Raw genomic sequence first — 221,314 nt, forward strand, 5'->3', positions numbered from 1 at the left:
GGGCCAGGAGCAATAGGCATGACTATCTGTGTGTTAGCCTATTAAACAGAGTCATTTTTCCTATTTCACTTACTGTATCAGGTTAGGCTCCATTTTTATGCACTTCACAAGGAGTTTAGCATTATGAAACCCTAGTTCAAAGTGAGCCCTTTGAATTTGTCTACAAATATAAAAAAGATCAATTAATAGAACTTTCTCAGCAAAGAGCACATTAGAATATTAGAACAAATAGCAGCTGGTGGAAATATTTCCAAGGTCCCTAGGCTTTTCAGACAAGTGCCTTAACAGCTGAGATTTATATCTTTTTCAGCTTAAATCTACAGAGACCCATGCCATGTATAATTTCTTCAAAACCTCTTATTTCCAAGTGTGGTCTCATGAGTAGTTTAAGCAAAAGGACAGCACAGCAAAGCTTAAGCAGTCCTTTTGGTTGTTTTTTTCTCCCCCGCAAAATTCAATGGAGACAATATTCAAATACAAAAATAAAGAGGGAATTATTGAAAAATATTAAATAATAAGAGAAAAGCCACCAAAATGTTCAAGGTCTTAAGCAGAGTTAAGCACCAAAGTCCCAAATTAGTATACTCTGTACTATCACCTTTCATTTTAGAAGATATGACAAATATAGACTTGCAAAATGAGATGTCAATTCTTAAAAAAAAAAAAAAAAATCAAACCCATCATAACTGCAGCATAATGCCTGCATTATTGTAGTAGTTCTGTAAAGGGACATGACCAAATATTTAAGTCCATTTATTCACTGGAAAAAAGCACATTTCAGCCTAGATTTAAGAGCAGAAAAATACACTGCAAGAATATGATGACTTTTTGCATTTTTAATGGTTTTAGCAAAATATAATACAATGATAGAAAGCAGCTCCATGTCCAAACAAAATGATTTGAGAAATACCTCTTACTTTCATGAATATATGATTAGGGATTTCACTGATCCTTTTAATCCTAATGTTAGAAGGACACAAAAATAAATTCTACATGTGAAAGGTCTGGTTATCCTTATTAGCACTCCAATTTTCTATGTTTGTTCCCCCTTGAGACCCCCACCTTAGAGTAATGCCACTCAATGGAAGGACTGCAAAATCCCTTTCCTCCCTAAATTTTACAATTGTTGGGCAAGGAAAGGTCTCTTTCTCCCAGAGTTAGCGTGCTGTAGAATCATAGAATCACTGAGGTTGGAAAAGACCACTAAGATCACCAAGTCCAGCTGTTAATCCAGCACTGTCAAGGTAACCATGAGATCATATCCCCAGGTGCCACATCTACATGCCATAGGAACACCTCCAGGGCTGGTGATTCCACCACTTGCCTGGGCAACCTGTTCCAATGCCTGACTAACCTTTTGGTGAAGGAATTTTTCCTAATATCCAACCTAAACCTTCCCACACAAAACTGGAGGCCATTTCCTCTTATCACTTGTTACGTGGGAGAAGAGGAACCCCCACCCCACCACAACCTCCTTTCAGGAAGTTGTAGAGAGTGATAAGGTCTCCCCTGAGCCTTCTTTTCCCCAGGCGAAACACCCCCAGCTCCCACAGTCACTCCTTGTAAGACTTGTGCTCCAACCCTTCACCAGCTCTGTGGCCCTTCTTTGGACTCACTCCTGTGCTTCAATATCTTTGTTGTAGTGCCAGGCCCAGAACTGATCACAGAATTCAAGGTGCAGCCTCACCAGTGCCCAGTACATTGCCCAGCTCCTACTGGCCACACCATTGCTGATCCAGGCCAGGATGCCATTGGCCTTCTTGGCCACCTGGGCACAGCTGGCTCATATTCAGCTGCTACTGACCAGCACCCCCAGGTCCTTTTCTGCCAGGCCACTTTCCAGCTACTCTTCCCCAAGCCTGTAGCACTGCCTGGGGTTGTTGTGACCCAAGGGCAGGACCTGGCACTTGGCCTTATTGAACCCCAAACCACTGGCCTTGGGCCATGATCCAGCCTGTCCACATCATTCTGCAGAGCCTTCCTGCCCTCCAGCAGATCAACACTCCCACCCAACTTGGTGTCACCTGCAAAATGAGTGAAAGTGTCCTGAATCCCCTTGTCCAGACCATTGATAAAGCTGTTAAACAGCACCATTCACCACCTCTCTCTGGGCCCTACCATGCAGCCAGCTTTTTACCCAGCAAACAGCACCAGGCCAAACCATGAGCAGCCAGTTTCTCCAGGAGAATGCAGTGGGAAATGGTGTGAAAGGCTTTAGTAAAGTATAGGTAGACTATATCCACAGTCTTCTCAATTTGATTTTATGACTTGCTTTGGTTATGATATTCATGTAACTACGATGACAATGAAAAAATGCATTACATGAAAGCTTCCTTCACTGTTTCAAATTTAGTGGTGTAGTAGATTGTTTGTCATAGCTACCAAGTCAAACAATAGAAGTTTTTTTGTAAGATCTTCACAGTTTCTTTTGTTTTACAGTACATTTAAAAATGAGCTAGAATAACTGCACATTGAAAAGCCAGTCTCAATTTGGTCTAGCTTTCATACTTGCAGCAAACTACTTTAGGAACCACCTTCTGAAACACATCCACCCTCAGAATTGTTACCTCCCACTCCTTACAGCCCCTTCTGGCTCCTGCTGTCACACAGCAGGCTAAACAGGCAGAAATAGCTTTAAAAAACCTTATTCAAAGCCAAAAGGAGAAACATTTACTGATTCCAAGATTTCAGGTTGCCTAGTCCTCCTGACTGATTTAGTCAGATGCTTAGCTTTGCCCACTCCTCATCCCTCCTCTAGAGCTCTTCTCAAATGCTATTTGCAGCTCCCTCTGCCCAAAAGGCAGCCTGACAAACACTAAAAGCTGCCACAGTCCTTTATTACAATGGCCTTGATGTGGTTGTGCTTTACAATATTGATTTCAAATATTCGTTAAGAAACCAGTTTGGTTTTTTTCTTCATTTTTACACTGATTTTATAACTTTCCTAAAATTAAAATAAAAAATTAGTCTCTGTTTAGACCAAAAGTAAAATCAAATATGGGGAGCATGCTTCATTTTACAGCTGAAGAAAAATTTTTCTTTCATATTTGTATTTCAAGCTGGTTGATGATACAGAAGCTCATCATTATTCCAGGATTACTCACTTCTGCTGAAATGCTAGCTTCTGGAACAATACCTGTACATCTAATGATATACATATCCAAAACACATGCAAAACACACACATGCAAAACATGTCTAACACACAATAAAGTTGCCAGTGTAGGAGAATGAAGAGATTAAAAGGAGGTAAAACTACACTATCATTCCACAGAGAAAAGTGGTCCCATTCATGACAGAGCAAAGTAGAATAGTAGGTGTTATATTAAGAAAGCTTGGTCTCTGGTTAGATAAAAATCTTTTTGATACAGAAATCAAAATACAGTTGGATACAGAAACTTTTGTAAACCAATTAAGATCTAGTTAATTGCAAGTAAATGTTTTGATCCTTATGCTTCTTCTGATCTTGTTCAATTTCAGAATGAACAGCAAATAATAATTACAAGCCTAAAACACTCTTCCCCCTCTTTCCTGCCTTTTTTCTTTTTTGCCCTCCCATCTCACCCCTCTAGCTTTGATACATCAGAAGCACAACACATGAAATGGTGAGATCATTTGCTTGGTGTGCATACCTCTCTCTACTGGCAGTGTATGAGCTATATGCCAACACTGCAGAAACCTGCAATACTATCTTATCTGCAAGTGAGATCTTCACAGCTGCAAGGGCACTCATCGATCTGCACATCCTACAATTTACAGCTGGGTCCATCTTTTCTGTAACAGAAAAATGAACAGCTCTGACACCCAACTCCTTCAATCCATAGTCATCCAGAAATTTTGCTTGCTGTTTCTTTCCTGAGGGGCTAATTATGTGGCTAATCAATTATCTGTCAGTTTTGGTGTTGGAGAGGTTTTCTTTGGTGTGTTCAAGCACATTCCTGCATGGGTATTATTCTTCCAGGAACCTTATACTTCTTGTTACTAACACTTAGAATTGCTCAAGTACAAAAAGCTAGCAGTAATGCCCTAGAATTTTTTTCACTGGGCAGCAATTTTATAGTCTGTTTCTAGTCTTAATCTTCTTTTTAGTGCTAAGCAATCAGAAGTGAGAAAATTACTTTTTCAGTCTATATGAAAAACACAATCCCTAATATTCAAAGTCCTAAGGGGGGGTTGCACCTCATTAAAATTTAATTGGTAGGTGTTGTAGTTTTTTGTTCGGAATATACTGAATTTTACCATTTCATGTGTGTAAACCAATAATGCTACTCATTAGGGGGCTGATGAGGGAAAAACTTCCTGTACGTCTCATTTCCATGCACTATGAGCAACACTGTAGGGATAAAGATGCAGGAATCCCCAGTGCAGACTGAAATACAGTAAGATTGAATGCTGTATGGTCTTCCACAAAATATGATGCATGTGATTTGAGGAACAGGTACCCTACAATCACATGCATTTTGTATTATGAGGAAATAAAAAAAATCATAAATCTTACTTCTTATCAACAATGACTTCTTTTAATTTACACTCACAAAAAAATTATGTAACTTAATATGGAACAACTTCTAAAGCAGGCTCATGGTCTGGAGATACACAGGCCTACCAGTAACATCTGATGTGAAGACCACATTTCAGACCCATTTTAATGTAACACAGCTGTGTACCTACACTTAGAGAGAACACTGGATACCTAAACAGCTAAGAAATTTCTGAGCTAAAAATATTCCAAAATCTCCAACAGTGAGTCTCTTTCCAGAAGGACCCTTTGAGCTGAATGTTCATCTCTAGCTGAAAGCATATCCGATTTTCCAAAGCACGGTAAGTTTCTGACACATGACTGCGCAAGCCGCATTTTTTTTAAAGCAGCTTAAAATATTGGCAAGAGCTCCCCTTACTGGTCTGCCTTCAAATTGCCAGCTCTTCAGTCCTGAAAATCTTTTTACATGAAACAAAGATTGTTAAAATATAACTTATATTCCACATTAGGGAAAAAAAACCAACAAAAAACAAAACAAAACCCAAGTCCACATCAAATTTATATCAGATATCCTATTGTTTACATTTCTGATTAGCTGCTAAGTCATAAACCCAAAGATAATGACTTAGTTTAGGAACAAATTGTTCTTCCATCACTGTGCAAAAAAAATTATTATGAAAGCTTACTGTTTTCTTCAATGGCCGACTGTTTGATGTTAAGACTCTCAGAGTGTGTTGGTTTATATGATTAAAGAGTGGTTGATATATACATACATAGATACATACGTATGTATACACATTTATATATGATTCTTAGTGCCCTACTTTTGTAAGCTCAGCCTAGGGGCTGACTGAACTTTTATGGTGAAGATGCCAACTAAGTAATTTTAATGACACCATGATATACCATTATCTTCAATTCACAGTAAACAATCTTGTTTACTTCAGCTCACAGTAAACAATCTTGTTAATGCATAAAATACATGTTCTCTGGATTGTTTTCACACACATGAGGTCACCCTGCAGAGCTGAGTGAGAAAAAAACTTTAAAATCTGTTGTTATGGCACATTAGGAAAAAAAAAAGAGGGTATCAGAGGATGTGCTTTTGTAGAATCACCCTACAAACCTGGAAAGACTGTAAAATAGGATTTCTTAATGTACAACAGCACTTGGAGGAGGTCCAGTACAGCACATCAAACAGCCATCTAGCTCTCACTACTAAGTAACAAAAAACAAAAGTCAAAAACAAACCCCCCAAGTCCCTCAATTATCATTATAAATACATTAAATGAATAAACAAAGCCACTGTAATTCAAATGGATTCAGGTGCCTACTTTTTTGTGAAACACAGGCAGTTTAGCTACAGAGTCAAATCCACTCAATCTGGTTCTCTTGGGTAAAATGGTAGAATTTCCTAAAGCATTCTCTATTTTCTCTTAATAGCAATCTCTATTTTCTTTCTTGAGGACACATCCATTCTCTCATTGTTGGTTATTTCCGCCTTTACTGCACTGGACAATTATTCTTCCTGTGCTACTTGTTATACTAGAGAGAAGGAAGAGGGACTCAGCCACTAGTCACAAGCAAACCAAATCATTGCAACCCCTATCTATACTGATCAACCAGGGTCATATACTCATTGTGCTGCCAACCCCCACGCTAAAATAACTCCCTCTCCAGAATTAATTCCCACAATTTAAAAAACTATCTAAATATGTGGCAGTATTTAGGCTTACTTGCTTTTTACATAGCTTTTTTTTGAAGGCCATTAATAATTTTTTCTTTTTTTTCAAATCTGAGGCTTGGAACAAAAAATCCAAAATGCCCAATAGTATAATCTTCAATAAAAATGAGATGTTATTGCTTTATTTCACTAGGAAGCTGAATTTTCAGTTTCCATCCCTCTCTTCCCATATAACATTTTGTTTGAGTTATTCAAATTCTCTTACCTTGCTTAGGAGATCTGTCTCATCTTTCTGTCAAATACAACTCTTTAGCTTCTGCACGTGTTAACAAAAGAAGAATTTATGAGCACGTTTAAGTTACAATAACTACACAAGAGCAACTGTTTACATTACAAAATGCTAACAAGTGAACTTGTAGTCTTATTTAGATCTAAGTATAAGTAGCAAGTAATAAACGAAGTTCAAGTAAGTGTCTTTTATGTAATTGTACTACCATGCTATTCTTCCAAAATACTTCCAACTCAAACTGAAAGAAAAAAGTGAGCAGTGAAAGCCCTTCAAGACAAAATTTGGTGCTTTTACAAGCAGCAACAAGTTTGTCATTCAAGCTCTATTTCTGCTGCTCAAGCAGGACCTGAGAACACTATAGCTTTTTGCTAGATACTAGCAAAAAATGAACTTAATTACGGATACATATGTTAAATTAACATACAATATTCCAAGTACAGTGAGAGCTGATTTTCTCACCCCATCAACTCTATTATCAAAGCATGGCTATATTTAAACAGATCTCCTATTCTCAAATGTTTCCAGCATTTAAAAAAACATATCTTTAAAACAGTGTTTCATTCAAAGCTGTACTCACCAATATTTCATACCTGAACGAAAACCAGCACATTTAAAATCTGTAAGTGTAAATGCTGACTATCTCAAAATGTATGGATATTTTTAACACTAGTATCTACTTTTCTCCCATCTAGGCAAATATTTTTGCTGTTGTTGAAGCATGTAAGTTCCAGGGCTACATGCATTTAAAAATAATCAAAACCTTTCAGAGGTGCAAGTTGATTCAGATCCCAGAAACTGTTGCTTGGGTTTTGTTTTTTGTTTGCTTTTTAAATTCATAGACATACTCAAGTTCTAAGTCTCCTCACTGGATTTCCTTCACCATACTACCTAACTCAAGACCCCTTTTTCCCTAGGAACTACAGTGAACTCAGCTCCTTAGACTACATATAATAATACCAACTTACATCTTTACATCTTTTGTTTAATCTTCCAGCACAGAATTGGTTACGCCTTGTTAGCATACAGGAAGGATCAAAAGTATTGACAGGTTTAGAAGATAAAAGTCCATAAACCCGTTTGCTCAAAAAAGCCAAATTACGAGCAGAGAGAGTATAAGAATGCATGCCTTACTGTTTAGTTTATACAGTTTGGAACATCTATCCCTCTGTATTACAGAAGCCATTCATCAATTGTAAATATAAGCTAAAATACAGGGAATGCAGCAACAAAGCTGTACCAGGAGAAAAAGCCAAGAACTGCAAGAAGTTTATTACAGACTGAAAAGGAAAGTCACAATAGAAATGGAGCACTTGGCATGCTAAATACAGAGAAGCTTAACATGTGGAATTCCCAACATGACTTTTCAAATGCTTTCTTTTGAGAAGACAGTGATGGATGATTTACCTTTCAGCAGAATCTGTAAGGAAAATAAACTAGGATCCCAAAGAAAGGAAACAGACACTTCTAAATAAACTGTATTAAGCTATAATGCCATGCTAAAATACTGATCTCCATTAAATGAGCATCCAATAATTTTACACAAAACAACAGTTATGAGGTCAATGTTTGATCACTCTCTTGAGATCAATCTCAAGAAAGAGGTAAGGAATCATAAACCATTTATAAATAAGATTTAAACTTCTTATTTCAGGTAAAGACATGTAGCTGGTTCTTAATCCACACGACCAGGGAAGCACCCACTTGTGAAAGAAAGAGATTAAACATCTTGAACTAAAACTCATTGTTCTATACAGAGAAAAGGGATGGTACCAGAAATTACATGAAGTTAAATTTTACAGGGCTATTTGTTTATCCACATGAGCCTGAATATACACAATTCTACTGAACTTTCTTTGGACAGCTTTTTGATTAAAAACATCTAGTGAAACTTTCTCCTGAAGATTCCCTAATCCTGAGGGGGAAAAAAGCAAACCAAAAAACCCAACCTGAACAAAAAATAAGGACACACCCATGAATTAATCTGATATCTACTGGACAAGAGAAACAAGTAGCAGTGGGAGAGTCAGTAAGGAAAACTGTTCCTCATAAAAGCCTTTTTACATAAAAGCCTGTTTACACTTGTTCTTTTTCTCAAAAAAGGTGGCATCTACCTGATGTACATGAGTAGGCCTGAAAACCAAGGCAGTGTCTGAGCTAAAGTTACAAACAGTGTTAAAAAATCCCAAACAACCAAACCATGACATTGCAAAGCTTTTTCTTTGCAGCAAAAGGCAGTATGGGAGAAAGAACTAAGCTTATTAAAATTAAAAAAATTAAAGAATTAAAAAAAAAACATAACTAAAAATCCAAACTTTCTTGTTTGTTAGGTAGAGCATGGGAGTCTGATCACATAACTTATTATGACTATCAGCTTCAATGAAAAAATACAAGCAATTATACCTATTGGACTGGTCTCCGATTTCTGTTACCCCTTTAATTTCTGATGATCCAGGGCAATGGATTTTGTTGTCCCAAGCCCTCCATATCCTTCCTTCCCCTCCAAATCTCCACCACCACTCCCCAAACTCAGAACAACTCAGAAAGCACAGCCTTAGTAAAAGTAGGCAAGTAGTATGGGGCATTTGTAATATTTTTTAACAAAAAAACCTCAACACTCCCAACCCCAAGCAACACAACAAAACACACCAACTCTCATCCTGATGCACAAAATCCACCAAGTTAGAGCAGGATCTGACCATGCCTCCAACTTAGAGAGATGTTCCATCAAGCACAGATCATACTTCAACAGACATTCTTTACTTTCTATCAGTCACACTATAATCAGATTCAATCACACACAGAAACACAACACTCCAACACAGAAACATTACTTTTTAGTTCATATCATCTCACAAGATAAAAACCTAATGGAAAACCAGAGAGCATGCATCAAAAATTCTCAAGGGAACTCCTCAAGTGTATAATTTTAAGCAGTTTAATAAAGATACCACTTCCTTTCAAAATGAGAAACAATATCCAATTCCAGACTATTATGTCTATGAAAATGATGCATTTTCTATAGTAGCCACTTCTATGTAAAACTTACATGCCACAGTGTTATCTATTAAAACAGTAACAACCCAAACTATTGAAATTCACTGTTCCAAAACTTGCAGTAATTTCATTTCTCTGGTTTTTCTCACTTCTGAGTAATAGGAAACGAGTTCTGGTCCATTAACTCGCCCACTCTCTCCTGGAGGAAGTTGACCAACTCAGCTAACACAAAGACATGAGTTTCATCCAGATCTTGTATGATGAACTTCTTTCCCAAAGCATTTGACTCATCCAAGTAGAGCAGAAACTGCTTCATTGCTGGGTCACTGTAGAAACAAACACACATCAGATCCCACCTCACACTTACAGTTGCAAACAGAAGAAACACCATTTGAAGACATTCCGAAAGATTTTAGGAAAACTAAAATTGATTTCAGTTTAAAATACAGTTTGTAAAGCTTTAGTAAAAGCCATTTTTTCCAAGGAGTTTTGGTTACCATAGGGACAAAAATAAAATGATAATAAAGTCTAATAAGTTGACCCAGCTGCTTGATTAGCAGAGTAGTTTTCATTTGCTGCTGCTAAGGCAGCTTCAAAAAAAACCCAAACCAAAACTAGAACTCAAAAGTCCAACCCTTAATAAGGCAAGAGTGAACTTACATGTCTGATTTCAGCAATAGCCTCATAAAAACATGTTTTCTTAAAGCATGAGGATAACCAAAAGACAGAACACAGATCTCACTCAAAGTACTATAGCACAGACAAAGAGTGCTCATAAATGTACAATTTCTCACACTCTAACTGAAGTCATGATGCCACCTTCTAAATTAAATTTAAATATTTAGAAGAAAATATTTTGGAAGTATGAAACTGCTTTTGTGCAGTTAGAGATTGCAAACATATTAATAGATTAGGTGTACACAGAAATCTCACACACATTCTACAAACAGAATCACGTTAGCCTTGCATGGAATTCACTCTAGAGCTGATTTTAAAAAAATAAAAACAGGAAAAAAGAAATGAAAGATTACCTCATCTCTCTCAAGAATCAGTAGAGAAACACTTCGTTTGCAAACAACAAAAGCAAGAAACTCTGTTTGCAAGCAATATAAAGAACAAAAGGGATCTAATATTTTCAAGGAAAAATTGCCAAAGTACCCTGGACTGCTTATACCAGGGTAAATCGTACCTGACAAACATATAGATAACTTATGCATATAGCTAAAATTTCAACTTGTGTACCTTTCAAAAAATGTGACAATGTGAGGGTACCATCAGACATAGTAGAATATAGCTTTGAAGAATGATTTCTCATAGTTAATGCTTATTTTAAGTATTTAATCTTATTTTCTCTATTTTGCTAAATTAAAACAATCTGTAGACTACTATATATTTTTTAAAAAACTTAGTTTTTTAAAACAATGTGATTGCTAATTCTTTTGCCATCATATTTTTTACCCCATATTCATATGCAGTTTTCTTTTCTTTTCTTTAAAGAGGTTAGGCATAAGTGGAAAACAGTCTCTTGGAAAGAAAAATGGGAGTTTGGAATTAGGATTATCTATAACTGCCTTCTCTTTCTTCCTCCAGAGTCCACACTTTTCTCTGATTGTTCAGCACCACCCTTCCCCACAGCAATTCTTTTTGTCTGGACTCTTCAGGGATTTAGATAAGTTCCAAGCCTGAAGAAACATAGTCTTTAACACAAGGAGAGGCAGTAAATGCTGTTACTCACCACTCCACCAGAACACCTTTCAGAACATTCACCATCTTCCCGGTTCCCTCACGAACGCTCAAGAGTCGGCAAGAGCAACCCCTGCTTTGGATCGCACCGGCGATCACAGGAAATCTGAAAGCACAACAAGCTCAACACACAAAATCAACCAAACAACGCCTCGATTAAACTCAAGGACTCTTTACGACAACCCTACTCCCGGAGGAGTGGCTGCTCCGTCCTGCCCTTGGTTACAGGGGTTCCCAAGGGATCCAAACCCGCCCGTCAGCTCCGCCTTGGACAGAGAGGTTCCCAGGGGAGGGGATCCAATCCAGTCCGGTCCGGTCCGGTTCGGTGCCTCACCTACACCGGAGACAGAGGCTTTGCCGGGATCCGACCCCTCACACCCGCCCCTCTCCCCTGCCACTTCCCGGCCGGCGGAAGTGCCTCGCTCGCGCACGCACACGCCGGCCCCCGGCGCCGCCAGCGGATTGGCCGGGACTGCGGCGGCGCGATGGCGTCACGCGGCGCGCGGGGGCGCCGCAGGGAGCGGCGGCGGCGCAGGCGGAAGGTGGGAGCCGGGGCTGGGGTGGGGGATACGGGGCTCGGGCTGACGGGTGCTTTGTTCCTCTCCAAAGGAAAAGAGGGACAGAGCTACCCCCGCTTCGCTCCTTGCCTGTTTACGTGTTGCGTTGCTTAAAGTCGGGTTCGCGGCGGTGTTTTCATTTTTTGTTGTTTTTTTGTTTTTTTTTTTAATGTGCCCCAGTTGCGCAGTCGCGAGGTGGGTAGCTGGGGACCGCACCCCGGTGCGGGACGGGGCTCGGAGCTGCCCGGACCAGCTGTGAAACAGGGTGCGAAATGGGTCCTTTTGCATTATGTTTGTATGTCCCGAAGCATGGAAAGCTCAGCTGAGCCGGCAATGCGCGCTCGCAGCCCCGAGAGCAACCGGCTGGACCGGGGCAGAGTGGCCCGCGGGCCCGGGGAGGCGATCCTGCCCCCTCCTCCGCTCTGGTGACGCCTCACCTGGGGCCCCCAACATCAGAAGGATGTGGAGCTGCTAGGGCAAGTCTAGAGAAGGGCCATGAAGTTGACAAGAGGACTGAAGCATTTCTCCTATGAAACCAGGCTGAGGAAGTTGGGGCAGTTCAGCCTAGAGAAGGTTGTGTGGAGACCCCACGGTAACCTTCCAGTGTTTGAAGGGGTCTACAGGGAAGTCAGAGAGGGACACTTAGTCAGGAACTGTAGTATAGGGCAAGGAGTAATGGCTAAAAACGAAAAGGGGGGACATTTAGTTGAGATATTTTGAAAGAAATTATTGGTTGTGCAGGTGATGAAGCACTGGAACAAATTTCTCAGGAAGGCTGTGGATGTCCCAACCTTGGAAGTGTTCAAGGCCGGGCTGGATAAGGCCATGAGCAGCATGGTCTGATGGTAGATGTCCCTGTCCATGGCAGGGGTGTTGGGATTAGGTGATCTTTAAAGGCCATTACAGACCCTTAACATTCCATGATTTGATGCTTGCCCTCGGACCTGAACAGAAGCTCCTGGCAACAGAGAAGCAGTGCTCATTTTGGCCTCCTGTATTTGCAGGTGCATGTTTTAAATTTTAGTAATTGTTGCACCTGCTGTCACTGAACCATATGTTTATTTCAGACTGTGGTTAGAGAGAAGCGTAAATGTGAGTACTGTGATTCTGTGAATAAAGATAGTAAAGGAACTGTCATGAGACAGAGCGTTTGGAGGCAGGAGAGGTGTCTCTATATCAAAGGCTTAAAAGTGTTTCACAGTGTGGTGTACTCTGTTGAAGTGAATGGATAAACAATGTTGAAATGACAGAAGTCAAAAAGCAGTCTGCAGTGATTGTGACAGTGCTGGGGTAATGCTGATGTTTTCAAAAATCTCCCAAGTACACACAAGAAAGAAGGGAAAAATCAAAAACTTTTGGGGAAATGAGAGAAGAGGGAAGACACAAAAAGAGTCCCCTTGTTTAGAAATGTTGGACACTGACAGTAAAAGTGATATAAGTACTTTTCTTGGTCTGCAGAGATCGCCTTAAATTCAAGGAGAATATCAGGCTTCTGTATTTCAATATCAGGTTTACACATGTGACATTTTATCATTTTGAGTTCATTGTGGTTGTGGTAACAGAGACCTAATTTGACAAGAGTTTGATTAGTATGTGAGAGATACTGGTGTGTTTTTGCATCCCTTTAAAAACGTTTACTCAATATTTCAGTTAGTATAATTGCATCAATGCAGACACTAAAATTTCACTTAGAGGATATGAGTTTCATGTTACTTCTGCAGTGTATTCAAAAAGTGTTAGTTTATATGTAGTAGTTCTATAAGCCTAGTTAGTAAAAATAAAAAACTTACTTGCCAACACAATGAATTATGAACTTTTAAAAGCAGTTGGTTACTGAGTTGTATTAAAGCCCATGTCATACTGAGTAATATCTTCATGGACTTAGGACCATATGTGGTATTTAGGAAAGAGTGACTAAGAAGTAGGAAGGGAAACTTAAAAGCAGGGAAGTTAATTGGAGATACTTAGTCACTAAAGTCAACAGTAACATAATTGATAAAAAACTGCTTTAAGCTTTTCTTTTAATTTAAATTCAGCCCATTAAACTGAGAATTTTATAGAGTTCTTTAATTGGAGTGCTTTATATGGAGTGAAATGATACATAGATGGTTTATTGTGACCTTTGCTGTAGCAAGACAGGAAAAAAGTGCTACAGGATTTCTGCTGTAATTCTCAAATCAATCTTTTTTTTTTTTTGTGCCCCCCTCAATATGAAGAATGTCAGTGGCTGCTTACTGTGTATTTTGCTACAGAAAAATAGGAACCTCTGGTCCAGCCACAAAAAAACACCTACCCTGGAATGATATCAGTAAGTACAGTTCAATATGTATTAATCTGAAGTGTTAATAAAAAGGAATGACATGCCACTATGCACAATTAAATGATACTTAAATTCTAAGTCCTTGAATACTTAGCGATTAAAAGCTTCTGTTTGTCCCTGCTCTCTGCTTCTGACCTTGCTTTGCATAGTATGATGTGTAATATGACACCAGCAGTTTATCTGGTAACAGATAGGAACAGTAGATGAGGGTCTTTCCTAACTAAATGTGATCTCCTTAAACTGTCTTCAATTCCCCTTGTATCTGACTTTCCTGGTAATATGTAGAGCCATGAAATAGTTACATTCATAAACAGTGAATAAAGCTTGTTTCTATTGTTTATTTTTCCTTACTTACTTTAAGCTCTGCTTAGTTTCTGTTTTCTTTGGTGCCTTTGGCATATAATGACAATTCTTAAGATTCTGAAATTTATTTCTGAGCATTAAAGATAGGATATTTCAATTTCTGCTCTACAGGAAGCATAGCAATTTTTTTCTTTTTCAAACTTCTCTGCCAGTTATTTCTACAACATGTAGCTGCTGCCTCTTGTCTGCATGCAAAATTCTTATGGCCTCACAAAGATGGAAGCTGGTAGCAGTGGTTGTGGGGCAAATCTCCCAATTCATGCTGAGGAAAAGAAATTATTCATGATAGGTGAGATGTGTTCCATTGGGTTCGCTGCTACTGGTAATGATAAGAGTTTCTCTGTATAGAGATCCCTATATCACAATAATCAGATCAACTTTATAGATACAAAGTAGCTGAAATCTGGAAGAAGTCATTAGGTTTAAAAGGCAAATTGTTGCAGGTAGCATGTATTTATTATCTGTTTGCTTTATAAATTAGATTCGATTGAATTCTTTTTTAAAATGTTTTTTCTTTTGGCGGCCCTGCAGGACTTCTCCAAGGACATACATAGTCCTGTATATAATAATACACATTGAAGAAATAGCTGCAACATGTAAGAAAAAGTTAACCCCTTAAAATTATTTAGAGTTCCAAATCACTGCTAGTGTTACAGGCAGAGAAAGTTTGCTGTTGATTCTGGTAGCTGAGCAATGAATGCAATTGTGAGATAGCAATATTCAAAGTAAATAGCACTGACGGGATAGATGTTTTATCATCTTGCTTAGGAGAGCAGGAAATCTGAATCAAGTAATGTTTTCTCCAGTTGTAAATTTTGGTTAATAATTTCTTGAAAGCTAGAGAGCAATAGAAAATTTTTTAAAGCTTGGTCTTACTGGTTGGTATTCTTAATGTCTGATAATCAAATGGTGACTTTTTATATTGAGGTGATGCACACAACTTTGTTTGACATTTGATTTTAATTTTTTCAAGGAAAAATTGCAAAGGTAACTGGATCGCTTATTCTAGGGTAAGTTGTAACTGATGAACATATATGCAACTTATGGATACAGTTAAAATTTTAATATGTGTATCTTTCAAAAAATGTGATAATATTAGTGAATGTTAGATATGGTAGAATATAGTTTTGAAGCACAATTTCTAATAGTTATAACTTATTTCAAGTATTTTATAGCCTTTTCTCTACTTTGCTAAGTCAAAATAATGTGCAGACTGTTATATTTTGTAAAATCTGGATGATTTATACCAATGTGATTACTATTTTTTTTTTCATTATATTGTTTTAGTTGATATTTATATGCAGTTTTCTTTTCTTTAAAGAGGTTTTGTATTCATTACATATGAAGTCCTGTCCTTAAATAAGTTACTGCAAATCGATACTCGAGCTCTACATCAAGAAAAACTTAAATCCTACGTGTATGTACGTACAGCTTCTCTAAGTCCAAGTGAATATCAAGGTAAGATGCATAATTTTTTGAGTTCTAAAAATAGAATTCTAAAAGAATAGAATGTTTCTGGAAGCCACCCTTATATAGCAAGTAAAGTTATATTTTCTGAAATCTGTTACCAAGAAATGCCACCAAATTTATTTTAAGCTGCTGGCTGGTTTGTTTCTTTTTTTTTTTTTATGATAGTTCTTTCTATATGTAGTTCTATATATATGAGATAGTTCTCTTTATAGAATGTCTATATGTATACGTGTGTGTTTCTTTTTCCATCTATTTACAAAAAGTGATGTAAAGGAACTGTCTTTCAGACTTCCAGTAATATAAAAATACTCTTGTAGGGATTACATACAAAGCCAGAAAAGAAATCCATAAAGCAGTGAGGAGAATTCTAGAAACAGAAGCTAAAATCTTCCGGAGACCTTTTAATGGTAGGTACTGAAAGCAGGACTTTATCTATGATTGTTACTTTTTAACAATATAAAGTAGGGCAATTAGGAAATAACTTTCTTACAAAGTTAACATGTTCTTTGTTCTTGAAACAGTGATAATGTAGCTTATACTTTGTATATTTATATGGATTATCGGTCAGTTGTCTATTTTCTGTGTATTAAAACAATTTATTTTCTTAAATAAATGAAAGTGATGGTTAAGAGGAGATTTGACGGTTGGTTTTTTCCTTGTTCCGGAAGAGATTTAAAAGTTAAAATACCAAGTTAATATGTGATAGAATTTTTGTGTAAAAAAGGTGTTTGTGGGATGAAATACTCTGAAAATTTCACTTTAGAAAAGTATGTATGCTTTCATCGATGTTGTCAATCTTAACTGAAAGAAGCACATTTTTTTGGAACAGTGTTGCTGCTTTTTCAAGTAATTTGAAACAAGAATTCCATTTGTATCAGAAACTGTGCCCCTGAGGCATACTGTCTATTCTCATTTAACTCTCAGTTAAATGATTATAGCAAGTTCATCTCCACTGTCATCTTATGAAATTAATTCTTCAAGGTCAGAGCGTCAAGAGTTGCCAATAATTTGCAGCTCCTGCTGGTAATTCTGGTTGGTAAGCGCCAGCCAGGGGCTGTGTATCACACAGATACATTAAATATCAACTTGGTGCCACTGGAATGAGTCAAACTCAGCATTCTAGGATCAACATTTTACTGATGTCATTCTGTCATTGTTTATTGTACTTATTTAAGGTTAAAATGTCACACTCTAAATTGCTGTGAACAAGTAATATTCAAATAATAAAAAGACCTACGTATTTCCTTACTCCACAAATAGAAATGTGGCTGGTTAAAATGCTCATAATAATAACGTGGATTTCATTTGTTTCTTGGTCAAAGAACAATTCAGTACCTTTGATGGAGAAGATCATGAGTGTGCCTTATGGCTTCTCTTAAAGAGAAGTCAGTCAGAAGACAAAGCAATCCGACTGCAGGCTGTACAAGACCTGGCAAGCAACAGTCACTGGCATGGTAATGTATGCTGATGCCTCATTTGTCCCAGAAATTCCAGAGAGTCTCAGTTAGTTGTTCCAAGTTTGCTGACAGCATGAAGAAAAGCAAGTAGCTGCAAGAAGCATAAAAATGCTCTGAAACTTGGTCTAAAATGTGGGGGAGTTATTTACATTTCAAATAGCTGTTCTTTGCTAATACTTTGACACAGTGCAAGTGTCCACAGGACAGGCCTCTGTTTCCCGACCAGAGGATTGTAACCATTGCTGTGGCGTGGGAGAGCATTAGTTCCTTGGGTTTTTTGTTGGGATTGCTAATGCAGTCACAAGTTTTGGCAGTGATTTTCTGATAAGCCTCTGTTGGAGTGAGGTTAAGTCCGTGGTTAAGTTAATAAAAATTGGTTAGGAGCTGATAGGTAGTAATGACAAACCAGAGTAGAAGGCTTGTACGTGCAAGCATTATCTGTAAGCCATTTTTTGTCCTAGTTATTTAATAGTAATAAGTTCTCCCTCTTGCTTTAGCAGCTAATATCCTTGAAACCCTAAGTAAAGAGGAGGGGTGTGTGTATATGTATTTGTGTTTCTTCCTCTCTCCTCCATCACCAGGCTACATAAACCAGATGACATTCTATTCTGGACTCTCATTTTGTAATTTAGTTGTGGATCTTTCACTTTTCCAGTGCAATTCCACACCATGGGATTTATCTTGTTTCAAATTGCCTCTTTAAAGTTCCAAATAATTTCCATGGGAAATTTACACCAGCAAACTCTGTTTGAAAATGTTTGAAAGCTAGGCTGTACCAAAACTGAGCTTTGTCCTTTGTAGACGAATAGTGGTAGCAGGTGATTTCAGAGCACAAGATGTCCAGTATCAGGAATTCAGTTGCCTTTTGTTATCTCCCTTTCTCTGTAGTGCTCATTGTTGTAGTATTTGGACATTTCACAAACACTAATTATTCTTGCCAACTGCCTCATGAGAGAAACAAGCATTTTTTTAAACTGATACTTCAAAGCCAAGTCAAAGAAAGTTTAGGACTGAAAGTATGCTAATTTTTAACAACTAGGACAAAATGTTCAGCTAGGACCAAAGTGTTCAGCTCCAGTGAGTTCAGTTTGCAGGTATAAATTATGTCCACCAAAGGAAAAGTGTTGCAAATTTACGACTGAAAAGTGTATTTTAAATGTCTTGTTAGATTTGTTTTAGAATTGTATAACAGTAACAGGAATAGGAGCAAATTTTTGTAGAAAAAAATGTTGATCAACTTCAAGGTTATATTTTCTTTTCCTTCAGTTTGGCACTAAATTATCAAACTGGCCTATAATGAACAGTTAGTGTCCAGGTGTATTTCAGCTCAGTGTACTGCTGGTCTAACACCTGCAGTTTTTAACTTTTGGAATTTGTGGTTAGAAAATCAAAGGGTTTTTTTAAGAAGACTGCAAAGAGATGGTTCACCTTTTCAAGTATATTTACAAACTAGATCACAAGCTACAAAAAACAAAATTAAATTAAGTATTTAAGGATAGTTTTAACCCTAACATTGAAATTTTTGTACAACAGATTATCAGTATGGCACAGTTGCTCAAACCTGTGATCAGAGGACTGCTATAGGTTTGGCTCGATCCAAAGATGTCGACCTTCGCTTTTTCCTGCCTCCACCACCATTGCCAAAAATAAAGACTGTAAGTAAAGGAAAAGTAGGTATTAGATAATTTTTAGTTGCTTGCTTTTTTTACTGCTTTTGTTGTTAACTGTTGAAAGTGAAGTTCTTCTAAAGTAGCTGACTAGTAGTAAAATAACAAAATACAGAACTGTAATATATGCTATACCTCTGGGGTATGTCTGCATTAGGGAGTGGCAGGATGGAAAGAAATAAGGTTGGAAGCATTGATCAATTATTATTCTTGGACTGTAAATCCACATGACATATTTAAAAGCAGTGAAGTATGAGCCAGTTACCAGTCTGACAGACGCACTGCTTGTCTCTGTCCGGTAGGCAGTATGAAGAAATCATCCTGGACTGCCTTGTTGACACTGACAGAGTCCTACACACAAACTGTGCTCCTGGCGGTCTTTGCCTCCTCAGTACTACTGTAGTGCTCTGCTGTAGGCCCACCTCTTCACTGCCGGCTTTTGGGTGCCAGCAGATCCTTATCAGATAAATTTTACCTTACTTTATTTTTGAAGTTAATTTTTAACACATTTTAAATGTATATGTATGTATTATATATGTGATAGTCTGAGGAGTCATGTCATGAGCATCTTCAATAAATAGAACTGGCATATGAAGTATGATATACAAGGTGTTCAGTAGTGCTAATAGAATGAATAGGGACAGAAGGCCCGTCAGAAAATAACTGTGTAACTTAACCAACAGAACTCTGAATATCAGCTTTGATTGGGTGTGATATTCTCAGTTTTTGCTTTCTTGCCTTTGTAACATTATGTGCTAGTGGATCTGTATCTGTCCTTAAATACTAGGTTACACTAGTGTATGGCTGTGGATATATTTTTACAGCAATATTATTGCTAGGTGATTGAGCTGGGAGTTGCCAATCTGGTGCTTAGGGAAATTGCAGCAAGTCATTGGGGCAACTCTACGCAGATAAGTCTCCATCTCTGATTTTATCAAAGAATTAGAATAGCAGCAAGTTCAATGACTGTGGGCAAAGAAGATTGCTTTGTTGAATCTATCAATCAATATATGGGTTGTAAAACAAATACTTATATTAATTTTTTAGACAAACCTTAAAAGAAGTGTGTTTATTTTTATTAGTAATTTATACATTCATTGTAATGGAGCAGCACCAAAAGCACAGCATCAAAATTTGGCAAGTGAGGATGGTGATTGTCCTGCTCTGCTCTGCACTGGTGTGGCCTTGCCTTGAACACTGTGTGCAGTTTTGGGCACCACGGTATAAAAAAAGACATTAGACTATTAGAGAGTGTCCAAAGGAGGGCAACAAAGATGGTGGAGAGCCTTGAAGAGAAGCCATATGAGGAGTGGCTGAGGTCACTTGGTCTGTTCAGCCTGGAGAAGACTGACGGGCTTCCTCATGAGGGGAAGAGGATGGGCAGACACTGATCTCTTCATGCTGGGACCCAAGGGAATGGCCTGAAGCTGTGTCAGGGGAGGTTTAGGTTGGATATCAGGAAAAGTTTCTCACCCAGAGGGTGGTTGAGCAATGGAACAGGCTCCCCAGGGAAGTAGTCATGGCAGAATTCAAGCAGCTTTTGGACAATGCTCTCAGGCACATGGTGTGATTCTTAGGGTGGTCTTGTGGAGTTGGACTTCTATGATCTTTGTGGGTCACTTGCAACTCCGAGTATTTTATAATTCTGTGAAAATTTCTATGTAGTTAAGGGTGAACTTTTAGGTTTCCCCTGCCAAGAGCAACTGGTTTTTCTTCTACTCTTTGGAACCATTAGAATAAGGTCATCAAAGTATGAAGTGTAGAGCTCACTTTTTATCATTTATTTGATGGTTTTGTAATTATCAGTTTCCAAAGTCTTTGCAGATTAAACTATTAAATAGAAGTTGCAGAGCACTTAAGTCCAGGGCTCAGATTTTATAGCCTCATTAGTATGGCTGTTTCCATTATTTCAGATATTTCCCTGTTCTGTGTTTTGTGTCATGCTTTGAACAAAATAACCTAAAAGCTGTTTGTGCTTACTTCTCACAGGATTATCCCATAGAAGATGAACTTCGCTTGTTGTTGGTATCTTTACCTCAGACTGGTCTTGATCAATGTGTCCAGTACTTCACATCTCTTGCATTACGTGAAAGTAGCCAGACTCTTGCTGCACAAAGGGTGAGTTTCCATCTGCAGAGCAGAACTGTCTGGGTTCTTCGCTCCTGCAGAGATCAAAGCTCAAAAATAAATATTTTTCCATATTTTTGATCATTGTAAGAGGAAGAGGAATACAGGCACTTTGTGATTGCAGAACATGAGCAAAATCTCTTGTAAATAGTCTGCCTGCTTGAAAGCTTGTTTATATTCCCCAGCTGTACTAGTTGAAAGGTGTAGTTAGATATCTTACAAGCCTTCCCATTAAGCAGACATTTTAACACTCTGTCCAAAACATTCCTTCCCCTTGTAGTGCTCATAAAATGATTTTTGACACTTCATCTTACTGTTGTTTGAATGTTCTTTTACTGATGAGATTATTAAACTTCTCTGAAGTCTCTAGCAAAATGCCAGGTTGTTAGCACACCTTAAGTAGTAGACTTTACTAAGCTATGCCACATGGAAGTCCGTCTCTGAAATAGTTCCCTGTTACCAAACCAGAATTGGAGTAGTGTATGGTCTGTTTGGACCTGGATCTAGGAATTCTTCAACTGTGTCTGTGCAACAACTTCCTAAATGGCTTTAGGAATGTCACTTAAAGTTCCATTATTGTTTAAAAATAATAATCGTGCCAGTTTCATCCACTTTCTCTTGTGAATTTTCTATTTTGTTGTTTAAAAGTTCTGACTTCTTTAATCAGCGATTGTTATTTTTTGTAAGATGCAATAACAAAAATGAATGTCATTTTAATAACAATGCTTGTCAGTCTTCGTTTAGAGTTTTCAGAGTGCAAAAACTCTTTATTTTCTATGACAGAGTTATGTGTGCTATTTTTACACTATCACTCCTTTACTGTTTTCACAGCCAGAGCTCGTGCTACAAAGGGAGCTTTGGTAAGACACCACACTTGAAAGTATTTTGATTTTTATTGAGGTTATGTTGGTCTTTCTGCTGCGTGATTGAGAGACTGGTCTTCTGAGGCTGTGCCACATATTGAAGACCCTTCTTCCTCCTCCTCTAAGTTTTGCAAGTCTAGACTTAATCTGATTCTTGCTTTTTTATGCTTAAGCAAATGATCTTAAAAGATGACATTCATTAACAAAATGAAAATACTACATTTTTCTCCTTTATTGTATGTTTTGAAGTTAATAGACTAAGGAGACTACATACTGAAAATCTAGTTAATATTTCCACTTCCATTGTGTAATTTTTACATTTTGTAAAGTGCATGCATGCTGTGCACTCTTTAAAGCAATTTCTATAGATCATTACACACTTAACATTCTAGATTCGAAATCTTTTTATAACATAACCATTTGAAATGTGTTACTATTTGTACGGTTTTTCATTTCAGGGAGGCTTATGGTGTTTTGGAGGAAATGGACTTCCCTATTGTGAGACATTGAGTAAAATCCCTTCAGAGACAGTGGAACTCTTTTGCTTGCAGGCTTTAGTACAGCATTCTAAGGTAATTTGTCTTTAAACTGTAACTGAAAAGCTTGATTTATAGACATTACTTTCTGTGCACTCTCATGTATTGGGGAGGAGTTGCTATTTCCTTGTCTCCTAACCCTTTCTCCTTCTGTAAGAATGTTTAAACTACTGAGACCGGTGTGAAATGAACACATTCCTAGAACAAAGTAGAGTTTTTTTTCTCATGGGAAAGTGTATGTAAGTTTTGTTATTGTATCTAATTCACTCTGACAAGTTCCCCTGTGCTATACCTCTATGTATCTTTCAAAAAGTAAAAGAGTAGCTCTGGGGTTCTAATGCCGGGTTTTCACAAAGCAAAATAGTGTCATGAATTCACTCTAATGAGAAACCAGAACAGAATGCAAACTTTACCCATACACAAAGGTATTCTTTGGGCAGAATTTGCACAGCAGGCAGCTAATACTGGCCTTCCCAGGACCCGTCTGTTTTTTGTGGACACAGATGAAGAGTATGGAAGACATTTTGTAACAGTGATGTTTCTTGTTTCCTATTGCTGCATTCTTCTATGTACACTGAATTGTTTAGAAGCCTAGAACACTGAAAAATAGTGTTGAGAATGCCAAATGGTTACTGATAGTTGGGATGGGTAAAGTGCAGTTTCCCGTATTCTTTTCACATCTTCCATATACATAGAAATTCTGACTTAATCTAGAATTTGTTATATTCTAGATTTTCAGTTTAAGCAAGTTGTGACTGTACTCATTCTAAATGCCTGTTAAAAGTCACAGACTTGAGGATATCAGCAGTTCCAAAGCTACCACTTTCATATTCATCTGGACTAAATTGTTGCCCTTAGGGTCAGCAGTATGATGGCAGTACTATTTGGAATGTAAAAAAGACTTTTTCATTTCAAAGAGAAGGAATTATAATGATTGCATTTGGGTAATGGACAAGTGGCTCTGGTTGAGATAGTGCTTTAGCAAATGCAGACAATTGACCCGTTCAGACTCTCTAACTTGAGTTGAAATTTGATCATGCCAAGCAGAGACCATTTAATCTCCCTCAGGCATGAAGAAGGGTAGAGAGATTGTACTCAAAGGTTTTAATGTTGTCAATTCATAGGAATTACACATTTTGCATATTAAAATATCCATTTCCTCTATAAATATGGCATCATAAATTCTAGATTAATAATAATTCCTATTCAACAAGGGCTGTGTTATACCCGCTTTTAAAACTCCCTAATTTATGAATTAACAGCATCTAAAACACTTTTTGCAGAATGTCTGTTTATTGTCACTGTATTTACTGTGTAATGCCAGATTTCTTCTCACTGTGATAAAATTGAAGCTAAAGGAGGCCTCCAGCTACTGCAGAGGATATACCAGCTACGTAAAGATTCAGCAAAGATACAGAGGAACATAATCCGCATTATTGGGAATATGGCTTTGGATGAACGTCTTCACTCATCCATAGTACGTGCAGGTAAAAGGAAAGCTGTCTCAGGGGTCGATTTCTACTCCAAAAGTTTCAGACCAATAAATGAAATAAACAGAAAATAACTATATGTGCTTCTATAAATCCAAGCTGATGTCTGCCTGTTAAATACAGTGTGCATTTTTACACAAAGGAAAAATAGCAAAGGCGCAGGAAACGACAGTGAGGGTGATTAAAAATTTGCAGTGGTTGTGATGTGAAGAACAAAAAGCTAGACTAAGACAGCATGGAAAAAGCAACTGAAAAAGAATATGATGGAGATTTATAAAATTCTCTTTACCAACACAGAGAAGAAAAAGAGGGAATGGTCATCTGCTGTTTGTGGTAATGCAAGACCAAAGGTTCTTGTACATTAAATTATAGAGAGACAGAACAAGTAAGTGGTATTTCCATATACTGTGTGACCAAAATAAAACTTGCCACATAACATGATAGTTGAAGACTCACAAAGCTTCAAAGACTGATGAGACAAATTCATGAAGAGAAAAATCCATTAAGTTCTACACATGGAAACCAAGTTGACTACAGAAAATCCAAGGATGTAGACTAGAATCAGAACTGTGTAATTGTCCTTCTGTTACTCTATTCTTATATTGTTCTGCAGCTTCCATACTGCTCACTTCTGATGAAAGGCAGTTGGACTATAAAGGCCTTTGTCCTGAGCTCTGGCACCATTCTTAAATTCTAATGATTGTTGAAACTGTACATGTAGAAGAAGAGATTGAAAAAGGAGAGTCAGCAGCTCCCCAGGACAGCTCTCAGTACTAAAGGAATTTTAGAGAGTGAATCAAACTCCAGAGATGAACAGTCAGATGCTGCTAGTCCAGAGTTGATAAAGCTTCTCTTTTATTGCTGGAGGATGCATAAGAAGAAAGAACCTCTAAGGCTCTTTTTCCTGCAAAAACTGCTGGCATAGAAAGAAGAAGAAAAACAGTAATGCACTGTGTAGTAGATGTGATGGAGTATCTGAGGGAAGAACACTTATTTTTCATTCTGAGCAGGGTTTTTTTGACTCTTCATCTTGGCTCATTTAAGAAAATGCAGTACCAGAGACCAAGCTAGTTTTAGTCAGACTGTCTTGGCAGTCTTCCATTGTGTTTGGAGAACTGAAAGCAGACTTTAAGACAATATTCTTAAGTACAACTTTCACAGTACTCAGCATATATTCTGCTTAGAAACATAATTTAAATACATTATTCTTTTAAAAAATTACAGTCCTCAAAGGTCTTAGTTTTGTTTGTTTGTTTAAGGCAAAACACAAATGTCAATTTGTTCTTTTCCTCAGTCTGCAGTAAACAGTCTTGAATTAGCAGCTCCCTGACTATACCAGTAGCAACATAATGTACATGTTTTGAAACAATGCTCATGAAGTAAATCCCCAGATTTTATTTATGGACTTGACTGTAATGTAGCTGTGATTTATAGGCTGCTTTTGCTAGCCACAATAAGATTTATCAGGATTTTAAAGAAACATGTGCATATACATGTAAAAGATATTCCTTTACATTTCTCAGTAGTCTATGACAATTCCCATTCATGTTGAAGAAAATTTTATACCTTAGATAGAGTATGATAAAGTGTTTGTAAATCATGGTATCTTTGGCTTTAAATTTTGTTGAGAATTGTATCCAGTTTAATTGTCTTTTGTTTCCAGCATATGAACAGTATATAAATTTTAGGATAGCAAAGATATTTTAATCACATAAAGAATTTTTCTTATGCTGGATTTTAAAATTCGAAGTTATTGTACTTTCATGGCAAACATATTTTTTTTTACCTGCTATTGCTCCCATAGGTTGTTTTCTATGCCTTTCTTATGCTTTAAGCTTCATTGTCTCCCTCTTCCTGAGATCTGTTCTTGCTGCCGATGTACTAACCTGCTGATACACTTTCTTTTTCTTCTGAGAAGGGGTTCTCCCTCAGGTCATAAGCTGAGCAGTAGTAAAATGCATCTGAATTTTTGAATTTAGGAGATTCCACTTACCTAGCCTTGACTTTCCTGAGGTAAAGAGTAGATTGAAATAATTTATTTTGACATTACCATTCTTGAGTTTTAACATCTATTTTCAGATGTATAGTTTGATGGTTGATGTTTCTGAATTCTGTTGTTCAGATGATGTTTCTATTAGTTAACCTGCCACTTCATTTTCTCAATGTAGGTTGGGTTTCTGTCCTTGCTGAAGTAATGAAATCTCCACACGTCATTCAATCTTCTCATGCGTCCAGAGCTTTGGCTAATCTAGACAGGGACACAGTGAAAGAAAAATATCCAGATGGTGTTTATGTCTTACATCCACAGTATCGTAGCAGGTAAAGTAGGAGTCATTGTACATGCTGTACTTGAAGCTACTTGTTCTACTGTTCTGTTACAAAACTTTGGAAAGTTGACATCAGAGTGCTGCTGTACTGATGTTACCTTGCCCCTCCTGTTCTTTGGTGGGTTGAAAGGACTGAATTTGGGTTCTCAAGTAGAACAGTAGAAGTGGTTGGAGCAGTCCATAGGTGTGGACAGAGTATTACTGTAATGCATGGAAAATCCGAACACAAAACATGAAATTAATTACTGCTTTGTGTGGGTTGCAACTGTGTAACCTTTGCACTTCATCTTGGGATACAGTGCCTTGTAATTATTCTACTGGCATCAGCACATGTTGGCCTAAGTTGCAGTAAATTTTCGGCCTTAGTAATAGTGATTGTGTTTCTGGGACTAAAGCTGTCTCCAACGTGCATGTCACTTAGTAGCAGCTATTCCCTGGGTTATTGGTGTTACTCCAGTTATGGTGAAGATCTAATGTGATGCTAAGGCTGGAGCTACCAAGCTGCATGAATAGTAGCTGGTGGAAAAGGTGTTTTTCATTATAGAAAATTATGATTTATGAGGTGGGTACTTTCCATACCTCATTTTATATCTTTCTTCTGTGTGGTTCCCTAGTTTTTGTTTTCATCTGAATATGCTCTTTGAAATATCATGAAATGTTGTCCATAAGATAAGAAATCACATGTAGCATTAAAAAAAGCATTTTGGCATCCCTTAGGTTAAAAGTTCCAATTTGCTAAAAGAACATGTATCACATATCTCTTAAAATTTCCTTTTGGTTGATCAGCCAGCCTATCAGAGCAGACATCCTTTTCGTTCATGGTCTTCTGGGAGCAGCATTTAAAACCTGGCGACAGCAAGACATTGACCGGCATTTGGATAGAAAGGCCTCAGGAGGGGAAGAGGGCTATATTCAGTGCTGGCCAAAGGTAAAAAGACAGTAATGTTTTCATGTGTGGCTGCTGTTTTTTCATTCATGAGAGCTGTCTAGAGCATCTAGAAGGACATTGTCCAGCAGATGTCTTTTTTGAATTCAATTACTTGTAATTTGGCAGTTTTCAAATTCCTGATGATAAATTTTTGTTAATGAGTTTTTTTGTATTCTTGCAAGGAAAAATCCCTGCTAAGTTTTATGTTCTCAACATTATTTACATGATAGTGAAAGAGGAGGCAATGGCTACTTTCCTTATGCTCTCTCTTCTTTTTTTTTTTCGTTTTTTTTTTTTTTTTAATGTTATTGCTGAGGAAAGGATTTATATTTTAAATTAAGTTCCCTTTCTTACCTAGGTATCTGAGTACCTTACTTTGTGCCTATTGCTATTTAGGTATTGTTACTGAATAAGAAATCACTGCTCCAAGCAAACTCACACTGGTAAAGCCACTAAAGTATCTCTGTGAAACTTGAACTGATCAGTCCTGTTAGTAATTTTAGTAACTCTTGTTTCACCCAGGAGAGGGAGCCAGGAATGCACGAGTTAGAGATGAATCTTTATTCTTTGCCTGCTTTGTGGCTCAGGAGCAATCTAGAGTTCACCAGCACATAATAAAATAATGATAATCCAGGTGTAAAATGTACTTGGGGATTAACTGAAGAGCAAGTCTTGCTTGATGTTGTCCCCATAGTAACATATTTTCTCCACTGATTTCAAGAGTTTAAGTACCTCAATTACAAGCTCCTTTGGTTTTGCCTTTCTTTATTTTAGACGTGGCTTGCTTCAGACTGTCCTTCCCTTAGAATCATATCTGTGGAGTATGACACCCATTTGAGTGACTGGAAAGCAAAATGTCCTGTTGAGGCTCACAGGTAACAAATGCAGCATCTGCAATTTGGAGAGGGGCCAGGATATAGACCTGTAAAGCTGATCTTTGGATCACCTAGTGTGACAGAATCAATTTAACTGTTACTTTGAAAAATCAACTTGGGAAAAGTATTAAGTATAGTCATGGTATACTTAAGTTTTTAGCCTCATTGATAGCTACATGTGGCAGTTTCATGAATTCTTACAGTCTGTTCTGCTTCATGTTAAGGGAGACAGTTATGCTATTAGTTAATGAAAATACAGCACCAACTTTATATCTTATGGGGTGTGTTTTTTAAAGTGATGCAATAATGCTTCATAAGCACAGCAAAAAATCACTGTACTGTGGGTTTATACTCCTGATAAAATGAAACATATATTTTCATAGAATCATTTAGGTTAGATAAGACCCTTCAGATGATCAAGTACAACCATTAACCCAGCACTGCCAAGGTCGCCACAAAATGATGTTCCTAAGTGCCACATCCATATGCCTTTTAAAAAACTTCGAGAAATAGGGACTGAACCACTTCCTGGGAAGCCTGTTTCAGAGCTTCACAACCCTTTTGATGAAGAAAGTTTTCCTTGTATCCAATCTCAACCTTCCCTGGCACAACATAAGGCTGTATCTCTCATCCTGTCACTGGTTCCCTGGGAGAAGAGGCTGGCCCATACCCAGCCACACCTGCCTTTCAGGTGGCTGTAGAGTAAGTGTGGTAAGGTTTTCCCTAGGCCTCCTTTTCTCCAGGTTAATCTATCCCGGTTCCTTCAGCCTCTCCTCATAGGGTCGTGCTCCAGACCCTTCATTGGCTCCATTGCCTTTCTCTGGACCTGATGTGGATGCTCAATGTCTTTATGGTGGTGAGGGGCCCAAAACTGAGCACAGGACTCGAGGTGCTGCCTCACCAATCCTTTCCCTGGTCCTGCTGGCCATACAATTTCTGATACAAACATACTTTTATTCAAAAAAATGTTACTTTGAATAAGATACAGTTACTGTATTTTATCATCAATCAGAGTGTAATTGCTCTTGCCAGAGGAATGGTGTTTTTACTGGCCTTGAACAGGGTAGGTCAGAGGAAGATGCTACCACTAAACATGTTGAAAAATAAAAACACTTTGAGCCTGTAGAGGTTTTTTGTCTTGAGCAGAATTTGGTAATTAAGTTCAGTGATCTTTAAATCAGAATCCATCTAACGTTTATGCAGATATTTAAACAGTAACTAGTACTGTAAATTTGACTTGTGTACAGCAGCAGAGGTGTGTGCATGGCTGCTTATAGGTTAAGAATATGAAAATTAATAACGTTTTTTGTGCAGGGAAGAAAAAATTCAGCACGTGTCTAATAGACCGGGAACTTGGTACTTGTTCATTCCCTCCTCTTTCTGGCTGTAGAAAAGATAAATACAATTATTGCATTGAAAAAAACATGTAAGCAGGGAGAAAATGAGGAACACATGAATGTTAATGTGCCTATTTGAAATTAGGCAGAAAAATGACAGTAAGAAGCATGTAGGTGGTTACCTGTGCAGGTCCAAAGAAGACTGAAATTGGCTTTAAGTTGCACAGGGAGACGTTTAAATTGGGTATTGGGAAGAAATTCTTCACTAGAAGCATTGTCAAGCCCTGGAAGCGGTTGTCCAGGGAAGTGGTTGAATCCTGGTCCCTGGAAATAATCTAAAGACAAGGCAGATAAGGCTCTTAGGGACATGGGTTTGTGATGGACTGTCCACCTTGGCTAACAGTTGGACTCAATGATATTACAGGTCTTTTTAACATAAATGTTTCTATGATTCTAAGAAAACTCTTCTTGTGTCTGTCTGGAGTTAGTGTGTTAAAAGAAATAAAACATGTATTTCCTATTTTTTTCCTAAAATAACATCTTCTTCATTACAACATGGAAAATAACATTACCTGCTATTTATGGTCACCTAACCGTAATATTTGATAATTTTATTAATTTTATATGGTTAATAACAAATGAAAGATATTGAAGGTATTTGTAGCAGGAACAGTGAGATTGCAGTAGAAGAGCAACCTTAGGTTTGTTCTTAAATGTAGAGTCTCGTTCACTGCTTCAAAAGTGAATTTTTATGTCTCTCTGCTAGCCTAGAGTGTACTGTTCAACTGAAAAGACACATTTGATTATTCTTTTCATATGTGTTATAAAGCAATTTCTAGTGAGATTGCTGTGCCAATAGAGATGAAGTGAATTATTTTGCACAGTGGTTGCCCCCGTATCCTGATGTTTTCATTACCCAAGGGCCTTCTGTGTTTGATTCTTGTTATACTGCAAGGAGTAATGTAAAGTGCAAATGTTGCACTTTCAAGTTTGGATTGGGCATTGGCATTGGTTTTGTTTTGGTTCTACCTCAGATTAATTTTCAGACTTTAATGTGCAACTTATCCTTTCCAGAGCTCAGTCTTAAAATGGAGATTATTGTGCTTTCATACTATTACAGTACAAAGTATTTGGAGATTATTGTCTGGCAAGTGTAACTGACATTAGTTGTGATTTTTTTAATGTATTGGTTGATGGTGCACTTAGTTTTTAAATTTCTGTGCATTACTCCACATTTTGAGCATTGTTTAGCAAAGTACATGAGGTGTGTTCATGTTGCAGGGTGTAAAGTTCATTATGTATTGATGTTGCTGTCATAGAATAAAAGATGTTTTGCTACAATGTGTAAATGAAAATATTTAAAACTCCAGAAAACAACTTGTGAAGAAAACAGAAATGTTTGCTGAGCAAAATTAAAATAAAACTTTCTAGCAGTGAGAAACTGAATTTAGCGCAATTCCCATTATCCCTGTGAAGCCACCCTTAAAAAAGTTTTTGGCCTTTTTTAATGTAGAAACAATAATTAAATAATTAATGTTTGTTTACCTAATTCACTTGCATAAATGTGCAGCGCTTTTAAAATTCATTGTTTTAACGTTGCCTGTTAACCTGTCATGCCCCGTTATGCTTATGTTTATTTTTTCTTTGCAGGAAGTCTATTGCTTTCAGGAGCAGTGAGCTGCTTGACAAGCTCAAAGCTGCTGGGATTGGAGACAGACCTCTGGTGTGGGTATCCCATAGCATGGGTGGTAAGCATGTTGCCTGTTTGATATAAAGCATTTATTTTCATTAGAGATTTCAGAATAAGCCATTAACCAAATTCATGTAGAAATGCAATTATTCAGTATAGTTTATTTTAAAAATCGGCAAAGACCTAAAAATTAAAAACAGATTTCTGCTCTCTTAATGCATTGTATTTAATAGCATATACGTTTTGAAAGGATTTTTATTGCTGTTTGTTCTTACTGTGTTGATTTAAAAACTCAATGAGTTGAAATTCATGTAAATGGAAATCCAGAGGCAAAATTTTCTCCATGATCAGGCATATAGTAAATGTCATTAGCAGCACACAAAGCAAATCAAAATTGGATTTGCATCATTCATTGACATTTTATATTGATGCCTCCTCAGGCGTGGTTTGGGTTTTTTTCAAGTTGAATCTTACATATTTGACAATATAAGGACTAATCAACCAAGGCAAGAATGTGGTTAGTTGTTTCATGGTTAATATAGCATGATCATTATTTCCCAGTGATTTAAATCCCTGCATTAATTCAGCTTCTGTTGCCAGGTCTTCTAGTCAAAAAGATGCTGGTGGATGCTTCCAAGGATCCAGAAATGGATAAAATTGTAAACAACACCAGAGGAATCATATTTTATAGTGTACCTCACCATGGTTCCCAGCTGGCTGAATATTCTATAAATGCCAGATATCTCCTCTTCCCGTCTGTGGAGGTTAAAGAGCTCAGCACGGGTACGTTCACTTTGCTACCATCTAGCAACAGGAACTCTGCTAATCTGTTCTTGGTGCTTTGGGTTTTTTCATTGTGCTGTCAGAAAAAGCTGGGTAAAACCAGCAAACCTCCTTTTTACGTTTTGGGTTGTGTGTTGAGCTATTGCAAGTTTTTCTCAGTAGCTGTTTCGTTTGACTGCAGAGGTGAGGGGAAAAGGGGGAGTCAGAACAAATTGTTGCATATGCTAGTTGGAAAAAGGGATTGCAAGCAAAATGCTACTCCTTTTACTGTCATAGTAATAAAAACATCTCTAGCAACACAGTCTTGCCAGAAAAATGCTATAATCTTGTAACACTGCAAAATTTATGTTGCTCTTTCTCAGATTCTCCTGCTCTTAAAGAGCTGAATGATGACTTCTTATCTTTTGCCAAAGACAAGAAATTTTCAGTGCTGAGTTTTGCAGAAACCTTACCAACGCACATAGGCAGCATGATAAAACTGCATGTTGTACCTGTGGAGTCAGCAGGTAAGTGAGAAATAGTCATTTAATTCATTTATTTTGGTATATATTGATGTAAACATCAATAACGAGAAAGAGTTGTAAATACTATGGTAAAAAAACTAGAAAAATAAATCTATTACAGTGTGGGGGTTTTTGTTTAAACTTTTGACTGAGCCTTCCTGCTGAGATCAGAAGCAGCTACATTTAGATCTTAGAATAGCAGTTGTTTGTTTTGATTTTTCTAAATTAGAGTAGCATTTGTTAAAAAAAGCAGGGTAGACCCTGGTCTAATGTTGGAGTCCTTTCCTTTGGAATTATGACTAGTTGTGGTTTATCTTTGTATAAGTAGGCTGTGTAGTGTTCCAGATGCTTCTGCAAATTCCAGCTATTTTCTCCTTTAAAAAAGGAAAGAAAGAAAATTAGTAAACTGCTAATGGAAGGAAAAAGTCACAAAGTTGGTTTTCATTGTTAAGAATCCTTTACCTTCCACATCTTGTGAACTCCAGCAATAGTTTGCTACCTGAAAGAGTTCCCGCCATCTTTTTGCCTTTTTTAGGAGAAGGGGAAAGCAGACATTTTCCCCCCTTGCTTTTTATGTGTGTTCAACTTAGAAAACTCTTTTAAGTCTTATATTTTCCGTCTTTCTTTTGCACTGCCCAAGGTATCTGTAAAGCCAGAAACCATTGCTTTGTTAGGTTTTAGACCAGGCTTTCCACCTAAATTCAGCTAAGTCCACTAGCTTGAGTGCAAGGTCAGATACTCTGAAAAAGGTGGACTATACATGCCTGTTTTTCTGAGTCACTATTTAGCAGTGTTTTTACAGTATGTCCTCTTGAGCACCAATGTTTTACAAAAATGTTGCTGATGCAATTTTATTGGCATGGACTGAAAAACTGGACCTTTTTTGTTATTATTTAGCAAAATAAGGTTTAAAAGAGGGCTGAAATGAGCACTGTGCACTTGTAATTTTGTAGCATGTCTCTCCTCTTATAGGGATGACATCTAGTGCAGCACATGAGTGCCCTTGTAAACCTTTAGAAGGCACATGGCTGTTCAGTAGCAGGCCACTAACTGTTCAGAACACAGGCTGATGAGCAGGAAGCTCCCTGTTTCTTGCATGTTTGCTTGGGCACATGAAAGCAGAGCTTCATCCTACTCTAGTGTAATTTTATATGGTTAAAGACACAGAAGTCAAAGCAAAATGGAGGATTTATCTAGATGATGAGTGAACAGATAATAACAATAAACTGGAATATGGCGGTCACGGCATCCTAACTGGAAAGTTAGTAGTGATGGCTGTCAAGAAAGAATAAATGCTGTAGTGTGCCCAAAATCAGTAGCTGGAAATGGAATATTTGTACTCTACAATTAAGCAATGTAAATATTTCATTTACCTGGAAATGTGCATAGTGATTTTGCAGCATATTTCAGTTTCATTCTAGTCCAAATTTTAATGGCCATGTCAAAGTATTTGTGTAAGGAATATGGGCCATTAGTGGTGATCAGATTCAAGATACCATGCATTAAACTACATCCCTGATCATATCAATGCTTAAACCTCAGTCAGGACTGAGGTTTACTGTTCATTTACTGTTCATTTACTGTGCTATCAGTAAATGAAGTTTTGTTTCAGCAAAGTTGTCTGTATGGAGAAATGTACATTTGTGTGTTTCAAACAAAGACAGTAGAACTCTGACCTAATGGTGTAGTGTGGCAGCGTGGGTTTTGTGGCAGCACAGAGCTCTATCAGGCTGTAACTCTGTGTACTGATGCTTTTAGCACATGAAAAAATAATGACGAACAAAGAGTTTTATTGAAGATAGGAGAAGTTGCTTTTGAGAGAGAAATTGCTAATGCAAGATGTTCTTTTCAGTCTAGATCATTTTATGAACTCTCGTATTTCTCTCTTTTTCTTTTTTTTTCCCTTTCCCAGACATAGGAATTGGAGACCTTATTCCAGTGGATGTTAATCACCTAAATATTTGCAAGCCAAAGAAGAAGGATACTTTCCTTTATCAACGTACACTGAAGTTCATTCAGGATGTTTTAGCCCAAGAACTGTGAGACTGAGGTTTTGCCATCCTTTCCTGCTTGTGTCCTGTGTTTGGTGTAACATAGAAACTTCTCCTAACATTTGTAGGGGATCTGCAGAATTACAAGGGTTCTGTGTCAATAGTATCTGCTGCTGAATAATTTCCTCTACATCTTGAACTTTAGACACCTCTCCAATTTATTTCTCAAAATACATTCAAAAAAATACAAACTTGGCAAAAAAAAAGTGTGTGCCCAGGGTATCTTCTTTTGGCAAAAAAAAAAAAACCCAAGCTTGCTTTGAAAGCAAGTAAATATACACCTGGGTTAAAGTCTTATAGAGAGGATTAGAAACAATTAAATGAGGTGGTTATTTGTTGTGTCAAAGGGGAGAAGCAGCATATGGCTGCTGCAAAGTTTTGGTTTACTGTCCATGTTAGGGTAGCCTGACTGGAGCCTGAAAAAACAGTATTCAAGTGAATGAAGGTGGCATTTTGGTCTAGTGGCCCAATTTTAGGAGGTTTTGTCATTTGCCTTTTCATTTAATAGATCACCCAGACTGGTCAGCAGACACAGCATCTGTTTTTCTGCATGAGAAGGAGGCAGGTTGGTAGCTTGCCTTGCTTAGAAAATTGTCATTGTTTTAGTCTGTATTAATGAAAACGAAAGAAAAAAGTTATCTTCTTGTACATTTCCCTCCTAATCTTAGCAACTTGTGACATTGCTTTCCTTAGGACAGTGTGTATCTGGTCAGACAAGGCAGTTCTTTGCTTGTTCACATTGAAGATGTATTTGATGGGCTAAGCTTTTCTGCTTTGCTCTTGAGACACACCAAGAAGTTGGTACATTCAAATACAGAAACTTTTCTGTAGTTGATTTAAAGAAGAGCATTGAAAATGCTCAGGTGGAGCACAACAAATGTTGGCCCTGGCAAGAAAGCTAATGCTTAGAGTTTGGAGTTGAGGTAGAAAAAAGTAAAGCAGAAAAATTATCAGGTGATTGTAAGGCCTCACTGGAAATTACCACAAATGTTTTGGTTTCTTGGGGCCCAAATATATCTGTTGATGTAGATACAGAGAAAAACAGCAGTGTCTTATTTGAGTTTGTTTAGGATACCCTAACAGTACTGATGAGAAATCAGTATTTTTAGACAGATAAAAAAATGGCAATGCACAGTCACTTTTTTTAAGTCGTAAATAGTTTGCACTGTGGTTAAAAGCAGCCTCATGTTATTGTGGTCTCTTTACTTCCTTTCTTTACACCTGCATCCCTCTCTGAAAACAAATTGGGCTGTGTAAGGCTGTACTGCCTTTGCTGAGCATTTGTTAAATAAGGTCTATATTGATGACAGGCTTGAGGTGTCTCCTCACATCACTCCTGTGAGATGGATCCAATATTACTGCCCTTCAAATGATGGCTTTGAAAGCTGCCAAGGAGATGGGATGCACCTTGCAGTTCTGCGTGGGCTTGGTGCCATGGGCACTGCAGTCCTGCCAGGTCCTGAGAGCAGCCCAGGAGGACACTGCAGCTTAAAATATACTTCTGACAATTGAGGGAATTGAAAAGTAAAATTCACGAGATCAGTACAGAGACTGTACGGCACTACACTGGCAAAAAGAGCATTTCCCTCCCAACAACAGAGATGTAGGTAAAAACACTGCATGGCAGTATTTTGTATAGAAAATGTAACAGAAATGTCCTAATTTCTAAAGAGCTTTATATTTTTTACACTGTGGTTTAGACTTCAGAGTGTAAATATATTAGTACACTTTGTATTCACAGAGTAGAGTATGTGGGAGTATGTGGAATTTATGGTGAATAGACAAGACTTCTAAAAACTGAATGCTTGTTTCATGTGACAAATCTATTGGTTTTAATAGACTCCCTTGGCTTACACAGGTTCAGATCAGTGACATTAAGCATTAATCTTAGTAAATGCATCTATGTTTTGTAACTGGAATTCTTAAGGCAATGTTCTCCTTTTTGTAACTGTATTTATATATGTGTAACTTCTGAAACTAATATTTGGTGGGGCAGTTGTTTGGTTTGGGTTTTATTTTTTTGGAATATAGTAATAAAATGTGATTTAAAAATGTCTTGGATATGTCACAAAGTGTATTAAAGGTTAATGATCTGCCAGCTGAGTACTCTGGACCATGTTCATTTTTGTTAAAGGCCTGCATATTTTTTAGTCATTGTCTTGTGCTGGGAGAATGTAACATTACCCTTCACTTGAGTAAGAGGCACAGTGCTAGGGGCTGCTGGTCAGGCATGTTTTGCCAAACTGAGCAGTTTGTCTGTTGTGCTTTTGGATTTTGTAGCAGTGTCCTTCTAAAGCTTGAGGGCCAGACATCAGTTTGAGGTCTAGCAGGTCTGTGGCATAGCATTCACGTCTGCTTCCCAATAGGGATTGGATGCTTTTATGCTTCCTGGTGTCACATTAATTGAGAGTACTGTCCTTCTGTAAATTCTCAGGTCTCAAACTACATTCTTAATCCCACCTCAGATGCAGGTGTGGTGGGCAGGTTGTGTGTGAATTGTCTGAGGAGATGATGTTTCATCTCCTCTGCACTGTGGCTTCCAAGAGTAAAATAGATGGGAAAGGAGGGCTAAAAGGGGTTGGTATCTCTTGCCCTTGTTGTCCAGCAGTCTGGTGTAACTGTGTTGGTGTTTCTAGCACCAACAGCCACCACGTATTCAATTGCTGTGACTTGTGCTTCCTGGTGCCAGCTGGAGCAGCTGGCTGGAAATGAGAAATTTTCTATCTGGTGAAAATGGCAATTCTGGATGAAAAGGGAAAAGCAAAAATGGTTTTTGTCAGAGTGAAAACTCTAACCAATGTTTTGGTTCGGTTTCTTTTGTTTGTTTCAGTGGTAACCCCCCTAAGAAAGCTAAACCAGGCAGTTGCTTTACCAAGGAGAACCACTTACCCCAAACACAAATGCAGCAGAGCAACCAGGGTGCCTACTGCAACTTGAAGCTGCAATACTGCAGGCCCTGGGCAAGCTCATGTGGTGTCTTGCCAAAGCCTCTCACATTAAAGCAGCAGACACTTGTAGACTTGTGTCTGGTAAATCATTCATACCTGGCTTCACACCTGCCATCAACAATTTTTGCCGAGTGCTGGGTTCATGACCGGAAAAATGTCACATGGATAACCATGGGATAACCACTCACTACAACCCATTATGTGTCCCTGAAGACTGACAGCTGTCCCTGAGGACACTGATTTCCATTGATTATGTCGCAGTGAGGATGGGCAGCAGAGCTGAGAACAGAGCTGTGTTGTGGGTTTCCTGGTTGTGGACATCAGGTAATAAGGGTTCAGGTTACTTGGCCTCCTTTCACATAGTGGGGCCTGGCTTAATCCCAAATGAGAAGGAGTGAATCACTGCCTCCTGCAGTCTGAGTTTTCCGTAGTGATTTCCCAAACATGGAACAAGTCTGGCTCTGCTTTGCTTCCTCTGATCATTGAAACTAAAACCAGGTCACAAGCTAGTCACAAGCTCCTGCCTCTGAGAAAACACTTGGCTGGGACGTTGGGCACCGGTGTGGAAGGTAATTTATTGAGACAGGAAATTCCTCATTCTGTGCTGTAACCTTTTCAGCTGGACTGTCTGTCCCCTTCCCTTGATTTGCTGCAACAGAGCAGTATCTACTGTCACTGATAGCATAAACCAGTGAACTGCCAGGATTCATCCTTCAGTGGGCAGCTTGCCACAGACACAAGATAGAATGCTAAAGGCCACATCCATCTCTTATTCAAGGAGAGTAATAAAGCAGATTTTATTTGACTTGTATAAATCCAGTTTAATTGGCTTTCCTGCTAACACTTTCATTAACATGTAAATTAGCTGTCCTAGAGCTGTTAATTATCTTTGCAGAAAATGTTGGATGTGGTCATATACCGTACTCTTTCTTTTTTACTGCTAATGTTTTATACTGAGATGTGCCCATAAATATTCACTGTATTTTTTTAAAGAGGAGGACTAAGAGGCAAAGGCTTTGTGTCGTCTTGTAGGGAAACTAGTATCTTATATTATTCACCAGCCTGCAGCCACGTTAAGCTGGCAGTCACAGGAGAAGCTTAGCACTGGGCTTTATGGGCTTGGCCTTTGAAGGTTCTGGGGATCTTTTTAAAGTGTCTGGCAAATGAGAGAGCAGAGGAGAATGACAGGTGCTCAAAGGTAGCATCCTCTCTTACAGGACGTCTTGTGTTCAAAATTCGGCATGGCAGAGAAACAGACATTGTGAGGAAGAAAATGGCTGAATTCCCAGTCTTTGGGAAGCTCAGAACAAGCCAATTAATTTTCCTATGGAAAAAGGGGGAAAAAAACCTTAACTTTTTAAATATATCTTAAAATTTTTTTGAACATTTGTTGTTTTTTCAGCTTCACCACCTGCTTAAAAATGTTCTCCTTCCTTTAATAATGGAAGATCTTGATGCTTCTCTTAACGAGTTACCATGACAAGTTGCAATCTGGTTATTAACTGCCTCCTTTGCACAAATGGCATCTATCGTGTGCAGTTCCACCCCACAGGCATGGCAAAAAGGACGAGCTTGTTCCTCATCTGCGCTGTGGAAATACAAAATTGACACAGCATTTGCTTACAAAGACACTGAGTGGGAACAGGGACACAACTACTGAATTGCTAAACTGCCTTTAGCATAAAACATGCCTAAGCCAGTACCTGTGGCATCAGCTGCTCTCAGCCATTCCCTGTATTTCCTCAGGATCTGCACAGACAATGCACAAGCAGCCCATAGCATTTCTTTGCAGTGAAACAGCATGTGGAAAACTACAGTCCTTTTTCAAAATATGCTGTTAGACATGGGCCTGGGGACAAAAACAAAGGTGAGTTTTGGAAACCTGGAGCAGAGCAATACCAGTGTTACAGCTGTTGTTATACTAGAGTACATTCTCCATTTAGAAGTTCTTTCCAGAATAACTGTGGCAGCCTAACTCTTCGAAGTAAGGATGCTTTATTTCAAACAACAGAAATTGATTAAAATACACATTTCACAGGAGAATGCTTTTCTTAATGTCTTTTTTTCCATACATCATTACATGTTCTTACATATGATCTGCACCTGAAATGAAATAAAACATCTTAAGATGGATTAATAAAAAGCAATAACTTAAAATAAGGGAATTTTAAAATGAACTGTAGATAATGTTAGGTTGTATGCATTCTATATACTTCCCTCCAGGGGCTGTATCTTTAAACGTGAAAATGAAATGTAGCATGGACAGATGATATATTGCATTAAATAAAAAAAGATTTATTTTTTATTTTGCATCATAATTATGATTTCTTTTGGAACACTAAGAGGGCAAACTTTTACAACTCTAAATCAGTATTTGTTTTCATTAAGGTATTTTTGTTTTGTTCTAAGACAAGCAGTTTGTTGAACCCTTCTGTCATTGCACTGCTGTCTTCATCATCACTAAATGTAACCCAGTGACTGAAATCTTTCAGATTGGGGTGATTTAAATTCTCTGAAGTGTGTGCTGGAGAAGTAGTTGATGGTGCCTGTATGGAAAGAGGGAAGGAAGAATGGATGTCAAGGTCCAGAAGACTGGTGTTCTCTGGAAGGGAGCTGGTATCCAGTCGTTGTGGATGCTGGCCTGCTGGTGCAGAAGGGCCCTGGAGCTTTGCCATCAGTTCTGCAGCACCTGGTGCCAAGGGCTGAGCTGTGCTGGTTTCTGGGCTGGCAGAGGCTGTGTGACCTGAGCGTGCAGGACCATGAGTCTGGGGGCAGGACCCAGGGTTGTTATTGTTGGAGTTGAACAGTGACCCACTAAAAAGGAGGCTGTCACTGCTCTGGAGAACTTGGAGATGAAAAGCTGCAGGAGCTGACTTCTTCCTTCGTGGTGGCACCTTTGGGGCAAAGGGAGAGTTCTGGGGAGGCAGTACAATGGCCTCAGCTGTGCTTGCTGACAGAGGTTGCCTTTCACTGCTGCCCCTGCTCTCCTGGGGCTTCCCAGCTTGTGTTCTGGGTTTAGGGACTGGAGTGATCTTGGTTGGACTAAGAATAGCTCCAGCTTCTAGATGGGGCTCTAGCAAGCCAAAAGGAGACTGTGCTGTCTGTTGGTCAAATTGTTCTTCCGGAGACATGGCCTGAGGAGGAAATGGAAGAAGAAATGTGAGAACAAAAAGGGACCTTAAACTCTGAGTCACTACTGGTACAAGTCTAATTGACAGCGTTACTAAGAAAAGCTGACAGTCCTGGAAGAAAAAAAAAGCAGTACTAAGAGCAGACTTGACAGCACAGTTCTCCACTGTATCTGCTGGGCTCTGGGCTCATGCTTTGTACCTTGCAGTCACCTTCAAGAGAGCTAGTGAAGGACAGCCTGATCACTCACAGCTCTTTCTGACCATCTCCCTTTTCAGGTTAGGATTTTGCTCTGGGCCAAATTAACACAGTTCTGAGGCATTATTTATTTGTTACATTTCTCTGCTGACTAATATTACTTAAGCAAGATGGCATAGAGAGGCCCATGCCTTTAGGTGTAGCTTATTTGGATAGATAAAGTTGAAGGAGAATTAGCTTAAGCTAACCCAATAAATGCATTAAGGGCTCTGTCCTGTCTCACTGATACTGGCAACTGAAGATAAAAATAAGCTCTCAAAGTCCAGTCTAGCATATATCCAGCATTTAAAAGTATATAAATAACAAGCCCAGCTCAGTCTAGGAAGGCAAGGACCGCTTCAGATTCCTCACACTCCGTGTGACTGAATGAGAGCATTTAAATTCTTTATTACTCTTGCATAGTATTAGAAGATAATGTACAGGCTTTTTCATGCAGGCAAAATATTTTGTCAGTATCTCATGCTGGACACATCTCCTGCCACTTTTTCCTATGCTGTAAAGTTGCCTACATTTGACTGCAGTAGAGGGGGATTGGGTAGAGGTTTTCAGGTACACAACTCCCATCTGACCTCCCTCAGATGGATGAAGGAATGGAATTCCAAGGCAGAGTCAAACTGAAATAGATCTATTCCTGCAGAAGCTCTCACATAACTAACACCAAAATAGCAATCCCCCTCAACACCTTTCAAGAGTGACCTGGGAATGGCAATGACTTAAAACAAACTGACCACTCCTTGCCAGAGACTGTGCTGTCTGGGTTGGGTTTTTTGGTGAATCTGCTAAGTAAAGATAGCACAAAGTCCATTATAGAGAAGGGCTGAGTGCCTTCACCAAAGGAAGGTAAGTCAGGAGCCCTAAAAATTTAGAAGAGACCTTCCTTAGCAGAGATTCTGTCAAAGGAAGAATATAAAAGGTTATATTTGCCTTGTATTCAAATTGATTTACAAATTAGATAATCATTTTAGCAGCTCTAGAGGTGAACTACTGTCTCCCTTGTAGAGACCTGACATATATTAAAACCTGAACACCTACAGCTTTGTATTTTTGAGAACATGAACTCTTGAGTAGACTCCAGAATTCAAACTGAAAGGCTGGATCCCATTACAAGGTGTGCAAGAGAAGTAAGAAAGGATGCAAGACACAGATGAAGAGGCTGCCTCAAATCTTTACAGAGCAGACCACTCATGGTCAAAAGTAGAGACTGTGATAAAGAACAAATGAGTCTTAAATCCTGACAAGGTTTAGACAAACCAGAAGAAGAAAATAGATTGACAAATACAAAAGCTGAATATGGCTCTCTTTCCAATCATTCTTGCATTTTTATGCCTTGGTGTATGTAACACACAAAATTATTCCAGCACCTGCTGACATGACAGGACTTCCTGCAAAAAACAACCAGCCCACCCCTCCATTATTCACACTGTGTAATGGAAGCTGGATGCATTTTGCTGCAACTCTCTTACATTTTCCACCTTGACTCCAGTCCTTTGCTGAGGCACTGGTTTCTTTGGAGTTGGAACTTTGGGTGGTGGACGATGAGGCACAGGCACTGCTCCTGCCTGTGACCCTTGAAATGATGCTGACTTTGTGATGCTGGGGAGAGCCTCAGGTTTGGAGGAAGTTTGGTTTCTGGTCGGAACAGGCTTTACTGCATCTTCCTGTACTCCTGAAAAGCAAAACTAAATATGGCATCTTGGCCTGATTGAAACATAGATTCAAGATAATTTCTTTCACAACCACGTTTCCCAAAATGTTCATGCCTATAGGGCCAACTCAGGCCAAGAAGGTCGGTTTTGGAACTAAGCAGAGACCTTTGCAAACCTGTAACATCTGTAAGAGGCTGTTAGGGAAAAACTTCCCTGTCTGAAATAATTTAATGCCAAACCATCAGTGCTGTGCCACCATTTGGTCAAGTGGAAAAAACACTGGCTGGGGGTTCAGGAGTACAGGGCTCAAGCTCTGAGTGTCCTTTTGCCATTATCTGGAAAACCAAGTTAACAATACCAAGTGCATCTTGTAGAGTACTTTGGAAAGAATTGTAAATGCCAACAGGTGGTACAGTACAAGGGCCTGGAAGTGATGCTGACCAGACTAGTTTTCTTACCCACACCAAGTGAATGTGAATTTCAAAATCAATGGAGAGTAAATCTGATTTCAAAATGAAATGAACAGCACTGAGGAACAAACATCAAGATTCCTTTATGGTATTTCTAAATAAATGGGATTATTCCAGACTGTATTCATTCAACATAGAAATGAAAAGGGATGGTTTTCTGCTAAACTGAGAGCCTTGCAAACTCAGGTAGCCATTTTCATTCATACAGCATCAGCAGAAAGACTGCATGCAACCCTGGGGGATACATTCACAGTACCTAAGCTAGTTTTGTGCTCTAACTTGCCCTTGCAAGAAGCTCTCTTCTCCAGGGACTACACAGAGAGCCTAAGCATAGAGTAGCCTTTTAGCTTAGCTATTCAAGCTGAAGTAGTGCAAGCTTTTATCTAGGTTACAGCTATACTTGCTGTCCAAATGTGAACAGAATCCAGGTTATTTCTCCTAGAGCTGCATTTGCTGTGTAGTTCTGCTTGGAATAGCGAGCATTCAGTAAATAGAGCAGCAAATATCCTTTATGCAAGTCTGAGCTAACACAGGCACCATCCGTTTAGTAAAATCCCATCTTTATATTTTAATTTTTCCTACTAAATCTGGGCATAAATAACTCAAGGTTCTCCTAGTAACAGGTTCTACAACAAAATATAAAATTTTAATCATCTTGAAAATATACAATTTTAATCATCTTAATATTATCAGAACTGACAGAGAATACCATATACAATTTTGCAAGAATGTGTTCAGGTGAAATTCTGAATAGGAATATGTGCATCTGGGCTATGGTGAGATGAATAAACCTGCAGTTTTCTTTAATTAAAGATGTTTAGAAGTCGGTCAGAAAGCTGTGCTTACCTCCTTTGGCCTCCATAAGACATCTAATAGCTTCTTCTGCTTCTTCAGCTGTGGTTGTTTTGATCTGCTTGACGTTGTAAGGTTTGCTTATTCCAGTCCGGACTTTGGGCTTTAAAAACACAAAGGAGAATGAGTTTTCTTGAGAGAACTGATTTTTCTTGTACACCTCTAATTTTACATCTAAGCTCATACACCTGTAAAATTCTGTTCTTTCAAGTGGCTATTCCGTGACCTATAAATACTAAAGAAATGGGAATCTTTTAGCAAATTGTCCATCTTTGCTGCCAGCTGACAGAAGGCCAGTGCCTGCATGCCACAGCTAGTCCCTTAGCCATCCCTTGTTCAATGCATTAGGGTCCTCATCCAGCAAGACAGGAGGGAAGAGGCATTTCCACATTCTGGTCTTGGTCTCTTCAGGGGACTAACAGCCTTGCTGCCAGTGATCAAGAACTTTTCCTGCCTTTTGGGCACTAGCATGGCCCAACAAAACAGAGGTGAGAAAATAATTAAACCATGCAATGGTTAAAAATTCAAGTTAGCATCTGTCAGGAAGCAGCAACAGTGCTCTGGTCTCACACCACTCATTCTCTCTGTCCCTCTTTGGCCTTCCTAACTCCTGTTAATTCATTAACATTTTTCTGCTGCCTAACAGGGCCTAGAGTTTAGTATTACAGTACAAGAAGCTATCTTCTCTTTTTCAGCTCAGACATGTGACTTCCTTCCTGGTATGACAGGTGCATCCTGTACTTGATTCTCAGTGTGGATGGGAGGGATGAGGACAATGCTAAGAGGCCATGCTGAGCAGCAGGACTCACTGGCTGCTGAGGGGCTCCAGGAAGCAGCTTTGCCGTTGCCAGGATGGAGCAGGTAGAATGGCTTCCTGGAGAGAGGGGACCATCTGAGGGAGACTTTTTGCCTGATGTTCCAGCTGGAAGAGGAATAAAAGAAGGCTTTTTACATTCAAGAGCTGGTACAAAATTTTATCTGCAGTGGAGCAAAATGAATGTGCATACCATCACGTTCTCAAAATTTTAAACTGTTTCAGGAAGCAGTTTTGTAGTTAGTCTTTCTTTCATTTAATTAATTAGATAACCTCAGCTGAGCATTAACATTGCATTCTAGGCACAGAAATACAGATACCAGTGTTGGCACTTCTGTGAAACAGAATCAAAAATAAATGGGAATAATACTAAAGAACTCATCTTCTATCAGGTGAGCATGACAGAACTTCTAATTTAAGACTGGAAAATATACACAAAAGAGAGACTTTTGGGCTGCAAGAAAAACATGATGTATAGGTTGTCTAATACAGGAGGCAAAGATGATTATGCTCCTCTAGCAATCAGCTTTCGTCCAGAAATAGCCATGAAAACAGGAGGAGCACAGCTCTGGATGGCATCTCAGGGGGGCAGAGCTTAGTTAAAGAGCTTCACTTTCCTTTGTGCCTCACTGAAAATCATAATCCACTTTGCATTTCTTTCATAAACACAAGAATTGCTTGCGAAGAAGGAAAGGACAGAAACTATCCAGAATAAGTATTTTGTCAAAGGTTTTTAAAATTCTCATTACAATTAATTCAGAATCAAGAATTCAGAATGCAAGAAAACACTTCAGAAGTCAGCGGCATAAATACCAGTATCTTTATTGCCACAAAGTGGCTGCTCAGCTCGCTAACCTTAGTGGTGAGCTAGTAGGAAACATATGGGCTACTCTGTCCTTACTAAAGACTTTTTTTTGTGGAGTATCTGTCATCCTGAAGACAAACTTCTGCCATGACTAATGGCAGTAATGCTCAGGCTGAAACAGGCTGGGAAGCAAGTACGAGTCCCACGACAACCTGACATTTCAGAACAAGGTATTACTTTCTTTGTCACCCAGACATGGCAGGCAGAAACTGTTCAGCTGGGGCCCACACCACATTAAAGAAAGTTCAACTCACCAGGAGGGGGAGGCCTCTGTGGTGGCTGAGGTGGCCGAGGCCTGGTAGGAATGGACAGAGACCTGCTTGGAATCCGGCGCCGGCATTCCCCACTTCCCTCCAGCTCCTGCTTCAAATCGGCCAGGTCTGCATCATCTAGGGACATTTTAGAAAGTGTCTGCGTTAGATACACACTGGGTGAGGGGCACCAGATCTGAGGGGTCAGGAGAGAGGTGACTACGAGTGGCAAGCCTGAGCCAGGTCTCTCAGCAACATGACAGCTCCATTCACATTTTTTGCTCTCCCCAAAAATCTGCCTGCTCCCACTGCAGGAAACATCTCAAATACTTCTTTCTCTCTATCTCCTTTTCCACTGTTTATTACCTGTTTGCACCAACACAAAAAATCCCTGCACCTGATTCTAAGGTTACTCGGCATCTTGTTCGATTCTGAGATTTTCACAGCCAGACTTAGTGGCAACCTGCTCCCATTCAAACTGTCATGGCAAATTCCTTGCTTTCCATCCCAAACACAGGAATTCCATTTGAGGATTAGACACGTTTTCTTGAACAAGAGAACTGTTACTATACCAGAGAAAAATCTGAGTGGCTCAATCATCACATCTCTGCTTTCCAGCAACATCTCCTAACAGGTACAGTGGCCTCAATCTGCTAGCTCTTGGCTGTACCTTAAATCACTAACTAATTACTGAGTCTTTCATCTCCTCTAAGCTTTTCTGACAGCTGGAGAGGGGAGAAGTATGGATTGCTTTATTCTCCCCCATCTGCTATAGTGAGGACTTTCAGTCCTCTCACCCTGCCATGGCTGCCCCGCTACGCAGCTCTTGTTCTTTAGAGCTCCAAGATTCACCAGGTTTAGTTTTGTCCCTGTGTTTTGGAGAGATGGGGAAGGAATTATCAGCAGCAGTGTCTTGCACTCCAGGCATCTGTAAACAAGTTCTTGCTTTTCGGAAAGCTGTGCTCTGCAGGGAATCCCGAGCTGCCTCACAGCTTCCTGCTCCCACTCAGCAGCAGATGGCAGCCACAGAGACAGAGCCTGTGGTCTGCCCAGCCCGCCCTCCCCGCGCTCTTTGCATTTTCAATACTTCTAAGCTGCAGATATGGGCTCATCAGTAGGACCCAAGGAAGCATGCAGGCACCTGGAGGCATGGTTTGAAGTGCTGGCAGTAAAACTGAACACAACAAAAGCCAGCCATTACCACTCAATTCCGTCCCTGAAAGGCTGCTGGTAGGGACATCAGTTTCATGAAGCTGTGCCCTTCCCTGACCTCAGAAACACACATACACACTATTGTGCCTGTCACTGTTTTCCATCTGTGTCTACCACCAGCTACACAGTCATCATACCTTCAGTTAGGGGTTACTCAGGCAGAATTGGAAGCTTATGGAGGAATCTGAAATTGCAGACACTTTAAGATTAATTGAATATATCATATTTTGAGTTATGTGAGATCATGATCCCACTGTGACCTCCTTCAAACTATACTCCATAACCTCTATTTACTTTGTGATATTTTTTGTGGAGAAGAGTCAGTGTGGGTGACAAGACTCACTGCAATTCTCTGTGGCTTAATGAATCATCACACAGCAGGCCAGAGGTGCTTGGAGGGCAAGGCACCCTATAATACAAAGTGATTGACTTCACAGTATTTAATAATGACTGATTACTTCTTGACTCAGGGATAGGCTTTTGGGTCTGACCACACTGAACCCAGCCTATGACTCAAGGTGGGCAAGAAAGCCCTAAATCACTCTGTTTGGAAAATCTGTCTGTGTAAGTGTACGAATTTAATTTAATCTTTTTGAACTCTACTTATGACTCAACCTTTGAAGGTATTAAAAGTTTTCACTTTTATGTCAGAAGACAAAGCACTTCTGAGAGAGTGCAGAATGACAGCTACTGAATCACTTGCTGTCACAATGAGGTGTTTAATACATATCCCAGCCTGTCAATGCTTGGCCACTGAAGCATGTCCTGATCACATCTCATTGTAAGACCACAACTGCCTTGGCTAGTTCTTGCTGCAGTTTTTATCAGTTTTCTCTCCACAGCCTTATCTTCTTTTTAGCAAGTCACTTCACAATAATGTGCAAACAAGCCAGGTAACCCAGGAAAAAGGTAACACATTTATGAAGAACCTAAAGAACTATAATATGTATATATTCTATCAACCTTGACTCCTTCAGAAATAAATCAAATGGGAACAAAGGAAAAACTTCAGGCCTCTGAAGTAATTTGAACACAACCTCCCAGCTTACAGCTGACTGCTCTGCCACCACTATTGTTCAAAGGCCAGACTTGAGCCCATCACTGAATCAACAGGATTCTTTTGGCTTGATTTTGCTTTGGCCCTCACCAATAAGAAAACAGCATGCAATTTTTTGTTGTATGTTCTGGTGCCAAACATCAAAAGGATAAAAAGATTTCATTTCCTCTAGCTAGAAAGGGAAAAACAGCATTTTTCAGCTTTCCTGCCTTGCCCTGGCCAAGAGAGGAGAATCTAAGTCTCACCATTTGCATTGCTGTTCTGCCGGAGCACCTCAGTTACAGTCACTAACTCAAGGGGAGTTAAGCATGAATAGGTACTACAGGACAACACAGAATGAAAATATAAATGAACAGGGAAATACAACAGGAAAACAAGCAACAATCCTTCAGGTCTTACCTTAAGGAAGGTGGATACTTTACCTCTATACAGGTGGGGGGTTTGTCCAGATTTGTTTGAAAGAGCTGTGGATGTGCAGTGTCCAGAGCGCTCCAACATATCTTCTGTTGTGTCTGCTACTAGGTGTTGACATAGAGCATCCTCTAAATAATCATCTTCATCCTCTACGTCACCTGGATTAAAATATTAGATAGCAAAGTATTAATGAGCAAATTCATTCTCTGTCTCTCTACACTGCTAATTAATTAATCTATACTATCAGTTAATTTAACATCTGGCTGGGCAAGATTCTTGTGTAACCACCCCAAGTGTTTCATTAGTTTGTTTCTACAGACAGCTGTACCATACATTGAATTTGCTAACATGTAACACTAAATTGACAGGATGATCTAAGTAACAGTTCTATACCCAGGCACAGAGTCAAGTCATGGCTTTAATTAAAGTTGTCTTTTTAAGAAGTGTGGGTTCATTACAAATTAAGGTGCCACTGACACTCATAATGTACTTTCTCTGTGCAATCAAAGTCAGCAAAGCAATTTCTCACTACTTAGCTTAGAAACATGTTGCTTACCTTCTGACTCATAGTCCAAACTTGAGAAGTCAAAATTTTCTTCCAGAAGATGGGAGTTTGCTGTGGGGGACATGGGGACAAAGCTGTCTCGTTTTCGAGCAATTTCGTCCTGAAGGCCCTTTAGCCAGTCCTTAGTCTTAGGCTGGATCTTCACTGTTCTGCCTTTAACCTAAGCACAAAAAGAATCGTTTCCCTTTGCCAAGCACCTTCACAAAACGAGAACGCTCAAATGGAATAAGCAAGTGCTGCCAGCCTGTTCAGAATCACACAGATCACAGATTCTGAGTTGCAAGGGACCCAGAAGGATCAAGTCCAATTATTAAGGGAATGGCCCATGCAGGCATTGAACCCAAGACCCCAGTGTTATTAGCACCATGCTCTGACCAAAACTGCTTCAGAAACTGATGCGACTAAAGCTTCACTTAGGAAGCTAAATGGAAAGGAAACACTCTTCTTACCCCCCCATACCAAGTTTTCAGACTGCAACAAAATTCTTGAAAGAAAATGAGCTTCACAGCTCAAAAGCACTGCTGCTGCATTTGGGAAATACTGGAGAAATAGGTGAAACATCAAATATTGTCAAAATGACAGCGGAATAGCAATATTGGCATGGGAGGGTGCCATTTTTGAGTCAGCAGCATTAAAATACACAAGAGTTTTGTACTGCTGCCACCTGTAAGGAGACTGACCAGAAAATGTCATCTATGATGTATATGGAAGGTGTAAGATTAAGACTTAAGATGCTAATCTGTGTTGCTCTATGACATTTGGGGTGAAACGCAGACAGGCCAGCAGCTTTGACAGGAAAATCTGTTTGAAAAGTTCCCAACTCAGATTCCCAGCACCTTGACATACGGGGTGCATACAAGTATGTTTCACTCTGTGCTATAAATTACATCAATGGCAGGAGTCAAATTAGAAAATAAAACTGCAAATATGAAAGAAGAATGAGAGTTAAATCCATTACTTAAGTTTACAGGGCAGCCCCACAAACAGCTTTTTCAACAGGGGGTTGATGATTAGTAGAGCATGCGTGTGGGAAGGAAAAGCAGGGGATGGGAAGGTGATCGCCTACTGCTAATGCTGGATTTGCCATGGAAGCAAATGAATCATGTTGTTACAGTTTAGAAGAAGGAGGCTATTTGATACACCGGAGAAACAAAAAATCTCCAACCACAATCATGAGGATGCTTTGGCAACAGTATAAAGTCACACAGAATGTCAGGAGAACTGCTTCAAGTAGCCACAACCACAAACAAGTCCAGGGGTGTCAGAGGCCAGATCCTAAACACTGCTTGGGAGCCATAAAAAGTCACCTCATGCTATCCTGAAACTAAAATACTTCATTAATAGCCTCAGCAGATGTGGGACTTCATGAGCACTAACTTTCTTTGAAATAATGCTACTTGATTTAGGTAGAAACTAAAGTACTTCGTTCTAAGCAGCCACTTTTGAGTAATTTGTTATGAAATTATTATGATAGGTTTGAGAAAGTCTTACTTTGGCACCATCTATATCCATAACACGAAGAGCTGACTTGCTGTCTGCAAATGTCACCAGCATTTGACCCCCACAGATCCTAGTGAAAAAAAAAGCAGAGGAGAAAAACCATTTTATTTCACCATTGAATAAAACCCTTTGAAGGCTAGCATGATAGAAAACTACCATATAGATCTATATACAGGATACACATGCAGTGCTATGCATTTGGTTTTAGTTGTATTTTCCTTCACAATTCTACTTTTTGAGGAGGAGCAGGTGATCTATGAATCCCAGCTGGGCTCCTCTTCTCTCCAATCCTCCCTTGTGTGACCCCAGCACCCTGCCCTTTTCTGGATCACCCCTGGAACAGCAGGACAAACATCTCAGTAGCTGTTGACAAGATACCCAGTCCAATATTTACACTCCTTCTGGACTAACTTCCATGGTTCTGCATACCCTTTACCTCAGAGGACATGGGATGTTCCCAAATACTAGTATTCCACCAGGATCTAAAGCAATTAAAAACAAGACAAACCAAAACATGCTCTTTTCTTGCTCCTTTTCTTCACAAGCAAGGTGGTACTGTTTTTCCTGCCTGGCTGCTTTTGAACCCTCAGCTTATACTGGTACTTCATAAAACTATATAACAACAGGTCATCAGCTTTCTCCACTAACAAATGAACATGAACAAATAAACATGAACAAGTTTTTGGCAGTGTTTCCCAGAGGTCAACTGTTAGGTCTTTTGCCTGTATTTCTCAAAACAGAAGTCTCACAGCTGTGCTGGAGCCCTGTAGAGAATCAATCAGAATGAAATTAAGCTGCTCTGACAGAAGGTATCACACTCTCCCTCTCAAACCCAGTGGGGGATAGCATTGCGAGAAGCTGTACTGTTAACAAACAAACAAAATGACCCCCAACAGGAAGGAGAGCCAGCCAGGAAATCCTGCCAAGTGTGAAAGAGTGGTGGAAGAGAGCAGACCCCCCCAGAGGAGTTGAAGGAGGGCCAGAGGATCCACCAGAAGCAGCAATGCTTGGAAGTGAGGCCTGAATCTAAAGATGATGATTTACACCAAAGTCTCTGCTTTATGGTGTTGTACTGAATAAAATTCTCTTTCACTCAGACAAGAGAGTTGTTGGATTATTTCTTTAAAAGGTTGCCAAGAGGTGTAAGATATTCGAAGCACTTGCATTCAATTTCTAATTGAAGAATTGAAAGTGCAGTAAAGGAGTTCTACATACTTCCTTCCAATGCAAAGTTAACTGTCAGGACAAAAAGGATCTTGTAGTCTGTGGTTTTTAATAGAAGCCATGCCATTTCAGATCCCAAACTCACCTGACCAGAACAACAGTGCCATAATCCTCAAACATCTGCATAAGCTCTGTACGCAAGTCTTCAGGAAACTCGTTTTTCTCTTCAGGTGTTGGTGACAGCAGATTTACCACTACTGTGGCATCCAGTGGTCCCTGGAAAGATGACACTTCCCGGAAAACACTGTCACGGGCAGCTTCATTAACTTCCTGAACTTCCACTTCTACAATAGCTAACACTGGCCTACATAAAACAAAGGAAAAATACTTATTTAAAAATAAGAAGTGCTTATATAAAATTAAAATCTATATAAAGAAGGAGGCCAGGTAAGCTTCATTTTTTTCTGCAGTTGTCAGCATCATGCCTTGAGCACTATTATTTATATTTCCCAGTCCTGCGTTAGCTGAATGTAACAGTGAACACACATCATAAGTGAATTGAAATAACAATTGTATGCTGCACTTATGGTAAACCTACAGACCAAAAATATCAGGATACTTCGCTCATTATGAAACAGCTGTGGCCCCAAGTATCTATAAATCAGGATGGAAATATAGAATTTTCTGCTAGACAAGGCCACATATCTTCTTCCAAAAACTAAGGACAAGGTATTATAGATGTATAACATTGTCATGTAGCAAATATGTGCCAATCCATTACACTATAAGCAGCCAACACTGCAAACTTCCTTCTTGAGCCATTTCTTACAAATTACCTCTTTGTGTGTTAGACCTGAATAAAATTGAGAGAGCTGTCTGAAAGAGTAGAACTTGTCTCATCTCAGTGGGTGCAATCCACATTCTCAGATTTTCACCTGCACATATACACAGAGCAGTGACTGGGATGGCTGATCTTAAAACTATGTCAAAATTGCTGCCTTCTACTTGCCATAGACCTGGCTCTTGAATACACATTACCAGACCATATGAAAGCAGCAACAGCAGGACTAGCTTTCTCCTCCCTAATAAGGGGAGAAAATTTATAGGAAGCATGAACTATTTCCATAAGCATTGTGAATCATAATGCATTTCTATATGTCACAAAAATACAGCTATGCCCTTTTTCTAGCACAAAAAGCAAACCTGCTGACTGTAATCAAGAACTAGCTTTTGGAGTCAAGTTTGCTGAAATAGAAAACCATGTATAACAGTCATGTTTCACAGATTGCATCCTCAGGGTCCTATATAATGAGAACAGCAGCTCCACTGTGCTTTGCAGAACACAGCAATGTCAGAGCCTTGACACAGAGAAATTGATTGCAAGAGGCATGTTCTTCCATCGCTAGAGGAGTACAGAACAGTCCTGGCATGCAAGAACACCACCAGAAGCACATAGACAGCTACTGGGGGTAATATAGCAGCATTTCCACAAAGCATGCAAGGGGTGAGACAAATATTCTGCATCTAAGGCACCTTTCAAAATGTATTTATTAAAGATTTTGTTTCTCAGAAGTGAAGCAGAGAACACGTTTATCAAAGACAGGTAAAAGAGAGGTTAATGATATAGACCAACCAGAAGCACTGGCTTTTGATTTTTCTACCTTCTCTCGTTTCCATTTTTAAAGGAGGCACAGAACCTCCACACTTGAGTACAGTGAAGAGGCCAAACTTGTCCCTGTGTGCCCTGGCTTACACCTCTTCAGGCCATATAGTCCCAACCTCTTCCTCTCCTGCAGCAAACTGAGTGGAAATCCATCAGAGCAGCTCCCTTAGGTATCAGAGCTTTTCCAAAGCCAAGTAACAAAAAGCTCTGTTTTCTATACCTCTTGCTGCAATCATTGTGCAGGAAAAATAAACACATGACTGTAGATACTTGCCACTCTGGTATAAAACTCATCATGAGAGGAAAAAACCCATCAAGCAGATACTGGACATGGAACAAGGGTTTAATTCCTGTTTTAATCAGACTTGGTCCCTCACTCTGAAGGTGCAATTCAGCATGATACATTTTAACCTGGCACATTTTAACCTCTCTCTGATTGTTGAGTTACCTGTGGTCAGATGCTTGCAGCTCTGCTCTCCCATAGTACATCAAGGCTCCAGGGGTCCAAGTGTGCCTGACTTTAGTATCAGCATTCAGATCACTGTCCAGAAGATTGATCTCTCCAGCTGTGCAGCACAAAATATGATTTAAAACTCACCCAAATCTAGTTTTACTAACAGTTAAACACTATTTTATTAGGAAGTTCTCCACAGACCCTAGCAGTGGGAGGTGGAGGTATTTTGTTCTTGTATACATATCATTCAAATAAGTGCTTGTATCCTACAAGATTTACAAATTAGGGACCAGAAAAAAAAAAAGAGAGAAAGGACTGGGAGTGCAACTGAGACAGCTGATCAGTAGAGTAAGACTCCTGCAAAATTGTTGACCTGAATGTCACCCAATTAATTATCAACATGGGTTGATAGAATCAGATTAGTATTTTACCTCCTACCTCAACACTGAGCATAAAACCAGACACTGCACATGGAAATTATTTTGCAAATCTGAGTATTAGACAGGGAGAAATAATACACAAGAGATAGGAGAAACCAAACCCATGCAAATCCAACCACCAAATAATTCCATTGCAACCCATTAAGGTGACAGAAAGTGCTCCAGACATTATGCTAGAGCGAGATACTCTATTGTTGTTAGTAACAAGGAAGTTTTTAGGTCACTGTTTGAATAAATGGATAACTCTGTCCCTCTTTTCTGTGAAGCTGAAAATGAATTTATATGGAGTATGGCATTTCCTCCTAATCACTCACACTGGGGCTACACTTTCTTCTCACAAAGTGAGCAGTCATTTAGCCTATAACAGCAACAAGAAGCAACACAATAAGAGCTGAGAGGCAGAAGAGCCTCATCACCAGCAGTAAAGGAGAGGAACTCTGGCAGCAATCTAAGAAAGCTTTGCAGGGCTGGGAATGCACCAGTCAGTTATGGAGCCATGTGAGCCAGCTGTGGGAAGCCTACAAACTCCAAAGAAAGAGACCTGCCTTGACTCTTGCAGACCAGCTAGTCAGGTCCTATGTGCTGTATGAACCCCAGCTGTAAAGCTCCCCGGGGCAAATTTTGCCATGCAAAATAAGAAATATGTATTAGAAATGCTGAAGGGTGGTCTTTCTCCTAAAATGAAAACAGTCAGCACAAAAACAGCTTATTATGTCTCATACAGCTTTTTTTCCTTGGACTGCACCTCTCTCAATGGTTTAAGCTCCTCATTTTATTTTGTTTTTCATTCCTTAGATAAGAGTGAATAACTGTATTATGATGACATATATTCTCTCACTGCCCTAGTTTTGCTTTGTAGTTTTTACACTTAACGTAGTCATGGTATGACTTATATTCCAAGCTGAAATTTCCAGGCATGTGAAAAACCACATCTGCAGGCACAGACCAAATTAATTCTCCAGCAATTACACTCTTAATATGAATTTATTCACATTTTAGAAACACTGGAGGATAGATGTTCCTGCAGACTGAGAGAATAATTATTAAAACTACCCCTGGATATGCAAAGAAATACTTTTTATTTCTTAACTGCAACTTTTGAATAACGAGTGAAAACGGCCTTTCTGTTGTGTGGGCCACTCATGAATTCAAAGTACTTTATAAGCACTAATTAATGAAACCTCCCCCAATTCTATAAACAAGCAGATATATTCCTAAGAATTACCAGAACAGAAGAAAATTACTGGAAATTGTTTCTACATCTACTGAGAAGACCAGTTTTAACAATCTAGCCATTATAACATAGGAACTTTATGTGGACTAATGATTCTGTTGAAAAACAACAGAATTATTTCTGTATTACTACAGCTTGGCTGTTTTCAGTTCCTCAATGAGCTCCCAGCACCTTCTCGATCTGTAGCATGAAGCCTTTGTTCATGCACACAAGAAGAAAGGGCCTTCTCTATCTGTGACACTTAATCAGTGAAGCTGAAAGAACACCTGCTTAAGTAAAGCACCATTCACTCTAGTAAATCCCCTTAAGTGGGTTCTAGATGAATTCTAAAACAACTTATAGATAAAGAAGGATCTTACACACCTGTTTTTTCAAAGGGCAGTTTCTTTCTCCACCAAAGCACTCTGTCAGTCCACGCTGGGGTTCTGCACTTATCACTTGTATCATAAGCCTCCGAGCCAACATCATATTTGTATGTTGGTCCAAAATTAATAGTCCCTTCATGGAAGTCTTTAAAAATCTAATTAAATAAAGAACAGCTCTTTAAGTTACAGATGAGGAAGGTGCCACTGTGACGTATCAACTTCCTGGCAAACAATGTTCTGATTTTTAAATCAATTGCAGCATTCAAGTGCTACAAACAAGCATCTGAAAACATAACTTCTTCATTCTCTCAAGGAACAAGAAAGATGCAGCCAACATGCAGTTATTAAAGAAAATGAGACACACTGCCTTACTTTTCCACTGGATTTTTGCTGCTGTAGTTGATCAAATTCCATAAGTGTCTTCCAATCTTGACGTTTGAGAAAATAAAAGACTTCTTCATATGTTAGATCAATGCGATAGTTAAAATCACCACACCAGAAGACATAGTCATGGGAGAACATGTTCTGCCCCTAGTTTTGAGGTACAAAATAATGTTAATGTTAAATCACATTAATGAAAACACCTTTAAAATGCACTGAAATGTAGCACTCAGTCTCTATGAATTACTAAATACTGGACCTACTTGTCAGAATTTATTTGTCAAAATTAATTTTGTGCTAAAATAGAATGGTTCCTTCAATGTCTTTGGCACCCCACTGAGCTGCATTTTGTAAACAAGAATGTCAGACTCTGACCCCTCTTTCCTGCAGGTATGTCTAAGCTGGAATCTAGCTTTATATTCCCAGTTTATCTGTCATGAATATTCAGAATGTATGTTTGTTTCCCTAACACATTTCACATGCATATATTTGCATATTCTAAATATAATACCAAATGTGCTTCTGGTACCAAGGCAAATTTAGCAACAAGCTCCTGAGTAAGAACAAGCTCCAAATTCGATCTTATGTGCACGTCACAGCTGTGTATAGGTATTGAAATCAACGTCAATGAAAATTCACTCCAGTTCTAAATTTAGCATCCTATCTTCTAACCAATCTTTTTTTTTTTTTTTTTTTTTCTTCCCATTTCAGCTATAAACCTCTAAACTCCAGAGATTAATAAGGGAAACATTCCAGACTGTGGCAGTCACAGCACTAGAGGGCACTCTTTATATGCATTATACACACAAGGTACCTTTAGCTGTTTTAAGTGTAAAGGACATCAAACAGTTAACGAGGTATTAGAAGGAAAAACTACCATAAGCACAACTTTATGGCCATTTGGAACAGATCTTCTTTGCAGGACGTCCAGTCTGTCAGTATTAGCTCCTACATAAACCAACTGATTGATATGCTGCATGTGCCAAGCCTCTAAACCTTACAAACAACAGGAAGGTAACATTTTATGCTTTGCAACATAAACGCCATTTTTTGCTGAAATACACAAACTAGTCCAATCCCTTCCTGGCTTAGGGCCATTCCAGAGGGGTCCAAGAAAGAAGGTATTGTGAAAATTAAAGCAATCAACATTAAGGGAAGCAAAGGAGTCCTGCTACCAAATCCCATGGGTTATCTACTGGCCTGAGGAGACAAGTTGGAATTAAAACACTAGGGTGCTTGATTTGACACAATTTAGGGGAAAACTTATTAATGCAGATCACTAATGCCTACTTGCCATGCTCTGAGAGAAGCCAGCAGTTCCTGGAGAGTGACATATTCATGAGGACAAAACGAAGGGAATAGAGGGTACCATGTCAGTGCCCAAGAACTGATCTATCATACCCAAACAGAAGCAGCCAAGGCACTGCTGCACTGAATGACATGGATGGTCTTTCAGGAATTCTCACTAACTGGAGCCAGCAAGAGCAATCAATATCATGCTCTCCATTTCTAACACCAGTCATCTAGACCTTAACTGCACAAAGCCAAGGACTTTTCAAGCACTGAAGTAACTCTGTTTTTTGAAAGGATTATCACTTTAGTAAAGCAAGTGCTATATTGGCGGTATCTAGTCTTCTGTGAAACATGCTTTCCTGTTTTTTATTTATTTATTTGCTAACATTTTCTTTCATGGTACTGAGATGCCTTCTTTGATGACCTGTCATCAAAGGCAGCCTGAGACCAGCTTTCGTTATATAAAGACACCACCTTTATCTCCAGTGTTTTTAGCACACATACATCTACACTTACCATTGGGAAGCTGAGTTTCTGTGTGATTTCTTTATAATCTTCATTCCTCTCTTTCACCTGTGTCTGCCCAGCAGTCAAGTGACTACATATAAAGCAGAAACTGGTACTATAGAACTGAAAACGAATGCTCACTGCCCCTTTATTACCAGCTTTTCCTCCCATTCCTGTCTTCACGGTGTCTATTGCTACATCCCTGCATTAAAAAAAAAAAAAAAAAAAAAAAAAAAAAAAAAAAAAAGAGAGAACAGAGTAAAGGGCTTCAGGGACAAACATTCAATTAACTTTGAAGGCAACATAAAGGGAAAAGCCAGTTTACAGTGCCATGTCTTCTCTATTCTAGAAAGCTTGCTGTTTTTAGGTACATCTTTTAGTTTATTGATGTTCATGTACTTACGTTTCGAATTAAGTATAATACAATAGTATAGAAATGAAACTATTCAAAAATATTTTTCTCCTTTTCTTGTCCCGTCCAAATAGACCAGCAAGACCTTATTTCTGAAATAATGGGAATTTCTATAGAATATACTTTTCAAGTTTACCTCTACCATGATCCTTAAAATGTTGACAATAACTAAATTTACTACTATACTTCCTTTTACTTTTGAACATATGGGAATCTGCTTTCCAGACAGTTAACAATTTACTAATCATATGTGTTGAAAACCAACTTCACAGTTCATGATGGATTTTCCATTTTATTAGAGAGCAACAGATCATAACCCATAATTCATTAAATCAGATGCGATAAAATCAGAGATTATTGGATACAACTATTTATATGTAACTTCTCAAATGAGTTCTGTACTGATGACAAATTGCTTAAGGTCTCCATGTTGCTAATTACTTAGTATTTCAATGTGATGATTAGCACACAGTTCACTACAGAAAGATAACTTGATAAAGCAGACCACCTGCTCTCAGGGTAATTTCTCCCAAACAGCCAGACTACTCCAAGAACAAAGCATGGCTGTCTGATCAGATAAGTAAATGATGAGATCATTGTTGCAGCCAACCCCAGCACCATGCATGTCTTTCCCAGTGAGAAAATTTTACTTTCCAGAGAAAACGTCAAGCAGAGCTGACCAGAATATTACTGACTTTAAGAAGGGATATGCAGAAAACTGTTGTCTTATTTGAGTTATTCTCAGAAGTTCGTAATCTAAATGATGCAAGATGCTACAAGGTCTCCTTTCCCCACCCCCTTCATTTTCTTCTCTTCTTCCCCCATCTTTTGTACCTTCTTTGTCTCTCTTTAATTTCCTATTTTTCCTGACAGCAGGACACCATCAGAAGACACCCTCAGGAAGGCAAAGGAGGAACTTCGAAGTTTTCTATGAAACAATGGGTTTTAAGCACTCCTATAGAAGCACTTCACTCTTTTCACTCTAAAGCTCTCCCTTTCTGCTGCCTGCTTACCCATCTCCTGACTGGTATTCAACTGGTTATTCAAAGGTTATGCTGAGATAACCCACTGTAAATTCAACTGCCTGTATTTCATCAATTCTTTCACTGATGTATAAGCCAGCTATTGTCTCATTATTTTTTATTCTCTATCTTCTGTCTAAATCTCTTCAACCTCTGTAAGCACAGAAGTATTTTTTTTTTGCACTTCTGCTAATTTTTCCTTCCTTTTTCTAGACACGGAAAAAAATATGCAAGCACACAGGTTAGGTGTGATTATGCTCACATAGCAGTACATTTGCATTAAATGATGAAACTTGGTCACTAAAATCAAACCCTTCCCCTTTTTCTCTAGTGATTCAACAAAGGACTATATCCAATTTCTGGCAGTTCAACAACTGCAGCAGAACCACTGTGCTATTCTGCTTCTGATTTCCATTTAAACCATTAATTTGCTACTAGATTACTGAATTTTTTTGTAAGCCAGGTGAAAAGTCAAAAACTGAGAGAAACACTTCTCCTCTGGACTGCTTCACAGCAGCAAAAAAAGTAATTATTTAAAATAATTTTGAAGAAAGATGACCAGAAATCAGCAAAGCAAGACCATCAGGGTTACCTGGATTGCATTGCTATGTCTGGCCTACAGCACTTGATGCTGTACAAGCTCTATTCTGAGGTCTTCAATAGATATGAGATCACAGAGAAGAAAGAGGCAGCTTTTGATATTTTAATCACAAAATGCAGTGGCCAATCAGTGCCCTAATAGGGGGTAGAGGAGTGTTTGGATCTCAGGGCTTTAAGGTTAGACAGATGCCCAAAGATAGTTTTGGCTAATTATTCACTTCCTAACCATTTACATTTAGCCTGCATAATTCTTTTACACTTAGCCTGCACAATTCTTGCCCACAGCAAAGGCATTTTAATGCAAGTATCTCCATGGGTTGGTAATCTAGGGGGAGCTTGGTCACTCTCCAGGGACAGCTGAGCTAGTAAGCAGAGGATACACAGCTCTTCACCCTCCTGACTGGGCACACAGTTCTGGTTCTCATGACATCTGGGAAAGACAAACACTTCATAGGTTCTCTTACCTCTCAATTTTATAACACGTCAAGGGGCAAAATAAGGTCTTTTTCCCCCATTCTTTTCAGGTCTAGAACTACCCCTGTTTCCACAAGAAAACAGTATGGACAGGGCTGGACCTGCCCTTCAGGCAGAGGGAGGCACTTGCCTTCATTCGGTGCATCAAACACTTGGATTTACTAGCCCAGGTCATTCCTTTCCCAGAAAGATAGCACCCAAACAAGGTGCTCCACCCTGACTGCACACCTGGAGCATGCCTGGCTTTTCAGCTAACTGGAGGAAGACACTGAGGCTGCCTGGCCTTTGTGTTACCCAGAGAGATGGACTCGCCTGTTGTTGTCTGGAAGTATGCCTCTTCTCCTTGCTGATCAGGTTTGCATGACTCTCACCAAGATGAGCAACCCCCGTCATGTTCTCTGGCCACACTCCAACACCAGATGTTACTGAAGACACAGGCTGAGTTTTGGGGTTTTTTCTGTTTGTTTGGTTTGGGGGTTTTGTTGGTTTTGTTAGGTTAGTTTCATTTTGGGGTGGTTTTATTGGTTTTGATTCAGTTTGGTGGGTTTTTTGGGTGGGTTTTTTTTTTGTTTGGTTTGGCTTTTTTTTTTTACCTGATGAAGGGGACGTGATATGGTCGTACAAAGATGAAAAGACAAACACCAACAAGCTGTGCTGATGTCAGCTGAATGTAGCGATGAGTCCTGGAAATAGCTTTTTGAAGCTGCTCTCCCCACATTTTTCTATTTGTTGTACTGGAACAAACATAAAATCATTTAATGGAATCAAAAGAAACCACATACAGTCAATAAAATGAACAGATTAACTGTGCCTTAGGTTTACAGACATCCCATTAGGCTTGAAGTGAACTGAAGTAGAACTTGAAGTGCTGTAGAATGCATGGCAGAGACTGATAATATCTCCTTGTAAGCATCCTAGAGTTATCAGGGTCAGTGAGCCCAGGCACAGCACACAAGTGCAGTTATCCTACTTTCTGGATGTGTGAGGGATTTTGTTTACTATGCTTAGAAACATCCATACTCACATGACATTGGATACACCCATTCACTGGGGATAACTGGAAGCTGATTACAGCAATCATAACCGTAAAAACAAATTCCCATATCAATCTCATGACTTGTAGGATTTCCTATGCTCACAGTGGAGAGATCTTCTTTGGATGCTTTTACTGGAAGGTGACTGGCTGCTCACAGCTGTTGGCTGTTCTTACCTAAGGTTTGTGAATAGCTGCATATACCTTCACTTCAGTGAATTTCTTTTCTCCAAAATCTTTTTTTTTCTCCAAAATCTTTTTTTTTTTCTCCAAAGTCAACATATCCAAGCAGATATACCGCCAGCCCAGCAGCCACACTAAGCACTGATGTAACTTCTCATTCCCAAAACAGACAACTAAGTGGCCAGCCTGATGAATCAGCATTAGAAATATGATCTTCAGGGTTCCACCTCCATTCAGATTCACAGGGACCAGTAAACACAACAGCCTACTGCACATGCTGATATGCCAACCTTAGGCTTTGCATTTAACTTCTTCTCTAGCCATAATTTTCACAAATAAAATTAGCCACACAGACATTTTTAGACAATTTTAGAATTCCCACATGAGTGGCAATTAGGTTTGTATTAATTAAGCACATTTTTCCAACATCAGACGAGGCTTTAAGGACAAGTGTTAAATCCATCTCAACCATCAGGATTCTCCTCTGCCAACGTAAAGACTTAAGAGACTTAGCAAACAGTGTATTCTACTGCACAGAAGTTCACAGAGAAAGAGCACTTTCAACACCATCCCAGTGACATTTGTTAACAGGAAACATATTTTCAGCTGTGGTTGCAAGCAATAGATTTGGAAGGGAGTACTGGATACAAGTGACCATAAAAATGAACATGGCCAGTTCCTTTGGGGAAGATTATATTCTTTTTGTTGCGGTTTTGTTTGGTTGGCTGGTTTGGTTTGTTTACAGTTGTGGGTATTTTTCTGGTTGGTTTGTTTTTTAGGTTGGTTGATTAAAGGTTTTTGTTGTTGGTTTTGTTTGTGTGGTGTTTTTTTTTTACATACCTGGCATTCACAATATTCCCTGCACTTAACTCAACCATCTCTTCAAATCCCACTGCAAATATGTCAGGAGGGCAGTTATCATCATCTGTTGGCAGGAAGGAAAAGTCATACCAGAATTACTATTTTGTTGTTTCTTCTAATGACTTGTATTCTAATTTCTGTCAGAGATCCTTCCTGTAGTTGTATCTTGTGTATCCCCTGCCAAGCTATACATATTCATAGCTTCTTTAATCTAATCTCATAAAACATCCCCTGCAGTTCCTCTGAAATTTTTTCCTGCTTTTCTCCCACCAGTTGGTCTCCATCTCTTCTTGCAGGAAGCAGTTCAGAATAGAACATTATATTGTAGCAGTGTTAAGATCTCTCTTCCCCCACCCCACTCATCACTAAAGCCACAACATCTCACTACTGACCATCTCTTACCCGCTTGTCATTTTACCCAACATGCTCGTCCTTTCTGACACAGACTCCTGTGTAACTGAACTTAATTGTCCACACACCAGTATGTCACCTCCATCTCAATGCCTTTAGTAAATTCATCTAGTTTAAGGACGCTTTTGAAGTTTCTTCTTGCCTTCTTTCTTCCAAGTCCTTCTTAGATAGATCACCCTAGAGCACATTAACCTGCACCCCCCCTTCCCCAACTCTGTGGATATTACTCTGGGGAAACACCAAAGATCAGATGCTCTCATAAAATAGTGAGAAGCAAATCTGTTGATCCATTAGTTCTGTCCACTGCCTAAAGAGTTATTTTTTAAAAGTATCATATGACCATAGTGACAGTAATTTAACTCAACATGAAGATATAAATATAGACAAACAGAAACAAATATAATCATAGGAACATAAATCAGATCTGACTCAGAAATCACAAATAAAAAGTAAAATATGCAGCAACTTTGTGCAGACACAAGGGTGAAACTAGCATGACAGCTAGCCTCCTTTACTAGCTTAACGAGACAGGCACTGTCACATGTATTTACCATTAATAATTTTGGACATCTGTCTTTGAACACCTGCCCATTTGTGCAGGCACTGCACTGACATTAACATGGATACAGACATTTGCATGGTCGCACCTTAGCCCTGCCCATTCACATAACTCAGGTTTCTTCTAGAAGCTGCTCAGACCTACCATGTCACAGCTGCCTGTTAAATGTAGCCCTGCTCCTCTGGTTCTCTCAGGGGACAGTCTCATAAGGCTAATACATTACAGGCTCTCAACAAATCTTGGTATTATGGGCACAGTCATGTGCTAACATCTGATTTGTTTCTGAAATAGACTAGACTGGACTAATCCCTTACCTAGGCTGCTCAGAATACAGTGGTCTGCACCTAATCACATATCACCCAGGAACTAAGGGTTCAAATGAGACAACTTTTATAAGGGAACCAAGGATTTGAGGAACGTATTCCTGAGCTACAAGGTTAAGTACAGGACTGTGCCTGTGATGCCTGTAGGAAACTAAATGTTCCACTCTAACAACAAAAACATAGGGTTTGCTGTAGTTTTGCAACCACTCAATTTTTAAATGACAGAATGTTCCCTTTTCATTTACCTTCATAAAAAAATCTCTAAATCAATTACAATACCCGACCTTGTTCCATAAATAAGAAATACAGCAGCCAATTTCATCAAGCCACAAGCATAAGAGTTTTCCATACTGCTAAAGAAAGGAAATATCACCTTCAACAAAGTAAATCTTTTTGTCTGATAGTAACATTTCCAGACAAGCTCGTAGTCCAGATTGTATAGGTATGTTTAGCTCCAGATGAGAGACCAAGAAGATGCTCTGATGGCACCTAAGAATGTAGCTGCCGCTCCCGATAAAAGAACAAAGAACAGAGATATGGAAGAAGAAAATGACATGCAGGGTGCAGAATAGGCAGATACATACACGATGGCATGAAAGAGAACTCTGAATTCTGACCTGCTGAAAATTTGAAACAGTCACATGGACTGTTTTAGGGTGTTCAAAGAACTCTGACTGTCAGGAGCTCTTCACACACCATTCCACTTCTGCAGGGCAGCAGCAAAAGCATGGAGGAACTGAACACACACCTAAGAACTGACAGAAGATGCCCTCCAAAATGTACTGCCTTTGAAAGGCTGGTCAAATCTTGTGTCCTGACTCATGTCTCTAGAGATGGCAGCAAATAGTGCTTACACATTTTGACTGTGAAATCTTACCTTGAAATTCTGAAACCCCTGAGAGCTTGGGGGAATCCAGCAGCCAGTCTGTCAGCTCACTGGTACCAAGGATGTTGCTTCGAAACTGCTTTCCCCCATTCACATTCCAGGTCCCCGTAGCAACACGAACACGTTTGGAGCTTGTGAATTCAAACTGACGCTCTGACATGGCCTTCAAAATACTTGGAGTTACTGACAGAAGAGGGGAGAGAGAAAGATGGTGTGTAAAAGAATATGCTGTAAAAGGACAGAAACCATCTACACTGCAGCAGCACAGTCACCCTGAAATAATAACAATACCCTAAGCAGCAACAATACAAAAGGCAGGGAATATCTCCTATGGCAATGGCAATAGCTACAAGGTAACGAGTTGATATCAGCAATTTCTCTTCCAGAAACCAGGCATCCTTTGAAAGCCTGGGAATGGCTGGTCACTCATTTTCAGCTTACATTTTTTGTACTTCAAGTAATAAGCAAAAAATTCTTTTATCTCCCAAAATCTTTTCAGTTTAGTCTGCAGCACTGTCATGGTTTAACCTCATTGGGCAATGAGTAGTGCTTAGCAGTGCTTATCCCAGCTCCTTGCTCACTCCCTGCCCCCACAGCAAAATGCGGGAGAGAATCGCAAGAGTAAAAGTGAGAAAACTCATGGATTGAGATAAAGACAGTTTAATGGGACAGTAAGAGAAAAAAAAAAGGATACTAGAACTAGAATATACAAAAAAAGTGTGACACAGTGCCCAGCCAGTTCCAAAGCAGCAGCCCTCAGTCAGCTTTCCCTCCCCAGTTTATATACCAAGTATGGCATCATTTACTATGGAATATTCCTTTGGCCATTTGGAGTCAAATGTCTTGGCTGCATCCCCTCCCAGCTTCTTGTAGCCCTCTAGCCTTCTGAATTGGAGAGTGTGAGAAGCTGTAAAGTCCTTGACTTAGTATAAACACCATACAGCAATAACTAAAACCCTCAGTGTGTTACCAGTCTGCTGTGGTTTAAATTTAGCTGGCAACCAGTACAACACACAAGCACTCGTTCATTCATTAGTCTCATATTAAATCCAAAACACGACATCATACCACACATTAGGAAGCCAATGAACTCTATTCCTGAAACCAGGACAAGCAATCAAATATGTCAGAAGTTACAACTTAAACTGAAGCCCTTAGAAGTTTAGAATGTGGAAGGAAAGATGGAAAGCAGCACAACCTCACATCAGTACAAATCTAGCACTGCCATGGCTCTCTAGCCTGGTAAGAACTCCTCAAAAAAAAACCTGCTATATTCACTAATTTTTTCTGAGTATAGAAAATTAGCAGTGCACTCTTGCTGTCTCAGCAAATGAACCAGAGTTAATCTTTAACTACCCGACTTGCATTGGCGGTCAGGCATAGAGAAGCGATCTATATTTTCCTTGAGGTTGACATCAGGGAACAAGCCCAGGACTGAAGTGGTGCTGAATGGTTCTCTGGAGTAAACTAACCACCCAATACTCACTGGGTGAAATGGTCCTATATTTTGCATGTAAATGTCTTCTCAGAGAGAGCTGAGTTTATTCTAGATGGGTGCAAACAAATGTGTCTATGCTGCAGACTATTAGGAGCCTGGAATAAAGCAGGAAATGAACTAAAATAACAGAGATGTGTCTTTAAAGATCCAAATGGCTAAAAGCATGTGCACGACTAAGGAGATAAAAAGGCTGAGCTCAAGAGACGTCCTCAAGGCAAACTCAGATAGGATAGACTGGGAATATAGCCCTAAAATCCTTCCCTCTGGTCCAACTCTAAACTGTCAGAGAATATCACTATCAAAGAGCAGGAAAACACACTCAAAAGTTCAAAACAAAATATGAGAAATAAGCACAAGAGTTGTGCTATGGTCAGTTGAAAGTAGTGCTTTAAACAACAGATCTGTGCAAAAGCCACTTATTTATTGATTTTTTTTAAGGGTACAGTTGCTTATATCTGACAGCTAAAAGCAGATGCAAGAGCAAAGGGAAGGGAAGGGTTTAGATTGGCTTTACCCAGCAGTGCAGTCTGGTCCATGAGCATCTTGCCTTTGTCTGCATATTCCTCACGGTAGAAGTCACCCATGAGCAGCAACTCGATGGCTTCCTGCTTTACTGTATCAAAGAAATTTGACTGGATGGTACGAGACACAGAGCGGGCACCATCCTTGAGCTTCCCAACCTACAGCAGACAGGAATTACGAATGCAAGTGGCACTGAAGCATAAATAGGACATCTTTCTTTACTTGTAAATAGAGTTTTGCCATTTTTCTTTACCTTGTTCTTCCCCTCAACAGCACGATTACCACTAAATACTCTGCTTAGATTTTGACCATTGAGAGTCCACATCTCCTTGTAGGATTCCACAAAGCGTTCAATTATAGGTTTAGAGTTCAAACCAAGGCTCTCTAATTGAGCAAACAGTATCTGGATTAGGTGCAGAAGGAGAAAAAAACACAAAAAAGAAACCAACATAGTTTTAAAATGTGTTTTTGCTTTTTGTCCTCAGTATTCCAGCCAGCACCATTCTGTATCATAGAGCAGGCAGGACAGACCCATGTAATTGAGACTTACAGCCTCTTTCCTGTATTTCCCATGAAACAGCCAATGTATATACTACAGGTATCCCACAGAAAGTCCTCTGACAAACTCACCTCCTGTGCAACGAAGGACTGTACACTATTAGAACGATCCAGGCAGTCCAAACAATTCATTCGAAAAGTACCTGTCTGCAGACTTTGGTAACCAAACACAAGAGAAGGGAGGAGAAAATGGTATGTTTTAAAATAACATCTAATCATGAGTTGATTGAACATGATCATCAAATGTTCAGCCTGAATATACCCACCCACGTTTTGACAGTGCAAGCACACTGTGCACAATATATTCCATTAACACATCTAATTACTTGAATACATCTGCAAAACTATATTAGCAAATCCATGCACTAGTAAATTTGCAGATTTGAAACTATGGAGATGCAATTAAGCCAAATCATTGATTTAGCACCAAGACTACACTTTGTCTCCAAATTTTATTTCAAGATGGTCAACTTATGGTCATGATCCAAACGCAGCAAGAGAGCTGGAAAGACCAGGACAAGTAGTGCCCAGCTACACTGGAACAGAGGGGCAGAGACACTCACCGTGGACTTACATGCTCGCCCTTTGCGAAGATTCCAAAGTCTTCCCAGTGCAACTTCAGCTGAGGCCTCAGCAAATTTTCCAGTTTCTCAGTTTTCCCACCTTTTGCAAATTGGTGGTAGTCAAAGTTTATCATGGGACTGTCTTCCGCATGGGAAGAGGCCCATAGCAGTTTCTGTTTAGATAAGGGAATGAAGGAAAACAAATCCTGCTCAAGCCACAGGATTGATACCAGCATGCTTTTATCATTGATATACCTTGACTGTTAATCACACAGTTTGTAGGGAATTTTGAAAGCCCACACATGAAAAAAGCAACTGAAGTTCCCTGTTTGTTTTCTTCACAGAAGTAAACCTCACTGTTAGAATCCAATTTTCCTGCAGGGCAACTCCAACTGTAGCTGCAAAGTATACATCAGAATTGTGCCTTGGCTGGTGGCAGCCCTGCAGCAATGGGCTGCTGCTACCTCTATGCATGAGGGTGGACAGCACCAGCAATGATCTAGGCAGGCTCAGAGGATGGAAGTAAGTAAGCAATTACAGCCTGGGAAACGTACTATAAAGCATTTGTGGTAAACTGCAGAAGTGAAAGAAGAGGCACAAATAGCCTCACTATTTCATCTCCAATTTCAATGACCTCACACGCATTTCCGTAATCACCACAAATTTCATTAAGGTATCCACAACAGATGCAACAGTAATACATCCTGTTCTCCACAAGAAGGGCAGCGAACCATTACATTAACTCAAACTATGCAAGCCTTTGTCTATTCTCTTCCCTCCTGCACATTCTCACCCCAAGAGATGGATGCTTTTCTCCACTTACATTGTGGCACACACTGGACAAAACAAATATGATATTACATTAAAAGTGTACATGTAGCAGTTACACCACCATAATTGTATTGGGTAAGCCATTAAGCCTTTCCTACAGAAAGAAATTTAAAGGCAGTGCTTGGAAAGAGACCTGTAAAATGTATTTCATTAGACTGTTACTGTTGACACCCCAATCTGCCCTGACAGATGCTGGCACTAGTAATGCACTTGAGGATGGCATTTACCCACTGCTGCAGTGTAAATTATTGTCAGAGTATTTGCAACTCTACACCACAGCCCGGCTTTTACTGTAAACATAATTACATCTGTTATAGGGAATGCTTATGGAAGGAACAGCATTTCCTAGGAACAGTATTGATTTTTGGTCTGGTCTGATTCAGGTAATGGATAATGAATGGTAAATGAATGGTAACCGTGACATTCTGATCAAGAGAGCCCAGCAGCAGTAATTACAAGAATAATTTTAACCAATGCTGATAAGAATTACTAAGGTTGAAGCAAGAGTGGAGAGAAGAGAAAGAAAGAAAGAAAAGCAAAAAAAAAGATGGAGAAACTAATGACAGGAGCCAAGTTAGCTACTGTAATCACACTCCTATGAATTACTTTGTTTTTAATTCAAGCTCTTTGAAATAATCAAAGTAAAATTGATTCTATATTCTTTCCTAATATCAATTTCTTTAAACACAAAGGTAAAGAAAGGATCAAGGAGTCATTCTGAATGAATACAAAACTTCAGTTTTCAGTGATATCAGTCTAAATATTCTTTGAGCTTACAGGGCATTTTTAGAGTTTATTGATTTTTAAAAAAAGCAAAAATGTAACAATTTAAACAAAATAAATTCTTTATTCTAGAGATGACCAGTTTCTGACTTAATGTTGCATGATATTGGCTAGAACATGATCTGCAAGAATGTGAGTTTGAGAAAATATCAGTATCAGTATCAAATTAGCAACAAACATCATATTTTTATCCATGTAAGTTATTTCAGCATTTCAGAATTGGTTATCTTTTACCTTTAAATTTCAGTGGATTTACAAAACAAACTAGAAAAAATATTTTAAAGAGAGGGAAATCAAAAGATTATAGAGGCTTAGCTGTGTCACGCAGAAATTCAGTAAGAAGCTGAAAACAGTAACCAGGACCAGACTTCACTCCTGTACCTTCCTCACTGCCTTGCAAATTTTAGTCATTAATCACTTTCTTTGGCCACATTCTACACAAGAGGAGACTTTCACTTCATCATTTTCTGCTGGGGAAGTAGATAGTCCTTCCCAGCTCTTTTGCAGGAGGAGGAAATGGTCACACAGAAAAACTGACAAAAAACTCCACACTCCCTGTAAGTTTACTATTGCAACAGAGGCAAAGAAATCAGACACTGCTATTTAACCACAATTTTTATTTTGCTTAGTTTCACGTAGTAAATGCTTCAGCTAGAACTGCTGGTATCGTTCTTTACCAGTGATAAATACATGGCATTTAATACAGGTGTGTACTTAAATCATCCTATCGTTAGTTTTAGGAACATGATCTCTGAAGTATCTATGTCAATTTGCTAAAGCAACAGGTACTAAAGGAGGCAGACTTCCATTAGCCTCCAGCCAGGTTCAGGCAGCTATTGCACTGCTGCAAATCCCACTCGGTGACAATCTGTGGCTTTAAATTCACACTAGTTTTAAAAAGAATACCACACTAGAAAGCAGCACAGCTTTAGTTCTACAATGCTTGACATCTTTCCTTTCAGATATTAGTTGTACCTGGGGACACTTATGGGCCAGGAAAATCTCTCTCCGTATACCAAACTATCATCTGGTGCTCAGGCAGCCAATTCCCGACACAATCAGTGCTAGATAGCTATTTCCCATTCCTATCAGAGCCAGACAGCTTAGTGATGCTAAGTCACCATGCTCAGTGATGGAGGATCAGGACCCGGCCCCTAGGCAGCTCTGGTAATCCCAGGGGGCCCCTGACTGCATAGGTGGCTACGTACAATGTCAAAGCTGGCTATGATTCACTTTTGCAAATGTGAACTATCCTGAGGAGTATTCAGGCAATTTCTTTTAAAGTTTGGTTAAAGAGAATGTACATAAATGTATGAAGAAGTAAGCAGAAAGAAAGTGCTGGAAACTAAGCCAAGAAACAAAGAAACACTATTCTCAGTATGTAACATATGGTAAAGAGTTAACATAATCTCTTTAGAAATACTATTCATCACCTCCTGGGCCAGAAGGAAAACAGAAGAACATGGAGGCTCAAGGGAAATCAGAAAATTATTTTAAAAATTAAAATTATTGCTTTTACCTTAAAAGCTCTGTTGAGCACCTCCTCTCCTCCTCTGCTTCCCAACAGGTTAACGATCACTTGTTTTCCATACTGCTCTTTCAGAAGCATCATATGCCTACAGCAAAAGTAACCATAATAGGTACTAAACAAAACTAAGTTATGTTGCCTATTGCAATTTTCAAAACACAAAGTAGAGATCACTGGTTGTTTCATCCAGCAGAATGTCTTAGCCATACCACCTACGGACATCTTTCTCAGTTTTCCTTGCAATCAATTATTATAGTAAAAATGGTGAAAGTACGCAATTAATGGATACAGTATTCTGTATTGAACTTAAAGAAAGAAGTTTCTTAGGAAATAGACCCCAAATCTTTTATGTCACTGTTAGCTTTGACATTGCCCTTTACACTTCTACCTTTTGGCTGTTAGCCTGGGAACCACACGGGAAAGATAAGAAGAGAGGAAAATGTACTACACTTTAACAGGAATTGCCTGGCATCTTGCAGAGCTGAGACTACTAAGAGGCAGCAGCAGCAATGAGGCCTACAACTCCAGTGTCAAGGCCAGAGAGGTCCAAACACATGTCACAGGTGACAGGGTTCAAATATCTCTGAGCTACTGCAACATGGAGATATTCACTCTGAACTCAAATCAAGCAGGAAGATGAGTAATCATAAGAACTGTTGCACTGGATCGGAACAAAGGTCCTTTTAGCCAAGTTGGCCGGCTCAGATTCTGCAGGAAAAGCACAAAATAGGACAAGTGGGCTGGATTTTTTGGTCTATGTCACAAAAATCTCAGTCTGACATTTAGAGACTCTCAAGAGCTTTTAGCCAGATGCCGAAACACCCATTCTCCCCTCAATACATCTTTTTCAAGTTGGCATGCATGGTCTGCAGAAGCTATGCCGGCTCATCAAGAAAGAATTAGATCTTAAAGTTGATTTCCATCATGTACAGAAAATACTGTAGTAGTACTGAAGAGGAAGCTGGATAGAAATAGACAAGAAAAATAAACACTCACAGAAAGGAGACACGCTGCAAAATAGTGTGTAATGGCAAGTGTGAGAAAATACATCTTCTGGCATTACTCTTTAAATCCTTTAACCAGAAATAAGTTACACAGAAAACCACGGAAGAGGAGAAAAGAAAGAAGTCATCAGCACTGCCTTCAGGAAACACAGCTAAATACGTTTTCTGGTGCATTCTTGATTCTGCAACCAGTTCTCTATATGCCAACTCGTCCCATATAGCTGTACCTCTCTGATCCCAGCATCAAGTTCCTACCTCTGTGCCAGTGTGGCTTCCATACAACAAAACTACTGAAGATCAAATCACTTGCTTGAATACTGTAAGCAAAGCTCCCTCTGGATTTCTCAGGGAGACAGAGGATGAAAAAATATCTAACAAGATTACCATCCATTTCTCACATGGTTAAATGTAACAGGCTAAATTAACATCTCACAAAAGCTGTAGCAGGTTGTTAAATTCTAGTGTACTTTTCCATATAAGCAGTCACTTATCCCTTTCCCCTTTTCAAAGGACTGTCTTTTGCAGATCTGTAAGCAGAGATCCCTAAGTTCACCTAACTTACGGGCACAAAGGAAAGAAGGAATAGAGCAAGTTTATCCTTATGTTCACCTTTCTTAGGAGGAAGCTATTCACCAGCTGTATTAGAGTCAGGGCTAAAATGTCTTACAAAATTGTTCCTTCTTGAGGTACTCTCAATTTCATGGACAGTACAAGAAGATGCTGAATAAATTATTGTTTTCTTCTCATGAAATATCTCTGTTGTGGAATGCAAACCTCTAAGGATGGAGCTTCAGGGACACGGGCAGGACAAGTTATCACAGTACCAGATGGCCACAAGACCAAGAGTCTCAAAGCCATTTGAATTCAGTAGGATTTAAGAGCCTTAAAATCTTGGGAAATGTAGGCCAAGAACCTCTGGAGCAAAAAATGCCGTGGTGCATAGTCCCTTTACATTCTGATCCCTGTTTGGGTCTTCAGTGTTGCAAAACCATTAACAGTCAATAATGTCCTGTGTGCTAACAGCTGAGGTAATAAAGCAACCTTACTCAAAATCAACATACAACCTGATCTGCCAAAATGAAACCAAAACAGAAATTAATCACTTGACCTGCACTTACAGGGTGAAAATTTCCCGCAGACCAAATTCTTCACATGCTTTTCAGGCACTGTTCCCATGGATATCAGTAGAAATACACCCTTAGAGGATAGCATTTCTTAGTCAGACATTCCAAAGAATCAAGCTAATGTATGTCTTTTTCTACAGTTTTCAGCTGACAAACAGAGTCTGAATGGTTTAAAAATGTTTACAAACCAGTCTTTGCATAAAATAGAAAGCATCAGCATAATAGCATCATATAACACTGGTCACGGAATAAAGCACTGCTATTTCTGTGTACAAGTAAAACAATGAAGAGAAGACCAAATCCAGAATGGAGTGAAAGCAGTGCTAAATCTTTAGCTACTTCTGTTAGAGTGGAAAAGCACACATATTCTGTGTACTGTAAGGTGTAAACTCACACCTGTTGGCTCACAAAGGTTTGCACAAATCCTTATTTTCCATATCACTCAAGACTTTTAAGCTTTTACAGAAATGAGTTGGAAGACCAAATTAATTCAATTATCACTGAAAACAAGAAGGAAAAAAACACCCAAAAGTGACTAAATTAAGTAAACCAACTTAATAATCTGCCACACCTGGGGGATTTGCCACATCATCTGAGAGATGTTTCACATCTCAAGATTTTCAAGGAAGGCAAAGTTGTGGAACCTTGGATGCATGCCAGGCTGCTGTATTGATGCCAAAGTGGAATGAAACTTACCTGTCAAAGGCAGGTGCATTGGCTTCCAGACCTCTGTTAAGCCTTAAATGGCGGGAACCAACCTAAAATAAAATATTAGAAGACCAAGAAAGAGAAAGATTTCTTACACTGCAAGAGTCCAAAGTCACTAGATGTCTCCCTTTTTCCTTCAGAGAAAAACATTTTTTTAACAGCACCAGACATCTCTAACAGACTCCAACCACCCCCACACATAATATCCTTAACACAAAAGCCCTAGCTTTTATTAGACAACATTTACAATTACAAGTGAAAACACAATTACCATTAAGCAAAGGGATACCTACACATCTTTTTATGGCCAAACAAATCACATCTCTTTGCCAGCTTCCTCTTGCAAATAGCACACACTGCCTCACATGAGTATTCTATGAGCCTAGCATTCTTACTGCCCTTCTTACCTTGGTAGAGAGGGCTGCATTTATGCCAGTTGCATGCATTGTGTATTCTGACTCCTTTCAAAAGTATCAGAACAGTGATTCAAAAACATGAAGGATGAAATTCTGTACCATCAAACTAACAGTTTTTTTGATATAGATATCAACAACAGTAGCCTCAAGTTCCTTTTGAATGGTAGCTATTTTTATGACATTATTACAGAGGGCTTCTTTCCTCTCCAAAAACTACACTCCTAAATATGCATAAGATCATGCATTGTTTCCCATATTTATCATCCTTATTTGTTTTTCATGAGGTTGGTTTCTGTAATTCTTTCTAACACCAGTGCCATTCACACTTAAGGAGGAAGAGTACATAATCTAATCCAGATTAGGCAAAAAAATCCAGGCCTACTAAAAAATAAAAAATTCTGTTTAACTAGAGAGAACCCACTAGCCAAAAATACTTGAGGGAATGCTCAGTGGCTCTGTATTATACATAACAACAGTGCTGGATACAGCTACACCATGGGCAGGACATGCACAATCATACGGACAAACTTGTTTTATAAAAAGAAGCAAGTATTACACTAGACTGTGTTAACAGACAACAGAGACCCTTTAGTAATTTCTTTTTGTGCTAAATCCAGTAAACAGGTTCTTAATGATCAAAATAGTAAATAGGTTCTTTAATGATCAAAAAAAGTATCATGTACCCTTTAAAGTGTCTTTAAAAACCAGTTAGGTAATGTAATTTCTCTACTAACACACATGAACATATGTGCATACTCAGTTGCTTATCCCTCGGTTAAGAGAATGCAGAGTGCACTAGAAAGATTATTTGGGTTTACAACTGTATATAAATTGCAAGTCACAGACCATATGCAACCCACTACATTGGATACAATAATCTCGTGATGAAATCCTACATTTCTGCCTCACAAAAGATCTGATTAGATCATTATCACCGTTTTGACTGAAATCTCAAAAACACACCATCCAGTCATTTAACTTCACTTCAAGGTAGCATGCTCCTATAGAGCACTGGTACCCCTAGATACTCCAATTGTATTGTGGAGGTCATTATCACCGAGTCAACCAGGCATTTCAGAGGAATAGATTATTCCAAATAAAACTGAAAATGTTATAATGATACAGCTACAAACTTCAGTTTATAACATTAGGACACAGTCCCTTACAAACAGTTCCTTGCAGAGGCATTCAAACACACAAAAATTTTAAACTTCAGTCACCTATAGCCATTAGTCTGGCACAGTTCTATTCATCTAAACACACAAAATTTCTTACAAGGTAAACCTAAAATGAAAGAGCTCAGCACTTTCACAGAATTGGCTTTGAAGCTCATTTAAAAAATATCTATTTTATGTTAATTCTAAATTATAAGTAGCAAGACAGAGAAGCAAGGTAGGCTTTCTGAATATTTGTTTACCTGAAGCTTCGTTTGCTCCCAAAACAGTGGAACAGAACCTCTGATCTGCACAAAAGAAGAGACATCATCATCCAAGTAAATTGTCTGCAAAAACAAAATAAAGGAAAGGAATTCCACAGTTAGATCTATCAGCCTGTGGCCCCTTCGTCAGGTGACAGTTAAAGACACTGGACTTAAAGAGTAAAAAAAGTAAACCCTGTATCCACTTACCACTCAGCCTCTTTTCCATAGTCTCGCAGGCAGTGGAACAAAGCACAACGTATTTGCTTTCATGTCATCACAGCAGAGTCAATTCACTTCTCACCAGAAACAAGAGAAAACTTAAAACACCACCACATCTTTCACCCACAATCAAGATGGGTTTGATCTACTGGTGGAGACACTCGGAAAGACCAGGCATATACTCTCCTGCTGTCCCTCTCACAAAACTTAACTGTGCAAAATGTCATAGCTCCTTGTGACTGATGATGGGTAACGTCAGGTGGGGGATAAGCTTATCTCCTGCTGTATTTACCATTTCTTATTTCACTGCGTGCTGTGTCTTGTCAGAGAATCCAAATAAAACTCTGTGAAACCAGTAGCTTTGCCACTCCCATTCAGAGGTACAGTGAAGAGCAATGTGATCTACTTCTTTTCCAGGGGGCTTACAGCCAGAAGTTCCAAATTCTCCACTTCCTTTCCCACCCAGACCTCAAACTCTCCCTTTATGTGTCCTTATGATCATTGTTAACAAGCTGATTTGGGGTCAAATCTATATAAAGACTGATTTCCCCTTTTGCCTTCCCCCGTCCACAGCCCCCAATCAAAGTGTTACATTCTGTTAACTTAGCATGAAAGGTACTATCTTCAGATTCAGTATGACCACAGAGCAACTGTGCAAAGCCCGGCTCACTCCTCTGGCCTATACTTAGCAGTGGAATCCTGGCTGCTCTCCACGGGGGATACATGATACACATCTCTGTTATCTCATGCATGACAATGACTGCTCTGCAGCCCTGGGGAGGAATGGTATCCAGGTTATCCAGGTAGCTGCACTCACCACATTGTATCATTTGGCACAGCTGCTGCCAGCTGGCTAGTGGCTTTGAAAATAGAACAGAACATGAAAATGGATTTCTCTACAGCTTTCAAGTGTTTTGTCTTTTTGAATTTGCCACTAGATGAGGCCAATGGCTGGCTCAGGGAAAGTGCCTAACCTTGACCTCTCATCTTCATAAGCATTAAGTTTTTAGAGCTACAAGTGTGGAAAAAAAAGAAAGAAGTATTTAGATAAAATTGGTGACAAAACATTTACCTAATATTCACCTTATTTCTGCAGAGCACTTAAAACCGTCTCCATTTCACTGAGATGAAAGATTTAAGTGGCTTCATGATGGACACAATGTCAGTGCTAGAAGGATAGCCAGCCCAGACATAGTGCAAAACCATGTTTCGGTATTTTTAACCTCTCACCAAAGCATTAAGAATCCTTTTCTGTTTTTTCTGTTACACTCCATCCTAGCACAACCCCCTGCAAGACAGGGGTTGCTAAGAGAAGCTTTTGTGCAAGGTCTGTGTCACAGTTTGAGTAATGGGACTCTAAAACATGCTCTCTCAGTAAAGTTTTCTGAACATCATTGGCACCTGAGTGCAGGAGTTAATCACCGTGGCAACACACTGGTGCACATTTTCTTTGTACATTTGTGCTCAGAAGAGTTCATTCCTCCTGCAGCTGGACTACAGAGGAATAAGCAGTGCCACCTTCTCCCTCTTTATCACACTCTCCCCTGAGATTGGTCGTGCCAAGATGAGTCAGAGACTTCTATACATTGAATCATCTTTTCAGTCACAGCTATGGACCCAAAGAAGCTCATGCTAAGGTAAAGCAAATGAATAGCACTACTACAGCCTCAGCATTATCCTGACTAATACTAAATGAAGATCAGGACCTGAATCTGAGCCAAAAAAGATTCAGGACTGGCCTACTTACAATTTCGACAACAATCATCACCTTAGCAATTAATGAGTAGAAATGAAACATCTAATGGTGGCAAATACAGACAAAGCTTTACCTGAAGTACATGGTGGCCACTCAAACAGCTTGCTAGAGAGGATGAATTTTCTTTAGTTTTCTGGGAAGATGCTGTTTCCACATCTAACTACAAACCTGACAGCTCAAGTATTTCTTTGACCAGCTCTTCTAGATATCCAGCTGCAAATCTCTAGACCCTCTGATTAACAGATAGTAATTCTAACTCAGTACCTGCGTTTAACATCCGCCTGAGTTACAGTTTAAATGGAAAGTATTTACTCAGTTACAGACCATGAATATATAATCTACCTTCTTCCTGCCAAATATAGAAGAAAAATACTGATCAAACATTTATTTCTGCATTAGCAGATGCTTTATTTCCACTTACTAGTGAGTTAACAGATGTTTGTTGCCAGTACCACTCATATTTTCTGTTCACTGGTTTTGACCCATTATCTCATCTGTTTTCTGCTCTATTAAGCTGTCCATTTGGACAACTGAACAACAACCAAAATATTCAAACTATTTGATCATTCCTGCAACCTAAACAGGATACCTAAACCTTGATGTGATGGGCTAGGGGATCCTGTGTCAAGCTGAGGTCTAATACAGGACTCTCCTATGATGGCAGAGCATTTTAAAGAAATTGACATTTTTTATGTATGTTGCCATATAGCTTTTAGAAATTTGATGAGGTTTTTGAACTGGGAGCACAGCCTCTCCAACACAGCCATTCACAAGAAACTACTGGGTTTTTTTCCTGTTCATTTACGGGGCTCATCATCTTCTTCTCTGGAGCAATTCTCTGGTCTTTCACAATCCTTTCACCTCATTCTCATGACCCAAATGAATCCAAAATTATTTTTTTCCAAGCTGCCAGCAAGTTGGAAAAAGACCTAATATTTTTTTTAATGAGTGGGAGACTCATTAAAATTACTTTTCTGCCAGTCATTCCTTCCTAAACAGACTCTAACCATTTCATTAAACATTATAACTGTGCAAATCTCCCCTCAATTTCAGTAATACCCACTAGCCTTCATTTACCACTCCGAGGAACATGACCCTTCATCCTGATGCTGCCTTTTAGTGTACATGTCTCTTGATCTCACAATATTAGTGGCAACAGACTTAGTATCAGCATACTTGTTAAGCAAGCAGGTTTAAAGACTAAGAGAACTTTCCAGATCAGAAATGGATATAATCTTAGCAGCCACATACACTGTAAGAAACCCTATTTGCTAAAATCTTATATAAGCACTGATAATACATTTATATTGAAATTACACTCATATATAAAAGATTCCAACTCCTTTGCTTATGCATGGCAAGTATAGTTTCTTTTCTCATATGCTTCACAGCCTTGATCAGTTTTTGTCACAATGTCATGTTTTCACATCTGTCCCACTTTTTTGGTTTTCTAGTTTTGACTTTATTACCCTGTCCCCTACCGGAGCCATTTTCCATATTCTAAGGTACTAGACAAAAGATGAACAGTTCTTTAAGAAAAGAAACTTAAAGAAAAGGAAAATGCCTTATGTCCAGAATTTTCCTGTCCACTGTTTTCCTTTTTTCATGGAAAAGAAGATCATACTGTTTTTTCTCCAGAAGTTCAGCAACTATCAGTTACTTTTTGGACAATACCCAGTCATTAGGATTCATACATACTGCTAAATATGTTTTTGTGGAGTCCTATCTCTTCTCTTAGATCCAAAATGACAGTAAGTTGGTGCCTATGTACCCCAGAGAGAATGTTCATTCCTACCAACTCCTCAAAATGCTTGGGGACTACTTCATTAATCTCAGGAGTTCTGGCCATACTACAATCCAATCCAGTCAGCTGCAAGAACTTTCAGACCAGGTCCTCATCAGACAACATTGTAGCAACTGGATAGTGAAATATGTGGAAGACCTATTTGCCTTAACAATAGATTACTTGGCCTCTGGTGGTAGAATTTGCCATATTTTTCTTTCAGCTTCAGTAGTCTTAGACTCTCTTTGTGGTCTCCTTCCCTATCTTGGGACCAAGGGTGATAGTACTGACAGTTCAACAGGATATTTTTCAATATTTCTCTTCTGTTGCGTAGGGCCAGACCTTGCCCCTGCAATCCAAGGATCTTTCCTGGTAAACAAGCTTCATGCACAGGTACTGCTAGAAAGCTTCTGGGTAAGAAACAAATTTCTGTGTCAACCCACTGGTGTTCTAATCCCAGCATGCTGTGTCCATTCATTGCTTGGGAAAATTTATTCACTAATCTCTATCACTCAGCTTCATTAGAAACAAATAATCATCCACTCACAACTTCAAACAGCAAAATTTATTACAGGCTCAAGGGGTACACAGAGACACAGTCCCTGATGAAATGGATACTCGGCTTATTCGTGGATCCCCAGCTCTGCCACACAAAGAGCACGGACAGCAGATGGCCTAAAAACACCTCTCTGTGAGTCCCTTTAGCTCAGACCACGGGACTCAAGGATATATTTGCCAAAATAATCCTTTTTGCCTTGCCTAGGGTCATACTAAAACTTGATCCAGAAAATAAATCAATCACATGATTGCATCCATTCCTCTCCTGGAGAGCTATCCAACACAGTCTAGGAGGTATTGTGAAATAGAGATAATTTTCCTTAATCCATGCCTGACTTTTTTTTCTGAAATTGGAAGAAAAGGATGGTTAATTCAAATTCATGGTATTTCCTTTTAATGCTTTCTCAAGGTTTCAATTTTCTTTACTCAACAATTCCATGAAGGGGAAAAAACTGAAATCATTTGTTTGCCTTTGGTTAATTAGAATTGTTCCTTGTAATCCACACACTAAGATTTTAGCATAACTCTTTGGAGGATAACTGGAAGAAGAGCTGAAATGTAAACAGTAACAGGCACACAAACTAAATGAAGAATCATTTCTAGTTCCTCAAAGTTATCAGAAGAAAATAATTACAAAAATGCAACACAGTCTCAACTTCAAAGGATCACTAGGGGAGGCAGAAAAGGTGAAGGGAAACATTTAAGCTACAACTGAGAAACAGAGACTGATTGAAAAGCTATTTGAGAATTAACTCCAATACTGCGACCACTGCAAGTAGAAAGGACTACTATCCTATCACAAAATATTTGTCAGCAAATCTGAAAGTACACATTGAAGGGATTGTCCTCTGTTCCCTTAATTTTGTTTTTCCTTAAGTGTTTCCTATTTTTTTTCTTCTTTCTTCATAAAGATACAAGCCAAAAGATCAAAAAACTTAAAGATGTACTAGAAGATTTTTTTGGGTGTTTTTTTTGTTTTTTTTTTAAGAAAAAGTGAAGATATTCTACACTTTCCCCCTTCTTCTCAAACACTGAGTCACAGCAGTTAAGTGAGCCCACAAAAAATGACTCATTGCAGAGCTGAAATGCCACAAGGCTAACTCAGCGGGAGACAAAAGCATACCATCTATGTGTAAAAGAGCTGCCTGGAGATAAGATTAATTGTTTCTCCCTCTTCTAAAAATAGAAAAATGTTACAAGCAATTCCTACAAAGAGGGGAAAAGTCCTGCGTTTTCATAATCCTAGGGTGCTATTTATCCATGAAAGCACATAGCCAACATGCCATTATACTGTACAGGCTGCAGCAAATGGAAATAAAATGTTATTCAGCCAAGATATTACCTCACAGGAGATTAGTCAGTCGTTTACTATGAAAGTAGGAGAGAGTTTATTCTTGGACTCTTCCTTCCTAAAGACAAGGGCATGTCAGCTTGAACTGGATCTCCAGCATCCTAGTGGTTAGCCCAACTCTACTTTCTTAGGACATGCAGCTTGGTAAAACTAGTGTTTAGCACCATTAGTAACAGCAACCTTCTTTTCCTTGGTTTTAGAAACCAGACAAAAACACACACCCTTTAAAACTGCAAATTCTTGCTATAATTTTGAACCCACTCAAGCCTTTCACCCTAAAACCATTTCATCCTTGCACTTTTGCTTACCCAGTTGAAAAAAAAACTCAAAAGCCTTCAGTTCTCTCACTTCAGCATTTGACTGAACAGGAAAAAAGCTCAGCAATCCCCATGAAGAGCCTGACCCCGACCCAGCTAAGGGAAGCATCAGCAATCAAGTACTGTTTTACCACTCACCAGGAGCCAATCCTCAGATTTCTGCTGGAATGCAAAGGCCACCTTATTTTTCATGCTAATCATTTGTACCATTATGTAGTCCAGGAATATAACAAAATAAAATGAGTTACTGTTGACCCACCTAGTGAGCAGGAGAGCTCAGAAGTATTTCCCATAATAAGTCAACTGCTAAGTGCAGTGCCACATTGTGAGACTCACTGAAAAAAAGCTGACAATCCTTACTAACATTTTCTCTCCCCACCATTTCAGCAAGAGAACATTCTTCAAATCCTGAGTAACAGGATTAGTGCTTTGCACCAATATTCATAAGAAGATACCCAACTAAAATAGCAGAATGCACCAGGCATCACTTAAAATCTTCTTTCTTCTTTTCCCAGGTTCCAGGGGAAAATTCCACTTTTGGGTAAGCAGACATAGCTCTATCTCCAATGCACTGACAAACTTTCCAGAAAGGTGTAGATGTTGCAAAACTTGACTTGCAATTGCTTTGGAGCAGTGGCACAAAAGATAATTATTAGCAGAGATTTCAGAGGCTGACATTAGAGATCCAAGCACTGCAGGGAAGAGCTTCACATTCAACAAGAAGAATCTGTGGGAGCCTGAACACTAAGTGGAAAACTGTCAGCCTCACTGAAAATGCAAACCAGGAAAAGGAGGGACACGAGCAAAAAATCACCCACATCCTCAGAAAAAATTCTGACCACTGGGCAGAAAGTCACATGTGTAACATTGTGCATGCTTTGAGCACCTCTTGGGAATCAAACCTCACCAGTAGGTTGGGAAACACCAGTCTGCAACTCCTCCAGGCATCCTCCTGACAATCAAAGCACTGTCAAATCTAAGGCAGTTCTACCTTAGTGTCTTTAGGCAGAATCAGGTGAAAAGGTTAAAGCTGTATTACTATGACAACATCTTAGAGGAAATGTGGAAAGTACCCAAACATTTTGGATTTTGGACAAAGAGGTGCCTGAAGGCATGCCTGGCTCATGAAGTGGGATAACAGGAAGGAGCTCACTGGGTGAGAGCTGCTACATTCACACATTGCCATGAGGAAATACTAGTGCTGTCAGCCCACAAAAGTGTAGGCACCTTTGAGAGAGCATCCTTCCTTAGCTATCAAGCACAGGCTTTCAATTTTTTATTTGAGACAGCTCATGATGCCTTCACTGTTTCATGTTCCCCTTATGAGCATCACATAAGCAATCTACTTCCATTATACATGCACCTACATATATAGACATATAAATACACAATATATGCCATATATGCAGCTCTATACATATACCAGAAGATGCTGAAAACAATCAAATTCTAAAAACAAATCCCTGTTCTTTGTTGAAAACTACCAGCCATTTGTCTATTCTCTTTATACAGTGATCCATTTCTGTATGATGGTCCTGACTGCTAGTAATTACTACTTCAGTTCAAAAAGGAAAAGGTGATTGTATTTGAGTAAGAAAGCACTCACTTCAGCTGGCACAGAAGACTTCAGATTCTCCATGGTCCAGTGCTTTTTACTGACTTTCAAGGCAGCAAGCTAAACCATGTGCAATAAAACCAAATGACTCTGTTGTTTTGTTTGGCTGTGTCAATCAAAGGAGCCTGCTGAATGCATTTCAGACACAAAATTTGTCACAGCATCAGCTGGAAATGAGGCTTTTACCACGTATGTAAAAAAACTGTCATACTACCTCACATTGGAGAGAATCCCTCACCAAGCAATGGGGGAATATAAAAGCAGCCTCCTCCAAAATTATTTGAACAGGAATTTGCCTGACTCTGAGAAGATGTTTTTTTTTTAACTTTTTTTACTAGAGAAAGACGATTTGACAGTGGACTTTACTAGACAAAGATGAGGTCCCAGCACCTTTGCTAGACACCATCCTAAATGGTTTGAAAACCCATGTCTACATTTCACTACATTATCAAATGGCCAGACTTTCACACTCAGGAAAAAATTAAAAGTGTTAGTGAAAACCATGTGAATGAAAAAGTCAGAAACAGTGAAAAAGAGCAGATTGCAAAGAAATGCTTAAAGGACAAGAGCAAACAGATCTGCCATGCAATAATATTTTAAATATTCTTGAAAAAAACCCACTTGCTGAGGTCCTTTAATTATGGTTGAAAATTCTGCCCCAATTAAACACGAGTAGACTAAATTATGCAAAGCCATTGGATACATGCACTTACCTGCTCTGTCTCAACAAAGTTAGACACGTGTCCATCATCGTTGACCCCTCGGACGTGGAAGCGGACGCCAGCTCGCTCGCAGCTGATGCGGGAGATGAGGCAGGCTTTTGCCTTCTGGTGGGAAGCATAAACAGTGCGAATGTCCACGACTCCACAGACCACTTTCAGCAGCCAGTCAGAGCAGTTCACCTGGTAGTGTTTGAAGGGCACATGCAATAGCTGGTTCCTGAAAGGTTCAACAACAGACAGACACATTACCGAATAACACAAACAGACAGGCATGAGTGTTTTATGACCCCTTTGCTGCTGTGCCTTATCTCTACCCAAACCCAGGAAATACCAGGAAGAAAGTTCACCCTTGTGAACTACAAGCGAACTAAACATGGTGAATTTTAACCACACAACTACCACCAAGGCACTGTCTTTATATCTTGTACCTGTCTTATAAATTCAGATGCAAATGTCACCTCCTTCAGCTACAGAAATTTATATTTAGCAATCTTTTTCATAAATTACAGTGTTGTTAAGCTAATTACTTTTTTTGTAAGAGTACTGCCTGGATCTTAGTATTTGCCATCACTACAGGATGAACAACTGGTTCAAAATCCACCAGGATTTTCAGAAAAAAAAAATCCAAGCAGAAACTGGATCTGTAAGCCACTGGAGATATTGCAAAAAGTACTACTAAAATGAAGAGGAACATCTGTTCTAACCTTCAAGATCAACAACTCAAGAAACCTGTCGTGTCTAGTTAACAATGATGCTAGTCACTTCTATTATGATGTTCTTCTTTATTTCATGTTTCAAAATGTGCCTTTAGTCACATAGGAGGGCCAGGAAAATATCTTTTATGACCATGCATTGCTCAATAGGGGACCTGTCAAAGATAGTGAAATCCCTAAAGAATTGTTCTTCTAGAGTACAGCATTTACCTGAAAAAGGTGCAAGCCATTATTACATTTTTAATCTAAATATGTAACAGAAAAACAATGTTTCCTGTCTGTTCCACCGCTTTCTCCCAGTTCTACTCACAGAGGAAGTCCTCAAATTCCAGTAGAATTTTTTGTTGTTGTTGCAGTTCATTAAACAGTTCATTGTGTTGCCTATAACTAAGGTCACATTACACTTTTCATTGTATAACTATTTATCTCCTTGTTTGCTTTCCTCAAGCAGCTATTGCTTGGTCTGAAATTTCCCCTATCACCTAATTACCTAAAGATAAATTTTCTTTGAAACATCTTTTTGCCCTTAATGCATTGTTGTCACCATTTTTCCCTGTTCTACAACATATTGGAGAACGGAAACTCTTCAGAATTTACTTCTAGATTAGCCAGAAGCAGCAAAGAAGGAAGTTCAAATATACTTATCTTCGAAGTAGAAAAGTTTCAAAAGACAGTAGAGGGAAAAATAGTTGCTTTAAATGTCGTTTCTTTATTATGGGATATTGCCATCTTAGCAGCCTCATTGTTGGAGTACAACTTATTTCTGCCATGTGTCTCACTTGACAATGCTTGGTGAGCTTTTGGAGAGGCATGCATTATTAGCAAGTATTTATTATATATCTTTCTTCAGTTTTAAACTCAAACCACTAGCTTACCAGTCAAAATCACATCATAGCTGGAAAGATTATTTAGCCTAACTGAACTATTCTCTCATGTTAATTTATCAACCATTATAAACTTTTTTGCTTATTTAATATTCACCTACTTTGGGCCACAAGCCTCACTGCACATTCTAGCAGCACATCCACATTTAACCCTGCTAGTTATTTTCCATCTACATCAAACCTTCACTTATTTCCAGAACAGCTATGCCTCCCACGTGACTATCTTTTTGTTTAAAAAGAAGGGGGCGAGGGGCAGGGGGAGAAGGGTATAGAAATGCAAGCATTATGCCAAAACTTGCAAAGCAAACAAACTGAATTACATCAACCCAGCATTATGTTTTCTCCTTTCCCCTCAACCAACACTTACCACAATACGAGATAATTTTCCTTTGTTTTATAAGCACAAGAAAGTAAAAAGCACAGAACAGTGTATCATGGGAGTTTTCTTTTGTGCAACTTATGTTTGCACTGAGCTGTAAACATATTAATATCCATGTTTTCAACATAAAAACTAGGGCATATTACTGAAACAATAAACTACAGACTTTAAACACATACTTTTGAAAAATAACAGATACTTCAGTGCACATAATGGGATTTACGAACAGTTCAAGCGCAGGTTTCTATTAGATCACTTTAAAGAAAATTATTAAAAAGGACTGCAGGGGAAACTATTCATGACATATAAAGACATGTTCCTGTATTATGAAAAATATATATCTTGTATTTCCCCCTCTGAAGCATAAAATGTCATTTGATAATTGCACTTCACTATCAGATTAATTTTAATTAAACACAAGTTACCATGAATTCATTAAAGCCACCTGTCCTATAAAAGGACATGTCAACGAAATGAAAGGAGATGCACATGAAATGCACATGTTCATTTCCCTCTGAGAATGTGTGACCAATGAGATACAAGTGGGGACAACAGAAGACTCGGGTATAACATACAGTACTAACCAGAAGAAGGAGTTACCAGATTCATAGTTGTTATCACCCTGCTTCTGAGCTCGCACAGTCAGGTCAAAGTTTGAGCCTGCATTAGGCCAGGAGAAATAGAACATCCCAGAGTTCAGTATTTTCTTCAAGGTAGTAACACGCTCATCTTCCTTGGTTTCTTCCTGGAGAGGACAGAAATCTGTTGCAGTGATTTTGTAAACTTCAGCGTCCAGGATTTTTCCCACCGATGTACAGCCTGTCACCAGGACCAGAAAGTGCAGCCGAGTGTTACCTAGAAAGCGACAGACAGTTACAAAAGGATTATTTCCAGGTGGCCACAGCTTCTCATCAGCCCTGTCACACGCAATGCCGACTGAGCTCCAGCACAGGCCAGACAGGGCTCCAGCAGATGCTCCAGCATTTTTGCTTCACAAGAGAACAAACAGGAACAACAGACATGCAGGCCACGTTCTTTACATTTCTGAATTCCTCCTAACTGTAGATAAGTGGCTGCAATTGCACAATATTCCACAACACTTCTCCCTTGACATCCTTTGCTGCACTAGACTGTGTTTTCCCCACTGACGTTATGAAGAGCAATGTGCTTACTATTGGGACACTACTCAAAAAATCGATTTCATCACCCTAGAGAACATACAGCATTCAGATTCCTTACTGGCTTCAGATGAAGCTGGGCATGTTCAGACATTCGTAAAATTTCACTATTACCAGTTCTTGAGATGTTGCTTTTTATCACTAAAGCATGCATATGATTCAATGACAACCTCAGTTATCACTAAAACAATTACAGCTGCCATAACTGTGAAATCATGAAGCAGCTGAACTTCAGGGCCCCAAAACCAAAAGATAAATTTGGAGCTTGAGAACATCACTGTAATCTGATCTCTTGCACACAGAGCCATTTCAACCTCTGCTCATTCTCTCTGAAATTATAATTAAGAAACAGTAGAACAATTTTTCTGAAAATGTTGGTTTTGCTACAAAGAAACTGTTTGATTCACTTAAATTGGCCTGTAATGGAGACAATGTCATCCTAGTCACTCCAGTTACTAAGAAAAGGTGGAATTGAGCCAAGATTTATTAATTTAGCACAGCAGAACCAACAGCTGACCTGCCAAGAGCAAGTTAATTAGCTAAGGGCACAGTAACAATCTGGGACAGTATGGCTTCAGACAGCAAAAGGGAGCACTACTTAGGATCACTTTTCAACCCTCCAGGGTGACCCAGTGTCTGAAAACATACCAGCTCTCACACAACAACTATTCTTTTTCTGAAACACCAGTAGGGGAATCCTTGCTTTCAGATAACAGGCTGGCTATAGAAACTAGAGTTAGGGGTGGTTTTCAGCAGGGCCAGAGTATTTGCGTAGGCACGTGGGACTGGAATGGCAGGACAAGGTGGGAAATTAGATTTTATTCATTCTGTTCTGCTGACTCCAGTTTTGCATAAAGGCCAGTGTAGGTGGTATTTACTAAAAAGCTCTGTTCATCACATTCCTTCCTGTAACAATGCTGTGTTGTGTTCTCCTTCCTGAGTGCTCTCAAGAAGTATGTCTTCTGTGCTTGTGATATCACAGCAGAAGGCTAGAAACATTGACAGTTTATTCCTCCTTTGCACATGACTTTGTGTAATTAAAATGAATAAAGAGTAGGAGACACATCAGTTATCACCACGAGAGTTCACAACTGATGAAATACTGCCTTGCAGCCTCTAGAAAGGGTTAGAAGGTTAGCTGTCTCTCAGGATAGCTAAAAGCTTCTGTGACTTAGTTGAAACCATGTAAAACTGGTCAGCTCAAAGTAAATTTCACTCAGAAGACTTTGGAAGCAATATATAGAAACACTATTAGTATAATAGTGTTAATATCAGTCAGCTTTTTTTTTCACAAAAAAACAGTAGTGAAGGACTTGGAGAGCTGCCTGGGTGTGATGCTGAGACAAAGAGTACAAGCACTTTTCATTGCCTTCAGTGACCTTTTGCTTTCCTAGACGGTTCAGAAGAGATTAAATGAGAAAGTAAACAAAGAGAACAAAAACTTAATACAGGGCTCGTTACCTGTGGTTCTGTCCTTCAAGAAGCTTGTAACCAGTGCAAAAATCACTGGATCTAAACAGAACAATCCTCTAGTTTAAGAAGGTGTTGAGTAGGAATATCTGCCTTACCTAGAAACTTGCTCTTGCTTACCAGAGACTATAAACTCTTTTTACTACCTCCTCCACTCAACTACTCACCCCAAATGGGATACTCATCTACACATTCAAAGGTCCAGCATCTCTACTCCCTTAAATCACTAGCTAATAAGCTCCAAAAAAGTAATCACACCTAAGAAAGTATTGCATTGCCCCTGAAGTATAAGGAGACTGTTTTCCTAAAGCTGTGATTTTTTCTGCCACTGGACAGCAATTCTACACAAAAGAGTCAGAGTTGTTCAGTCTGGAGAAAAGAAGGCTCAAGGAAAACCTTATTACAGCCTTTCAATATTTAAAGGGGGGCCTATAACAAAAGATGGAGAGAGACTTTTCACAAGGCTTGTAGTAATAGGACAAGGGGCAACAGTTTTCCACTGAAAGAGGGCAAGTTTAGATTGAATACAAGGAAGACATCTTTTACAATGAGAGTAGTGAAATAGTGGAAGTTTATCACCCCTGGCAAGTGCTCCAGACCAGGTTGAAAGGTGGCTTCAAGCAACCTGGTCTAGAGGTAGGTGTCCCCATGGTAGGGGCAGCAGAAGTAGATGGTCTATAAAGGTCCCCTCTGACTCAAGCCATTCTACAGTTCCATATACACAGGATTAGTCTCTACAGTATTTCAAATTACAGAGCAACCACCACACACTTTTCATTATACCTTTGAACAGAGACAGGCTGGCAAAGAAGCTCACACTTACAGTCCAGAAAACTGTAGAAAAAGGATGAAAAGAGAGATTTAAGGTATGATAAAGCTAGCCTGCTTTGCCACTTGGTCCTCCCAGGCCACTCTGTGAGCTGAAGTGGCCTTCAGACCAGTTTTAACCTCTCTTACTTGCTTAAATCACTCAGGATATGCTGGGAAACAGACAATGCAGAAACCCTGTAACACCACAGCTCCAGCTTAACACAAATCTCTCTGACAATGTACCTTGGAAAAAAGTCCCAAGCCCCAACCTCCAACAGCATTTTCATTCCAGGTGGTATTTGGACAGTGTTTCTGGGAACCAGCTCTGGGCTATCACTGCACTGTCTGCAGGAGGAAGACTCTTGCCTGATGTGCATGCCCTCTTGGCACAGGGAACAAGCTTATCACAATATCCTATTGACAGTACTCTGTGCCTGTGTCCTGCCCACTTTTATTCACAGCACAGATGTAGCCATGGGGTTCTGAACAGAGGTAATGCTCCTGTCAACCTTTCACCCTTTCAGAACCTCACACAGCAGAATTAATGCTGTCAACACACTGCTCCACTATTAATCTTTTAGTCATCTCTCCATTAAGGTGTAAGAAATTATTCACCACTAAGCTATACAGCTACACACAGAGAAGGCTTTCCCTGTCTTTCCTTCTTTACCAGCAATATCTAGATGAGCCTACAGTTTTAAATTATGACATGAAGATCCTTCAGATTGCAGTTATCTCTTCATGTCAGTTTCACTTGGCACCAACCACCAACCACATTAGCTGTAAGCTATTTACCATATCGCACCTTGGAAAATAAAAAAAACCCTTCCTTTAACTTACACAAGTAGTTTAATGTACAATCCTGATTCATATTAGCCTTTCTAAACTGTACACATAGATGAAAGTGATTTAAGAATGCAAAAACTGCAATTGAAGGTCACAACTGTATAAATGCCCTTCCTGTCCTTGGGATGCAATCTGGAATGTGCAAAAGAAATCTCTGAAATTAAACTTTAGAGCAAGAAGTGAAGCATTCCTAACCGGTCCTGCTTTCTACAGCAACACATCTATGAAAAAGCAAGACCCACATATAGTAACACTAAAGAAAAAAATTATTTCAAAGCTTACGGACCAAACTTTGATCTCAGATAAATGAGTACAAATGTTCATGCATTGTGACCATTTTGCCCTATTACAGCTATCAATCACTACAACAATCTGTAAAGAACATTTGAAGAAATGTAAGGAATGTTTTGGTTACAGTGATATGTGCTGAATGCCCTCTTACTAGGTTGCACAAGAGAGGCAGAGGATGAAGAATATTTAGCACAGAAACAAGACAATAATAATTTCCATCCATTTTTTCAAAAGCTCTTATGAAATCAACTGCCTTTATCCAAGTTGAACAGGAAATGCAGTTCTGGTACGTCACACTGTACAATAATAAGCTGCAGTTTCTGTATTTAACCTGTCTACATGACTCAAAGCAATTGTTTCCCCTGCAGCTTAGGGGATGATTTCAATGTTGCCTATTTTGAGCTACAGTGAAAAGGAGTCAATATTCAATTTTTATTTTGTCCTTCTTAACTGTAACTATTTCACTCAAGACTGCCTTTTCTTTCCAAAATGGATTTTCTCCAACTTTTGCTCTTTCTCCATTCCATCACAGTCATGCCACTGCCTTATGTTTCCTCAGACTTTTTCATCACCACTCCACACATACTCCACTCCATTTTATAGTCCACTAAAAATCAATTTTGCCTTTCATCTGTCTTCAAAAATAGCAACAGAACACAGCAGAGCAGTATATTCTAACCACCTAGCTGAAAATTCCTGAGGATATCTACAGCAGAATTATGAAAAAAGCCAAGACTTTCTAAACTACCATTTTAGTATCAAAGACACTCCTCTTTCTCCTTCTTCTAAATACAATTACATTTTTAGGAAATGTTCCCAAATAATAGAAGACAGATACTTAGCTGTCCTCTTTGCTTTTGAGATGTCTTCCTTTCAACTACACACTGTATAAGTACAAGAGTGAGAGTATATACACAATCAAATGAATTCAGAATGCTTCCCCAAATACAGCAGCTGTATTAAACTAAACAACCTATGTGGAGATGCTGTTAAAATATCCCCTTATGTATGCATCTCTTCCTGACATCATAGTATCTGAAAAAAAACACTGTAAAGCCAGCTCTTTAACACTTTACTTAAGATGTATTTGTCACAGATAGATCTTCTTTGGCAGTAAAATCTTGGCTGAGGTACAGCTCAGAGACACTGTACAATTCATTCTGCTGCCATCCATCTCACAAAAGAAAGCAGAAGAACTTAGTGAGTCATGTTAACAGACATAAGTACATAGAAGTGAATGTTATTACTGGTGGGAAACATTAACTTTGTGAGTCAGTTTCACATATTTCATCTACTTTCTTGTGAAAAGCACGATCTACTTTGGCAGGCATACAATGTGATTTATTTGGATTTCTAAGTAGCGATATTTACAGATTAATTAAAATGTTCAGAGACATCTTTCACGTCTTGGCAAAAAAAATCCCCCTTCTGCTCTACAAATATACTCTTAATATCCCAATGGAATGTATTTTCACAAATACTCTCAGTTAATTTAATACTTATGGTCTGCATATTTCCAGTAGTAAGAAAAAATGCCGATACTCCTGAAAAAAAGTTTATGCAATCAGTGAAGCTCGGTGAAGAGCTAGCCAATCATGCCTTTGTTTGCTGCTGCTAAAATACATTATACAAAAAAGGAAAAAGTTACATTGCATTCCTGTGGTTGTTCGACTCCCCCTGGCTGGACACCAGGAGCCCATCAAAGCTGCTCTGTCACTCCCCTCCTCATCTGGGCAGGGGAGAAAAATAAAAGGAAAGGCTTATGGGTCAAGAAAAGGGCAGGGAGAGATCATTTAGCAGTTATGGGCAAAATAGATTTAACTTCAGGAAATTAGTTTTATTTATCACTAATCAAAACAGAGTAGGACAATGAGCAAAACACCTTCCTACACCCCTCCCTTTTCCCCAGGCTTCATTTGACTCCCAGTTTTCTCTTCCCCAGTGGTACAGGGGGATGGGAAATAGGGGTTGTGATCAGTTCATCACACATCATCTCTACTGCTCCTTACTCCTCATGGGGAGCACTCCTCACACTCTTCCCATGCGCCAGCATGGAGACCCTCCCATGGAAGACAGTCCTCCTTGAACTTCTCTAGCATGACCCCATCCCATGGGCTGCAGTTTTTCACAGACTTTTCCAGCGTGGGTCCCTCATACAGGGTGCAGGTCTTCTGGAACAAACTGTTCCAGGGTGGATCTCCCACAGGGTCACAGGTCCAGCCAGCAAACCTGCTCCGGTGTGGGCTCCTCTCTCCATGGGTCCACAGGTCCTGCCAGGAGCCTGCTCCACTGTGTGCCTCCCAAAGGGTCACAGCCACCTTCAGCCATCCACCTGCTCTGGCGTGGGGTCCTCCATGGGCTGCAGGGGGATCTCTGCTCCACCATGGAGCTCCAGGGGCTGCAGGGGGATCTCTGCTCCACCATGGAGCTCCAGGGACTGCAGGGGAATCTCTGCTCCACCATGGAGCTCCAGGGACTGCAGGGGGATCTCTGCTCCACCATGGAGCTCCAGGGACTGCAGGGGAATCTGAGCTCAGGCACCTGGAGCATCTCCTGCCTCTCCTTCCTCACTGGCCTTGGTGTCTGCAGAGCTGTTTCTCTCACATATTCTAACTCTGCTCTTCTCCAGCTCCAGCTGGGCAGTTTTTTCCCCCCTTCTTAAGTCTGTTATCCCAGAGGCACTACCACTGCTGCTGGAGGGTTCGGTCTTGGCCAGCAGCACATCTGTCTTGGAGCCAGCTGGCATTGGCTCCATTGGGCATAGGGGACGTTTCTGGCAGCTTCTCACAGAAGGCAGCCCTGTAAGCCCCTCCTGCTACCAAAACCTTGCTACACAAACCCAGTACAATTCCTTTGTAGTGCTAATCTTTTATGCAAACAACAGCTAAAGGGATGGAACTCACTTACGTGTAAGATGGAAGGTCTAAACCAATCTATGACAAAAACCTGGGCTACATCTTGAATAGTGAGATAGCAGACATGCATCTTTGCTTTTTTTAAACATGTTCAGAAGCAAAAAATGTTTGCTTACCTTCACTTACCATTACAGCATGACCCACTGACTTTTCACTGAATTTTAACAATCCCTTCCAAAACAAGTCCTGTATCACAACTTGTAATCTAATGCTAGAACAGGGCAGAGGTACAGTGACAAAGCTCAGAAAGGAAAAACCTCACACTTTCAGAGCACTGAACTTAAGCATATGTTGTTCAAGAAGAATTAAGGACATGAGAAAAAGTAAGGCTGAAAATATTTCACACCCCATTTGAAATCATTCACCTTTTAACATGAAGATGAAAATTGGATATATTTGGTTCACACCATACACAAAAACTACCCTTATCTGTAGCTTGAAGAGATTGAATTCAACAGCTACATTCCTTTATTAGACTCATTCATTAGACTACTATGAAGAAAAACAGACCCAAGTGCCAAGAAAAACTAATCACGAGTCCTCCATCTTAAATTACATTAGCAAATTGATATAAATCTCCAGAGAAATGTCTAATTAACTCCACAAGAAACAAAACAAACAAAAAGTCCAGATTCATTTAAAAAGACTAGATGGACCTACAGTTTTAGATTATGACACAAAAATCCTTCAGATTGCAGTTGCCTCTTCAGGTTAATTTCAAGTCATATTTCTCAGGCTGCAAAATGGTAAGGGAGGTATAAAAAGACACAAATTGTATCTACTGGCATAAATATACCAGTGCTCACACCACCACTGCCTTTGGCAGACTCCTTGACCAAGCATCAAGATATATGGAAAAACTTACCATTTCTCCAAGTGAAAATTAGGGCTCATTGTAACAACTCGGGAACAACATGTACAGTACTTTTTTATCTATGCGTCTAAATCATCAGTGATTTTAAAGTACTGTGTAAGGTCCTATTATCTTCAAATCAATCTCTGCAGATCTCTTTTTAAAACATTATAATTTCCATTAACATTCCTGCAGGCAGTGGAATTACAAGTCCTTTGTTAAATCAAAATTCCCAAACTGTACAAAAATTTACATCAATGACAATAAACATTCCTTACTATACTATCTGAAGCCAGAGGCCTTACAGCAAGAACAGGCAATCTGAAGTACTGTACTGTTAGATGATCATGATAATCAGTGTCTAAACATGATCCTTAAAGAAGAGAAGAATTAAGAAGTCATAGCTTGCCTTGGACAAATGTGGTAGGGAAAGAAGAATGGCAATTATCTTCAGGCAGCTAAGAATGTTAGACAAAAAAAATTAAGAAAACATCCATCCATCATTCAGTGATATGGTTTTGGCCCAAAATAGAAAAAGAAACAGATCTTTTCCAGACCGTGCATGACAAAGTGCAAGTAGCTTTCACAATTTAAGGAATTAGACAACTTTAGCCATTTATTGTCATTTAGCATTGTCTGGGCATTTTATAAGCTCAGTCATACAGATGGTGACTTACCACATTTAAGCTGAAGCTCTCCTAAGCAGCCATAAGCATCCATGAGTTTTTCATACTGTCCTTTAATTGCATCCTTTTCTTCTGGAGCTAAGGAACAAAGAGAAAGGCAGGAAACTTAGTTATCCAGTCTTCATAAAAATTTCAGATTGCTATTATTCCTATTGCATAGGAACCAATGCTACCTAGCTTGATTTTTCTCAGTCAATAATACTACAGTACAAAGGTAGGGTTAAAATGTTGTAAAACTATAGAGATCAAAACATGAGGGACAGAAATGCATATCTTCACACACCACCCTTGAAGAAAAAAAGAGCACTCACTTTATTTTCAAATCAACCTGATTGTTAGGAACAATTTTATTCTATGGTACAGATGCCCCATCAGATCCAGAATAAATACATGAGCACATGCAAAATTTATGCTGTTCTAAAATAAGAACAAAAATAACAATCAGTCTTGCCATAGCTAAAATATAATATCTTTTCTTGATGTACAAAAATAGAGAGTTTATACTTCCAGACTCTCAGTCTAATTTCAGACAGAACTGGATTTGTTTAATGCAGGATAACATGATTTCATGTAGACACAACACCAGATGTTGATTTCAAGAGGAATTAAACACATTTTACTGAAGTGAAAATTAGTTAATTAAAGTAAAAAAGGTTCAGATGCTCATGTTATATTTGTGCATTTCTGCAACAAGCAACTTCAATGGGCACACGTTAAATATTATACACTAACTTACATACTAAGCCAGATCACAGATCACACTTGCCACTGGTTACTTTAACATAAAACCAGCACACTTCCTGAATGAGTCTGCATTTTGCATATATTTCCCAATGAGGAGCAAGGTTAATCTCCCAAATGAGGAAAATAGACTGTAACCCTCAAACGTCCTTTTACTTCTTGAACTACAGATAAACAGCAACATAGTTCTTTCAGAGATTTGTTAATAATATGCAATCTTATGCTCCTAATTAACTTCAGCAGTTAAAAAAACCCTGAAACCTCTGGGCATAAAAAGGACAAACTGAACTGCTTGCAATGGATGATAGAAGAGAAAAGAGACAGTTCTCTTTACAAATCTCAAGAGGCAAGGAGCTTAGTGAGAAACACAGAAAATAAATAAATATTCCATATATTGCTGACACTTTGAAGTGAAATGAAGGACAGTTCCTCTTGCAAAATTCTTTAACAGAGGCAACCCCCAAGAGTAATTAAAATATGTTTATCTCAATTTTTGCACTTGTGACAAATAAAGAAAACTTGTTTAATTTTTTCTTAATTTTGTTTTTACTACCATAGTTTCACAATTTACATACTCTACTTTCTTAGAACACTGAAAATCAGTGAGGTAAATCAGGAGAAACTAGCAAAATGTTGATACCACACACACCGGTGAAGCAAAGCATATGCAGCAGACAGAGGATAAAGTTATTTTTATTGGGTAACATAAATCTCTGGACAATAATGATTTAAATACTCAGTAATGGCACATTTTAAGGGCTGAGACTGCAAGCTCAGTTCTCAAGCACTTAAAAAGAAAACAAATTCACAAAACCAGTTTAGATAGACTATAACAGCATTTCAGTCTTTGAAAAATAACCTCCCTGTCAAGACTTTCTTATGTATTAAAAAAAAAAAACAAAAAACGGGTTAAAAAAGGTGATGTTTCACTTTCCATGGCATCATGACGTCTTTACTAAGTAGAAAAGAGCAGCAACAATACACTGACAATTTTTTCTTAAACCTGTTCCCTCCTTTAAAAGCTGTTTACATTAAAATAATTGTGCTGCTTCAAAATAAAAAGGGAAAACCAAACCCAAAATTCTTGTTCCAAATACTCCAGTTTTAGGAAGAAATCTAAGACAAGAGAAACACCAAGAGATTCAGATCTGAGACAGATGTGGGAGCTCATAAAGCTGCAGGCCAGGCACAACCCTAAAGCATTCCAAAAGTCACTTTGAAAGCATGGTGACACTCTTCAAAATAGAATTAGAAGTTGGAAAGTTGGCTGTTAAAAGTGTCTGGTAAGAGAACAATCCAAAAGAACGGAATTTATTTCAGCATGGAATTAGGCAACACACAGCTCATTCCACTACTGGCAAGAAATACCTGCCACTGGCATGTATGGAACCCACTGGAGTGTCCCAGGTCAAGCCAGTGGCACCACACACATGTCAGCTCCTGGCAGAGGACTTTCCCAAACATGCAGCCAAACAGCTGTGTTCTGCCAGTCCTGCTACAGAAATGCCACCGCTCTGGGCAGGCCGCTTGTCAGAGCCTATACCTGCACAGCAGCATCAGTCCTGGAAGGAAAGAACAGGAAAGGAACATGCCAAACAGACACAGCTATGCCTCTGGGTCATGAAAACAGAGAGGCCAGAATGTTTTCGTGCCTATGGACCACATTTTGGGGGGTGGTGTGTGTAAATTCCCTTTGTTAAAGATACTGATGGAATTTGAAGTCTCCTGTCCTGTTACACTCCTTGGTATAACGTCCAAAGGACATTATTGCAGAGGGCTTGAGCCAGGTTCATATCCTGTTATTAAAAAGAAGTATTTATAAATCTCGAAATCTTATTGAAATCTCAAATAACTGTCATCAAAACCTAAAACATCTCCTAGAGCATTCAAGGAGTGCTAGGACACGTGAGTCTGAAACAGAAAGAGTGTGGCTGCACGGGGAACAAAACTTATGTGCTACTTTGTTAGATGAAGAGAGTTAAAGGGAAAAATTACTATGAAACACTTTAACCCTTGCGAAACAAGAGGTATGCAATAATTCAATGAAAGCTGCAATAAAACCACTTAAAAGTGACCTTTTCCATGCATAAAATATTTCAGAGCAAAAAAACTCCCACACCATGAAAAGACATACAACTACATTATACCATATGGCTTAACCAAGTGTGACTTCCCACTTGTAAAAGCTGCAATTTGAATTTACCAGCTAGTAGGAATTAGCCAAACATATGCAGTTTCCTTCATTCAACCCCTCCTTAGGGCTGAACCTCCAGACTTCAGCAAGAATCAGCAAAACTCTCAAGCATATGGACCCCAGTAAGTTCAGTGACTGGAGTAAGAGGGTAGAGAAAGGTACTATAATTCCAAATCCAACACTAAGGACAGACACCCTAATACCTGCAATTTAAAGATAAAAATGAAGGAAAAGTTCTTGGGGAAAAGAAAAAAAGAGTCTGAGACGGGGTTATGGGTTGTGTTTCTCCCTTGTGATTTTTCAGCCTGATTCTGAAAATAGTCATCTGCTTGGCCTGTAGGTACTGCTATACAAATGTAATCTCAAGCATATCTCTAAGTACTTTAAGAAACATAGGTGTGGTGTCATGGGATGACTTTACTTGTGTTATCTAGCATCTGGGGGAAAGAGGTGTGAACTTTCCCCAGAAACAGGAAAACTATAATCAAACAGAAATTTCATACCAAAACTCCCATTTATACATTACCATAAGAATCTTACTAGAAAAAAGTAAGTAATTACCTCCAAAAAAAAGAAATTACCTTCTACTAGAAAAAAAAGTAATTACCTCCAACTTGTGTTTTCAGTCATCTGTAGACACATTTAAAGTACTTTATTGTATTTTCAACATCTTTCACCACTAAAATCTTCCTGTTCACATTCAATCCAAGCTACAAAGGCATTATGAAAGTCAGACTGTATTCAGAAACACCATATTGGCCAAGCAGTACAGATTTGGGAAAAGTCTGTTGTCAGAGTTACAGTTCAGAGAATCCAAATATTCAAAACATTAAATACAAATAAAAAATTCATTTGCCAATTTTCTAGTAAGATATGTTTCTGGTTGAAAACACAACAAACAAAACAGAAAATTGGCATTTTGGAAAAATCAGTTCCCTGGTTTCTATATTAGATTGAGAACAATCTGGTCCTAGTGAGAGATTATGTTTGCATACTTGCACGTGCATATATGAATATATTAATTCACAAACAAATAATAATGGATTAATGAAACCACCAGGTTTCTACTGGCCAGCTGCATGTTGCTGCAGGCAGTCAAGAAAATAAAAGGGAAGTCCCTAAGTGATTTCTCTGAAGCTTGGCCATTATCTTTGCGTGGTTTCTACCATATATGACTCATATTTACATAGAAACTTGCAGCATAGAAGTTTACAAGCATACAAGCAACTACAGACATAACCACTACAAAGAATTCATTCCTCACAACCACTACTTGTCTCCTACATAGAAAACAAGTCTTGTAACCAACACTCTACACTTACACGAATACATCTTCCCTCTCCTCTGTACCCAGTTTGCATTTTGAAAGAATTGCAACACACACTTTTTCCTAAAATCTAAAGCAATGAAATTCAGCCTGAGAAACCACAGCCTGCAAGTGCCCACTGCCAGCATAACCAAGGAAGACTGGATTTCTGCTCTGTAGACTGCTTCCACAAATGGAAAAGTTTGAACAACACTGAACTACAGAAAACTTCATGAAAGCTTGTGCTAGCTGTATGAATATTCTGGCATTAGAGCAGGATTGAGCCATGGTGGGGGCTCATTGTTTTGGACAGAGTATAGTGCTTAGAAATACATTCACAGTACTTACACAAGTATTGGTGTTTGATTTCCATACCCCAGTCAGTGGCATAGTTGTTCACATAAATACAAAACCAAAGCTAATTGTAAACAGTGAATGTACCTACAGCACAGAAACTGCTTTCTGCACAAAAGAAGAAAAAGATGCACAGGTAAATAACTGCTACTTCCTGGTTTTGCATGACTTTACCCTGATTTCACTCTGCTGCTTCAGAGAACCACACACACCTGCAACTGGAAGCAACAGAGGAGGAACAGAGCTCCTCCACAGAGTGTGCACACACCTTAACTTTACGTAAGTTTGCCTCTAAAAGGCTAACTTCCCAGATCTGTGGGTAAAAGTCAAGAAAAAACCTCAGACATGTTTGCAAAAACACACACTGTATCAGCTTTGAACTTCTGTACTTTCCAGACACCATGGTCATTTAGGATTTAACATAACAGGTGATGTAACATCCTTTACAAAAGCAGCTGCAGAATCAAAGAGCTTGCAAAAAAAAATAAATCTCTGCACCCTTTGGCTCTGCCCTTGAGAAAACATATTATTATGCTGAAATTCAATAGCAGAGCACTCCTGTTGACAGCTTTTCACTGAAACTACTTGCTATAATAAAGTTAAATCATCATATTTTCAGCACTATAGCCTTAGTTTAGCAATTGCCTTGACAGAAGTCCAGAACTACCTTGTGCAGTTCACTTCATCTGTAAACCACTGAAACTGTGATGTGTTTAAAGCAGGAACAGCATCTGCATCTATATTCCCTGTTGCATTAAGCAAAATCTCCTCAATTAATGACATTTTTTCTTCATCCTTCATGACTCTAGGTTTCTCTAGTCATCCTTCATGACTCTAGGTTTCTTCCACAGAATATATTGATGTTCTAATTCAGAGAATTTCTAGAAGAATTGTTTCAGGCTGTCACCCATCCTTCTGGAGATGACTAAAGCTTTAGGATTGACAGCGGCAAAAAAACACCAAAAAACCAAAAAAATAGCCTTCAGCAAAATATGTAATTCAATTCAAAACAGTGAATTTTACCCTCCACCCTACAGTGACATCATGAGAGGAGGAAGAAAAACTGCCAGCCTGAAAAATACTATTTAACTTGAACAGAAAACTGGTTTGTTGATATCACATCACTACACAGATTAAGGGGTTTAGGAATATGCAACTAGGTTTCCTGCAGTGATTTTTGATTTCTTGATTTTTTTCCATGAGTTTTTTAGTTTAGGTTTCTATTACAGGATGTGTTCTCATTTTATAAATTGCTGACATTCAGGCAATTAGAGATCTTTACAACACTTTTCCACTACTGATACCAAGGATGTAAATATTTTTCAAGTATTAAACCTCTGCATGCAGTAAAGAAATTATGAAACAATCAGTTTGCAACTAAAATTGTCATTATTTTTATAACATATTAAGACAGGAAAATGTATAAAGTCTTCCATTCATGAGATAGCATCAAATTGTTAGCTTACATATTTGAAAGTGCTTATTTTAATGAGTTGTTTGCCAGAGGTTTATAGCCTGTATTGACACTGTGTCTGTACAAGTGTGTGGTTTTTCAGATTTCTTTTTTTGTAACACCACTTCTTCTAGGACAATTCTCACTCCCATCTGCCACTTGAACTAGGTTAAATTCGACATTAAAATTTCTTCTAGTACAAAATTATTATAGAAGCAATTAAACTTTCCACAAGTGCAGATGTCATGCCTGTTCAAGGGCAGAGATACTTTGTAATTATGGAAAAAAAACCAATTAACAATGACTAAAATTTGTTGTCAGGCCTTCACCGTCCATCTGTGATTATTCCTCTCTACAGTTCTGTTTACTAATTGCAAAACTACATGAACTGTTGTACAACTTAAGTGCTCCAGGTATACCAATCTACTTTTATTTAGTGTAGAGGTTTGCATAAGGCACAGTTGCATAACTCCTCACCACAGGTATGCAATTTTTAAAGAACTTTATTTTAGAAACAGAAAACTAGACAGAGAGGCCAAAACTAACACAATCCTAGGACTAGTATGTCTGAAACCACACATATACAAAGTTTATGTTAACTTCCCACTGTCGTGTTCTATGGTTAGTAACAACCTAAAGGCAAGTCAAACAAAACAGAATTAATGTTGTTTCTGTCACCACCCTGCTGTGAAGCTTCCTCTTCACAATTCTTCTAAATTCACCAGCACAATACCTACTGCAGGTTTTCCCTCCTTTTCTGGTCCTGTCCTGCATAAACAGAAGTTATCTAAACAGGCTCCACTGGACAAACCAGCTTTTCCTACAATACAGGAACCAACCCAGGAAGGAATACAGGAATCAAATGAAATAAAATAACAGTTATTACCATGGAGTGCCAACACAGACACAATTACATTTATCTCAAGACATGACACTGTACTTCCAAAAGGCTCAGCAAACAGGCTTTTTACCCTCTACAAATCACTACTTCAGAATTCTAACATTTTAAGAGAGACTGTATAAATTCCATAATCACAAAATCATTGAATCATTAAGATTAGAAAAGATGTCTAAGATCATTGAACTAGTAAATTAACCATTAAACTAATACCACTGTGTTCATCATTTAAACCATGTTTCCCGACTTCCACATCCACAGTTTTGGATCACCTCCAGGCATAGTAGTTCCACCACTCCCCTGGGCAGCCTGTTTCCATAAGCCTGACCATACTTTCCATGAAGAAATTTCTCCTGATCTCCAATCTAAACTTTGTCTGGTTTGTCGCAAATTGAGGGGATTTCCTCTTGTCCTGTCACTTGTTACCTGGGAGAAGAGGCCAACCCTCACCTGGCTACAGCCTCCTTTTGGGCAGTTGTAAGAGTGATAAGGTCTCCCCCGAACCTCCTCTTCTCCAGGCTGAACAACCCCAGCTCCCTCACCTGTTCCTCATAGGACTTGTGCTCCAGATCCTTCACTGGCTCCATTGTCCTTCTCTGGACATGCTCCTATTTTGAGATAGACCAGGATGCCATTGGCCTCTTTGTTCACCTGGGCACACTGCTGGATCATGTTCAGATGGATGTGGAGCAGCACCACCAGATCCTTTTCAGCTGGACAACTTTCCAGCTATCAAATCAGTTCAGGTATAGCAATTCAAATGGGGGATGGCAACACTGGGGTAGAAAAACTACTCCTTTAATTAGTGAGATTTCAAATCTTTCCAACCACTGGTCATACAGGTGGCTCAGGGCTTGCTAGGTGAATACTGGAGTCTCCATTTTATTCATGCACATTGGCTTTAGGAAGTGGAGCTGCTTTAGATTTTTATCAGAATAACAAAATACAGACCAAACCCCATTGATATCAATATAGAGTTTTAATGTCGACAGGTTATAGAATCAGGGAAAGTGAGTAAAGTGCTTCTCAGTACTGACTTTTCACTGCCAGTTCACTGAAAACTGACACAAAAACCCCCTCTAGAAAAATGTAACACATTTATGTCCACTATTACGGGAGAATTTAGCAAGAAACGGAACCCTCAAAATATTGCACAATATAAAGCTCCAATAAAACAAAAACAAACCAAACAAAAATTCCCACAGTGTGGCAATAACATCTTTTCCATGACTGGTCAAAATTTTCCCAATATCAGAACTATTCTTGTGAAAACCCCTTGATGACCTTTCTGGCTTTCATCATTCCTAAAGTCCCCAACACCTGAAAATCAAGCATTTTAGTCTGCATGTCCTGCCGGTGTACACTGTGGAAGATTCAGCTCAGATCCTGAGGTGACATTGTGACTGACATTGTACAAATCGCAATGTACACACAGATCTTACTACAACATTTGAGCTGCTTGAACACGGACTCCTACAACACTGTGAACAGCAGCATGATTGCAGGCACATGTATTAGGCAGAAAACAATTTAAGAACACAGCACAAGCATGTGTTCCCCTACATTGCTTTTTGCCCCTTACATTCTCAGTCACCTCATTTTTCTATGTCTGCCCTAACAGCAACATCAGCACTGCATTAACTCATGTGTAACAAGAGTCAAAAGCACGAGGTGAGACAGCCCTGAGCATGTTTAGGAGACTGCTCCAGTAGGAGCCAGACACTCAAGTAACCAAACACCGTTCAAACCACAGGGGCACCACAGCAAGAAACCAGGGATTTTTTACAGGAGATAAATCTCATGTCAATCATCCCAAAACATCTCTGCTGTGAGCTGGCTGTCCTCATTGGTTAAGCACCTGATGTAGCTGAATAGAAACTTCCGCGAGGCAGTGGACCCCACTACTTTACCTGGGCCCTCCTCTGCAGCCAAGGCTGTAGAGGATAAGTCTTGTACACCAAAGGTGGCCTGTTCCGAGACCCCACCGCCACCAGCCAGCCGGGTGGCCTCTCCCGCTTCTTCTACCCCGGCTGCTAGTGAGGAGGCTAAAGACACCCAGAGCAGCGATGGGACACGGATCGGGAGGAGATGCTGGCCCACCCTCCATGCACGGCGCGTACCAGGGGCCACCTAAACGCTCCAGCAAGCGGCCAAGCCTGGAGGGCCGTGCTGGAGGTCGGGCTGTAAGCGAGCCGAGGCGCTCCCCACAGCCAGCATCCCACTGGACGTGAGTCTGCGCTCTCCCCTTCCTCTCTCCATGCCACGGAGGAAAGCGCCCCAATGCTCCTGGGCATCGCCTGCTGCCGTCGCAGCCCAGTGTCCCTTCACAGGCAGAGGGGCGCAGCCTCGGACACCCCCGGGCCCCCACGGCCGCCCCCGCACGCACTTACTGAGCGCCGCCACGGTGCCGGCCTCCAGCAACAGGCAGTCCTGGCGGCTGCGCGCCTCCAGCAGCGCGCTCGGCCCCGGCTCCTGCTTCCAGAGCAGCCGCAGCCCTTTGCTCAGAGCCATGGGAGCCGCCGGGGAGGAGGGCGCGGGGGTCCCGGTGCAGGGGGTGGCGAAGGAGCCTCCTTCTCGTCGGGGGCACGGCGCGGCACTCGGGAGCCCCCGGCAGCCCCGCGGGAGCTCCTCCGGGCGGCCGTCCCCGATCCTGGCCGCTTCTCCCAAGGAGGCGGTCCAGGAGGGCGGCCGTGCCCCGCTGCCGCTGGCCGGTCACCTCCGCAGGCCTGCGAGTGCCTCCGCGGCGGGGGCGCCCGGCGCAGGGCGAAGGAAGCGGAGCGTCCCCCGCGGGCGGACCCGCCGCTGCGTCCGCCTCCTCGGGGAGCCCCGGCTGCGGCCGGCGGGGCGGGAGCGACCTTCCCCTTTGCTCTCCGCCTTTCTCTTCCCACCCGCGGCAAACTTCCCAGAGTAAACTTTGTCCCTCTGGCTCCGCGGCTCCTCCTCCTCCGGGACAGGTAGAAGCGGCCGGCGGGGCGCTGCCCCCCGCCCTGCCCGCGGGCGAGGGGAGGAGCGGCGGCCGCGCTGCCGAGCCCGGCGAGGCGCTGTGGGCCCCGGCCCGGCCGGGCTGCTCCCGGCCCCGCGGGTGGCGAAGGTCGCCGTCGAGCCGCCGGCAGCGCGGGCGGCCCAGCAGCGCCGTGAGGCGCCGGGGCTACTCCCTGGGCCGGAGAAGCCGCGCTCCTTCCTGCTTCTTCCCGGGCTCCCGGCGCCGCTCCCCGCTGACTGGGAGCTCCCCTCGGGGCTGCTTTCCGACTGTGCGCTGTCCCGCGATATAACGAGTTTCGGGCAAAGGCACAGGCGGGAGTTCTGTTGTTGCAGGGTTCCCATCACAATTCCCTGGTGAGTCTGTGCAGGGTGGGGGCTGTTTTTTTCCCCGGAGTTCACCCAGAAAGAGTCGATTGAGGAGGTAGGCACAGGTACGCCAGTGTGTTCGCATGAGAGAAAAACTCACTGCAACCTCTAGCAAAAAATGTAGTCCTATTCATACACGGGTAAACCAAGCAGAATTCTAATTTTTTAACGTCACGAAATTTAACTTTAATTAAGATGTAGAAAAAACTGCGAAATTCGGAAAGCCCAAACAACCATCTGTTATTGTCTCACATTTACGTTGAGAACGTCGGTCATGTGCGCTGCCAGGTGGAATGTCACAGCCCCTGTCTTCTTTAGACATCATGGAAACAAACTAAAAAGCAGGTACGATCTTTCTATCACACACATCTGGCTTATTTATTTTATAACCAGCAGTAATTCCGAAAGGAGATTTGGTTTATGTTTGTTTATGGTGCCTCCTTAAAAAAGCTTTTTGAAAGGATCTGGTATGGAAAGTGAGATTGGTGTTTGTATAGGGCTTTTCCCCCCTCCCCATCCTAAACTTTGATTATAGTACACAAAGTGAGATTAAAAGTACTGGGTAAACAAAAGAAATGACCCAGAAACTGTAGAAATTAAATGACCAGGATGGAAAAAGCAAGACAGCCCATAGCTCAAAGTTTGGGAGTTTTAGAGGATGTAAGAACATAGATTAACCATGCTCAATTTTAAATAGAAAAGGGATGCCTTTCTAATAGCTACCCAATGTGAATGGCAGACCAAAAATCGGTTTATGTCTTTGACATCTTTCATTCTTTCCCTAGAGAAAAATGCTCATTTGAGATGAAATTCTTAAAGTATCGCTTAATCAGTGCTGCCCAAGAGAGTTGTATCACATTACTTTAAAAAGTTGCCCTGGATCATATGCTTATGTGTTTAAAAATAGCAGCAAAAAAACCTCACTTAGTTTTTTTGGTGTTTTGGGTTTTTTTTTGTTGTTGGTGGTTGGTTGGGTTTTTTGTGTGTGTGTGTGTGTCTTTGCCTTTGAGGAATAATTCTTCACAGTCCCCTTTAAACTCCATCACGAGAGCAAACTCTCACTGGTAGGACACCGGTATGTCCCTCTGTTTTAACACCTTAGTAATTGTTGTCGTTAGTTCTTTTCACTGCAAATTCCAAGAACACACAATTTAGGATTGTTAATAAAAAGTTTACTGTCAGATTTGTTGGGTAAGATACTGAAGAAAGGATTGGTGCACCTGGGATAGTATTTTTTTTAGCACCTCAAATTCTTATGAGGGGATAAGGACGTGAGAGAAAAAGTCAGATAAAGGTGTCAAACTGGAAGCCTTTAGCAGTGTGTATGACAGAGCACTGCTTCGTAGGCGGCTCTCTGATTGAGTCTGTTCCAGTCTGTTACAAACAAGTCTCTTCACTGTGTTCCAGTTGCAGTACAGCCACTCAAAAAGCAGTAAATCAGTTAATTAGGCTTTGTTAGAAATACAAGCCTGAGACAGCAACAATCAGAAAATGCTGAAGAGTAGCAGTAAATAAAACCATTCATTTTACAAACCTCCTTCACAAAGAATGCCGTCCAAGTTTAGGGCTCATAGAGGAACCTTCCTCAATATATTGGGGATTTGTGCAAAAGTGTTCTTTTGGTATGATCTTTTCATCTAACCAGCCTGTGTTTCAATGCATGGAACTCCACTTGTAAGAGAAAGTGTTGAGATTGACAGATCATCTTTTAGCAGAGTTATTTGGAGTTGAGCTGTCTTGCTCTGGACCTTATGTGAGTATCACAGAAGCATTAATTCCTGCAGTCTTTTGAGGAGTCCCTCAGGTGAACTCATTCCATCTTGCACAGCCCTTGTTTTCACCCAGGCCGTACACCCTCATTACCTCCTCAGCAATTTTTCATTTCATCCTCCTGTCTCTGTGGAGTTTTCCTTCCTTTTAATCTCCTGCCTTGACAATTTCACCATCCTAGCTTCTTTGCCTCTCTTCATCCATCTTTGGTCTTTATCACTCTACCTTTGAGCAGTCACAGATGTTTTGCATTGCTTTCTGAATGTTCCCACATCTAAAAAATGGGAGGTGATCTGCTGCTCCAGGTGATCGGCCCCTTCAGCTGGGAGAAGCAACAGGTCAGTGTAATCTGCTAATCTCTCTGCTATTCGGCTTGCATAGAATAGCAGGACTATTTTGGAGAGTGGAATATCTCTTATCTGCAGCAGTGTCCCTTTGTTTACTTTTTCTTTTTCCAACTCCTTTTCCAGCTCCTGCCTTCATAAGAGTAGGGAAATCTCTCTCCCCCTATATCAGAAGGGGAGAGGTCCTTAAGGTCTGATGTTTGCTGGGTGTGGAACTATGTGAAATGCAGTTCAAATAAATTTGCAGCAGTGATATGTCAGGGACAGCCTCCATGGTAGGATGACGCAGCCTTCAGCTACTAAATCAAGTTCAATCCCTGTTAACTTACCCGTGGCATAAATTGTGTTGAAGACAATGTCCACACTGTGTTTATGCTGATTTTTAATCATTCAGTGCTTACCTCAGTGGTAGAAATCACCTCAGTGTAATTTCTGAGCACTTCTGTCTTTTTCAAAGTCATTCCATGTGGTTTGAATTTCCAATCCCTTCTCCTCCCCAGCCCCTTGTTTACCTTGAAAGCATTGCCATGCATTATAATGGCTCCTGCTCCTTGGTCCTTCTGGCAATGGATGTTTCCAGGGTCCAGATAACTGCCTCCCTGAAAAAAAGTCCTGCATGCTGATCTTAGCAGGTGGCATTGTTTGTTTGTCTGAAGACCATCTGAAGAGGAACAACAGGGATGTTGCAAAACAGAGGTTACAAGAACTGGATAGAGCAAGGGGTATTTGGCTTAGCTGTCTGCTCGCTGTCTGGAATAGCTGTGTGAACTCCATATCCTGGACTGCGGGGTATAGGATGGGTGTCCCTGTAGTATTACTTGTCTGTCTTTATATACTACTGAGTGAACCTTGCAGTCTGGGGCTCTGCAAAAAGCTTTGGTGATACACTGTAGAAACAAACAAAATACACTTTTCTTTGTCCAGTATTATGCTACTGAAATAGCTTTTTCAGTAACTTTTTGAAGCTCTGAGATTAAATATATGTTTACTTATGACGACATTTCCTCAGGATTTTTGGCCACTTGCACATAACCTCAGTGGTCACAAATTCCTCAGGAAATGTGTGTGCTTATAAGGTCATTGAAAACAGTCTGGGTTTTGCCTTTTATGACAAACGTTTGACTTTAGCAAGTAAAGAAGAAATAGGGGAGATATCTCAGCATATTTCTTCCTACACATGTCATTCAAAACAAGTAACTGCACCTAATATGCAAAAAACTTCTACTATGTTTCCACATTTTCTAGTTAACATTAGAATGAATTTTACTTACAGCTGTATTTGACACAGAGAAGCATTTATAACTTTTAGGCTAAAGTGCTCAGAATGTTGCTCTGAAAGTAACTGTAGGGTTTTAATATCACCTCTTACACTGTCAGTGAAATTGAGAGAAGAACTTTCTATTCTAGTTGGTTACACGTCTCTTGGCCTAGTAAAGAACTTCGTGTGCAAAAGACATCTGGTACTTTGTTACAGAGACAGTCCAATATAGTTTGAGCTAGGTCACTGTTACCAATATCAACTGCATCTCCTCAAAAATAACTGAAGAGCATGAGAAACATGAGTGATAAATTAGTATGCTTTGTTCATTTAGATTTTGACAAAGAACGTTTCACCTTGCCATGAGTGCAAGAAGAGTGATGCAGGGACGTTTGCTTCTGTCAGTGACAATATTTTCAAATTTCCACTCCTGTTTACAGCCTTTCCTGACATGCTCCCCTTATTCCTTATGCCATCAGGGTCTGTGATTCTTACAACAGGAAAAAAAACTTATAATGCTAATTAGTCTGTGTCATATTACTCTTTAAGCAAATATTTGGAGAGGTGGGAGGGTAAGTGTGCGGGCTCGGACCTGAGCTTCTGGTTCAGCAGGAGCTAAACATGTGCCTAACTTTAAGTATATCAGTAGCCTAAATCTCGCAGCTCCTTGCTTGGGTGAATAAACTTCCTTCTCAAGTGAATAAACAGTGCATGTTTAGCTGCTCAAGGTGGTTGGACTGGAAGCAAACTAGCTTTTAGGCTCAGACTGAGTCAGGGTCTATCTTGCTGCAGGCTGTAGCTCCAGATTGGCAGAAGACTGGGCTTTGAATTCAAGCTCTGAAGGTGTATCAGAAGTGGTGGAATGAAGTTTTAGAAATGCTGCTAATGAAAAACTGTGTTGCTGGGAGGTCAGTGGAATTTCTCTCCTCCTCTTCCACCTGTACTTCAACTCTGTGTGTGCTAAGTGAAAGAGGTCTCTCTAGAGAGGCAGACCGACTGCATTCACAGGCACTAGCCTTTTCTTATTAAGAGGCTATTTTCAGTAACAGCAGCTGTTTTAAAGCTTAACATTCTTCATCCCAAAACTATGTGCAGAAGAGCAGCATTAGTCAGATGGCGTTTATTTAGGCAGCAATAGCGACCAGACAACCAGATAAATTTTTTATTCTTTCTTGCAGACTGACATACTTATGATTAGTTGTAGGTATCCCTTTCTCATGTTCAAAGGACTAGGAAGCCACAGAGTTTTCCACTGCTCCTTGCCTCATTTTCTGGAACTCCTGATAGGAAAAACAAAATGCTTAATAAAATAGACAAACTGAATTTAATGTGGGCTGCTTAATATCTGCACAGAAAGATCTGCAGCAAGTATGTTGGCAGTTTCTCCTCAGTAAGCACATGCCTCATCGTGAAAAATTGTATACACCTCTCTTGCTTATCAACAGTGAAAGCAGAGTATTGATTACCCCATATCAAAGCATATGAATTTGATGAGGCAAAAGAAATGCCTTCCTTTTGTCCACGAATCAGCCATGAAGAAAACTCCAGGAAGGAGCAATGCCAGATTGCCAGTTATGGCATTTCAGAAGTACATAGATGGTGTGGCACTGGACTACTGGAAGAGACTGCCTGCCACAAAGTGATTCCTAATTTCATTCTTAAATAAGAATTTAACTATTCTGTTGATGCTCCGTATCTGTAAGAAGGAAAAACAGAGCTTTCATGGTTGTTCAGAAGCCCTAAGTTTCATTGTCTGTTGAGATGTTGTAACTAGCCAGAGAGAAACAGATGAATGCAAGAGTGGACAATGCCAGAACACAACAGAAAGCTGATTCAATGGATCTGAAAGTTAAATAACTTAAAATAATAAGACCCTCCCTTGTATTTTTAGAGTAACCAAATCATACAAAAATTGGGAAAGTCAAGGACAAAATACAATTAGGCAAGTGACAGCAGGACTTTATATGTTTCTGGATAATTTTAATGGTACACTCTATTTATTGAGGAAAATGTTAACTTTTGATCCCTCTAACTATGATTCATTTGTAAATGAATTCTGTTAATATAAAAACCTTTAGTTATTTTGTTGTATTGGCTAACACAGACTATACTTGGGAAAAAAAAGGAGCATACAAGATAGATGAGACCTATAATGAGACATTCAGGAATGGGGGGGTTCGGAAGAGAGGGCAAAGAGAATGAATGGCATTTCCATGTTCAGTTCATAACTAATTAATGTTAATTCATTTAAAGTTTATTGAACTCTAGTTTGCCCTCAGATATTCAAAGGAGAGTATATTTTATGAATTTTCTGTGTGTAAACATTAGTAGGAGTTGATTGAACATAATAGGACATGTTAACTGAGGTTATGTCCAGTACTGGCTATTTACAGCTGTAGTATTTTATAAGAGAATTTTGTTAATTAGATGAGCACATGTTCTGTGTTAACAGAAATGTATACATAAACCCAATGGTTTATTATTATCCTAACGTTCTCTCACATTCCAGTTGTTTTTATCTTGCATATAAAACACAAAGCTAAAGTAAAACTAAGGATTTTTTTTTTGTGAATAAAAGTGAATGTTGGACACAACCTGTCCATTTTAAAGTTTCTGATTTATTCAAGTATTTGCATGGGGAAAAAGGGTTAAAAACAGTTTTCTGTTTGGAGAACACCTCTTTAATACAATCAAATCAGGCAGCTCACAACCAGTACCACCACGCTATAACTACTGAGAAAAGCCTTACATCTCTGCAATGAGTAGGTTAATTTCTCCAAAATCTGAAATACAATCCAGAATCGCAGTTGGTACATCAAAATTCAGTGGGAAACATTCCCCAGGTTTAAGGTTTGGGATTTGTTTGCTGTATGTTTCTTAATATATAGAATTTCTAGTTCATGCCTTTGAGTATGGACTAATGGTTGTGTGCCAGATACTAACCCACATAGCAAAAAGAGTAATTCAGTCACTGTCTAAAAGGAATACAAAATGTCTTGCATGCATAGATTTGCTCTTCTGTGATCAAATGTTCAACATTTTTTCCATTTGAGTTGTTTCCAGTACAGCATATGTGGTGATTTAAAAATGAAGCTAGGCTTCTTTCTCTCATTTAATTTTATAAACAGATGCTTTGTGGTATTATTCCTCCCCATGCTTTAGAAAACCCTGCCCATTAATTTTCAGGTCTGGGAGGGGTTTCAGACCAAAGAGCAAGGGAGCAAGAGGCAGTGTAATAACACATTCCTATGAAGAAAGAGAACATATTTGTCTACCTTGGGGTTTTTACAGCTGCTTTTTGTAAAGTTTGAATGGCATTGGGCAATAAATCTCAAGTGTTCCTCTGCTTTTCAGCAGCTTTGTGGCAAGATAATTTGGACTGAATAGTTTGAAAAGACAGTGAATGGGAACTATTTCAAATCAGAGTAGTTAATGGAGTTCCTCAGTATACCACTATCATTGAACTGGATAATATGAAAGAAAAACTAAAACGGTAAAATAGGGCAAACTGGCTAAGGAATCAAGCTATTTCACAGCCCCATTTATGGTGAAGGCAGAGTGAATAGCATATGTTTTTCTTGAAAGGAAAGGAGGACTGTAGAATGAGGTGTTATCTCTGTCAGTGCTTCTGTAAAGGGGTAGCTGACAAAGCACAGTATGTGAATGAGGGGAACAGACCAGAAAAGAGAAGAACCGAGAGAATATCAAGGTTCAAAGTTATTTGAACAAACATTTTGGTATGTTACATTATTCCTAATGCATCAGTTAAATCCACAGACTGTATATGTGCAACTAAACATAATTAGGCTTCATTCTGCTTGCTAGTCAGTGTTTGTTTCTTTTTGACAATTTGACTTGTTAGGTGTGCTGTTCTGCTTCACTAAAACAAGATTTCTGTATTGCTTTTACAGAAAGAAATGCCTGTACTTCTAACTCATGCCACAGTCACGATTAACATATAAATCATTATGGGAGTCTGAGGTTGACTGGGATGATACATTCCCACCCCAGTTTGCAGGTGGTTTAGATTTCACTATGCCTGTAGCTTTCATGCAATCCCTGTTAGCCTGGGGATGGGTCATGGCACACATAACAAAAATGATTATTCCATATAGGTGAGTAGGCTAGGCTAGGGCTCACTGGCTCAGCTGGTTGAAAGTTGCAGGAATTGCAGTTAACTCATTTGCAGGCTACTATTCCTTTTTTTTCTGATCCAAATAGGTGTGTGTCTGTGTGTGTTTTTATCTCAAAAGTTACCTGGGTAAAAGGGAGGTGAGAAAACATCTTTCTCTGTTGGCTGCACTCAATTCCTAGGACATTTCCTCGCTTTCAGCCACCCATTACAGGCACCCCAGTAATACCAGTGACCTGGGAATGCTGATGTGCATGGGAAGGGGTGAGCAGAGAGTGTGGGCAGGCCAAAATAATCTCAGCAGTTTGGCATGGAGGGGGTGGGGAATGAAAAGACCTTGTGTGGGTGTGACTGGAAAAGCTCAGCAAAGCTGTAGGTTTGGGAGAAAGCCAGCTCCTGGGGTGTGAGAATTACTGGGCCATGTAAAATAACTTTGAGGACAGGGAAAGCTGGAGCATGACACCAGTACTCATGCTGTCCCTCTGAAGCCAAGAGTTAAGAGCCCTTCTACTGCCACAGACCCTGTCCACTGCAATTCACCTTGTGCAATGTCTGGTTGCTGCTGTTGTTGTTACCTCTACTTCAGGAGCTCTTTGGATTGCCTTTCTTGCTGCCCTCCTGTTACTCTTCCTCTTCTCTGTCCCTTCCCCTGCTTCATTCGTTGATGCTTTTTGCCAGGTTGGTCCACTGATGGTTAGATTCTGTTATTAGTGACCCTGATACATAGAGCTATTGCAATTACTTCCCGTGTCTTTTAAAAAGGTGGGTGTGGTGACAGAGCTACTCTGCTCTTATAGAGTAGCTATCTTGAATAATGTTCCCTGCATATTTTGGTGGGAGTTCAGCAGAATTTTCTCTTTACTTATTCCAGAAATTTTAAATAGACTTCGTCCGGTCTTGAAGATTTATTGCAAACTACATGGATGGGCCAGAACCAGTGCAGATCCTTTCCACATGGAAACACTGATGCACAGAGTTCATAGTATGCCTGAAGAAAAGCAGAGATGCTCTGTGAGTTTAAAAATGTCTCTGGGAAGTCAGAATAACTAATCTGTTTAACTCTAGAAGCTGCTGCTCAGAATGGATGAGTCAGGATACAACATATTGCAATCTTTATGACTACTTTTAAGCAACCAGTTGCTTTAAGAGGCACATCTATACATATTGATAAGGGTGATTACATTACTTTTTGTTTATCGGCACTTGAACTAATAACCTAATGCTGGCTATTGAGTTTAACTTAGTGGTGGCTGGAGTCCCATAGGAGAAAAATCTAAGGTATCCTGAGACAGATTTCTCAGAATGTTTCCTTACCATGTCAGAAGTCGGCTACACTCACACTCAACACCTCTCTGCCCTCAGGGCCAGCAGCTGTCTAGCACAGCCTCTTTGGCAAAGCACAGAAGAAAAGCAAAGGGCAGAAGCACTCTGCTCTGTGAGATCTTAGCTGGCTGCAGAGGGTCAGCTGAGGTGTCATTGCATCCTGGGGCTGAGACAGAACTGGACAGGGACAGTGCACATCTGTCCTGTCTTCCTCCCTGCTGCAGAGTTCATCACCAGACCTGTGTGCCACACACACAGTGGGACCCAGCCACGGTTCAGCAGTGGACCTGAGCTGATTCCTGTCCTCTGGCTCCACAGCAGTGAGAAACAGCCCACAGCCTAGGTGCAGCTGCAGGTGTCTGCTCGAGCTCCCTTGCAAACACCCAATACAATGTTTTGTGGGTGGGTTTTGGTTTTTTTCTGTGTGACTTAAATTCCCCTTCAGAAGGGGCTGTTTTATTTTACTATTTCAAAATTACCTAAGACCACTAGTCATTAGATTCTAACACTACATAATTACAATATGAAACCCTTGCTCAGAGGGGAGCTGTGAGAAACAACACCTACAAAAAACTTTTCTGAACTCCACTTTTACTCTAGGAGCAGCCCCTCAATCCCTTGAGAAACCACTGCAGGCCCTGCAAGTTGCCCTTTTCCAGAAAGTGATAATTTTATAGCACACTTGAGTAGATCCCATATCCTGCAGCTGTCTTGCAGACTTACTTTGTAGTATAACAGTCTGTGGATAGCAACCTCCTCTTACTGATTGTGAATTTGGTTTAAATTTGGAAGACTTTCATAAACGGTTGCAGTGTGGGTTTATTTGCTTGTGAGGCTTTTTTGGATGTTGTTTCCTTTCTGCCAAGCATTAAGACTGTGCTTGTAAGCAGCAGATAGATTGGTATAAGTTGTTACCCCAGTAAAATTTATCTATTGCCAAACATAAATATGCTTAAAGTAGGGAAGAAGTGGTCTAGACCTACCTCCTTCCCCAAGTTTTGGAAAAAAGTCCTTGCTTTAAGTTTGGTAGATCCAAATTTTAACCAGGTAGAAAAATATCACTACTTAAACAAGGAGAGTTTTCTTACTCCTCAGTTATCTCTGCTGGCATAACCAATCTGGGATGGTGCAGTCCTGGTGATTGCAGTCAGATGGGAATCTTCTGGGCCAGTGTGTCAAGCTCAGCAAATCCATCCCAGCAGCAAGCAGCCTGGTTTATATTTTGCTACTATATTGCAACAGATAGTATGTTTAAGTTTTCACTTCTCTGCCAGCTGTTGAATTGTTAAACAAAATCTTTACTGATCTTAAAAATATGCCTCAACTAGTCAGGAACTAGTCAACAGTTAGGAAAAATTACCCTGACCCCTGTTTGGCCCTTACTTTTGAGGCAGCTTTTCCTTTTGCAAAAGGTTATATGCCAAACTTGACAAGATTCTGTGTCTGGCTTGGAATTTAATTAAAAATAATAAAATATAGATAGAAGAACACTGGATAAACAGCGTCACTCTCTCATTTTGGCTTTGTTTCCAGCTTGTCATTGGACATTATAGCAACATGTTTAAAAACCCCAACCAAGCACAAACTTTGGATTCTCACGTAAGAATTTTAAGGGACTTTAAGAAATGTCAGTAGATATTTCAGGTTCATAGGACAGCTGTGGGCACTGGTAGTATTGTTAGGGGGTGCTGTGCTTGCCAAAGCCCTCATGACAGTCTTATACAATGGCAAAGACATACTAGCAATGACCCCCTCCTGCCCACAACAGATACAGGGTCTCAGACATGCCAACAAAGTGAATGTAGTGCAATGTATGTCAGCAGTGCAATAAATTTTGATGGGGCCAGAAAGGTCTTGACTGAGGAATACAAAAGGATCACATGGGAGCAGGGAGATACTCCATTCACCCAGAATGTGAAGCGGAAAAGTGAGCATAATGAAGTGATACATTTAATCTTTTCATTTAATAGCATAAAGAGATCAACTTCTACCTAGATTTACAAATATTACAAAGAGTTTGTGTTTGCTGAACTGTGTCTGAAATGGCAATATTATTTGCAAATTATTTTATATAATTATTATTCCAAATAATTAATAGTCTTGGAAACTGCTACTACTCCTGTATACCAAGGGTTATAGACTACAACAGCTAGTACCTTAAAAACCTAAATCTTGATGCAATTACAGATTGAATGAAGGCTGATAAATATTTAGCTTTGCCATTGGAAGTAGTTATATTTAGTATCCAGTTTCATTCACAACTGTTTCTGTTTTGTTTTTTTTAAGAGACTGATTTTCTTCAGATATGCTGTTGTAAATGGTCACAAATAAAAGGCTTGTCTTTTCTTCCAATTTATTACTGCCCTGATTTCAACTCCTTTAGCCTCTCCTCTAGTATCAAAAGGAAGAGAGCACATTCTTTACAATCTTCATTCCATAAACTTCAGTCTGCTGTCCCACTATTTTTGTGTCTCCTGTGGGTAACTAAATTCATTAGTCATTGAGGCATCACATAATCACACAGGTGAGTGTGGGGGGATGCTCTGACAAGCAATTTAATCGGGACAGGTCAATAAGGTCAAATAACTAAAATACAATTCAAAAGAAACTAAACCACTTAATACTGTGTTTTAAAAACTTCCCTGTATCTTTCTGTATTTTCTGTTATTTTTAAAATCCTGATGTTTGTTAGTCTTCTAAGATAACCTCCAACAAACCTCTTGGAGCTAGCTACTTAATTACATCTTTAGAATTACATACTTTTTAGGAAAACAGTTCATGAAATATTTGGGTTTTTTGGGAATGACATTTCACAAGACTAAAAACCAGTGAAGAGTAACCATTTTAGATTTTGATCTACTGAGATTTAATTGCAACAGAAGGCAAGGTGAATTAAAAGTCACCTTGAATTGACAAATGTGTGCTATGAAAAGTTTATTAGCAAACGTATTTTAAAAATGAATAGTTGTTGAAGATGGTAGGTATAAAAGGAAAACTAATTATAGCAGAAGCCTGTTGTTAACAGAAAATAAGTATTTTAATACTTAATTAATATTTAATGCAGTCTTGCTTCAGCTCTTGACAGAAAACCATGATATACAAAAATGTATTTTAACAGAATACAGCCACAGGTCAGAATAAGGGAAGAACAATATTTAGTAAAAATAAGAAAGCTGGCTTCAGCTAGACAGGAGCAATTCAAAGAAACTAATAAATCTTATTGTGAAGCAAAATTTTTAACCCTGTAGATGAGAAGAACCTAGAGTTCAGAAAGTTCAGCAGGAGGGGTGTAAGAATAGTAGCTGGAATCTGAAGGACTGCAAAAAATTTAGGATAGTTTAAAAAATCTGGCCAATCAGGAAAGATTAAAACGCCCAGAAGATTAAAAATAGGCAAACACATTCTTTACAAGACAAGGAAATTAAGCCAGTTTAAATTCACTATCTCAAAGATAGGGCAAAGATCTCAGAGTCACAACTCATATGTGAAGAGCCATGGGAGGAAAAAAAAAAGGGAGAAAACAGATAATCCAAGTTTGTGACTCAGAGGTTCTTTAAAACAGTATGGGTGTAACTGACATTGCCACGAAACAGAATGAGTGGATTGGTCACCAGCCAGTCAATATATTTCTAATTCTATACGGTTGTTTTTGTTAGGGTTGTGCAGACAGGAAAAAAGTTTTTTTTTCTGCTCAAGTGGTTACCTCAGGTATTAACATTAGTTTTATCAGAAGAGTTACAGGAAAGTATGTGAAAAAAACAACTGATCAAAGACCTCCCTGCCCCTTGCCAAATAACTGGCCACTTCCTGGTGCATGCTCACATCTTGGTGGGAAGCCCTATGAAAGGCAGAAGCAGCAGTATCAGGACACTTGCCTAGCAAATGCTTTCCTTGCTGCTGGACTTCATGTCCTGAGGCTGTGGAGGGAGTAATTTTGGCCAGTCCAGACTGGCAGAGTGTCTGGTGTATGTCAAACTAAGCCACAGCATAAGAGATGCATCGCTTCCTTTGTGAGAGTTTTCTTTACAAGACTGTTAGACTGAATTTGTTCTAAGCACCTGAACTAGACTAATTGTGGTAGAAATAAAATTGATGTATTATTTAACTAGGATTTACAGAATCAAGTGTATGTTATGGTAGTACTTTCTCAATTATCTCATCATAGAAAACAGGAATTGCTCAGGAATGTAAAAATTTCCATACTCATGTAAAGTTAGGACCTATTGGAGAACTCCCAACTGCAGACAACAATACACCTCCAAAACCACACCCTGTAACAAAGTCTGCTGCTGCAGTCTTAATCCCATGTTTGATTAACAGCAAACAAGAAATGCACGTAGCCTTCCTCTCTGTACAGCTACATTTTGATTAAAAAAAAATGGATGTAGTTGCAGTAACAGAATAAGCAATCAAAGTGTAAAGTTAAACCCAACAACTTGGGCAGTTGATGTCTTTTATGAAGTCCCTGGGCTAATGCCAGTGTTTGGCTCTCCCTGGAAGGAAACAGTAGTAAGGCTTGTTGATGCTGCAGACACTAATTATTCAGCTATGACAAACAAAACACAGGAGAGCACTGCTCAAGTCTTGCACTAACTTGCTATTTCTGTTTTATGACTACATCTGTTGCCCCCAACTCATGCAATTAAAACTGTGCCACTATTCATGTCTAATTTAAAAAACAAATATCAAAGGCAATCGAATTTCTATTCTGGGTCAACACCATGCTGACACAAAGCCAGGAATACACAGTAGCACTGTACTCTACTACTTATTTGCAGTCAGGAGGGTTCCATCAACCACGAGCTGGACTGACCTGAATAAAGAAAGCTTACAACATATGCATAGCCTTTGCTAGTTTGCAGTCACTAGCACTATTATACTATCCAGTTGGGATGCCTGCTTTATGTAAGACACATGGATACTTCCTCATTCCTCAGGTGGCCTGTGTGTAAGCTGGTGAAAAGCTACAGGGAGGATTTGCCTCATAGTGCATTTACTCTGTTAAAAACCAACACGATGATTTGAAAGAAAAAGATAAAATAGTCTGGTGGATATACATAAATATTTATTATCAGTTTAGCTTCATTTTACTAGAAATCTTTAAACAGTTTTTCTTTTTTTTCTTTTTTGCCAAAATGTTGCATCTGACACAGTTGCTACTGTCATAGCTTCCCTGCACTGGGAACGCAGAGCTTACACTTAAGATTCCAAAACAATATATTCAAGATAAAGAGCTTTCAACTTTAGTGCATATGGAGCTATTTAAGGATTGGTAAAAAGAACCCCCTTCCCCCTCCCAAATGAAGAGTCTGTTACAAAGAGATTTCATTACCAAAAAGTGAATATACAAATGCTAAAAAATGCTGGCTTGAAAAAGTGATTTCAGAATTTACTGTACACATTGTAACAATTTATTATATAAGCTGCTTCTACATGCAAGCAGATCTTACATTTGGTGTAAAACATTTATACACATTCTTTACAATTTGTACATATTTAAATGGCTGTATCAAACAACACGGCGCTATGGAATTTTGAAAGCAAACAACTAAAATTGGGAGGAGAAAAAGACAAGGTTTATAAAAGGTGAACAAAACTCGTGACACTGAGAAGCATCTAGACTTAGGCTTAGTCTTGTTTGGTTTGGTTTCAGGTTATTCAGGCAGATCCAGATTTTCCTTCTAGCACAAGAAAGTAACACCAATGCAAAACAGAGTAAGGCAACTATTGAACCGGCAGACTGTACCCGTCACTTAGAATAGCTTCTTGGTAAAATGCCTTTTTAGTTGTTGTTTTTTAAAATTAAAACATTTATTTTCTAGGCACATTTTAGCAAAAACTGCATTTTGGCTTTCCTGCTTGCCTATGGCAAGAAATGAATTGCTGTACTTGGTGCCCATTGTGAACACAGTTGGTGGTGGCTTTTTTGGTTTGATTCTGTGAAAAGCCAAGGCCTCAAATGGTATTTCAGTAGTAAGGAAGAAGATACTGAGTCACTTGATAAAAGATGATGATCAAAGAACAGAGTTTGTGTTTTGACTAATTATGTTATTCAGTACTTTTGTCACCTTTGAGTTTGCATTAGAAGGCAACAAAAAGTTAACCTGAACCTGTGTGAACAGCACACCATACTACTATACGAAGACCTGAGCTTAGTGGGAATTTGGGGATGTCTACTAGTTGGGGTTAGATGTGGCAGTGTCCCCTCTGCTGAAACATTACAAACTGTCAGAGGGGAAGCTGGCCCTGTACAGCACTGAGAAACACCAGTGCCTTACAGCATAACATTGGGGGTGTCAAAGTGCTGGTATGGAAAACTGTTTTTCACACTTTCCTGAATGGCTCGTTCCTTGTTTGTACTTTGTCTTCTTACACAGTGCATAGTGAAAAAGTGAGCCTGACAAGCTCTGAGGTGGTACACCACAAGAACAAGATTGAGTTAGAAGGAAAAAGAAGAGAGGGAAGAATGATTTCTATTTACCAGAAGTTATACTGGGAGCAGGATGCCATGGCTGCATATGGGAAGCAAAACCTAAGAACAAAGCGTTCATTCAGGAGATTATCACAGACATGTGCCAGAAACATACATGAATATAATTCCTCCTGGTTACTGAATCGCTGGAGAGCTCAACTGAATATAAAGAGTATTAAGTAATTTTCTTAAGTTTGTCTGCTTTCCCACTTAAAAAAAAAAAGCTACAAAGGTGTCACTCTGGTGTTGATTTGGAGTTTTTGGAAGAATATCTGAATGACAAGTCTTCACGAAGTCCATGGCAACATATCAGTTTGATAATTTAGATCCCTATAACTGAGAGCATTACCTAGCTGTTTTATTTAAATAATGATACAAATGGGAGAGCTTTCAAGACAGGAGAGCCTTATTGTATGATTTAGGCTGATAAAGTAAAATTTTAAATAATACTTTTTTTACAACTGATTCTTGTTGGTTTGGGGTTTTTTGGGATTTTTTTTTTTTGCAAAGGCTAACAAATTTTTATTAGCATTGCCTCCTCATCAGGAAAGCACTTTGGAGTTGTTCTTTATTGTTGAATACTCCTTATTCTCTACATCACAGGAAAGCGGCTGAGTGCCTGCCTCAGCTTCTGTGCAATCTGAAACAAAGAAACAGAAGATATTTAATATGTACTCACTTTACACTGTGCAGAAATATGATTGCAGGCTAAGAAATTAGGTGTTCCCTTACGTGATGAAAATCTGCAGGCGTTACTGCAGGTTTTACATATGCAGGACTCTCAAAACATTCCATTATAAAGACTTCTCATATATACACTTTCTGCCTTGTTAATTTGGTACTTTCACTGCTTCAGTTGTGTTGGAGAAAGCATTGTAGGCAGGCCTGTTATTCTGCCAGTCTGTTTACCTAGCACTGCACTGCACCAGAGAGCTACAGGAACAAAGCCAGATTTTCCAGGAGTCCCACCTCCCTGCTGAAGCAAGGCTGAAACATCAGGACAGAGCTCCTGTGCACTCCCCACAGTTCTCAAGGTGTCCATGACCCTACATGTGAACACATACTGGGGGAGAGAGGATTGGTACAAGAAAACTGGTGAGGCTGCAACCAGAAGGATCTACATGGACTGGACAAGAGGCTGAAGAAGGTAAAGGGAAACCTAAGCCTAACCCCAGCAGATGTGTCAAGAAAAGCAAGCAAAGTGACCTGATGGGGGGCCTGCAGTTGTCACCCACTAAAGATACCTCTGAAGCTCCACTGGCAACTTTTACGGCTACGAAGGGGCACCAGTTACTTTTGACACTCGTTCTAGTGATAGAAGTCAGGTTCCAACACATTCAAACTCAAATGTTTTACCAGCATATCACATTAGAAAACTTGTTTATTTTTAAAAATCACAAGGAATACATGCATAAGAACACTGTTAAATGAGAACTACAGTGGTAGGGAGAGTGCTCATATTTAACATATTTAATGTCACCTGAAACATTCCTGTCCCTCCTGTCCCACACTTGTATACATCAGACTTTAAATCACAAAAGCTTCCCTTCTCACTCCCATCCTATGGGAGGAAAATTTTGTTGAAATGTTTTACTGTTCTCTTCAGTGCAGCAGGCCTTGCTTACTGCACATCACAGAACTAAAATTTTTTGGAACTCTAGTACCGGCACTGGGGGGAAAAAAAAGTCAAGCTATCAACAATATGGTTTCTGAGCAGTGGTTTTTAGTTCTACTAGGTTTATTGTACCAATCACGTACATAGGAAAGTATCTATAGGAAAATACTTAAACTAATTATTTCAGTTTTCAAGTTTTTCTACAATTACTTTTACAATTTTTTGTACAATTCTTTAAATATCTGCTCTGTGGGAGCATGGATTAAACTCTGTTTCCTAGAAAAGTAGCAGCACAGTACATGCCAAGCAAACAATGCTGAAGCCCTGTCCCTTACCGTTTCGTAGAACTGTGCCTGCTGCTCCAGATAGAGACGAATGACGCTGTTGTAGTCATAGATCCGGTTACTGTGGAAGTGATTCATCTCAGCTGCAATCAGACCCAGGAGACAAATTATTTCACACAGGCATTTATAATTAGGAACAGTTTCACTCAGTTCAAGTTAGTTACTCTGCAGCAAGCTCAGTGTCCAGCCCTGCCAGCACAGTTCCTGTTCTCAAGCTTCCACAACCTGTTCTGCCTGCAGCACTCGAGTTACAGTGGAACTGTTTGTCAGATTGGTAGGGGGTCAATTGCACACCAAGCAAGCCAGGTTCTTGTATTACAATACTCAGGTCCACAAAACTTGATAAAAAAATACAAGCAGAATTTTCTACTACTGAGGTAACTGTTCCTTCCTGAAGGGTTTCCAACAGAATTTTGGCTAGGACATTCAAGTTTCCAAGGATATGGATAGCAAGATGTAAGCCACAGCTGTAAATATTTAGATTAAAAAAAAAGAACGAAAAAGATACAACCAGTAGTGTCTGATCTGTTCTTGACTTAGGCTGTTACAACAGATACCTGAGAAACAGCATTACTGAATCTATAACACCTTACACCAATTTCTACATCTCTTCTCAGGCCACAGCTTATGGCTGAAAGAAGTTAAATATATTTTGAGATATCAGTGGAGGGAGAAGAAATATTCTACATTGTAAAAGTCATCCTGGAGATCTCTTCCACAATTACCACACGTAAAACACAATCATCTTGCGTCACTGTGACTAAGCAGAAGGGGGTAGGGAGCTTTCTTGGTTGTTTTTAAAATCAATTTTGTGTGCTGCTCTGACTTCGTCACAAAATATATCGAGTATTCTTGACTTTAAATCATCTAGAAATGATGCAACCCCCTCAGTAATGAGTAATCTCATTGAAGTCAGTAACAGGATGCACTTAATGGCTTGATATCCTGCAGGATTGAGTCCTGACTCCTCACTTCCTCAGTTTTTCTAGTGCAGTGTGCTGCACCTTATATTTACAACACCTCTAACCTAGAGACGAAAAAGTTCGTTCAAAAAACATCCAGGAAATAAAGATCTTATCTAAAAGAACATGAATCTCACCTGGGAGATGGGTTATGTCCAACTAAACTAAAAGTCAGAAAAATATTTCTGCTCATGATGACCACCTTCTTACACCAGGTCCTTGCTTTTAATTGGAGACATTATCACTTCCAAATTAAAGAATCAGCCTGGGATAGTTGTTTTGGGGTTTTTTAATTGCATTTTCAAAACATGTGTCTTTTGCAAGAGCGATGTGAGATTAAAAAAAAAAAAGGGGGGGGAAGGCAAAATAACTTCAATTTAGAAAAACCTAAGCAGGTCACAACAAAACCCCCGCGAACAACCCATGCCCAGGTTTTATTCTCGGTAGCAAAAGATTTTCTGTCAAAGTATGCTGCTTAACAGAAGTCCTTCAGAGGTCTACGACTGCCATTTAGCTCAAAATTTGGTTTACCTTGTAGTGCATAAGCCATGGTGCTCACACGTTTCACCATGTTCTGTTTGTCTTGAGGCGTTATTTTACTGGTTGCAACTAACTTGTCACTTTCCTTCACTCTTTCTATTGCTCCCTGTAGAAACCAAATGCAGAAAGGTTAAAAGAGTAGTCAACTCAGGGGTCTTCATAGTAATCTAAAATGCCACAGCTACATTCTGAGCTTGCATTCAGTACGCATATGTACACAAAATGATCAATTCTGCCTTTCATCCAAAGTTTGTTATTTCACTTCATTGCTTCCAAGAGTCCTTGCAAAAAGTGACTTCAAACACAGGCATGATCAGGGTAATCAGCAGAGTGGGTTTGGTACAGGCAGTAATACACAAGGATATATACAAAAAGGGAAAATGGACCAAGTTTCAAATTACAGATGACCAACATAACTAACATCCAAAAGCCTGTAGAACCTTATTTACACATTTTACAAGATGAGGCAACATAAAACCGTTTTTCAAGAGACTACAACTCATTGCAATGTATAGCCATTGATTCAGGAAAATCCTTGAGTCACGTAAATATACCATAAAAAGATATGCCTCCACTACACAATGCACTTGTGCCAAACAACATGCAAGAGAATCTATTTACATGTCTCTGGGCAGTAGGTTTGTTTCAAGTTTTAAAAACCTTTCTTCTCCTTTTATGGTATTTCCCCACAATGATTCTGTGGGATGAGGGACTGTAAATGTCCTGAAGAAAGAATACACAAATCTGATAGGCTTTTATTTTGATTGCTCTCAGAGGTATGGTTCTTATGTTCTTGTTCTATACATTTAACACTTCAAGTGATCAAAAAAACCCCAACCCCATATATTTGTGCACTTGTTTTAATACTTCACAATATTTAGTTTCCTGAAATACATTGCAGCAGACACATGACCATAAGGAAAACTCTATGACAAAAAAAAAAAAAACAAAAAAAAAACAAAAAAAAAAAAAAAAAAAAAAAAAAAAACAAAAAAAAAAAAACGGCAGAATATTCAAAACTACACTGTGGCTTTTGTATTACAAAGTGTTGGGTTTTGTTTCCGATACTTTGTTTCTTTGTTTTTTCTTCCCCTCAGAAATGTTAGAGCTTAGCTCTCGTCTCTGGTTTTTGATATTAAAGAAACTTCTAGGCAGTGCATGATTATTTATTACATATCAGCAAGCCAGCCATGCAACTATACACAAACAACTTTTTCTACAATACTTGTATGGTTTTATTATCACATAAGGCTCAAATATTACAAATTTACACTACTGCTATTCACCTCCCTGGGACATAAGTCAACCTGAAGAAAATCATGAACCTTCTACTGCTCTGCTATAGAAGAAAGTCATTATATTCTTGACAGAAATCCTAGCTTTCCTTCCCTCTAAGTACTTCTTATTTTAAAAATCAACACACCAGTTTCACAGAAACTTCTAGTGTTTCAGCAGCAGGGGCCAGGCTGCTGCACAAATGCAGGGACCACTTTTGCTGCTATGCCCACTGCCCAGCTCTTAAGTAAAAAGGTTCTTCACATACCTTATGAGCTGCTATGATGTCAGGGAAGCAACCAAGAAATCCCTTATATTCATGATTTGTTTCCATCAAAAAGTGAAGATCTTTCTTTGGCTAATGAACAAAGCATAAGCATTAGTAAAAGTATCTGTGGCAAATTAACATCACAAAAAGAAACTATGATGCCAAGAAAGAGCAAAGAGGAAAAAAGGGAAGGAAACAATTGAAAAAACCTAAACCAAAATATTAATTGTTTATGCAAGTTTTTCATATATGAAAAGGTTTTTTAAAAAATATAAGCTTTTTAGAGCAAGGCATGAGCATCATTGTGCAGATGCCTCTGTTCTTTGTTTCATTTAACACTATCTCATGAAGTGAGGGCTTTTGCCTTCAGTTTTCACTGTAGAAGGATTTCCAGTACAGTCTCTTATTGCATATACAAATATGTACATGCAGAGGTGCATCTCCTTAGTTGTCAACATGGAAAGGGGTTTTAAGAACTTTCAGACTAAGCCTTGAGATAAAGAGATTCCGCATTTTGGAGACTTTAAGCGTGACATGCTAAACATCAATGTATGTCTTGAATACCAATCAAGGTTTATTTAAGCCAGATTTTTGCTGAAGCAGGCAACCACATGTCAAGGTAATGGAACAGGTTCAATACACAGGTATGTCCTCATATGGAGCAACAGCAAAATCTGGATCCTGTAGATATTTGGGGAATGCAGAGGGAAGGCAGAAACTCTGTCCTTGATTAAATGTCATTCTTTTGTGTCAATAATGAATACAGTTCACAGACATCAGAAAATGAACACGTTTAAAGAACAACAATCATTTTAGTATTTTAGAAACCAGAATGTGGGCTTTCTGACCAACAGAAATGCCTTCTCATCACATTCCCCCGGAGCAGACACAGAGTAGAAAAGAAGATGAAAATACATTTAAAAGTGTTAATAGCAATTTCATTTAATTGGTCTATAGCACTAGCAGCTATGTTTTAATCGAAGAGTGAAGAAGAAAAGTCAGAAATAATCCAATTAGGTGATATGTTTGTACACACTACGCCACTGTGTTCGTAATACTCCTACCTGATCTGCTACAAGACTGGCAATTTCTTCGTAAGTTTTCCCTGCTTCTGTTATTGCTCCATTGAGATCAGATTCTCCTAGAAGTAAACATCAGCGTTCGAATTACAGTAAGTCAATTACAACAAGAAACTTGCCTTGCTTCAAGGCAAATTTATGAAATAGCCTATTAACAATAATAAATGCCTAGCCATCCTTTTATAACCAGCAGAAATAAAGAATTTTAAAAAACATTAAAGGAGGAAAACTGAAGGTCTTGTAGAAAATTAACGTATACCACAGTACTTGCACTACTTACTTCCACGTTTAATAATTTTATGCAGTTTAAATACACAGGTATTCCTTCCTCCACAAGGGGCAACAGGAAGTCTACCAGGATTGAAAGGAAGGAAGAATGAGGAGGGTTACAAAAGATAGACTGACAAAGCTGATGTGCTACTGGCCCTGAGCTCTTTGACCATCCTGGACCATAACTGTTCAAAGGTCAGAGAAGCAAAAGGAGGCTCAAGTAACTTTTTTCCTTGACAAGACGTCTAATCCTTTAGGGAACTCTTTGATAATATTTTCAAGCTCTATAAAAATCACTGGTTTCTGGAGTGAGTTTCTAACTCTCATCCTCATATGAGACAGATCAAAGGGCCCTACAATCTAAGCTTAACAATACAGACATCACCATCAATCCTAAGCTAGACAACACCACATAACACTGTATTACTAACAGGACAGGCTACGTGGGACAAAGATGGAAACAAGCCTTACATTCTTGTATGTTTCATGCCACTTCACCTTCCCATCCATGTTAGCTTGTCCAAAGCACGTAGTCAACAGTACAGAAAGCAAATTGAGGTAGAGAGTAGAAAGGCGAAGGTATAGTTTGCAGATATCAAACTTTAGTTTAAGAAAAAAATAGTTTTCTTATGCTTTCAGACATGTCTTGATATTAGGCAGTGGTTAGTCTTTTATAAACTTTTTCATTTTATTCTAAAGATATTATCAGTGACTTAACTGAAAAGTACCATAGATTTCATTAATGATTAATCTGAACATTAAAGTATCTTGTCTTAGTACAACATATGGTCTAATCTACATTAGAGATTTATTATGTAGGATTCCTTCATTTTAGCATGTCCTAAAGGAAACAAGGTAATGACAGAATGTTGCTTCAGTTCTATCAATCAATTCCTACTTTCCATTAGACTGGTTTCATAAAGTCAAAAAGCTATGAGGCAAAGTGTCCGATCCTAAGATGTAATAAATCCAGTAACACAAACACTGCTAAACAAATCATTCATATTTCTCCTATTTGGGCCTGTTAGGATAAAATAAAAATAAAACCAACACTAATTCCCATTGTGAGACTCAAGAGGTACACAATTCATAAGATATCTTCACCTTTTTGTAAAACAACAGAAAAAATTGGAGGGTGATCAATTTTATTATTTCAGGCTTAAGGCTTATGTATTTTCAGTATTTCAGAACTCTTCTGTCTGCTCAGAAGTAACCTTGAAGTACCTGCTGCTTAGGCAACTGACTCTTAGATTTTGGGATAAAACATAGTGTGGCTTCAGAATCAGAAGCCAGGTTGGTCTAGATGTTGCTGTTCATTTTATAGTGCCATAAAAGATGTTTACTTTCCCTATCTGGAGGGGGAAAATAAAAAAAGAGGAAGAGTGTATATATTTAAGTTGAACAACAAAATCCTTCCATTCTGTGCCAAGCTCACTCAAGGAACCTTCATAGATCAGAGTTTTAAAGGATTTAGACAAACTCTCCCAACACCAATCATCTTTTATTCTCAGCATTCTCAGCTTCTGAACCAATGCAAAACTGGGAATTGCTTTCTTAACTCAGTCTGTGAAAGTTGAGTTGGGTCCGAGTGCAAGGATACATAAGCATGTCAGGGGTTCTTTAATCAATGGAAGAGCAGAAAGCCCCAAATGTTGATAACATTTATAACAAAATTATGTTAGTGTTCAGTACATATATTCCCAGAAGAATAGGGGGCCTAAAAGCTCTGACTGAAAGCATCTATAAAAAGAGCAGTTAAAATGGCCAGTAATATTCCACAGATATATCAACCCAATCACATGGAGAAACATATTTTCATTGATTTACAGGCTGCATACTGTCATAAGGAGACAAAGAAAGACATAAAACTATGAGAAGCCTTTTGGAGATGTTTAATAGAGCATCTCTTAGTTCAACTGCTTGGTAAATTCCAGTGGTAATAATTTCAGAAGGAATATACCAGACATATTGGGGGATAATATTCCAAGTTTTGACTGGGACAGATGAATTTTTTTTGTCAAGAAGTATTTTAGTTTTCTTTTCTTTCAAAGTACATTTTAATATAATTCAGTAGGAAAAATCACAAAGTTTGATGTACTAGCAGAAAATACTTGCAGCAAAGCTCTTCTTGATAAGTACACTTCAAACTGATACGTGCAGCACACAAGCAGCTTGTAAAGCAGGATTTGCCTGTTGCTAGCTGACAGGATAGTGAAACTTGCATGTAACTGCCTAACAGAATTCCCGAGGGGTGATGTAGGATTAGGAGACCTTACTATGGTGAATGGCATACCATTCATTCACATTTCTTAATATAGGAGAAAGACTCCTCCAGATTTGGTGCCGCAAAACAGAAGCCATGCTATTTAAGGCTGTGTTAACCTTAGAGTATCCTATGATACAGTAATATAGGCAACACGTGGCCAGGGTGCAGGACACTTCCAGGCATGTTCTGGTACTGTCCAACATGCATTTTTGGACAAGGATTGTGCTTGCAAAGTGTGCATTCTTGGAACCAACTAGACAGTACATAAGCCCATGGCCAAGTTAAATCAGAACCTTTCTGTACGTCCTTAATACTTTTAAAGGTACCCTTGTGTCTGCAAATACTAGAGACAGATCCCTAACACACACTGGGGCTGGCAATGAATAGATAAGGCTCATTCTGTAGCATGAGAAAAAGAGCTAGAGTGAGTCAGATTAACAAGTGTATCTTGCCTGCTGCAATCTTAAATATCTTAAGCTAGAAAGTAGAAGAGAAGGCAGTAGACATCACCACATAAGATTTTGCAGAGCAAGCAGGCATCACTAATAAAAGTGGTATGGACACTAGATACATCCTATCCTAACTATGCAAATGAACCAACTAATAGTAAATGCAGTATGTCAGAAGTCAGCTACCAGTAGCTAGAAATGTTTCTGTCATCAAATCAGTCATTTCAATCTTTAGTGGCCTATATGCTTACATTTTCAGAACACTAGTATTACAAAAGATTCAAAGAACCAACCCAATCAAAACAAAAAGGCAAGGATGAAGACATTAAGCTCCCAACAGAAACTGAACTGAGTGCCCTTAAGCATGACTGAATGAGCCATTCCTCTTTACTGATAGTCCAGAAAAATCATTCATCATACTCAGCCTAGCTACTACTTCATTGGAAGCAATGTGTCCTCTTTTAAATACTGGAAAGCTGTGCCCTAGTTTAAATCCAGGTGCTTACATCTCTTGCAGAGAATCTGCTTAATCCATAGACATGAACCTGATGGAATCATCAGGTGAATCCATACATGAGCAGCAGGCAGGACAGAGAGAAGCAGTGAGAAGCCATTTAAAGCCACATGTGCATCATACTTGCTCTCTCTTCCTGGGAACTCAAATTAAAAAGCAAAGAATCTCATACATTATTACTTTGGAAATAATACAAGGCAATAAGTTATTGCAAAGAGCAAAACGTGTGGAATCAAGGCAAAGGCATCTGTAGGAAGGGCACTTTTCTCAACAAGATACAGGTGCAGCCAGCTATGACTGGGCAAAGAGCAAAGACAGACATGCTTACCTTGTTCCCAGACTATCATGGGATCTATTTTTTCATTCCATTCAAAGACGCTGGAAAACAACTCGAAGCTTTCCTTTCTACGGCTGATCTGCAATTTTGTATCCTAGCTTTATGACACACTGTTTTCCCTTTATCCTGGCAAAAGAATGTCCTAGAGCCCAAGCAATTTTCAGTCCTTTCTCAAGACTTCTTGCTACAGATTTTATCCAGGCAGGATTGATAGTTTTCTAATCTTCTCTAAAAATACATAACCATGCTTGCAAATCCCCTATTTCATTCTCACATCCAAAAGTGACTTTTTAGGCAACATGCTATGCTCAATTCTAAGCAGACAAGACACAGGAGAAAAAACTATGGGGCCTATTTCCAATACTTCCAGCAGCAGAGAATCTATGTTTCAGAAGGTTGCATTTTAGTACATCGTTTACGGGGCTAAATGTTTTAAGATTATAAAGCAAAAGATAGATGAGTAGTCAGAGTAAGTACTGGCCAACTGAAATTTCTCAGATGGAAACATTTCAGGAAGCTTCTATGCTATAACATTTAAGGTTTCAGAACACAGTAATTTTGCTATCAAGTCTAGAAACCAAAAAGCAAAACCTCAAACACCTTTGAAAGGAGAATCCCAGGGAAAACTGACTCAAAAGGCACCCTCTGTATATGAGGAAATATTTACCAGTTGTCAGGAAAACATCAATAGAGCTTAGCATATCAAAGCAGAATTTAAAATTTGGTCTAAAGACTATATTTTTTAGGAGAACTTGGAGCAATTGATGCCCTCCTTTTCCCTCCCACAACTTTCATACCTAACATGACAGGGTCTTTTTTAGGGCTCTTGAAGGAGAAGCAAAGGTGAAGGCCAACCTTCCAGCCCACATAATGGATTACAAAACAATGTAGTAAGTTTTCCATCATCATGTGGAGTTGTTGTATCATGGAGTCACACAATAGTCCTGTGACAGCTATTTTCAAGGCTGCATTTTTTCTCCTTTTTCTTTGATATCAAAAATGCTACAGCATGTTTGGTCAGTCAGGTCAGTGACCAGATTATATATTAAGAGATCAAACTAAACTCTTCCACCACCACTAATGCACCACAAGATTATACAGCGAGAGAAGACAAGATTGCAGACTAGAACATGAAAACCCCATAACATACACAGGAGAAAGGTTTCGGTATTTTTTCCAGAACCGTGTTCAACATTTAAATCTCAAAGAGGAAAGCATTAAGATCTTTGAGGAAAAAAAAATTAGTATGATGTAATTAAAATGCCTCTTTTTAAGCAAAGTACAAATGAAGCTATAGAAGTACCTTGGTATCCACTAGTGCTGAAGACCAGTGCCAGGCTCTGCAATGCTTTTCCTATCTTCTGGTATTCCTTGGGTAGTGCTGAAAATGGGAAAAGGATGAGGAAAAGAGGGGAAACAAAAGCAAGAAACCAACAAGGGTAAGTGACACAAAATCTGCAGCATTTCCAAAACCTAATAAAGCAGATGTCAAAAACACCAAGGTTTTACATTTTCTCTAGTGACACATTTACAATCATAATTGTTACCCCCTCCCCTGCTACACATGTTCTAAAACTGGATAAAGCAATTGCAATCTGGATTCTTGAAAGGTACAAACAGCTGGGGAAACTGTGTGGATGCTATTAAAAAAAATGAAATCTCATTGTATTTCCAGCTCAGTCCTCCTATGCATAGAGTGAGATTTTTCTCCCTCCCCCTCATGGGGGAAAGAAGAGGGGAAAGTGCTGCAGTGTGATATGGAGAATAGGTCTCATTAATATTTTAAGAGAGGAGATTATTATACAGACACATAATACCTAAACTCTCCTCAAATCATGAATTTTATATTTAAAGGCACTAGAAATCAAGATTATCTAGGTATAAAAATTATGCAAGTCTCTGAATAATAAAATAGTTTTTTATAATCTATTTATTGAACATGCATGCATAAATTGCTCCATCACAATTAAAATCAATCAGCTGTGATTTATGAGTGCATTCATTATTAACACTTTGAACAGCACTACTTCAGAGGCCTAAAAAGCAATCTGAAAAGCAAAAGCAATTTTTTATATGCTGCCAATGCTAGCAGAAAAAAAAACCAAGTAGATACGGGTTTGTTATCAAACATTTGTATTCAGAGGGTACACTGCTCAGGCAAATAGAAGCTTTTTAGCTGCTCTAGCATCCCACGGAATCTGATTTTTACAGAAGAACCCTTTTGTGTGGTATAAAAAAACCCCACACAATCCCCAAATCAACCCCTCACCACAACTGCCTGATTTTATTGATTATCTTTGATCAAGCTCTTTTCCAGAAGTCAAACTATTTATGATAACTGATATGTCTTATACAAGAAGTACAATTTAGAGTACTAGAGTTCTATTATCAGCCACTACACTGATACTGAATCTCCAGTGGAAACTTTAGAGAAGAATCTTTGGTTTCTTTTCACATGTATTTTAGAAGTTTCCACTGTGAGTTATTTTAAATCTCACTGAATGGAAGGCATGTAACTATTGCTCAGGAAGTGCCAAAAAAATTTCTGATTAAGAGTCAAGTCTAGAGCTGATAGGGAACTTAAAACCTAAGAGACTACTAAAACTTTGCATGTTCCAGTTTACCAGTCTTTTTTTCGTATTCAGTATGAATGTTTGGAAAATTAAAATTTTTGACAATCAAAACTGTATTGCTTCATCTGAGCTAACTATTTAATAGTTGTAAGTATAAGAAGAGTCATTCACTATCTAAAGCACTAGTATTGTAAGTTTAGGAAGATTTTAGCAGTTAAAAAACCACTGAATTTCTACTGTAAGCACAAGTGACAGCCAGCCCTTGGTTTGGTCACTGCTTCTGTAACTGCAAAGCAATGCTGTTTTTCTAGTCTCCTCTGAGGAACCTTATTCCTTCCCCTGTTCTCCACTTTCCTCTCAGTATAATTTGCTAGTGAAGCAAGTTCTGTAACATGTTAGAGCTCTGTCATGCATTAGACTATTTTTGACCAGCAGGAGGGTGAGTGGTGTGTAGAAGGAAACTCGTTTATTCAAAGTTGGGAAATGTAAATAACTTGAAGTTAACATCCTATAGGTACTGAAGTCTAATGTGGTCACTTCACAAGAGATGGAGCTTCTACACTTCCCATTCTCTGTGGTCAGCCCCAAATATTCAACTGTAGTGTTAGATCAGTAAGAGGCAAAAACATAACTCAGGTAATATACTCCAAGTACTAGGGACAATGTTTTGGGTTTTTTTTGTGGGAGTTAAAAGGAGAGTAAAAAAATTTAAGGAGATTCAAGGAGATTTATGTGGTAGGTCTTTGGTTGCCAGACACTACAGCCTGCCTTGAAGTGTTTCTTATTATGATTCTCAGCTGTAGTACCTGCTTCCTTTCAATAGCTGCCTTGTGGTGGCCACAAACACTGAACACTGCTGTGGACTAGGAAATTAGAACCCAGGCAGAGTCATAGGGACTTGGTGTGAAGTTCTGCAACCCTAAATATCTGTGGGAAGGAAGAGACAAGATAGGAGAAAAAAGAATTGGGCTAAAGATTAAGTTAGAATCAAGTTGGTTTTTCTTTTCTTTTTCTCTTAAACTCATTTAATCTTTAAATCACTCCTCCTAGCATGCAAGGATCCTAAATAAGGGGTTAATAAGATGCAATTATTTGAAAATATGATTTCATCAAATAAACAGGTCTAATTTGCCCATGTCACTAAAATGTAAATAAATGACCAATATATGAGAGCAGGTCCAACAAGGGCTTTAGCTGCATTACTAAAATTATTAAACTTTAAATATGTTTAAACCTATGGGCAGGGAACAGATATTTCTGAGATAAAGGAAAAAAACCCAAACGACCCAACAAAAAGCCCCACATCAAAGATACTAACAAAGAACTTGCACAATTTATATTCTTAGACTGAAAATATCCAGAATGTCGTATAATTCCCTTGATAATTTAGGAGTTTCTTTAAAGATGTGCCTTGAATGATACACATTAAAAAAAGAAGAGAGAGAAAAGCACCACAGAAATGACTGCTGAGTTCAGAAGGACACTTACGCCCTGTACACCTCTTCCAGTGCTCATGTCCCACTGTCAGCAGCTCTTTAACTCCATCATCCATTGCTTTGGTGAACCTACCCACTGCATCACATTTCTGTTCTCTGCGGCATTTTGAAAAAGCAAAAACAAAAAGCAGTTTAATAGATGCATTTAAAAATATGAGAGATTAAAATCAATTCCTTGAAATTTTTGCAATTTCACTGAATTCAGAATTCCTCTCTTTAGATAGAAGCATTATTTGTTTCAATTTTCCTCCTCTGTTAAACTTGTAGACACATGGCACTGGACTAGCACTCTTATTACAGTGTAAAAGAAGCACTGAAATTCATACAACAATGAAAAAATAAAAAGAGAATAACTGTTTGATAGAAGTTTGATAGAAGATAGATAGTTTGATAGAAGTCTAACATAAATGAATAAAAAACAATATAACAATTCTCCTAGGGAAATATATATATGCATACTTTCATATTGTATTGTCAATATCATTGTGCTGAGTTGCATTATAGGGAGCAAAACCAGAGAATTCTGAAATAGTATGTGCCTTTGCACTCCTCTTTAAGCATGTTTTCATGCAGCTATCAGAGTTTTCCATTAACACAGCACTGCATACACAGCAGTGATTTGTGAACTCTACAAAAGAAAACTAAACACACATTTTATAATTTCCAACAAGAATTATTTAAACTGCATCAGATCTTACAAATGCTCTCAGCCAAAGCCTGCATGAGACAGCTGTCACAGTAAGGGTACAATGACTGACTCCTCAGAGTCAGGGCAGCTGTTCCAGCTGTGGTCCAACAACCTAGAGGTTCCCACTTCCCCACTAGCACTTCCTTCCTCAGCTGGAAACCATACATACATAGTTATTTGCACAAAACCAGCACCTGGGCTTTTAAGAGGCTCTTGCTTTACTCCCCTTACCTCAGGAGAAAAACATCCCTTAGTTTTCTGAACTTCATACTTTATGGTATCAATATCACCAAAAATGTATATGAACCTGTGCAAGACTCTCAAAATACTAGCAAAATTGTTCAGTAAAGAACATCTTCACACTGAAGAACCTAAGAGTTATTGAACAAGATGGTTTGTCTACTTTTTAAGTGGAGTAATGGCTTTCAAGACTCACATACACATTTAACGCACTAGAATATGTGGATATCTGAGATGCTGCAGTCACCCCTGCAACTGCTTGGAAATAGGACCCCAGCACTACTCCAGGCTGCCAGCCCCAGCCCAGGAACCCATACCCCTAGTGAGCATTCTCCTAGGACTGGTGTGCCCTCCCTGCTTGGGCACAAACTGTGTAGCAGATCACATGCTGGGCACTCTCTGCCAGGGGTGTGTATGTAGGACATTCCCTCTCCTGCACCCTAGGTACAAAATCCTCCCTCGTTCACCCCGTCAGCTTTTACACCACTGGGATATACAGAAACCACATCACTTAAGTGAAGTAGACAAGGTTGAAATCCCCATGGTTGAAGTGTAAGTCACCTAAAAATGTGCAGGTACAGAACTACTACCACACAGCCATTACATCCACTCAAAATGCACTGCATCACTTGTATAAAGCCTGTATTAGGTGTAGATACACCACTGCTTTGCTACTAAAAACACCTCTATCCAGTTTATCCACACACACAGAGGACATTATCCAGGTTTCTGTGTTCTACAACAGCAAGAAAAGCATGTCATACATACTGAGTCTTCTAAGAAAAATTATTAAGCCTAAAGGAGTGAAATAAGGGCTGCATAGTAAAATCCAGTCTTTAAATCTGTGAAACCCAAATCTTTATCACCTACAGAATATACATTATAAAGTGCATATATATGTAATATACATATATATAAGAAATATATCCATTTGCACTTCCACAATGAGATTTGATAATCTAAGTCACTTTTCATTTTTAATAGCTTTCCACGGATTACAGATACTCAAATCACACTGTGTGTACATTACATAAAACTATTTAACAGAAACGTTGTTCAGCTTATTGTCCATCTACAATTATCCTAAGTTACTCGGTAAGTTCAGTATGTTTTGGAACTGTTGAAAGACTAAAGACCAAAACACACTTCCACAGCAATATAAAACATAACTTCATATGATCTGACAGTAGTCTATCCCATCAACTAGTTTTACATAAATTGTTTTAGGATTAGTATTCAGCCTCTGAAGTCAAAAAGACATCACATTGAGTTCCATCAAGTATTGGAGGGGTTGATATGAAAATCTTATTATTTAAACAATTTTTCACCTCTGCCTTGATGAATACCTCTTCAAATCCATACATATATGTACACATTCAGTATCTGAGTTTTTGATAATTTCAGCATTTCTTATATACCCAGATGCATAATGCTCATACAAAAAGAAGTCACCTTACATTTCTACCATGTCCAAGTCAGGAGCTTCTGGTTCCATTGTAGAAAAGATCATGACTCCTACAGTTTCATCTTTTTCTGCCTTCCGCTTTCCAGTTTTCCACTCCTTATTTAAAAAAAAAAGAGGGAGACATAGTTTGACCACCACTCATCCTTCTTTAAGGGCATGCTCTTAAGGAATGAATGAAATGTTTAGGAGAACTGTTAACCAACAGATCACCCCTGAATTAATACCTTTCATTTAGAAATGAAAACTTCAGAATAGACAAGGCTTTTTACAGTTTCCCAAAGTTCTCCACCTCCCCCTTTGTGGTAGATAACTTTGTTATCTAAATTCTGGGATCAACAGACCCTTCTTGTGTATTACTGAAATACAGTGTAACAACAATGACATTCAGCTGTCTCCACACATAGGATAAGTCTCATATCAGAAGCTGCTCAAGATCATGAAATCATTATGCAATTATCATACTAAGTTAGTGGTTAAAAACTCCCTGTGTATTGCAACATCTGTTCTGTTTATACATCTATAAATAAGAAACTAAGAAGTGCTGACTAGCTGGCAGAATTATACAACTCCCCACTAACCATCCAACCAGCATTTCACCAGGACTACTACTTACTATGTTATTAAGCCTCTGCTTATAGGATCACAGAATATTTCTGGTTAGAAGTAGCTCTGGATGTTTGTAGTTCAACCTCTGACTCAAAACTGGTCAACTGTGTCAACTTAGTCACAGGAGACCTGAACCTTAGAAATTTTTAAAACCAGACTGGATAATTAACTTTTTCAGTAAATTCTACGTATATTTAAAAATATGATTATTTTGAGCAAAGCAGAGCAGCAGAGCTTTCCTGTTTATTTCCTCATTACTAGCAGAGCTGGAGTTCAATCATGAAGAAACCATTATCTAATAAAAGTTACTTACTCTATTTATCATTTACTGAAGATACTAGAATCTCTTTTAAAAAGCATAATAAAGTGTGTGTGTGAATAAAAAAATGACTGGTTATATCAGGTAAGGCTGCAACAACAGTGCTATTACAACCCATTTCAGTGAAAAACTGTGGTTTTGAGGGACGAGGAAGGGGCAGAGAGTTGTTTTTAAACATACTACAGGATCAGGCACAACCTAGATCTGCTATGAAGTACCTTTTGTTAGCAGAGCAGCACCACTCAGAGGATCAGCATGATTAGTAAATCCAGCAGATACAGAGCAGGGAAACAGCCAGAAGTTTTATATATGTTCCTATTCTGCTGGAGGATACAAACAGTCCCTTGAAAGACTGGCAACAAAGTTATTTTGAAGAGCACAGCTGCTTGGGAATGGTGTGTAGCATTTCACAGGAGCAGTTGTACGCCTTGTTTTGATCAATCAGCTGAGCAAAGAATCCCAGCAGCTTCCAGCCCGTCACCGCTGCCCACAGTGGCGCGGCTACAGAGCCGAACTCTTGGTTTGAAGGGGAACTCTCGGGGGGGACAGCAATTTCTCAGTCTCAGTCTGTGTGTGAACTTTATTTCATTTCCTACCTTCTCATCTCGGAAATTGAGAAATTGCTGGAAAACTTCACTTTCTGAGACAACAGGATGGCGACACATTCTCGTCATCCAAGCTTGCAGCCTCTCCATGCGCATTTTGATAAATTCTTCTTCAAAGCGCCCTGTTAGACATTGAATAATAATTGTTACATTTACAGGCTAAGCACCTTCAAATTTCTTTTTTTAAAATTTAAACTGAAACAACCTGTAATTCATCTGGTGAGCTATTAACAATTTAATGACTCAGAATGTACAAGAATCACAAAATCCTGAGTTGGAATGGACTCACAAGGATCACTGAGTCCAACTTGTAAATAAAGGCCCATTATGCTAAGAAATCAAAAGAACCTTAAATTACAGTATATTGATTACTGATCAAGAGTTCTCCTTTTGAAATATTAACAAAACCTAATACCCACCCAAAATTCAAATATATTTTTTCGAAAAAAACAAATAAACTTTTTGACGGAAAAATTAGGTATTCAGATGACCCAAGAGAAAAGCCAGGCACAGGCTCAGAATGCAGGTATTTTTCAGTAAAGTCTTGGTCAACACGAGGTTCAAAAACATTGAAGAAAAAGGAACTACAATCCAAGTTGCCATGTACAAGCTAATAAAGCACTGAAATTAAACTGCTCAAAAAACACTAAAATTGGATTGCTCAAAAATATTTGAAATTACTCAAATACAAATCACAGATTTAAAAAGCAGTGCCTCCTTTAAACATACTTCCATATAGGTAAACTGGGGAAAAAAAATAAAAAATATCAATAAATCATATGCATAAACTGGTTAGAATATACACATACATGTACGACTGCAACTGATTTTTTTTGGTACTTAAGATATTTTTACCACAAAATAAATAAGTAACTATTTTTTCTTAAACCAGAAATGCTTCATCACTGTGTATTCATAAGAACCTTTTAGTTTTAGTAGAAACTGTCTTCTTGATAGTATCTTTTCTAATTTTGAAGAAATGCATGACATCAGACTTTTAAAGCATACAGTGAACAGGATTTGAAAGGAAAGAGAGATTTCTCCAGCATCAAACTCTTCTGATTTCCATAGCAGCACAGATGACAAGCCTTGAATGCATGTACTGTTTCAATATAATTCTACTGCATAGTTACTATGGCAGCAGATCTACAAAGTTGAGTTTTTATGGTTTGGGTTTTGGGGCTTTTTTGGTTTTTTGCAAATACAGAAACTAGCAAGACTAGCAGGTAAATAACAGAACTAATGAAAAATGAACTTTGTGTGTGGGTATTTTTCCTGCAAATTAGCAAAAAACCAAAAAAAACACCCCCACAACAACAAAAAAAACCCCCACCCACCACTACAGAAGAGACATTCTATACCATTCAGTAATCCTTTGTTTCATTTTTAATTTATACAGAAATCTCCACAGCATTCCTGCAAGGAGTGCAGAAGAACGGAACAGTACCAGTTGGAAGTTACATGCTGGTGATTAAGCATATCATCACCAGGGTATTATCAAAACTAGGATCCTGACAGTGTCAGTCTGAAATCTTTTTTTGTCGAGACCAATTGACAGAAATGCTTTTATAGACAGTCTTCAGAAAGAAGCCTCCTGGACGCAATGAAAGATAAGCACCCTTTTTCCAGTTTCTTCAAGTATCAGAAAGAAAGACATACTGGTTTTTTTTCCTAATTATTATTTTTTTGCATGGGGCAAGGTATTCTCTCCCATAGATGCCAGAAGACAGAAATTTACAGGCAGTGGATTTTGCCAAGATATGGCACCAGACTCTCGGGTCTTTTAAGAAATAATTACAATTAAATCTAGAGACCCCATCATGTCTTCTGGTTTCCTTTTAGTAGACATGCACATGTTTAAATAAAAATGCTGGTCAATTCTAAACACGAGGCTAAGGGGAAGAAGTCACTTCCTCACTTTTCAGTTTCCTCGGCATTTATCCCAGCAACTTCATCAATGCTTAGCTTTCTTCAAACACAGCAGAGCTGCTGCATTTTGAGTGATGCCCACAGGCACATGGTTGGCGACATGCCGATGCTTGTATGTTTGTTTTGGCTGTTTATCTTAAACGCTCTATAATCTTACCAAAAAACATACAAATGGAAATGGATTAAACTAATGCATGTTCCTCCTATACAGGTGTCCATTCTTTTCTTCACATGCACTCCAGCACAGACTGGTAGAAAGGGAGCCAGAGACTACTGAAAATGCATAGGAATTGTCATATTCTGTTGCAATGACTAAACTTATGTGCATTTAAAGGACTCAATCCCACTATTCTTCATGTCAGTATAAAAGATTTCCACAAGCTTCAGACAGTTTGGTTAAGCTGAAATGACATCAAACCAGAGCAGAACACTATACGAATGAAAGACGCTTTCTAAATCAAGTGTGAAATCAAGCAAGAGGAGAAACAGTTGCATCATTCCCCAGTTTGTCAGGGGATGTTCCCTTTCTTCTGGGAACTTTGTGTCAAAACTCCTACAACATAACATATGCACGATCAAATGCAAAAGAGAAAAACCCAAACAAAACCAAACACAATGCATGCCCCTCCCCAACCCGCAAAAAAAAAACCCCATGCAAAAACATTTGCCTAGCCAATCAGCAAATACAGAACATAAGTAGCTATCTCTTCTCTCCAATAGTAATTATTACCTTATATAGTATCTAGGGGGATTTGTTTTGCTTTTAATTACCTTTTTTTTAATCACTGGACTAGATAATTGAACCTGAGTTTTGAAGTGATTCTCCTAGTACTGATCTGCTATTATAAATCAGTCATAACAACTCGTCATAAGTTTTGAATGGAGAAAGGTTGGGGTTTCTTTGACACCTTCTTTAAAAATAATGGGAAAAACAAACAGTAAGAAATACTAGAACCTTCTAAAAAACTGATTTCCTTATTTCCCAGTCCATGAATTCAGAACTGGGAATAATTACCTGTTACTTGCTTGTCTGGAAGAGAAGGGATTGGAATGGCTAATCCAAATTTAACCAGGAGCCGCTCATACAACCAGTCAAAGTGCTTGTATCTGTGGTTGACAGACCGATTAGTGTTCTGTAAGAGAAACACAACTCTGAACTTGGACAGGCATCTACACACATCACAGAATCATAGAATCACTAGGTTGGAAGAGACCTTCAAGATCATGGAGTCCAACCCACGCCCTAACATCTCAACTAGACCAGGGCATCAAGTGCCACATCCACTCTTTTTTAAAATACATTCAGGGATGGTGACTCCACCACCTGCCCAGGCAGACCATTCCAGTACTTTATTATTCTTTCCATGAAAAACTTTTTCCTAATATCCAACCTATATTTCCCTTGGCACACAGTCACATGAAACAAGCATGACCAGAATGGTAACCACATGGAATGTAAATAAAATTTATGATTTAGAGCCTTAATACAGAAGAAATTGAAATTCTAGAAAAAAACCAAATCCTTGGGTTAAAAAAAAAAAAAAGACAACTATCACTTACTCCTACAATGCTCTTACCAAGTCATACAAACTTTTATTTATACGTGCAAATGACACATATTTGTGAGGCAAAAGATCATATTTCAGACACACTTACAGTGCAGGTCAGCTGATATTCAATGTAGCTCTTGAGACCATACATTTTAGAACCTTTTTTGGGATCTGCAACCACACAGTCAAATGTAGAGGTAGGATATACCCACATTGGGCCATAATCACCAATCTGTAAGAAATTGCAAATATTATCTTTAAATATATCATTCTGCACCAGTTGCAAACCAGGAGACAAATATAATCTCTCTTCACTTGAGAGTTTTCATTGATTTCAGTGAGAGGCTGAGAGTCTGGAAATAGAGGGGTTTCTTGCAAGCAGGGATGAATGACCACAGTTGACTTTATCCTGTGTATTTTACAAATTTTCCCAAATAACAAAGGAATGGTGAATTCTAGGGCTATTTCAACCACATTTCACTAGAGCAGCATATATGCAGAAGAGTTTTGTTTCAGATCAGAAAATGACCTGACCATCATATTGCATGAATATTGCAAACCCCTACAAATGTAGTTCCTACATGTAACTATCTAGATCATGAATAGACAGTGTAATGCATTTGCTCTGCATCCCAATCCCAAAAAGGCGTATGTTCATCACAAGTAATGCAGATGGAGGAAAAAAAGTACTGAAAATAATCATCAACATCACACCTATGATTTTTATTATGACAGTTCTATTTCTAATTATATGTTCAGTATCAATTTCTTCTGACCCAAATATATACAGCAACCGTGAGGATGAGAGTTCAGTTGAAAAAACAGGGAAAGGTGAGCAGGATTATAAAACCCAACCAACCAACCAACAAAAAAACAACCAACCAAAAAAAGAAAACAAAAAAAACCCATACCATCCACACAGAAGAATTATACACAACCCCAACTTACAATTATGGGAATTTTTTCTTTGGGTTTTGCTAGCTGCTTTGCCAACAGATATTGTTCCATTCCAGGTTTTGCAAATCCAGGAAATCTAACAATAAAATGAAGTGATAAGTTAATTCCAGATTCTCCTTCCTTTGACATATGCAGAATTACTTGCTGCTATAGGAAAAAACTCTAAGTATTTCTCAAGTCTAGCAAAGACTTTATGTGAATTACTGTAACAATCAACATTTTGCACTGAAAAAAGCAGAAAAGTTTTGGCTACTGGCATCCAGGTCTTTTGCGTGTGTGTGTGTGTGTGTGTGTAACAGGCCCCTTCTCGCAGAGCCAAGTGGCGATTCCTGCTCTGCCGTCCATCACACAAACACAACAGGAGGACACAAAGTGACATCTATCACTCCCCTGCAGCCCCACTCTCTCTGGAAACACCACACACACACACACAGATGCTCATGCAACTGAGACTTCAAATTATGGGAATTCAACCATCTGAAAGAATGATAAACAGAAGATCTATTACGTGCTTCTAAACATAAGTTATCTTAATAATTTATCGAATTAAAAGAAAGCCAAACGATCACTAGAATGTTCTTAAAGTCTTACAAAATGCCTTATAAAAAGCAAATGGTGCTTCCTGCTAATTAGGAAGATAATTAGCCCTTAACCTGCTTGCAGAAACATGAGCAGTAAAGCAGGACTTACTCAGTAGACAAAAAAATCTCTTAAATAAGGTATTTTTGTGAGTTTACAAGTTAACAATGATGCAGAGGTACTCATATAACACTGAACATAAGAACCTGCTGATGAAGAAAATTAACTAGTCATGCAGAGACACTTGATTTTAGATATCCAAGGAACCATTATTCTACAATTCTTTTCCACTCTGCTTTCATCTGCTTAGAGATTACCACGCACTGGTTCTCAGAGTAAGAGCAGTTTTAGAATAAACAAACATTAAGCTGCAACATGAGATAATGCTAGTATAACCCTGACAAAGCTTGACACTACTGTAAGACTTTTATCTATAAAATCAAACTTTCTGTGGCTCAAGAATCAACCTTCATGATGCACAAACACAGTAGAACAGAACTTCTTCCCACCAGAAACTCAAATTGCTCAAGAACTCTGAGGCAGCATCTCTGATCAGTTTGTACAATTATGAGCAAGTCATACACCACCTTTGACTTTCATTAAGAATAAACTGTCAAAGACAGTTAAATTTTAAAAAGTTGAAGTTCAGGCATTGTTAAAGTGTCATCTGCCTGTATGACACCTCCAAAAATTGTACAGCTTTGTCATGTATTTTCAAGCTTTCAGGTATCTGTGTCCTCTGCTTGCTTACGGAGTATGCTGAACTACAAATCTACCTTCTCTTCTGCCCCAAAACTGTAATGTTTACATTGCTTATTTCAAGGATGTTGAATTTACACATCTTGACAAATTCCAATTCTCTTCAATATATACACATTCCCCCTGCATTTTCCATTACTTGTTAAGTGGTAACTTCATAGCAGCTGCCCGAGAATTTCCACGCTGGATCCCCCCAGCCTCTGATGCCTCAGTCTCCTTGTAACCAAGGTAAGATGGTGAAGCTGATTTTGGGTCATCCCAGTCATCATCCCAATCATCGTCATCAGCAGCTGCTGAAGTACAAGGAATAGGGGATAGGGAAAGGAGAAAGTTACATAATTTCTCTTCAAAAGCAGAAACAGCTTTTCAGCACTCACATACAAATAATCAACCAGGTAAATATATTAAAATCTCTTTCAGCCTTCTATTTTACAATTCCTCCTCAACTGCCACTATCTCTATCAAATACAACCTGCAAAGCAGTGCACTAGAAATCCACTGAGGGAGAAGGAAAAGAAAGAAAATAAAAAATAAAGAAGAGATGATAGTGTGTTAAGATGAACTCAGTTGTGTTCCATATTCACAGACTCCAAGTTAGCATTCCCCAGTTATGGGTTCTTCCCTTAATTTAAGCTGTTACTACAAAAAGGTAGAGAAGCCTTCTGAAAGGCTAGTCACTTCTTGGAATTAAGGATTTAAGAGACTATTCCTTCGAAGGCCTGAGAGCACAAATTCAAGGGAGTTTAAAAGTTCCAGTTATGCAAGCTGAACAACATGCCTGAGAATAGATCATGTATGCACAAGGCTTTGGTTTGTCAGATTTCCATAAAAGTTTGACGTATCTGTTACTGTGGATCAATTTTTAAAAAAATTATTTCATTTTTAAAGCCCTTATTATTTTAGTGTCCAGACTACCCACATGACAATGTGCTATTAGGAAACTGGTTTGTTTTTGTTTTTTAAATAAACCATTGTCTGCAGTTATGAAAGATAAAATAATCCTTATCTCTACCCTCTACTGTCCACCTACTCTAATTCATTTTTTTAAAAGAGCATTTTTAGCACACCTGGTCCTTGATATGCCTGTGGATGTCCAAACGCTGCTGCTGCCTCCCAGTTATTTGAAGCACTGTTTCTCTGTCCAGCTGCACTTTCAGGTTTCGTTGCCCAGCTGTCAACAGCATTTCCATTATCCCAGTTCCCAGACTTCCCAACGTTCCAGCTGGACCAAGGATCATTAGTGATGCTTGCCTACATTGTTTAAAGACAAAAGTAAAGAAGAATTGCTGAAGAAATGAGCAACAACCACGTACTTTCTTCTTGAAGTCTTTCATCTCCTACTGGTAGGCCGAGTTTGCATTCAGCACTTCACTTGTTTGATTTAGAAGCAGCTGCCAAATCTTGTATTTCCAGCTACACAACTCTTGCATGCAGCAAGCACTTGGAAGATCAGCTTTCCAGCAATGTGACACCAATACATACTAATAAGAGTGATTCTCCTCAGGGCAATTAAATTATTTGTTGCAACAGTGTTAGGAAGCAGTCTCACCATGGTAATTATTTTACACTGACACCTTAGTAAGTATGGTACTTGTGAACTATTAATTACCTAAAGCCATGGGCTAATTAACACATTTAAAACCGGAACTCAGAAGTCAAGAATTAGGTTTTTATAAATACTTATTTTATCAACTGAGATTAGTAGCTTTACTAAAAGCAAATAATAAAGTACCCACCCACACCATCACTACAGGTGTGGTAGTTAGGGAGTTAAAGCCTAACCTGCAGAGCTTCCCTGTCAGAGCTTAACTCTTTCACAGTGAAGATGCAGGAAGAAAACAGACATCTGCCAGGGAACAGTCTGGTATCTCCCTGTAGACCTGCTCTCTCAGCACAAGCTTGTGGTGAAGGCATTCACACACCCCCTTCTGCTAATGCTGTTGTGGAGGTGGAAACCTCAGTGAAGCAGTGCAGAGCAGACATGTCTCTAACTGCTGCATTTGGCAAGTTCATCTTGGCTTAATAGCTTAGCATCCTGCTCAGCTCCTTGATTTTAACAGTACACTTTGAAAAACCATTGACTAGTAAAGTGTAGTATACTCCAGAATTTAGTGCAGAGACTTGCTGGCAGAAAGAAAAAACTGCACACGTATTGAAACCCACACACCCGAAGTGTAGGAGGAAGAAAGAGAAGAGGAAGGAAAGCAAATAAAACTGAGAAGGCTTGTCTTGTACAGCAGAGGGAGAAACTGAGTTTTGTAAAAAGATGTCTCAAATCCTACTGATGCTAGTGCATTATCTGTATCATGAAGAAGCATATAAAAGAAGTCTCTTATATAAATTAACTACTATTAGACCACAACATTTACATATATCTTAGAACATTTGCCAATACAGGAAATTTAACAAAAGTCCCACTAAAACCTAAATTATTATCTACAAAAATGTTGTATAAGTGTCTTACACAAAAAAAAAGTACAGCTACTCCACATTCCAATTTTCTCTACTAAATGTTCTCTCCTCTCATTTTAACTTTGATACTCTACTTAGGAATAAGAACTCTCCCTTCAGTTTTTCCTCAAATAAAGTCATCTGACAGTCAGATTTCACAGATAAATCATAAAGACTCAAAAATTATTCTATCACAAAACACCTTTATATATTTAGGTTCACAATTCCTTCCAGGATCTGGAAATTAAGACCAAGCCCCCAGGGTGGGGAGAAAAATCACCATTCAGAAGACTCACAAGTGTCAGTGGGTCTCTAGGAATTGAAAGAGACAGATTATGTGGAAAGCTTCCATAGTGATAGCTTGGGGATTTTTTTTTTTTTGAGGATGAAACTGATGCAAGAACACTACTCCACAGAACAGCAATATTCTTGGATAGCTGATATCCAGTGCTACTTTGAGCAAATTACAAAGAAGTTGCTGGTAGCTTACACCAGTCTGCTCTCTTCCTATATTCACCTGTATGAGTTTATGTAAAGAGAAATAACCAACACATGGCATTAGTCACAGTTCATTCTTTACTAAACGAAAACACACAGGGCTGGGGCCCAACCACATGGAAAAGCAGGCTTGTTTCTAACATAACTTGGAGCACCTAAAAAAGACAAGTTTGCATAATATTAATATACCTATACTTCTGCAATATACGTTTTGCTGATCACTAGCAAATGAAAGCCCAGAAGTGGCATGATCACCAAAAGACTGAGTAAATTTTTCCTCTTGCCTGTAGTAGTTCATGTGAAATCTGGTATATGAGTAAATGGTAAAGAAACCTGAAAATCTGCTGCTGCAAAAAAAGAGGAAGGCAATAATATTGACAGCACTAAAGAATGACTGTCAAGAGCAATCATCACACTCACAGACAAATGCTGATATACACAGATGCTGTACAGCAAAGGGAAATTTACTTAAATTGTGCTCCCAGATGTCTTATCTCCATATACCTATATGGAAGCATTCTTCAAATCAGAAAAATTTACTTCTGAGGTATCTAAGAAAGCTGTGGGGTAAGCTCTTTCCTCTAGGTGTATCACTTATAAGCTATAAAAGGAGTGGAATATGCTTCTCGTCCCTCCATTCCTTTCAGCCAAAGGGTACCCATTTCTTTCTGAAGCACTGGAGAAGAGATGGCTCAGCAATTTATAGATAACAGCTTTCAAAGAGCACTTACAGGACTCTCTTCAACTTTCTTGAAATGTTTTCCTATGTGCACACATACTGTGGACACTCCTAAGTGGCCCTCAACAATCAGTAAAAATGGAGAAGGGTTCAGGAATCAGGCCTGCCATCCTCAAGGTCCTAGAGCATCATAGAGGACCAACTAAAGACATACCAATAATTAAAAGGGTAATCTCAACTCCACTGAGCAGTTCTCAGCAGCTGACAATCTCCATACAAGAAGCTATTTATGTGGCCTAGCTCTGCTTGAATAAATCCCAATTAAACCACCAAGGATTCTGCAGGTGATTAAAAGCCATGTTCTTACAGCTTTAGTTTTCCACAACTGAAAGTGATAATCCTCTGATCTCTCCTTAGTTATTACAGGAAAGGTGAAGAGCCCTTGAAAGAAGCTGATATTTAGCCAATATAATTGATTCAGCATACATAATATCCAAGTATTCAAGTCTTCTCAAATGTACACAAAATGAAATGCCACACCACACAACTAAGAAATTGATCAGCCTTCAAATGAAGCATTGCATCTCCTTGCTCCCCAAGGTAACACCAAACAGGTACACTGAGATTAAATTCAAGGATAAACTCCTAAATGGCAGCTGATTCTCCCTTTTCTAGACTAGCAGGGACTTGATCACTCCTACTGTCCCAGGAGAAAAAACAAAAGGGCTATGCCAGGAACCGACAACAGAGGGAACCATTACAGAATGTTGTAAGAGGATTCCACTAAGGGCAGATTCAAACTCACTACAGAAACAGATCGTTACTGGTGGGGCCTTGGGGATGGGAAGAGAAGCCTAACATGTTTTTAAATATCTAATAATAGTTGAATGAGAAAAAAATTCCACCACAACAGAAAAGTCCTCAGCTTGGAAGTGGAATGTCAGTATCTTTACCAAATGAATCATGAATTAAATAGGAGAAGTGACATATTTGCTGTTTTCTAGGGAATTCAAAGCTATAGACAGCAAAGCTAAGATAAAGCAGAGGTGTTTCCCTGCCCTCGCTAAAAATGTTTATTTGATCTCCTGGCCAACTAACTTATTTCTGGCAGACTCCTTCCTTATATTAATGCATGCCTCGGATGGACCAATAGATCCATTCTACTGCTGAAGGACAAAAGCCAAAACAAATACAATGTTCAGAAGGTACAACTAATTTATGTACCCAGAAAGACCTAGGTTAACTGTGCCATCAAAAATAATGACCTCCAACTGTAAGAAATACACCTTGAAATCTACTCAGAGACAGAAGCCATGCTGAAGCAGTGAGTAGCAACAGTAAGCCTGATCAGATCAAGGGAAGTTCACGACAACCAAAGCTGCAATGAGAAGTGTTATGGTCTTGAAGAGGGGTTTAAAAGAAACAGATAGCACAGAGCAATGGCAGAAAACACCAGAAAAGTCAAGGTGACTCAGCTGAATAGTTCACAGGAATGAACATACCTCTCCATTTTCTAGCTGCCTTAGTTACCTGCATGGAAACAAAGCCTTAAGCATATTCAGACATTACACTAAACTTAAGTTCTTTGGATAACAGTCTCTGATACATACCTTTAAAGAAACCTCAAATATCTAAGCAAGTATATAGACAGACAGCTTAAAAATCAAGTGGTTTTCTCCAGGAAGAAAGATGAAGGGCTGAAAGCCTACTCTGAGCAATCACAGAACTGCATTCACTGTGCCATTTAAGATAGACCAAGTGTGCACATTAGCAGGTAAGTGAAGCAGCTGCCATACCCACGATATTTTATGGCTACACTTTCTTCTTGGTAGATCATTACCTTAGCATTGAGATCCAGGGCATTTCTTCCACTTCTGAAGGAAGGCCCTCTTTTCTATTGTACAACATAAACATCCTTAAAGAAATCCTCTAGGAAAAGCAAAAGTGGAGATGGGCTAGATTTTAAAGAATAACCCATCTTATGGACTTCAATACTAGAATGTTCCTGCAGATAAATACTTGAAAGTGACACGACCTCCAGAAGGAGCTGGCAAGGAAGCTGTAGCAATGCTGTTCTGGGAACCCATTTGTCCCTCAGCCACTCCTGCCTTCCCACTTCCTTCCAGAGGAAACCATCGTCCAACACCTCCACTACCAACCCTACTGCCCCATTCATAACTTTGTGAAGGAGCTGGGCTTTGCCTGCTCACAAACAACACGAAGCTCAGACACACTCACTGGACACTCCTTGTTTTCAATAGGAAATAAATCTAAACCACCAGTGGACAAACTGAGATACTACCATGAAGAGCAGAGGCATTAGTTTTTTGTTATTTTCCTGTTTCAAATCCCATTTCCTTACCTGTAAGGTCATTCATAACCAAACTGTACTAGGGGCTGCATTGCTGAGCACAGTGCAGGCACAGGACTTCCATTTATCATCTCCTGATTCAGCTCAAAAAAATCCATCTTTGAAATATGGAATGGTGTTTTAGAAAGATACATAATTTAGACTTGAGTAAAGAATACTCAACGATAAGATGAAAGGAGAGAAAACACATCTATTGTCACCCTGACTGCTTCAAGGAATTTTTTTTAAATTAAAGTTTGCTTAGTTTCACCTTTCAGACACTAAAAATCCTATATAATTTATTCAATTAAGCTCTCTCAGGCTTCTGCTTTTGTTACTCACACCTGCTCATGTAAATGGCAATCAAGTCACTTCTTTATATCCTTGTCTTCTCCTAAGCTGATTTCAATTCTTAATAGTTTCTTATTGAAACACAGATGAAGTATTTCAGACAGTTTTAAGTAGGAATCACAGCAATGCCAGAAAGAGAAGAAAGACTCCCTGTTCCTCTTTGATGTTGTCTAGTGTCATCTAGACAACTCAGGATCAGGCTACAAAAATTAAACAAGGTTTTACCCTTCCATTTTGGGAAAAGCACTCTATTCTTGCTTGGAAACAGAGGAGAGGAGTTTTCCCTAGTTGTCTTTTTTTCTTTTTTTTTTTCTTTTTTAGGAATTGAAGAGTATTACTGGCTATTTTCAGTTTATCACTTTCAGTTACAAATGCCCATGATCCCACTTTAAAAGAGGTGCTCAGTGAATAAAAAAAAACAAAACAAAAACCCCTCAAAAAACCTACCCACAACAACAACAAAAACATCAGGAAGGAAACTACATGTTGCAGTAAGTCCCTTGCTGTGGTGCAGAGAACCCTGCAACACATGCATGCCACATGGCATTGTAAGTGTGCAAGTCAGCAGAAATGCTCACAGGAGGGTTTACAATACTGTCACCATTAGCAAGTTAAAACATTCTTTATATTGTCAGTGCTGAGCTAGCCCAGAAGGTTACCTCAATTAAATAAGAAGTCAAATGAAAACAAAGATAGTGCAGAGTCCTGGGGAAGAACAACCCCAGGCACCAGCACAGGCTGGGGCTGACCTGCTGGGAAGCAGCTCTGCAGAGAAGGAGCTGGGGGTCCTGGTGGACAACAAGCTGTCCATGAGCCAGCAGAGTGTCCTGGTGGCCAAGAAGGCCAGTGGCATCCTGGGGTGCTTTAGGAAGAGCACTGCCAGCAGATTGAGGGAGGTGATCTTGTTCCTCTGCTCAGCCCTGGTGAGGCCTCATCTGGAGAGATGTGTCCAGTTCTGGGCTCCTCAGCACAAGAGAGACATGGAGCCCTTGGAGCAGATTCAAAGGAGACCCGATTAAGGGACTGGAGCATCTCTCTTATGAGGAAAGGCTGAGGGAGCTGGGCCTGTTCAGCCTTGAGAAGAGAAAACTGTGGGGACCTCATCAATGTCTATGAGTATCTGAAGGGAGGGTGACAAGAGTTTGGATCAGGCTCTGCTCAGTGGTGCCAAGCAATAGAACAAGGAGAAACAGACAGAAACTGAAGCACAGGAAATTCCACCTGAGCCTCAGGAAGAACTTCTTTACTGCATGAGTGACTGTGCACTGGAACAGGTTGCCCAGAGAGGTTGTGCAGTCTCCCTCACTGGAGATAGCCAACAACACAATCCTGTGCTATGTGCTCTAGGATGACTGTGCTTGAGTAGGGAGGTCAGACCAGATGACCCACTGTGGTCCCTTCCAACCTGACCCATTCTGCAATCCTGTGAATCAGACAAGAAAAAAAGCATACCAACACTAAATTGTGGATAATTATTTCAATAGTCAGATTTTGCCTGAGGGTATGGGTGCAGATGAAGGCGAGGACTGATCACAGTATTACACCAGTTTAACAACTTCCTGCCTAAACCTTTGCATTCCACTGGGTCATCCACAAAAAAGCTCAAGACAACCTTGGAATTGGAATTGGTAAAAATCACTGTCATGTGTTGGATGGTTATTTTTTAATATGTGAATATGATTCATTTCAAAGCAAGCAAGCCACTGTTTCCAGCACTGTAGAGAAGCCATTGCCTTATACTTTGCTTAAACAAGAGTTGATCACAAATTCCTGTTACCAGTCTGAATGCAATATTGTGACTGAGATGGTAGAGGGGAAAGAGTTGCTTTCAAATCACATACAGCAAGAGAGGATTTTGAAGTGTCATTATCTGTAACAGGAACTAGAAGTTAAAATTGTAACTCCCATGGGGAACCTACCTGCATATTTTATATGACAATTTAGCATACTGGTTTAACAAGACAAACTGGATCCAGTCAAGTACAAGTGACTTACACTTCCTGTGATTATACTTCTGCTTTATTATACATACAGAATCATCCAAGAACGGAAATGCTGCTACAGGAATTTAATAACATGCATGTCAGAATTTCCACGTAAGTAGAATACTGCACTCTTACTAAAAGTACTATATTTATTTTCTTCAATCTTGCTGCTCACAGCAACTCAGGGAGGGGGAGTGGGAGTTATGATATGCAAATTCAACAATGACAATGTGCCTTTCCAGCACGTCAGAAGCCTGAAAGATATGAAGTAAAATTTTAGGAATAGCTTCCTTAGCGTTCTCCTTATGCATGTTCAACAGCTTATGTTTACATACCAGGTGACTTGACTTGCCTCAGCTCCTGGACATCAAACTAAGCGTTTTCACTGACTACTTATTCATCCTGTCTATACATATGTCCCACAGCTTTCAGAAGGGAAAGGGTTTTTCACACGTAAGCGTCCATTCAATTTACTTTTCTTCTGCAAGAGAAACTATCCCAAGGGATTTAACTTTTACCACTGGATAAAACAATACAAACATGAGAGGTATCTGTTAAATGCTTCCTGTAGCTACACATGGGGCCTTGGTGCTCTGCCCACAACGTAACTGAAGACACAAAACATGTGGATTCTCTAGGGTCAACAGGAATCAATGGAAAAATCTGTAATTCACAAAAATGCAAACTCTCAGGATACTTATTTTATCCTAAACTAAGAAGATCTGTACAGTCATCTTCAAGAGAACTAGCCTTGGTAGTGACTAGAGAATCAGTATCAAGAAAAGGGAACAAACTCCTCTACAAATGCAACTTACAAAAATAGTTCTTGTACCAAACTGTGTCTTAAATATAGGGAAGCCACATCTACAGCTCTTTCGTCAATGTAGTTGTGATCCACTTCCACCCTGAAACAGACAGTACTCCAATTTATTTGCATTTATAAATTTCTAATACTAGCTTTCTGTTCTGCAGAGAGGGAAATAAAAAAAAAAAGAAAAAACCGAGCTCTAGAAGGAAGGGAGGAGAAATCATACAAACTAAAATATACAGTATACTAAAATTTATAGCATTTCTATCTTATGCTCAAGGCTGCAGGTAACACAGGCTGTAAACAGCTGGACTACATTATGGCTAGTTGTACATAGTCTGCTTACGGACCACTAACGAAATTACTGTACAAAGAGTGTTTCTTTAACTTCTCAATAAGAACTAGCTTATAGCCAATATAGTTGTAACAAAATCTAAATAATTCAGATAAACACTACCATTAAAAGGGAGTTGATGCTTGTTCACAACTTTTAAAGAGTTTTAGGTTAGACAAATGAAAAAACACCACAAGCTGTGGTTCAGAATAGGGGAAGAGAGATCATTTCTGTTAAAACAGCAGCCTCTGAACCTGAAACACAAGCAAAATAAATGCGAATACATCTGTGACTAGAAAACCACTAGTCTTGACCACCACAAAAACCCCAAACCAAACCAGCTGGAGGAGACAACTCAGAATGAATTTTCCATTAATTATTGTATTTCCACACATACTTTAATTATGAAGGCTTCAAATGCCACCAAGATAATAACCTCTTGGTTAACTGCAATAAGAAGCACTATCTAAAAGTGTGGAACAGAATATCCTCTATTGCTACAGCCCCTGGAAGAAACTCAGCATCAAAGAAATACTATAAGAGAAAAACACATGATGCATTTTACATCAAAAATTACAATCTTTTTGTTCATTGCATTTATTAGGTTCACTTGGTTTAACCTAACAAAATTTATACTCATTTCAGTGCCATTATTGCCAGTATTATTCTAATACCAACAGAGTCTACAGGTAACTTACCTTAAGATAGATATAGATAGATGCAATTCTAACAAATAGAAATAGCAAAAGTGCTGATATACTTACTCACTGGCTGTTCCAAATGACAGCCTAAAATTAGCACCTTGCATTGCTGCTCAGAGGAACAATGGACTGACAGAGAAGAAAGATTACTCATTCCCTCTGCTCTTTCTATATCCAAGGGCTACCAGGTCAAAACCGGGTGGGACTCATACAAAACCCAAGCCAAGCCTCCATCCTTGGCAACTAAGGCTTCCTTAAATTGTATTTTCTCAAATAACTTTTTTAAAGCTTTTTAGTCATTGAGACACAAATGTTATGGGCAGATGCAACATTAAATTCTCTTATCTGCTTATTTTCTTCTGAGTGTGTAAATAGTCACCTTGAGCCAAAATTTTCTCTCATTTTGTGTTTAATTAGCTTCACTGCTTCCTCTGATTCCTTCAATGTCCCCAGCATCTTCTCAGCCTTTAAAAGAGCAGCTGCAAACTTTACCAAGACAGCCATTGCTGGGACACTGCTGATGCAAGGAATGAGCTGAAGAGAGTGAACTGCCAAGGGTAAGGTGGAATTCTTCTCTTCTCCTTAGGAAGCATCTCTGTGCCCCTTTTCTACTGTGGCATACCCAGGTAGAGTACAATATCAAAGTGTTGCTGTGGTTACTGAGTTTTTCTCACTGAAGAAAAGGAAGGAAAAGAAACTGCTCTTAATTATTGCTTTCTAATTACTTTTCAGGAGACTATTTACTGAACAACAACAAAAACCTTCTTAGGAAAATAGACAGGGAGCAGAACAGTGTTTGAGTCAATGATGTTTACTTAACACCAAAAAGCTTCCAGAGTAGGAAACCAAAAGTCTCTTGTTTGACTGGAAAGCAAAAAGGGACGGGAGAAGAAGAGGAGTTGTTTGAATGGGCATTTTCTTCCTGAGTAATGGCTACGCATGATGGGGCTCTGCTTTCCTGAAGATGGCTGAACACCTGACTGCCCATGGGAAGCAGTGAATGAATTCCTTAGTTTGCTTTGCTTGCATGTGAAGCTTTTGCTTTACTGTGTTGGTTTGAAAGTAAAACCAGTGCGAGACTCCAAGTCAGTAATACAATTTAATAGGAGAAAAGAGAAAAAAAAATAAAATACATGCAATAATATAAAAGAAACAACCACCAACACAGTCAGAAACACAACCTGACACCCTGTCAGTCAGGGTGTTGGTAGCAGTCCGTGTAAATGGTGGCTGCAGTCCTCCTGGATGACAGATGTGGTTCTGTTGAAGCAGTGCTCCTGTAGAAGGTGCAGTTTTCCTCCGAAGATCCAGCAATGATGTGGAAAAAGGTCCGACTTTCCTCTGGGATCCAGTAGAAAGGTCTGTCCTCGGGTCCCAAACCCCAGTTTTTTATCTAGGTAGGAAAGGCTTGGCTCCTGCCCCTGGTTGGGGCATCTCCCAATGGGGTGATGTAATCTTATCAGTCACACAATAGGACTTAATGGCCCATTAACAGAATATATCTTCTGGAGGAAGGATGGGTTGTGAATAGATAACGATGATCATCCCCCCATCTTATCAGATGGCACATCAGCAGAGGATATCTCCCACAGAGATAAGGATCACCACCCCTCCCACATTTTAACAGATGGTGATAGAATACACATTTTTGCATTGTACCCCAGGACATAATCCACCCCTTATTCTATTACCATCTACATCACACCCAAACCAATACCCTCTTACAGATATATAATACAAAATGAAACCTTACATACAGTTCTCACTAAAAATTAGGTCTCTTTGCGGTACACAACGGGTTTCCCCATCTTTCTGCATTACCCACCAGGTGCAACCAGGTCCTTGAGCAAAAACAATCCCACGGATTGGTTTGCCTTTGCCTGTGGTGGGATTAATCCAAACAGTCTTTCCTAAAATACCTTTCATGTGTACCACTGGGACCTTGTCCCCATCCACTGTGTGCAGGGGTTCAGAGTGGGCAGGACCGGCTCGATTGATGGACCCTCGGGTGTTAACCATCCAGGTGGCTTTGGCCAAGTTCATTTCCCAATTTCTGAAGGTTCCACCACCAAGTGCTTTCAAAGTAGTCTTAAGGAGTCCATTACACCGTTCAACTTTCCCGGCAGCTGGCGCATGGTAAGGAATATGATATATCCATTCAATACCATGTTCTCTGGCCCAGGTGTTGATAAGGCCGTTCTTGAAATGGGTTCCGTTGTCTGATTCAATTCTCTCAGGGGTACCATGCCTCCAAAGGACTTGTTTTTCTAGGCCCAAGATGGTGTTCCGGGCAGTGGCATGAGGCACAGGGTAGGTCTCTAACCATCCTGTAGTTGCTTCCACCATGGTCAGTACGTAGCGTTTGCCCTGGCGGGTTTGGGGAAGGGTGATGTAGTCAATTTGCCAGGCTTCCCCATACCTGTACTTCGACCATCGTCCACCATACCACAGAGGCTTCACCCGCTTGGCTTGTTTGATTGCGGCACAGGTCTCGCAGTCGTGGATGACCTGTGAGATGCTGTCCATGGTAAGGTCCACCCCTCGGTCACGGGCCCATCGGTACGTCGCATCTCTCCCCTGATGACCAGAGGCATCATGGGCCCAACGAGCTAGGAATGATTCTCCCTTGTGCTGCCAGTCTAGATCCACCTGTGATACTTTCACTTTGGCAGCTCGGTCCACCTGCTCGTTGTTGTGATGTTCTTCATTAGCCCGGCTTTTGGGTACGTGTGCATCCACATGTCGAACCTTTATGGTCAGTTTCTCTATTCGGGCAGCAATGTCCTGCCAAATCTCAGCTGCCCAGATGGGTTTCCCTCTGCGTTGCCAGTTGGCCTTTTCCCAGCGATCCAGCCAACCCCACAGAGCATTAGCTACCATCCATGAGTCAGTGTAGAGATAGAGCCTTGGCCACTTCTCTCGTTCAGCAATATCCAAAGCCAACTGGATGGCTTTTAGCTCTGCGACCTGACTCGATCCACCTTGTCCCTCGGTAGCTTGTGCAACTTGTCGTGTGGGGCTCCATACTGCAGCTTTCCATTTCCGGTTAGTGCCTACAATTCGGCAGGAACCATCAGTGAAGAGGGCATATCGTCTTTCAGTCTCTGGTAGCTCATTATATGGTGGGGCTTCCTCAGCACGTGCCACTTGCTCCTCTTCTTCTTCAGAAGACAATCCAAAAGTCTCACCTTCAGGCCAGTTTGTAATTATTTCCAGAATCCCAGGGCGATTTGGATTCCCAATACGGGCGCGCTGAGTGATGAGGGCAATCCACTTGCTCCATGTGGTGTCAGTGGCGTGATGTGTGGAAGGCACCTTTCCCTTGAACATCCAGCCCAGCACTGGTAGTCGGGGTGCCAGGAGGAGTTGTGTTTCTGTGCCAATCACCTCTGAGGCAGCTTGAACTCCTTCATAGGCGGCCAAGATCTCCTTCTCTGTGGGAGTGTAGTTGGCCTCCGACCCTCTGTAGCTTCTGCTGCAGAATCCCAGTGGTCGACCCCGAGTCTCACCAGGCACCTTCTGCCACAGGCTCCAAGACAAACCATGGTTCCCGGCTGCAGAGTAGAGCACGTTCTTCACATCTGGTCCCGTCCTGACTGGGCCAAGGGCTACTGCATGAGCAATCTCTTGCTTGATCTGGGCAAAGGCTTGCTGCTGCTCAGGGCCCCAGTGGAAATCGTTCTTCTTGCGGGTAACCAGGTAGAGAGGGCTCACAATCTGACTGTACTCAGGAATGTGCATTCTCCAAAAGCCTATGGCACCTAGGAAGGCTTGTGTTTCCTTCTTGCTGGTAGGTGGAGACATAGCAGTGATCTTATTAATTACCTCTGTTGGGATCTGACGACGTCCATCTTGCCACTTGACTCCTAGAAACTGAATTTCCTGAGCTGGTCCCTTAACTTTACTTCGCTTAATGGCAAAACCAGCTTTCAGCAGAATCTGGATAATCTTCTCTCCTTTCTCGAAGACTTCCCCTGCTGTGCTGCCCCATACAATGATGTCATCGATATACTGTAGATGTTCGGGGGCCTCACCCTTCTCCAGTGCAGCCTGGATCAGCCCATGACAGATGGTGGGACTGTGCTTCCACCCCTGGGGCAGACGATTCCAGGTGTACTGCACGCCCCTCCAGGTGAAAGCAAACTGAGGCCTGCATTCTGCTGCCAGAGGAATGGAGAAAAATGCATTGGCGATATCGATAGTGGCGTACCACTTTGCTGCCTTGGACTCCAGCTCGTACTGCAGTTCCAGCATGTCTGGCACAGCAGCGCTCAGCGGTGGAGTCACCTCATTCAATGCACGATAGTCCACTGTCAATCTCCATTCTCCTTCAGATTTACGCACAGGCCAGATGGGGCTGTTGAAGGGTGAGTGGGTTTTGCTGACCACCCCTTGGCTCTCCAGTTTACGGATCATTTCATGGATGGGAATCACTGAGTCTCTGTCAGTACGGTATTGCCGGCGGTGTACTGTTGTTCTGGCGATTGGTACCTGTTGCCCTTCAACTCTCAGTAGTCCCACAGCAGAGGGGTCATCTGCAAGACCAGGCAAGGTGCTCAGTTTTCTAATGCCGTCTGTCTCTACAGCAGCTATCCCGAAAGCCCAGCGATATCCTTTTGGGTCTTTGAAGTATCCATTTCTAAGATAGTCTATGCCAAGGATGCATGGGGCCTCTGGGCCAGTCACGATGGGGTGTTTCTGCCACCTGTTCCCAGTTAAACTCACTTCGGCTTCCACTACAGTCAGCTGCTGGGATCCTCCTGTTACCCCAGAAATAGAGATGGATTCTTCTCCTACATACTTTGATGGCATCAGAGTACACTGGGCGCCGGTGTCAACCAAAGCCTTATGTTTTTGTGGGTCGGATGTGCCAGGCCATCGGATCCACACAGTCCAATAGATCCGATTATCCCTCTCCTCTACCTGGCTAGAGGCAGGGCTCCTCTATTCCTGATCCTGGTACACGTTGCTCTCTCCCTGTAAATAGGTTCTTGAGGTTCCTTCAAGAGGATCAGTCATATCATCATTCTGATACTGTCTGGAGTTCTGTACACGAGAGACTGGAGCAGCATTGACTCTAGATGAACTTCTTGGGGTAGGTGTCCCTCTTTTCAGCTCACGTACCCGGGCTGCTAAGGAGGAGGTGGGTTTTCCATCCCACTTCCTCATGTCTTCTCCATGCTCCTGAAGGAAAAACCAGAGGTTACCTCGTGGAGTGTGTCCTCTCTCCCTGCCTGAGGAACGCCGGCTCCTAATGGCAGAAACTCTTGTTGGTTCAGGAGAGATCTGGTAGTTGTTTTCCTTAAGTTCTTTTTTTAGTTTCTGATGGCCCTCTTCAATAAGGCTTCGGACTTGCTCCACCAGCCGTGTTTCCACGGATGAGACATGGGTACGAAATGGGGCTGTGACAGTGTCCTCATAAATTCTTAGTTTATTGGCCAAGACGCCTACCATGTCCTCACCTTCCCTCCACTGCAGCGTTGCCAGGTAACGGGAATACATCTCTGGTCCAAGTCGTGCAAATCTCAACCACATCTGTGACGTGCACCGGACACAGTCTGGGCTCTTAGGAAATCTCTCATCTTCTGAGAAAATGATCTCTAGCACGGCCAATTCCCTCAGGCATCGGATACCTTGTTCTATTGTGCTCCATTTTCCTTGGTGCACCTGAAGATCTTCTTTACAAAGGTATCTGTCCTTCACACTTGTCAGCAGTCGCCGCCAGAGGCTGAGAGTTTCTTGGGTTCTCCCAATCCCCTGGTCAATGACCACATCCCGGGACAGAGATCCCAGTTGCCTGGCCTCACATCCATCCAGAATGGTGTCATTGGCTGCAGCGTCCCAGATGCGGAGCAGCCAGGTCAAGATGGACTCATTTGTCTGGCGGGTGAATTCCCTCCGCAGGTCACGCAGCTCACCCAGGGACAGAGAGCGAGTGATGATTTCTGGCTCTGTCACTTCTGCTGGGTGTGAAGGTCCTGCCACGTCCTCGTCAGTCACTATGCGAACTGATTTGCTCTTTGATTTCTTCTTCTGAACGGGCGCAACTGCTACTGGTCTAGGCTGTTCTGGCTCAGTGATGGTTTGTGTGGAGATGCTGATGGTGCTTCTGGCTTTTTTCTCCTCTGTGGCAGACTGCATAGACACGGACACTGTTGCTTTGCTTTTGGCTTTTTCCTCCTCTGTGGCAGTCTGCGTAGACACGGACACTGTTGCTTTGCTTTTGGCTTTTTTCCTCCTTTGTGGCAGTCTGCGTAGACACGGGCACTGTTGCTTTTTGTTTGGTTCTTCTCCTCTTTGTGACATTCTGTGCAGTCGTGGACGAAGTTGATTTGTTTCTTTTTTCCTCTTCCTCAAGAATACGCATCAATACGCCATGTAGTGTTCTGTTTCTAAGCATGTTGTAGGCTGTAAAGGCTGTGCAGAGGAGACAAAGCAGAACTAACAACAATATTATGCTGTCCTTAGCATCCAGCGGGAACTCAACATTTCCAAAAACTACTGTATCAGGCCGGAAAGATTGGAAAAAATCATCCTTTACCCCTCCCCCCAAGGGCTGGGTGTGATTGTTAAAACCCCAGATGTAGCAACCTAGACTAGGACAAGCAAACAAAGTCGAGTATATATTCCGGATTATGTTCATTGCCTCAGAGGTTATCATGCAGTAGACATAATAGGCCAGTAAAGCAATTTTTATACCATATCCTGGTCTACACAGGAGCATTACAGCTGGCAGATAGTTCCCCATGTGTGGAAAAATATAGAGAGCAAGATATAAAACCCATGTAAGCATGTTGAGAATCATGGTGAAAACAAAATTGTAATACTGACTTTCCTCAGTACCCTTCGTGCCCCACGTTGGGCGCCAATTAATGTGTTGGTTTGAAAGTAAAACCAGTGCGAGACTCCAAGTCAGTAATACAATTTAATAGGAGAAAAGAGAAAAAAAAATAAAATACATGCAATAATATAAAAGAAACAACCACCAACACAGTCAGAAACACAACCTGACACCCTGTCAGTCAGGGTGTTGGTAGCAGTCCGTGTAAATGGTGGCTGCAGTCCTCCTGGATGACAGATGTGGTTCTGTTGAAGCAGTGCTCCTGTAGAAGGTGCAGTTTTCCTCCGAAGATCCAGCAATGATGTGGAAAAAGGTCCGACTTTCCTCTGGGATCCAGTAGAAAGGTCTGTCCTCGGGTCCCAAACCCCAGTTTTTTATCTAGGTAGGAAAGGCTTGGCTCCTGCCCCTGGTTGGGGCATCTCCCAATGGGGTGATGTAATCTTATCAGTCACACAATAGGACTTAATGGCCCATTAACAGAATATATCTTCTGGAGGAAGGATGGGTTGTGAATAGATAACGATGATCATCCCCCCATCTTATCAGATGGCACATCAGCAGAGGATATCTCCCACAGAGATAAGGATCACCACCCCTCCCACATTTTAACAGATGGTGATAGAATACACATTTTTGCATTGTACCCCAGGACATTTACCTATTATGCTGTCTTTATCTCCACCCAAGAATTTGCCCATGCTCACTCTTCTGGTTTTCTCCCCCACTCCTTTGAGGGGGTAATAAGCTGCTGAGTGCGTCAAGCTGCCTACCAGGGTTAAATCACATCACTGTGGTTTAATTTGTCTCCTAAAAATAGAAAAGGGAAAAAGCCCCACACTCACATTTCAACTCAGCCAGATCTATTATTTTTAAAAAAGCTTGGTACTGAAAGACTACAAAACAAGCTGGTTTTTTTTTTTTTTAACTTACTGTTAGAAGAATGGAAGGAATTCTAAGAATTAAAACACCTTCTGACTTACTGAATTGGGGAGTGGGTGTGTTGTGCAACCATGTATATGTTAGAGTGACAATGTTTATAGAAAGCAATTTCTTCAATACAATAGCAGTAAGAAAAATCCTAAAACTTCCTGTTTATTTAGAATTGCTTTTATAAAGATTTCTTGTAATAAACTTGCAACCCCACTGCATTACTGGAAAATATAATAGATAACATCAAAAGTCAGCATTTAGGAATACTGCTATTTCTTACTCCGTCTACCAGACTAATCTATCTACAAACACTTTAGTTTCCACTCCTGTGCCACCTCCAGCATCTATTCCCCTTATATTGACATATAATTGGTCATTTTTTTAAATCCCCATAGCCTGGATATGAGTTTCGTTTAAGATTAAAAACTCTGTATATTGACCTAGTCCGTCATTAAAGCACTTGAACAGGCTTTGACTTGCTTGCAACTGTGCATCTGAACTCAAGCCAAAGTAACTTTTTTTTACGTTGAAGAACATAACTGTTATCGCAACCAAATTCAGAGTAATACATCTAGGAAGAAGGGCTATATTCACAAAGTAGGAGATTGTATTCTTACTGAAAGTGGCTCAGAGAGACACGTCAGTATGCAGGGGATGAGTGACTCAGCCTGACCTCCTGATGCAGTATTACTGCAACCAATGTAACACTTCACTCTATCAGGTGTTTCCACACCGCTGCAGCAACCTCAAACCCATTTGGCATGGCACAATCGATGTACACAGGAGCAATGCACGCACTTCACACACACGTCACAGGACCAGAGTCACTGCAGAAGAAAGCTTGCTTTTTTTTCCTGAGAGCAAGAAAACAGGCTCTTGCACCACACAGACAGAATGAATGGACAGAATTTCTTAATTAAGAAGACAATTAGCCACAGAATTTTTGCAAGGAGAAAATGCCTGCATTAGAGAGCTCTCTGATCTGGGAGAAAGGCCTAACAGCCAAGAGTGGAAGACAGAACTGCTTCCAGACTGCTTAATATACAAATTAAAATCCCATTAGCAATAAGCCACTAGAAAAAAACTACCAGATATATGTCAGAAGCTGAGGAAACCAGTCATCAAATCATGATCTACAATTTTCTAGAAAATGCATATAACCAAATAGCAGTTACTGAACTCAGCTAAAGAAAAAAAGACTTGGGAAAATGAAAATAACTTTTGACATGCAATCCTGACCACAGAACAGAATGGTTCCTCCTATGAAAAAAACCCATGAAAACTGAAGACCCAAAGACACCAGCCTGATAAAACCTGCCCCCACTACATCTTGCATGGCCCTGACTGCATCCAGGTGCACACTGTCCTCCTCTCTCCCTCTCCATGTCAGCAATATAGTTTTACTGTCATGCACTACAGTACAGTGGTTCTCCCAGCTATCTCACACAGCATTTGATGGATAACTGAGAGGAGCAGGACACTTTTAACAGTAGGGCACTGATGCAAATGTGACAAGCTGTTTTCATGAAGTTACTCTTTTCCAAAATCTATGAAAAACCCTGCATCTGCCAGGGACAGTATACTGTTGTTCTTGTGTAAACTACAGTGTAAAGTGACTATATTTTCAAGCTTCACACTCCTCTAGAAATACAACTTCCAAGACTAGATTTCTGGAGTAATTCTCTCTTATTTAGAAGATAACAGAGACCTTTATTTTAACCTTTCCCTCTATGCAAGCAAAACCTTTTTTCTTCCCTTCTCCAAGAACAAGCATCTTGTCCTTAAGCACAGAACAAGCTCTGACAGATACCTCTATCAGCATTCAAAATTTTCTGTGTATTTCATAATTTTTCCTAGATCAAATTAAGTTATGTTTCTCCTCTGAGAAACAGTATTCTCTGATTTGGCAGCAAGCAGCTGCTGCAAATATCTCGAGTCTCCTCAGGTGTAAAGTTTTGCTAGAAACACTACAGCAGGAAAAAAAAATAGGGCAAGGGTGACAGAGCACAGAAGAGAAGGAATCCCCCACTCTGCACTCAAATTACTGCAATTTTTACTGAGGGAAAACTAACCTATAATCAATACCTTTGGCTCAGTGTGACATGGAAAATTCATGAGGCATTTCAAGAATTCTACGTTTAGCCTTACATATTAACCAGGTATCAATTTAAAAAAAAAACAACATTGAGACATTCACAGTGAGGTTTGGAGTCCTCTAGTGAGTATATGTGATCACAGAATAACAATCCTGGCATTGCCCAGCTGACTACAAGGAAGCCCAAATCAAACACTATATAGTCAATGGACAGCTACGTTCACTGTCATACAAGAATGTCCCACGTAGAGTTTTCAAAAGATCTCACTTCATGTCAAACTCCTGCGGTGCAATTAAGAAAACTAATAACTGATATTTAACTGACCTACAAACCAGATGTGTCCCTCCAGCTGTTACCATAAGTAAAGCATTTACTTTCCAACACAAAAGATCTTTGCATGCTGCTGTTGGGAAAAAGGCAGATTTTGTTTTCTGTTGACCTATGGACTTTCAAATGTTTAACTTCCTATATGTGAGACATGCACCAGTCTGTAGACCATAATAAACAGCTTGTGTTTAAGATAATGTGTCCTCAGATACCTAACCTGAAACTAAATAGTTGCTGCTTAATGAACTGGTGAACCAGGCAAAAAGCTATGAATAGAGGGACAAAAATATTCTTGCAGCAAACCCAAAGTCAGCATCTTCTCCAACTGACAATGGATGAATTTGCTTTATCTTTTTTAATCCAAAAACCACTCTTACTCAAATTCTGAGAAAGAAATACTTCCCTTCACTCTAGCTGCTGATGTATAGATCACCTAATTAGACATCAAAAAAGAAAGCTCTGGTTCCTTAATAAGGTTAGCACAGCAAAACAAGTAGCTTGAAAATAAAATAAATTTGCTGAGCACACTTACACTTACAGAGACTGAAGTAGTCAAAGATTTATATCATTGCAGACTGGAAAGAATAAAAACGCTCAATTTCTGAAAGTGTTAAGACTACTAAATTTTCCAGCAGTGACAGCATCTGAGTAGTCACACACATCATTAATATTCAACAAAAGTGTTCTCTAATGAAAATACAATTACTTTAATTAGTACTTTCACGAAGGTTCACAAATACAGTACAGCAGGCAATTACGTCAATAAAACTTTCCATGCCCACAGTGCCTGAAAAACCACAAGACATACCTGATTACTGCTTTTGGCAGCAGAGTTGGTCTGAGCTGTATTTGAAGAAAGGGAATCAAAAAAGGCTTGGTCAGCTAATGAGTTACCGCAGCTAATGCCATCTTTTGCACCTTCAGTTATAATCTGAAATGAAAAAGGTTGAGAAAGATTTTTCATGCTTCAATTAACCAAATTATGCTTTATCATATATAACCACCCTAACACTCATATTTCTAGACTTTAAGATGTTTTTATATAACCTTTTACAATTCAAATTCAATTGAATTTTTCACAAGAAACTGACCATGATACTCTGGAGGATTTACTTCCACACCAGATGGAACTAGTTCACCTTACTATTACAACATGCAAGACAGTTGTGGCAGTGAACACCTATCTATAAATTCCTTAGGGATAAAAAGTTTGTCAATATAAGTGCCTGCAGACTGGGAACTCAGTGCTCAGAGGTTGGATTTGGGACAATAAGTTTAGAGAGCCAAAAGCTACCAGACCATGAGCTAACCAACTGAAGCAAAAACACAAGGTCACATAAGCCAGCATGATCCTGCTTTCCCTTCCCATCCTCCCTCTTTTGTTTTTTTTTAATAAACACAGCACAGGTGAAGGAAGAGAGGTACATGCCTTAAGAGGCTGCAGGAATTACAGCCAAGGTCTTCACCCACCTAACCAGCAACCTGCATACATGCAGACACTGGGCCATCCAAGAGTGAATGAGATTCTAGTCTTTGCACTGAGATCCTATTCCATCCCCAAAACAATACCACTGGTCTTTAAACAAAAATCAGAACAATACACACTGAAGAGACAACAGAGAGTCTCAGTAAGAAGAAAAGCTGAGTTCTCCCTGGATTTGATAACCCACATCCTGAGCCCCAGAAATGTGCTCCATTCCAGATTTATGAGCACGTGGCAAGTCTGCCATGGCAACACCAGTGCAGACTTGCATTACTCATTTCACTTCCAGAGTTCTATCTTCAGACAGAAAAAACCCCAATTACTGGATTATGAGATCCCCAAATTCCGAAACAGATTCAAAACAACTCATGTTCTGCAGATCAGCTGTATTTACTATAGACAGATCTCTGTTGCATTTCTTGGGAAACCACTAAGAAGCTCAGGAGCTTTGGACAGCATGCTTGCACTGATTTCCAAAGCCAGCTACAATGAGATTATATATTCCAAGCTTTCTGTTTGAGCATTTCAGTCTGGTCAGCAAATCAGAGGATGGCCTTTTCAGCAGTTCTGCTTTCTTATTGCAGAGCAGTGCAGTCACTTACCTCAACATAATCTGTTGGAACAAGTCCTCTCTCGCCTTGGCTGTTTTTTCCTTCTAACCAGCCTCCACCAACATCCTAAAAGAAGTAATATAGAAATAATTTTGCTAGATAGATCCCACAATATGCTTCAAACAGCTCAGCAGGAAGCATTGTCTTGCAGTCAAATGTTCAAAACACAGTTATGACTGTGAAACTGAACAAACTCACTCAAAGCTGCTGAAGCAGCAGATACTCTTTTAAACACAACACAGACTGTGCTGGTTTTACACAGCTATTCTGGACTTTAGATTTTAACAAGCATGAAGGGGAAAATGGTTGATTTTTCAGCACTTCTGATCATTTATGAAACCACAGTCAACTGTCTGGCCACAGACTGCATAAAAACACATCTATTTGTATGTCAGTTTCAATGAATTAATTTTAATCAATAGACTATAAAGAAACAAGACTCAAAGAATTAAGCTGTTGGTGATATCTGTAAAATCTCTCCCTCATTTATTGAAGGTGCAGAGACATATGATGAGTGAGAGCTATCACTCACAGAAATGTTAAGGCTATTCTCAAGATTAAAAGATGTCATGTAAGATCTGGATTCATTCTTTCTGCTTCACATTTCTTTTCAGAGGCAGACTTATGCTATTAGTTTAGAAAGAACTAACAACAGTTCAGCTCTGATCTCAGTGGGACATCCTGATATTGTTTGGGTTTTTTTAAAAACATATTCTACATACACTAAGGAAACTCTGTAGACCTTTGCAGTTAAGTGAAGTTAATTCCAGGACATTATCTGGAATAAGCCAGCTCTGTTTTAAATCAAGCTGTTGAGGGAACACATAGCTACATGCCAAGTTAGTTCACAGATGAAAATTGGAGACACATATGCTAGACAGGAAATACTGAATTTTAGGTTTTCTTAATTTGTTTTTAATTGATGTACTTGTTTATTCACTATTTTGTTCTTTCATACTTTCATGTAATCCTGCATTTTACAGGCACCCCGATAAGGAAAAGCCTGCTTATGTATTCAAGATTTTATGCAGTAAAGATCAAGCAGTTAGGGAAATAACAGCTTGCATTTATTTTTTCTTACATACCTAAAAGCTTAATACTGAAGAACACGGAAATAATTAGACATCTCAGATTATATATTCAACTATCTTGGTTAAACTGCAAGAGCAATGACATCTTGAGCCAGAAGTCATGTTAGCACTGCTACACTTGAAAGCAATCATCAGTGGACTGCATGACTTAAGCTATTGCCATCTAAACTTAGTATATCAAAAAAGATCAAGAGCCTTTGTGGCAATTTATCATAGACAGCATAAAACAAAGTTTTACTTGGTTTTGAGTACACTGCCTTAAGCCACAGATGTCTTGGTCAGTGAGAACTAGCTTAAAAATGGTAATCTATTTTTATTTAGTCATACTTTTGTGAAATGGCCTTAAGCTCCCAAATTATCAAAATGTCACCCCTGCCACAGCACGGCACACTATCCAAGACAGTGCTGGCTCTATTAAATATCTGCTTCAAGTTTTTAGGATCAGTGGAACTACAAATTATCGGGATTACACATGATTAGGATCTTCAAAGAATTAAGTTTATTCTGCAGAATCCATGTGTTTTATACAAACAGATAAATAAGACCTGGCTTCATGGTCAGGTGATTTTTGTATTTGTTTTAAAAGGTAAGTCTATTAACTAAGCCATATCATTACACAAAAATCAAAGCAGAATCAACTAATACCTTGTTACTAAGGGTAAGAATTACACAGGACAATTAAAGTACACTGAAATTCAAAATGTGGACATAAATCAAATGTCAGTGCTGAAAAGTCCTATTCATTTAACAATGCCCTGATAGCATTGTGATAGTATTTTCACCACTTTTTCCCTATACCTTGTCCATATTTCTTTAATTATGAAAGGACAAAGAAATTCAGTAAAAAAATTTGTTGTGAGTTCTTCACCAAACTTGGAATGCTGAAGTCATTGATTAAGAAACTTGTAACCTAGTAGTGAGCTGGATGTCACATTTAAATATAAGTGGAAAGCACCTGAAAGATTACATACACACAAAATGTGCAATATTAGGTACACAAAAATAGACAAGGCATTCAGATGTAAAGGCTATTACCATCATTAGTTCCTTTCTCTTACTTGTCTCTCAGCTCTGTTTAGAGGAAAACAAAGCTGAACACATTCTTAAGTGTGTAGGCACAGTTTGAAAAGGCCCCATGCTTCAAAACATTGCATTTGTTTCCACAAGATTATTAGAAAATTCTTTGTATTCTGTTTTCTTGCTACTTCTTCAGGGAAAGGTAGCCTGGGACTTTCAGATGTCATCAGCACCATTTTCCTTCCATATGCTGGTAGAAGTAGGTCAGGAAAGTGCACTGAAGCCAATTCCATCTCAGTTTTCTTACCGGGTTGGTGATTGTGATGATCTCCCCTTCACTGACTGTCAGCTCATTGTTTCCAGGCTCAGCAGCAAAATCATACATAACACGAGCCTGCATGTGGAAAAGAATGTAACAGTGAGACTTACAGCTTATGTAGAAGATTTCATTAAGGAAGTATCAGCACAAATTATCCTTAACTTACAGAAATAGTATGTGGGGTAAGGCTGAATGTACAAAGAGCAACTCAGCACATAGGAAGCTGACATTTCCTAATTTCAACTGCAAACTCAACAGCAACAACAAATTTAAAAGATAAAAATCTCACATGAAGCTTGTTGGAGATAATTTACCTTAAGGATTTAAGACTGGTTGTTCTCTGTCATGTCCAGAATTATACGTACAATGTTTTCCAAGGAATGGCTTCTAACTTTAGCAAACAATTATTAATTTTTTTTTTTAAATACAAGACGTATTCCAACTCCAATTTGGGTAAAGGCAAGTAGAGCAAGCAATTCAGAAAAAGAAAAGCAAGTAACTGCAGATATAAGTAACCACTGCTGTGCATAAATTGTTATATTTGGCATGAAGAGGAGAGAGAAAAACAAAACCAACCTAATTTTTAAGTGTTTTGATACACAAAGGCTTTGCTGTGCACTGACTCTGCATTGTACTACATAAAGAAACATTTGAAACATTTGGTTTTACTAATAACATGATTCAGTGTACAGCAATGAACATTGAGTTTCTTCTTGTACTTGGAGGGTGAGGGGAAGAAAAAAAACTAAATAAAAAATAGTATTTTCTGTCAAAGGAGACAATAAAATAATTTCTGTTGAAATTATACGAGCTATGTGATAGGAAACAAAAAATACCAAAAGGCAGACATTCACCACCAAGTCTTGCCTGTCTCAAAACTGCAGGTTGTTATGATCCTCACCCAGACACAACTCCATACATAAAAGCAGAGGAAAATAGAACTCCCCACTCCACATTTTAATTTCATGAGTATCATGTGGAAATACTTCTGGCTGGTCAAAAGATTATTTACTTCAGTGTAAATAAAAGCAAAGCTGAGAAAAAACACACGTTTCAGCTGTTCAGCCGGCAAATCTAATCCCAAACCATGTGCACAACAAATCAAACACTTGGTCTTCTCCACTAGAGCAGCATGACATTGCAGAAAACCATGTGTCCTAAGCACTCTGAATGCTCCCTTGCATGAAAACTTTTCCCTTAGAATAGAGGCTTTGAGCACTTTCAGATTATGCCATGCAAAACAGAGATGAAGAGGCAAAAACTGTGTTCGATAATAACACTGACTGCTTTCTTTCCAGCAGCACATCTGGCCTCCACGGAAATATAAGAATAAGCTGCCTTACTTTTCTGAAAAATGAACTGAAGAGAAGCAGCACACCTTTTGAAATACAAGAACATTTTAAGCAGGGGTGCAAAAAGCACCACTTTCCAGAGCTCTTCCCTCAGCAGTAGTAGATGGAGGGGTTGAACTTGTCCTTTTTACAGCAGGTTTCCAAAATTTATCCACTTTCTGCAAGTCAATTTAACAGCACGCAGATGCTGGGCATCTGAATCATGGGAAAAGCACCTTTCTTAACCAGGGAGTCTTCTGAGCCTTTTTCAAGTAAAACACCATAGTATTAAATTCTTGCTTCTATTCACAGGAATAATGACAGTTTACCAGGACAAAGGCAACAGACAAATTTGCCTTCAGAAAAACTGGCAAAACATTTCTAGTAATGACCAGACTGGAAAGGTAAAATGCATTTCTGTCTAATAAAAGAACAGATGCTAGATACTAGATTCTCCAGATAAAGCAGTGAAATAAAAGTCACTCAGAAAAAAATGAAAGTATTCAGCTTGTAGAGAAGGATAAAACAAGAGATATATAGAACTTAGTAAAGTCATTATGCCAAAGTCCACTTATTCACCTGGTCTGGATGCTTGTTTCAAAAGTTAGAAAAAGTAGAAAACAGGGAAAAAATTACAAACAAAGCTTGCTAAGAAATTGAAAAATACTAATAAAAAAACCCACCAAAACACAACAACAGCGAAACAAACAAACAAACAAATCAAGGAAAAAAAAACAACAAAAAACCAACCATTTGCAATGCTACAGAAATGGATTATTACAGACCATTGAGAATTTGAGGTACATCTGAAACCTGGTCTGTATATTGACATTTCAAATACATTCCTCATCTTTTTCTGCCAGTACTCTCCATTTCACCTGCATTTCTAGGCTCACTTGCCTAGGCTGGAAATGAAGACCTTAAGAACTTCTGGCAACTAAGATTTAACACTACCCTCCTACTGTTGAGAGTTAATGGGGGAAATAGCATATACTCAAGCAATTCTAAAGTCAAACTAAGTGACTAAATGTTTTTGCCGCAATTAATAAGTGCATAGTTAACAACAGAAAACCCCCTAGCCTTTTCCTGGGCAGATACATCAGTCCCAAATCTATTTCAATTTCTGACAATCAGTTCCAAAATACTATAAAATGGAAAATGGTTTGACTTTCCAATAAGCTTTTTCCTTCTTACTGGCCATAAATATTGTGTCCAAGCAGCAGAAAGAACTTAAAAGACAGACGTTTGCAACTCATGCAAAATTGCAAATGGGCATGGAAAAAAGTATTTAACAAGAAAAATATTTTAGCTCCTTGGCACTGCAACACACACAATGAATATTAGAGACAAGCTTAGGGACAGTTTGAATATTCATAAAATGGGAATCTCTGATGAATTCCAGATCACATAATGAACACCATGAAGAGAACTACTTCAAAACACAGCTTAGAAAAAAATTACTACAGTAACTGTTGTGTTTCATATTTACTTCTGATCATATACAAAAGGATCAAACAGTCCAAGAACTACAGGAACTTTAGAGATCAAAATACTTTGTTAGTAGAATAAAGGTCACTGCTTCATTTACAGGATACAGCAAACATGCAAAACAAGAAAGAATCATTAACAAATCTATTAGCTATAAGAAAATTAATTTCTTCTACTGGTTGCATATATCTCCCCTCTCCCACCACCACCTCTGCTCCAAGATACAGATGGTTCTGGATTCTGAAGTTGTCAGTTCCTTTGAGAAAAAAACCCTGCTAATCCAAAAAGCTTTAACTGATTTCATTGACCAGACAACAGGTCTGGTTGCTGTACTGTAGGCTACTGCCTCCCTTTGCTCAGGTGGCAATAGAGCATCTCCACTGGGAGTTTGGAACATCCTGATGTTCAGTTCATCTCATGCTCCTTTGTCCGAGGAAAGGCTGATACAGATTAAGCAGAACCCTGACACAGCACATGCCAAATGGGAAAGGGCTCTCTGATCCCCAGCATCTCTGCACCTCTGGCATATATTGCAGTTTCTCTAGAACAAGAAGGAGACGGAAGTTTTGTCTACAAGTCTAAGATGGGGGAAACCATTATGAGTTAAAGAAAAATTAGCTTTTCAGCAGTATGGGTATAGAAATTTAGACTGCAATAAAGAGAAGGAAATAAAAAGGAAACTGGCAATTCTCAGTGTTATATCAGCATTCTTTGGAGCTGGTTCTACCTGCTGTAGTTATACAACTGGACTGTGCTTTCCCAATTTACACATTTACTGACTTACTACAGTGTGAAACCTCCCAATATCGAGAATTTCTAAGCATTGCAATCAATAATTATTACTGTCTTTTTAGAATTACGATAGAATCATGCCTAGGAATATTAAAACACCAAAAATTCCCCAAATTGAAAAGCAGTATCTAGATTAGTGAAAATATTACTCTTCTGCAGGCCTGGAGCAGACTTAGCTTTCCTCCATTATTTCTATCTGAGTTGAGAACTTCCCTTTTTTTCCCCCTAATATTAACCGAGAGCATTTGCCAACTTATTTCTGAAAGCAAATGTTAAGACTATGCAACTCTACCTGTCATTGTTAAAGGTCTTAAGCTAAATGAAGCCGGAAGTTGTCTAGTAGAAGTCATTAAAATAAATTTCCAATGAAAGGTTACACTATTGCTTCACTAAATTACTAGATGCACATCAGTTGTGTTCAGAGCAGCTTTTATAACAGTCTCCCTGCTTAAGCCTTCCTTTAGACAAATGACCAACAACCCACATAGAGTGACTACTGGTTTTTCTTTAATTCACACATCTGAAGCAAAATGTTTTTGTCATGCTGGACTTCCTGACTGCAATGCATAGTTCTGCATCAAAGTATGCTTTATAGCACAAAAACTAGAGAAGCCTCCAAAAAATTGGACACACCATTGAAATGCATACCTGTGCTTTCCCTATGCACAAGACTTCATTTGTATAAAAAAGAGATCTACAGTTATACCATAGAGTCATCTGTTTCAACCATTTGTTACAATTTAGGACACTTGTACCACAACTTCTTTTCTTGGTCAGCTGGCAGTGGCAGATAGTACAAAGGAAATACCCACAGAAGTTTCACACATGAAATTCCCATAACTGCACACATTTCTCTTCAGAGTTAGCACTTCAGCAGTTCAGTGCTTCAGCCACCCTGCACTGCTCTTGTCAAGAGACAGGGATTAATAGGTTTGAATTGCTTGGTGCCACTGTCAGAAATACAAGTGCTGTATCACAGCAGCAAGATAGCAACACCTTATGCTGGTGGCAGCAGTTCCCATATCCACAGAATGAAGATCAAATTCTGGATTTCACTTTTGGGAAGTATACGAGGCAGACAAACCTGCATTCACTGGAGGAGCAGAAACCATTATTTGGGAAGCCAGGCAGAATGTCAAAACTAAAAACAAACAAACAAACAAACAAACAAACAAAAAAAAAAAAAAAACAAAAAAACCCCCCCAACAACAACAAAAAGTTGATCATTAGTATTTAGTTGAGATGAGCAACAAAGGGCTTTTGGTCACCTCAAGTAACTCCAGTAACACATCTGGTATGAATTAACTTCAGAACAGTTTGCTACAAAAACTGCTTCAGTTAGTACAAATATTCTTCAGTAGGTCTAGTAAGTATAAGCCCTGGAAATCCACTGCTTGTAAAATACTGATAAGCAGTATGTTGATCACACCTGGTAGCACAGAAGAGGAAAATGCATTCATTTTTTTGCAGACTTTGTTTCTTTAGCTATCTTCTAAAAGTTTTTTGGATGTGGGTTTGCTTTTTGTTTTTTAATGCTTTTTTGTGAGGTTTCTTTCATTAGTTTTTTTTTTTCCAGAATCACTTTTTCCCACATACATTGTTTTTAGAAATAAATATTCATTCTACAGCACAGTTTGAAGAGAACAAAACAGAAAAAGCATAGTTGGGATACAGGTTGGGATCTCAAGATCAGAGAAACTAAGAACGCAGAAAGAAAATAATAAAGACAAAAACCTTGCTGCAAATACATTAGAAATTAGCAGTATCTTTTGGTTACATCCGAAAGAATGGTTTAAAAAAGCATTTAATCTAAAAAGTGATAATAGTCATCCACACAAAAGGCAATTAACTTAAAACTATTTTTGCATTTTCTTTTCTGTACCGATCTCCCACAGCAATTTGCCCTGTGATTACTGTCTGTAAAAAACTACTGCTTTTTAGGCATTTTACTGCTTAGAACAAGTGCAAGGCATATGACTTGCTATCAGCTGAAGCAGAAGCCTTAAACCCCTCACTGTCTTCACTGTGCCAGTGAAGCTCCAGGCAAGACACAGGGTAGGCATGGATCTACATGACAGCTTAGCCATTGTTTCATCTCACCATTCACAAACAGACTACTTAAACTGCCATGTTTTAATCAATGCATCTTTGAAAAAACTCTTCGCAGATCAAAACACATGCTAAGTCCCATAGTGGATATTATAGGGAATACTGCAAGAAGTTTAAAAGGGCTGGTGTCCAAAATGCTGAGAAAAACAGTAAGAGTACAGGAATGCAGGAATACAGGAGCTCCTCGTGTCTTTCCCACCTCAGAGGACTGATGACACCAACTTTCTTCCAACAGAGGCTAACATTTAGGTAGATTTAATAATTTCCCTACCCTTTATCCTGAAATCTAAGCTCATTCAAAAGCTAAGTGTCCCAAGTCTGAAGAGATTTTCACTGCATCATCTGCAACACTGAATCACAGAATCATAGAATGCTTAGTGTTAGACGGACCTTAAAGATCATCTTGTTTCAACTACCCTGACATGGGCAGGGACCCCTTCCACTAGACCAGGCTGCTCAAAACCAGATCCAGCCTGGCCTCGAAGTATAAAAAACATTTATACTACTAATAAAGGAAACATCTGGGGCTATGATTTGTCAAAAAAATGCCTTTTCATTTTAGTCTCTCTATCAGACTCTATCAGACTGCCAAGCAAAGTGTGCATTTGGATAGCCTATGCAGAAATATCAAGTGGCTCTTCAAGTGCTATGACTCTCAGCCTGGACAGGCAGCTACTCTCTGTCCTGCCTATGGTAAGGAAATGTCTACATGTTCTTCTCACAGGCTTTCCTAAGAGACAAGAAACAAACAAAACATTGACAATAGAAGCATAAGAGGACACAAGGGACACCATCTTCTAAGAGAGACTCCTACAGAAACAGTACCTTAGGAATTCAACAGATTTTACATTATACCAGCAACTGCCAGTAAAGTGATAAAGATTTATTATGAAAGAGACATCAATGTTTATCTTTTTAACTAACACGAAGAAACTAGAGAAAATTGTTTTACAATACACATTGGCCTTCTCTAGTGCTAGGCATCACTTCTTGTGTATGTGCTCAACAACATCTGCCTAGAAAACTAGCTTGAAGAAACTGGAACATTTTATACTATGATTTTATTAAACAATAAGCAAAAAATAAAGTTCACTTGTTTAATTAAAACCTCCTTTTAGTATTAAATTTCTTTTCAATACAATTTTGTTTTGCTTTCAGCAACATCAGAATTAAAGCAAACTCATCCAAGAAGTGAAACTACATTCAGTAAAGAACCCCACTTCTGCACGAAGAGAGGTCCCGATATTCAGGTATCATAACTCCAAGTTCCTCACCAGCTGTAACTGCTGGATCCTCACATTACTCTACAAATTCACATTAAAAATGTCTCTTGACCTGCTGGCTCACTTTCCTCTGAGAAATTTCTCAACTCTAAAATAAGTTCACTAGCCTGCAGCTAATAATTTGAAGTCAACAGTACTAACTATAAGCATATTAGAAGCAAATTAAACACAGACAAAAATCTAAGAAACAAGGACTTGTATAATTTCTTACTGCTTATAAAATATGCTTGCAGACAGATACAGAACTCAGAAGCTGCATGAAGCTCAGAAGCTTACAATATTTCAGGCAGGTATTTAATTAAGTATTTACACTGGATCAAAATGTCTATCTCATATTGGAATCGACAACAAAACATTAAGAGGTTCCAAGAAGTAGAAAACACAAAGTCTGAAGCCTTTATAGGGTAAGGGACAGGAAGGCAATACTCAATTCCCACCAACACGCACGTGGTTTAAATCGCTAACACTTCTAGAACTTGAATGAAAGTGTAATAAGCTTACCTTGAAACCATTTCTGTATGATTTTGTGTAAGAAAGAAGTGTCTAGGCAAGTTGTCAAGTGTTAAAGAGACTTGGAAATGTTTCCTGTAGCAATAAAGACAACAGCTTACTAGCCTCTTCAGCAACTTGGGCTTTCCTCAGTGTGGACAGATTAGCTCTTCAGATCTACCACACAGGACTTCACTATCTTGCTGAAAAACATTTTTTGGTCATTAAAGACCACCTGAACTCAGTTCAGGTTAGTCCCACTCATTTTTTGTTACAAATTTTATTTTTGATTCAGAGAACATGAGCTTCTTTACAGCTGTCTACCTGTAAGCAAACATCATCACACCTCAAAGCCCACTGAAATCCGCTCCTGGCCAGCATTACGGGCAGAATGCACACCAAGAACTTGCATTCAAGTGAATTACTACACAGGAAGCCTCTTGTTCAACTCAAGCATCTGGGACTAGAAGTCATTGATGCAGAATGAGGTCTAAAATGGTTATATGACTAAGATCTCTTAAAAGTGTTAGAGTGTAACAGATTTTAAAATCTTAAGGTGTTAAAACAAATTATAGCTTCTTTCCATGCAGCTATAAGCCAGATGGGTAGATAACCATACTACAGAGCATGAAAAAAGCAAAGAGAAACTGTGATGTTTTCCAGATTTACAGCAGTGCTTAAAAATACTGAAGTCTGAGAATTATCTATAAGCAGTTCAGTGGTTTAAAAAAGCAGCATATTTTCAGAATAACTACCATGCACTATTAAAAGAGCATTTTGGTGTGCTCATACTGACTTATTTATAGGGTATTGTCAGACCCAAGAACAGAATCTCCATGCACCCAAGCAATACTGAAGCAAGGGAAATTCAGTTGCAGAAATACATTCAAGACACCCATGTGATTTAGAGATATTTTCAAATACTGACTCAGATACTCCCCTGAATCACATCTGAGCTTTCAGCTGGGTTGAGCACCTGAAAAGCTTTTTTCTTGTTTAAAACATTTTTTATAAACTAGTTATCAGGTAAAATTGTAGGTTCTTCTGCAAAACTTCTACCATGAGTGAGGAGCTCCAGTGATATAAAGACCTTTTTCAGAATCAATTTACTGCACTACTCCAAGTGCCCAGCCTTCCCCATGTTTTCCTTTCTGAATACTAACCTTTTCCAGATCCTCAGATAAACTGGGGACTCATCAATTTCGAATTTGAGAACATTAGTTCCAGTTTCACCACGACTACAGCAAGTAATAAATGCAGCAAGTATAGCATGGGTTCATATTTATGGATGTCAGGCAGAATGCATTTATCTCAAGTGTGATTAAAATCTCTGCCTAGATTAATCATTACTATGTCTCTGAAATCAAACTGCAACACTTGCAACTGTTTGCTGAACCAATATTTAATGGCGTGTTTCAGAAGCCTGCTGTGCCAAGTCCCCTGATGTTTGCCTCAAACTTTAGGGCCGTGTCTGTTGCACCCCGTTCTGTCCCCAGAGAATAAATCCAGTAAGATGTGACGCTTTCAGAAAAAGCCAGCAGCATTCACTAGAAAAATCACCACACTGTGACCTACTCATTAAGACAGCTTGTAGTCACACAACAGTGCTGCCTCTACCAGAGCAGAGATTAGAAAAAATTATCCTAACTAATTGGAGAGGCACAAAGTTTCACTAAGGTTATCTAGTGAATTTCAAGCCCTTTCAGACTCAGGACACTATTATACATTGTGGATCTCAATGTACCACATGCAGAGGCCACTCCAGTAGCAAATGAATACCTGGCAAAGCAAACTAAGTGCATGTTAAAATGATGCTACTTTAAATAAAACTTCATCCATAAAACACAGAACGGAATAGCTGTACTTCTCTGAAGTTCCAAAAACTGGTAAATATTAATAGGAAAACACATGCTCAATAGCATGTACACTGAAAGCAGCTGGGAAGGAATCTGAAATACAGCAGGATGAGCTCTCCACATGGAATTCTGCTAAATTCTCTGTTACTTGAGTAACTAACATTAATCAATATACTAATGTTTTGTTATCTCTTAGTTCTTATTAGAAACATTACTTTGTGAAAGCCTATGTTTACTTTTATATTATGAACACAAGTGAGGAAACTATTACACCAACATAAATGCATTACCATTTTATCAGATGAAGCTTCTTTACTCTAGAAATGGGCAAGGTTCACATTTTTTGGGTTCTAAAGTATCCAAGCCTACAGCTATTTTAGGCTTTTCTATTGGCAGTGTAGAAAAGTACAAGACCCTGTAAGGTTACAAACTTTATTTCATGATAAATGGCAGCTCAAATAAGCAAAGCTCAGTCATTTGACCTGGCCAGAGAACACCCAGCACTTGAACCGGACATTAATGTCCTACAATTTAATCCAATGTGCACACTAGCAGTGTAGGCATATCCTACTTTAAGACAAAGAATTATAAAAAGAAGAAAAAGGATGCCTGGGCAGATGCATTTAATAAAAAAACCCTTCAAACAACCAAGAGATATAATGATGACAGAACTGGATTAAGTCATGCAACATTTAAAGTTTGACAGAACACTTCACAAACTTTTCTTGTATCGGCAACCTTTACAGTGACAGAAAGCATCAAAGAAGTCTGAAAAGAAAGTTAGAACTTCTGCTTCCTTATGAATTACTAGAAAATTTGGTAGCTTGACAGAATGTGACAGAGCTGTTGATAAAAAAATTGTATTCAACAACCTTCATACAAACTTCCTGTGGACTAGTTATTTGCAGCAAGGAAGATGCTCAATTTTGTATTCCACAAGAAATCATTTTCAGAAGAAAAATATAGGGCTATTAAGGAAGGAAATTATAGTACTGCTGAAAGAAGTGTGCTGTAACTAGGTAAGCACTAATTACATTATATTATCATATGTAATTGCAATATTCAGTTACCGAATTAAACCTTGACCGCCCTAAAAAAGAACCAATGCAGTGAAGGAAATAAAGCATTTAAACTTCACTCTCAGATTTGATGAAGCTATAAGGTGAAGTGAAGCACCTTATCAGTCATTGTCTTACTGCTGCAGAAAAATGAATGGTATAGGCTCCTCAGGCAATACTAGAAGCTAAATAAGAACTAGAAAACCCAATAAATGTAATAGCCTTACATCAATTGTCTTTTATTCTGGAAACCACTTACATAATCACTGTAGAGAAAAAAAAACAAAACCAAACCCATCATACAGAAGGGAAGTACAGTTTAAAGCTATTCTAAGAGAATTTTTATAGCTGTTCTTGCAAATTAGCCATTTTGTTCTATCAACCAGGAAAGCAAACACTTTGCTTGAATTGAGATGACAACTTATTTTTGCTCTGAACATTGAGAACTGCATTCTCAGAAGGCTGGGAAAAGCAAAGCAAGTCCAAAACCTACTGTGTTTAAACAGAGATACCATATGAATACACAAAATAAAAGCACAACAGTTCCCTTGGCAAGGAGGAGCAGATGGCAACTCAGAGCAGAAGTCAGTAACTCAATGATAAGTCATAAGAAATAAGACCTATCAACAAGTTCTTCACCAGTTCTCACTTTTTTACAAGAGTGGGACTGAACGATTTCACCGGGGCAAGTCCCACTTGCAGAAAGCCTGGGCCAGACACGGCTGCCCCTGCCCAGAAGCAGTTGTTTCGCTTGGACTCCCCAGAGACCTCCCACAAGCTGCACTGCTCACCTTCTCACCACCTCCTCCTCCTTCCAGCCACCTATTTTGCACATTGGAAACCCCTCCTGTACAGCGGTTTTCTTTAAAGGGCAGGGCCTGGGGGAATAGCTGCTCCAAAATACAGGAGGAAATAGAGCTTTTACCCACAAAACACATGTTCGCACCCAGAGTCTCTATGAGCACACACGCTGTTAGCAGCAGTGTCCACGATGGCTCATGTGCCTTTCATACCAGGCAGGTCCAGAATGGCTCCTCACAACTACACAACAGCTGGACCAGGCTGCACAACACCAGCTCCCTACAGGAAGGGCTGTTCCTTGTGCCCTTCTCCCCTTACTGTGGGTCTCACAGAGGAATCTCTGTCAAAGCTAGATGATTCTGATCTTAAATGTCTTTTTTTTTTTTAATTTATTTTATTTTTATTGTTGACAGAGGTTTCTTATTCATAAGAAGCTCAAAGATAAAGACTGTTTTGGAAAGAAAGTGATAAGACTCAAAGTTTAAATGAAATTTTCCAGTAAGCAATATACTTTTTTTCTCTCTCTCTTCAGTAGCACTTGAATTTTGTTTATTGGACTACTACGAGATTGCTCTGTTGTTTGGACTTTCTGTTACTGGGGAAGCTCCTTTCTAATCATAAACTGCTGAGAAAGCAGGAATACAACTAAAGATAATAAAAGCACAAGCTCTGATTTTCAGTCCTCAGAGAAGTGTAAAGTGAATTTGGGTGAAATTGTAACTGTGAAACATGCTTTGAAATAGAAGAGGTTTAGCTTTAAATGCTGAACACTGCAATAGCTATTTACTTTAAATGATTCTAGATATCTAAATGCTCACCTGTCCTACAACAGGGCTGGTTGAAACAAGTCACTCCCACTATTTTACAGTCTCTTCTCTATTACCTGCTTTCAAAATGTTTTGCAAGGCTGCTTCCAACACCATCAACGTTACAATTGCTTGTAAATTTAATACAGGAGGGAATCCATATGTTTGAATTTCTCAAATAATTTTTACCTCTGTAAACTTTGAAATTTGCCAGATGCCCTAATCAAATAAGGAGGGGTTTACTGAATATCCACACACTCTTTTAGTAATTTTTTCAAGACCTGAAAATCTGAGGAGGAAGATAATTCAAAGGAAAACCTTGAGAGAATGCAGCAAAATAAACCTTTATACGAAGCTACGGGTAACTGTAAAGCCTTATTCCTGAAATAATATACAGAGAAATTCTACCAGAGTGAAAACTTGAAACTCTGAATCTATACACCAGATGTAATTTATGACATCTGATATCAGACTTCCTTCTCTTTGGCTGCTGCAATCATGTTTTAAAGTGATGACCTCTGGTAATGAGTCTCTGATGACTCAATGCCTAGGTGCTCAAAATAACTTTGAAAAACTTAGTCAGAGGAATCATTACTCAAGCACAGCATCACACAGAATCTCACCAACTCTCTGGCTTTCCAGCACAGAAATAAGAAGCCTTGAACTGGTAATTGCTGCAATGTAACATAAACCATGTATCATTGAACCTTTTAAAAGAGCATAAAGCCGGACAGAAAGACAGAAGAACAGAACATCTATGTCTTCATAAAATAACTGTATCAGTTCTCATGCTCATCCTAACATCTCACTCCTCCAACAGGTCAGGAATCTGTGGCTAATCTGCATTACTAACCATTTTCACCTTCTCTAGTCATCTTGTTGCCCCTCAAAAACCAAACCACCGAACCAAAATAATCTAAAAAGCCCTAGGAAGTATCCCCACATCTACTTAATACTAGCCTAAAAAACACAAACAACATTTCACATTGTTAGACCATAGAATCAATATAATTACTTCACCTAATAATTTTGTTCCATCACATCCTACATATATAGATCAGCTGTGATCTCACGTTTTGTACTATATTTTGTTGAATTTAAACAAGAGAAGATAATGAATGGATTATGGCATGATCTGCACAGAAGAGGATCATCCCAATTCACAGATGTGTTAAGATTTATGAACTGAATCTTCCCTTAAAATAAGATTTATGAGAGGAGTCTACTTCCAAAGTTAGGGCAATGCAGAATGTAGATTAACAGAACACAAAGTCTGGGTATTTTGGAGGGTTTTAGTACAGAGGGGTGCTTCACTTCCCAGCTGCAAATCAGAACAAGGAATTGTTTCTGACCAACTCATAATGGAAACATACAGATTAGTGATGGTATAAAGGAAAATGTGGGACTTCTTTGAGAAGCCTTACACTTCTGAGAGTAATAGAGAATGAAAAAGAAAGATGAAAGGAAGGATACACACTTATGGATAATAATATTTAAGTCTAATGTGTTGTTACCTTTCCCTACCTGAAATATGTAAATCATTACCTTTCCTCACCACAACTACAAGAACCATGCTAAATTCAACTATACTTGGCCAGTGACATTCACAAGAGAAAATCCAACATGATTAGATGGACAAGAAAGCCTTGAACAGCATTTCCTTGTTTTAGAAGTACTGTTAAGTTGCATCTTCTTTAAAGAACAGAACATTTAGTCTAAGCTTTCAGCTCAAGGAACTTCTTCCCATAAAAATGGGCCCAGTCCTAAAAGCAGAAGCAGATAAGTGAGTCCTCGAAGTAGATAAACCATTAAACAATCAAGAACATTATGCTGGCATACAAGTGCCTCTAAAGTTACAAAGAAAAAACTTGGTATTGACAACAAGAGGGGCCTAACTTCATGAAGCTTATCAACACCTGCCTTATGAAATACCTCTCTTGGGAAAGCAATGTCACCAACATCAACGATGTTACACCAACAAATCAACTCCTAGTTTCAACTTCTAAATTAAAACTCTCACCACACGTTAGCAGCACAGGTTCCAGAACTGTCTTGCTCATAGCCTATCAATTCTCTCAATAACTTCACTTCCTTCTGAAATCAGGGCTTAACAAATGGCAAAACATCAGCCTTTTAAAGAAAAGGACTTGCCTACATTTTAAAATAATAAGTAAGTTCAAAAATAGGCTAAGGTAGGGAGAACCTTGTTTAAAAGCTAGCACATTGCTTCCTGACATTTCTAGTCCTCCCTATTCAATGAAGCTCAAAAACAAAAGAAAGGACGTGAGTAAAGCTGGGACTTGGCAAACTCTAGGGGGGGAAGGATAGGAAAGGCCAAAGAAATCACGAAGGAACAAAGAGAAGAATGACAATCTCACCGGTGGCTTTTGCAAGCAACTATGACAGAAACACGTTTACCAAACTGCATCTTCCTTGTGACCAAATTTTGAAAACTTTTTAGGGTCAGTCTCTTTCTGACATCATTTGTGACACAGTTAAAAATAAGAAATTTGTATGGCTAACTCTGTTTCTGAAGAATGCATCAAAAATAAAAGTATCTAGCTTAAGTCATCAGTCCTTAAATGTGGATATGAAATTGCTTTACCTCTGAAGTTGAGTTCAGTTAAATGATTGTGAAACTCCTGAAGTCTCCTAAACAATCTTCTTTTTTCTTACTTTGATAGGGTTTAAAATTTGTTTCAGTTTTTAGAGCACATAACCTTGAGCAAATCACAAAATCCACTGCCAAGCTACAGTAAGGATTTAGCCAACAAAAGAACTGCCTCCAGAAGCCTCAGATCCTCCATTTCCCATTTATATTTCCACCCTTCTCCATGAAAGTCTCCCCCTCCCAACTATACCCCACCCAACCTTCTGTATCAGGTCTGAGCAAACTTTCAACTACTGCAACTACCTAAACTGGAGAAATTACCCTACTGTTTCCATTCAGTGAATATTCTTTCTATTTCAGCAACTTACTGTAGCTTAGAAACAGGCCTGACAAGTGCTGGAGGAGACTCCTGGGATGTACATACAGCATGGGATGAGGAGCAAGAAAGGAGAAGGAGCAATGGCCACTGCCAGTTTAGCTCACATCAGACACAGCCTCCACAGCCTTCAGGGTGCCTAAGGCCTACAGACACCCCAACCTGTTTTGACAAAACACTTCCGACCAAGTTGCCAGCTAACAAATATGCTAGGAAAGCATCAGTAAAGGCTTCTTGGTATGAAAAGAGTAGTCCTTTCCCCTAAAAGTTTCCATTGTTTCAATAAGAAATGCATTGATTTTTGAATGGTACAGAGAAGGGCTAGCACATTGCAAAACTGTGTACCATGTCTTCATACGAGAAAACTCTAGGAATTTAATTGCTGTGGTTTATCAAAGTGGGAGCAAGAAAACTGGCCAAGGATTAGAAGCTAGCTGTGGAAGAAATTCTTATTTGCATTCTCCTTCCTCATGAAATCTAACACCTTGATTCAAGCATTTGTAAATCTTGTAGAGAAAATGATAAAGCTGAAAACAGAACCTGGCCAAGCTCAGATTAGAAAGAAAGAAGCATCAACAGCAAGAGCACTGATGGTTTAAAAACAACAACAAAAAAAGACAGACTGGATTTTCTGTCACTGAAAGTGTTCAAAACAAGACTGAATTTGCCCCCAGCTTTCCTTGGAAAGTATGTTCTAGTTTAAACAGGAATCAATTCAGGAAGCGCTAACAGCCCGTGCAGCACAGGCCAGGCCAGACTGTCAGTCACCCTTATGAGCTATATAGGATTTGACACCATCAAAGTTCAAAAAATTCATACTCCAGACAACTACTTACAGTTTAGTTTTGTTAACGTTTCACATAAAATACAAATACACACCTTGAATATTTCTTTCAAAAAGTGACAATTTGTGAAGGACAACAAGCAGAAGGTGAGAAATTTGTTTACAATTTAAAAAACAAATGAAATGGTGACTGGTTAGTTGGCCGAGCTCCTAAAAAGTGCTTTTTCAGCCAGTTATTCCCTTACACGGCTCAAAAAAACCCAAGGTATCCTTTACTACAGCTGACGTTCGCACAACCTGAACAAAATAAAATCGAAAACAGGGCTGTTTGCAGAGAGGGACCCATCTCCTGGCTAGAGTCCACAGAAAATAAAGCAAGTTTCGCTTCAGTATGCTCACAGTTACCAGCATAACAAAATAATAGCAATGAAATACCAACTCTTTCCTGACTACCTCTTACCAATTCTAGCCTTCAAGTTATAGTATATTACCATATCTTGCAATGTGTAGAATGAAAAAAAGTGCACCACTTGATTTCAACCCAGTCTGGATTAGGAAGTCAGAAATTATACACCCTTCCGTCTGGGGCCATAATGGCTCCAAAAAATATTTGAAGAAAAGCAAAGTGAAAGTTTTCAAATGTATGAATAAAATTGATCGTGTGTTTGGCACAGAACACAGGGTCCCATGAGGATATTGCACCTCAAAGTGAGTAGAGAAACAGTAAACTGCTCTAATACAGTATCTGCCCAGCACACTGCGCATTATGTAGCATAAACACGCCAGAAGTAATTTTCTTGCTACCTACAATAGTTAGACTGATTAAAAAATATTTATACACACATCCCATGAATTACTGGAACCCACCACTGTTAAAACCAAGTCTATTAACAATACTCTAAAAGCTCAACAGAAATATAAATGCCCCTATATTGAGTATATTCACAGTATTTTAAAACTGCCTAAGTGATTTTAAAACCCAAAATCAAGTTCTCGGTGCTTCGGAAAAAGTTTATTCAAACATGAGCCACCATCAGCTTACGTGGTTACAGAGACAGCTACATATACATTAAATCTGACACATGCAAAATGTGGAATTTCTTCAGCACTGAGAAGAGCAACATAAATAGTGCACTGTATGAGAACCGCTTCAGTAAAAGGAAGTTTTTTAAACTGCTGGCCAAGCTAGTGGAATTAGGTGACTCAAAGTAATACTTCAAATACCAAAAAAGTCTTCCTGAGATACTTAGACAAGTCACAGATGAGTTGCTGGTATATGTTAATTCACACCTACACAAGCAGAGATGCTTTCATCAACTAAAAGAGTAAACAAATATTGTTTATTTAGAAAGAGGCTACTTTCAGATAGGAAGGGCTAATTTTGACAGTCGCATTAGCAGCATATACTGTTGAAGAACTGAACTAAACAATTCAACTTCCTTTTTTGTTGTGTAAAATCAGAGCTTGCTATTAAGAGGTCGCACAGTGCAGACCCTGGGCTCCCACCAGAGACACGGCACAGCCACCCCCGGATGCCGCCGAGGGGGTCAGCATCAGCTGCCGGGGCGGCGGGGGGCGAGCGGGCCGGGCCAGCCGGGCAGGGCCCGCCGGTGGCCGAGGCCTCTCCCACCGCCCCGCTGCTCCCCGGGCTCGGTGGAAGCGGGGCAAGGGGCACCCGGGCTGTAGGACCAGCACCCTCGGCCTCCGGCGGCTCTTCGGCCCTACGGTCGTTCCGCCGAGGAGTGGGGACGGAGGGGCACAAACACAGCAGAAAAACAACTCTCCCCGGCCCCGGAGTCGCCGCTGCCCCGCCGAGCCCCGAGCAGGGGCCGGGCAGCGGCGCCGAGGCCCGAGCGCGGCGCTCCCTCCGTCCGTCCGTCCGTCCGTCCGTCCGGCGGCCGGCGGCGAGGGGCAGGCTCCGGGGAGGGCCCGGTCCCCCCGACCCCCGGCACGCAGCCCCTCCGCCCGGGACCCCCGCCCGCCCAGCCGGGCCCGCTGGCGCAGAGGGCGCCCCGGCGCCGCCTCTCAACCCCCGGCGCTGCTCACCTTGGTGGCCATGGCGCTGCCGGCGCGGGCTGCGCTGCCCTCCTGCCTGTCTCCCTCCCTCTCTCCGTGCCGCGGCTGCTCGCTCGCTCGCTCGCTCGGTCGGTTGGTGTGTCCGGCCCGCCCGTCGCCGCCGCTGGGCCGCGCAGGCGGCTCCTCCTCAGCGTCCCCGGCCGCCGCCGCCGCCGCCTCCTGGGGGCCGCTGTGCGGCTCAGCAGCCGAGCGCCGGCACTGGGCAGGCGGGGGCTGATGTGGCCGCGCCGCGATGCCCCAGCCTCGTCCGCCCTTTCCGCTGGCTCGGCTCGGGGCTGTTTGGCCGCAGCCTTTCCGTCAGGGCCGGGGGCAGGGAGGCCCCGCTGCGCTGCGGTGATCCCCGGGGGAGCCGCCCCGGGGCGATGGGGGCGGACGGACGGAGCTCGCCCACCCCTCCGTGCCCTCAAGGGCTTTGCTTTGTAGTCAGAGTTTGGCCTCAAAGTCTCGCTCGCGTGGGGGAAAGAGCCCGCAGGAAGGCGTTATGTGCCCCTCGGGTGCCTTTGAGCGGAAATTTCAAAGCAACCATACAGCAAGGAAAGCAATTTTTTCCTCGGCCGGGCTCCATCCACGGCTGTCAAGGCGGTGTACGTCGTCCCTGACCTGTTCCAGCCGGGCCTTGGTGTACAGCAGTTATCTGCAGCAGTAAAAAGCACCAAGCAGCTTCTCAAGGTCGGCAGCATTCCTGTTGGGCACTCTATGACCATCTCATAAAAACTACCTGTGACCCCACTTGACTTCCAGGCTGCAGGAGAGATGAGACGGGAGGCTAAAACAAAGGGAATTTGAAAATACAGAGGCAGTGATCATGCAAGGTACTGCACTATCCAAAAAGTGCAGCTTCCTGTTGGTGTAGTTAGCCTGGAGTCAAAGACCTTTCCTTTCTGTAGACGAAAGTACACAATGTATTTGTCAGGGATGCCAGGGAGAGCCCCTAGGAGGCAGGTAGGCTGTAGGAAAACTGCACAGAACTCTACATCTATATTTCCTTGCCCATATAATTACAAGCATTTTTTTCTTCTGTTGGTATAGTTTCTCAGTGAGAGCTTTATTAAAAGAGAAAAATATGTTCACAGGTTTGGTTGGATTTTTTTACATTGGAAAAAATTTTTCTAGTTGGACCTGTGAAATAGTTTCTATGGAAAGTTAGGATGAGGAAATATGAAAAAGCTGGGTGTTCATTTGCCACCACTTTTTGAGTGATTGAACCGATTAACTTCAGAAATTTTCAAACTCATTTGCTTCTTTTTTTAACTTTCTCATAATTCAATTAAATGCAACATTTCCAACTCCTACTCTCTGTAACAGCAGTACCTGAAGTGAAACCTTTGTGTGTGGCTTACAAATGTCGTAGGACACCATCTTTAAGCTGAAGTATTGTATTTAGTATCAGTTTTGCCATGTGGTTCATCGACAGACTGGCATCTCATCTACCTTACAAGCAAAACTCCCTGAAGCTGGCTTCATTTCTGTACTAAGACCCCCTGTACTTCCACCTTCTCAGCAACAAAGTTTCCAATATGGCATGTTTTGATCCAGTCCTCTAGAGAACATCTTGTAAAAAGGGGAGAGTTATGAAACCCAGAGAGCCAGCACTGTACCCTTTAGGGATCCCCAGCTGATAGGTGTGTGAAGCACACTCTGTCCTTTCTCCAGATGCTGCTTTGCTATGTGAAATATAATAAACTTGTGGCTTTAGCATAAACTTGAGTCTGTGTCATTCTTTACCTGTGGTCAGCACAACTGCCAGAAAAGTTTAATGTGCAGCTGCTACCCTGTGTGCTTTAGCAGAGCTCTGCTTGCCATCTGGGGAATGAAGAACACAGTCACGATTTGTTCAGCCTCTCTGTGTGCTTAAAGCCTCCACTTCACAGTTTTCCACTGTGAGGTACTCCTGAAAATAAGTCTTACTTGACAAGTTTGAGGGATGAAGGAAATATTACTGTTTATTTCAGAGTGAGAGAGTATTCAGAGAAAAAAAAAAAAACTATAGTATCTTTCCAATCCTATTTGCAATTAATTTCTGTTAATTCTCAATGAAGATATACTTGGGAATCACTTTAGATTGCAAGTAAACATACCTCTTCTTAGTAGTAAACTTTATTTTTTTTTAACACAGAGGGCTAAATACCCACAAATTGCTAATGAAACCAGCTAAAATTTCCAAAACTTCTGAAATTAGTTACTTTTCTGCTACCAAGCTGTGTCCTAGTTAATTAGGACTGGATGTTTGCTTAGCATTAGACATAAAAGAAATCTCAGTGGCTTCAGTGGGGCTGTTTACATATCTAAGCATTTGGTAGTTTTGAAGTGTAGTGCTCTGTGTGGAGCTTATCAGCTTTCAAACACAGTTGACTCATTATTCACTCTGTACTAAAGCCCCAGTGTATGCTATAATAAATGTCTCCACCTCAGAAAAAAACCAATCAGTAACAGAAGAAAATCCCTTACCCAGAACATAAGTGATTTCTCTCTACAGATTTCTACTAGGTGTGTATTTTTGTGCTTAGCTGCTCTGCAGTGTTTCCCAGGAACTCAGAGTTCACGGAAAAGTGATCTTCCGCAGAGCCTCATCAAATGAAAACTCCTGCCGACAGTGCTATGCAGATTTTTTTTTTTGTTAAAGATGGGCTCTGAGAAGGGAGATGGAGAACGTTTGCTGAATATGTTCTCTGCTCAGCAAGGCCTGCCTGTAGCTTCAACCTCACAGGAAGTAGGTGACCTTGTATGTTCTGACTTATGCAAACTTGGTAGGGAATGATAAAGAAACAGTGTTCTTCAGAAAACCTTCAAACTGAAAACCATCTGGAGAAAGAGCTACATTTTGTGTTTGTAAATTACTGTCCTCTGGAGCTCCTTAAGATGGTGCACCTTGGATTTGTCCCTGCTGGGAGCCTGAGTCCCTAGCAGTACCTGGGTGATGTACTGTGGTGACTGAGGTGGCCCTCAAGCCTTTACCACAGCTGTGAAGGCATTTTGAGCAACAATTATCACTAATGACAACAACTTTGCAAATGGAGCAGGCTGTCAAATACATGTTTTGGCAAAGTCTTTGCAGGACGCATACAGAGATTATATTGTCCTAGGTCTCTATTTTCAAAGGTGTTTTATAAGTAAAGTGATTGAATTTTTTTCTTGGTTGAAAGCCTAACAATGTGGTGTGCATGATAACATCAGTTCCACCTTAAATGCTTTTAGCTCAAGTTTTCTAACTACATTAATCAGGAAAGCCTAACAATGACTAGGGAGCAATTACCAAAACATTCCAACTATTTCTTATTCTTTTTAATTATCATGTTTACCTTAGTCACCTGATACATACCTCTTGTTTTAAGAAGGGGTAGAGATTTCTCACATTTTCAAAGCCTTAAAATTACTGTACAAGCAATTACTTGGTTTATGAATCAAAGAGAGAAGTACTGTATTCTTCATCTTAGGAAGTCATATCTGCACACCTTCACCCACTTCTCCCCAAGAGGTTCTTTGGGTGTCATGTTTCCTCTCAGCTGAGCAGCAGTTTCTCTTTCAGAATTGTGTTAACACCATTTCGTCAATGTTTCTGAGAAGTTGCCAGACAGCAAAATATTGCTTCCTCCTATTTTCTGTCTCCTTCCCTCCCCTAGATTTGGACAGAAAATGATAGGAGCTGCCACATGCATGAAACCTAAGTGTTATCTGCACAGAGCAGGAAGGGAGCAGCTGCTGAATCCCATTTGTGCATCACTCTGTTCAGCGATGTCCAGTGGCATCACTTGCAAATGTATCTGAAAAATACATTTAACAAAATGTGTTCTAAGGAAAAAAAACCTAATATTTTCCTTTCTTTTATGCTGGGAGCTTTTGGACACAAAGGACATGAAATCTTGAATCATATGACATTTGCAGGAAAGCACGATTTTACCCCTCATTTACCCAGAACTGTGCGTGGCAGTTTAAAATGATGCTCAGGAGATTACAGACACACTTTCCAATCTTACTCTGCAGCTGGTACTGGAAGATCACTATCAAAACAGTAAGGCAGCCAGTCCTGAAATACTGTTGGATTTTAGGTCCAGAATTTCCTGGAAAAGCTGCTTTAGAAAATTGCACCCAAAATTGCACCCAAATTCCTGTGAGTTTTCAGTCTCTGAAAATATCTACGAATAAGCAGCTCTGAGAAAAAACCGTGCTTCATGTATTTGATTGTAAATTAAGGATTTTATCTTCTTAGAGCTGATAATCCAATACCATTATTATCTGAACTGTGGCATATAATGTGGACCCTTTTCAAGGCAGGTTGTTTTTATATAGTTACATTTCTAATAAACACAAAACCAAGAATGGTTTTGTGCTGTGTATGAATATGCTGTTTTCTTTACATTCTGGGAAAATTGCAGTGCCATGCTATGTCAAATTTTTTACTGTCGGGGTGTTGGGGTGTTTTTAACACATATTTGTGAACCTAAGTCTGCAGTCATGGTGGACTCCCTGGACTCAATTTTCTGTTAAAAATCTTTAAAAACAGCTGCTGGCCATTGAAGATGTGAAAAAGCTACTCTTAAAATAATTTTAAAAAACAAACAAAAACAAACTCAGAAAAAAAAAAGAAAAGAAAAGAGAAAATGAAAGGGTGGGTGTTCAAGAGACAAGATGTTGCTGCCAATGTGTTTTCAGACATGGTCAAATTTTTGAAAGCACTTTTTTTCTTTTTTTTTTTTCTTTTTCTTTTGTGAAGTTGATTGCAAAGGTCACGTTTTGGAGCAACTCTGATCACACTCAAGGGAGAGGAAGATGCATGGATTAAATACCGAGTGCAGATCATTATGGACGAGCACCATGGCTGCAACAGTTTGGAGCTTGCTTGGTCATAATGACCTGCTCTTTCTTTAGATAATAGTGGGGCAACCAGGTTTTTTCTCCCTATTTTCCTTAACTGTAACAAATGTTTTGAGCAATTCTGGTATTCTTTTTCTCACTTTTCAGCAGAATAATCAGTGATAGATATACGTAATTTTTAGCAGTATAAGCTTTGAAAGAAATTATACAAAAATCACTTTCTTGTGCAAGGGATGAAACATTTCTCAAAACACCAAACACTGATAAAATTCTTACTTTTTTGCATTCCTTTCTGAGCTGTATGCTGTTTGGTATTATAGATGCTTACATCTGAGATAGAATATACTTGTACCTGCATATATGTCATGCACTTTAGATGGTTTGCATGTAGATTTTTTGTTCATACTTTAGGTTAATTTATGTTTCAATGCAAGGGCTGCTGGGATCAATAGGTTTTGAACTCAGCTTTCCTGAAAAATAGAATACAATTTAGTAAAAAGTATATTTTAAAAGGGATGTTTCCATTTTTCTTCTTGCTAGCTTTAGTAAAAGTGACATACCATTAGCACTATTGATTCTTACCACTACTGACCCTTTCCATCTGGAGTGCTGACTGCCTGTGGCTTATTTCCATTTTTTCTCTTATGGTAGAAGGGCTGTGCCAGCTGCTGGGCCCTTACATCTCAGGGGACTGCATTTTCAACTAGCAAAGCAACAGGAGTGTCATCCACTACATATTCACCTAAATATACAAGTACGTAAGTGATAAGATCCTCTCAACTTTAATAAGTTTTACTTCTTAAAATTGCATGCAAGTTGTCTTCCAACACACAAGATAGATGATTGTGCTACAGATGTAATTGATTATTCTCTGTTGACATGTTTAGATGAAGGTCCAGCTCTTTGTCCTCACTGAGTAGCTCACTGAGAAGAAAGCTACAGAAGGCTGCAGGACAAACGTGGTCTGAGCCTTCCTGCACTGGTCTCTCAGTTTCTTTGGAGGGGAGCAGTGGCAAAGTATGAGTCTGCCAGTGTAGCACCAGGCTGCAGTGTTTTGAGGCAGCTTAATGAAAGTAGGATAAAATCTATGGGCATATATCTATGGGCACTATATCTAAATTCAAAGGGCAGTCAGCATCAAACCTTTGTAAGGTATGTTTTGCTCTGCATTGTGAGAGTGAGCACGCAAAGCTGCAGACCTCGTGGATAAATGCTCTGTCATGAGTATATGCTTTTAAATGTAAATAAACTAATTTGTTTGCTCTCTTTATAAAAACAAGAATTACAATTTCATCTGACCAGCATAGATTTCAAATGTATTGTATCCCTGGTTTACTGTTTGCCCCACAGTGTGCCCAGCTTTCACTCACAATTTTTCCCCATGACACAGACATATGTTTCGGAGCAATACAACTCTGGCTTTTAAAATAATTTGTGATTTTCCATTTCTAATAGTTTATTACTTCGTTATATTTTTTTCTGTTTTCATCATGGAAATGCTGGGGATTTCAGGGTCTCTAGTTGACTGTGTTTCCATATACAAGGAATTCAGTCCTGTAGCATTTGTATTATGAGATCACCAAATGACTAAACCAAGCCTTAGTGTCCTTTAACCCTCAAATATGATTTTGAACCACTGATCCCTTTAGAAATAATTGACAGTGAAATTATTTCACAGGAAGTAGCTGCTGATCAGCAGCTTCCCCTGCATTCATAAACCAATCTTTAATGAACACAAGTCAAGGTGATGAGAAATGCTCCAAAGCAAATGCAAAGCAATATTAATTTCCACTAGCTGTTTTCTCTAGTAGGGTTAGGGTGTCCTGCAACTAGAGAAAGAGCTGTGAAGCCTCTTTCTAGTGCTTCTATATTTCTCATTCGTGTCAACCCATGTTAGATCTCCAGTGCATATTCTGTCTTCTAAACCAGACAAACCCAAGAGGGGATAAAATAAAGGGAGAAAGTAGAAGCTTTCATGAATTTCATTATACTATAATGAGATGCAGTCCTTTTATGAGTTTACCCTATCTTGAGGGAGAATCTTGGAATCTTAACCCTACTTTTTGTGATTTGTTTCTGCACATTGTAGCCAATAAAGATCGTGCTATTCTAGTACAGAGATAATAATGTACTAAAGAAGAAAAAGGAAAGCCTGTGGCTAGATGATGTGCTACAAAAGAGGCTTTTTAGGCTGCATACCTTGCATTGCTGCTGAGCAAATTATGTGACTGTGGGCAGGTCAGAAAATTTCAAGCATCTTTGGGTTTTTTTGTTACACTGCCTCATGTTAGGTTTTGAAGAAAAGCTTTTTTTTTTTTGGTTGCAGGGTACAAGATCATTCATTAGTAGGAGTATTAAATAGTTGGTAGTTCCAAGATACTTTATAGAATTAAGTATTCAAACCTTTTTTAAAAATCCAGTATTAGTAAAACCAATGAGTCTACTCAAGCATTTAATTTATTACCAGTGTTAAAATGAAAATGATACCTTAGGGGTTTAAGTGCTTCACTTCTTTCTGCATGAGAGATTTTCATACTAGCTGACACTTCTTTTCTTCAAATTATCAGAAGCAGCCCTAGGGATAGCTCTAGCTACCCAGGAAAGGCAGATGTCAAAAACCCTACAAATATTTCCTGGAAATCTGACTCTTACACTGAGGTTTAAGAGAGATGACACAGGGGAGCAAATTCTGCGTCTTCCTTTTCCAGATTTTCTTATTTTTTTGATAGAGGGTAAAATTTGGAGCTTGCTTTGATGAGGAGCTCTAAACACATTCTGTAAATTGAGAGTTCCTCTTTAAGTTTACAGAATATTCTTGTTCAAACTGTTTAAACTGAAGGGGAACATAGCAAACGCAGCACCACTCAGTCATGTGTCCTGTTTGTGGTTAGTCACACAAAGCCAATTTTTCAGATGCTAAGCTCTACTTTTTTTTTAAACAAAATAGACTGAACACAGCTGCTCTTGACATCAAAAACAGTCACTGAACAAATAAAAAAGCACTATGCTGTCAAAGTAACAGCTGACATTTAGAAATCACTGCAGTGAGCTTACCTAAGAGATGCTGAGGACAAGACCTGCTATATGATGAAATACCTTTTCTCATTTTCTTGAACCCAACCTGTGCGTTTTTTCAGCATATCACATCATTCAGTTTGTCTCTGGTGATGTCTTTACATAAAAGGTGTCCTTTATTGTGGGAGGTTGCTGTCATTGCTACATTAGTCCAAGGTGTTTAGAAGAATAAAAAATTGCTGTTACAGACAATGTCACAAAATTAAATTAAAGTTAAATTTAGAAGAGACTCCTTAAAATCATGATAACAAATCGAAGAGGAAATGTGACTGTAATGTAGCATTTAAAAAAACCCAAGCAAACATAAAACCCCTTAAGCACTGCAGTAAGTTGTGAAACCTAATATTTTTTATTCTCTTTTGAGAATCTTCTATTTCCAAGCTTTGTTTTCCACCATAAACAATGCGGGATCCACCCTGCATCTGTGTGAGATAGGGTTGGTGGCAGTCTCTGGCCATCCAATCTGGTGGCCTTCTATATGAAGGACTGTACCCGCACCCAACAATTTTTCCACATTTCTAAATAGTTGACTTGTCAGGTTTCCTGACCATCTCCCTCTTTGCCTTGCAAGGCAAATTCAAAGCTTTGATTCCACATCAGATCCAGAGATTACTTTTCCCTGGAATTTTTAATGGGAATGAAATGGAAGAGTTTCCTAGCACCTTTTCAGGCCCACAGTGTCTTTGCAGAGAAGTGACACTGCAGACCACCCTCAAGGAGACAGGTGCAACACAGATAAAAATCTGAGCCTTACCCCATCCCGGTCCCTACAGGCAGTTCCTAACCTGACAAGAAGTTTTTCCCAGCCCACAGAAACCCGCTTTTGAAGGCATCCTCCAAGCCACTTCTTTTATTGCTAACCTCTTCAATGTTTTCCCTAGCAATCCCCAACCAAATCCTGCTGAGCTTCTGCTTTGACCCCGGATGGCAACAACTTTATGCTGGCTGTTTTTTTTCTCAGGCTACAGCTGCTCAGCTGCTTCCTTGCACAAAAGCAGTTCTAACTGCAGACTTCTCCTCAAGGACAGATGACTTAAACTCTCCAGCCTCTCAGTCACATGATTTGGGGAAGGATGGGGACAGGCAAGGTGGAACTTCTGCAAAAAGACTGTTCACCTGGAGCTAACAGGTGTTCCCTGACACAGGAAAACCTATTCGTGTGTATTCTATGCCCAATGAGATAGCCAGATATGCTCCTTTTAAACAAAAAGGACTGTTCCTTTAACTCAGCCACCAGAATACCCTGATCTGATCCAGCAGGAATATCTCTCAACCATGTAGATGCCATTATTCCATTCATATGGGCTGACTGCCTGGAAATATCTCTGCAGCCAAATCTACAGCGGTGTCCCCTGTAGCAATTGCTGCTGGCTCACTGTCCTCAGCCAAATGCCTCTGGCTGTGTTACAGCCTTGGATTTTGTATTCTGAGTAATTTTCTCTCATTTGTTTTAAATGTAAGATGTTGAATCTCCCTTAGGAGTGTGTTTTTCTGAAGGGAAGTCTTGACTCCTCTTATGTTTAATTGCAGAGCATGTGAGAAGGGACACTTCAGGTTTTTTTTTACTGAGCTCTTCTGACACCATCCCTCCTTCAGGTATCCCCATTAACTGGCAGTTTTTGCCTCAAGTGTCTTTCCAGTATAACTGAGCCTGATAGCTGTTATTCCAACCAGTTGGCTTCTGGGAAATGAATGCCAACAGACAGTTCAGAGTAACCTAATAGCATTTATTATTTCTCCTACCTGCTTTGCAAAGTCCAGATTTCACAATGTCAAAATAATTGAAATGTTACAATCCATAGGAGAAGTTAAACCAGCAGATTTTGCTGAGGCTGTCAGTGAGCCAGTCAGTTGAGAAAAGGGGGTGCAGTCTTGTTTTAAAGCATTGGTAGATGAATTGCTGTGCAATGAAAGTCTCTGTTGGCTCAGTGACAACCTGAATCAGCAGAGAGCTGGGGCCTGGCAGGGATGATGCTGCCACTGCTGCTGCTGCACTTTGCTCTCTCTAAGGCCCATTCTCTGCCACCAGTGGCAGAAGTGTGTGGGGAAGTGCCCTGGCTCTTCTAGAGACTGAAGGTCATTTTAAATAAAAGCTGAATGTGTAATAGCTTTTCTGTGCCAGCTTTCTGTTCTTGTATCATTATTTGGCCATTCTTTCTCTCAAGTAGAAAACTGTCTGCACTGATAAAGGATGTCACAGTGCATTCCTGTTTAAATCAAATTAGCATCTTATTTGTCAAACAAGATGAGAGCCACTTGTTTTACTGTGCAATCCTCATGGCAGAAGAGCTTGTGGGGTGCCCCATAACTTCAGCAAAAGTGCTCCTAGCGACAGGTACTGATTTTCCTTTCTGATACCACACGGCCACAAAATCTCTGGAAGTGGCACACTGCTGTTGCTCTGAACATCTGTCTGTGCAGAAGATGCCTGTGCTAATGCCAACACAGCAGAACCAAGTGTCTACAGTACTCCTTGGATCACCAGAAATCCCAGTGGTTTGCTGGTCTTTTGTGGCTGTTTGTATTGGTAGGCTAAAGGCAGTCCCTGACATTGGCGAGGTTTTTCTCTGGCTCCATTTTGGCCTGGGAACATCCCCAGGCACACTGGACTTCCTAGGGCATGCACTTTACTGGCTTATACCAGCATACACAACCTCAAACAGCAGAGATCTTGACTAGGAAAATACAGCAGTTTAGACACTGAGTAGGATAAACTTCTTGAGTTGTCTTAGAATTTTGCAAGAGTTTGGGTGAAACTGCTCACACCTTAGATGTTTCCTTGTTCGACCTACTGCATTCTGATTACCAGAAATTCCTTTAGATAATACTAACTAATGAAGACCTCAGCTGAAGAGGTGGAATTTATGGATTTAATTGATGTTTAGTGATGAAGGAACATGTGAGATTTGTCTAGTATAACATCTGAGTAGTCTGAAACACAAAACTTAACTGGGTGTTTATAGGTCTTGATAGGGTAATTATCTTGAAAGTTATGGTGTGTCAAGACATGCAGAAGCCTTTCAGACTGGGTGGAGATTCTGAATTCAGCAACTTAGACTTTAGATTCATGAACTGATGGATACAACTGACAGGAACAAAGTATGGAAATGAACTATAGGATTTAGGGCTTCTCAAGACTGAGACTGACACAAGAACTTTAACTGGCAAAGTGAATATGTGTCCTACAAAATGTCCTAGGCTAGAGAGCCAAAAAGAAATACATACTAACAGCTATGCTTCCACAATAATTCAGAACTGCTGTTTGAAGTACTGTATATCTATTTTCAAACACATATAGTTCAGTAGATAAGAGTGTACTTGCCAAAGCCTATGCAAAAAGCTAGAAAATTATTTTGTAAAGTTATCCTCCTTTGAAATACATTTAAAAGGAATAAATTTACAATACATTAAAAATGAATAAATTCGTATTAAGTTACAAAGGAATGCTAATTGTCACATTTTTATCACAAAGCTTGGCTTAGATAAACTAGTACATGAAATAACTTAAAATGTCTTTTCAGTCATTTCTTTGGTGATCTGAGCTTTGAGACCTGCATAATTGAGTAGGAAAAATCTGAAGAGCTGACACATAATTTGTTTTAACTAAGACAAATTCCATAAATTTGCAGAGCCAATTATCAGAAGATGCTAAGATTCTGAACTTTTGGGGGGGGTTGGTTGTTTTTCCTTGTTTTGGGGATTTTTTTGGGAGAAGTTTAAAAATACTGACACTAAATTCTGTTAAATGAACAGGCAGTGATATCTAGCTTTTTTTTGGTAACAAAATGTCTGCTTGTAAGATTTTGGAGACTTCTCAGCTTCAAATCCCTCATAAACCAAGAATTTCCTCCTAGCATTCTTTCAAAATACATTCTTAGTTGAATTTTTTGAATCTGTGAGTACTGTTGCTGTATTTACATTTTCAAAAGCTGTTCGACTGATAGAAATGGACAGGAAAGTTTATTATGCAGCTACTTATATATAGGGGGAAATATACTAGAGCAATGAAGGAAATCTAATACTTGGGTTACTGAGATAAACAGAATAATAACAATATTTAGCATAAATGTGGAGGAAATCATAGTTCAGAAACAAGGAGGTAGTATAACAGTGTAACAGATATGCCACAGCCCAATGGGAAAGGAAGAAAATGTCGATTCTTTACTATAAAACCTTGTATTTTATCTTTATTAAACAATGTGCTTACACTCCCATGTGTAGCATTTCTTTTTGCATGTGCCTGAACGCAGGACAGGATGGGGGATGAGGTTTCAGAAGATAAGAAGAAAGGCTGTATAACGCCAATTTTAAACAGAGGAAAATGGAGGAAGCAGCTAATTATAGTCTTTTCAGCAGGAGGAAACCACTTAGAAGAGTCTTGGCCCTTCGGGAGAGACTGGGAAGCGAGGTAGGTAGCTGTCAGGATGGCTTTACTGTGAGTGGTCCCAGCAGACAAAGAGCATCTGTCTAGGCAAGGAAAGGAGGTCACATTTAAAAGCAAGGTATCTAGGGTAGAGACAAAGACTGATCCTAATCTCTTAGATATGTTAAACCTGTTTTAAGTAGCATTTATCATTGGTTTGTTTGGGGGTGGGGGTGCTAACAGCATGTTACCCACTTCTTTTTCAACATGACCTGTTTTCCTCATCTGGCAGAGACAACATGGAAATTTTTTTCTGTCAAAGGGAAACAAACAAACAAACGAACCCCTATCAGGAAAACTGGTAATTTATGTCAGAAACAGATATTTTCTGAATGGATTTTGGTTAAGTCTTTTAGTAACATATTTCAAAGAAGAATAAATATTTAAATATGATCATGATGCTTGATCTGAGAGAGAAGTTCTGCAGGAGGCCAGGTGGGAGCACAGCTCAGAGACAGTAATTGGACCTTGAACCAGAATATTTCACACGAGAGAGTAAGTCTCCTGTGGGGGATTTCAGAGAGAGTATTATCAAAGTTACTGAATATCACAGCATAAGATGGGGAGCTTAATAGGTTAATCCTGTCATTCCACTACCCTTCTGCAGTATATTTCTTCTCAAGCTGCTAAGGTATTTTTGCTTGCACTGCTCATTAAGAAAACAAAATAATAATATTTCCTAGTAGTTAACCCAGGTTCAGAGAAGTTATGTAGATTTTGTAACCTTTGCTCAGGCTGGTGATTGCTCACTCACGTGTCTTAGCCAGAGCAGTCAGTGGGACTGCTCATGTGTTTTCCATAGTCATCACCATGAGCAAGGATGATACTACTCAGCCCAAGTGCCTGGTACACAAGGTTGCATGGGAAGTATGTGGAAGAGCTGGCAGAATTCTCCTGATTCCAGTACCTCTGCTGATCAAACAGGCAAAAGTTCGTTGTTATTAAAGTAGGAAGTTCTCTACTACAGTAAAATCAATTTGCAAGTAGTAACACATGAATACAAAAGAAAGAAAAAGGGACCTGTGGACAAGAATGGCCTACAAGTATAGACCCTGTGTAGGGAGACAAAATTTGGTCCACAAAGTCCTTTTGGTGACATTAGTGGTTTTATCAGGTGGAGGGGCTGTTCCCACCAACTGTTCTGTGCCATCCTATAGCCAGAACAAGACTTTTAGGGGCAGAGGTCAATGGACCAGGAGAAGAGAAATGGGATGTCAGGATTTTAAAGAGTTAAAATGTAGGTGGATTGAGTCTATCTCCAAATAAAAGTTCTTGGATTTGACCTCATTAACCAAGCCTACGAGGTAAACTAAGCTTAATGCACAGTATTAATCATGCGATATTTTATGATACTATTGGATTAATATATTTCCCAAAGAAAAAGTTTCTATAGGACTTCATATTCTCAGGGACTGTGGAACTTTTAAGTGGGAGGAAAATACTGTAAAAGTGACCATATTTAAATTCAAAATGCTAACAGATTAGAGAGTGGTTTAGCCACCAAATTGTAGCTACCTCACTAAATGCCCTCTAACTGCTGCACCCTCCCAGGCATTTCTTTGGACTTATGGCAGATAATTTTTCCCCACAAAAGATGATGCTCCCAGACCAGATCTCCTCCTCTCTTGACACTTAAATTGGTACAGCAGGTGCTGGTGTGGGAGGCAGCAGCTTTTTATCTAGAGCTATCTCTAAGAGGGAGAATTACAGGAGGACACAGTCAGCACAGCATGCTAATTTTCATTTTCCCTGTTCCCAAGTGCAATGGGTGTTTTTAAGTTTATGGTAATGATTTCTTGAGGAGGCTTTTAAAACTCAGATACATTTTTGTCCGATGCCAGACAGAAACAAAGCAATATTATTTGTGAGATAAATGCTAATCATTCATTAGTAAAACTTTCTGCCACGTTCCAAACCCTTTTGGCTTTGCCTCAGCTGATGGAATGTGTACATTTGGATTTACAAAAGCAGAGAGTGTTTTTGATGATAGGAAATTTCTTTTAGCACTTATATAGCAAATCAAGACAAAACAAAGCTTTTTACATTGTCTCAAATTTCAGGAAATTGTAAACAGATCTTTTTTTCCCCTCTGTCATTTTTTAGCTTTTCATAATAACATAAATAAAGCTGGCTGAAGTGTTTGCTGGTTGACTTGTTTTTTTGGTTTTTTTTCAACGGAGACTTTACAGCCTTGTGAGCAAAGGAGTTCTTGAATTAACTCCATTCAGCATTCTACTGGCACTGACAGTGCTCAAACACCACACTGCTCAAGTTTACACTCCTCACGTTGCTTCTTAAAACTGGACATTATGTATTCCTTTCTGTAGCCAGAGAGCTCTTGCACAGATTTGTCTCGATACTGGGAATCCTCACAGAGTTTTAGCTTCACCAAAGCTGACAGACACCCCTTTACTGACCGTGGACAAGCTTTGGATCAAGCCTTACGTTGAGCCACAAGTCAGAGCTGTGGCTGGGCAGACAGATTAACCTCTTTTCGTGGAAGGGAGTGTGACTCAGTACAATGAGCAGGCAGTTGTTGCCTGCTAACAGGCAGGGCCGTCCTTTTATAAAATTGAAATTGATTGCCCCTTAAACCCACCAGATTTGGAGAAGGCTGCAGAACTGGGTTGTTGCTGTCCATGTATTCTCCTACATGGCAATCTGGGAGATGAAGAGGAATAAATCCATTCTTTCCTGTCTTCTTACAGTTCCTAAAACAACGAGTAGCAGCAGTGATTTGTCAAGTTTTAATGCAGTTCCCCCCCATTGCCCTCCTCACCCAGTCCTCGCCGGGAGGAGAGCTGGCTTGCTGCAGCCACAGCACTTCTGCTCAGACAACAAACTTCTGTGAGCAATGAGGTCATAGAAACTCGTGATATCCAAACCCTCACTTCCAGCAATGCTGATGCCTGGAAGGTGCTGGCCCTCACTACAATTGCAGTGGTGTCTGTCTGTCTGTCTGTCTGCTCTCCTGGAGCATAGGAGCACTGTTTATGCAGGGACACGTAGTTCTGCTTGCTGTGCTAGTTTGTCTCTACCTCTTTGCTTTCTTGATAACTTATTTTTGAAGGTATTTACAGCATAACAAGATAACCTATTTTACAGAATATCCCAGAGATATCACAGCGAGCTATTAAGTATGTACACACAGCTACCCAAACTTACCTGGTCAAAACTTCATGTGTGCTTTAAAAACTCTGGAGCATGTTAAGATTTCTTAGGCATTTTGTTCAAATACTATATTTTAAGATGGATACATCATTCGGTGATCTCAGAAATATGACTGAATCCATGCTTAAGGTATTTTCATTGATTTTGATGGGTCTACAACAACATTATATCTGATCATGGGTCTCCAAACCCAAAATCTGAATGTCTCTCCATCAGCACTTTGCAGTGACAAAGAAGGGAGAAAATCCTCTTTTTTTTTTTTTTTTCTCCAGTCATTGCTATCTTTATAACTTCATTTCACTGCAGCTCAGGTTACTTTTCTTTTGAAGGTAGCATGAATAATTATCACGTGTTGAGCTAGATGCTAACAACACCTATCTGGCCTCAGACAAGTAATAGAGCTGTGCCCTTAAATCTTCACAAATCATTGTTTAATCCTAACCTCACAATTAAACTCTAGCTGTGTGCTCTGTGTTGCTGGCCCACTGCCTTTCTGCTTTAGAACAGCCCCTGATCTGTGACAGTAAGCTTGTTGTCGAGGTCACTTCCACTGTGGCTAGCATCTCCTCACCTGAAGGCTCCCACCCAAAAAAACAGCCAGTGATTCATCACTGCAGCCTGAAAAGGCTGAATTATCCACTTAGGGATTCCTAAGACATGAGTTTGCTGCTCTTTCATCATGTGCTCTGCTCTGGATTATAGGCAACTTCCTTTTCCCAGCTCTTTAAGCCTGATGGGTCAGCAGGTGTTTAATACCCTCTGCTACTCAATATTTACATATCCTCCCCAGATATGGCTGCACTTTGTGTGTGTGTGTACACGTGTGTTTTAATGACTCGCCGGCCAAATTTTTTCACCAAGTGAATCATGCTCTTCTGCCAAATCAGTCCTCCACCCATCAGCAAATAGAGCCTATTTACGCTGTTCTGATGCAATAACCACAAGAAGAACCATGTGATAAGAGATTCAGGAAGAGCCTGAAAAATGCAGTGACAAGATTGTGTCTCTGAGAAGCAGCCTATGCTGAAGCAAGGCAAATGCACAGGGCTGGTGCCCCATACACGTGCTAGTGATGAACTTCATCCTCAAAACAATGTCAGCTGTCCCCTGTTTTTTCTCTAAGTTCCTTGTACTCTCACCCCTACAGACAGACCTGATGAAGAAAATGACCCAGTAAACACAAGTAAACCCAGAACTGGCTCTGTATAAGTTGCCTGTATGGAATATCTGACTACTTTTTACAGCATAGTATAAAATCTCTGAAGAAACACAAGCTCAGTTTATACGCAGGGATTAAATGGGAAATTTTTCTGAAGAATCTTGTAGTAAGAGCATAGAGATCTTGGAAAAGCAGCCCTTGATAGCTGCTATGATGCCTGTCACAAATACTTTGGAGGAAGCAGCAATTATTATACACAATAAAAATTAATATGATTTAGATTATAATTAGATTTACAACAGAAGAAATAGATTTAACACATATCCTTGGGCAAGACACAACATTTTTTTTCTGTTAGATCATATAGCAACTATCAAGGTTGCATCCTGTAGAGGCAGTAAGAACATAAATCAACACAGATCTTGAATTTTACTCTAATGACCTACATACCTTTAATCAATCTTCATGGCTTTATCTGTATGCATCTGCTTCAGACTGAATTTATGCATAATTAAAAAATAATTTGCAAAAAGACCTTCAAAGAACTTCATAGTATCTTAGCATATATAAGTATCTCAGATTCATCCTGACTAGCAAATGACACAATTAGACCCAAACAGGAGCGAAATTCAGGATGTTTGATAAAATATTTCTTTTTCACAAGCCTCTGGAGGAAATTCAATGTCAGATGCATCCTGAGACGATGGATGGTATCCTGCAATTAAGAGGCTTCTATGCTACAAAAAAGGCATTTCCCTTTCCTATCTTCTCCCCTCACCAGAACGGTATTGCTTAGTTAGGAAAAAAGAATTGAGAGATGGGGTTATTTTTTGAACAATATAATGCTAAATTTAGGTTAATCTCCTTGTCTGCCTTAGGGCGATATGCCAGAGGGATCAGGAACTGTTATCACCACATTGCTACAGAGAGGGCAAAACATGCTGTGGTGACAGATGGATTCAGTCTGAGGCAATTTTTATTTTGCCATCCTCTGGCAGAGTGGAGGACATTCCCTTGCACAGTGTGTAATGGACTGGCTCACCCTTTCCCCAAACAAATTGGGCAGAAGCAAGGGCTGCTGTACTGAAGTAATTCCTCTTGCTTCATTAGGAGCGTTGTGAAACCAATTCATGCTGAATCCAGGAATCCTCTTTGTTGTCCCACTACTGCTTCTGTCTAAAAAACCCACACCATGGGTATCAACATACATCATCTCATACAGCTTTTAGTTCCTGTACCTTTCTGCCCTGTGTCTCAAGCTGCTTATTGAATTTCCTGAAAATTAGTTCTTAAATCCAAATTTTTATCTTGCCACATTACATTGTAACTAGAAGTCATTCTTGCATGCTATGCAGAATTCTCTGTCAAGCCACCTGCCCAAATTTCAACAGATCAGAGTAGTTCAAGCCGTCCAACATCCTGAAAATGTACTATTAATATTGCACTTGGTGCTATTTGCAAAAGAAGTGCCATATCTCCTCTAAACTAATTCTTGCCACCACTTGCTATGTCCACTAGAGTTTGGCTATAATTACTAAATTCATTATTAGAAGCAGATGATTACTGATATGTAAATGGAGCATACACCTTAAGAGTTAGATTTCCTTTTCAACTGATGAACTGAGATAGTTTTTTTTGTTTGTTTTTATAAGAATTATTTAGATTCTTAGATATTGTAAGCCCTAAGAAGAATGGTGCTAGGAAGCATTTTCAGCTCTTTCCAGAGTCATACAGCCATGCTGATGCTGATGCTGATGCTGATGTGAATTTCTCTGGATTAAGCTATACTGGTGATTATGTTTTGGATTTGAAATGACATAATTCTGAGTTCTCAGGTTTCCTTAGATTTTATACTCTGTTACACACTTAAAAAAAAATTTCCCACTGTTAATGTAGAGTACAGATTACAGTGAAAACACTCAAGATAGACCTATACAAGGTCTGAAAAAACCTATCCAGTTGCACAGAAGGCCAGCTGGAAAGAAGCAACTGACTCACTGGAAAACCAGCTGCATGTGATCTTGAGATGGATTGCCAGGGGGAACAAGAATTCCCATCTTGGATGCAAGGAAACAAAAGTAATTTGGGATAAAAGTTAGAGTATATATTGTCTGTATATTGAAATCCCTTTAAATAGATCAATAAAATATCAATAGACCAAAAAGTATCGATATATGAGATAATAGATACTGACACATTTAAACACATACTAAAAATAAGTTTTCTGGTTTTGTTTAATCAAAATGTGTCATAATTTATTTGGACTAGAACTCTAGCAATTGATGTTTTTAATCAGATGCACACAGCTGGACCAGACTCGTTTCAGAACAATATTTTCCATTTGCCTCACATTAGTCACTTTTGGGAAAGATCAGCTTTCTGGGACTTCAGACCATTTGTTCCAGGGTCATCTCTTACTGACATTAAGTCTGTTTAGACAGAGGCTTTTTGACACAAATATTGCGTAAAGCATAAATATAGCATGACGCTCTCAGTGACTGTCAGCTCCGTGACAGAGCTGGATGCTTCTGCTAAACAAAGCCAGGAAACAGTCAAAAGCATCTTGGAATAAAAAGGCAGGAGGTCAGTGAAGGTGACCTTTTAGTCACCTCATATTGGCAGGGCCAGGAATGCAACAAATCTAGCTTTATTTAATTCAAGCATCATAATATCCTCTGACAAGTTTACTAGATTTATATAAGGCCTACATTAAAATTGTAAAGCAGTTAAGTTTTAAAATTTTATATGCACATTAAGCAACACTGTAAGAAAATTATTTCTAATATTGCCATTCACTGCATTTTAAGGTCTATTGCTCTTTCCATGAGCAACTCCCTCAAGGAGAGGATAGATTCAATTTGTGAAAGTCCCAGTCTGGACTGAAACCTGGCACGAAACCATCCAGATTCATAACTCAAACCATCTGGATTCATAGCATTAATAATACTGATCAAAAATATGCAATGCTTTCAGAAAAGCTACTTTCATAAACACTGTAACACATTTTCCTGGGCTTGTCACGCTACGAGAGGTGGCCATGGACAGCGCCCAGAACTCGGATGTCAAGCGGATCTTGGTGTTTTGTAGGTTCCTCAAAATCCCCCAAATTATGGAGGCTGGAGGAGCACCTTGCCAGCCGCCTGCAGGTGCGCACAAGGTCTCCCTGCCAGGGCAGGAGCCCTCCCTGGCCCCAGGGAAGCTGTCCTGGCTCGGCGCTCAGCCGGAGGTGTCCCCTCCTGCCCAGCCGTGCCAGCCTTGGGGCCACGCTCCTCCGGGCAGCACAAAGCAGCTGCAGTGCAGGAGAGGATCTGGCTCTCCAGTTTATGGCAGGAGCACACACTGGGCTCCTTCTCAGCGCACAGGAGCAGACAGACGAGGTTGTGTTCAGCCGCGCACAAGCGAGTATTTATTCCGTGCTCTGCAGGCTGCCTCTCTCCCCGGCGCCCGCCTCTCGGCTTCCCGTCTCCTCCAGCGGGACAGAAAACACGGGAGCACAAGCCAAGGACTCGTGAGCTCCAGTTCGGCTGCTGGTATTGACTCATTGTTTGGCCTTACTCACTCATTTAACCTCTCTGTCCCTAGGTCCCTCCCAGGAAAAGGACAAGGCAGCTGGATTTGCCCGGCAGGACGGCTCTCCCCAGGATACCAACAGGGTATTTCGGAGAGCATCAGCGCTCTCCCTGGCACAGCCAGCCCGCAGCAGGGGACAAAGTGCAAGGGGCAGAGTCATCCTGTGACTCGAGGTGTGCTGCTGCTAATCTTTAACCTCGCAGAGCCATTTTCCAGAGCTCCAGCAGCGCAGATCCCTGCAGCTGCTATAAAATATTGTACGACGTGCTAAACTCCGTCCTTCCGACAAAGGAAATCATGGCTTATATCTCTGTTACCGACAGTGTGATCCCCTCTGTCCAGGGATGCTGGCTGGCTGCCACATTCCCCTTGGAAATAGAGCACAGGAAGGGCTGCAGGTAGAACTAACAGGTCAAGCCTGGGACACAGAGAGGCATTTGAAGGAAGGGAATTGCTCTACCTTGGAAAGTACCCACATGTCCTTCCTAAGCGAGGGACCCCATAGATGCCAGCCATTACACCAAGAAACCTACTACATGAGAGGCAAGTAATGCTGCCCAAATGGCTGAACAATACAGCACGAAGATTTGTGTCAGTGTGTTTCTGCCTGGAGAATTTCCTCCTAGCAAAATTTTACATTTCTGTGACCTTTGGTAAGGGTTATTCACTGCCACATGTCTCACACACAATGCGACAAGCAGTGTAACATCATGGTTTTATTAACAATAACAAATAGTCACTTCTCTTCCCCCCCCCCTCCTAATTTCTAGATTTTAAAATTCTGATATGATGGCATTTCTTTCTCAGCCATAAAAAAAACCCCCAAGGCTAGAGGTTGTCATTCATCATTTGGCTTCAGGAGCTGAAGCTTAACAGAGCAACCCAATGGCTTCTGACAAAAGTCAGAAAGCTGCCAATACAGACACTTGCCAATATTAACAGATAAAAGAGACAGGAAAATATTTCAAAGCACCAGGGAAGATGTTGGAATGCTTTTTAACTGAGAGGTGTCTTTCTACATTTATTCAGCCAGGATGAAGGCAGAAGAGGGAGCTGTGCAGTTCTGGCCAACCTAGCTACTCTAAGCAAAGCTTGAATACTTGCCAGGGCACCAGCTGGCTGGCTGCTTTATAATTCCTTTTGCTCTTGCAAGGATGCAGCATTGAAGTGCCCAGCAAGGGGGAAACTTGTGCATGTGTGCACTCTGCAGATCCCATGCTTGCAGGGCATGATCCGTAGGCAGGTGCAATGATGGGCTCCCACGCACCAGGCAAGGACTGTGTTGGGGGCTTGCCCCGGGAAGGAAATGCAGTTTGAGTGTGCCAGGAACAGAAGACTTGACTTCCTTTTTCCTCTCCAGAAGAGGTCAGAAGGAGTAAGTCATTTGGCCTTGGAAAGCACACTTCAACTCCCTGCTCCAACACAGCTTTACTCAAATGCTTCACAGCAAGTCTTCAAAACAATTTAAGTGCCAGTCTTATTGAAGTGCCTGCACTCCTAAAAATTGCCAAAGCAGGTAGCAGGTGCCCACTACCTTTGCAGAACTGGTCTTTACCAGCTGGACATGACTGTGCTGGTGTAGAATCAAAGGCACAAGCAGTCCACCTCCAGGACTTGAAAGGAGGTTGTGGAAGAGCCCAACCATACTCATCACCTCATCCCAGGGCCACAGGCAGGTGGAACATGGCTAAGGTGCACTGTGCTATGAGCAGGTGCCAGCACATATCCTGGGCAAGTGCAGGACATATGCAAAATGCTCAGATGTGACAGTGACAGCTCCTGAAGCAGCTCTTCAGACAACAGTAACAGTCCCATACTGATGGATAAATATCCCAAGGCAGCTGCAGCTCAGGGAGTTGCCATGGGGGAAAGCTCCTACACAGCAGCATGAATCCTGTACTAGGTCTTGTAAGGTTCCAGGTTTTGTCATCCCTTGGGGAGGTTCCTGTGGTACATCAGTTCCTGCCCCAGTGAGGGACTGTGGTGCAGTCTGCTGACAGAGATTTTGTCCCTCAAATTCCCCCAGGCCTCTTTTTGCAGAAGGAATGGTCTGGTCCCAGGTAATGTTTCAGATCTCACACCTTGGTGAAGAAAAGCCAAAGCATGCTGCTTTGACTAAGAAGTCACATGAACAGATAACTCACTGTCTGTTTCAGAAGCAGGGTTTGGGCAAGCTGTTCTTCACAGAGGCTATACTGCACTAAAGGGATTTAATTAATACTGCATCTACAGTAATAGGTTATGTGCCTTGAACCCCATTAATTTTATATGACAAATTACACTGTATACTACCCCATAAATTCATATACTCATATCAAGTACACAGATGATTATGTGAAAGAACCTGCAACCTGCAATATGAATGTTGTCCAGCCTCATGCGGAAGGACATTCTGCTTCACAGTGGGTTTGCAATCTGTTAGGACTCAGGTTGGCTCTGAAGTGCTAGTTACTTAATAGAGTTTAACATTTGGGAAGGCAGGAACTGCAGCAGGAGATGACAGCAGAAAGTTTGGCAGAAAGGAAAATGAAACTCCAGGCTCAAAAATAAAGTTAAAATGGGATACACTAATGATCCTACTTTGTTAATCTGAAGTTCTCTCTTGCAAATACACCCTTTTCAGCATCTACAGCTTGTCACCTAGAGAAGGTGGAATCCAAGACTTTCATCATTAGATAAATAAGCATGGCTTTTTTACTGTCTTTTATAAGAACCCATAGAGAGTTTGGAACAACTCCTCAGACATATCTTATTGAACATGGCAAAATGCTAGGGAAAAAAGGTCCAAAATCAGTCCTGGTAAAAGTAAAGCAGTTTCAGAGCACATGGTTTTGGGTGCTTTGCTGAGAGAACACCTTCTGCACAGACACTTGATTGAACCTCAAATTCCCTAACTTGGGAAAAAAATGGTTGTATTGCATGGTACGCAACCTAAACCACTGGCCTCTGATGAGAATACATTGGGAACACTCATTTATTCTGCTTCTATTCACCAAGAAAATTACTTGTTCAAACAAAACTATTTGGTTCACTGGATAGTGATGGAATTAGTCCAGCTGGATATCTGTGCAGCAGGCAGCAGAATGCACCCCTTTTTAAAAAAACGCAATGCAAAAAAGCTGGCAAGTGTCATGCACAAAGGCTATGAAAACACTGATTCAGGCAATCTCTTTGTTTTTTAAAAATTGCTTTGAGAGATCAACAACATGAGCAACCACGAGGCAGCCAAACCCTTCTTGCCCCAGTCTCTTGCTACCCTGGGAGCAAAGCCTGAGTATTTCTCCCAGAGCCTCCAAGCACTGGTGGTCAGCCTTTCCTGCCTTCCTGATCACAAGGTCTTATTTCACTAATAGCAGGCACCAGGGGGAGAGGAAAGCAAAAGCATAGGCATAATTAAAGCTCTCTGGAATTCAACTACATTACTGGAACCCTTGTGGGTGTATGGAAGTGTACTCTAAGAGCAAACAACACATCAGAGGCTGAGTACAGGGCTTGGGTGACAGATGGCTGTTGCTACCACTGCACAAATATCAGAGGGCCAGAAGTCAAAATGACATTTGCACTGTTTGTAGACCCTAATTAACACTGCAGCTTTCCCATGCAGGCACTGTGAAAGTGCCACGCAAAAAGCCACCTGTCCATGTTTAGCTGAAAGATGTCTATGGAGACATAAATGTATATATTCTTGCAGCCTCTGCTGAAGAGGGCTTTGTACATTGCTACATTTAAATGCACACCTGGATGGTTAAAGCTCTGCAGTTACTTGTACTGCCAGGCAGCTGCACAAAAGGAGGTACCCCAGTCCAGCTCCAGAGATTTAACTGGAGGCAAGTCCTGGAGAAAGCAGTTTCTGGAGACAGCCCAGGGGGTCCTGAGCTTTGCTCTGAAAAGGAATGATCTGCAAGGAATGCTGCTCTTCAGAACTGGCTCTGCATCTGTCTCTATGTGCAAGCAAATAACAGCAAACCTAAATTCACTGATGGCCTCATACCATAGACAAGCAATGCACCTGTTTGCTTGGCCTCAGAAGGCAAAAGAGGAACCAAACCAAACCACAACAGAATATTTAATATGGAGATCAAAAGTAAGAAAAGAAAGTGTTTGAAAAATTATTTTTGGGGAGGAAACATGTATTGGCTAAGCCAGGAAACCCGCTACCACATATGTCATAAATTCCAAGATCTTAGTGGGAATAAAAAGCACTGGAAATTTCTAGGGAAACACAAACCCACTTTTTTGTATTTGTCTTTTTAAACAAACATAAAAAAAGAACACCACCATCCTGGATGTTATGAAATGGCTAAAAGTCATCAGGTTTCATATCTTGGGCCTGCCCTTCCTCTGAGAGATTATTTCCTCAATGCTCATGGCAGGACATAGTACATCTTCCTTCTGGCCACTTCAATCAAACGTGATTGGACTAAACAGATGAGTGACTCATCAACTGCTCTGGTTCTATGTTATATGTATAATTAAGCCTAAAGAAGAGGCAATGTTTAAACATACAACTTGAAGTAACGCATAGTTCTACTTCTGAAACTTGCTCTATTTTATTAATTGTACAAAGACATCTTTAAATTATTAAAATAATCATGAAAAACAAGTTTAAAGAAACAACCAACTCCAGGAACCTTTTCACGAGAAACCAGTCTTGACTGAATTAATCTAAATGATTTATTAGGATGCTACAGATGCCACCCCTTCTGCTCCCTGGGAATTAAATAACAAGAAATAAATACTAAAATCATATCATGTTGAACAGATTTGCTCTACTAGTGGATTTTTAGGGAACAAAACTGTGACATTAGTCAAAAGTTTTCTACAGAACAGCTTTTACTTCTACACTAGTGCTGGTGAAAAAGAGTAATAAAAACTACTCTTTTCCTAAAGTTTGCTGAGAGGAACTTAACTTACAGAGGTTCTTCACAGTTTTCCAGATTTTTAAGTAAGAAAGAAGTTATTCATTTCAGTGAGCTAATTTGTATAGAACAAATGCTTCAGAAATAAAACTCACTGAGCTGTTGGTATCTTTTCTTACTCACTTGGGCATTGGGAGAGCAGTTGCAAGCCAAGCAGATACAGCTGGTCCTCATTCTCCTGTGTTTATTACAGACATGTATCACTGCCTTTGGCTGACTGAAATCAAACCCCCTTCTCTTGTTGCAATCTACTGGCTTATCAAAATAACCCAAACAATCAAAAAACCCCAACCAACTAAAAAACCACACCCCAATAACAAACCACAGAAACAAACAAACCAGCCAATCATCCCAGCTGCAATCTGGAAAACAGCCATCCAAATTCCAGTATGATTTAATGGCAGGCTGAAAATAACATATATCTACCCTTCAAAAGTGTATAATTTTAGCCAACATGACTGTATCTGAATCATCTTGAAATACGGGTTGAAAGGACAAAAGAAGGTGCAGAAGAAAGACTGTTATGGATATAGGCCCATGCACTGTGTCGACATGCAGATCACAGAAAATAGTGGCTCACACACTCCTAGGAAATAATAAGGATTGAGCAGGCTAATTAATAACAAGGGTAGCTACAGCACAGGCACATGTTCAGCTCTGGATAACCACAAAGGTAAGGAAGGGATCATAGTTAATGGGACACTTGAAAACTTGCTGTCCACATTGGGCGCAGTGCTAGACTGCAAGGGAAAGAAGTTGGAAGGACATTTGTCTTCCCTTTCCTATTTTGCATCCAGTAAGCACAGCCTTAGCATTGGGACAACATCATTTCATCCCTGCTTCTTAAGTCTCTCAGCACACACATCTGCCAGACATTGGCAAACACTGGATCTCTGCCAACAACATGACAGCCTCATTTAGGCCACAGCCCAAACATAAGAAATCAGAATACTTCCTCCCCCCTTCAACTCCACTTGCTTAAAAAGGGACTGGCCTAGATTCTAGCTTGCCTGGTCACTGCTTTGAACTACTCTGGCAGCACTAAAAGGCTCTAAGGCTGATGTCATTGCAAGGTCTTCACACTGGAGAGTAAATCTCCAGCGGCATCGTGACTGTGCAGCATCTGCACTGCGTTCCTCTTGGATGAGGAAGTGTGGATCTTCACACTCTGCCAGCTCTTTTCTGCTGCACTGGATTCCTGCAAAAATTATCAGATAAGCCTGAGCTGCATCAATTTGTAGGATACCAACCTGCTACTCAGAGCATCAGGAGACCTCACAGCCGTCACTGGTTGGGGCAGCACAGAGAGGAAAGTAATTTTTGTGCAGTCTCCCCCCAGAGCTGTACCACCCTGCCTATGACCAACGTGTAGGATCCATAAATAAGGATCATAAAAATGGTTTCAAGATCTGGAATGTGGCAGCAATATGTCTCAAGAAAATGCTTCTGTGATGCCTTGGAGAGACAGCTGGGGGGGAAAAGACATGACTTGGCATTTCAACACCTTGGTATGTCTGCACTCCTGTGCAACTCTTGGAAATCTGAAGGACAGATTTATAATGAAGCAAACAAAGATGCACCAAGATCTTCTGAACCTGGGCTGCAATCTGTCTACACAGATTCTGGAAGACCAGGAAAAGGTTTCAGCTCGGTACAGAATCATGTGGCTTGGCAGACACTGCAGAAACACTGCCTGGAAAAGTCTGGCAGAGCCAGAGGTTCTCAGTTCAGTTCCTAGACTGAAAACGACTGCTCTTCCTTCTGCTAGCGACTGATAACATCTTTATGGCAATAACAACCATTTTTTTCTTAGTGAGGCAACAAATTAAAAAAGCAAATTATAAATTTCAGCTTCTGTTAAGTCTAGTACAGCAGCAACAGCAATAGCAAACAAGAACAGCTCATTTTTTAATGGACTACTCTCAGGAAGTTCAAAATTTGCAGGTCGTCTGAGAAACAGACTTTGGAAACCATTATTTTAGCTATCATTAGATCCCTGTATAGCATTTAGCACACGGTCAAAGTTACCACAAGCTTTTGTTCAGCAGCATACCATAGAAAACATGTTCCACTTAAGAAATGCCACTTTGCATTATACACAAATTAACAATCTAGTATTTACTTAATTTATTTCTTTTTTTTCCTTAGTAGGTATATAATAATAAAACAAACTTCAATTGAAATGCAACACTGCCACATTTTCTCTTCTTACAGAACAAAGCATGCCTGAATGGAGGCAGTCTAATGCCTGAAAGTAACTCAGGAAGGGGAGTAATTTTCTTTGCTGACTGTAACCTGCCATGACTATCAATATCAGAACATGTTTAACTACATACAAATTATAATGTGTTTAGATGTAGGTACATGTGTACATATGCAAGTAGTAAATTTATGTAGTCAAGGTCTGTGTGAAGAATACTTGATCCCTGACAAGTCTATAATGTGCTATAATATACACTTAAAGCACATCACACTATATATAGCACATATTACCCCAGCAACCTGGAGCACCTGGGGACTGCAGAACATGAGAAACTCGTCTCCAGATTTTTCAAGTTCAAAATCACTGGTACATGTTTTCATTGAAGTAAGCAAATTTAAGTAAACACAATTCCTCTCTGGAGGGGAGGGAGGGAGCAAGAAACCACATTTTACGTATGAGGAAACAGAAGATTATGAGAAATTGCTTTTCTGCCTGGGAACTGCATCTTCGTATTGTAACACAACATTAGTTCCCAAAATTAACTCAACCAATCTGTAGAACATTTGGTACAGTAAACATGATGACAATAAACAACTTGCTTGAGATTACACAAAGCAAGTCAGCCATCCAGCTTCCTGAGTCCTGCGCCTCAGTCATGAAGCACAGATCTGCATGGCACACTTGCTGCAGATGACTGGCTCTGCTGATTGAACACCAAGATTAATTAGCCTATGATTACTGTGCAGACGTGCCTTAAACGGTTCCCAAACTTAAAAAAAAACAAAAACAAAAAAACAACAACTCTTAGTGCTACTGCCTTGTATTCGAAGGAGGGCTTTCACCTCAACAAAAAACAATCTGGAAATATCATGAGGTTTGAGTGTTTGTGAAGCATAAAATTTTCATAGCAATGATTATTATAGTTTTGTGTTTCCTACTTTTTTTTTTGTTATCAATTCCCTGTGTAAGAGATAGCTTCAGTGAAGTGGCAAGTCCAGAGCTCTGCTATTTCCAGGCCAGTGATGTTTTAATAGGATTTCTGAGGACTGTTCTTCACCTCTGCTTGCTGAGATGCCAGGCTTTTCAGGAGTTTTCTGCTGAGGGCTGAACTGAACTAGAATGCAACATTCATTCTAGGTTCTACTTCTCTTTCATACTTCTCTCTTCCTCTACAACTGTCTCATCAAGCCATTTCTAAATAATAACTGAAATTGCTTTGGAAAAGATTGAACTGTTGGAAGTGTACTTGCCTGTTCAGGGCAGGAGGTACATGTACCCAAAGTTTCTTGCCTACACACCTCTCACCTTCTCCTTAGAGCTCCCTTTCAAATTCTCTGAACACCCTTAGAGTACTGCATGAACCACAGCATGAGGCACCTGCTACCTGCTAGTGAACAGTAGCACCCTTCTGGTCCTATACAGCCTCTCATCAAATAGAGGACACCAGCAATGTTGCTTAGTTCAAGTTTATTATAAATAAAAAAAAAAGGAACACAGCAGTAAATCTCTCACACAAAGAGGCTGCATTTCAAGTATGTGAAAGAAGGGAGCTAAGGACCCCTGAATTGACCAGTCCACATGCTCAGACTTCTGCTGGGGCAGCTGAGCCCCAGGATATTTCATTCCAGAACAAGTGGACTCAGCACTTATTGCAGCATTACTGGGGAGCATTAGTGCTCCCCATGACTGAGAAGGGAGCCTGAGGGACTAAATGAACACTGCAAATCCACAAATGCTTTGCAAATGGTAGGTGGCTTGAAATTACACATTATGTTCCATTTGGTTAGATATTTGCTATTTATGCTATTTTCTCTGGGGTGAGAGCAGGGGATGTGCTGCTTTTAAGGCCCTTGCCACAGAGCAATCAGGAGGCAGCTGCTGGAGCATAAAATTTGTTTACTCTGTGCTAAGCAAGCAGAACTTGCATGTAAAAGCAAAGCACAGACTCCACATATCCAAATGATTTCAGCAGAACACATCCTAAAGTGCAGAACTATATACAAATAACCCTCTTACTTAAACCATGTTCATGCCTATAGAAATACATGCTGCTTCTTTACTCCATTCCTTTCCTTCTCTCCTCCTCCTTCCCCATCCATCTCCCAACAGACATCCATTTTTGAATGATCTGTGTTGTACCAAACCTTCATCAGAACTGTATTACGAAGACAAGTTTTCTTTCAAAAGAACTATACCAGTTGTATGTGGAATTTTGGATGAAATGGCATCAACAGACTGTCACAATGCATCCACTCAAATGAAGTTATTTAAAATCTCCATTATCTTCCCCACGCGTTTAGGTAAGATAGTAGTATCTAAGTACTTGCTCAGATTTTCTTCACTTTCATTGCATCGTAGGAAAAAATACCAAAATCAAATCAAATCCAGTTAAGATGTCCTGAATCTCCTCTAAGATATCCATTGAAGACCTTTACAAGCAGAACAAATAAAGCCTTCCTAAACAACTACAGTTACTTGTTTTTACAGAACAGTCCCAAGTGTCCCATGGAAACAGGACAGAACATCGCTCAAGCAAGCAGAGCTGCCTGGGTAGCAGTTCCTTAGTAAATATTTGTGGCTCAGAGTCTCAGATTTGGCTTTCCACGGGCTTGCTGCTGGTCCAGTGAGAGGCAGGAGAAGGGGAATGAGCAAGGTCAGAGAGCTGGAGCCTCACCAGAGCAAACCAGTAGCACCTTTGCCCAAGGAGAACCCAGGTATCAATGCCAAGAAAAGCGCTGCCTGCTCAACATGCCCCCAAACAGCCATGACAAGGGACAATGGGAACCAGCCACCTTGTGGGAGATTTAATCTAGACTCTAAGAAAATATAATTTAATTCAGACCCTAAGAAAACATGTCTAATGAATCCAGTCTGCTGAAGCAACAGAAGGTAGAGCCTGGAGTCTCCCTCATTAAACACGATACAAGCACAAACAGTTGAAGTGTGACTGAGACAGGCATTTGTATGTCTTGGGACACAAGCATGGACTAGAACCTTTCAGGGTCCCTTCCAGCAATACTTCTTCTCAATAACTATTTCCTGAGTTTAATCTGGGGTTTAACACTCAACCTATATATTTTGTTTTCTGGGAGATATAACCCACTGCAGTACTAATACCTGTTTAATGACTTGGCAGGGCTACACAACTCTAATTCAGTTTCCTCACTGAGCGAAAATGGGAGTAGGAAACAGAAAACACTCTTAAAAACCATATCTCACTTTCTTGTAGAGCTAAACTTTCCATTCCCAGAGCCTAGAACAAGGGTTAAATTAGAACAAATTACACCAATTTTAAGACTGGGAGGCTTCAAGCAGAAAAAAATCCTCAGCTAATTTCCTGAAAGACACAAAAGCTTCTTGCTTTCTTGGAAATTATACGAGACAAATAAAAACTCCAAGTCCCAGAATTTACTGAAGGCAACATTAAAACAGCAAACAAGAGAGGATAACAAAATATAATCTTTTTGCTAGGTCACACATGCACCTAACTCTAATCACTGCAGAGCACCACTGATTCTGTAATTTAAAAATTGAACCCCGCATCGATGTAAACCTCTTTACTTAATTGCTCTTTTAAAACATTAACCTGAGGCAGCAGTGACTCAAAGCCTGGTGGATAATGCAATGAAGAGATCAAATGAAAAGGGATTTTTTTCCCACTTGTTAATCTTATTTAAATCTTAGCTGATCAAACTACTGGATGACGAAGTTCTGTATAATACCATGTGTACTAGCTTCCAACTTCTGTTACATGCAATGGGTAAAACTGTCAATTGCTTAGCCTATTTTGCAGCATTACAGGTAGATAGGAAAAGACTTTCAGATGATCTTGACTGCAGACAAAACTGAGGAAGTGGGGTCCTTTTTTTCCTCATGGGAATTATTACAAAACTCTTTCCTATTCACACCATTTTGCTAATTTTGTCTACATCACCTGAAAAAAAACACAACACAAAGACATAGAGACCACATTTTTGCACAGGTGCCATATGGGAAGTCACACTTCACAGTGGTTTTTCTTCAGTTTCACTAAAAACTGCACTACCATCTTCCCATATTATTTTAAGTGAGCATAATTATTGCATGGAAACTTTCCTTTTTAAGGTGTTTTTTTAAGAAAACAGCAGCTATGAATTATACTTCAGTAAATTAATGGAAGAGATGCATATTAAGATGATCGGACAACACATCTGTCTACAGCACAGCTCCCTTCTGGAAATACGTATTTTCACAGGAAAAGAAGCAGTAAATTTTCTGGAGGACTGAAATAGCACATCACTGGACCCAAATGCACAGAAACAAACAGTTATTCTGGAAGAAAAAAGAACAAACAACACCGGTTCTTATAACTCAGTAGGTTTTAAATGCCACAATTAAACAAGGTTGTTGCTGTTCCTGTTACCTACTAGATCTGGGTGGACAATCCTACATTCCTTACTTTATTTAACATAGAATGAGGAACACTGAACAATGATGAAGGAGAAAAAATTACATCTGAAAGCAACAGATTTACTTTAATACTGGGTGAATCATGTTTCTTTTTGTATGTGCCTGTTCACTCAAGTGTTAAGTATTTTCTGAATTATAGAACACATAACCTAGCTTCAGCCCTTCCGGAAAGGCAGGTACTAAATAATTTACTGGTTGAGTCGTCCACCAAGCCACTTACACAAAGTAATCTGCTATCTTGAAGCTTTCAGCAGACTTTCAAATGAGCTCAAAGAATTACTTTAGATAAAACTCAGGAACACAGGGGAGCTGCAGAAATATACTGAAAGAAACTCTTCTCTAAGGCTTATATTCTTTGAACAGGAAAACAGTATCAGATATTAGTCAGCACTGCATGTGTGTGGATAAAAGTCCATGCTATGGTGGACTGGCCTGTAAAGGAAGACAAAGCACAGAGCAAAACTGAGCAGACTGTTTAGAAGGGTCTTCCAAGGAAAAACAGACACAAGCACTCAGCCTGAGCTTGAGGGTGTGGATCCTCCTAAAACCCTTGAGGCTACCAGAGAAGGATGACAGCAAGCTGTTGTATGGGGGGTGGAGATGGGCTTCTGCCAGTGTGCTGAGGGAAGGGCTGAGGCAGGATGGAGGACTGGCAGCATTCCTGTGAAGTTCAGCAAAAGCCAACACAGAGCATGAGAGCCGGAGCACAGCAAACCCCTGGAGTAATACAGGGAGCACGTGTGTGTGTGTGTGTGTGTGTATCTATATCTATATATACATAAACATTAGAAGGCTGTGGGAGATGGTCACGATGCTGTAGCAAGAGAATCATAGAAAATATGAGTCTTGGGCAGGAAACCAATACCCTTGAAGTGCAAAGAGTGAGGCAATATATTCTTCCATCACCTAGCTCAGAGTCAAAATTGGTGTGTTCCCAATTTAGAAAGCAAATGAAAACACAAAAATGAGTAGTGATGACAAGTGACAGTTAAGTGTACGTAACAAAGCTCATGCATCACCAGAAAAAAAAATCACTTTACCTACTCACTTGATCACAGATATAATTGCATCTTTGTTATACTTGTAAATTCCTATGTTCACTGAGGAAACTAAAAAAGATCTACACAAGTAGGGGAAAAATCCCATATGTAAAGTCCTGTCTCAAACAGAAGACACTTGAGGCCCAGTGGAAGGCTACAGACCTCACCAGCTTCCAATCTAAGAACTGAACATTTGAAACTCCATTTATAGTTGATCCCTTCTTGAAAGAAGTGAAACTAGAAATCAAAAGAGAAACACAGCTAAATGTTTCATTAGATTAAAGTTCCTAATAGAACATCTTTTTCTAGAAACCAAATCAGAAAAACAGAGCATGACAGAAGAACATCTAAAAACCTAGAATAAGGAAGTGCAGAGTTAAGTATGAAACTCAAGTAGCAGAAGAAAAGCCTGAAAAGATTTCCTGCTCCTTCACAGGGGCAGAACTGTAGGCAATTGCATTATCCATTAGAAAAAATGTTAACATTGAGCACTAAAAAAAGCAGAACACTGCCTGTATCTGTGAGGACAGAAAAAGCTCCTCAGATGTACATGATGATAATGTCTTGGGAAAACACCAGGGTCTGTGAAATCAGCTAAACACCTTATGGAGACATCAAACCTGGTTATTTGATTTTTGATATGGGTTATACGTTATCGAATATAATAGAACAAAGGACTGGAAGGCTGTGTTTAACAGAAGTAAAATCAAACAGGCTTTCTATACTCAAGAATAGTACACCAGTCTTTTAATCTATCTTGCTTATAATATATGGCTCATTTAATTACAAGAGTCTGCATGTCAAGAATATTACTACACTAACATAGTATTTGCCATTTATGCAACCCAGAAATCATAAAACTAAAATAAATATAAAGCCTTTAATTATGTGGGGCTGCCTGAACTAGGTCAGAGATTTTGGCCTCTGAGCTATATTTTTCTTTTGGAAATTCCTTATCTAAACTTACGAGCACTCTCAAGACAAATATTGAAAATTATGATTTCACATGAAGACATATGTGGTTATATTTCTAAATCACTTACAAACTGTAAAATTCATCTTAATAACTAATCAAGTCACACTGCATGTCCTTTAATTCATGTTAGTGCTCAAATATTTTGGTTATGTAAAACTTCCTAATTATAACCCTGGGGAACCCTTTGGAAAGGTTCTTTGGTTTTTTTGGGTTTTTTTTCAGAAATAAGCCAAAGGTAGCTTCAGGAAAAATCAAGAAATTGACGCGTTTTGAGACTGATTGCTTACAATGTGCTTTGCTACAGAATTCTCAGTATGAATAAATTGCTTCAATGCAGATGTTCAAGCACAGATAACAGCAGCACACTGGATCAAGAGCTAGTCTCTAGACTAAGACAAAAGTACTAACCAGTTGAAAATGTTAGGCC

General features: G+C 39.7%; 4 protein-coding genes and 1 long non-coding RNA gene across 12 annotated transcripts; 2 read left to right on the forward strand and 3 right to left on the reverse strand.

Annotated features, from left to right (window-relative positions):
• Positions 1-7,686: 7,686 nt before the first annotated feature.
• On the reverse strand, positions 7,687-11,637 carry GTF2H5 (general transcription factor IIH subunit 5). The gene is made up of 3 exons (XM_014892749.2): positions 11,524-11,637; positions 11,182-11,295; positions 7,687-9,772 (listed from the first exon to the last, which is right to left on the reverse strand). The coding sequence occupies exons 2-3, from the start codon at positions 11,214-11,216 to the stop codon at positions 9,592-9,594; spliced, it is 216 nt and encodes a 71-aa protein (XP_014748235.1). The 5' UTR covers positions 11,217-11,295; positions 11,524-11,637; the 3' UTR covers positions 7,687-9,591.
• Positions 11,638-11,664: 27 nt separating this feature from the next.
• On the forward strand, positions 11,665-36,636 carry SERAC1 (serine active site containing 1). 6 transcript variants are annotated; one of them, XR_015802408.1, is made up of 18 exons: positions 11,669-11,731; positions 13,963-14,054; positions 14,582-14,718; positions 15,403-15,439; positions 15,751-15,887; positions 16,217-16,306; positions 17,222-17,353; positions 18,890-19,026; positions 21,013-21,141; positions 22,472-22,585; positions 23,874-24,036; positions 26,208-26,358; positions 27,153-27,294; positions 28,069-28,169; positions 31,157-31,254; positions 31,784-31,979; positions 32,342-32,485; positions 34,395-36,636. XR_015802408.1 is itself a non-coding variant. In XM_088161677.1 (18 exons), exons 3-18 carry the CDS (start codon positions 14,619-14,621, stop codon positions 34,523-34,525), a joined length of 1,989 nt encoding a protein of 662 aa, XP_088017803.1. In that variant the 5' UTR covers positions 11,669-11,731; positions 13,963-14,054; positions 14,582-14,618; the 3' UTR covers positions 34,526-36,636. The 6 variants fall into 6 exon arrangements, 5 of the variants coding, with proteins under 5 accessions (XP_088017805.1, XP_014748233.2, XP_088017803.1 ...); XM_088161677.1 differs by having other exon boundaries at positions 31,797-31,979; XM_088161681.1 differs by having other exon boundaries at positions 18,890-19,011; positions 31,797-31,979.
• A 2,823-nt stretch (positions 36,637-39,459) lies between these two features.
• SYNJ2 (synaptojanin 2) lies at positions 39,460-104,632 on the reverse strand. Of its 2 annotated transcripts, XM_014892743.2 has the most exons (27): positions 104,417-104,632; positions 95,072-95,158; positions 86,616-86,886; positions 84,047-84,272; positions 75,732-75,815; positions 73,887-73,948; positions 71,054-71,150; positions 67,921-68,093; positions 67,430-67,511; positions 67,053-67,202; positions 66,792-66,957; positions 64,771-64,962; positions 62,580-62,664; positions 61,117-61,257; positions 58,025-58,217; positions 56,207-56,365; positions 55,833-55,989; positions 53,790-53,907; positions 51,824-52,042; positions 50,506-50,584; positions 49,006-49,174; positions 48,458-48,607; positions 45,770-45,904; positions 44,646-44,758; positions 43,831-43,939; positions 42,332-42,534; positions 39,460-40,615 (listed from the first exon to the last, which is right to left on the reverse strand). In XM_014892743.2, exons 1-27 carry the CDS (start codon positions 104,535-104,537, stop codon positions 39,836-39,838), a joined length of 4,521 nt encoding a protein of 1,506 aa, XP_014748229.2. In that variant the 5' UTR covers positions 104,538-104,632; the 3' UTR covers positions 39,460-39,835. The 2 variants fall into 2 exon arrangements, with proteins under 2 accessions (XP_014748229.2, XP_014748230.2); XM_014892744.2 differs by lacking the exon at positions 104,417-104,632 and having other exon boundaries at positions 86,616-86,776.
• Positions 104,633-105,183: 551 nt separating this feature from the next.
• LOC148224342 (uncharacterized) lies at positions 105,184-140,645 on the forward strand. The gene is made up of 3 exons (XR_015802409.1): positions 105,184-105,719; positions 113,750-113,889; positions 139,984-140,645. It is a non-coding gene; the product is annotated as an uncharacterized LOC148224342 (long non-coding RNA).
• SNX9 (sorting nexin 9) lies at positions 119,250-187,245 on the reverse strand. Of its 2 annotated transcripts, none has more exons than XM_088161683.1 (18): positions 187,061-187,245; positions 169,219-169,305; positions 166,795-166,869; positions 165,518-165,640; positions 145,426-145,609; positions 144,498-144,648; positions 143,012-143,096; positions 142,170-142,295; positions 141,529-141,646; positions 138,576-138,706; positions 137,047-137,150; positions 134,654-134,757; positions 131,896-131,973; positions 126,742-126,818; positions 125,678-125,767; positions 124,126-124,240; positions 122,624-122,715; positions 119,250-121,313 (listed from the first exon to the last, which is right to left on the reverse strand). In XM_088161683.1, the coding sequence occupies exons 1-18, from the start codon at positions 187,070-187,072 to the stop codon at positions 121,266-121,268; spliced, it is 1,800 nt and encodes a 599-aa protein (XP_088017809.1). In that variant the 5' UTR covers positions 187,073-187,245; the 3' UTR covers positions 119,250-121,265. The 2 variants fall into 2 exon arrangements, with proteins under 2 accessions (XP_088017809.1, XP_088017808.1); XM_088161682.1 differs by having other exon boundaries at positions 144,498-144,651.
• Positions 187,246-221,314: the final 34,069 nt, after the last annotated feature.

Source organism: Sturnus vulgaris, chromosome 3 (assembly GCF_052056855.1).
Source record: "Sturnus vulgaris isolate bStuVul1 chromosome 3, bStuVul1.hap1, whole genome shotgun sequence".
Taxonomy (NCBI): domain Eukaryota; kingdom Metazoa; phylum Chordata; class Aves; order Passeriformes; family Sturnidae; genus Sturnus; species Sturnus vulgaris.

Coding starts and splice junctions, on each gene's coding strand:
- GTF2H5 (XM_014892749.2), bottom strand. CDS start 11,216: ATGGTGAATGTTCTGAAAGGTGTTCTGGTGGAGTG. Junction 9,773..11,181: donor AAAGGTGTTCTGGTGGAGTG/GTGAGTAACAGC, acceptor TTGTTTCTACAG/TGACCCAGCAATGAAGCAGT.
- SNX9 (XM_088161682.1), bottom strand. Junction 131,974..134,653: donor CTGGAAGAGGTGTACAGGGC/GTAAGTGTCCTT, acceptor TCCCATTTTCAG/CACTACCCAAGGAATACCAG. Junction 124,241..125,677: donor ACATCATAGCAGCTCATAAG/GTATGTGAAGAA, acceptor TGGTTTCTACAG/GGAGCAATAGAAAGAGTGAA.
- SERAC1 (XM_088161677.1), top strand. CDS start 14,619: ATGCAAAATTCTTATGGCCTCACAAAGATGGAAGCTGGTAGCAGTGGT. Junction 14,719..15,402: donor AAAGAAATTATTCATGATAG/GTGAGATGTGTT, acceptor AATTTTTTCAAG/GAAAAATTGCAAAGGTAACT. Junction 15,440..15,750: donor ACTGGATCGCTTATTCTAGG/GTAAGTTGTAAC, acceptor TTTTCTTTAAAG/AGGTTTTGTATTCATTACAT.
- SYNJ2 (XM_014892743.2), bottom strand. CDS start 104,537: ATGGCTCTGAGCAAAGGGCTGCGGCTGCTCTGGAAGCAGGAGCCGGGG. Junction 67,203..67,429: donor AGTCCTTCGTTGCACAGGAG/GTGAGTTTGTCA, acceptor CACCTAATCCAG/ATACTGTTTGCTCAATTAGA. Junction 53,908..55,832: donor ACTGCCCTTTGAAAAAACAG/GTGTGTAAGATC, acceptor TGTGCTGCACAG/CTGGAGAGATCAATCTTCTG.